Source organism: Saccopteryx bilineata, chromosome 2 (genome assembly GCF_036850765.1).
Source record: "Saccopteryx bilineata isolate mSacBil1 chromosome 2, mSacBil1_pri_phased_curated, whole genome shotgun sequence".
Classification (NCBI taxonomy): Eukaryota; Metazoa; Chordata; class Mammalia; order Chiroptera; family Emballonuridae; genus Saccopteryx; species Saccopteryx bilineata.
The window spans coordinates 276,554,136-276,836,636 of NC_089491.1; the positions used below are offsets into that span (position 1 = coordinate 276,554,136).

Consider the following 282,501-nt stretch of genomic DNA (forward strand, 5'->3'; position numbering starts at 1 on the left):
AATGTGCAACGAAAAACTAATGATTGATGCTTCTCATCTCTCTCCGTTCCTGTCTGTCTGTCCCTGTCTATCCCTCTCTCTGACTCTCTGTCTCTGTAAAAAAAAAAAAAATTATCGGCAAGCCCATAGCCATTTCCGAACTTTGTAAGCCCTGTTTCCATGGCATATCAAACCCATCAAATGCACTTATTATAACTACATAAAAGCTAAATTTGAATCACAGTTCAAACATTTTTAAATGTCAGATTTGCACTAATTTTTTTTTAACTTTAGGGGAAAAAATGTGGGTTTTTTTTCTGATTTCTAACCTTTTCACAGGCCCTTGAGAAGTTCCCAGGCCCAGTTTATAAATTGGGCACGATGTGCTTGGTCAACCCCAGCCCACACAGCCACGCACACACTGTGCCCACATGGGGAATGCCTTTTATGGGAAGGTACAGTCCACCACGTTTACAGCAGCGTCATTCACAACAGCCAAGGGGTGCAAGCAAGCCAAGTGTCTGGCAGGTGAACGGATAATCAAAATGTGGCCCATTCCCACAATGGAACACTATTCACCTAAAAGGGGAGGAAATTCCGGCACTGGCTGTGGCATGGATGGACCTGGGGTCATTATGTTGAGGGTAATGAACCAGTCCCAAAAGGACAAATTCTGTCGGGACCAAACATGGTCAAATCCACCGAGACAGAGAGTAGGTAGATGGCCATCAGGGGCTGGAGTGCAGGAGGGGGAATTCTCGAGCAGTGGGGGCAGAACTTCAGTTTGGGAAGATGAGAAAGTTTGGAGATGATGGTGGCGGTGACTGCACAACAGTGTCAATGTGCTTAATGCCATTGAGCTGTGCATGTAAACATGGTTAGGGTGGTAAATTTTACGTTGTATGTATTTTACCACCATAAATAAATAAATGCACATCTCAGGTGGCCCGGGGTGCGTAGTTGCTTCTGAACTGGAAGAAGTGCCTATTCACATTATTATTTTGAAATATGTTCTATGTTTGCAGTCTCTTACTTTTTTTTTTTTTTTTTTTTGCACTTTTCTGAAGCTGGAAACAGGGAGAGACAGTCAGACAGACTCCCGCATGCGCCCGACCGGGATCCACCCGGCATGCCCACCATGGGGCGATGCTCTGCCCATCCTGGGCGTCGCCATGTTGCGACCAGAGCCACTCTAGCGCCTGAGGCAGAGGCCACAGAGCCATCCCCAGTGCCCAGGCCATCTTTGCTCCAATGGAGCCTTGGCTGCGGGAGGGGAAGAGAGAGACAGAGAGGAAGGCGCGGCAGAGGGGTGGAGAAGCAAATGGGCGCTTCTCCTGTGTGCTCTGGCCGGGAATCGAACCCAGGTCCTCCGCACGCTAGGCCGACGCTCTACCGCTGAGCCAACCGGCCAGGGCCTTGTTTGCAGTCTCTTATCTATTTGTTTATCAATCTCTCAGACCAGACATCTTTCCACCGTTTTTTACTTCCAAACACCAACATCAGATGGAATTCCACAGCATCTCAATCTGCCAAATAAGAGCTGACATGCCAAACTGGAGACAGTACAGCTCCCTAAACCACAGCTACCATGTTTTGAGCATAAACCCCTCCCATCGGTGCCTCTGAATCTCCACAAGGGGCATAGGAAGGCTGGCTTAGCCTCTGGCACCCGCAATCAAGGTGTCACTGCTGAGGTGTACCCTGCCCAGGTCCTCAGCCATGCCGGCAGGCGCTGGCAAACTCACACACAGAAAAACCAACCGTGCGGGTGAAGGCATGAGATCAGATGTTCCCTGCAGAAGGACTGCCCCTGGTAGCTGACAATTGCTCCCACCTTTTCTCTCAGGTCCTATCTGCTCCGCTGTGTAGAAGGGAGACCAGCCAGGTTGGTTTACAACCCCCAAAGTGGAGAGTCCCACAGGGCCAAGTTGTCACAAAGTCACGGGGGCACCTCCCAATCCTTTCTTGGTCCTGTTCCTGCTCTATACCCCTCAAGGATGTCTTTCATCATCCCGGCCAAGAGACTGAATGTACAGTGGACCATGTCTGGCCATGCATGACGGGAGGCCTCTGGCCCACACAATATCTGAGGATCCAATGCAGCAATTATCTGGACAGCCAGTACTGGATCGGTGACCGAAACCACCCTGGTATTTATTTATTTATTTATTCATTCATTCATTTTGAGAGGAGAGAGAGAGAGAGAGAGAAAGATGGGGAGGAGCAGGAAGTTTCAACTCCTATATGTGCCTTAGACCAGGCAAGTGCAGGGTATTGAACCGGCAACCTCAGCATTTCAGGTTGATGCTTTATCCACTGCACCACCACAGGTCAGACATCAACCTGGTTTTTTTCTACCTACGACTCAGAACCAGCCCAAAAAGCCGAATCTGCCCCCTGTCCATTCACATTGGGCTCCCTCCCCACCTGGGCCAGAGGTGGATTAAGGTCGGTTGAGGCCCTGGACGCAGAAGAAAATATTGGGCCTCTTACATTAGAAAAAAAGTATAAAGTTGAGGTTTTGTGGGGCCCTTCAGAAGTAGGGGCCCAGGGCACGTGGCCAGTGCACTTGCAATTAAATTCGCCTCTGGTCTCCACCATTGAGCTCCCGTCGGCCTGCTGTGTGTCTGATGGGATGAGGTTGGGTGCCTGGCTCTGGACAAACAGCGTGTTTGTTCTCTTAGAACATTGTTCTCTCTTGTCTATTTCTGCACAGTTTGTTCATAATAAACATTTACTGACTTATTTACAATTGGCTATGTGCCAGGCACTGTCCTGGGCTATGCAGAGGAACCAGCTGTGTCCCCCTCATCCACCAGGAGCTCTGGGTCTAGTTTGGGAAATGGACCCAACATCAGAGGGGTCACAGAGAGGGCATTGGGTGTGTTTAAGGGATGTGGTAGGGATGCTGGGAGGGAGGGCGTGGGTGATCAAGAAGGCAGCGTTGAGGATGGGTCTGCAGGTAATGGGAGGGAGGAGAGAGGTGAAGACTAGGCCACACCCATCCTCATGTCTGGCTGCCGCAGAAGCAGTGTTGAGTCCCAGGAGGACTTGAGAGGCTCTGTGACCAGCCCAGGATGCAGGCAGCACCACATCCCCCGCATCAGTCAGGGAGGACTCCCAGAGACGGCCAGGGTCCGTGTGGGAGGAGAAAAGCAATGTCACCTGAGCTCAGGCTGAGTGTTTGAGCCATCAGTTGAAACCACACGAGTAGACAGTATCACCTAGGGACAGGGACAGCGTGTAGGGTGAGCAGGGGAGGGGCTGGTACTGGGTATGGGGTTTCTTTTAGGTAGGGTGATAAAACGAAAATGTTTAAAATTAGATCGAGGTGAAGTTTGCAGAGCCCTCTGACTACACTATAGAAACAATGCATAGTACATCCTAAATGGGTAAGCTGTATGGCATGTGAGTCTTATCTCAAGAAAGCTGTTTAGAAAAGGAAATCTATTTGAACTTTTACTTAACACTTGGTTGATTTTACATTGTTATATATAAATAACTTTTTTTTTCTTCTTTTCCAAGTGAGAGGAGGGGAGATAGACAGACTCTGGGATGCGCCTGACTGGGATCCACTGGGCAGCCCCCCCCCCCCCCCCCCCGTCTGGGGCTGATGCTCCACGCATCAGGGACCATGCTCATCAAGCTATTTTTAGCATCTGAGGTGGAGGCTCCATGGAGCCATCCTCAGCGTCTGGGGCTGATGATGTGCTGGAACCAATGGAGCCATGGCTGTGGGAGCAGAAGAGAGAGAAAAAGAGAAGGGGGAGGGGAGGGGTGGAGAAGCAGATGGGCACTTCTGTGTGCCCTGGCCAGGAATCGATCCCGGGACTTCTACATGCCAGGCTGATGTTCTACCACTGAGCCAACCATCTAGGGCCTATAAATAACGTTTTAAAAAAAATAACTTTTTTTTTTAATTTTTTTTTATTATTATTTTTTTTATTTATTCATTTTAGAGAGGAGAGGGAGAGACAGAGAGAGAGAGAGAGAGAGAGAGAGAGAGAGAAGGGGGGAGGAGCTGGAAGCATCAACTCCCATATGTGCCTTGACCATATGGGGTTTTGAACCGGCGACCTCAGCATTTCCAGGTTGACGCTTTATCCACTGCGCCACCACAGGTCAGGCCAAAAAATAACTTTTTAATTCTATTCTTGCCAGAGAATAATCTTTCTATTTAACCGAAGGTTTTAGAATTCAATTAAATAACTTAATTTTTTCATTTGTAAAATGCCTTAAGTAAAAAAAGGATTAAGATTCAGTCCTCTTAACACTAATTTTTAACCTATTTAAATGTATTTATGCAAATTATAGATTTTAATTATAGACACCTTAGCTGTTGTTACAAATTTACATGAGAAGTTTCCACTTGCTTTCTTAAATTTCCTACCAGCAGACATTCAGACACCTTATCTAAACCTCACAATAAGCCTGACCTGTGGTGGCGCAGTGGATGAAGCGTCAACCTGGAATGCTGAGGTTGCTGGTTCAAAACCTTGGGCTTGCCCGGTCAAGGCACATATGGGAGTTGATGCTTCTTGCTCCTTCTCCTGTTCTCTCTACCCCCCCCCTTCTAATAAAAATGAATAAATAAATAAAAATCTAAACTTCACAATAAGCTTTTGGAATCCCCAGACTCCGCTTAAACACAGGATTGGCACTGGATTTAGGGGACTACCCGAGTTCCATATAATACAAAGCTACCTTGTTAGATATGCTCATAAGCTCCTTGTGGTCTGACCCTTCTCCATAACAACACAGGGCAGAAAACTCAGCTAAGACAATAAAATAAATCATTAAATTCTTGGACAAACCTGAGTTTATATCTTTTCTTTCGAGAGAAGATAAGGAGAAAACACTACATAATTCAGAAGAGGAAATGCCTCGGCAGTCCACCGTGGCAAAAGGTGACCTGCAGTGTGGTGTGGGTTTCTCTGGAATTCAGACGTTTCACCCAGACTTTGTAAGTGTGTACCTCTTTTTAAAGTCATCTTGCCCTGAGCCCAGCAAGTCATATCAACCTACAGACACGGGTCTTCGTTCAAATCAGATAATTCTCTTCAATTACTTATCACTTTTCCCCCTTCTTGCCTTCTCTTTCTTGGCCCTGTGACTCAGTCTCTTGCATCTGTCCTCTGTACCTCTGTCTTCTTCCTCAACCTCCACCTCTGGGCTCTGCCTGAGCCCTCCTGCGGTTCCTACACTTGGTACCCTGGGGAGAACTGGAAGTGGATAGAAGAGTTTGGAGGCACTGCCTGATGCAGGTGAGGGGAGCAGGGTGTGTGATGGGGGAGCAGCTGGACCAGAAAGGCTCCAACGCTACAGAGATGAGGATCTCAGGATCTGTTGAGCCCAGGGCAGATATCACAGGCTGCCCTTTGGGAATTGCCATACTTTAGACTTACATATATATTTCCAGCTTTATTGGGGTACAACACATAACATCATGTATTTCTTATTTACTGACTTTAGTGAGAGAGGAAGGGAGAGTGACAGGAACATCACATCCTGTATGTGCCCTGACTGGGGATGGAACCCACAACCTCTATGCTTTGGGACGACGCTCTAACCAACTGAGTATCCGGCCAGGGCACATTGTGTATTTTTAAATAGCATTGCCCTTCCAGTTCAATGAGCGCGGAGCAGCAGATGGCGAGACTCTGTGCCACGTCTTGCACCCTGTCTTTAAAAATGTGCCCCCCACCCCCCGCAGACGCCTAGTGTCCTCCCTCGGGGACGCCCTTCCCACAATCCCCGCTCCAACTGCTCCAGGAGCTCCCGCTGCAGGGCCCGCCTGGTGATACCTGCCAGGTGCATTGGGTGACCCCTCCCGGTGCCCCGAGCCCGCTGGGGACCCTGACCTGGGGGTAGGGTGGGGCGGGGACAGGCCACGCCCCTGGGCGGCCCCCGCGGAGCCCCAGCCCCACCCCCAGCCCCGGGTGCGCTCAGCTCCGCACCTTCCCGACTGTCGGAACTCCGGGCCGCGGCTTCCCCGGCGGCGGGGCCATGGCCGCCACAGAGCCCAAGCCCCCGGCGGGTGCGGCCGCGGCCCGGCGCCTGGCCCGGGGTTGCTGGTCGGCCTTCTGGGACTACGAGACGCCCAAGGTGATCGTGGTGAAGAACCGGCGCCTGGGCGTCGTGTACCGCGCGGTGCAACTGCTCATCCTGCTCTACTTCGTGTGGTGGGTGCGCGCGGGGGCGGGGGGCGCCCAGGGCGGGGGCAGAGGGGACGCGAGGTCTCCGGGGCGAGGAGGACGTGGGTTCCTGGAGCAGCGGAGGCGAAGAGGACTCGGGATTCCCGGGGCAGAGGGGGTCGAAAGGGTCCCCAGAGCGGGAGCAGGGGGATGATGTGAGGTCTCCGGTCGCCTCCAGAGCTGGCCCTGTGCCCCCACAGGTACGTGTTCATCGTGCAGAAGAGCTACCAGGACCGGGAAACGGGCCCCGAGAGCTCCGTTATCACCAAAGTCAAGGGCATCACCTCGTCGGAGCACAAAGTGTGGGACGTGGAGGAGTACGTCAAGCCCCCCGAGGTGCGCCCCGCTCTCAGCACCCCCAAGAGTTGGACCGATGGTGGCTGAGCTGCCTACGGCGACCAACCGTCCCCTCTTTCTGAGTTCAGGGAGGCAGCGTGTTTAGCATTATCACCAGGATCGAGGTCACCCCCTCCCAGACCCTGGGAACCTGTCCCGAGGTGAGGCAGGGTCGAGGGCGGAGCGGGTGAGGGACTGAGGGTGTCCGACCCCTGACCCAGCGCTCTTCTTCTTAGAGTGTGAGGGTCACTAACGCCACTTGTAACTCCGATGATGACTGTGTGGCTGGGCAGCTGGACATGCTTGGAAATGGTCAGTGTGGAGGTGGTGGCGGAGTTGGGGGCGGTAGCCAGGGTGCGCCCCTCTCCACCTGAGCACCTGTGCCCTGCAGGTGTGCGGACCGGGCGCTGCGTACCATATTACCATGGGGACGCCAAGACCTGCGAGGTGTCGGGCTGGTGCCCAGTGGAAGATGGGGCCTCGGTCAGGTGTGCTCCTACCCACCTGGGACCCACCTCACAGACTCGGCTCCTTCCTCACTGGAGTTGGGGTGGGGGAGGCAGTGCTGCTGGGGAGCTTGGGGTGGAGACTAAACACACCTAGTTTGTGTCTCCTCAGCCAATTTCTTGGTAAGATGGCCCCCAATTTCACCATCCTCATCAAGAACAGCATTCACTACCCCAAATTCCAGTTCTCCAAGTAAGAGCTTTAGGGTGGGTGACAGGCCTGGCCAGGGGAGCTGCCTCTTGGGAATGCCCCTTCCACCTAATGTACTGGGCCTCCTCAGGGGCAACATCGAGAACCGAAAGGACAGCTACCTGAAACACTGCACCTTCCATGAGGTGTCCCACCTGTACTGCCCCATTTTCAGGCTGGGCTTCATCGTGGAGCAGGCGGGAGAGAACTTCACCGAGCTGGCACACAAGGTGAGGGCTCCTGTCTGCCCAGTCCCTTCGTAGTCTTGACCAGCCTGGTGCTGCTTGCAGAGGATCGGCCAGCCCACCTAAATTATTGACTCCTGGTCACACAGCTCCTACTGTTCTCTCACGCCTCAGAAGTGGGGCGCTCACTGAGCACCCTGGCTCTTGGCTCTCTGAGCTGCCCTGGGTGCTCCATCAAGTGCACCCTACCCACAGCCTCAGCAGGGGCTCTTGAGAGTCCTGTGTACTTGCCCTGACCCCCATCTCGGTGCCCACTTCTGGGCAGGGAGGTGTCATTGGGGCCATTATCAACTGGGACTGTGACCTGGACCTGTCAGCGTCAAACTGCAACCCCAAGTACTCCTTCCGGAGACTCGACCCCAAGCATGTCCCAGCCTCATCCGGCTACAACTTCAGGTACTTTGGCCTTGGGACAACTGGGTCCTCATCCACCCTGGCTATGGTGGTTCCAGAAGCCAACAGTGCAGATGCTCAAAGGCCTAGGGATGCCAGTGGTCAGCAGTCTTGGAACTGCAGCCTTCTGATAGGCCCCCACTTCCTGTTCCTCAGGGTCAGGTAGCTAGGGCTTGGGAACCAGTCCTAGGTTCTGAAATGCTTCTGGGTCCTTCCATCCCAGGTTTGCCAAGTATTACAAGATCAATGGCAGCACCACCCGCACACTCATCAAGGCTTATGGGATCCGCATCGATGTCATCGTGCATGGACAGGTAAACCAGCCAGCCCTCCCTCCCTTGGGTTCAGCTGGGACAGGCCAGGACTGAGCAGGTACAGCTCCATGTCCCCCATGACATGACCCCACACCTGCGGTCTAAAGCAGCTTCCTCTCCCTAGGCAGGCAAGTTCAGTCTGATTCCCACCATCATTAATGTGGCCACAGCACTGACCTCCATTGGGGTGGTAAGGAGCACAACCTGGGGTCCAGGCACGTGTGCAAGTGTGTATGTACAGTGGTTGGGGGGTCCTGCCAAGCCTTCACACATCTGTTTTGCTGGCCATAGGGCTCCTTCCTGTGTGACTGGATCTTGCTAACATTCATGAACAAAAACAAAGTCTACAGCCATAAGAAATTTGACAAGGTGTGTACGCCAAGAGACTCCCCAAGTAGCTGGCCTGTGACCCTGGCCCTTGTCTTGGGCCAGGCCCCTCCGCCCACCTGTCCCTGTTCCACAGACCCAGGCAGACCACAGGAAGAGGGGCAGAGTCAGGCCCAGGCTGCCCTGCCACCACAGCCTTGTCCCACCTCTGCCCCATCTGAGCAGATGGCGGACATTCCCAGTTGGGGTGCAGGACCAGGGCCTGGGGTCTCCAAGCCTTCCCAGCAGGACTCCATGCTCACAGACCCCCGAGGTTTAGCCCAGCTCTGAGCCCACCTCCACTTCCCCTCACAGTGACAAAGGCTGGGCCTGGCCCTGAAGTATGGTTGGGACCTGTGTAGAACCCAGGCCCTGCCCCCACACAACATGTCTCCTCACAACTGGGAACCAAAGGACCCTGTGCAACTGGGCAGTGGGCTGATGGAGGGGGGCAGCACTGTTCTCCAGCTGTCCCTGACCTTTACAGTCTCTACCCACACAGCCTGGGATTATTTGCCCAGACCCTCTGCTTGCCTCCTAGCCAAGAAGTTACATATCTAGAATCTAATAAACCTGTGACCAGAACCATTTGGCCTCATGTTTGGGGAGAAGTGTCTTGAGGCTCTGAAGATAAATGTACAATGTTGGGTTCCTGTGCAGGGGGCTGCAAGCACTTTAACTAGACTGGTACAGTATGCAGGCATGCTGCTGCCCTCCATGTCCAGCCAGGACCATCATGTTCAACCAGGCCAGTAGGGGTGGGAGACAGGATAACTGTGGGACAACCCCCTTAACTGGTCTTAGCACTGCCCTAAATGCATTCACCAGCTCCCTACAGGGATCACCCCAAGACTCAAACTAAGGAAAAAGGGTGGCAACAAAAATAGAAGCCAGGAGGTGGTGTGTCCGAGGGAAAGGAAAACTTGGATCTCACTGGCTTTTAAACCAGAAAGCCTTTCTGGATTGAGGGACACTGCAAGGTAGGAATTTGGTGCTGGGGAGTGGAATGGACAGGGCAAGGGCAAATGTAAACCAGCACCAACCTGGTCAGGCCTGTAGGTAATCTGGCTACTACATCCTGGGATGCTACAATTATTACATTTAGCAGCTTTGCCTGGTCAGTGGTTTCTCTAGCAACAGTGATGGCTACTGTGCAGGGATGAGCCAAATGCACATCTCACATGTGACCAGGGTTCAAACCACACCAGCTCTGGGGCCCCCAAGTCTGAATGACCCTCCCAGCTGCCCACATTGAAAAGCTGGGCTGGCTCCACTTGCTAGAGCTAGCCAGCAAACACTCCAGAAGCCCCTCCACAGACCCTTCTGTCCCTGGGATGTCAGTTGCTCAGGTCACCCAAAAGCCTAGGACATCCTGACTGGTTCAGGCATGTCCAGCTCTAGTTTTAGAGAAACTGGCTCTTCCAGTTGGGGCTGGGATGTAAGCTCAAGAACTGGGGCCAGGGGCTCAGGTTTCCCAAGCATGAATGACCAGGGCCTCACCCCAAATGCCCCTGTCCAAGCTGGCCTCTGGGAAACAGGAGTTGCAGAGGCCAGGGTGCCCACTGCCTCATCTTGCTGCAGGGACAGGGAGTCCAATGTCCAGGGTGAGGCTGCTGGCTGGCCTGGCCCCCACTTCTGCCCCTGGGCACATCTCCAGCATCACTACCAGGAAGCCTAGTTTACCACACACCCTCCCAGCCCTAATTTGATTTGATCTCCATCTGGGGCTGACTTGGGCTCTGTCCATCTTCCAGCCTGCATCAGGTTTCTCTCTCTGCCATTGGGCCAGGCCCAGCCCAGTGGGTGGAAACCAGGGGCCAACAAAGCACACAGACAGCTGTTCACTGTTTAGTCTCCCTCTCTTCCCTAGACTGGAGTGCTGTGCAAACATACAGCACATATTTTAAGAAATGTAGAATTCAGATGAAAATTCAAAGTGTAACTGAGTGTTGACACAAATTAGCTAGCAAGGACAAATTTATTTTTATTATTTTTTTGTTTGTTTGTTTTTTAATTTTATTTATTCATTTAGAGAGGAGAAAGAGACAGAGAGTGAGAAGGGGGGGAGGAGCTGGAAGCATCAACTCCCATATGTGCCTTGACCAGGCAAGCCCAGGGTTTCAAACCAGCGACCTCAGCATTTCCAGGTCGACACTTTATCCACTGTGCCACCACAGGTCAGGCCTATTTTTTTTTATTTTTTATTCATTTTAGAAAGGAGAGAGAGAGAAAGGAGAGAGAGAGAAGGGGGGAGGAGCAGGAAGCATCAACTCCCATATGTGCCTTGACCAGGCAAGCCCAGGGTTTCGAACTGGCGACCTCAGCATTTCCAGGTCAACGCTTTATCCACTGCACCACCACAGGTCAGGCCAGCAAGGACAAATTTAAACCAGGCTCTGTGGGGCCCCCACAGCCCATCTGGGCTTCCCAAGAGCCCACCATTCAGGGTTTCTGAGTTTGCCATCTCACCAACTTGATGGTTTTTCATTTCCTGTTCCCAGTAGTAGACTGCTCACAAGTTAGGGGTATTTCAAAAATGAATACAAAGCAACATATCCAGATTTTCGTAAGCAGTACATTTTGTTAAAAACAAGGTACAGAGAACTTGCCTTATGTCTGGAGCTGAATAGAACAGAATGAACAGAGAAGCTGGTGCTGAGTAAAGGCTCTGGTGCTGAAGCCATCCCCAGTCTGCCCCCCACCTCGGTTTGCAGGACACTCTGAGCTGGGTGTCCTGCAGGGTCAGAGGTCCTGAGGCGATCCCTGAGGCTGAGACTAGAATCTACCTCTACCTGACAAAATTGCACCTGCTGTTTTCTTCTCTGTCCTACCCTCTGGAAGAATCTAAAGTCTTATGGGTGAAAAATTATCCAGGTGGTAACATGCTGTCAAGTGCACCTTACCCTTCCCAGGGCTCTCTGTGCACAAGCGGGTTCTGAGGGTAGGTGGCTGCGGCCAAGCCCCATCCAAGAAGCCCTGGCCCAGATGAGTGACTGCACCTGACATAAACCCCTTGCAGCCTTTGCTCTGATTGGGAAGTCTCCACAGAGAAGCCTGAGTCCCAGGAACCCATTGTATGAGACACCCAGGTCCCCATGCATTCATCCAGATTCCTGGAACTGGCCCACACTCATGCGCTGAAGCTGTGGGATGGTGCTTCTCTGAAGTAACAAGTGACTAGGGAGCAGGGGCTGCAGACTCCCACTCTGGTGTCACCTCACCCTGGACCTGGTCTTCAGCCGCTCTCAGCTCAAGAGGACGGGAAGGACAGGGCCATGCAACAGCAAAAGAAGCCACATGTGTGTAATGAGAAATGACCCATCAGGCCCCTCGCTGGAGATGCTCTCGGGCCCTGGGCTGACCAGATGAAGGCTGGGACCAGGAACCCGGAGGTGGGCCATTTCCTGCTCTGGCTAATTTGGGCAGAGTGACCCACTCCCCGAAAGCTCCGAGTGTTGTTTCTTTGGTGCCATGCCTCAGACATGTTCACGAGCTGGGAAGCTGAGGCAGAGAGAGAGAGAACAATGCCCAGCTTGCTAAGGGTCCAGCTGGGGGTTCTTTTGCAGCAGCCACTCCAGAGCTTCCATGAGGTATGACATGCCGTAGTGCTGGGCAATGTTCCGGAAAATTCCAATCTGCTCCATGAAGACCTGCGAAAGGACCAGTCACTATGAGGCCCAGTCCCACAGGAGGTGCAGGGACGCAGGCCAAGGCCTGGGTGCACAAGGAGAGTGGATGCAGGCAAGGGCCAGACAGGGCAATAGCCAAGGGGGCTGCAGTGCTAACCTTGGTGTGGATGGTGAGTGTGAAGCCACCTGCACAGCTGCAGTACACGGACATGTTGTTCTCCTTCACACCCTGGCACTTCAGGCAAATCTGAAACGAGGAAAGCCCTGGTCAGGAACCCCTTGCCCTCCATAGCTGCACCTCAACTGTGGATAAAATGGAGACATCACAGCAGGCCTCATCCAAACATTCAGCTGCTTTCCAGCACCCTTGCTGTGGGCACCCCCCTGCTCCAGGCCACAACAGCTGCCACTGTTCTTTGCCTAGACCCCACCCCTCCTCGGGTCTTTGCTGAGAAGTCCCTACATCTATCGCTGAATACTCCCTGTCACACAAAGACACACACACTGTAGGTTCTCAACTTGCGTCCAGCTTACACACTTTATCTTGTTTTCTGTCTCTCTCTACTAGAACACAAGGTCCATGAAGCCAGCACTTGGCCACTGTAGGTGTCCAATAGATGCTGTCAGATTGAACCACTTGGGCTATGGATGAGGCTTGGCCCAAGAGTTGGTTATCTCAGAGGACCAGATTGTGACCTGAAACCAGCACACACCTCTAGCTTCCCATGGGTACAAACTGCTCACGGAGAAGCCCTGTGCGTGGGTTTGCGTGTGTGTGTGGTGTGTAACAAAGCCCCATTGCCAGGCCCTGCTGCTCACCAGGTCCTGCAGGGTGAAGGCCATCAGTTTCTTCTGCAGGGCTTCCACCAGGGCCATCTCAATCATTGACGAATCGTAGGCGACTTGACAGTTGGAGCAGAGCCACTGGGGCACCACAGCCCCATCCTGGGCAAAGGAGAGGGAGCAGGTCACCCTCTACCCAGTTTTCTTCGGCAATGTCCCCACACTGGGCTGAAAAGACCAGCGTTAAGAAGAGACTGCAGGCCCTGGCCGGTTGGCTCAGCAGTAGAGCGTCGGCCTAGTGTGCGGAGGACCCAGGTACGATTCCCGGCCAGGGCACATAGGAGAAGCGCCCATTTGCTTCTCCACCCCTCTGCCGCGCCTTCCTCTCTGTCTCTCTCTTCCCCTCCTGCAGCCAAGGCTCCATTGGAGCAAAGATGGCCCGGGCGCCGGGGGATGGCTCTGTGGCCTCTGCCTCAGGCGCTGGAGTGGCTCTGGTCACGACATGGCGACGCCCAGGAGGGGCGGAGCCTCGCCCCCAGGTGGGCGTGCCGGGTGGATCCCGGTTGGGCGCATGCGGGAGTCTGTCTGACTGTCTCTCCCTGTTTCCAGCTTCAGAAAAATGGAAAAAAAAAAAAAAAAGAAGAGACTGCAGAGAGGAGAGCTCTCATGAGAGGTGTGTTAACTGCATTTGGTGGCTCATGTGGCTCCTGGACATGCTCATTACACCAACATCATCCTTACATGTTTACTGGGACAATGTTCTAGTGTGTGACAGTTGACTATTTCTAATTCATGTCAAAGCTAGCTAGTGTAACTGACACCGGGTGGAGACAGGTCTCTCATGAGGCCCACCTGAGAGAAGTAGGGGTCTTTGCAAAGGTCCAGGTCCCTGCAGAAATTACAGCTGTGGCAGATGACCTCTGGGAGCACGTAGGAGCGGCAGGGGTCTCGGAACTGGGCCTCCTCTGAGAACTCGCCGACATCCACGAGGCGGAGCAGGTCCCGGTTCAACTTGTTCACCTGGTTTGTGATGTTTGTGTCCAGAGACAGAACCTGTACAGAAGAAGTACAGGTGAGGGGTGGCCGCCAGGGACTCCCTGCTGCCCTGCCTGGACGAGAAAACCCTGCAGGCGAATCTGTGAGCGGCACCTTCACAGACCCATTTCAAGCCTTGCTATCCTGTCAGAGGACAGCTGCCTCCTCTACAGCAGCAGTTCCCTAACACGGCCAAGGAGCGGTGGCCCGGCCCTGCCCCAGGTCTGATGAACTTCCTCAACTGTGGGGACTCAGGCACACACCAAAGTTGGCTCTGCCTGTTGTGTTCATTTGCCCCTTCTTCCTAAATGACAGACAGTCCTGAGTTTACTGGAGCTTTATTTTTTTTTTATCAAGTGAGAGGCAGGGAGGCGGAGAGACAGACTCCCACATGCACCCCGACTGGGATCCACCCAGCAACCCCCGCCTGGGACTGACATTCTGCCCATCTGGAGTCACTGCTGCTGGAGCTTTACAATCCCATGTGAGCTGAGGAGGAGGAGGAGTGTAACCCTCCTGACCATAAGGAGAGGTCTCTCCCACCCCTAAAGCTCTGTTGTCTAGCATGATGCCAGGAACCAGAACCAAATGCCACTTAAGAGGACCCTGTTGGGAGGGCTGATTATGGTCCAGTCTGAAGCTCATGTTAGCCAGTGAGATAAGTAGATTTTAGGAAGTAGGTGAGTTCGCAAATACTACTTGTAATGAGAACAGACTGTAGGTTCCCAAAGAATCTACAAAAAGGCTACTAACGCCTGACCTGTGGTGGCGCAGTGGATAAAGCATTGACCTGGAAATGCTGAGGTCGCCAGTTCGAAACCCTGGGCTTGCCTGGTCAAGGGACATATGGGAGTTGATGCTTCTAGCTCCTCCCCCCTTCTCTCTCTCTCTCTCTCCTCTCTCTCTCTCTCTCTCTCTCTCTCTGTCTCTCCCTCTCCTCTCTAAAATAAATAAATAAATTTTAAAAAAAAAGGCTACTAAAACTAAAGTTTAGCAAGGTTGCAAGAAACAAAGTTTATACAAAACTCCATCAATTTCTTTGTTAGCAGTGAACAATTGGATACTGAAGTTTAAAAATATGAGTGCCGCCCTTGCTCGGTAGCTCAGATGGTTAGAGCATCATCACAGCGTGCCAAGGTTGCAAGTTCAATCCCGGCTCAGGGCACATATGAGAAGCAACTGAGTGCACAACTAAACAGAACAACAAAAGGGAATGAGCTGATGCTTTTCTTCTTTTCCCTCTCTCAAATCAATGGAAAAAATGTAAAAAAATAAAAAATAAAATAAAATCAGCACCACTAAAAAAGCATCAAACACATAAAAACACTGCAAATATGTATATCTATATATTGACTACCCTACTGATGAAGGAAATCAAAGCCCTAAAGAAACAGACTAAGAACCTCAACAGTAAGGTGTCCATTCTCTGAGCTAACCCATAGATTGAGAACTGCAGTCAACACTCCAGAAACACTTTTTTTTTTAAAACAAATTTGAAAATTTATACAAAAAAGCAAAGAAACCACACTAGCCAAAACAATCCAAAAAAGAAGAATGCAGCCTGACCAGGCGGTGGCGCAGTGGATAGAGCGTCGGACTGGGATGCAGAGGACCCAGGTTCGAGACCCCGAGGTCGCCAGCTTGAGCGCGGCCTCATCTGGTTCGAGCAAAAAGCCTGCCAGCTTGAACTCAAGGTCGCTGGCTCCAGCTAGGGGTTACTCGGTCTGCTGAAGGCCCGCGGTCAAGGCACATATGAGAAAAGCAATCAATGAACAACTAAGGTGTTGCAACAAGCAATGAAAAACTAATGATTGATGCTTCTCATCTCTCTCCGTTCCTGTCTGTCTGTCCCTCTTTCTGACTCACTCTCAGTCTCTGTAAAAACAAAAAACAAAAAAGGAAGAATGCAGCTGGAGCGCAGTCACACTACCTGGTTTCAGGACTTGTTGATAAAGTAACAGAAATCTAGATGGACAGATGTTCAGATTAACAGAGATCCAGAAACAGACCCACACAGCCAGTTACGTTTTTTTTTTTGTTTGTTTGTTTTTCATTTTTCTGAAGCTGGAAACAGGGAGAGACAGTCAGACAGACTCCCGCATGCGCCCGACCGGGATCCACCCGGCATGCCCACCAGGGGCGACGCTCTGCCCACCAGGGGGCGATGCTCTGCCCATCCTGGGTGTCGCCATGTTGCGACCAGAGCCACTCTAGCGCCTGAGGCAGAGGCCACAGAGCCATCCCCAGCGCCCGGGCCATCTTTGCTCCAATGGAGCCTTGGCTGCGGGAGGGGAACCAGTTACGTTTTCAAACAGGCACAAAGATGATACAACGGGCCCTGGCCGGTTGGCTCAGCGGTAGAGCGTCGGCCTAGCGTGCAGAGGACCCGGGTTCGATTCCCGGCCAGGGCACACAGGAGAAGCGCCCATTTGCTTCTCTAACCCTCCGCCGCGCTTTCCCCTCCTCTGTCTCTCTCTTCCCCTCCTGCAGCCAAGGCTCCATTGGAGCAAAAATGGCCCGGGCGCTGGGGATGGCTCTGGGGCCTCTGCCTCAGGCGCTAGAGTGGCTCTGGTCGCAACATGGCGATGCCCAGGATGGGCAGAGCGTCGCCCCTGGTGGGCGTGCTGGGTGGATCCCGGTCGGGCGCATGCGGGAGTCTGTCTGACTGTCTCTCCCTGTTTCCAGCTTCAGAAAAATTAAAAAAAAAAAAAAAAAAAAAAAAAAAATGATACAACAGAGGAAGGATAGTCATTTCAACAACAGTGCTGGAATAAATGGATACGCCCGTGTAGAAATATGGACCCCAATCTCTAACATGCACATTATACAAAAATTAACTCAAATGGATCCCAGACTGAACGTAAAACCTAATACTATAAAACTTGTAGAGGAAATCAAGAGAAAACCTTTGTGACCTTGATTAAAGCAAGTATTTCTCAGATGACACAAAAACTTAACCCATAAAAAAATGCAAGTTAAAACACAAGATATAGACCCTGGCAGATTGGCTCAGTGGTAGAGCGTCGGCCTGGCGTGCAGGAGGCCCGGGTTCAATTCCCGGCCAGGGCACACAGGAGAAGCGCCCATCTGCTTCTCCACCCCTCCCCTTCTCCTCCTCTCTGTCTCTCTCTTCCCCTCCCACAGCCGAGGCTCCATTGGAGCAAAGTCGGCTCGGGCGCTGAGGATGGCTCCATGGCCTCTGCCTCAGGCATTAGAATGGCTCTGGTTGCAGCAGAGCAATGCCCCAGAGGGGCAGAGCATCGCCCCCTGGTGGGCATGCTGGGTGGATCCCAGTCGGGCACATGCGGGAGTCTGTCTGACTGACTCCCCGTTTCCAGCTTCGGAAAAATACAAAAACAACAACAACAAAAAAACCCAAAAACCCCCATAAGATATAGCCCTGGCCAGATAGCTTGGTTGGTTAGAACACTGTTCCAAAGTTCAGAGGTTGACAGTTTGATCCCTGGTCAGGGCACATACAGGAACAGATTGATGTTTCTGTTTCTTTCTAAAATCAACTTAAAAACAAAACCAAAAGCAAACCTATGAGATACTACCACACAGCTATGTGAACAGCTAAAACCTTGAAAATTAATCCTAAGTCCTGGTGGGGGTAGAGCAGCTGGACCTGTGATACTGCTGATAGGAATATAGAACGGAGCAGCTACTTCAGAACACCACAGATGATACATGCTAGCAATCCCCTCCCAGGTTTTTAACCAAGAGAAACAAAACTTATGTTCAAACAAAAATTTACATGAGTGTTCACAGCAGCTTATTAATAATCGCCAAAAGGTGAAAACAACCTGAATGTTTCTGTCAGTGAGTGAATAACAAACTGGTTCTTGCAGAATGGAGCACCACTCAGCCAGGAAGGAATAAAGTGTTGAGACACACAACATGGAGAACCGCAGTGTACTTTGCTAAGTGACAGAAGCCAGGCCCACAATTCCCCTCGTGATACTCTGGAAGAGGTCACCACGGAAGAAGGGAGAGGAAGGGGCGAGTCCCACAGAGCAGCACAAGGACTTTTCAGTGGGAGTGACTGCTCTATACCTTGCTGTTCGTGGCACAGCTCTGTCCCTCTGTGAAAACCCAACAACTGTACTCTAGTAAGTGACTCTGCGTACAAATTTTAAAAAGTAAGCAAACACAGGGACAGAAGGATCAGCATGAGCCAGGGGTGAGGAACTGTGCTGGGTGATGGAATGTTCAATGTCCCAAGAGTGTGCCTGTGCCAAATGTCATGGTAAATTTTACTGTATGTAAATTATACCTTAATAAAAGTAAAATTTAAAGATTCCAAAGTCCACCAAGGAACGGAAACGGTCCACTACACCACTTCTCTGCCACAGTCAGAAGTGACTTGATCCTGCAGCGTCCATGCAGTATGCTGGGCAGTGACTTAATGGACAGTCAAGTGCTCTGGGCGAGGGCGCCTACTTGTCCTTGTCTGGTAACATTATCCCACACTTGATTCAATCTCCTTTCCCAGAAAGGCATTTGGCATCCAAGCAGGCTCTCCTCTGAGGTTCTACAGAAGTCTGGATGTTTTGGGAGCTCTGTGTGGTTCATCTGGCCCAACAGCCCCACCTGACCTCGAGCACCTGCCATTTCACCAGAAGCCCCAGGTCATCCCACTCCAGGGTCTCTGGACCCCTCTGTCCAGACAGCATTCTTCCCTGGGAATATATGGCTGGACCCTCCTGGTAACAGGTCTCATCTCTGATCCCAGCTCACAGCACCCGTGCTCCCTGAACTCACCTGTCCCTCACTGATCTGTTGTCCCCCTCACGGGAGCACAAGTTCCAGGACCCCAAGTAGCTCACACAGTGGCTGTACGGAATGGTGCACAGTGAGTGTGGGATAAACGAGTGGCCTCCTCCTGGCCCCTTGCCTTATACATGTTAACGGTACTGCAAGCTCCTCACACAGGTTAGAGTGAGCATCCTCACCTTGCACACATATTTGATGAACTCCAGCACAGGGTTATTAAGCAGCAAGTGAGAACCAGGCAGGGCAGGAAACATTTCTGAGAGCTCAGCTGAGTTCCGAGAGCCCGTGACTTTCTTCTGAATCTTCTGAGTGATGGTGAAGAAATTTTGAGTGAGTTCGTTTGCCACATAATCTTGGGAGAAGGTGATCATTCCTGGAAGAGAAAAAGACATCTCAGTTCCCAGTTCACACAGCAACAAGGATGCTAAGGAAAGGACATGGGGACCCTATGCTGGAGGGGGGACCCAAAGGAGCACAGTGGGATCCGGTCAGAGGCACAACAGTGGCCTCACACAGCAAAGGCACACTCACCGGGAAGGGCTCCAGCTGCCCCTTGGGCCTCCTGGGACTGCTGGCTGGCTGCCTGCCTTCTCACGGGGGTGCTGCACGGGGCGCCGCGCCTCAGCTCCTCCTTCATGCTGTGGTACACGGCCACAATGTATGCTGCAGAGGGGAAGCCCAGGACACTGGGTTCAGGGAGACCCTGTGGCTGGCCAGCCTGGGCTGGAATGTTATTGGTAATGATTCTATTTGCTGCATTTAGAGGAGCCCCAGTCCATTACAGAAATGAGAATAAGCCAGGCACACTGATGCCTAAATTCATACATAGAGAGCACTATGTAAATAAATGCAACTCCCATCAACCTTCACTGGACAGAGACAAAAACAGACTTGATTCTGGGGTAAGCACACCAGGCCCATATGTTTCTTTTCTTTTCTTTTTCATTTTTCCGAAGCTGGAAACGGGGAGGCTGTCAGACAGACTCCTGCATGCGCCCAACCGGATCCACCTGGCATGCCCACCAGGGGGCGATGTTCTGCCCCTCTGGGACATCACTCTGTTGCATCCAGAGCCATTCTAGCACCTGAGGCAGAGGCCACAGAGCCATCCCCAGCGCCCGGGCCATCTTTGCTCCAATGGAGCCTCAGCTGTGGGAGGGGAAGAGAGATACAGAGAGGAAGGAGAGGGGGAGGGGTGGAGAAGCAGATGGGCGCTCCTCCTGTGTGCCCTGGCCGGGAATCGAACCCGGGACTCCTGCACGCCAGGCCGACGCTCTACCACTGAGCCAACCGGCCAGGGCCCCATATGTTTCAAAAGAACTTGAGAAAAGGAGACTTGGGACAAGTAGACTAAAATATAAAAAATAAGTCACAAATGAAACTACCTCTGCAGTTACGTGAATATGTCTGCATTGCTGAGTTTTACAGAGCTTGTCATTAACTGTTCTGCTGCTCTATGACTAACTCTGAATTATGACGGGTATTTCGTTTATGTGCTTTGTTTGCGTATCAACCTGGATAACTTGGTTTGTAAATACTAAAACCTTCAGACCAGGGGTAGTCAACCTTTTTATACCTTGGAATGCCCACTAGTGGGCGGTAGGGACCAGGCTGACTACCACTGCTGTACACCCTTTCGACCCAATCAATGGTAGGAGTTCCCAATGGCAGAAATTTATCCACAAAATCTGTGGGCAATTGATTCAGGAAGCGTTTCATCTTTCCTACTTGGGGTTTATCTTTAGTTACCACATGTGCACATACAGACCTAGGGGCGCCCCCTTGGGGCAACCCTGCTCACCAGGCACCACGAGAGGGCGAAGGTCTCAGGAACCCTGATGATAGGCGTGTGTCTGGCAGACCCGATTTCCCAATTGTTTACCGTCATGTGAGGCAAATGGACCAGGGCCACATTGTTCCACAGATGACACATGTGACAGCTCACCTGAGACGATCATGAGGAAGTAGCTCTGGCAGGAGGCTGCCTGTGGCAGGAACTGCACGATGTTCCAGTTGTTTTCCAGCAAGTCCTCTACATCCGGCTCCTGCACACCGTCATCACCCTCGCCCTCTATCTCCTCCGGTTCTTCCTCCACCTCCTGTGCTCTGCCCTCTTCCTGGGAGTCCTGCTGTAACAGTCCCAGCTGTGTTTGCCCATAACAGTGGGAAGTACCCCCAAAGTGTGTATGTTAAATCTGGTCTACCTGATTCCACCTTGTCGGGCCACGCACCTCCTGAGCCCATCAGAGTCCCATAGGATGCCCTAATAGTGTGTCACTTGTGTGATATGCCTGGTGTTCAACACTCAGTACACGAAAATGGTTGTTCTCAGTCTGCCCTTTTTGAGGATTCACTCCACAATCACTCTCTCCCACTGCCCAGGAAGGGAAGAATGAACCAATGGTGGTCTGGGCAACCAGTTCTCTGGTCCGAGTTCCAGATCTCCTGGGTCAGTGCCCTTCTGTGATGTCTCAGCCCGACTAGGTTCTGCTCTCAACAGCACCTTCCATTGCAACACATGAATTCTGCCATCTGCCATCGTTAGAGCAACCACTACTGCCTTCCCAGGGCCTGTCAACATTGTCTGCACCTTCTACCCTCCCGTTCAGGTCCCCACGGACATTCAACACAACCATAGCACCCAAGGACAGCCTCTCCTGGCGGCTCTCAGCAGCATGGCTCCCATTCCTGACTCCCCACTTACAGGCACTTCCTCATGGGGACCCACCCCGGGGGGGGGGGGCTCAGTCCTCACAACCACACAACCCCAAGTGACCTTACCACCTCTCCAGCTGCTGTGCTCACAAATGACCTCAAGTTCCCGTTCCCAACCCCTCCCCAAATACCCCTGCCACCACCTGACCTGTGCCTCCACCTTGTTTGTGTATATTGAACAAACATCAAGTGTGGAAAACCACCGCCCATTCCAACAGAGCATAATACCCCTCACCCCACACTTGCTCTTGTCCTGTCCTCCCCATAACAGACACCTGGGTTCACATGCCTGGGCACGATCCATACACACACAGAGCACATGCCCGTGTGTCACCCCACATCCATCCCCGTGGCCCCTCCACCTTCAGTACCCAGTGAGTCTTTCTCCCTGCCTCTACCCTGCCCTGTATGACATTAACTGGGCTCCTACAGTGTTATCCACATTGGGTACAGTGTAAGTCAGGGCTTGTCACTCTCCTACTCACAATTCTGTCACTAAAAGACAAGTTTCCATCCTGGCCTTGGGCACAAGTGGCCTGCCCAGGCTAGCTCTCGGTCGCACCTGTCAACACTGCCCCCATCCCAGTCACTGGGCCTTACTGTTACTACACACTGTTCATACTCCACTTTCCTGTCACCTCCTCAGAGGCCTCCAGGACCTCCCCACATCAATCAATTCCTGGCCCCGGCCACTGATCCTGAGCCCTCACCATTGCTGACTCTGATTCTACACTTATTTATCTGCTTGCTCACAACCTCTCTCTCAGACATGTGACAGCAGGGACTCTTGTGTTTGCTGCTGCACCACCAAGACCTGGAGCTATTCCTGGCACTTAGCCCGTGATCATAGTGTGTGGCAAATGGACAGATGTGGACCCCAATGTCATTTCAGTACCCAGGACTGGTCACCTCACCTGTCCACAGTGGATACTAGATGGAACATTTCCTTTGATGCCACCATAATTGGAGGGATCCATCCAGAGAAGAAATTCCCAGCATCGAGAGAAAGAAATTGTCAAGGAATGAAAGATCTCTTTAGAATGAATGCTAAAAAAGAGCAAAACAGAGATTGCTTAAGTGAAATTAACAGTTTTCCCTCTTTCCTCCACTTTCCTTTTTATCCTCCACTCAGTTAAAACCCTCAAACTTGAGCCTGACCTGTGGTGGCGCAGTGGATAAAACGTCAACCTGGAAACACTGAAGTTGCCGGTTCAAAACCCTGGCTTGCCTGGTCAAGGCACATATGGGAGTTGATGCTTCCTGCTCCTCCCCCTTCTCTCTCTCTCTCTCTCTCTCCCCCCTCCTCTCTAAAATGAATAAATTTAAAAAAATAAAAATAAAAATAAAACCCTCAAACTTCCTATAGAATGACAAACATTAGTAAGGAGACTTCTGCATCTGGGTGGGAGTAACAGCATGGAGGGCAGGGGAGGTGACAGCTGCGGAGAAACTGAGTTCTCTGAGGCTGGTCCCTAACCTCTCCCCAGAGCCCGATCCCACAAACCTATTCCTACCGCCACCAGAGTGCCTTGCAGCTCATGGGGCACTGGGCTGTGCTCATAGAAGTCTTAAATCAAGGGTGGGGAGTAGTGAGATCTGGACTAAATGCTGCTCTGGCCCTGCCTACAAATCTCAAAAATGCCCAAAAGGATCAAACTGTTTCCAAGAAGCAGAACATAAAGCCCCAAAGGAGTTACAGGAATGCAAACACATCCAACACAAAAGGCAGGATCCAACTGAACATCACCAGTTTGCAAGGAAACAGAGAAACACAGAACAGAGTAAGAAGACAAATCTACCAACTGCAACAAATCAGAGATGACACCGATGTTAAAATAAGCAGAAGAGGACATGAAAGTGCTTATAACTGTGTGTCCAAAGAGTTTAAGGAAAACTCCACATGTTAGGTGGACTCGAGAAATAAAGACTAAAACCAAGCTTCTGGAAGACAGCACGTCTAAAGTAAAAATACACCGGGTGGGATTGAAGGAGGTTAAACACTGCCAAAGACTGGTGAATTTAAAGACATATTAGAAGCCCTAGCCGGCTGGCTCAATGGACAGAACATTGGCCCGGTGTGCAGATATTCCGGGTTCGATCCCCGGTCAGGGCACATGTGAGAAGCAACCACCTCCCCCCTACCCCATTTCCCTCTCGCAACCATTAACTTGACTGGTTTTAACGTTGGCCCCGGGTGCTAAGGATAGCTCAGCTGGTCTGAGCATTGGCCCCAGATAGAGGTTGCCAGGTGAATCCCAGCTGGGGAGCATGTAGGAGTCCATCTCCCCTCCTCTCACTTAAAAAAACAAATAAAATAAAGACAGGTATTATACAGAAAAAAAACAGAACACTCAAAGATTCACATACAATTATACCTAGCAAAATTATCTTTCAGAAATGAGGGTGAAATACAGGCTTTCTCAGATATCTAAAGGCAGGAGAAGGACGTCAATGCCACAAACACATTACAGGAGGTCTGCAAGCAGAAAGCACAGGACAGCAGAGCCGACTGAGGAGGAGGCGATGCTGACACCTGGTGGTGATGTACTCCACGTAGGCGAGGGCATCCTCGATCTGCCGCTTCTTCGTGGAGAGGATGACGCGATTGAAATTGGCATAGACAACTGATGACCCCAGGCGCTTGAACTCAGCGATGAGCCTGAGGACCCAAGCACAGAATCAACAAAGACACTACAGAGAATCCCAGAAGACACCATTAGAGAAAAGCTGATGATCTGCAGCAGAAAAACCACTCTAAACACGTTTAGAACTCGAAAACAATGAGTGAGGATTTCTGCATGGAAAACTCACCATTAACAAAGCCAAACAGAATCAGAAAAGAAAAACATGCAACTCATCAAAGAAAATGGCTAATTATTATATAAAAAGAACTCAATACAAATAAATGAGGAAAAAACAAAACAAGAAAAAAGGACAAAGAATGCAGAGATAAAGTCCCACTTCATTCATAACAAGGATTGAAATAAGGAGCCCATGAGACAGCCACTCCCATCACCAGGCTGGTACCATGCCCACCACGCTGGAGGGGCTGGGCTGGCAGAACGATCATGTCTGACCACATGATCATGCCCGAGAGCTCTTGGGCAACACACCCACAGCATTTCTCCCAGTTGTAAAATTTACCAGATCTGCAAGTGTCACTTCCTGGAGATCATTCTACAGGAACCTTCTCATGACCTGACACACAGGCCATTCCTTGGTTATTTATAACAACCAAGTTCTGGGAACAACCTGTCTGTCTAGTAGTGTGGATAGTATAACCCCACGCAGACTTCTAAGACTTGCCATTAACTACGACAAGGAGGTGCAGAACACTGTGTACAACCACTTGTGCAAAAACACGGCATAAGTGCTACATTGCAGCACTTCTCTGGAAGGATGCCGCCCGCGTGAAGCTACAATGGACCATTACGATCTCACAGGTGCTGGGTCTGGGGATGCAGGGGTTGGTGGCACTCACTGCAAGAAGAGCTTCTTCATCATGTTGTGTAGTGTGCGATGCAGGGCGGGGTCATGGAGCAGTGAGGACGGGGATTGCAGCCAGCGGTAGAAGTGCATCACCTGGTTGTCAGCGTAGACATTGCGGTACTGCGTGATCTCTCTCACCCAGCCCACCACCATGCTCTTCAGGATCCTAGAAGCATGAGAGTGTGTCCCCCTTGGTCCCCATCCCCTTCCAAACCCCATCACTCGGCTCTCTGCAGCTCCCCACACTCCTCAGAGGAGGCCAGGCCCCAATACCTCCCCACATACTTCTCAATCCTCCCTCACCCTCAGCACCAGGACACAAACCAGAGTCAGTGGGTGTGCAGCGGGCATGTAACCCTGCCAGGAGAACCAGAACAGACAGTGGTGTCTAGCAAGATTTCTTCTCACATGCGGCAATTCCATCCTTACTCTGCGTCTCACTACAACAGCCCCTGCTACACAGTCCAAATGACTGCACAGGGCACCATGAAGCCATTCTTCACTTGGAGGGACAGTTCTGCAACCTGCGGTCCGACCCCATCTTTCAGGACTGAACTGTCCACTTCCCAGCACATAAGCCCCTGGCCCAACTGCACTGTGCACACCTGTCCCTGAGCCTTTCTGCCACCCTCCTCATCTTTTCCCAAGTTCTGTCCTCTTGTGGGAAGGCACCAAGACTGATGGCTGAAGAGCCTGGTTCTGGAATCACAGCATGTATTCTTGGAGGCCAACCCTGCTGCTCAGCTGTGGTGTGACCACAGCATGCTGGCAGCCCATGCCTCAATTTCTTCATCTCTACAGTGGTCAATGGCCACACCCCCAGGTGGAGCCATGGGAGCCGTGAAGAGCATGCATGCTTCCTATCACAGTGTCACCCCGTCACAGCAATTCTGACACCCAAACTCTGTAACTCACACCACTTTCTGCCTGGCTGAACCCTAGTTCATGTCCTGCTGTGTATCCCAAGCAGAAACTTGATAAATGTCCACGTTCTCCACACCCTGAGTTAAATGGAGGTTTCCTACATGCCTCTGGCCAGGGGAAGGGGCCCAGAACACAGCACGGGGAACCTGTACCCACAGTGGTTTCTGACTCTACGGGGTGGGTGGAGGGAAGCCTCGATGATACTGTCTCAGCTCTGAGTTTCCCAAAACAAGGGCAAAGGATAAGAGAATTTCTAATGTTCTTTCTAGACCCCATACTCAGTTATTCTGCTTTTGAAGAGGAGAGGGCACAAGAACAAAAGGTCAGGATACGTTTTGGGGACACAGGCCTCAGGTACCTGAAGGTGTTAGAGCACAGGACCATCTCATCATAGCTGGCCGGAGCGCTGGCGGCCTGGTTTCCAGTGATCATGTCCTCCAGGGAGGCCTGCTGGATCACATCAAAGCTGATGCCCATGCTGTCGGCCCCCTCCATGTCATTGATGTGGTGAGACTGCAGGATGGTGTTAACGGCTAGGTTCTGGATGTCCAGCTCCACGCACACTGCACACAAAGACCAATCTGTGCACTGACCACCCCATGGGTTCAGAGCCCGACCCCAGCAAGGACTAACCCAGAAACATTATTGCTGCCTGCAGCTGCCATGGCGGCCAATGAGTACTCCACTCAGGCTGACCACAGAGTCCAGCCTATACTCATCCCACACCTGTTTGGCTGAACTCTGAGGATCAGTGCTGAGCGTTCTCTCCACCACAGAATGACAACAAATGGCAGAAACACAGCCCTGAAGTGCCTGTGGGCCTCACCCACCCACCTGTAGAGTAACAGCCTGAACTATTTATCTCCACAGTGGCCTGGTCCTCGAACTCCATGACGAGGCGGTTGTCATCAGCCTCTTTCCCGCCCAGGTCCGGGCGCCGTGTAGGGGACAGCCAGAGCAGGTGGTTGTGGCGCTGGAGGTGGCGGGCAAAGAAGAGGTCGGAGCCAAAGGTGGAGATGTCCTCAGGCAGGTTCCCAATGGGGATGTGGAAGTACCTGAAGGGTCAGGGTCACGGTTGTGGGCAAGTCCCAGGTTGGTCTGGGGGGGGGGGGGGACCAGGAAGACCAACTTGCTGTCAGAGATTGACAGATCAGCCACAACCCAGGTGGGCAGATCAGCAGCAAAGCCAAGAAACAGCCCTGTGCTCTGCTCACCTGCTCATTTCAAAGGCCTGCGATAGGCAGGTATCCAAGTTAAGGTAGTGGCGGATCATATGCCGGGCTCCATGGCGCTGCCAGTCCAGGACTCCATAGCTGATCTTGTCGGCCACACGGACAGGCACCAGCGGGAATTCCCCCAGGACGGGAATCTCATTGGCCAGTCTCTTCAGCTCCCAGTTGGACTGCACAGCGATGAGGGTGGGCCCACGGCGCTCCTCCTGGGTACAGGGGAGAAAGGGGCTAAGGGGACCCAGCATGAGGGGAGGGGTTCACACAGAAGCACCCCAACCTCACTCACCTTGTAGGCCAGCAGGAAGCGCTGGATGGCTCTGCAGATGGTCTTCAAATCGGTCTCAGCCCGAACTTCAAATGTGTGTTTAGGGGGAGGGAGGAGCTCGAGGCCTACTTTCTCCAGCAGGAGGCTGTGTTCAGCTGAGTACAAGGCACTGAGGCTGGGCATCTGGTTGCTTCGTACCTGGACAAGGGCCACGTCAACCTCTCCCTCACCTCTGGACATGGCTGATAGCCCTGCCTCTCAGGTTCCAGATCTAATTCAATTGCCATAGGCACTTGTGGACAAAGACTTCTGGCAATAAGGCAGGGGGCTGGGATTTCCCTGCCCTGTGGTTTGACCCTCCCATACCCCTGCCCCAGGAACTCACAGTATCCAACACAAACACGGACGCCCTGCGTTGTGAGGGCACAAAGATGCCAAAGAGTGCCTTGTGGCCTTGTGTGTGATGATACAGGTAGATGTGGCGAATGCTCCCTGCAGGAAGACATACAGGTCATCCAAGATGTGTGGAAGATGGAGACCAGCGGGGCAGCTGGCATGGGCCATACCTGGTTCCAGGTAGCTGAACTGGGCCAGAGAGCGCATCTCCAGATGTTCGAGAGCGAAGGTTTCTGCTTCCCAGCCTGACAGGTGCTTCACCAGCTGTTTATTGACCACACACACACAGCCCAGGTGCACCAAGGCCCGAAACAATAATGGCACCTGAAAAGGGTCAGGGCGGGAAGGCTGACTGGGGGGCTGCCGTCAGGGCATAGCCATCTGCTCTAGGCTGTCTTTGGCAGACATGCTGCTGAAATTGTCCTTGTGGTAGAGTCCATAGTGGCTGCTGCTAGCCTGTCCGTGCCCTACGTGGGTTCTCTTTCCTCTATCCGTCCAGCTAGATTCCTGCTCAGTTCAGGTGGTAAGGCAGTTACCTGAGTTTCGTACACGCCCTCAATGTCCGGGGCCGACAGCTCAGTATTGATCTCATTGATGTGTTCTTGGTACATGTCCTCTGGCACCGAGTACTCATAGAGATTATAGACCATGTTGGAGCGAGGAAGGACTCGATTCACCTAGGGACAACATAGTGATGACCTTGTTACATGGCCAAGCTAAGTGGTGATGATTGTTACACACACATACAAGCATTGTTTAAACAGTTCTGGCACTTCCAGTGCTCACAACCATGAAGTACACACCATTTCACTCTAATGTGTAAAACTAAAAGCTCAGAGCACAACTCAGAAACAACTTGAGGCCTCTGAGAAGCAGACAAGCAGAGACTGGGTGAGGCAGATGCTCCCAGTTTACTTTCCTCCATCCTCTCCTGGGTTTAGAGGGTGCAGGATGCAAAAAACCCCCAAGAAACCATTTTCCTGGTCAGAGGATGGGGAGAGGAGCCCATGGGGGCAAAGTGGGGCAGTCCTGGTGAAGGAGGAAGCAGGGAAAGCACCCAAAGGGTAGAGTATCCCAAAAGGAAAAGAACGCTGCTCTCCCAAGTTCCACTGTTACAACCAAGTAAGTTACAGGAGCTCTAGGACATCTGTCCCTGCTGTGCTATACCCTCTGCCTCCATGTCCACATTCTGCTGCATCTCTGGGATGGAGCTTCACCTTCTGAAAGCTTCCTCACTCACCCCAGCTTCCAGCATGCAGGTCTTGTCTCACCCACATGTCAGCATCCCACAGAGAAGTGCACACGGGCAGCCGCCATGACAATTCTCTGGGTGGCGCAAGCCAGGTGCTCAGAGACACCAGGTGAGAGCTGATGAGGACTTGAGTGAGGAGGAGGCAGAGGCCCACCCACAGTCCCAAATATACGAAATGTCCACACTGGGCTCATCTAGAGGCAAATGTGGGCCAGCGGTTACTAGGTTGGGGGAGAGACTGCTAAGGGGCCCGGGATGCCTTTCTGGGGGTGATGGAAATGTTCTAGGGTCGACTGTGGTGCTGCCTGCACAACTCCACATGCTACCAGCAACTGAACTGTACTTTAAATGAATTATGTATGGTGTGTGAATTATGTTATAATAAAGCTTTCACATCAGAAAAGCCTATGAAGACAGTACATACAGACTGACAAGTGTCCACCCTGCCCCTTCCCTGCTACATGGACATCAGACACAGGATGGTCCACCAGGGCAAGGACACCAGTAGCTCCTATCACTGAGACCTGCTCTGCGCTTACTCCTTCACAGACGGTCCAATAATTACTGCAGTATCTGAGAAGGTTCTCAGGAGATGGAGGCTCCAGAACACCTCGCTCAGAGCTATACAGCCCACCAGCCTCTGACCTCAATTGCTGTGGAGACAACCTCAGAGGCACAAGCTGCCTCCTGTACCTTGCGATATGCAGGACCCTCCTCCTCTTTGGGCACCCTCTGGTTTATGTAGAACACACGGGGGATGTTCAGCTTGATGCAGTACAAGTCACTGCCAATGACAGCCCACAGTCTGAACATACCAGCATGGCTGGTCTCACAGATCTGAAAGGAAACCAATTGCACAGTTGTGCATGTAAGCCTGCCAGAGAAAGCGCCTGACACCTATGGACAGGCCACCTCCTAGGTGGCCTCCAGCACCAGCTACAATCAGACGCATGGAGGTTAAAATCTACCCTTTCTAATCCATCCCAGACTAAGGGATGGTCCCCAGGATCCTGAGCTGGCCAGACACCCCTTCCCATTGGCCATGTTCTTGCCCCAGGGTGTCCCACACTCCCAGGGATCCCTGTTCACACCTGCACGATCTGCCACGGAAGGTCCAGAATGCTGCGAGCAGTTCTTCGCAAGAAGCTCCCCAGCCCTGAGGCTGGCCTGTCTCGCACGGCCCTGGGCTGTGGCACACCCTCTGCCTCCAGACGCTGCCTCTTCCTGCGAGTGAGGCGCTGTCGGGCCTGCAGCTGCCACTTCTTCTTGTGGAACCGGAGCCAGACCAGCCACTCTTCCTGGGACAGATAGTAGGATAACTTAAGAGGAGCCAGAGACATACTAAAACAGAAATGTCCTTCTATGGCAATAAAACCACACAACTTCAAAGCACTCTGTAAGGACTGGGCATTTTGCCAACCTCCTCAGTGGTCAAGATACATCTCAGCGTCTCCATACTGTTCAGTATACCCTCTGGGAGACGGCGCACCCCCGTGTGGCCCAAACCAGCATCTGCTCCCTCTACCCAATGACCAGTCCGATGCCTGAGGGCTTCTTACCTGGGTAGTTCCAAGGGCTGGAGGCTGCCCCAAAATCTCCTGCCAAGACACTCTCAGTCCCAGGTCCTGAGACTCCTCCTGGCTCTCCCAGAGGGTCTTTCTCTTTGTAGCAACAGGGACAAGTGTGCGGGGTGGCTTCGCAAGGCCGAAGTCCTCCATGTCGGGAGCACCAAGGCTCTGGGTGTCTTCTGATGCCTGGGCCATGCCCACCTACAGCCACCCAAAGGGGACTTAAAACACGAGCTCTCTCAGCAAATTCCACTTCTAGAAAATCATCTGAATGGGATAAAGTACTTGCACCCAAAAGTACTCATTATAGACTATAAACTATTTTTCACTTTAATAGTGAGGTAGACGGTCAAACAGAAATGTCACTGAGGTGCCACCATTCTGTTTGGTCCAGAACTGTCCTTTTCATAAGAAATATATTACAAAGAGCAGGTAAGCTCCCTTCTTCCTCCCTCCCAGCCTCACACCTGTCATTATACTGTCTTCAATATTTTTTAGTTTCTATTCTACAGTTTAGAAAACAGAAGTCTCAAGCTACAGTGACTCATTCCAAATCACTCAGTCTACAGGCACACTCTACATTTATGGTAAGATGGCTCTTCACCCAGCCCGAGGATTCAGTGCTTCCTACCATAAAAGAACCCTGGGAGGAATGAAAAGGCAGAGTATCAAGGTGTACATTTTTAGAAAAAAATAATTCCAGACACGCGAATGGAAGCACCCAACCTCACGGACAGTAGCATGGGGACCCTGGTGCCGTGTGCCCGTGGACTGGCCCAGTCCTGCCCATCGCGGCCTCTGCTGTCCCAGGTTGGGTCCCATTACCTGTCTCTTGCCCTCAAGGACAAAGAGCTCACTGATCTTCTTCTGCTTATAGATGTCATTCTTCTCTAATAGTTTTTTGTGCAGCCAGTCAGGGTGTTTGACGCGTGGCACTGGGTTCTTTACCTAAATGAAGGTGGGACTGATCACTTGTCTGACTGTGAGTTCAGGCTATGCCCAGGTTCTTGTGGCATTTAAACCACACTAGGCCCTGCTTCCGTGGCTCTTGACCTCACCTGCTGCAGAGCTGCAGGGATTGTGATGATCTTCTGTATGGCGCTGCCCAGCCGCTCAATGTAGTAGTCCCAATCCAGAATCTGCGTGTAAGGACAATGACAGGGCATGTGAAAAAGCAGCAGCAGCAACACTGCACCTCCCCGTGTCTTACTTTTCCTGTTAGAAATTCTATGATGAAAGCGTCCATTTGTCAGAGGAAACTGAGATACAGGGCTTAAATGATGCTTGCAGCGCCAGGATCCTAATGGGTAACTATTTCCTCACCCCTCACATGTCAGAAAGGGGGACACCAAGAGTGAAGACTCCAGGCAAAAGGCTGAGGAGTCAGGGATGCTGCTCTGTCTAGTTTTCCTCCTGACTTTCCGATAGAACAAATCAGCACTCACCGTCCGAATGTCAAAGTCCTGGAGGGAAGAACTCTTCAGCCACTTCCGGAGAAAGTGCCTCCTCACTGTGGGCTCTGCCTGGAAAATGGCGAGTGGGATGGCCCTGGGTGATGAGAGACACAGCGCTCAGAGGCAGAACATCTCCTGCACCTGGCACGGTGCTCATCAGTGTACAGCACTTTACATGGAAATAAGGACTCAGACCTAGTTTGTAACCTGTTTTCACTTAATGCTGTTGTTTTGCATAAACTATACCTTATATCTAATGTTTATTGTATTTAATAACTAAAATAATACTTTATTGCAATAAAATAACCATTCATCACCACTGGCCATGTGGTCTGTTGTTTCACCACTGTGAACAGAGCCGTTAACTTCTAACCCTCACTTCGAAGACATATCATGTGCACACATATAATTAGGGTAACGTACAGGAAGGGTTTCCTGCTTTCCTGAAAGAATGAACCAGTTTGCATGTCACTAGCAAAGTGATAGGGCAACTGTCAATATCCCTTTTATTCACTGATGGAAAAATCTATTACTGTGAAATCTTATGAACATAAACTCAGGAAGACAGCCAACACCTGTGGACCCAACCTAGTCCTCAGGCTTCGAGCCCTGCCATTTTACTTCATGTATGAAAATAGAGACAAACATGAGGCCTCCCCCACCCCATGCAGCCCTACTGACTCCCCTCACACAGAAAGGAGCTCAGTCCTTATTACTGATCCTGTGTGTCTTTATATCACTTCTATTTGCATGTACTCATAAACATATGAATGTTTTCCATATTTGTAAATGCTACAGAGGTGCTGTACTGTATACATCACCCTGTAACCTGTTTTTGAACTCTCAGTGTCTAACATAGCTGTGAGCCCCTCCAACTTCGTACATTTTACTGCATAAGATACCTTTATCTACTTTCTGCTTGAAGGTCACTTATCGCATTCCCAAATTTTGCCTCTCAGCACAATGTAAACACGGCAGCTGTGCAAGGCATGTCCCCAAAAGTGCTTGACTATGCAGTAAGTCGGGCGTCCTCTCTGTCCCCATGCACTGGTTTCTCTCTAAAGTGACTGTCATCCACGGTCCCATGTACACTGTGAACACTGGTCCACATGGCCATCAACAACTGGGATCATCAGAGTCTTTGTCTCCAACTAAAAGGTGCATTTCCTGGCTCCTGTGTCTGAACATCTTCACATGTGCTGGCCACTTGCTTCGAATTTCCATTCCTATTAGTGGTCCATTTGTTCTCTGGGCTGTCTTCTTATTGATATATAGGGAATCTTTATTTTACTCTGTATAATCTATTTTAGCCTTATAGTAAATTCCATGTTTTATGACTGGGAGTTTCTTTTTAAGAAAATATTTGCGGTATTTAATTCATTTTTTTTCTCTGCTGGTCTTCCTAATGAAGGTAAGAACACTGACTACTTAAGCTTCTAGCTTTATGAGTTATTTACTGCTGTATACAAACCAGCCCAAAACTTAATGGGTTGAAATAACCATCTTTTTGCTTATGAGTCTGCAATTCAGATGGTCCCCTCTGGGGTCACTGTGTAGCTATGGTGGCCTCCCTCGGCACACAACCTCTCAGGCTCCGTGGTCTGGGCCTCTCCAGCCACTCCAGGAAACTAAAGGGCAGAGCAGAACTGCAAGGCCCTCTGCAGCTAGGTTTCAGAAGTCACATGGTACTTCTGCCACATTCCATTTGTTGTAGCAAGTCACAGGGCTGCCCAGGCTCCAGACAAGAGACATACCTTGTCACGGAGGAGGCACTGTAGTGGCCGTCTCTGAACCAGCTTTTCTTGATGGTGCTCCACACTTTCTCAAGTTGCCCACAGTCACGTGGTAACAGGGAGGGGTGGTCCTTCCTTTTAGTCTATGTGCCACCCACAGGGAAAAGCATGCCTTGGATCCACTGCATTTTCCTTTCCATTCGTGTAGCCCTTGCTCAGCTCCAACAGCCCAAACAGCATGGGGTGATAGGAGAACTGCCCCACTGACCCTGACGTTTCTAGTCGAGACTGGAAGCTGCTATGCGATGGAGTCCTTTGCTGTTCCACTATCACCTCTCCAACCAGGGTGCACCCAGTGTCCTCAAGGGTGTGACTGGACCTCAAGATGGGGTGCATTGTAGCTGACCCTCAAGAGCCTAGGTTCTTTGGTGCTGCAGGTGGCTGGGCTCACCATGCTCACTCTGGGGTCCCACCAGGGTCCAGCAAGTCCTTCCTATCATCTCATCTTCAGAGGGTCTGAGGCTTAGTCCCTCCCTAACCCTGGAAGCTCTCACCTCTCTGTGACGGGTGAGCCTTCAGGCTTCCGGGAAATGATGTAGCGGCAGCTCAGCCCTGCGTCCTTCACCATCTGATCTCCCAGGAACTCGGCCAGGCGCTTGGCTGTGCTGATAGATGTAGACTTCTGCTCCCCGTAATCTTCCAGCTTCCGAGACATGGAACGGTTCTCAGAGATCAACTCGAACAGCTCAGAATCAGGCATGTTAGCTGCCTGGAGAAAGAATGGGCAAAACATCACATAGAGGTAAAGGAGTGTCCCAGCTCACCCAGGACTTCTTCCCATGAAATCATGTTTCCCCAGCAGATGAGGTGAAGACTGAGTATTCTAAGGGCTGTGTTGTACCAGACACAGCAAGACTTAAAACCACACACAAAGCCTTAATGCTGGTTTGGGCTCCTGTGCACACACAAACCTGACCTCCCACCCTCAAAAGCCCGTAAGTTTTGCCTGCTCATGAGTACTACGTGTGCTTTCCCCCTTGGTGCTCACTCTCGTGTGTGAGTCAGCTGTATGTAGAAAAGACATGCCAAGAACCAGACACCCACAAAGCAAAGGGAGCCAGCCAATATTCCAGAATATTTCAGTATTCTTTTCACACACAAAGTCTCTTTCTAGCCAACCATGGAGAGAGAAAAGCATCTATATAAAAATGTTTCTTTTCTTTTTTTTTTTTTTTTTTTTTCATTTTTCTGAAGCTGGAAACAGGGAGAGACAGTCAGACAGACTCCCGCATGCGCCCGACCGGGATCCACCCGGTACGCCCACCAGGGGGCGATGCTCTGCCCATCCTGGGCGTCGCCATATTGCGACCAGAGCCACTCTAGCGCCTGGGGCAGAGGCCAAGGAGCCATCCCCAGCGCCCGGGCCATCTTTGCTCCAATGGAGCCTCGGCTGCGGGAGGGGAAGAGAGAGACAGAAAGTGCGGCGGAGGGGTGGAGAAGCAAATGGGCGCTTCTCCTGTGTGCCCTGGCCGGGAATCGAACCCGGGTCCTCCGCACGCTAGGCCGACGCTCTACCGCTGAGCCAACCGGCCAGGGCTGCTTTCTTTTTTTGTACAAAGATGTCTGATGTAACATTATCACAACGGAAACCTGAAGTCTACCTGATACCCAATAGTAGAGAAGTAGATATATAAATTAACCTACACAACCTCAGTAAAACACAAACACTACAGGGGAGCACAGGGATAACGACACATTCCATGAGAAGGCACATTAAAAGATAAGCCAGCACCATCATTAAACTGTAGTAGAATTTACAGAGCCAACAAAGACTTAAAACTCAAAGAAGTTGATGTGATGGTTGGCAAATTTTTTCTTAGATTCCATTTTGATCACATTATCTGTCTCCTTCATAGAACCCTGTCACCTACAGAAGCAAGGGCACTCAGTTAGTCTTGGGATTTCATTAGCATCAGCCTAGTTCACGTGTCACAGGGTCTCTACCTGTAGGATTCCTCACAGCCAGGTGGGGAGGCGGCCTCACCTTGCTGTAGAGCACATCTAGCCAGTAGTCGGCCACCTTGGCAACAGAGCCATACACTTCCTCCAGGGTGCTGCCCCTGAGGAAGGCCTCAAACACAGATGACTGAAAGATCTTGATGAGCTGCAGCTCCCCACGACGCTTCACCTCAAAACCCTTGAGCTCGGCCAGAGAGCCATCCTCATTGAACACGGCGTACCTAGAAGCAAGGTGAGCAGTCATGATACAGCTTGCAACGCTGGCTGCTCCTCACTGCCCTTCTGACCCTCTCTTGCATCCACCTGGCAGTAAATACCTCTCAACCCTGAGGTTTCTCTCTCCAACTTGAAAATGATTTAAAGGGCTTTGGCCTGGTAGCTCAGTTTGTTTGAGTGTCAATCCGATATATTACAGAATTTGATGCTTGGTCAGGGCACATATAAGAATCAACCAATTAATGCATAAATAAGTGGAATAGCAGCTTGATGCTTCTCTGTCTCTCGCAAATAATCAATTTTTTAAAATGTTAATTTAAGGGCCTGCAGCCTGTAGAACCAGAATCTAACAGATGGAGAACAGAGCTGGTGGCATCCGTGTTGACAAAAACTTTCCAAATTGAATCAAAAAGGCCAAATGACAGAACCGAGGTCTGTCCCCATCCTGGCCCCTGGTCCATTTCCTGGACAGGCTGTTAAATCTAATTCATCCATTTCCTTTCCCAAGCAGAAGCTGTGGGATTCCTACCTCTTCTTCAGTTTCTTGCCTTCTTCTTTGGAGGCTGGAAGGATCATGGCAAGGTAGGGTCCATCTACCTCAAAAAAGATGCTGTTTTCTGAACGGGTGACATAGGTGAGCGAGGAGGGCTCAGCCAGCTCCTGGTACTGGTCGTTGGTAAAGCCTTCCTGCAAAACCAGAACGAAGAGGGGCAGCCTCACTCGTCATCATCCAGACCTGGACACAAATAGTTGCCCTCCAAGCAGTGAATGGATCAGCAAATGGGCCTTCTGTACAACAGAAACAACTGTGCAGAGAAAGAGACCAAATGCTGACACACGTCCAAAGCGGATGAACCGATGTACACTCTGCTGATTCCAGAGGTTACACACGTTTCCATACACAGGACATTTTGGAAAATGCAAAATGACCACACAAGAACACACTGGGGTGCCCTGGCCAAATAGCTCAGTTGGTTAGAGCATCGACCTGATGCACAGAGGTTGCTGGTTCAATCCCTGGTCAGGGCATATACAGAAACAGACTGCTGTGCCTCTCTCTTTCCCAAATCAATTAAACAAACAAACACATATACACTAGGATATCAGATGTGGAAATGGGAGAGGGGCTGTTGACTAAGGGGCTGCACTTAGAACTACAGGATGCGAAGCTGTTGTGTGGCTCTGTGGTGGGGGGACACACAATTCCACAGAACTGCACTCTATTTTTACTGTAAGCAAATTAGAAAATCTTCAACAAGGCTGCGTGGTAACCCCAAGAGGGACTGCAGACTGGGAGAGAAGAACCCAGTGATATTACTGACAGCTGACAGAACCCTGCTCATGGCTTGGGAAGAAAGGGCTAAGTTAAGAAACTGACAAGCCCTGCTTTTTAGCAAGTAGTCTAAGGCTGAGGACAGAAATAAAAGTGCCCAAACATTTCTACCATTTCCAGGAAAAGGAACTGGGCTTTTTAGAGAAATGCTGATTCCAGGACTGGAACAAGGAAAACATGAGATGAAGCAGGAAGAAAGTGTTCCAAAAACAAGCAAAGCCACACCCACACCCTAGAACAGGCATGTCTCAGAAACGAGAGTGCTAATGTGAAGGAGCCCAGTGGCCAGGGGAACAAGCCGAGCCGCAAACACAGCAGGACAGTGGCCAGTTACAGCTCAAGAAAACAAGGTTCACGAGACCACATGGACATAAAACACACAACTACGTGACCAGTGAGGGAGGAAGGAAGTGGGAAGGAAGGGTGACAACTCTGCAATAGAAGGATTTCAATTAAAAATGTACAGGAATCGGCCTAGCGTGCGGAGGACCCGGGTTCGATTCCCGGCCAGGGCACACAGGAGAAGCGCCCATTTGCTTCTCCACCCCTCCACCGCGCTTTCCTCTCTGTCTCTCTCTTCCCCTCCCGCAGCCAAGGCTCCATTGGAGCAGAGATGGCCCGGGCGCTGGGCATGGCTCTGTGGCCTCTGCCTCAGGCGCTAGAGTGGCTCTGGTCGCAATATGGCGACGCCCAGGATGGGCAGAGCATCGCCCCCTGAGGGGCAGAGCACCGCCCCTGGTGGGCGTGCCGGGTGGATCCCGGTCGGGCGCATGCGGGAGTCTGTCTGACTGTCTCTCCCTGTTTCCAGCTTCAGAAAAATGAAAAAATAAATAAATAAATAAATAAATAAATAAAAAAAAATGTACAGGAAGAGGCCCTGGCCGGTTGGCTCAGCGGTAGAGCGTCGGCCTAGCGTGCAGAGGACCCGGGTTTGATTCCCGGCCAGGGCACACAGGAGAAGCGCCCATTTGCTTCTCCACCCCTCCGCCGCGCTTTCCTCTCTGTCTCTCTCTTCCCCTCCCGCAGCCAAGGCTCCATTGGAGAAAAGATGGCCTGGGCGCTGGGGATGGCTCTGTGGCCTCTGCCCCAGGTGCTAGAGTGGCTCTGGTCGCAACATGGCGATGCCCAGGATGGGCAGATTATCGCCCCCTGGTGGGCAGAGCGTCGCCCCTGGTGGGCGTGCCGGGTGGATCCCGGCCGGGCGCATGCGGGAGTCTGTCTGACTGTCTCTCCCCATTTCCAGCTTCAGAAAAAATGAAAAAAAAAAAAAAAAAAAAAAATGTACAGGAAGTCAGCGGTAGAGCGTCAGCCTAGCGTGTGGAGGACCCGGGTTTGATTCCCGGCCAGGGCACACAGGAGAAGCGCCCATTTGCTTCTCCACCCCTCCGCCGCGCCTTCCTCTCTGTCTCTCTCTTCCCCTCCCGCAGCCAAGGCTCCATTGGAGCAAGGATGGCCCGGGCGCTGGGGATGGCTCCTTGGCCTCTGCCCCAGGCGCTAGAGTGGCTCTGGTCGCAACATGGTGACGCCCAGGATGGGCAGAGCATCACCCCCTGGTGGGCAGAGTGTGGCCCCATGGTGGGTGTGCCAGGTGGATCCCGGTCGGGCACATGCGGGAGTCTGTCTGACTGTCTCTCCCTGTTTCCAGCTTCAGAAAAATGCAAAAAAAAAAAAAAAAAAAAAAAAAAAAAAAAGTACAGGAAGTAGAGAAATTGAATCACCACAGAGGGAAAAACCAGGAACACTGCGGCAGTGGGGAGGCAATGCTGCTGAACCAGTGGACACCTGCAGTCTCAGACATCTACTCAGTTACTGTTCCCATGGTGCTTTGATGCATGGTGGACAGGACACTCCCTTCTTGTTTCTAGAACAAGGTCTTGGGGAAGTAGCAGCCGCACCTGGTGACCAGAGTAAGATCCCAATACCACACACCAATAGTGCCCCATGGCATGTCACCTGTGGCATTCCTCCCCAAACCCAAAAAACCTCAGTCTAATCACAGAAAAAACACAAATCCAAACTGAGTGGCAGTCAACAAGACACCTCATCAGTACTCATGGAAGGGAGAGGTCCCGGTCAGGAAAGATTTGAAAGACCAAGGGGCTGCCAGGCTAGAGGAAGTAAAAGAGAAGGATGCCTGAACCCAGCACAGGGTCTGGGAAAAACTGGGAAATCCAAATAAAGACTGTAGTTCAGTTTTAGTGCTGTGCCACCTGAATTCCTCGATGCTGACAGTGTGCCACGGTTTACAGAGCATGTTAACATTAAGAAAAACAGGCTGAAGGGTATAAAGGAGTTGTCTGTTCCGTTTTTAACTTTTCTGTAAGTCTAATAGTATTCCAAAACAAAAAGCTAAAAGCAAAACAGTCTAGGTGCTGTGCTGAAGTAGAACATAAACGTCAGTAACTTTTGAGTACAGGATTTTCTGTATAAATCCTCAGGCTACAGAGAAACAGTCTGAAATCAGAGGCATGTGGTCTGAAGTTATTAGTAAGGAGAGCAGAGTGGGAGCCCACACAGTTCCCTCTCCCAAGTCCTCATCAGAGTGGTGGTGCTGGAAACCCAGGCTCACCTTGACCATGATGTTCAACATGGCCCCAGGGTAGGAGATGGTCACCTTGGGCTTTTTGATGCTTGTCGTCTTGATGACAAAATTTTCAGGAAAGCTGTTGGGCAGGACGCACCATATTCCATCTGTGTCCAGCTCTAAGGGCCTCCTTCAGAGAAACAGAGAAATGAGGCCACATGGATGCTGAACTGTGGCTCTGTGTAGCAAGAAACCTGTGTCAAGTCTTGACAGCAGAAGAAGCCCTCCCACTTTCCAACTCTGTTTTTGCTGGCCTCTTCCCTCCCACCCCAACCCTCCCCAGAAGGCCATGCCACCCCCGGGGGCAGACTCACCCGATCTGTTCAATCAGCTCTCGTGCCTGGGTGATGATGTTGGCCCCCGTAAAGCAGACAATGCCAGCCATCTCCATGGAGTACCAACGGGCCCTGGGAAGAACAGTCAGAGCCTGTGGGTGGGTGGGTCTCTCTCCAGAGGGGGATTAGGAGAGTTCAGAGGGGGAGAAAGAGAAGGACGCCAAGAAAGGGACTCTGAAGCAGGACAGGAGGACTAAGGGAGAATTCACATCTGCGCTGAAGACAGAGAACTGTCCCTGCTTAAGGGTGTGGGCATAGCTCAGGAAAGTTCTGGAAGGAGGCAGCACAACAGATCACAACCTCCACCTCAGAGAACTCTCCACAGCAGCCCAGGTGGTAGGTGTCCCCATGAGCCTTCTCCACTCTCCTTGCTAACTTTCTAGCTAACTTGCTAGCTCATCTTAGCTAGAGGTGCCTCCTGCCCCAAACTCTGCTTCAGCTCTAGGCCTGCTCTCTGCCCATACCCTGCCATTAAAAAGCAACACAAACTGCCTGACCAGTGGTGGCGCAGTGAACAGAGCATCGACCTGGGATACTGAGGTCCTAGGTTTGAAACCCTGAGGTCACCAGTCTCAGTGTGGGATCATCAGCATGATCTCAAGGTGGCTGGCTTGAGCAAGCGTTAAGTGGTTTGGCTTGAGCCCTCTGGTAACGGTACATGTGAGAAGCAATCAATGAACAACTAAAAGTGACAACACAAATAAAGTGGCCCTTCTTTAAACTCAGTCCTTCTGCCACCCACTGCATTTCTCCTCCTCCAGAGCTGACCTGTTGACCCGCCTCGAGTCTCTGCACATAATGGCCAGACCTCCTTCAACAACCTGCTCTCCCAGAAGCCCCACTGACCTGGTTGTGTCCAATGGACACATTTAGGCCCCACCTGGCCCCATCTTCCTGTGGCGCCTAACCTTGGGAAGTCTCCACCTTGGCTTTTTTCCTCTGTCTCACACTCAACTTCTCAATCAACTTTATACCCCTCATTAGTCACACAGTGTTGCTTAGCAACTGCCAAATGCTGGGACTGTCTCCCCGGTCCCAGTGATGACATTCTGTAAGTCACATATATAGGACAGAACCTACCAAATTGCTCTCTCCTACCCAGGATGTTCAGATGACCCTGACTAGTAGTGCCGATGCCCCCCTGCTTCTCCTGTGAGTTCGTGTGGCCCTCACCTCCCCCCACCCATGCCCCACGGCCCCCAGCAAGTGTCCGGGCAGGAGCGTACCCTTTGCGCATGACATAGCCATAGAAGGAGTTGAGGATGCACTTGTGTGCTAGCTGCAGTGAGTCGTACAGCACCTCCATGTTCTTACAGCGCTTGGCCTCGGCTGCATCGCCCACCTCCATGGCTGCACTGAGCTTCTTTTTCCACACCTGGGAACACAACACACCTCCCAGATGACAGATCACATACTATAGTCACAGCCAGGGTTTTATTTCGAAAAATTAAAATATACAGAAATTTGAAAACAAGTAGAAAGAAGACCATGTGTGTTCCTCCTAGAGAACACTGTTGCTATTTTGCCACATTTCCTTTATCCATCCTCCCCTTCCACTCTCACCCACCTCGGGACTGCCACTCATGTTGGAGACACTAAATACCTCAGCACACACCTTCTAGGGAGGAGGACATGCTCCTGTGTACCATTATGCTGTTTCTACCCCAAAGAAACTTACTGAGAATATGGTATCAACTTGTCTTCTACTATATCTGCATGGCCCCATCCAAGGAGCAATGCAGAAGGATGTGTATAGTTCCCATGTGTCCCAATTCACATTTAAAACTGCCTAATATGAGGAAGACATTCTAAAAAAAACTTCTAAACACAAAGGAACATGTCCATGCTCTACTTTTTGTGTGTATGTGTGACAGAGAGAGAGAGAGAGAGAGAGAGGGACAGATAGGGTCAGAGAGACAAGGCAGAGAGATGAGAAGCATCAATTCTTTGTTGCAGCACCTTAGTCGTCCATTGATTGCTTTCTCTTATGTGCCCTGACTGGGGGGGCTATAGCAGACTGAGTGACCCCTTGCTTAAGCCAGCAACTTCGGGTTCAAGCTGGTGAGCCTGTGCTCAAGCCAGCGACCTTGGGGTTTCGAACCTGGGTCCTCTGAGTCCCAGTCCAATGATCTATCTACTGTGTCATCACCTGGTCAGGCTCCATGCTCCATTTTTATTTCTTGTGAGGACTGAGACTAGGAGAAAATATTCTATTACAGCAACAACCCAGTTGGATACCTCAGCCTTGAGGCAACTTCAGCCTCTGAAGACAGAGCCTAGGACCTGACTGTGAAAACCTGGAGAAGCCAATGAAATGCATATCTGAAGAGCAGGAACTTTGCTCTGCCAGAGGCCCAGTGATTCCACTCACTCTTTTATCTGATACACTTGACAAGCTGTGCTACAGGGATTCTCAAACAACAGAACTCAGTCACCGCTGACAGAGATCAAAGTGTACACTGTTGGCAGCAGCCCCTTGGGGTACCAATGCATTCATCAACTGGAGTCTAGGGACCATGACTACCTGTCAGACACTATACCACATGTTGGGAGGTAATGAACATGTCGTCACTATGGGGGCTGTTACACAGCTGAGTGTTTGTCAAAAGCCACAGAACTGCCCTCTGAAAGGGTGAGATCTACCCCATGTCAATTTTTACCCCAATCAAGTAGCCCCACCACCACCAAGGAGGGTGACTGACACGGGCCTTCAGGCACTCCAACCGCATTTCTTCCTTGTTTGCAAAGTTAGATGCAGCACAGCAGCAGTCAGACATGTAACATGCTCCTTCATCTCACTTCCTGATTGACATTTTTTGTACTAGAAGAGTGTCTGGCACATTCCAGGTACTGGTGAATGTCCTGATGAACAAAAGCTCTAGAGAATCAGCATTAGATTAGAAGCCATCAAATCATGTATGCTAGGCCTGGGTGGATGCAGGACCACAGTAAGCCTCAACCCCAGCGGATGGGGGCACATGGCGACACCTGGCTCTCATGCCCACAGAGAGACTGTACCTCCCAGGATGCCACACCTCAAAGAGAGGCCGAGGGATACCCCTGACACATGCCGGTGATGCTACCATTAGCAGATTACCTCCAACTGCTCTGTGTGATGAAGTGAGTCTCAGCTAAGAGAAGCTATGGGGTGGGCTTGGGACACTGCATAACCAACCTCCTGAAGCCATGGTGACCTGAGATGAGGAGCCAGACCTGTCTGTGTCTGTATTAAGTGGACTTAGGGGGACGAGAGCTACTCAGGAGGTCCTGGGTAAAAGCAACTGATAAAGAGATGAAGAGCCTGACCTGTGATAACATAGTGGATGAAGCATCAACCTGAAATGCTGAGATCGCTGGTTCAAAACCCTGGGCTTGCCTGGTCAAGGCACATAGGAGAAGCAACTACCATAAATTGATGCTTCCTGCTCCTCCCCCCTTCTCTCTGAAACCATTAAATAAAGTCTTAAAAAGAGAGACCAAAAGTATTTCAGCAAATTCCCCATCTAATATGAGAAAAAATATCTTTAAAGGTTTAGTATTTAAAGAACAGGAAACTTAAGACTCATAGAGTGCCTACTATGTGCTGGTTACTCATTAGGTTTTCTTTTTTTAATTTTAGTGAGAGGAGGGGATGCAGAGACAGACTGCATGCACCCCAACCAGGATCCACCCGACAAGCCCACTAGCAGGTGATGCTCTGCCCACCTAGAGCCCTTGCTCTGTTGCAACTGGAGCCATTTTTTAGTGCCTCAGGTGGAGGCCATGGAACCATCCTCAGCACCTGGGGCCAACTCGTTCTAATCAAGCAATAGCTGCAGGAGAGGGAGAGAGGGAGGGAGAGAGGGAAGCAAGAGGGGGAGGGGTGGAGAAGCAGATGGGTGCTTCACCTTTCTGCCCTGACCGGGAATTGAACTCGGGACATTCACACACCAGGCCAACGCTCTACCACTGAACTAACCGGCCAGGGCCTCATTAAATTTTGAACAAGACAGTCACTACACTGTCAGTGACATAGACAAATGAACTAGTAACTTAATAGTTAACTTAATTAAGATGGTCTAGTGCAGGGGTAGTCAACCTTTTTATACCTACTGCCCACTTTTGTATCTCTGTTAGTAGTAAAATTTTCTAACTGCCCACCAGTTCCACAGTAATGGTGATTTATAAAGTAGGGAAGTAACTTTACTTTATAAAATTTATAAAGCAGTTACAGCAAGTTAAAGCATATAATAATAATTACTTACCAAGTACTTTATGTCAGATTTTTGCTAAGTTTGACAGAATAAATCTTTATAAAACAACTTACTATAGTTAAACCTATCTTTTTATTTACACTTTGGTTGCCCCGCTACCGCCCACCATGAAAGCTGGAACACCCACTAGTGGGCAGTAGGGACCAAGTTGATTACCACTGGTCTAGTGGTTCCCCCCAAATTAAAAACACCATCACTGTCTGATCCAGCAATTCACTGAGAATGCACACTAAAGAACCAAAAGCAGGAAAGTGAAGTATTTATATATACACCACTGTCCACACAACACCTAGCAAGGGTCTGCATCTGAGAAAAGTAAGACCCACCTTGTGGAGACCTTTGAACTCATAGCGTCTGTCCCGGAAGGCACGCACAGTGTCCACGTAGAAAGAGTTCTCCCGCTGGCAGATGGTAGTGAGGCGCTCTTCCACCTTGGTCACATGGATCTTCTTATATGCCTTGCGGCAGTAATCTGAAGCACAAGAAAAGGAGAGCACTGAGACTCCACATGGGAGACAGGCAAAGGAAGCCAGGATGCAACAGAGGCCAACAAAGATGTGGTCAGCCCCAGTATGAGCAGGCCAAACATGCTGAGACCATGGGAAAGAGAGCGGAGCACCTGAGCACTTGTTGAAGGAGAAATGAAGAAAGGGAGCCTACAGAAGCTGATCACTGTGATGTGTTTCCACGATTGGTTTAACTGAACTTGGGCCATGCTATACCAGCACAGCCCAATAAAGGCCCCAAAGTGGTTGAGGATGCTCACCTGCCAGCCTCCTCTTCTCATATTTAGCCTGCTCCTCACGGGACAGCTCGTGAAAGGCGCGTGTCGGGCCCTCGGGGGTCAATGGAGGGAATTTCTCTGACTCCAGCTGGTGCTGGATCCGATGGTACTCACTGCGACTGGCCGGCACTAGGAAAGGTGACAGGAGAAAAGTCTATGACAGAGAGCAGCCCATCAGCTTCCCGTTGAGTGTCCCCCACCTAGGCAAGCACTCACTGAACTCGCCCCTCCACTGCCACGCCATCTTCCTCTGGCAGTTTGCCCCAGGCTTGTTGAAGTCACAGGCCGCACATGTAGCCTCGTCCACCATGGCAGAGGGCTGCACAGGGGATGGGAGGGAACAATTAGGGGTTACACAGAAAGAACTCCATCCTGATGCAGGAACCTGTCTTACCTGTAGGCGGTTTGTCAGGATGATGTTTGGGTACATGGCCCCCACATCTAGGTGGTAGATAAGAGGACACTCGATTCGATTAGGAACATCTTTCAAGGAGGTGAGCTTGGTCTTAATCTGATCACACACCTACAGAGAAAGAGGAAGAAGGTGGAGGCTGGTAACCAAGATAGAAACTGGAGATTATTGCCTGACCTGTGGTGGCCCAGTGGATAAAGTAGGGACCTGGAGTGCTGAGGTCGCCGGTTCAAAACCCTGCCCTTGTCTTATCAAATCACATATGGGAGTTGATGCTTCCAGCTCCCCCCCACCTCCGTCTCTCACACACGCTCTCTCCTCTCTAAAATGAAGGTTAAAAAAAAAAAATAGTGCCTGACCTGTGGTGACACAATGGATAAAGCATGGACCTGGAATGCTGAGGTCACCAGTTTGAAACCCTAGGCTTGCCCAGTTGAGGCACATATGGGAGTTGATGCTTCCTACTCCTACCCCCTCTCTCTTTTAAATGAATAAATTTAAAAAAAAAAAAAGAAAAAGAAAAATACAAGATACATGTCATGGCCAGAGAGCTCAAAGGTTGCTGGTTCAATCCCCAATCAGGGCACATAGAGGAACAGCTCAATATCCCCCCACCACACTAAAACAAAAAACAGAAAAACATGGAAAAACCTGCCCTGGCCAAATAGCTCTGTTGGTTAGAGCATGTCCTAATATGCAGATTGTGGGTGTGATCGCTGGTCAGGGCACATGCAGAACAGATCAATGTTTCTCTCTCTTAAAAATAAAGTAAGTAAATTAAAAAGAAAAATAGGTCCTGCTTCAATAGTGGAAAGGAAGGTCATTGAGCTAAAGCCTGCCAGGCTTACATGCCTTTGCTGTGAGGAAACAGGGACACTGGAAGGTAGGCTTCCCCCTCGCTCCTCTAAGGGAGGGTTCAGTCTCTTCCAGCCCTGCTCCAGCCACCTATGACCTAACCTTGCCCAGAAAGCTGGGGTTTGTCACTGAAGGCTGAAGGTGCCCAGGGCCCTCGGCCCCATCTACAACACTGTGGATGAGCCTAGGGTATTTCTTCCAAGAAGCAGGTAAACTGATCTCATTTGCACAAGGGCCACTTAACTATGTTTTGCCTGAATAGTCAGGTTTTTTATTCTTCCCTCAAAGATCTCTGTTGTGGGTGTTGATAGTCCTATTTTCTGCTGCTTTGCTCAATATATAGTGTTTCCTTTATCCCTCCTACCTCAATGCCCCACTCATATTTCAGGCTGGGACCTACTCCTAATTTAGAGCTCTCTTTCCCCCTTTTGCCAACTTCTATTATGAATCTACCTTTGCTACCCAGCTTAGGGTATCCCAAGGTTCTCTTTACCATGCCACAGTCGCAGAGCTCCAGGGAAAAGCACCCTGGTCTCATCTCTCCAGGCAGAGGAGAACAGAAGCTCCATATCCACGCACGCTGCAAATGGCTTTTCCAGTCTACCTGAATCATTACCAGCTAGAAGCAGCGGTCATTGGGACTTGGACATGAGCTGCAAAGTATAGAATGGTGACAACAATTCCAGTGCCATGAGGACTTTTCCTGGATGTGGACTTTTCCTGGACTCCTGCTCCCTGTGACAGCTCCTAACAGACTGAACTGTGGTTGGGTTGCATTTTTCAGGGATTTGGCATGGTGATGGGGCCAACTTGGACTTGGTGAACATGTTAAGGACACTACTCTTTTATGGATTCTTGCTGTATTGGCCAAGAGTTTGCTTAAAGGCTTTTACTCACTGTAAAAAAAATAGAAGACTGGATAAAGAAGATGGGGCACATATACACCATGGTATACTATTCAGCTAGAAGAAATGATGACATTGGATCACTTACAGCAGAATGGTGAAATTTTGATAACATTATGCAGAGTGAAATAAGTGAATCAGAAAAAAACAAGAACTGCAGGATTCCATACATTGGTGGGACATAAAAGCGAGACTAAGAGACATGGACAGGAGTGTGGTGGTTACGGGGGGTGGGGGGAGGGAAGGAGGGAGAGGGGGAGGGAAGGAGGGAGAGGGGGAGGGGTACAAAGAAAACTGGATAGAGGGTGATGGAGGACAATCTCTCTTTGGGTGATGGATATGCAACAGAACTAAATGACAAGATAACCTGAAAATGTTTTCTTTGAATATATGTACCCTGATTTATTGATGTCACCCCATTAAAATAAAAATTTATTTATAAAAAAAAAAAAGAAAAATACAAGACACCAAACATGTAAAACACAGAAAGAGTGCACTTTTTACATTAGTAAACAGAGCTCATTTGAAAAAGAACCAATAGAGCTTCTAGAACTAAAAGTATTGCCCTAACAAAATGGTCACTGAAATTACATGGAGCCTGACAGGCAGTGGTGCAGTGGATAGAGCGTTGGACTGGAATGCTGAGGACCCAGGTTCGAGACCCCAAGGTCAACAGCTTGAGCGCGGGCTCATCTGGTTTGAGCAGGACTCACCAGCTTGAGCCCAAGGTCTCTGGATAGAGAAAGGGGTCACTCGGTCTGCTGGCGCCCCCCAGTCTAGGCACATGTGAGAAAGCAATCAGTGAACAATAAGGTGCCACAATGAAGAACTGATGCTTCTCATCTCTCCCTCTTCCTGTCTGTCCCTATCTGTCCCTCTCTGTCCCTCTCTGACTCTCTTCCTGTCACAAAAAAAAAAAAAAAATTACATGGAGATAATGCTAAAAAGGCTTCTGATGCTCACGTATTTTCATTTACTCCCCAAAACGTAACCTGTAGTTAAACCAGAACATCTGGTAAATGTGTACTTGGTAAGTTCATTTTGTAGTTAAGAAATGCAACTCAAAATTAGAGAACTCCTTTAAAGAGTTAACCTAGTAGTATTATATAATTTAGTTCTCTAAGGTGCCTTGAGTCCCTCTAATCAGCTCTCCTCACTCATTTCATGATTTCCCAGACTTGAAGGTGCACCGTTATCCCTTGTAAGGTGTCTTTTAAAAAAATTATTTTATTGGGGGTGGGGAGGGGAAAGAGAGAATGGGAGGGAGAGGAAGGGAGAGAGATGAGAAGCATCAACTTATAGTTGAAGCACTTTAGTTCATTGATTGCTTTCTTACGTGTGTCTTGATCGGGGGCTCAAGCTGAGCCAGTGACTTCTTGCTTAAGCCAGCGACTATGGGGTCATGTCCATAATCTCATGCTCAAGCTGGTGACCTCGAGGTTTCAAACCTGGGTCCTCAGTTTCCCAGGCAACACTCACTCTATCCACTGTGCCATCACCCGGTCAGGCTTAAAATTTTTTTCATTTATTAATTTTAGAGAGAGGAAGGAAGGAAGAGAGAGAGAAAAAAAGCGAAACATTGATCTGTTCTTCCACTCATTTATGCTATCACAGGTTGATTCTTCTATGTGTCCTGACCAAGGATCATATCAGTAACCTGAGCATGTCAGGAGGACCTTCTAGCCAACTGAGCTACCGGACCAGGGCTATAAGGTGATTTTTAACACATCTGTCATTACACCTAGACTCTCTTCTTTCCAGGGTGGCTCACTGGGAGCTCCCAAAGTAAGTGAGAGCTGTAGCAAATCTTCGTAATTTGTAGAAAATGTGCTCATATTCTTGTTTGAGTTTGGCCTACTGAATCTGCTACAAGGTGTTTTTTAAATTGAATTCTAAAACTGGTCAAATTCTCCCCATAGGAGTCAGTAAACACGCTGCAGTGCTTACTGCAGAGCCCAAGAGACCTGGGACATGCTTTGTCAGAGGGACCAGGACCAGAACAGGGGGAGGTGCCTGAGGTCTCCACTCAGGTGACACACGGTACATGACACTTTCGATTTGTATTTGATGAATTTTACAGTCACTATATTCTACTCTGTAATTCCTAGGAATTACTGTCATCATTTTAAGTCTCCTTAACAAGGAAATACACGGAAAGACTCCAATGACCCCTCACTGCCTACACAGTCCAAATGATCTAGGCACGAGACCCAACACCATGTTCCCAGAGCCTGTGAAAGTCTCCCACCCCACTCAATGCCCAAGCACCAGAACGCAGTAGGTGTGTAATACGCACACAACTGAAAAAAAGCAGTCTACAAGGCAGTATACATGAACACTTTCTCCCCTTCTGAAGTGTTACCTCTTGGAAGTTGGTGACCTGCTCCATAGGCACCTTTTCCTCTTCCTCGATGGCGTGACGCATGGTCTTCTCTACCCGCTGCAGCAGGAAGTTGAAGGCAGCAGGATTCTAGTACAAATGACCAAGAAGGACACAGATTAGATGGGAAAATGCTCTGGCACCAATCAACCTACCTCAGCTGGGATGCTGCACTGTCCTGGACAAGAGCAGGCCAAAGGATGCCCAGTGAGGGCTTCACTTCAGCCCCTATGGCTATGGGTGCCACTAAGCCCTGGGAGACCCAGGAGGGGCGCACCATCCTGAACCGGCAGGGGATGTCACTGCGGAATACGCCTGACTCTAGGGCCTCCACGTGGCCGCCCACATAAGTCTCGGCATCCAGCACATGGCCATCGTCGGTCAGCTTGTTGAACTCCTGCTCCTGCTTGTTGGGGAAGATGATGTTGGCATGGAAGGCCTGCACCATCAGCAAGGCCTCGCACAGTGTCCCAGATCCCTTCCGCAGCACCTAACGGGAAACAACAGGCTTGAACCCACACACAAAATGCCACAGCCACGTCTGCATCAGCTGCCCAAGACCAGGAGAGGCACTGACCTCATCAGGTTCCATGGGGATGATGGTGCACAGGGCAAATATAAAGGGGTGGACATACTTCATGTACAGGTAGTACGTGGCCACAGCATCTGACACTGAGTAAGTGGCCAGAGTCTGAGGAGAAAACAAGAGAGATAAGGGCAACAACACGTCTTGAGATACTAATCCCTCTCAAAACCCAAACCCCAGAGTCAGCACAGCATATGAACCTGGGGCTGCTCAGTGGCCATCCGGCACATGTCCTCAGGGTCCAGCTCCACAGGGTCGTAGCCCAGCTTGGCTTTGGCGGCTGCTTTGAGGTTGTGGCTGCCCACAGGAAGGTAGCTATCCCTCTTCACCCACCTGGAAGGAAGGGGAGCAAAGGCCAGAAGTGATTCTGAGACAAATTTAAGAACCTGTGGAGAGGCAACAAAGCTAAACACACACACACACACAGCAAAATGCAGAGTCCTAATAGGTACCCTCAAGATCTGCATTGAGACCCCACACAGCACAGGCCCCTTGTGAAAACCATTCACCTGGATCCTGTTAGTTTCACAGACACACTTACAAACACAGGAGATGCCAGATCACAGCCTCAGGCCCCCAAACCTTCCTTCATCCTCAGGGAGAAATAGAAGGTGGGCAGGAACCCACACCCCAGGCCTCTCCCAGACCCTCCTGCAGCTTGTCCTGTCATTGCTGTTGGGGACTGCCCTGCTCTCCTCCCCCCTCAGGCAGTAGCATAGTGAAGGGGGAGAAGGGGGTCTATCATGCCCCAGGCGCCACTCGCAGAGGGGCACCAAATGGTCTCCAAGACAAACAAGAAAAGCGCAGTAGAAGGAGAGGGGGGCGCCAATAAAGTGTCGTGCCCTGGGCACCAGTTATGTTCACTACACCACTGCCCTCAGGACCCATTGTAAAATGTACCACCCCTCTGCATATGATCCAGTTAGCAAAGCAACACACACAAGGACACCCCATGCCCCTCGACCCTGTGCCCATCTTAACTTCCTCCAGAGGTCAGCTGTGGGGACTACCTGAGACAGTCCATGTGGATGCACTGGGGTGCCTTATACTCGCCCTGGCTGTCCTTCTGGAATCCGATCTCCTGGTACATGCTCAGCCCGTGGACTGCTGCTCTAGCCTCCACAAACGGCCTAGACATGAGAGAGGGTTGATAACCACATGGGAGGCTAGTCTCTAATCTCCTCAGGGACAGGAAAGACTGCCCCCATGGGACGCTGCACCAACCCCGGAGCTCCTCACGTCAACTCCTCAAACAACACTCCTTCCAATTTTCTTCATTGACACCATTTCTCACACACAGTTTAGTACCATTAAGCATATCCATTATATCATGTAAAGTACCTACCCAAATACTTTCTAGTTACTCACAAGTCAGACATTAGACTCACCAGTCAAAAAAGTCTCCATTGTAGGTGACCATGATAGTGGGTTTGGTCTCCTGGACATGTTCAAACCATCTCTGGATTAGATGAACCTGAATTCAATAAATCGCTGCACTCAGAAGGTTGCTTTTCCTCTTCCTCAAGCTACTTCCAAGTACTTCTCCCAAAGTACTGGAAAAGCAACCTCATGGCAGTCCTTTATTTCTGCCCCCACCGGAGCCTGCATGTGAACAAGGACCACGTCAAAGAACAGAGCCCAGAAGCTGCTATTTTGACTGTAGGCATGTCAAGGCTCCACGTGCCTTCTTCCTGTCCCACTACAGTACTGGCAGCTTCCCAGCAATACCTCTGTACCTCATCGGGTTCATTGAAGACACAGAAAGGCCCTTCATACTCTGGCTTAGGGGTGAACTCAAAGTCCTCAATGTCCTCTGCAACGATCTCCCTGTTGGTGATGAGGTAGCCCTGGAAAGTTTACCAGCAGTTGTGTAGGTTAGACACAACGCTGAGGCACACCCCTCAGCGCACGGCCCAGAAACTCCGACTACAACAACCTCAGCATCAACTGGAGGGCACTCAGCTTCCCCACACCCCGAGCGTCTCAGATTTCCATCAGAAGGTAGGAACATGGCTGGGTGTCAGAACAGCTTGCTTATTCACTTTCTTGGACTCTACTCATTCATTATTCACCCAAGAGAATACTAGTTGTGGAGTAGATACTGTTATGGTTTGGGGACAAGGTCACACCCCAAAAGGTACTGCTTACCTGGCCATCAATCATATAGGAAATCATCATAATCTGGTCAGTCTCTGCATCAGGAAATTTGAGGGGTAGTTTGGTGGTCTCAATGTCAAATGCCAAAACCACAGGGTCCTAGAGGGACAAAATGTAACATGAATCGGCCACAAACCACACCCACAATCAGCTGCTCTTCACCTCCTGCTGCTAAAACTAAGAGTTGATCTGCCACAGGGAAAGGTTCCCAAAAAGAGTAAACAGGCATCTTGAGGCTGACTGGCCAACAAGAATACCATAATTCACAGGTGGAATGACAACTCAACACCTACGAATTAAGGGTAGATTGTAGGAAAAGCCTAGAATTGTACCAACACCTGAGTCTCGAAGCTCTTTAAAACGCATGACCTCACCTGACCTGTGGTGGCACAGTGGATAAAGCGTTGACCTGGAAATGCTGAGGTCGCCTGTTCGAAACCCTGGGCTTGCCTGGTCAAGGCACATATGGGAGTTGATGCTTCCAGCTCCTCCCCCCTTCTCTCTCTCTCCCCTCTCTCCCTCTCTGTCTCTCTCTCTCCCTCTCTCTCCTCTCTAAAAAATGAATAAAATAAAATTTAAAACAAACAAACAAAAAAAAACAACAAAAAACGCATGACCTCATTTTGACAGAGTTACAACCCTGACACAAGACTGTGGTTCAGAGTCAACATCTTCATCTTGAAAATGGGAAAATAGTACAGGCTCCCCAAGATCAAGAAACTGTCCCTGAACCAGGGCTTTCCTGTTATGAATCCACTTTTCACTATATCATTCACTACAACTTCCCAAATGGAAACTGGGATGGTCCCCGAAACGCTCAGATCCAGCCCAGCTCAAACACCACATCACCTAAGGATGCACAGGCACAAATGAAATTATATTCGTGGGTCAGAAAAAGATCAGAAAAATGATGACTTCATAATTCTTTTCAGAAGGTATTTAGGAAAAAGAAGCAAACAAACCTTTGAGTCAAATTCACATTTCAGCACTCAATTAGACCTCTCCAAAAACTAGTGGGAAACTTGGGCTGGAGGAAATGGAAGCAGCACTTACAGGCCGTTCAACGAGGTCATCCCGACGAGTGATCTCCACTGGCAAGGTGCTTCCTCGATGTCTGACGTTGTACCAGTGAGCCTGTGGGACGTGCAGCCGTTAACTAAAGAGCTCCGAGTCTGTTTCTCCATGGTTTTACCCTTCAATCCCACCTCCAGCTCTCGAGCAGCACCCATAAGCCACACCACTCACCACATGGATCTTCAGGTCAATGGAGAGGCGGATGTGATAGGGCACGTCGTACTCTCGCATGTCCACAACGTTATCCAGTTGGTCAGCAATCTTCTTAGAGGTTTCCTCTTCGTCTATAATCACACTGCCCCCTTGCAGAACACTGAAAAACAGAGAGAGCAGCTTATTCAACTACACTTCATGAGGGGCTGTGGAGGGGGAACAAAAGCCCACACAGAGTAAACACAAAATTTAAATTAAGGTGGTTCAGAGGACCAGGATAGGCCCTTCTTAAGGGTGATCTTGGATGACTTCCTAACTGAGCAGCAGGCCAGATACAAGAAAGTTCAGTGTAAACTTATGACATGCACACGTTATAGGATGTAGGTTACACCCTAATTAAAAGAATAAAGAAAGAAAATCCTTACTTGGGAGGCACATCTACAAGTGTGACCTGCCCTCACTGAAACTATTCTTCAAGAAAACCAGAGTGCCTGACCAGGTGGTGGCGCAGTGGATAGAGTGTCGAACTGGGATGCAGAGGACCCAGGTTCGAGACCCCAAAAAGCTCACCAGCTTCAACTCAAGGTCGCTGGCTTGAGCAAGGGGTTGCTCAGCCTGCTGAAGGCCTGCAGTCAAAGCACATATGAGAAAGCAATCAATGAACAACTAAGGTGTTGCAACGCACAGCGGAAAAACTAATGATTGATGCTTCTCATCTCTCCGTTCCTGTCTGTCTGTTCCCATCTATCCCTCTCTCTGACTCTCTGTCTCTGTAAATAAATAAAAACATTAAAAAAAAAAAAAAAGAAAAAACCAGAGTGACGGCCCTGGCCGGTTGGCTCAGAGGTAGAGCGTCGGCAGGGCGTGCAGAAGTCCTGGGTTCGATTCCCGGCCAGGGCACACAGGAGGAGCGCCCATCTGCTTCTCCACCCCTCCCCCTCTCCTTCCTCTCTGTCTCTCTCTTCCCCTCCCGCAGCCAAGGCTCCATTGGAGCAAAGATGGCCCGGGCCCTGGGGATGGCTCCTTGGCCTCTGCCCCAGGCGCTAGAGTGGCTCTGGTCGCGACAGAGCGACGCCCCAGATGGGCAGAGCATCGCCCCCTGGTGGGCGTGCCAGGTGGATCCCGGTCGGGCGCATGCGGGAGTCTGTCTCTCCCCGTTTCCAGTTTCAGAGAAATAAAATTTAAAAAAAAGAAATAAAGAAAACCAGAGTGACAATAACAGGCCCACTCAGGGAGTGTTGTGTGGTAACAATCACAAGGCCCTCAGCAAGGTCAAGAGACAGGTAAATGGTAACTATACTGCTCACAAAAATTAGGGAATATTTTGTCATTCATATTCATTTTGAAGTATCCTCTAACTTTTGTGAGCATTATATTTCTGTATCATTGTTATTCCTACCATATTCAAGCAAGAAATTATTGTCAATAGAATATTCACTCCAGCCTGACCAGGCGGTGGCACAGTGGATAGAGCGTCAGACTGGGATGCGGAGGACCCAGGTTCAAGACTCTGAGGTCACCAGCTTGAGCACGGGCTCATCTGGTTTGAGCAAAAAGCTCACCAGCTTGGACCCAAGGTCGCTGGCTTGAGCAAGGGGTTACTGTCTGCTGTAGCCCCAGTCAAGGCACATATGATGAGAAAGCAATCAAAGAACAACTAAAGTGCCACAACGAAAAACTGATAATTGATGTTTCTCATCTCTCTCCGTTCCTGTCTGTCCCTATCTATCCCTCTCTCTGACTCTGTCTCTGTAAAAAAAAAAAAAAAAAAAAAAAAAAGAGTATTTACCCTAGTATTAGTCCAGTAAGCTTCGGAATACTGAATGAACAATTAAGGGGGGAAAAGACAGACAATGAGTTTTAGAGTGACTCAGGATTTTGAAAACTTAGTCTGTTTACACCTTGTAATATTCTGAAAAGTAATTTATGGGCCACTATGGGTCGGGGTGGGGGGGAGGTGTTTTCAAAATGTTTAGTGTTCCAAATTGATCTTTTGTCAGAAGATACGATTAATTTTTTTTTTAATTTTATTTTATTTATTCATTTTAGAGAGGGGGGGGAGAAAGAGGAGAGAGAGAGATGGGGGAGGAGCTGGAAGCATCAACTCCCATATGTGCCTTGACCAGGCAAGCCCAGGGTTTCAAACCAGCGACCTCAGCATTTCCAGGTTGATGCTTTATCCACTGTGCCACCACAGGTCAGGCACGATTAATTTTTTGAAAGTCATCACAAATTTTAGTTTGCCAAGATTTCATCTTCTTAATCTCTTACTCTGCTCTATTATTGTTGTCTAAACGTTTGTGAACAGTGTTTGATGTCCTATATTAAATTTCTCCGTATAATATCCAAGCTTCTATGGAGAACACATGCTACGTAAACGGAGGCACTTAATAAAATGTGTAGACAGCTTAACAATTGCCATAAACCATGAAAAGATTGTTAAGGGGGTGGAATTAGAATCTAAAATGCCTTTAGTGTTACAGCAACTCAATTTTAGAGCAACAAACCCACCCCATGTAAGAAAAGAGGGACAAGCCCTGGCCTGTTGGCTCAGCGGTAGAGCGTCGGCCTAGCGTGCTGAGGACCCGGGTTCGATTCCCGGCCAGGGCACACAGGAGAAGCGCCCATTTGCTTCTCTACCCCTCCGCCGTGCCTTCCTCTCTGTCTCTCTCTTCCCCTCCCGCAGCCAAGGCTCCATTGGAGCAAAGATGGCCCGGGCGCTGGGGATGGCTCTGTGGCCTCTGCCTCAGGCGCTAGAATAGCTCTGGTCGCAACATGGCGACGCCCAGGATGGGCAGAGCATCGCCCCCTGGTGGGCAGAGCACCGCCCCCTGGTGGGTATGCCGGGTGGATCCCGGTGGGGCGCATGCGGGAGTCTGTCTGAGTGTCTCTCCCTGTTTCCAGCTTCAGAAAAATGCAAAAAAATAAAAAATAAAAAAATAAAATAAAAATGCTAAAAAAAAAAAAAAAAAAAAGAAAAGAGGGACAGCTAAAATAGAAAGTAAAATACAACATGGGAAACCACAACTTATTTAACATAAATGGAGCACATAAGAAATACTACTAAAGCCTGACCGGGCGGTGGCACAGTGAATAGAGCGTCAGACTGGGATGCGGAAGACCCAGGTTCAAGACCCTGAGTTGCCAGCTTGAGCGTGGGCTCATCCGGTTTGAGCAAAAGCTCACCAGCTTGAGCCCAAGGTTGCTGGCTTGAGCAAGGGGTTACTCAGTCTGCTGAAGGCCCGTGGTCAAGGCACGTATAAGAAAGCAATCAATGAACAATTAAGGTGTTGCAATGAGCAATGAAAAACTAATGATTGATACTTCTCATCTCTCTGTTCCTATCTGTCCCTGTCTATCCTTCTTTCTGACTCTCTGTCTCTGTAGTAAAAAAAAAATTAAAGAAATTCTACTAAAGGCCCTGGCCAGATAGCTCTGTTGGTTGAAGCATCCTCCCAATGGACAAGGTTGTGGGTTTGATTCCCGGTCAGGGCACATACAAGAATCAACCAGTGAATTCATAAATAAGTGAAACAATAAATCAACGTTTCTCTTTCTCTCTCTCTTCCTAAAAGCAGTAAATTAAAAAATTAGAAATTCTACTGAAATGCTCAGAAGTGCTTCTATATTGAACCTTGTCAATCAATAAGGTAACTTAATTGCTGAGTTTTCCCACCTCGTATCCATCTTACCAATTTAGGAAAAACGAGGAACAGTCTTGTGAATTGACTGGCTGCTCTGCCTGTAAGAACAAAAGCTACCTGGAAAGCATAGCCGTGTAGGTGTTGCTGGTGTGGCCCTGCTCCCGGTTCTTTCTTACGGCAGGGGAGATCTCCTTCCGCACTCTGATGAGGTCCTCCACAGTGTTGAAAGACAGCTTAATGTAATTTCGCTTCAAGCCCACCAAATGATTTGGCTATGGAGTGAGGAAATCATGCTTATGAGTTCAAAAGAAAAAGGATTTTATTGGGGAAAGAAAATCAGGGCAGAACGACTCAAAGGTAAATGCATTTGTCAAAGAGTTGGCAATGCCACACAGCACCTTGTCCAACTTTGCATGTGGCACCAACTATACCACGAGAAGTACAGACCATGAGTGCGGTCTCTGAAGAGGGCACCTAGTTATGAAGGCCCCATTACCCATACCACTCCATACCACAGGTGTCAAATGAGGCCTCTTGCCATGTCACTCCTGGGAGAGTGGACCCAGCTTCACATACCCTGGAACATATGAGTGATACTCACCAAGTCCAGATCCTCTTTGGGGACGGTCTCTACTTTAGCAATTTTACCTTGAAACTTCTTGGACAGAAAAGATGAAACTTCTCGCTCACAACCCTAAATCAAGACCAGATATAAGGACTTCCCACAACTAAAATCTATTTCCTTCCCTGCTGTTTCTCTAGAAGCCTATTTCCAATTCTGACGCCCCACACCCCACCACCCCTGCCAAGGAAGAGAAACAATTCATCTGAACTGATTCTATAAACCACAGACTTACCTTTTTAGTTGCAATGTAGAAATATGGCTTATAGGGCAAAGCCACCTGCAAGAGTCACCAACCCATTCAGGGGTGATAAGAAAGAAAAAGGGAGAATGGTGAAAACAGGCTACTTACTGTTATACCCGTGAGCAGCCCAGATCCAGTGCACCCTTGACCTTGGCATCTCTTAAGAGATGGGGCAACAGATTTTGAGAGGGTACACACTTGGCTGGACAACGGTCTAAGGGACAGTCTTTCCCAGCTAGCTTCTCTTAGCAAACCCTAAGTGGTGACTGAGGCGCTTTAAGGACCCAGATTACTAATGGGATCCAGGTAGCCCTGGAGGCCTTCCAAGCTCTCCTCATAGCTGCAGAGCTAAACAAACCCTCATCATTAAGGGCCCAGCTGTGCCTCATCACTCAGTGGCTTTCACCTTGGGGTTCAGGGGCTTACCTTAAATCTGCTCCCATCATCTTGAATAAAGTAGTAATCCACTGCACTGACCAGGCGTTTATCTTCATCTAAAATCTCAATCTACAAGACAGTCGTCACCATGGGCATGAGATTTCCTCGTACAAGGGCACCTTCTTACTACTCTTTAAAAACAGAACATTGCCTGACCTGTGGTGGCGCAGTGGATAAAGTGTCGACCTGGAAATGCTGAGGTTGCCGGTTCGAAACCCTAGGCTTGCCTGGTCAAGGCACATATGGGAGTTGATGCTTCTAGCTCCTCCCCACCTTCTCTCTCTATCTCTCTCTCCGCTGTCTCCCTCTCTCCCTTTCTCTCTCCTCTCTAAAAAGAATAAATAAAATTTAATAAAATAAAAATAAAAAAATAAAAACAGAACATTTCCAGCGTGCTCATCCTCCTGGGAGCACACCCACACCTTTCCCTTCCCCTGTTCTTCCCTCACAGGTGTGTGTAGGAAAATGGCGAGAGATTAGACTGCCCTGAGACAAGTCTTTGGTGCAGACTTTGGAACGCCAAGTCCTGTGGGACAGAATGCTGCCCAGCGAGCACTAATAAGTTTAAAAGAAACAGCTGATCCCTATGGCCTTTCCCTACATACCAGAAAGGTATCAGGGGTCTCAAACTCGCGGCCCGCAGACTAATCAGACTGGATTAGTCTGCGGGCCGCACAAAATTGTTGGGCGGGGCCCGCGGGCCACGAGTTTGAGACCCCTGGTATAAATCAACCTTCTTTGCACCTGAATCCATTGTAGACTAATTTGACCCAGGCTCTGCTAATTTGCTTGATGAGCAAAGACATGAATAAATTCGATGAGGCTGCAGAGATCAGGGCTCTCAGTCCTAGGGCTTGGGAGTCCCCTGTGTCCATCTTTTCTGTATGTCGTATATTGTTTTTTCTTAAGTCCAGCAGCGCCTTTCTTTCGTGCACATCCATTGCTGAGCTGTCTCGGCAAGTGTGCATCTCCTAAACTCTCCCCAGCTTTAAATGTACTCTCATAATAAAAAATAACTGATAGCCTGACCAGGCGGTGGCGCAATGGATAGAGCGTCAGACTAGGCTGTGGAGGACCCAGGTTCGAGACCCCTAGGTCGCCAGCTTGAGCGCAGGCTCATCTGGTTTGAGCAAGGCTCACCACCTTGACAAGGTCGCTGGCTCGAGCAAGGAGTCACTTGGTCTGCTGTAGCCCCGGGTCAAGGCACATATGAGAAAGCAATCAATGAACAATTAAGGAGCCGCAACAAAGAATTGATGTTTCTCATCTCCCTTTCTGTCTGTCTTTCTGTCTCTGCCACCAAAAAAAGTGATGAACAAGTAAAAACAAAACCCTCCCACAAGCCCCATTCACAAGAACCCCAGCATAACAGCCTCTAGACAAGGATTTCTCTGAATTTCTCCCTCATTCTTGAAAGCTGAGTTCTTAGTTAATAGGGACACCCCCACTTTGGTCTTCTCAATGTCTTCTATGGCCCCAGGATGTTAAAAAGTAGAGCTACAAACAAGCCCATATCTACTTGTGTCACTCAGACAACAGGTTCCCATGGCTATGCCACCACAAAGGGCACAAAGGAGGAGGGAAGAGGAAAAGCTCAGGTGCTTACAGGGTGCATGTTGATGAGCCAGCCTGTCTTCTCCCCTGGCTCCTTGAGCCTCTCAAATCCGAACCGTGAATCCATCTTATCCGTCCACTGACTGCGCTCCAGGCGCTTGAGTGCCGAGACAGAGGAAGAGGGGCCATCCTCCCTGAGTGACAAGAGAGAATGCCAGTCATTAGTTGTTCATTGATTGTTTCTCATACGTGCCCAGGGTGGGGTGGGGGGGCGGCACTCAAGCCAGAAGAGCCCTTTCTGAGGCCAGTGACTTCAGGGTTTTGAACCTGGGACCTCAGCATCCCATGTGGATGCTCTATCCACTGTTACCACTGGTCAGGCTTTTTTTTTCTTTTTTTTACAGAGACAGAGAAAGGGACAGACAGGGACAGACAGACAGGAATGGAGAGATGAGAAGCATCAATCATTAGTTTTTCATTGCGCATTGCAACACCTTAATTGTTCATTGATTGCTTTCTCATATGTGCCTTGACCATGGGCCTTCTGCAGACCGAGTGACCCCTATGCTCAAGCCAGCGACCTTGGGCTCAAGCTGGTGACCTTGGGGTCTCGAACCTGGGTCTTCTGCATCCCATTCTGAGGCTCTATCCACTGTGCCACCGCCCGATCAGGCTTTCTTATTAAAAGAGAAGGGAGAGAGAGGGAAGGGGGAGGAGGGGGGAGAGAGGTTGGAAAGGAGCAGGAAATATCAACTGTAGCAGGTGCTTCTTATATGTGTCTTGACTCGGCAAGTGTGGGCCTCCAACTGCACAATTTCTTACCGCGTGAAAATCTACAATATCTCAAAATAAGAATTTTTTTAAAAATGCTAATTCCTAAATTTGTTATTAGTTTGTTGGTAACATGGAATTAGCAATACCTACTACTATACAAGACCTTCCTGCATATCATAAGAGACAATGACTGTAAAAGCACTTGGAAAGTCAGAGTTCTCACGCGCCATCTCAGAGCCTGGGCACCTTCCTCCCTCCGGGGTGCCTGGGAGCCCGTGTGATCTGCAGCCACGGGCATGCGTGCAGGCACCTCTGCTGGAGGCTGACCATTCCTGGGGGAGGGGGGGGGGGATAGACTCAACCAGATTACTAGTAGGTTCCGTAAGACAGAAATAGGTTTTTAAAAGAAGAAAGGAAATTGCAAAGTCAGCAACACGGTACAATGTAAAAGAAAAAAAGAAAAAAAAAAAAGCAAGAATGTCGATGGCCAAGTCGGACCCGAGTTCTACTTTGGCAGCAAGCAGCGGTCGGTCACGTGGGTCATGCGGTGCGTGTGCTGCGCGGACGGGGTTCTCCGGGGGCTCCGTAAGCGGGGTTCGCGAGGTTACAGATGCGTGCAAAGCACGAGACTGTGTGCGACTGGGCGCTCGGACGCCAGGTCTCTGTGAGGCCGGGGGCGCGGCCGCCACCCCTCTCCCGGCGAACGCCCCGCGCATACCGCACGCTCGCAGCCTCCTCAACGTGAGCCCAGCAACCCCCAGGGGTGAAAGGGCCCGAGCCTGCTGCCCAACCGGGGCGCCCCGCACCGGCTAGCTTCGCTGTCCACGCCCGGTTCCGGGTACCGACGCCCGCAGTTCCTCAGCACCATCGCGCCGCCACGGCTGCACCGGAGAAATTTGGCGCGCTCCCACCAACTCTCGCGAGAAGTAGGAAGCACCACCCACCGCCGCCCAATCGGGAGGCTCGGTGCGCTCCGCCCCGCCGCACTCCAATCGCAGTCGGCGCCCGAGGGGAGGCGACCCATTAGGGACCCAGAGAAAAGTGTGCGGAGGCGCGCGGCCCGCGCACGGCGAGCTCTATCATGGGCAGCTGTGCGGGTGGCGACGGGGCGGGAAATGTTGGTCCGTCCCCACGCCCCACGCAGAGTGGACCCGGGGTGGGGGGCGTGCGCGCGCGTTGGCGATGGCACCGGCAGCGTCCAGGTTGCGGTCCTCGGCCGGGCTCGGGGCGCTGCCGCGGCGGGTGCTCGCCCAGTACCTGCGCCTCCTGCGGCTCTACCCGGTGCTCACCAAGGCGGTCACCAGGTTGGCGCGCCGCGGACGGGGCCAGGCGAGGGGCGGCCGCGGAGACCCAGCCGTGTAAACGCCTCCCGGGGGGTTTGAGTGGGGAAGGCGAAATCTCGCGTGTAAAATCGGCTTCCCAAGGCTTGGAACCTGCTCGGCATCTGCGGTTTTGTGCATCGGGCACGACACGGTCATTTGTAGGCATTGAAGCTGAGCACTCGGAGGAGCCAGACAAGGGAAGCTCTGAGTCCGGGAGGGTCGTCCTGCAGACATCGTACCGCAGCCGAGAGGCCTGGTGTTGTGTGTGGGGGCGGGGGTCTGGCCCTCCGTCTGAGAATGAGAGGGGCGAGGTGGTCAAGGTTTCTCTTCTTAGCACAGCGCCCAGGTGCTGCTGATGAGCTCCGCCCTTTGATCTGGAGCGCTAAACTTTTTATAAGACAGCTCCCCCCGACACACACACCCTGTCATTACTTTTAGTTAACTAATTTTTACAAGTGTGTTCCGTGCTTCCCGTGTGCCGGGCATCCGCAGTGATTTAAGACAGGTAGGTAAGGCTCTGACCCTCTTGGAGCTGGCATTCTAGTGAAGAACTAGACAAAACGCAGGTAAATATATAAAATGGAACATACCCAAGGAGGTGACATTTGAACAGAGACCTGAATGGAGGGAGGGCACAGGGCATGCAAAGAAGGGAAGCAAATGTTCTTTGGCAGAGGGTACAGCATGTGCAAAGGTCCTAAGGGAGGAGCAAGCTAATGACGGAGGAGTGGAAAGGTCTGTTTTCACTGAAAAAAAAAAAAAGGACAGGGAGCAGGGGAGAAGATAAGGAAGAAAGAACCCAGGACCAGATCAAGGTCCTTATTACCCACGTTAAGACTTTTGGATATTTTAGCTCAGAGAGCTCCTCAAAAGGCAGTTGTAGACCAAGGCTTAGAGTGACTGGGCCTATTTTTATTGTGATCATTAGATTCACATGCAGTTACAAGAAATAATGCAGGGAGGTCCCTTGTACACTTACTTGCCCAGTTCTCCCTAACATTGCCCAGTTTTGGTAACATTTTGTAAAACACAATATCATACCAGAACACCAGCATGGATACAATGCACATATCATATTCAGATTCCCCAGCTTTTCCTATACTTGCCATGTGTGTATGAGTGTAGTTCTATAGCATTCTTATATGTACAGGTTTTATCCATCAACAGAGTCAAAATGCAGAATATTTTCATCATAAGGATTCCTCCTGTTACCTCTCTCCTACACATGGTAACCTTTTGCAAAATTATAGTGTAATATCAAAAGGATAACGACACCGATCAGCCCACCAAGTATAGATCTTCCCGTGATCCTGTGTGTGTTCTGCTGTCCCCACCCTTTGACACAGGGACTTTGCATTGCAGCTGCTTTGTTGAGGATTCATCTCTACCCACCCCCCGCATGATCTCAGAACAGTCCTGCTAACTCCAGGCAGAAACAGAGCCCGCATGCTGGTTACTCCTGATGTCTTATTGTCTCTCCACAGTGGCATTTTGTCAGCACTTGGGAACTTCCTGGCCCAGATGATTAAGAAGCGGAAAAAAGAAAGCTGCTCTCAAAAGCTAGATGTCAGTGGGCCTGTCAGATATGCCATTTATGGGTGAGTTCCATAATGGGGCTGGCTAACCCAGTAGCAAAGTACAACAAAGCTAAGGTATCAAATTTCTGGAACAAACTAATTTGGGGAAATAATTTTTAAAAGCACTGAAGTAATCATGGGTGAAATCAGGACAGCGGATAGCGTCATCTTCACTTATTTTCTCGTTTTACATGGTTGTTTTGAATTCGATGGGTGAGAGTGGCCTCTTCATTGGCCTGAGGAAACAAAGAGTGGATAACTCACCTGAAACTACAGTCAGACTTTAAGACTCAAAGACCTCTGAAAGTAGAAAACAGTCAAATGTGGCCAGTTAGTGATTTTCATAGTATAAACCCTCAGAAAAGAAATACTTAGGTGTCCTGAAAAACATCCAGTTTCTGAACCACTTATTGAATTGCAAAAGCACAGAGATTCACGAGTTACTAATTAAATCCACTGAGTTCTCTGGCCAACAATAGTTTTTGTATAGATGGACTATTTTGCAATGTTTTGCAACAAGTGATTTTTTTTTCAACTCATAATTCACAAATAATCATTTTTTAAGTATTAATTTTATTCATTACAACATTTTCCGTAATGTATTTAAAGCTATAAGCCCCTCCTCACCCCTAGAGAGGGGGAGTGTATCAGAATCACCTTGGAGGCCTTAGCCAACCAGTTTTCCATCCTTAAGACTTCTTTCTCCTCCCATTGAGAACCCCTGTTCTAGGCCACTTGTCTTTCTCTGGCATGGTGGGAAAGGACAACTGAGAACCACTTGTTTAAAGAGTTTCAGTGTCAGACGTTGGGAGACCCCCTGGGTCTCTGCCCATCTTTTTATTGCTGAATTTTATGAAGCTGCAGGTCAGTTGTCTCAATAGATGTTGTGGTTGGTTGGGTCCAGTTCTCTCCACCCTGGCTCATGACCCTAGAGGGTTTGATGGAAAGCTCCAACATCAGAGGTGTGTCCTTTTGTTTATTACTGAGCACCTTCTGAGCCAGGCCTGTTCCAGGCACTGCAGACACAACAGTGAATGGACAGACATGATCCTATCCTGTGGCAGTTTTAGGGGGTAAAGAAAGGACACTATATGGTATTACCAAACAAATGAGATCATGACGTGCAGTGACAAATGCTATGAAGAGAACAAAATGGGGTCTGGAATGAGAAGTGGCAGAGACAGTCTTGGGTTTGTTATCTAGAACAATCAGGAAAGAACTCTCCAAGCCAACAGTGTTCAGAAGGAGCTGGCCACATGAAGGTAGGGTGGGTCCAAGGCAGGAAGGAGTCTAGTCTGTCAGGCAAAAAGGAATTCCTGTGACATTTAAAGAAGGCATGCTTTCCAGAAGGCCCACAGGTCTGTGTGGTCAGTGCTCAGAGACACCGGGAGGCGGGGTTGGGGACCTGGTGTTGGGGGTGAGCCTAGACCAGAGAAGGGCGGTCCAGCTCACCCCCCGGGGGCCTCAGGTTCTTCTTCACAGGGCCGCTAAGTCACTTCTTCTACCTCTTCATGGAGCACTGGATCCCTCCCGAGGTCCCCTGGGCAGGGGTCAGGAGGCTCCTCTTGGACCGCCTCCTTTTTGCACCAGCTTTCCTGTTGCTGTTCTTCCTCGTCATGAACTTCCTGGAGGTTGGTCCCTGCTGCAGCGCTTACAGCAACTTCTCACTGGGCACAGGGATTCTTAACCTGGCATCCAGGGGTAGAATTCAGGGGGTCTGTGAACCTTTTGTGACCCTCAAAGGAAGGCTCACATTTTCCTTGATGAATATGGGAAGCAAAGCGCAGCTGTATTCACAGTGCCTGTGGGTCCGCAGTGGCAGTCACACATCAGTTAGATATCCCTGAGTATCCCTGATGCTTGTGCTCTTAGGTCTTGTCACTGAATGTGTGAATTAAGCACTTATACCAGTCCATCATAAAACTTTTCTGGATACTTTTATAGCTGTCTTCAGTATAATTATTTCCTCTGTGGTCCTGTATATGTTATAGATTATAAAACATGATTCTGAAAAGGGTCCACATGCATCACAAGACTGCCAAAGAGATGCGTGGTCTAGGAGCTGCAGATCCCGGTGGTGCAGAAGCCTGAGCTGACTCAGTGCTTGGACATCCTGAGTGCTCTGAAGAGCTGCCTCAACAGCCCAGACTTCATGTCACAGCCCACTGCATGAGAGTTCTGCTCTTTTTTGTTTGTTTGTTTGTTTTGTATTTTTGTATTTTTCTGAAGCTGGAAACGGGGAGAGACAGTCAGACAGACTCCCGCATGCGCCCGACCGGGATCCACCCGGCACTCCCACCAGGGGCGACACTCTGCCCACCAGGGGGCGATGCTCTGCCCCTCCGGGGTGTCGCTGTGCTGCGACTAGAGCCACTCTAGCGCCTGGGGCAGAGGTCAAGGAGCCATCCCCAGCGCCCGGGCCATCTTTGCTCCAATGGAGCCTTGGCTGCGGGAGGGGAATAGAGAGACAGAGAGGAAGGGGGGGGCCGGGGGTGGAGAAGCAAATGGGTGCTTCTCCTATGTGCCCTGGCCGGGAATCGAACCCGAGTCCCCCGCACGCCAGGCCGACGCTCTACCGCTGAGCCAACCGGCCAGGGCTGAGAGTTCTGCTCTTATGTGTCCGAGGCAAGGTCCTTCCCAGTCCCCTGGCACCTCCAACCCCCACTACCTGTTCTCTGTTCTGCTCTGCCAAAGTTATGCCATGCTCTGCCTTGAAATTTGTTTCAACTGATCAAAGCCAGGTGAAGGCTTCTCAGGTTTTATTTTGAAACATCTTGCGTTTTTGTTCCTAACACAGGAGAATACCCCTTGTTGTGTAAAGTGACCCAGTGTATAAGTAAGAAAGATGTTTCTTTAGACTTAACAGTGATTGCTGATAAGTCCCTGGTAGTAAAAAGAAACGTTTGGGAAGTCCTCAGGAAATCTGAGCCAGGAGGAAGCAAAGGATGCCCACATTAGAAGTGAGGGTACCACGGCTGTTTCTCTTTATATTTTCTTCTAAATATGAAGGGAATATATTTTCATTAAAAAGCAAAAATCCTATACCTATATGTGTGGAGTTACCAAAACGCATCAAGTACCCAACACATAAATGATATGTGTGGGATCACACTAGACCTCACACACTCACAATCACACACACTCCAGCTGCCACTGCAGCCAACGCATTGATCATAGACATCAAGTTACAGCACTCCACCATATGCCTGTCCCTTTTGTGTAAGGATTCCTGTTTGGTTAATTCCTAGCACTGTTGTCTGAAAAGGTCATCCTCCTTTATCCTCCTTGTGGTGAGGCAGAAGTAATGGCACCAGCTGACATTTATCGAGCACTTGCCTTGTCCCAAGCTCTGTCTTGAGCGCTTCATGTCATTTTGGCCCCACCTCCACCCCATTTGACAGCTGTGTAAGCCAAGGCCCGAGGGGTAAATAACTGGCCTATTATGATCCCTGTGACTTGCGGGTCCAGAGTCAGGGTCAGGACCCAGCCTTTGTGACTCCAGTGTACTTACCCCTTACAGCTTTTTCGTCTGTATGAGGTTTGTTTCTCACACTCCTGACAACTGTGGTTGTACATTCCTTTTAAGTAGTTTGCCATTGGCCCTGACTGGGTGGTTCAGTGAATAAAGCATCGTTCCAGCACACCGAGGTCACAGGTTCAAACCCTGTTCAGGGCACATATGAGAAGCAATCGGTGAGTGCACAACTAAAGGGAACAACTGGAGAACAGTGAATTGATGCTTCTTTCAAATCAATGGAAAACTTTTTTTGTAAGTTAAAAGTTTGCAATCTGATAGGTGAAAAATATTGTACCTTATATCTATGAAGTTGAACACCTTTTTTTTTTTTTAATTTATTTATTTATTCATTTTTAGAGAGGGGAGAGACAGAGAGGGAGAAGGGGGAGGAGCTGGAAGCATCAACTCCCATATGTGCCTTGACCAGGCAAGCCCAGGGTTTTGAACCGGCGACCGCAGCATTTCCAGGTCGATGCTTTAGCCACTGCGCCACCACAGGTCAGGCAGAACACCTTTTTATATGCTTCTGTGAGCTTTGCTTATTTTCTATTACAGTGCTTACTGATTTGTATATGTTTTTATTTATTATTATTTTTTATAGAGACAGAGTCAGAAAGAGGGATGGATAGGGACAGACAAGCAGGAACAAAGAGAGATGAGAAGCATTAATTATTAGTTTTTCGTTGTGACACCTTAGTTGTTCGTTGATTGCTTTCTCATATGTGCCTTGACCATGGGCCTTCAGCAGACCGAGTAACCCCTTACTCGAGCCTGTGACCTTGGGTCCAAGCTGGTGAGCTTTGCTCAAACCAGGTGAGCCCGCGCTCAAGCTGGTGAGCTCGGGGTCTTGAACCTGGGTCCTCCGCATCCCAGTCTGATGCTCTATCCACTGCGCCACCGCCTGGTCAGGCTGTATATCTGTTTATATTAAGGATATCCTGTACCAAACACAAATGGTAGGCATTTTCCCTCATTTTTTATTTATTTTTATTTTCTTGGAGAGAGGGGAGAGAAAGAGAGGGAGAGTGAGAAAGAGGAGGGAGACGCAGGAAGCATCTACACATAGTAGTTGCTTCCTGTATGTTCCTGGACCAGGCAAGCCCAGGGATTTGAACTGGCGACCTCAGTGTTCCAGGTCGACACTTTATCCACTGTGCCACCACAGGTCAGGCTTCCCCCAATTTTTGATGTTAGTCTTTTAAATTCATATAAAGTTTTTAAGTTATAAAAATGAAGTTTTTTATAGTGTCTCCATAAATAAGTTTTGAAAATCCAGTGTTCAGATCTATCATTGCTTCCTTTGCAGGCTTCCTTAAAGGAAAATGTTGGAAATACTCTCCTATACTTTCTTTTATTCTTATGACTTTATTTTGTATACTTTGATAAACCCAAAGATAAAAGAAATATTCTGTACTTTCCCCTAGTATTCTCATGGTTTTATTTTTATTTAGAGTGGGAGATATACTTCTGTCTTGGTGTTAATAGCTTAACACTTAAGTAGCTAATTGTTTCATTACCATTTAACAATTCTCTGTATTTTGAAACATTAACTTATCACATCATTTAAATATTTTTATTGATTTTATGATCAATCACTTCATCACCATATTTTATAGTATTTTGAATTTTGTAGTAAGGTAGACCTCCATCATTATCCTTTACGAGGTGGCTGTTGTGCACTTATCCTTCATTGGGGCATTTAGAATAAATATTGGGGGGTCCATTATTAAAATTTTTCCATTGATTTGTGGGGGGGAGGGAGAGAGAGAAACACCTACTGGTTGTTCCATTTAGTTGTACGTTGATTGGTTGATTCTCATATGTAACCTGACCAGGGACCCAAACCAGGACCTCAGCACGCCAAAACAACCTTCTATCCACTTAACCACCTGGCCATGGCGGGCGGATGGTGGGGGCTCCATGTTTTAAAAACTGACAAGTTTTGATAGGAAATACATCAACTTTGGCGATTATTTTGGAAAGACCTAATTGCTGATCCATAAGTAGCAGTTCAGGTACGCAGGGCCAGCAGTAGCATGATGGATCAAACCATCGTATCAGGTCAGCCTTGTCCGAGGGTCGTGGGCAAACGTCACCCAGTGTGAGCAGTGCTGGTTTTTCTTCCAACTGGACGGTGGGTGAGCTCCTTAAACTGCACCTTTCATTACACATATATGTGTGCTGTCAACGTGTAAACAGAGCAAAGTCTAGTTTAAAAACTCCCACTGTGTTAGGGTTTTGGACCCCCGCCCCAGACCCTGGTGCCCCAATCTCAGATCAGAAGCAGTGAGGCTCGCTCACCATCCGCATTTCCCTCCTTTCCAGGGCAGAGACGCAGCTGCCGGTGCTGCCAAGGTGAGGAGCGCCTTCTGGCCGGCGCTGCGGATGAACTGGCGCGTCTGGACCCCAGTGCAATTCATCAACGTCAACTATGTCCCTTTGCAGGTGAGGCCGGCCGCCCTGCGCAGGGCCACAGGACATCCGCCGCCTCCAAAGGCTGCTTCCCACCAGCCATCTGCCCCCCTGGCAATAATCTGTTTCCTCGAGCTTAGGTGTCACCAGGTTCTGGACTCCACCCGCAATACTTAAGTTCTGGGTTCGGGGACAAAGCGCCGTAGTGGGGTGCAGCTCCCGAGCAGATGTCCACCTTCATGCATTTGTCCCGCAAACATTTATAAAAGGCTCCAGTCCGGGAACAGCACAAATGCAGCCGTGAAAGCCTATTGCTGGGGCGCGCCACTCAGTTCGTGGCAAGCCCCGCCTTATCCTATCCAGCGTCTCTACATTCGAAGTATCACTCCTGTGCGTCCAGGTCCCAGGGGTGGAAATTTGCTCAAAGGGCTCATCCTAGGTTGATTATAGCCCCGCAGCAAATACAGATCCACAGCTGGGTCCACAGGCCTCCTGTGCTCTGCTCCCTTCCTCCCGTGTGATCACACACAACAAGCACTCGCCCACCAACCAAATGTACCAACACAGAGGCCACGTTTCTTCCGCCTAGGAAAGCTGGTCGGAGAGAAACCCAGCGCCTAGGGCTCTTGGGGGGGGGGGGCACGCGCTGCTTGCACACCAGGCTCCAGAGGAGAGGAGGCCATCAGCATTAAGCCAGCTTGTTTTTACAGTAAGTCTAGAACAGTTGGGCGAGGGTAGGGAGGAAGCTGTGAAGCTAGAAACTTAGATCAGTCTTATGGAGAGAGGTGCATGTGCTGTCCCACCACAGGGAGGGGCCTCAGGTATCAGAAGAGGCATTTTGTGTCAAGAGAGGAAAGCAGTGACTGTTCCTGGGGACCTCTGTCTATACCTTCTTTCCTCTGGAGGGCAAAAGGTGGGTTGGGGCCAGATTGAGGGGAGTAAAAGCAGACTGCACATTTGACACAGAGGGTGAAGACCAGCATGTGCACAGGCCTGGGGTTCAGGTTGTGAGAGACAGGGAGGGTCAAAGGTTTTGCAGGGGTGCAGCCTGGGAACTAGAAGGTAAGGAAATTAGAGCTATGGTATGGAATCTAAGGCATATAGAGAAGGAAATAAAGACGTAAGGAGACAGGATGGCTGAGGACATGGAGGGAATCTACAGTTGTCAGAGGACCGGCTGGAAAACTGAATCTGTAGGGACAGAATGCTGTGTAGTTGTGTTACTGGAAAGGGACCAGGACTGAGGCGGGTCTGCTTTGGCACCATTTGGAATGGCTGGGTTCTTGACTTTGTGCAGGAAAGCTTTCACATGAATCTAGATGATTTTGAGAGTACGTTTATTAAAACTGGGGAAAGTGAAAGGAAGGACTTAAGTTAGAAGAGGCGAGATCAGAGCCACAGGAGTGAGTCTAGGCAAGGCTGCCTTGGCCCTTTAGAAAGTCAGAGGCAAAAGGAGTTAGCTAGCTGGGCTGCGTGGACACAGGAAGTAGTTATAGTGGCTAAAGGAGGGCCCTTGAAGACAGGTTCAGGAGCTCCCACTGCTCCCCTGGCTGAAAGTCTCGTAGGAACCTTTAGAACTTAGAAAGAAAGGTACCCACCTCAGGAAATAAGGGTGAAGGGAGGCATGAGTGTGCTCTAGGGAAAGTGAGCACTGGGTCTGTCGTCTTAGGGTCTTTATCTGTTTTCTGAAAGGCTGGAATTTTCTGGGAGGATCTCAATAGGATATTCATCAGCTTTCCATCAGATGTGCCCTTTATGATGAGCGAGGGTTTAGAGGAGTCAGGGTCATTCTCTGGTCAGCTTCAGCTTCAAAGAATGTCACTGGGGAGAGAGAGGGACTGGACCAGACTGGAAGAGGCAGGTCTGCCCCAGCGGGATCAGAAATGTATAAACCATCTGCTCTTGTTTCCTTGGTTACGGAAGATAAGACCTTGGGACTTATCTGGCTTGGCCTTTTAACCGTCTGTTTCACCATTCCACTTGCCAAGGAATTTTCCTAGCTTCTTACTTTCCTGCCTTAGTTGGAGTTCCCATTTTAGGTGGTTGCAGGCAGATGCTTAAGGGGCAGTGGTTTCTTCAACTGTTTGAGCACCTACTGTATGACCCACTGCTCTAGACGTGGAGTATAGTGATAAATGAAGTAAACCAGACTGCTTCTTCCATGGAGCTTGTATGCCAGGTAGACTTGCTGACTAGAGGTGATTTCAGGTAGGGGTTTATCTATGAGATCACTGAAGCATGGCAATGGGACAGTAACAGCTTTGAGTGAAGAGCAGGTCATGTAGGTATCAGAAGAGCTGCATGAAACCACCTGCATGATGGCTGGTCCTGGGGTGAGAGAGGCTGAGCCAGGAACCAAAGTGTTAATGAAGGGAAGGTGAGGGACAGTTACTGTGTTTTCCCGGCTGGCCTGTAGTTAGGTGGAACTCTTTGTCCTCCTCATACCTCTCCACTGGGGGCCTAGCACAGTGCTCTGTACAAAGTAATGGCCTGTAAATACAACAGTGAAGGAACTCTGTCCTAAAGGACTGGTGTCTGGTGTGAGGGACCTTGCACTGACTTTGGCCTGTGTTCTTTGGCAGTTCCGGGTGCTTTTTGCCAACCTGGTGGCTCTGTTCTGGTATGCCTACCTGGCCTCCCTGGGGAAGTGAGGATGGCCTGACGAGAATGTCAAGCGCACTAGCTCTGAGGGGATGCTCTCCTGCCCAAAGGTGACTGCAGGAACAGCCAGGTCAAGACTAATCTGACTCCAGATCACGTGATTCAACATGCCCTAAAATGATAAACAGCAATCTCTTCATGTCAGAATGTTGTATTTCAAAAAGGCAGTAGCTGAGCTCAGGAGGTACTGCCTAGAAACTAAAATACAGTAAAGATGATTTCACTTGTCACCTTGGACTGAATTAGAATCACAATAAACTATAATGTAGCTTTTTCAGTGGTGATTTTAATTTCTCAGAATGACTGTTGTGGTTTTGGAAAAAATTCATGATCAGGGTTACCCTCACATCTTTCCTTTTTAAAAAACTGTGGTGCCTGACCAGGCGGTGGCGCAATGGATAGAGCATCGGACTGGGATGCGGAAGACCCAGGTTCAAGACCCCGAGGTCGCCAGCTTGAGCGTGGGCTCATCTGGTTTGAGCAAAAATTCACCAGCTTGGACTCAAGGTCGCTGGCTCAAGCAAGGGGTTACTCAGTCTGCTGAAGGCCTGCGGTCAAGGCACATATGAGAAAGCAATCAAAGAACAACTAAGGTGTCGCAATGCGCAATGAAAAACTATCGATGCTTCTCATCTCTCTGTTCCTGTCTGTCTGTCCCTGTCTATCCCTCACTCTCACTCTCTGTCTTTGTAAAAAAAATAAAAATTTTAAAAAAACAACAAAAAAACCAAAAACAAAACCTGTGGTAAGCCCTGGCTGGTTGGCTCAATGGTAGTCAGTCCAGCATATGGATGTGCCAGTTTCAATTTCTGGACAGGGCACACAGAAGCAACCATCTGCTCCCCCCCCCCCCCAGCCATGGCTCTATTGGTTCTAGCGCATCAGTCCTGGCGCTGAGGATGGCTCTGTGGAGCCTCTGCCTCAGGTGCTAAAAATAGCTACCTGTGAGCATGGCCCCAGACAGGTGTTGCCAGGTGGATCCTGGTCAGGGCACTTACAGGAGTTGTATCTCCCCTCAACTCACTTGGAAAAGAAGTAAAAAAACAACAACTGTGGTAAAACATACTACTACTTAGTTACCTGATGCCACAGAAAAAAAGTGTCTGGTGTGATGGACCTTGCACTGACTTTGGCCTGTGTTAGAGCTGGACTTTCCCCTGATGTTCTAAGAAACCTTATGATAAACATTTGCTAACTTTCAGCTGATTTTCTGCCCTCCTTATGCTGTTACAATAACCTTTCCCACCCCTTTTCTCTCTTAAACATTCCTTCCTAATATAATAGTATCCCACCCTAGTGTCTTGGATATATGCCTTTGGATCTTAATTATACATTTTCTGAAATCATCTGTTCCATGTGCTATTTGTATTTAACCAGAGCTTTATTTTCCTTATTTTGATCTTTCCCAATCAGGATTTCCTGAAATGTCTGTTGATCCTTGCTTGTGTCTCAGTGTTTCAAAGTCACTCAGGAATTCTCCGGAAGCTTAGTGTGAATGGGCTGCATTTATCAAACAGCACTGTCACTGTAGACCTACCAAGCAGGGACCGGTTTTGTTGGGAATCACCCCTTCTCCATAACTGAGCCCTTCCCTTGGGCTGGTCCTCTTTATTTCTTGCCTGGGGAAAGGATAGTGTTTGTAGTGGAACTGGGTATAAGCCTCATAGCCAATATTTCTGTGGTTAATTGGAGGAAAGGGGTTCGAGGTCCTGTTATTAGTATGTGACTTTCATATAATCTCACTGTTGTTACTGCATTCCAGTCTCAATTGACTGGCGTTTCAAATCCAGTCCTTCATTCAAATTCTCTGGAATGGAATTTCTTTAGTCTTCTGCCATGATGGCGGTGAAGTGTTCACCTGAATGTACAGGTGACGGAGTGGATGTAAAAGGCAACCCTCCTGTTCAGCGCCATCTACGTCCTGTCCTCCGAGGTGGGAGCCAATGTCTGGAACTCCCCAGACCTTTTAGACTCACTGGACTGCGTGAACTTGCTTTTTGGCTTCCCTCACTACAGGCAATGGTGATCCATCTTCCCAGGTCAAAGATCCCATTTCTAGCTGACAAAATTTTGTCAGCTGAGTGCTCACTTTGGCAGCACATATACAAAACTTTGTCAACTGATTGATTCTTTCTTGTAGACTCAGAAATGTCTTCGTGTACTTATCTTTTTTTTTTAAAATCATTTTACTATTGTCTTAGGAACCTTCTAGGAGACATAAATGTATGAGTTCAAGACACCAAGTTTAAGCAAAGATATGCGTAGTTCATAGATAATAGATTCATTTTCGGCCCTGGCTGGTTGGTTCAGCGGTAGAGCGTCGGCCTGGCGTGCAGGGGACCCGGGTTCAATTCCCGGCCAGGGCACATAGGAGAAGCGCCCATTTGCTTCTCCATCCCCCCTCCTTCCTCTCTGTCTCTCTCTTCCCCTCCCGCAGCCAAGGCTCCATTGGAACGGGGATGGCCTGGGCGCTGGGGTCTGCCCCAGGCGCTAGAGTGGCTCTGGTCACGGAGGAGCGGCGCCCCAGAGGGGCAGAGCATCGCCCCCTGGTGGGCACAGCTTCGCCCCTGGTGGGCGTGCCGGGTGGATCTCGGTCGGGCGCATGCGGGAGTCTGTCTGGCTGTCTCTCCCCGTTTCCAGCTTCAGAAAAAAAAAAAAGAAAAAAAATAGATTAATTTTCCACATCCAGAGTCGATTTTTAAAATGTAAATCAGATCGTGTCTGATCTGATTTTCAACTTAAACACCTGCAAAGATGACCTACGAACTCTACTACTGGGTATGCACCCAAAAGAACTGAGAGCAGGGACACCAAGAGAGATTTGTACACCCATGTTCACAGCCGCGTTAGTCACAACAGCCAAGATGTGGAAATGACCCAAGTGTCCATGGTCGGATGATGGGATAAACAAGATGTGGTCTCCCCATAGTGGAATCTTATTTGGTCTTAAAAAGGGGATTTTGCCCTGGCTGGTTTGCTCAGTGGTAGAGCGTCGGCCTGGCGTGCAGAGGTCCCGGGTTCGATTCCTGGCCAGGGCACACAGGAGAGGCGCCCATCTGCTTCTCCACCCCTCCCCCTCTCCTCTCTCTCTCTCTTCCCCTCCCGCAGCGAGGCTCCATTGGAGCAAAGATGGCCCGGGCGCTGGGGATGGCTCCTTGGCCTCTGCCCCAGACGCTGGAGTGGCTCTGGTCGCAAGAGAGCAACGCCCGGGAGGGGCAGAGTATTGCCCCCTGGTGGACAGAGCGTCACCCTCTGGTGGGCGTGCCAGGTGGATCCCGGTCGGGGGCATGCGGGAGTCTGTCTGTCTCTCCCCATTTCCAGCTTCAGAAAAAAAAAGGGGGGGGGGATTTTGCCTGACCTGTGGTGGGACAGTGGTTAGAGCGCTGACCTGGAATGCTGAGGTCCCAGGTTGGAAACCCTGGGCTTGCTGGGTAAAGGGCACATATGACAAGCAGCCAATGAACAGCTACAGTGCAACTACTATACTTCTTGTTCCACCTCTCCCCCTTCTCTGTAAAATCAATAAATAAAATCTTAATAAGGGGGAAGGGAGATTCTGACTCCTCCATGGATGAATCTTGAAGACATTATACTGTGAAATAAGCTGGTCCCAAAAGAACAAATACTACGTGATTCTACTTACACGCAGTCCCTAGAGTCAGTCGCACGGAGACAGAGCAGATGGTGGGAGCCTGCCCAGGAGGGAAAGGGGGGAGCGAGTGCCCAGCGTCCGTTCTAGAAGAGAAAGGAGTGGCGATGGAGGGTTGTGACGGCGGCAGTGTGGACGTGCGTCACGCCCCGGGTAAGGGGTTGACAGTAACATCGTGTGTGTACATTCTACTACAGTACAAACGGGCCCCGCGGAGGACTCCCAGTTCACTAAACCAAACCCCAAGTTCTCATCTCCGAGGCCGCCTCTCCCGCCCTCCCTCCACTCCCGTTCCCGCAGAGCGGTCACTACAGTCCCCGCGCCGTCCCTGCCGAAGGGCGGGGCTCAGTGCTGCCCTCGTGCACCCAGGACGACGCCACGTGAACACGCGCGCTTGAAGGGAGGAGTGACCTGCACTCGGACCTTTGAACCTATCCCCCCCACCCTTCCGCAGCAAACGGAGGAAAAGCTCACAGAACCACTGCTCACCGCGCTGCCAGGCCTTTTTCCGGAAACAGGCGGTCGCAGAGGCCCTCGCGGCCCGTGCGCCCCAGGAGGCGGGACTTCCGCCCAGCGGCGCCGGCCGCCCGCCGGAAGTGGCCTTCCGGGAAAAGCGTGCGCCTCGCGGCGCGCCGTCCCCATCCCCGAGCGCTTGCGCGGCGCGGGACGGGCCGGCATGGCGTTCCGGCAGGCGCTGCAGCTCGCGGCCTGCGGCCTGGCGGGTGGCTCGGCCGCCGTGCTCTTCTCGGCCGTGGCCGTGGGGAAGCCCCGCGCGAGCGTGGATGCGGAGCCGCGCGCGGTCGAGCCTTCAGCTTGGGCGGGGACCGCGCGCCCCGGGCCCGGAGTCTGGGACCCGAACTGGGACAGGTGCGGGGCTGGCCGGTAGAGTGGGGCGGCCGGGCGGTGGGTCTTTCCGGGCCCTTGGAAGCTCCGCGCCGTCTGAGCTGGTCGGTTCGGCGAAGGGAAGCGGGCTTCGTGCGGGGTCTCTGGCTGTGATGGGAGGCGACCCCAGCCTCAACCCCTTCGTCGGTCTGGAGGGTCTTTTCGGGGATGGTATACATGGAAGCCGGGGTAGTGGTCATTGTGACTCAGTGGTGGCAGAGGATCTGGACCTCTCGTTGGGGCTGTCACCCTTGTTCCCCCTCTCTCGGTTTGTGACTCTTGGGTTTAGATGTGGCATGTTGGTCTTAACAGCCGAGACAGGACGGGTGTGGGTGCCCCGGAATGACGCCGCGCCTTAAGGGTTCTCCGTGCAGGGAGGACGCGCGGGGACGTGACTAGCAGACGCCTCCAGGGACCTTGGGTCAGTCCCTGGCCCCAGCCATGTGTCTGTATTGAGGTACTTGAAAGGTGGCTCCTGTGATCAGGAATTTTTAGTTTCACTTAATGTTCACTTAAAATTTAAAACCAAAGTAGTGCAGATGTTTAAATATTGTTTATGTGCCGATAGTATATTTGATATATTGGATTAAATAAAGTGAGTTACTGAAGTTTCCACCTGTTTCTTCCTACTTTTTACATGTGCCTGCTTGGAAGTTTAAAATTACCAACGTTGCTGGTGTCGTGTTTCTATTGGACAAACATTCCCAGCTCCTGTTGGACACTTTGCTGGGTGAGGGGGACAGAACTAATATTTACTCCTAGCCTGGTTGTATCCGGAATGAAATAGGTATTCTTTATTTTAACCTTTAATTTTTAAAAGATAAACTTATTTCTGAATAGTTTTATATCTGCAGAAAAATTGTAGAGATAACAGGGTTCCTGTACACTCCACACCTAATTTCCTGTTGTTAACATCTTACACTGGTGGGGCACATTTGCCACAACCAGTGACCTCATACTTAATTGAGATTAAGTCAGTTTTTACCTGTTGTCAGTGTCTCTTTTAGGGTCCCACATGGCAGTCCTCATATCTTTTAGGGTTCCTCTTGGCTGAGACAGTTTCTCACGTTTTTGTTTTGATGACAGTGACAGTTTATAGAATGTTTCTCAGTTGAAATTTGTATTTCTTATGGTTAGACTGGGAGCCATCTCCTTTTATTTTATTTTGCTTATTTTTAAAAATTTATTGATTTTAGAGAGTGGAGAAGAAAGAGAGAGACAGACAGACAGACAGACAGACAGAAACATCAGTCTGTTTCTGTATGTGCCCTGACCAGGGATCAAACCTGTAATCTTTGCATATTGGGAAAATGCTCTAACCAACTAAGCTGCCTGTTAGGGCCATATTCTCTTTTATAGACATCAGGACAATCTTCTGAATGTCTTAGGCCTTTTTAAGGAAACAGGTTCACTTTGAGATTTAAGCCTTGATTCGTGGAAGCGGGGACTCTCCATGCGGAAAATTCCAAATCTGCAGCCTCTTCCTGGGAACATTCCCATGTGGTACCCTTGTATGTGCTTGCAGTTCTCAGGCATCTTCTCTGGCTCAGCCCCACACCTGCCATCGTGGCATCATGGCATCGCAGCCTAGTTGTGTCATGGGTACCATGGATTTGCACCGGCCAGGCAGAGCACTAGGAGTCAGCACTGCTCCCCCAGAACTTAATACAGCTGAGAACGTTCTTGTTTGCCTCTGCCAGTATCACAGATGTTCAGTTTCTCTTAACTTCAGTTCTGTGAGCCACCAGACACGTCTGCTGTCCCATGTCGTTTCTAATGGTTTTGTTGATGTGTCCCTGGTCCTTGCATCAGCTCCTAAATTTCAGAATATACGTTTCATGATAACGGAAACATTTTCTCCTCACCGTTGTATGTGCTACTGAGTACTTAAAATATGCTTGGTGCCTGACCCCTGCTGGTGCAGTGGATAGAGCATCGATCTGGGACACTGAGGTCCAGTTTCATTTAATTTTATTTTTTTTAATTTAATTGTTTTTTAGTTTATTCATTTTTAGAGAGAAGAGAGAGAGGAGAGAGAGAGACAGGGGGGAGGAGCTGGAAGCATCAACTCCCATATGTGCCTTGACCAGGCAAGCCCAGGGTTTTGAACCGGCGACCTCAGCATTTCCAGGTCGACGCTTTATCCACTGCGCCACCACAGGTCAGGCCAAGGTCCAGTTTCAAAACCCTAAGATCACCAGTTTGAGTGCAAGGTGGCCGGTTTGAGCATGAGATTATCAACATAATTCCAAGGTCACTGGCTTGAGCAAGGGGTCACTGGCTTGGCTTGAGAAGCAATCAGTGAACACCTAAAGTGACACAACTATGAGTTGATGCTTATCTCTCTCTTGCAAAAAAAAAAAAAAAAAAAATGCCTAGTGCAACTGGGGAAGTGGAGCTTTAATTTTATTTCATTTTCATTATTTTGAATTTAGCCACATGGCTAGTGGCTGCTATTGGACAGCACAGTTTGAGACTTGGCCTCAGTGTCCCCTTCAACGAGATTCTGGCCGCCCTTCTACAGCCAGTCCTTCCTATTACCTGGCTTCATTTCTCTCACTAGTCACTCTGCTGTTACCAGTCTGTCCCTCCAGAACAGACTGCACAAGGGCTTTGCATGTCTGTTTTGCTTCCCGTCTAGTTATCCACAACAAGCCTGGCACTTGAGCTCAGGGGTGAATGAGGGCATTGACTCCTCCCTGTGTGTTCCCAAGACGAAAGAACATCTTGTCAGAGATACTCAAGGGTGACGTGTGAAGAAAGGTCACAGGACATACTGTCTCCTATCTCAACATTAGGCGAGAACCGCTGTCCCTGGTCAACCTGCGCAAGAGGAACCTGGATTCCGGAGACGACGACGTGGCATCCAGGATAGACCACTGCAAAGCCAAGGCCACGCGGCACATCTTCCTCATCAGGCACTCCCAGTACCATGTGGACGCTTCCCGGGAAAAGGACCGCACCCTGACGCCCCTGGGTATGTGGCTGGCGCTCAGCCCCGACTGACCCCCGCAGCCTGCCTCCTTGAACCTGTGTCAGGGACCCTCTGCCTAGATTCGAGGGTTGTCGTTACCAGTAATTATTCGCTTCCGATTCCAGACAGACTTTGGAAACATCCTCAACTTAAAAAAATTACATTACAGGCGGACCTTGGAGATAGTGTGGGTGTCGTTTCAGACCACGGTAGTAAAGCCAGTTGTAATCTTTCTGCTGGTATAGGGTCTCGTCTTCAATTTGTAAAAAATGAAACGTTTGTGTAGTGTGATATGAGATGCCTGTGCGGTGGGTCTTGCCACAGATGATAACGTCCAAAGACCCCACCAGGGGCTCAGTGTGTTCCAGGGGCCTGCAAGAGGGCACCCCATGTGTAGTGTTTTACTTAACCTATGTTACTGTTGAGTGTGTGTCCAGTATGTACAGATATGTATGTTCACAGACAGCTTTGTAAGAATAAATAGGTGAGAACGAGTAATAGAATCTTTTTTATATATATATATATTTTTCTGAAGTGAGAAGTGTGGGATTGGCAGTCAGACAGACTCCCACATGTGCCCTACTGGGATCCACCTGGCATGCCCACTAGGGAGCGATGCTCTGCCCATCTGGGGCATTGCTCTGTTGCGGCCGGAGTCATTCTAGCGCCTGAGGCAGAGGCCACGGAGCTGTCCTCAGCGTCCAGGCCAACTTTGCTCCAATGGAGCCTTGGCTGAGGGAGGGGAAGACAGAGATAGAGAGGAAGGAGAGGGGGAAGGGTGGAGCAGCAGATGGGCACTTCTCCTGTGTGCCCTGGCCGGGAACCAAACCCAGGACTTCCATATGCCGGGCCGACGCTCTACTGCTGAGCCAACTGGCCAGGGCCAGTGACAGAATGTCTTAACTGTCCGTCTGGCATAGGGCTGCTCTTGCCGTATGATAGTGCAATGGATGAGTCGCCCAACCCTGGACTTTGTGCCCTGAACTGGTGCATACATAGAAATTCCTGGGAAGAGCCATGCAGGGTGCTCTGAAGTAGAGTTTACATTTTAAACAATTTTTTTAGGAGAGACAAGAAGGGAGAGAGATGAGAAGCATCACCTCGTAGTTGCAGCACTTTAGTTGTTCACTGATTGCTTTCATAATGTGCCTTGACGGAGGTAGTGGGTGGAGGTGTTCCAGCTGAACCAGTGACCCCATACTTAAGCCAGCGACCTTTGGGCTCAAGCCAGCGACCCTGTGCTCAAGCTCGTGAGCCTGCACTCAAGCTAGCAACCTCGGGGTTTCGATCCTGGGTCCTCAGCATCCCAGTTTGATGCTCTAGCCACTGCACCACCTACTAGTTAGACTAAACATTTCCTTTTTGAAATGGGATGTTCTGCATTTGTGCACATATTGAAATTCAGGCAGTGTCAAGGTTTGTTGGTCTGTCCAGCCGACTGTGCCTCTCGTGCTGATCCGGTTTTGGGTGCAAAAATGGGAAGTGGAGCTGCATCCATGGGTGTCACCACAGGCAGCAGAATGACTTTATGAGGGTGTTTCCACCAGATCCTCAGACATATTTGGGGACAAGCACTTGCTTCTGCATGGTCTGTAGTTAGTGATGCTGGGGTCAACGGATCTCCATGTTCTCATCTTTGGTACTTGCATAGCCAGCAGGGTCACAGGCATTCATGACTCAGTCTTTGGACAAAGTTGAGTGAGACTGGTACAAGGGACCCACTTAATTAGTAGGACCTAATCCAGATGTTAACAATGCTCTACCTTGGTCATTGGTTTTGTTTGTTTTTTTTAATGCATGGGGCTGAAGGTGACTGGATCATCTCGTTGTTTTACCTCTTGGATGCCTGGCCCCCAGGAGGGCCTGCCCAGGGTCCCCTTGACCCTGATGGTTCTGGGTAAAGACAAGTATTTGCGGGGTAAAGAAGAGGGACTCCAGCAGCATGTAATTCTCCATGTTTCATCTTTAAGGCCGTGAACAGGCTGAGCTAACTGGTCTCCGACTTGCAAGCTTGGGGTTGAAGTTTAATAAAATTGTGCATTCCTCCATGACCCGTGCAGTAGAAACCACTGATATCATCAGCAAACACCTGCCAGGTGAGTGCGGGCATCTCCAGGTCCTTCAGCCACTGAAGGGACACATGGAGTCTGTCCTGAGTCACTGCTCCTCACAGGCGTCTCCACAGTCAGCACAGACCTGCTGAGGGAAGGTGCCCCCATCGAGCCTGACCCGCCCGTGTCTCACTGGAAGCCAGAGGCTGTGGTAAAGCCCCCCACAACAGTGGTCTCCCTCCCTGGCCCCTCCACCATGGGTGGCACCCCCTGCTGTCCACCCCCCACTCCCCAGCTCTCAGCCCCACACTTAGGTGACTCATTCTGCCCCCAGCAGTATTACGAAGATGGAGCCAGGATCGAGGCTGCCTTCCGGAACTACATCCACCGGGCGGACGCCAAGCAGCAGGAGGACAGTTATGAGATCTTCATCTGCCACGCCAATGTCATCCGCTACATCGTGTGCCGGTGAGGGTCTCGCAGGCACACTTGGCCTGGTCTCCCTCTTGCCAGCCAGGCTGCTCCTCCTCCCACCTCTCTGGCCATTCACATCTGGTAGAACGTCTGCATTGCTCCAGCACTGGGCATGGGGAACGCCTTCCTAGGCTTCGGTGTCTTCATTTCCTGGCTCCACAGAAGTCTCAGGGCCCTCATAAGGCCGGCCCTGAGCTGCAGCTGTGTGTCACAGAGGGAAAGGCCAGCTGAGTGCTTATGTATTAAGTAACTACCTCCCTTCACTTCCAGATCCATCATCAAGTGTCGAACGCTTCCATTGTTGAGGGGTTCCCCTTCTAATGATGAGTCTGGCAGGGACAGGACAGGACACAGCACAGCCAGCTCCCCCGCTCACCATGCTTGTGGCTAGGGCTATATCTCCTCCCTCAGATGTCACATGTACTGCGCCCCAGTGAGCAGCCCGGGAGTTCTAGCTTGCTTAGGAACACCCAGCCAGATGAGTGCTGCTAGGGACAGGGTCCCCTGGGCTCCACACCCTCTAACTCCAGTGCCCTGGAGGCACAGCCTCAAAGCTCAGCACATGCATGTTTCCTGGGGGCCATCCTGTTTGCTGCTCTGGGTGGCTACTGTGCTGTGTGGACACAGCATTATTCCATATTTTGGGACAGCACCAACCTAATTAGTTGCTAGGTGACCCCCATTCTGAAAATGCACTAGGAATACTTGGAGGCTTGGAGTAGAGGAGACCTGTGTTAACTGAAGGGCCGATGGAGCCAAAGTGTCTCCATTGTGACTGAGGGCACTCTGCTGGCTAACTTAGGATACTCTGAGGACAGTAAGGGTGACTCAGAGACTTAAGGAGCATGAAGGTTGTCATTCCTTTAAGTCGAGAAAACACGTGGCAGCCGCAGGCTGCAGGGTGAGCTGGGGTGATGCTTCTCCCTACCAAGCTCCAGGAATAGGGTGCCTGGTGACCCAGTAATACTGAACTTTTTAGCAAATACTGACTGCCTAACAGCATTTTTAAGAGCATGGAAATGGTGCAGGACCGTGGGCTATCACTGCCCCTGTGGTTCCTGGGGAGAGGCCCAGGAGTGCATGTTGCACAATTGGGCTGCCTCTGCCCATCTCTTTGACACTGGATACAAATTGTATGTTTAGAGAAAACCAGTCATTTCTGACTTGTGTACAGGTCTTGACCTGTCACTCCCTACCACAAGCTGGCTGCTACCACCCCTTTGTTTCACAGTGTGATGGAGTCGCTCTGGCATCTACTCTAAGGGTTGGGGGCTGATAGCTCAGCCCGCTGTATCCAGCATGTCTTCCTCTCTCCCCACCCAGAGCTCTGCAGTTCCCTCCAGAAGGCTGGCTCCGTCTCTCCCTCAACAACGGCAGCATCACCCACCTGGTGGTCCGGCCTGATGGCCGCGTGGCACTCAGAGCCCTTGGGGACACAGGGTTCATGCCTCCTGACAAGATCTCCCGCTCCTGAGGGCCTGCTCCCCTTGCCCATGCCTGGCTCTGTCATGGAGCTGCTAAGAACAGATGCCTTTCCTCCGTCCCCTCCTCAGCCTGCACTGCGGTCACTGCATTTCTCCAGGACCAGGCGGTAGCAGAGGGAAATATGTAAAACGCCGCGTTTCAGTCCCTCTGGCCCAGGACAGAAAAGGGGAACGTTCAGGTCAGACCAGCCAGTGGAGTTCAAGGAGGCCTCACAGATGTCACTGGGGAACAAGGCAGATCTGCACCAACGGGTCTTTGGTCACAAACAGCTGGCCTCACGACCTCTTAAGGCTCCATCAGCAAAGCCTGTTGGGTACCAGGGACTTGCAGGAGGGTGCAGTTTCCATTCATAACTTCACTTTGTGCATTCTTTCCATTTCTTAAAACTCTTTTGTCAAGTATTTGTAAATTAAAAATTTTCCATCTGGGTTCTTGCTTTGAAAACCCATGTCTCACTCCAAAGTCATGCACCCCTGATGTTGTTGGATCTAAACTCTCCAGACCCAAAGAAGCACCTGGGCAGGTGAGGGAGGGACCAGGGGGTGACAGCTCATTCTTTAGTTTGCGTCTGGCTGTTCAACTTTTATGCTCATGGATTAAAATATTTAGACATGATGTGTCCATCCCAAATATTGCTAATTTATAAAAATAGTACAATTTCCATGAAGTGGTTATGAACATTTTCTGCAATCAGTGCAGCTAAATGGGATATTTGATCTATTTCTGTCAACTTTGGAAATGACTACAAAATAAAGTTTTATTTTACTGGTTTTCAAAGTACTAATTGTGAATGTTTTGAAGAAAACGAAGACAGCAGCCCCAAACTTGCTAAAGCAGTTTTAGCAGAAAACTTCCACAGTATTTTGTGCACTGAGGACTGATGGCTTTGCTGGGCACCTCCTGCCAGGCACATTGGTGACAGGCCCTAACCCAGGACAGTAAGCCTGACATGGTAAATGGTTTTCTAGAAGCAGCAACCATCACCATTTCCTAGGAATAGTTTTGACAACTAAGCCAAAACCTGTGCCAACTTCTAAAACCACAAGCATAACAGGCGGCACTCACATTTAACCTCAGTGGGTGAGTAGCCAGGAGTCCCCAGTCATGAGCCCTGGATCCTGGGACCCCACAAGCCCGAAGGTGGAGGCAGGTCCTGTTTCCTGTTCTGTCTGCAGACCTGCTTTCTGGTGGCATTCCTGCCCTTGATAAGACCTATGAGAAGCAGGGCATTTCAGAAACCAGAAACTTGACACTGCTGAGGAGCAGGGGAAAGGTGTTTGGATAGTCATTTTCAGGGCCCAACGACATTAATGGAAGCTAGTCACTGGGACTGCCACTGCCTGATAGAAACATGGGAACCAGTCAAGGCCAACGCTTAACAAAACAGGAACAGCAGCCAGCAAAATTACAACAAAAACACCGTTTTAATTTCCATCTGAATATCTACAGCAATATACAGGACAGTGGGGTAAGCTTCTAGAAAAAACCTCCACACGATGAATACATCTGTATTTTGATTTCTTCTGAGAAAAAGATGCCTTTTTAAATGCATTGGATTTTACAATAGAATTATATTCTACTTATATCTAGATCTAGATTGTCATGCTATATGTGAAAACACCTTGTGTAACAACCATTAGAAGTTTCGAATCTAAATCTTGATTCTAATACTCCTGACCTGTCTTGTTATGTGAAAGAAATAATTTTTATGAATGAAAATCTCACGCCTAGTTAGTATCACTGTACAGTCTCAGAATGCAAGTTCAGGAAGATAAAAAGTGATTTACGGAAGGCACTGGAGTCAGTAAAAGCACTGGTAGGGTTTTCAGTTGGATCCCACCCTGGACATTCACAGAACAAACACTGCACGTGTGAGAGTGTTTGTCACTGTGGTGTCCGTCTTTGGGCGTCTGGTGTAACACGGGGAGCTGTGGGGACCCCTACACTCTGTGCACACAGATCCGGGGGGGGGGAACCTAAAGTACCAGCATTCAAGTAACTGAACTGGGCTCAAACCTGTCAAAACCCTCTAGTTTCTGTACTAAAATGTGACACTTTTAATAAAGGAAATCCAACTGAAATGAATTCTATATTAAAGGATAATTTCAACAGGAACAACTTACTGGTCATAAAATACACCGAAGCTCAGTGCTGGTGAAAAAAAAAACAGCTCATGACTGTTGCTAAGTTCTGCATACCACATGTCTCACAATGGCTACAGATCTCATCCAAGAGAAAAGCTTCATCTTCGTCTGAGAAGAACCCGAAAGCGAAAGACCCTCTCCAGAAAAGGAAGGTGGACAAAATTCACCTTAGTTTTCAGAACTGAGTTGAAGTGAGCGTGCCCCCCAGCACAGCCAGCTACCTCCGGGGACCTGCTAGGATTTGTGGGAGCACAGGTGCCCTTGGCTACCCATTTGTTACACATACGACCAGGATGGGAACGAGGTCTGTGTCATTACCACGTCGTTAGAAAATTTGTCTGTTTGCTTTCATCAACATCTCCCAAAACAGAAATCTAAATTTTACACAAAACACTGGTATTTCCTAAACTTCATTTACTCTCAAAATGAGAATAAATCAGAATACATCCTTTTTTGTGTTTTAGCAATAACCCATTAACCTTACTTAACAAGAAGTGAGAGCCCAGCAGCGCACGCCAGCCCTACAGGGCCGCGAGCTGGGCCAGGCGCACCATCCTGCGGAGGTGGCCCCCACTGGCAGGGCTGTAGCGCCCCGGGCTGCCCATGCAGGGGGACTGGTGGGTGGGGCTGGGCTTCCTGGGGCTGCCCCCTGAGGAACCACTTCTCCCTGGGCTGCAGCTGGGAGAGAAATCAAGATCCAGCAGCTGAGATGTCAACTTCTCCTTTATCGCAGGGCTCGGCCAGCTGAGGAAACCAAGAACTATCTGTCAGCACAGAGGGTCGGTGGTGCGGGGAGATAAGAGGCCACAACAGGAACTGAGCTCCTGCACCTAAGCCTGGGGGCCACTGTGGCTCCAGTAAGAGGCCTTCAGAACCTCAGAATCTCAAAACCTGGGCCCTGAAGATTAAAAGCCCATTTTCACTGTCCACACAAATCCCACGTGACTGTGACCAGGAACCCTGGGTAGCCCTCCCTGCACCCTCCAATGTCAGCACCACCCCTTCTGCCTCTCCACCCACTGCAGACCTCTGCTCTGAGGTGCCCCAGCCATGGCTGAACGGTCAAGTGTCATGGCTAGCTTGGCCAGTGTCCTGGGGGAATCGCCATATTTATGTAGGTCAGAATCAGGTGGATCTGGAGGCTAGCAGCAGCAACCCCAGGGCCCCCAGGTACCTCTGTCTGTCAGAGGGTGGGTAGCGCAGGACAGCATCCCTCCACCTGTGCACGGCAGGGTACCGCTGCGGGTCCACGTCTGCACACTCCAGAGCTGCCAGAACATCCCGATCCAGTTTGGATGGCTCATCTCTAGAAGGCATTAAAAAAGAAGAGAAAAAGGAAAAACGTGATTAAAAATAGACTTCTAACACCACTGTCTTTTAAAAAATTTTATTTGTTGATCTTTAGTGAGGGAGGGACGGGGAAGAGAAACACTGATGTGTCACTCCACTAGTCATGTTGTTGTTGGTTGATTCTTGTATATACCTGACTGGGGATTGAACTCACAACCCCAGACAGCTGCAATGATGCTCCAACTAACTGAGCTACTCAGCCAGCGCCCACCACTGCATTCTTTTTTTTTTTTTTTTTGTATTTTTCTGAAGCTGGAAACGGGGAGAGACAGTCAGACAGACTCCCGCATGCGCCCGACCGGGATCCACCCGGCACGCCCACCAGGGGGTGACGCTCTGCCCCTCCGGGGCATCGCTCTGTTGCGACCAGAGCCACTCCAGCGCCTGGGGCAGAGGCCAAGGAGCCATCCCCAGCGCCTGGGCCATCTTTGCTCCAATGGAGCCTCGCTGCAGGAGGGGAAGAGAGAGACAGAGAGGAAGGAGAGGGGGAGGGGTGGAGAAGCAGATGGGCGCTTCTCCTGTGTGCCCTGGCCAGGAATCGAAACCGGGACTTCTGCACGCCAGGCCGACGCTCTACCACTGAGCCAACCGGCCAGGGCCCCACCACTGCATTCTTAACTCAGAAACCCAACACAGGTGTAGGCGCTGGTCCACCGCCGCCACCTCAAGCACCAGCTGTCAGGCTGGGGCCCAGGCTGCGAAGCGGAGACTCAGGTAGCAGAGAAGACACGCTGACCTGGGGAGAGCACCCTCAGGACCTGCCCCCTGCTGTGAAAATGCAGTTCTATTTCCACTTCTGAGACCTGGGACAGGCCACCACCCAAGACACGAAGGCTGAACCCCAGGTCTTTCTTCCTAGAACAAGCTACATTCTTTTTATTTTTTTTTTACAGAGACAAGAGTCAGAGAGAGGGATAGATAGGGACAGACAGGAATGGACAGAGATGAGAAGCATCAATCATTAGTTTTTCATTGTGACACCTTAGTTGTTCATTAATTCCTTTCTCATATGTGCCTTGACCATGGGGCTACAGCAGACCGAGTAACCCTTGCTTGAGCCAGCGACCTTGGGTCCAAGCTGGTGAGCTTTGCTCAAACCAGATGAGCCTGCGCTCAAGCTGGCGACCTTGGGGTCTCGAACCTGGGTCCTGTGCATCCCAGTCCAACGCTCTATCCACTGCGTCACTGCCTGGTCAGGCAAGCTACATTTTTAGGACAGTTTCAGTCATTCTGGGGATGACTACTTCCCCAGAAAGAACAGCAACACAAGGAAAAGCTGGAAATTATGTGTTTCCCACCAACCTGAAGACCCAGCTGAGAAAGACTGAGAAGTCGCAAGGAACTACAAATACATGACACACGGGAACTACAGGTGCATGTATGTGCACCAGGTTGTGGGCAGAGGAAAGCTTTAGGATAATCAGTATCACACACGCTCACATTCCTTCATGTCAGTGTGCATGAATGCCCCTGCCCTACGGCGTCACACATGTACTCACACACCCAACTCATACCCAAAAAGGAAGAGCCTCTGGACAGGCTCCTTCGTAGTGGGGACCTGTGAGGGCTCGGAGGACACAGAAGAGCAGATGTGCTGGGCCTCGTGTCTGGGACTGTGGGGACCCAGGCACATGTTGGCAATCCCCGTTGACATCACACTTTCTGTCCTTGCTTGGTTGTTTCCAAGTCTGTCAGCAACAGGAGACTCTGATACATCACTGTCCATTCCTGATGCCAGGATCTTCTCATCTCTCATTTTATTTTTATTTGGTGTCTTAGGAAAGCCACTTCCTACTTTCTGTAAATTGAGCTTATTGAACTCAACAGTCAGGCCAGAGACAGGGGACCAGAGGGCTTCTTCTCTGCCAGCAGCCTTCATCCTCTTCCAACCCTGGGTCTTGCTACTACTTGGGGGGCTGCATAACTCTTTCCTGTGGCTGTGTGGACAGGCTGGCACCGAGGCTTCTATGAGGTTTGCCTTCTGCTCCAAGGGAAGGATGTCACACACTGAGTCTCTGAAAGCCCTAGTTGTGGGCTGGCTGTTGTTTCGAGCTGTGTTCTGCTGGTTTTTAATCTCCTCCAAGCTCACATCATCATCTTCATCCAGAAAGGCCCTCATAGAGATGGAATTACTGCATTTCCCATGAGAGCCTGTCAGGTAGACAAAACAGCTCCTCAGGTGTGGGTAACAAAGTCTGCATGACGTGCACTCAGCACAGTGTGGATCCCCAAGACAATCAATCCTCATCAAAGCCTCTTCTGCAGACACAAGACAAACCATCCCCCATGCTCCAGGGAAAGGGCAAGCAGGACCCTACAAACAGAGCCTCCAGGAAAATGAGAAGAAAGCCAAGGCCAAGGGCAGCCACAGGTAGGGGTAGGATAGCGCCTGGTGCCTCTGACTAATCGAGGACACCAGGGTGCTGGGGATATGATGGATAGAGAGAAGCAGCAGGATTTTGTACATACACAGGCACAAGCTCTTTGTTGATGGCCACAGGACAAGGTCCAGGTCCTGCAAGCGCAGGGACACCCCACATGTCCTTACCAAAGCCAGAGGCTTTTTCCTGGATACAGGTTTCATTTTCAACCATGTCTTGTTGGGCCTTTCTGCTCAATTCCCGCTGCATGAGATATTCCTCCAGTTTCTGCAGGCCCTCCTGGGAAGAAAGGTCAACAAAACAGCCCAGAAAGTCCCAGTACTCGACCCAGGGATACCCCAGCTCGTGAGCCAACTCCCTGTAAGAATAAAGCACAAGTGATCAGTTATGAAATGAACAAAAACTCCAAGATCTAATTACAAAAAAAATAGTTAAGGCTGGAATCTTCGTTACGATTCTATTTTATTCTAAATTTGGGGCTAAGATAGTACTTTGCATCCTCTAAAGCAGCACTCTCCTAATAGTGAGACTGAGCAGTTTTCTCATGGAGATGGGACATGATGGAATGAACCAGTCACTGGGTAGGAAGGAGAGTGCAAACAAAATACACCTTTCATTAACAAAGTGTAAAGGTAAAAGGCGAAATAGCAAAACTCCACAGAGAGACCTTTTTGTTTTCATAAAATGATATAAAGTTGGATATGATTCTGGTTTTGGCCAGGCACATAGAAATTTTAAAAATAGTCCTTTTCAGGTTCAAGCTATAAATCTGAAACTGAGCACATATTGTGAGAAAAAGTTCTAAAATTGCCTGACCGGGCGGTGGCGCAGTGGATAGAGCGTCGGACTGGGATGCAGAAGACCCAGGTTCGAGACCCCGAGGTCGCCAGCTTGAGTGTGGGCTCATCTGGTTTGAGCAAAAGCTCACCAGCTTGAGCCCAAGGTCGCTGGCTCCAGCAAGGGGTTACTCAGTCTGCTGAAGGCCCACGATCAAGGCATGTATGAGAAAGCAATCAATGAACAATTAAGGTGTTGCAATGCGCAATGAAAAACTAATGATTGATGCTTCTCATCTCTCTGTCCCTGTCTATCCCTCTCTCTGACTCTCTCTCTGTCTCTGTAAAATAATTCAATAATGCTTTCTTTGCTCAAGCTGTAATTTAGCTCCCTGATTGTTTCCAGCAATTACCAGCCACCCTGAGTCTTGTGTTCTATCTTCTCCCATTGCCAAAAAAGCACCCAACACAGGGCACCTCATTCCAAACACACGAACATCCCTCATAGGCTGCCTGACTGCTATGGCCGTGGGGAGAGAATGCAGTGTGTACAAGGTTTACAAGGAATCGGAGCTTCAGGAAAGGGCTGGAATATTCTGGTAAGCACTACCTGGGAACTCTGATTCTGAGGCAGATGTCACACGAGCTTCCACCCCCAGTCAACATACAATCACACGACATACAAAATGACTTCACCACTCAGCTGTCACTCATGTGATGCCTTTAAGTACCTTCCCACTCTCTCCATGCCTCTTTCTGGATCTGATTTCCTGACATTGTGAAAGAAGCCTGCTTTCTCTCGAGGCGGGGTTTTCCAGAGTCTGCGAAAATCTTCTGCCTATGAAGAGAAAAGAGGTTGAGCTGTACTATGCATCCAATCCACCGGGCAAATGTAAAGGACCACTAGTATCACAGAGCCAATTGGATGCTCCCAAGAGTCCCCCCCTCCCAATGCACCCTGGGCAATACGCCCACCTGTCTTACAGCTAAGAGAGACCACTGGCTGTATTCTGACTGAGGTGAGGAGGGACGAGGAGCCCTTATCTCTCCCTGCAGCCCTTGGTGGGCTGTGGGATCGGAGCTGCACCAGGCCTCAGAAAGAAGCCTCACCCTGAGCAGCACAGCACAGAGCGCTACCCAGAGGCCTCCAGTCTTTCATTTTTCCACCACATGAAAGAAAAATAAATGATTGTTTTTAACCCACTTGAGTTTTGTTTTATGTAGCTGAATTTAATCACAACTGACACCACTTGTTTTTGGAGATGTTTTACAGTTGATGGTAACTGTTTAGAATTTTTTTTCAACAAGAGGAAAGGTTATATACACCACTGTATGAAATACCTGAGTCCAGAAGGTGAACTTGCAAGTTTGCAAATGAAAGTTTCCTTGTGACAAAACCAGTCCGAGAACACTGGAAAGGACAGCCTAGCTAGACTGGCAGTGCCCGTGAGAGGTCTATAAACTGATGGGAGAACCTGGTGACAATGGCACAGGAGGGTCGGCCCAGGTAAACGTCACTTCTTTGAAGGACAGGCTCCCCACCACATCTTCCCTGGCTGGCCAGCAAGGCACAGGGTCACAATACCTTATTTCTCCAACAAACATTCCAAAGCGTCATCACTAATTTATTGACGTCCAAGGAGACCAACCACAAAGGAATAGGCTGGGAATACTAAGCACTTCTTGGGGATATAGCTAGGAGCTCATTCCAGAAGCTTCCATAGCAACTCACCCTGGCTGGACTAAAGGGTCCCGCGAAGGCTCTCAGAGTCAGAACAGGGTCTCTGGGGCTGCCTCCACCACAGCCGACATGAGTGGCCTCCACTGTCCGGTCTGAAGACCAAAGCTCCCCGATCACTGGGGAAGACATGTCCTCTGCTCGCAGGAGCGGCACATAATAGTGACCTGGGGGGAACACCAGAGCTAATCCCATCTGCTTGGATGGCTCCTCACCTCAGTGCACATGTAGGGCTTCCAGGAAACAGCCTAAGAAACAACGCAAGTGATTCCACAGTAACAACAAAAAGGCTGCAAATTTCTGGAGACGACAGACCTGGTAAAGAGGCCCATTTGTGCCAGACTCATTCAATGAGCCCCACACTCTTCCTCTGCTTGGGAAAGGAAGGAAGGGGGAGCATACAGCTCTTCATCCCAGGAACTTAAAAGACTGAGACTGTGTCAACAAGATTAGTGGAAGTCAGAACTGGAGAAATGTTAAAAAAAAAGGTTTTCACTGCCCTTCTTTCCCAATTCCCTATCCTTTTTGATTTTTTTATTTATTTATTCATTTTTAGAGAGGAGAGTGAGACAGAGAGAGAGAAGGGGGGAGGAGCTGGAAGCATCAACTCCCATATGTGCCTTGACCAGGCAAGCCCAGGGTTTGAACCGGCAACCTCAGCGTTTCCAGGTTGACGCTTTACCCACTGCACCACCACAGGTCAGGCTCCCTATCCTTTTTGTATGTTACAATTTGGTGTAACTGACTAAACATTTATTTATTTATTTATTTATTTATTTATTTATTTATTTATTTTTTTCTGAAGCTGGAAACGAGGAGAGACAGTCAGACTCCCGCATGCGCCCGACCGGGATCCACCCGGCACGCCCACCATGGGGAGAAGCTCTGCCCACCAGGGGGTGATGCTCTGCCCATCCTGGGCGTTGCCATATTGCGACCAGAGCCACTCTAGCGCCTGAGGCAGAGGCCACAGAGCCATCCCCAGCGCCCGGGCCATCTTTGCTCCAATGGAGCCTCGGCTGCGGGAGGGGAAGAGAGAGACAGAGAGGAAAGCACGGCGGAGGGGTGGAGAAGCAAATGGGCGCTTCTCCTGTGTGCCCTGGCCGGGAATCGAACCCGGGTCCTCCGCACGCTAGGCCGACGCTCTACCGCTGAGCCAACCGGCCAGGGCCTGACTAAACATTTCTAAGGGAGAAAAAGGGAGACTGCAGTGAAATCACGGAGAACAGAGTGGTAAGGTCACAGGGCAGGGTACAGCAGGAAAGCTCCCAGAGACATGTACACAGACACCTTGCTATTGTGTGCAAATAAACCTTATTTACAAAAGCAGGAGGTGGGCCTGGCTGGTGGTGGTACAGTAGGTAGAGCATCAACTTGGGATGCTGAGATCCCAGGTTCAAAACCCCAAGGCCACCCGCTTGAGCACAGGCTCACTAGCTTAAGCATGGGTCACCAGCTTAAGTGTGAGGTCATCGACATGGTCTTTAGCTTGAACCCAAAAGTTGTTGCCTTGAGCAAGGGGTCACACTGGCTTGGTTGCAGAACCCCACCCACCCTGGTCAAGGCACATATGAGAAGCAATCAATGAACAACTAAAGTGCCACAACTACGAGTTGATGCTTCTCATCTCTCTCCCTTCCCGTCTCTCTTTAAAAGAAAAAAAATTTTTGCCTGACCTGTGGTGGCACAGTGGGATAAAGCATCGACCTGGAACACTGAGTTTGCCGGTTCGAAACCTTGGGCTTGCCTGGTCAAGGCACATGTGGGAGTTGATGCCTCCTGCTCCTCCCACTTCTCTCTCTCTCTCTCTCTTCCCTCTCTCTAAAAATCAATAAATAAAATATTAAAAAAAAAAAAGAAAAAAATTTTTTTTAAAAAGCAGGAGGTGGCCTGACCAGGCGGTAGCGCAGTGGATAGAGCATCGTACTGGGATGCGGCGGACCCAGGTTCGAGACCCCAAGGTCGCCAGCTTGAGCGAGGGCTCATCTGGTTTGAGCAAAGCTCACCAGTTTTGACCCAAGGTCGCTGGCTCGAGCAACGGGTTACTCAGTCTGCTGAAGGCCCGCGGTCAAGGCACATGTGAGGAAGCAATCAATGAACTAAGGTGTTGCAACACAGAATGAAAAAGTAATGATTGATGTTTCTCATCTCTCCATTCCTGTCTGTCTATTCCTCTCTCTGACTCTCCCTCTGTCTCTGTTTAAAAAAATTAAAAAAAAAAAAGGCAGGAGGTGGCAGCAGCACCTGTTAAATGGAGAACCACCTATGGAGGTTAGAATAAAAAGGAAACCAAGAGAGGAGAGACAGGCTCCAACCAGTGGAGGTCAAAGACCTCTGGCTAAAGGTGACAGGGAAAGGCACTTCTGCTGCACCACCTGAACCTCACTGGAAACAACACAGAGGAAGGTGGTGGGAAAGGTCCCTTTTGGAAACCAGCCATCTTCACACTCTGGAAGCCACATGTTAGGAGGCACAAGTCCCACAAACTCCTGACCAGAGGAGTGAGGTCACCGAGAATGGAGGTAGACCCCCCACAGAACTGGCAGGTCACGTCTTGAAAAGCTGAGCAGGCAATCTAACTCTCAGTCCAAGGTAATGAGATCCAGGGTGGCCAAGCTGTAGGAGTGGGGACTGCTGGAGAGCGAAGGGAGGAACAACCTCACTTTGTGAAGGAGGGGCAGGGCTTGATGCAGAATGGGATGAGAGGGAGCTCCTGACGAATAACTGAATGACCAGGGAGCTCAGGCACAACCCCTCCTGTTCACTTCTCCCTGAGGAAGGTCAGATACATCTGCTGCATGAGTGGCCAGCAGAAGGTAAGGGGTGAGGCCATGGACAACAGGCAAGTGACCAATAACAGTGTCTCTCAGAACAACACAAGATGAGAAAGGAGGGATTATAAGAAGGCAGAGAGTTCAGGAAACAGTAACCGTAACGAGGGCTGCCAAGTGGGCTCACAAGTAACCCTCGCTTCACTCTGAACACAACCAGGCTGGGGTGCTGTCCAGGTCCTGCCCAACAAGGGGCCTCACACTCCAGCACAGACATCCCTCCTTACCCTTTAAATATTCTCTAATCCGCTCCTTCAGCTCCACAGATTTATTTTTGCTTCTTTCACAAATAACCTGTTTAAAAAACAGTTAAGTGAAGTTCACTCTAAATCTTAATTTATCATTTTCTTATTAAAGTTTTATTAAATCAAGTTTTTAAGTGAACAAAATAAGGATAGTATTTAATGCTCAATATTCATAAAGCCCAAACAATCGCAGGTTGAACAGTACAAGCTTTCTTCTACACGTTTTGAAACATTCTTAAGGAGCCAGGACAAGAAATAAAAACCTCTGAGAGCATGGGTGAACTTTATTTCCTTTCTCCATGCTGCTGCATATTTGCTAATTTTCTGCATAAAAAAGAAATCTTAGACTGCATGATCAAGTCAGAGCAGAGATGTGGAGACAGACACAATTTTCAGTTCTCTGAGTCCTGTTGCCTAGGACCCTGCTTATGGCAGGGCTGACACGGAACACCTATGTAGCAGGGAACACAGAGGTTTCCTTTACGCAACTACGGTAATCAACTCTGTAAACCCTTGAAGAATTGTAGTGACAAGAACATTTTTGTTAGAAAAGAATAAAAAAACCAATAACCTTCAAATAAGGAAGGAACTACAATACTATCATCTCCTGCCAGCCTGTGAGAAACAACCTGTAATACAATCAATCCTACAGTGTACCTGGGAATTAGTGCAACTAAGTGGTTTTATTTTTTAGCATGATAGACACATAGACAGACAGGGACAGACAGACAGGAAGGGAGAGAGATGAGAAACATCAACTTATTCTTGTAGCACTTTAGTTGTTCACTTATTTCTTTCTCATATATGCCTTGGCTGGGGGCCCCAGCCAAGCCAGTGACCTTGGGCTCAAGTTAGCGACTTAGGGTTTCGAACCTGGGTCCTCACCATCCCAGGTCGATGCTATATCCACTGCACTACTGCCTGGTCAGGCTACTTTTTTAAGTCTGTAACTATAAGAGATGTCAAATGCTTTTATATTTTGCTCTTTACTAATTTCTACAGAGAGAGACAATGAGAAAGAGAAAGAGAAAGAGAGAGAGAAAAAGAAAACAATGAGCCAGACCAGGAGGTGGCGCAGTGGATAAAATGTCAGACTGGGATGTGGAGGAGGACCCAGATTCGAGACCCCGAGGTCGCCAGCTTGAGCGCGGGCTCATCTGGTTTGAGCAAAGCTCACCAGCTTAGACCCAAGGTCACTGACTTGAGCAAGGGGTTACTCAGTCTGCTGTAGCCCCACGGTCAAAGCACATATGAGAAAGCAATCAATGAACAACTAAAGTGCCACAATGAAAAATTGATGATTCTCACCTCTCTCCCTTCCTGTCTGTCTGTTTCTATCTATCCTTCTCTCTGATTCTGTCTCTGCAAATAAAAAAAAAGAGAGAGAGAGAGAAAAAAAAAGGTGGCCCTGGCCGATTGGCTCAGTGGTAGAGCGTCGGCCTGGCGTGCAGAAGTCCCGGGTTTGATTCCTAGCCAGGGCACACAGGAGAAGTGCCCATCTGCTTCTCCATCCCTCCCCCTCTCCTTCCTCTCTGTCTCTCTCTTCCCCTCCTGCAGCCAAGGCTCCATTGGAACAAAATTGGCCCAGGCACTGAGGATGGCTCCATGGCCTCTACCTCAGGGGCTAGAATGGCCCTGGTTGCAGCAGAGCAACACCCCAGATGGGCAGAGCATCGCCCCCTGGTGGGCATGCCAGGTGGATCCCGGTTGGGCGCATGCAGGAGTCTGACTGTCTCCCCGTTTCCAACTTCAGAAAAAAAAAAGAAAATAAAGAAAAAAAAAGAAAAAAGAAAACAATGACTTGTTGTTCCACTTACCTAGGAATTCATTGATTGATTCTTGTATGTGCCCTGACTGGAGATCAAAATGCAGTATTGGTGTATTGGGACTGCGCTCTAACAAACTAAGCTACTCTTAGGCCTGACCTGTGGTGGCGCAGTGGATAAAGAGTCGACCTGGAAGTGCTGAGGTCGCCGGTTTAAAACCCTGGGCTTGCCTGGTCAAGGCATATATGGGAGTTGATGCTTCCAGCTCCTCCCCCCCTTCTCTCTCTCTGTCTCTCCCTCTCCTCTCTAAAATGAAACAAACAAACAAACAAAAAAAACCCAAAAAACAAAACAAAGCCACTCAGCTGGGTCTGAGATGTCAAGTGCTTTAAAAAAAATTTTTTTAAACGGGTAAGGTTGTAATTTTTTTATTTATTTTTATTTATTCATTTTAGAGAAGAGAGAGAGAGGGAGAGAGAGACAGAGAGAGGAGAGAGAGACAGGGGGGAGGAGCTGGAAGCATCAACTCCCATATGTGCCTTGACCAGGCAAGCCCAGGGTTTCGAACAAGCGACCTTAGCATTTCCAGGTCAATGCTTTATCCACTGCGCCACCACAGGTCAGGCCATGTCAAGTGCTTTTAAATACATGTTACCAAACATCATTTTATATTGAAAAAAACATACATACCATGTGCACAGAAAACACTGAGTCAGATATATGCAAAATAACATTAAAATCTGAGTTGTTGAATTGTCTGGATTTTATTTTGTTCACGTGTATTCTAAATTTTCTCCAGAAAGTGAGCACTACTACATAAGCACAGCAATTACAACGATGGCATTTGTTACCAGACAGGGTTCTTACAGGTTCTATTCTCAAAGGGCTGGCAGGTTCAATCAATTAAGATCTCTAATTTATGGTCAAGTCCACTTCACAGGCCCAGACACACCTCTGCTCTCTCTAAGGTGCATTCTGCTCAGCTGCCAGTATCGGTCATGACACAGGCTGCTTTATAAGGCTTGTGCAGGCCAGGTGGGAATACATGGGAGGGACTTAGGAGAGCTCCTGGCACACCCTGAGCTGAGCATGTCAGCTGTTTATAGCATCATCATCCTTATCATAATCACCAGCACCCTCACCTCCACTATCAGCCTCATCATCTTCATCATTTCATCACCATCCTCACCACCACCGTCATCCTCACCTCCACCACCACCACCACCACCATCCTCATCATCATCTTTATCACTCCCACCACCCTCATCTCCACCATCATGACCATAACAACCACCTCCTCTGTTCTCTCTGAACCTGGTCAACTGAGGTATGTACACAGAGGGAACTTGATAAAAGGCTGTGAGCTAGTGAAAACAACTGACCGCCTGTTCTGGGAAAATAAAATCAGCACACTGGGGCAGCTCATTCCCTCAGGCTCTGCAGATGCGACTTCCTCAGCAGTCAAATTCTATAGTGTGCCCGTGAGACACACATTCACAGTTATAGCCTCCTGACTTCACAGTGGTTGTAACTGTAGTGTAGACTATAATTTTATGTATTTTCATTTCTAACACTACACAGCAACAGCATTTTATAGGTACTTACATCTTCAGGTGTTTGATTACATTTATTCCGTGGGCATTTTACAATCAAAGGATGTGAAGAAAGCACGTTGACCACATCTGCGTTTCCAAACTTACAAGCAAAATGCAACGGTGTGTCATTGCCCTGATAGGTGTGGAGGAAGAACACATTTCTTATTTACACACTTTTGTTTCATAAGGTTGCTTTATGATGAAAACAGGTATTTAGTACAAAAACAAAAGCCTTGACAACACAAGACGTTTTTATAGCTGAAGAATATTGGCATGCTACCACATATCCACTTTATACCAGGGCCTGAGCCCAGCACAGTGCCCTAGTTACCATGTATCTAGTGCCTGGTGCCTAGGTCTAGCAGAGAGCTTACAATGAAGCTGGGGTGTGATGCCTGCCCAGTAAAGAGTCGCTTAAACAACACAGGTCCTGCTGTGATGTCTTATAATCAGTGCTCAAAATGTGAAATAAACAGATGAAGGCAACATCCAGAATAAAGCAGTCTATGAAATTGGTGTGTGCTCAAAGAAAATTCTCTACCAGCTAATACCAATATAAACTAAACTCTCTATTCCGGGATTCCTCAAAAAATTATATATATATAAAAAAAAAAAAAAAAAAAAAAAAAAAGGCCTGACCTGTGGTGGCGCAGTGGATAAAGCGTCGACCTGGAAATGCTGAGGTCGCCGGTTCGAAACCCTGGGCTTGCTTGGTCAAGGCACATATGGGAGTTGATGCTTCCAGCTCCTCCCTCCTCTCTCTCTCTGTCTCTCTCTCCTCTCTCTCCCTCTCTGTCTTTCTCTCTCCCTCTCTCTCTCCTCTCTAAAAAAAAATGAATAAATAAAATTAAAAAAAAAAATTATATATAGAAATACCTATGACCCAGCAATTCTGGGGATTTATGCAAAAAAACCAAATCACTAATTTAAAAAGATATAGCGCCCCTATTATTTACAATGCTTCTCAGTGCTCTGACTTGCTGTTGGAGGGATCCTTCCCCAGGATCTCCACAACTGCACCTTCAACTGCTGCCTGCAGACCAGTGAGTGGCCTGGGGATCACAGCACCCTGCCTGGCGGGTGGACCTGTGTGTGTGGGTGGTTCTTATTTTCCAACCATCTTTCTGAGCTCAATGAATATATGTCTCTTTCCTGACTCTCCACATGCACTGACATAATGCAGGAATGCATTAATACTCAAAACCAGGAACACGAGTTTTGTTGCAACCATAAGACTGGCTGTAATGTCACTGAAGAAAGAGAATGTGGCACACTCACCCCCTTGTCGGGAGTGTTCAGGTATAGGTCAAGGATGTAACAAATGCGTTTCTCCAACATGTCTTGGGCATCATCTGGGTACATGAGCCGCATAAACTCGGGGTTCTCCAATGCCTCGAGAGTCCGCTGGCAGATGAAAGCCTGATTCTCTCTGGCAGCAACATGCATAACGTTGTACCTACATCCCTCCTGACGGAAAACAGATTTTGAGCTTCCTTTTTGTCACCCACAGACAGGAAGCTAATGAAGCTGAACGCAGGCTTACCTGTACGATGGTTGGGTTGTCCCCAGACCCAATCAGATACCTGGGATTACTCCAGATAAGGTCAGAGAAGGTGTCTACTTCTCCCTGCTCCACAGCTCTTCGCAGTTTGGAAGTGAGGTCTTGTGTGCGGGGATTTTTATAGCTGTTTGCTCGTTCTTTGTTTACTGTTTCTGACTCAGATAAGCACAAGCTGTCTGTTAAGAGACAGATTTTTAAGAACAATTAATGTCAATAAATTACATATACAACTAATGCAGATTTGAAAAGGAACTAAAAATAAAGAGATAGGAAAATTAATAAAGATTAAAGTAATTAAATAGAAAACCAACAATAACAAGAAATAAAGCAGAGTATTTATATGAAATCCAAAAAGCAGTTAGTTGAAAGAACCTATAATATATAATCCACTGATAAATGTGATTAAAAAGACATTTAATTTCACAAGCATTTCTCAGCACTCCCTATATGCTATACTGAGGGCAATAAAAGTTTGTCCCACAAAGGCCTATGATCTACTCAGGAGTAAAAGGCAAGAAAGAATGACAGAACACATAGCAGAAGGATGAAGTCCTAGCCTACAGCCATGGCACAAACACATGGCAGTAGTATGTGAGTGAAAAGCAAACAACAAATTGGACTCCAGCCGGGAAAACTCTGTAAAGGAGCATCGAGCTCAGGAGGGGGAGAGGGAGGCACATGGCCACCAGCTTTCCTTCTCAGATCTTCAAAGCACATGGAGCATTCCCATAAAGGCAGTGAGCCAAAGGGACTTCTATTAGTTTAATCACAACACTTGAAGAAATCTGAAAGAGATCTTCTTGAGGGGAATTTCCACAAACTGCTCAGAGGAAAACCTGTAAGTGCATGAAATCATTCTGGTTCCTATGCAAAAAGCACCCTTGTGGCCCTGGCCGGTTGGCTCAGTGGTAGAGCGTCGGCCTGGCATGCAGAAGTCCCGCGTTCGATTCCCAGCCAGGGCACACAGGAGAAGCGCCCATCTGCTTCTCCACCCCTCCCCCTCTCCTTCCTCTCTGTCTCTCTCTTCCCCTCCCGCAGCCGAGGCTCCATTGGAGCAAAGATGGCCCAGGCGCTGGAGATGGCTCCTTGGCCTCTGCCCCAGGCGCTAGAGTGGCTCTGGTCGCAACAGAGCGACGCCCCAGAGGGGCAGAGCATCGCCCCCTGGTGGGTGTGCTGGGTGGATCCCGGTCGGGTGCATGCGGGAGTCTGACTGTCTCTCCCCATTTCCAGCTTCAGAAAAATACCAAAAAAAAAAAAAAAAAAAAAAAGAAAAAGAAAAAGAAAGAAAAAAAAAGCACCCTTGTAAGGCCAAGTAAGGGACCAAGGAAAGGAAGCAGATGAGAGTCTTGACTGATGGCCCAACGCGTGCTCAGAGAGGGCCTTCCTTCCTCTGAACCGCAGCCAGCCTAGGAAGCAGGACAGCTGTGAGCTCCTAGAGGGGACAAGACTGAGGCTTGAACTTTGTACAATGCTGATGACAAAGACCTCTCACAAAATAAGATTCTGAGCTGGGAGACCTATCATCAGGTTTCTAACTAGATAGATTGTCTACATCAACGCTGGTGTCACAGAACTAGAAACAGGTGTAGCCTCAGGTAGAAAACAGATTGGTCTCAGCATTAAAAATGCCCCTGAATCCAAGAGACAGTAGTGAAAGAGGGAGACAGAGGGAACAGGACAAAAAGGGTGACAGTGGTCCCTTTGTTGCTTCTCCAAAAGCCTTGTCAGCATCACAGCCCAGAGTAGATGCCTGGCCCACTCAGCCCCCTTGCCTCTACCCTCATGGTCCCCAGTCTCCCCAGACCAACAACACACTCTCTTCCAGCTGCTCCAAGGCCTGGGATTTCACTTCCTGCCAAACTGAACTTCTTGTAAAGACAGAGAAAACTAATTCCCGTATATCAGGAAACCGACACGAAAATACCCATGGGCAAATTTGATAGCAATGCCAAGTTGTGAACTGCTATACAATTTACCTTTTAAGCCACCATTGCTAGAGAGTGATGCTATTTTCACAGGAGAAAGTAATGAAGAAGTTTTGTTTGGAGACGGGAAGTAATCACCAATTCCTCTAGCAAATTTCTCAGCATCTTCTCTGCTTGAAAAAGCTTTAAATCGGGATCCTTTGATCATTTTGACAGCTTGCAATGCTTCCTTTTTATCTTCATAAACATGAATCCTTTCTGTGTAGGAAAAGTAACACAGAAAATAAAGATGAGTAACTGGAGCCACTGTCAGGTAGTCATACCCAAAGGCCCTGTGTTTAACTGTAAACAATTGTTACCCTATTGTCTGACTTTTTTCTTGTATTAATGCTTGAGATTTTTAATCCTGAAGAGAAAGGGCCTTAGCTAGCAGAAAAAACACAATAAGCTTGATCATCTATGCATGTGAATACAAAGAAGGTGATACATATTTTACACGCACATGTAATTTTATATCCAAAAATACTATCCCATATTTAAAAATAAAATTCCACCTTTGGGAGGGTGGCAGCTTTCAAAGTTTAAGAATGCATCCCTCACCTGACCTGAGGTGGCACAGCAGGTAAAGTGTCGACCTGGAATGCTGAGGTCACCGGTTTGAAACCCCAGGCTTACCAGTCTAGTTAAGGCACATATGAGAAGCAACTTCCCTACCCCCTTTCTCTCTAAAATCAATAGATAAAATCTTAAAAAAAAATTAAAACAATGTACACTTACATACCCCCATATATATAAAAGCAGTTATTAGCCTGACCTGTGGTGGTGCAGTGGATAAAGCGTCAACCTGGAAATGCTGAGGTTGCCGGTTCAAAACCCTGGGCTTGCCTGGTCAAGGCACATATGGGAGTTGATGCTTCCTGCTCCTCCCCCCTTCTCTCTCTCTCTCTCTTTCCCCCCTCTCTAAAATGAATAAATAAAATCTTAAAAAAAAAAAAAAAAAAAAACCACACACAAAAAAACAAAAGCAGTTATTAAATGGTTACTTCCAGAGAGTAAGACATCACTGGGTTGGAAGAAAATAATTTCACTCTATATACTATATATATAATATATATATTACATTCTAATAATCAATATCAAGTTTCTAATAACTCTTTACAATGCTATTTTACTTGTTTCAAACTGTAATTCTTTAATATCGAAAACTATTTATACCTTCATTGGCCATTTGCATTCATTAATATAACAAGTGTTCAGGTTACGTTGAAATAGTAACTAACCAACAATATTTTTCTTAGTTTTTAAAAATTAATATATAGATTAAAAGAACTTTTTAGGAGCACTTTCTATAAAAAATGCCAATGGCCTGACCAGGCGGTGGCGCAATGGATAGAGTGTCGGACTGGGATGCCGAGGACCCAGGTTTGAGACCCCAAGGTCGCCAGCTTGAGCGCGGGCTCATCTGGTTTGAGCAAAAAGCTCACCAGCTTGGACACCCAGGTCACTGGCTCGAGCAAGGGGTTACTCGGTCTGTTGAAGGCCCGTGGTCAAGGCACATATGAGAAAGCAATCAATGAACTAAGGTGTCGCAATGCGCAATAAACAACTAATGACTGATGCTTCTCATCTCTCTGTTCCTGTCTGTCTGTCCCTGTCTATCCCTCTCTCTCTCTGTCCCTGTAAAAAAATTAAAAAAAAAATGCCAATGGTGGTTAATTTGGGGTGATGAAGTTATGATAATAATAAATAATAAATTATTATTTATCCTCTACTGTTGGGATTTTCTAAAACTTATTTATTGATTTAGAGTGAGAGAAAGAGGGAGAGAGACAGACAGAAATATCTATCTGTTCCTGTATGTGCCCTGACCAGGGATCAAACCTGCAACCTTTGTGTATTGCTGTTGAGATTTTTTTTTTTTTTTTGTATTTTTCTGAAGTTGGAAACGGGGAGGCAGTCAGACTCCCGCATGCGCCGGACCAGGATCCACCCGGCATGCCCACCAGGGGGCGATGCTCTGCCCATCTGGGGCGTTGCTCTATTGCAACCAGGGCCATTCTAGCGCCTGAGGCAGAGGCCATGGAGCCATCCTCAGCGCCCAGGCCAGCTTTGCTCCAGTGGAGCCTTGGCTGCGGGAGGGGAAGGGAGAGACAGAGAGGAAGGAGAGGGGGAGGGATGGAGAAGCAGATGGGCGCTTCTCCTGTGTGCCCTGGCCGGGAATTGAACCCGGGATTCCTGCACGCCAGGCTGACGCTCTATCACTGAGCCAGCTGGCCAGGGCCTGCTGTTGAGATTGATTTTTTTTTCCCCTGAAGCTGGAAACGGGGAGAGACAGTCAGACAGACTCCCGCATGCGCCCGACCGGGATCCACCCGGCACGCCCACCAGGGGGTGATGCTCTGCCCCTCCGGGGGGGGGGGGGTCGCTCTGCCACGACCAGAGCCACTTTAGCGCCTGGGGCAGAGGCCAAGGAGCCATCCCCAGCGCCCGGGCCATCTTTGCTCCAATGGAGCCTTGGCTGCGGGAAGGGAAGAGAGAGACAGAGAGGAAGGAGGGGGGTGGTGGAGAAGCAAATGGGCACTTCTCCTATGTGCCCTGGCCGGGAATCAATCCTGGTCCCCTGCACGCCAGGCCGACGCTCTACCGCTGAGCCAACCGGCTAGGGCCGCTGTTGAGATTTTTAAGATCACTTTACCCTTGCTGTACAGGCACTCCCTCCCTATAAGAAACATCACATTGGCCTGACCTGTGGTGGCGCAGTGGATAAAGCGTCAACCTGGAAATGCTGAGGTTGCCGGTTCAAAACCCTGGGCTTGCCTGGTCAAGGCACATCACATATGGGAGTTGATGCTTCTGGCTCCTCCCCCCTCCCCTCTCTATAATGAATAAATAAAATCTTTAAAAAAAAACAAACAAATAAAAAAAAAAAGTGTTAAAAAAAAAAAAGAAACATCACGCCTAACACATTACCGTTTCTCGCTGAGGCATCCTCGTAGGCCGGGCACACCCCATAGTATAGAGGTGGCTCAGCAGAGGCCCTCACCAGGGTTTGGGGGTCATTGAGCACAGTCGCAGCACTGAAGGGCACCGAGCAAGGCTTCAACTTCAAGTCATCTTCCTCCGGAGGATTCAAGCCCACACTATAACCAAAATCTTTTTCTTCAGAAAAGCTGACCTGCTCAGCAGGGCTCCTTACAGCAGACCTCAAAATCATCTGTGCATCCTGGCTGAGAGCTGTGGCGGCCTGGTCAGAAGGGAGTGAAGGCAGGGTTCTTCCACGCTCCAATAAAGCCTGAGCCAATTTTTTCTCAAAAATGAACCTTGTGGTTGCGGTAATGGGTCCACATTTCAATCCAGCTTTGACAATTTCTTCTCTCAGGTCATCTGGATTCAGGAGTTTCAATCGAGCTAAGATGGCATCCATGGTCATTTCACCTAGGCCCAAAACAACACAAATCAATTTGACAGCTCAAATGTACATTTTTTTCCCTTTCTTTTTTTGTGAGAGAAGTGAGTGAGCGAGAGAGACATGAACATTGATCTGTTCCTGTATGTGCCCTGACTGGGGATCAAAACGGTAACCTTTGTGCTTCAGGATGACACGCTAGCCCACTGAGCTATCTATCTGGCCAGGGCTTGAGCAGGAGCTTTAATGAATATATTTGAAGGGGCCCTGGCCATGTAGCTTGGTTGATTAGAGCATCATCCCAATACACCAAGGCTGTGAGTTTGATCCCCCATCAGGGCACACACAAGAATCAAGCAATGAATGCATAAATAAGTGGAACAACAAATCAATGTTTTTTTTCTATCTCAAAAAAAAAATTAGTAAGTAAAAATATTAAAAAAATAAGTATTTGGAGAAATAGTCGTTAAATCTAAGGAGATAGGTTAAGCGTTGTCAGCTAGAATCAGGGGAGAAGGTAAGAAATAATGGGCAGCAACTGACCACTGTCAGTAACGGGGCTGAAGACAAGGACTCAGATTAGAACAGGTCTTTTTCTTTTACACTTAAAAAAAAAATTATTGATTTTAGAGAAAAGAAGGGGGAGAAGAGAGAGAAAAACATCAATCTGTTTCTGTATGTGCCCTGACTGGGGATTGAACCAGCAACCTCTGCCCGTTTGGACAATGCTCTAACCCAGTGGTCCCCAACCTTTTTTGGGTCACGGACCGGTTTAATGTCAGAAAATATTTTCAATGACCGGCCTTTAGGGTGGGACAGATAAATGTATCACGTGACCGAGACAAACGTCAAGAGTGAGTCTTAGACGGATGTAACAGAGGGAATCTGGTCATTTTAAAAAAATAAAACATCGTTCACAGTTAAATATAAATAAAACGGAAATAATGTAAGTTATTTATTCTTTCTCTGCGGACCGGTATCGGTCCGCGGCCTGGGGGTTGGGGACCACTGCTCTAACCAACTGAGCTATCCAGCCAGGGCAAGAACAGGTTTTAATTACGGATGGATTAGATGTCATGCAAGGGCCTTGAGGGATTGCAGTCAGCCTGGACAATTTCTAGATTTCCAGTTCAGGTGCTCAGGAAGTGATTCTACCTAAAGCAGAGAATATCAGACATACAACAAATGGAGATTTAGGCACCAAGCACCAAAAACACCTACTGCACACTACTCAACTGTCCCCAACCCTAGGCAACACTGATCTATTCTCTATCACTACTGTCATTTCAAGAATGTTATATAGACACATTCGTGGACATAGATAAAAGTGAAGTGGTTACCAGAGGGAGGGGAATAAAGAGGAACAAATATATACCCCACACAGGTGGAATATAAAACTGAGGCTCATGGCCACATATAGAAGTGGTTAATAAGGGGAGGGAGGTGGGGGGGAAGGGAGCAAAGAGATACAAAAATATAGTGACAGAAAATTATCTGACTTGGGGCGATGGGCACACAACACCATCAATAGTTCAAATATTACAGAGATGTTCACCTGAAACCTCTGTACTCTTACTGATCAATGTCACCCTATTAAATTTAATTTCTAAATAAAAACAAATAAATGTTATATAAATGGAATTGCACACTGCAGACCACCTGCAGTGGTAACTCAGCACAATGGCAATGAAATCTGTGCAGGTGCAGAGGGGACCAACATCTGTTTCACTGCCAAGACAGTTTGTTTAACACTCACCCCTGAAGAGAATTCTGGGCTGGTTCCAGTTCAGGACAATTACAAATCAAGTTATAATATTTGTCTACGTGTTTCGGAGTGAAATATCAGTTCTTTAGGAAAGATGTCCCAGAGTGCAGTGCAGGTTCAATTCTTTGAGAAACTGCCTATTTTCAGAGTGGCTACACCTTTAACATTTCCACCAGCAGTAAATAAGACCCAGTTTCTCAGCGTTTGGAATATCGGTCATTTTTAATTTACCATCGTAAAGGGAGTATAGTGAGGTCTCTCATTCATGACCCGTTTAATTTACATTCAGCTACTAGGCTGGTGCTGCTTAACCTCGTTGCCCATGTGTTTCTCTGCTTCTATTGCATCTGCATCTATTGTTTATACGTCTAAGATGATTTAAAAATGGGAAACCAAACATTTAAAAAGAAATGCTTTTAAATGCAAAGAGACCCTGTCACCTCAGCCCCCTTACATCCCAGGTCTGGGTGGTTTCCAGTCTCGCGGTTGAATTTCCTGGCCGCACCGACCATGGAACTAACTAACTGGACAGGTCAGCACATCACTCCAGCCGCCACCTGGAGCTTGGTTAGGGGGACGAGCGCAGGCGGCCACAGACATCCCCGCATAGCCGGCCTTCCGGGGACCCCTTCCTCCGCCGAGAGGTCGGGACCCCTTCAGCCCCAAGGGCCCCAGGCGGAACCATCCATTTCGCCTTCTGCTCAAAAAAATTTCCTTCCCACCGGCACGACCTGCGGGCGAGGCGGCGTAGAACGCAGGCTCGTGCGGGAGGCGCAACGGGTGCAGACTGCGCGGAAACACGGGGGCGCCGGACGCGAGCGGGCTCCTGGTCAACGAGGCTCCGAACGACAGACAACGACACCCAGAGGCCGCCGCGCCGCGCTGTCGTCTATCCAGTTAAGGACCCCAGAGTCTCACTCCCGCTTTCTCCCCAGAACTGCGCCCTCGGGCCAGGGGTGGGACCCACGCCGGAAGCAGGGGAGCGGAGGGGCCTTACCGGGGCTAGAGGCCGGGTCCACGGACGCGCGGGGAGGCGGGGCGGGGGCCGCACTCGGACCCAGGCCCCGCGGCCGCTTTTCCAACCGCCGCACCAGCCAGCGCACGGCGAGCAGCAGCACCGAGGCTCCCAGCACCTCCCAGACCAGCGCTGCCCACTCGGCGGCCACCAGCCGCGGCCACAGCATCGCCACCGCCCTCCTGGCCGCCGCCGCCGCCGTCGTCGCCGTCGTCGCCGTCGCGGCCGAGGGAACCCGCGCCCTTCAGGCCCCCGCGTCTCGGGATGCCCGCGCCACTGCCTGATGGTGCCCCTCCAGGGGTCGGCCGGCGCAGGGCTGGGGCAACACGCGCGAGCTAGGGCGCTCCCACGCGCGTCCAGCGGCGCAGCGAGAAAGTGTGGCTGCAGCCCCGACCTCTGAAGGCGCAGGGTCAGAAAGCGCACCGTCAGGCAATGGCGCGGTCAGCACGGGACGCGGGTCCTGAAGCGGGCGTGGGCCGGGGGCGTGCCCCAGGCGGGGGCGTATCCCGGTGGCCCTCGGGGTGGGGCCCTGCCGGGCGGCTCCGGTTTCCCTGGAAACGATTCTATTGGAACGTTTTTGGACTGCACCGTTTCTGGCGGCTTGGTCCGTAGAGCGGCTTCTCCCAGCAGAAGGAGGCCGGAGACTGACAGCTGCCGCGCGTCTCGGAGAGAACTTTCTCTGTTAACCGTGCTGCCCGCTCCACTGGCGCGGCGGGTTGGATCTCCTCACCTGTGGCGCGGCAGCATCCAGAGGCGTGGGAAAACTGCGAGTGAACCGGCCTGTGACTTCACGCGGGGGCTGCCGGGGCGGGGAGCTTTGGGGAAGGATGCGGCGCGGGGCGCATGCCAAACAACAGAAGGGTGAACTTTGCAGCATGCAAACTACACAGTAATTTTTTTATTTTTTAAGATTTTATTTATTCATTATAGAGAGGGGAGAAGGGGCAGGAGCAAGAAGCATCAACTCCCACATGTGCCTTGACCAGGCAAGCCCAGGGTTTTTTTTTTTTTTCTTTCTTTTTTTCTTTCTGAAGCTGGAAACGGGGAGAGACAGACAGACTCCTGCATGCGCCCGACCGGGATCCACCCGGCATGCCCACCAGGGGGCGACGCTCTGCCCACCAGGGGGCGATGCTCTGCCCCTCCGGGGTGTCGCTCTATTGCGACCAGAGCCACTCTAGCGCCTGGGGCAGAGACCAAGGAGCCATCCCCAGCGCCTGGGCCATCTTTGCTCCAATGGAGCCTCAGCTGCGGGAGGGGAAGAGAGAGACAGAGAGGAAGGAGAGGGGGAGGGGTGGAGAAGCAGATGGGCGCTTCTCCTGTGTGCCCTGGCCAGGAATCGAACCTGGGACTTCTGCACGCCAGGCCGACGCTCTACCACTGAGCCAGCCGGCTAGAAGCCCAGGGTTCTGAACCGGCAACCTCAGCGTTTACCAGGTTGACGCTTTATCCACTGCGCCGCCACAGGTCAGGCCTACACAGTAATTTTTTTTTTTTTTTTTTTTTTTTGTATTTTTCTGAAGCTGGAAACGGGGAGAGACAGTCAGACAGACTCCCGCATGCGCCCAACCGGGATCCACCTGGCACGCCCACCAGGGGCGATGCTCTGCCGCGACCAGAGCCATTCTAGCGCCTGGGGCAGAGGCCAAGGAGCCATCCCCAACGCCTGGGCCATCTTTGCTCCAATGGAGCCTTGGCTGCGGAAGGGGAAGAGAGAGACAGAGAGGAAGGAGGGGGGGGGTGGAGAAGCAGATGGGCGCTTCTCCTATGTGCCCTGGCCGGGAATCGAACCCGGGTCCCCCGCGAGCCAACCGGCCAGGGCCTACACAGTAATTTTTAAAGTGCCGAAAATAATCTAAAAAAATCTGAGGGCCCTGGCCAGATGGCGCAGTGGGTTAGGGTCGTACTCATGGGCACGGGTTCAGTTCTAGCCTAGTAAGGGCACAGACAGGAGCAGATCGATGTTTCTGTCTCCCTCTCTCTCTCAAATCAATAATAATAATAATAATAATATATAACTGACGTTGACAGTCGAAATCATAAAACGGATTGGCTGGTACTGCGGTGAACTCAGTTCAGCATCAGTGGTTTCAAGGACGGTGAGATGCTGCTGCATTGGAAGTTAGACACACGTCTGCTGGGAGTGCAAAGCGAGCTCGCCCTGCAGCTTTCCGTGTGAAAGTGCAAGTCTGCAGAATGTTCTAGCACCTTTGTCACAGTCCCAAATTATTAAAAAAAAAAAAATTCAACCAAGTCAATGTGACGATCTAATTGGCTGTATTAAGTGATTCATGCATCCAGCAGCACTGAGGTGTTGTGGAAAATGGAAGGTTTTTGTAAAGGTGGGGGGCAAATGAGCTGTTGACAAACAAATATAGTAGATGATTCTTGGGGCCGGACATCCTTCCTTTGGGGGAAATGAATGGCAAGTGGTTTATCATGAAGATTGCCCCTTTATTTGGGGGCAGCAGCAGGGGTGGGGAGCGTGAAGGGGAATGGGGAGGGCAATATGTGAGTGATGACCTCATGGCATTGACCAGAAAATTCCCAACTAGCTGATTAAGATTCTGTTTCTGGGAGTGGTTGAATCAACAATTTGGTCAGGTATCACTTTCACGTATGGTATCTGGCCAGGGCTTTTTTTTTTAAAGCATCCACAAAATCCTCAAATACTAAATTAGGCTTCTTCCAGGAGGAGAGCTGGTTTTTCAATAGCTCTGGGTATAGTGCTGAAAAGCCAAGAGCACACAGATGTCTGCTTAGTGAGTAAAGGCAGGGCAGCACAGGTCCCAGAGAGCAGGAAAGGTGTCTGTGTGAGGCACAGAGCACTCCTGGCACGTGGTGGGCACAGACACTGGCCAGGAGAGGCTGGGTCAGTTGCAGTAACAAATGACCCACAATCCCCCAGAGGCCTGAGAACAAGAATTGTTTCTTGCTTGTGCTTCCTCTCACTGTGGGTCAGTCACTGTCACTTCATTCAGGTCCTCATGCTAACCAGGAGGACCACCCGGTATTGATGCTGTCACCAAGATGGAGAGTTTTTGCAGCAGCCAGTCAATGCCCTGGCCTGGAAGGGACACACCTTGCGCACTATCTCACTGCCTGGAATAGCTGACTCTTGCCTCACAACCTGCATTTGCCATCCCGTGGAGGCAGAGGAGGACCATGTGGTGAAAAGCAGGAGATACAACTACACTGCTCACAAAAATTAGGGGATATTTCAAAATGAATATGAAGCAATTAAAAAAAAGCCTTTGATATGTCACTTGCTACCCAATCACAATAATTGGGTTTGCATCTCATTTGCATAATCAAACTATTTTCTTTGACTTGTTTGCTTTTCTGATCTTAATTTAAAAAATGCTTTCATCGCTTCATATTCATTTTGAAATATCTCCTAATTTTTGTGAGCAGTACATATAACTCAATAAATGTTGAATGAACCAATAAGAAAGGACGGAGAGGTTGATTTGGGCCATATCGTAGAGGATTTAAGAGCCAAGCTGCATGCATGGACTTGACTCTGCAGGCTCAGTGAGTTACTACTAAAGTGAATGAGCAAATGTGTGCTTCAAACAGGAGTAGAAGGATGATTCTGAAGGTCTGGAGAGCTTATGGGTGAGCTCCACAACTATGTTTGGTTCTAAACTGAGCAGAGAAAGGGGGGTGAAATGGAGCTGTGGGCCTGCCTGGGGAGTGACAAGGACTTCTGCTGTGGGCTGGGCCAGTGACTGAGAACCACTGAGAAGTCAGTTAAAGGAAGGTTGTGTTCCAAATGAGGCAAGGCATTTAGCTTTCATATGCTGGCGTTTAAGTGCTGAAATAGTCACTTTCAAGTGTCCAAGAATTTAAGGCTCACAAACAAAAGGAAGCTCCCCCAGTGAGAGTTAGCTGTAAGGAGGCACCAGCCCTCTGTAGGGCTCTGACCCAGATCACACGTAAAATCCCTCTAGTGACTCCCAAACCAGGTGGAGGACCTCCAGGGGCTTCCTAAAGTCACGGCCATCCTTCCCCCACATCCCAGCACCACTGGAAGCATGCTGTTCCTGAGGGAGGAGGTACCCCTCTACCTGACAGATGAGCCTGGAGGTGAGAAAAACCTGCCCCAGAAGCCCTGCCCACACCAAACAGACTAACAAGGGACCTGCAACAGTTCAGTATCTCCTGCTGTGTTCAGGAAAAAGGCTTTGCCCAAGTACATGGTTTACCACATTCTGCAACATTCACAATCAAGTGAAAACATGCATAAAGGAAGCAGAAAAATTCCAATAAAAGCTGCTCTGGTTTTAGCAAGTTACTGATTGTTGAGAATTCCTTGTCATGTAGGAAGAAAGGCTCGGAGATTTCCAATGGCTGTCGTTTTATCCATCAAACTAGATGCCAACTGTGTAAATAATCCTGTATGTATTTCCCATGTAATCTCAAGGTATGAGACTTTGGAATGACCTCCTGACTTCAACAGTGAGCCTCCTGTTGTGGAAGGTCCTCAATCTCACACTGGACACACATCCCTGTTGGTACCTGCCACCCATGAGCCAGGAGGAAGCTACCTAAAAACCTGCACCCAGGACCCTCTGTGACTCCCTGTCCAGGTAAGAGGATGTACAGCACAGGAACATCGAAACTAGAGCTTGAAAAATAAATTCACCAACTCATTCATTCAGTGCCTACAAAAGTTTAGCAATTTTATAAGTAAATGTTCTGATGCATGTGACCGTTCCCTTCATGGTCATTGTAGGAAAAGAAACATTGCATCCTCAATACTTGAAGAAGTTATAGCCTCAAAAAGAGATGGTCGCCTGACCTGTGGTAGCGCAGTGGATAAAGCGTCGACCTGGAAATGCTGAGGTCGCTGGTTCGAAACCCTGGGCTTGCCTGGTCAAGGCACATATGGGAGTTGATGCTTCCAGCTCCTCCCCCCTGTCTCTCTCTCCTCTCTCTCTCTCTGTCTCTCTCCTCTCTAAAATGAATAAATAAAAAAAAAAATTTAAAAAAAAAATTAAAAAAAAAAAAAAGAGATGGTCAGGGAGCCTCATTCAGACCTGTGTTGTCACAAGCTACCTGACCCCTGGGTATAGAAGATAAAAGTCACAGGGGAAAAACAGAGATTCCCACCCAAAATCACACTCTGATCACTGATTCTATTCTGTACATTTCACCATGCTAGATATCGGTGACATATTTCACTGAAGACTCTCCTTGTGGATTACTCTTCTTGATCAAGAACACAGTATGAAAGAGCCCTGGCCAGCCTGACCAGGTTGCGCAGTGGATAGAGCGTCGGACTGGGATGTGGAGGACCCAGGTTCGAGACCCTGAGGTTGCCAGCTTGAGCACGGGCTCATCTGGTTTGAGCAAAGAGCTCATCAGTTTGGACCCAAGGTCGCTGGCTTGAGCAAGGGGTTACTCGGTCTGCTGAAGGCCCGCAGTCAAGGCACATTAGAGAAAACAATCAATGAACAACTAAGGTGTCGCAACGAAAAACTGATGATTGATACTTCTCATCTCTCTCTGTCCCTGTCTGTCTGTCCCTATCTATCCCTCTCTCTCTGTCTGTTAAAAAAAAAAAAAAAAAAAAAAAAAAAGAGCCCTGGCCAAATAGCTCAGTGTTCCTGCTCTCTCTCTCTCTTCCTTCCACTCTCACTAAAATCAATAAATTAAAAGTAAAAGAAAAGAAAGAATAAAGTATAAAAGAGGTAAAACTTGGGTGCCTCAAAATTAAGACTTATGGTCCTGCTGCTGTCAGAACGAGTGTCAGCAGGGCTCAGTGTCAGCAGGGCTCAGTGCTGGCCGACGACACCCCAGTACAGGACGCTCCGTGGATGTCCGCAGCATGGAAGCAGCTACCACTTTTTTTCTCCCGCTCACTTGGAACATCCCCTGTTCCTGCAGACCCCTCTCCTGATATAGACTGGCATGTAGCAGCACTTGCCGTGGGGACAAGAGGGAACAGTACAGGTCAAGGCACCATAAGAAGCTAGATTTCAGAGCCTGAGACTTCAGCAACATGGAAATTCTTTCAAGACAAATATTTGGACAGAGTGACAACATAAGATAAAAGTTACTTTCAAACACGACAATATATATATATGAAACCCCCCAATGAAATATGAAAATCTTTAATAAAAAATAGTTTATTGCACCAAAATTTAAGGAATTCCCAAGCACGCTTAAATTTATAAAAAATGAACATGCTTTTTAAAGTCACAACTTGTGCATGGTGACACCTTTCCCCTGAAAAACCCCAACCTGAGGACTCCCTTTAATGAAATAAATTTTAACAGAAATAAATAACTTAAAACCACCAAGTTTTCTAGACCATCAAACATTACCCCCAGGAGCCTATTATACCTGAGACCACCACACATGGCATTTGCCTGGGACGTGGTCACTGGACTAGTGTGAATAAGGCTGAGTGTCTCACATATTAACAGTGCTGTCAATGTCATGGGTCCCTAAAAAAGGGACATTTCTCTTCAGACATGCTGGTCCCTCTCACTGCCAGAAATCTTTACATACCATGTTTAATTTTTGTTAAGAAAAATACTCATGAAGTAGAAATGCATGTCATCATGGTGACTTTCTAGTAGGTACCCTAGAACAAGGAAAGTCTAAGCTGTGAGTAGCTCAGTGAGACATCCTAATGCCCTGGCTGTAGGCCAACTTCCCTGCTACCTGGACCCTGGGACAAAAAGAGCCCATTTCACACCCTAACCAAAAAGAACAGCCTATTATCTCTCCAACTACAGGGTATGGCAAAAGTAGGTTCACAGTTGTGAGTACATGAAACAGAAAATTTATTCTTATATTATTTTTGTATTATTTTACATACAAACAACTGTAAACCTATATTTGCCCCACCATGTAGAACAAAACCTATCAGATCTGTGGCATCTGCTTGTGGAGTAATCAATGATAATCACATTGCAATAGGGGTTCTTTTGCAACATAAGAAAAATAAGTAATGACACAATAAGGTGCCCAAGCCAATGTTCTCTGAGTGAGGACATGACAGCATATTCATCACACAGGATGAAAAAGAAACACAAATATGATGCAGTGGTGAACCTGCTGTTATAAATACTTCAGCCCTGACTGCTGTTTTTCATAAGTAAATTCCTAATTCCCACTTCTGCCCGAACAGAAGAATGTTTCATATGTTGGGAGGTAGAAATGACAGCAAAGTCCCAGGGAGATAAGAAAGCAGAAGCCCACAGAAAACAAGTGAGCACCCGAATCCCAGACCAAAGCTGGCTAGGCGCTGGCTGGACTGAAGGATGGGAACTGAGGTTGAAGGTGGCACAGAGCAATGACAGGAAGCCAGAGGCAAATGTGCACATGCACGCACGCACACACAGAAGGTGGCCAGATGAAGGAAGGGGGTGAAAACAGAGAATAGCTTCCCCTTAATGGATGCATTCAGAATTAGTTTCTCCTAAGAGAAAGGACACGGTAACAACTGGCAGCCCTTCCACGGTAGGTATGAGAACTGCTGAGGCATGGTGCTGAGTGCCATTTCTTGGTTTTAAAGTTAAAATAAGGGTGATGCAGCCAAAATAAATAACATAAATTATCTTTCTCTTCCAATGGTGCAAAAACAATTTTGTCAAAAACGATTTCCAAAAGTAGGATACATTTATAATGAGTTTTCAAGTATTGTTTCAAGATTGACCCTGTATAAATGAGACGCATATTTAGAAGTCCCAATATTTGCTGGGGAACCTTTTCTAAACACTAAATGTCTTTGGGGTAACACTACTTTACAGACAAACCTGCTGACAGCATATATAAAAGAACACAGACAGCTTCAGAATACCACTGTTTTCTCCACAAATGAGATAAAGGTCACAGTAACAGGCTCATGCGGAGCCAAATCTGGACGTGTCATTCCATCTTCAGAGCAATAGGTCCGCACAGGGTGTGCATGCACTCACCTCGCTCTTCTCTAACTTATTACAATAAATACTACTTTAGGTTTTCTTAGCAAACTCGGGAAAACTTACAGCCCTCAAGTCCATCAGTTTCTGCGGGTGTAAGTACAGTACTTCAGGTGGGATGTGTGTACAAGTAAACCTCCCACACTTGTGCCAGGTTTCAAACAAGGTTTTTACACACTGGAAGAGCACAGGGACCTCACCACCACTCCTCTTGGGGCTGACCTGCCTCTTCCAGAAACCTCACTGCACTCCAGGTGAGACGATGAAGGACTTCGGACCTCCTGATGGCTGTCACCACCGAGACCAATGTGTCTGCGATGACTGCGAGTCCTGGTGCACACTTCCACTTGGGGCACAGGCATGGCCTGCAGAAGCTGTGTTACATGGACTGGAACCCCACCTGCCCCTCCTGGTCTTTGCCTCTCCCCATACCTCACACATCAGGTCAGGGTGTGGTGACTATGCCATCATTTTGGGCATCCTGGTGACTGGAGAGCCTGCCTAGGAGTTAAGGTGAGGCTGAGCAGGGTCGGGTTGAGCAGGTGAGCATCGTGCACTTATGACAAGGGAAAGACCCTCAAAAATAAAGTGAAATAAAAACAAAAAACACTCTTTGTCTAAGAATTTTTGGTTTTAGAAGGTAGAGTAAATAAAATAATTATATTTCTTAAAATATAATTTTCTGACTGACATCCCTTAGTTCTACATGTACATTATTTCCTGACAGCAGATTTTCAAAAGGCAATCAATAAGCAGACAATTCAGCTCATTTTTAAATAACACAAGAACATACTTTTTAAAGATTAGGTTATGATTCTCAGTATTTACATATACTTCCTATGGTGGGGTGGCTATGAAAATAAAATAAAAACCAAAGGTGCAAATCAAGTTTCCCGTTCGCAGGAAGGTGAGCTCATACTGGGTCCCACAGGGAAGCAAGGAAGCTGACCCATGACCGGGGTCACTGGGACATGCAGCTGCAGAGCAGCGTCCAAGTCACTCCTTAGGTTTGCCTCCTGCAAACGACCCTCAGAGAACTTCTAACACTGTCAATGAGCGCTTCAATAGGATTTTAAGATTTGGTCGCTTTGTGGGGAAGCTGGTCATGAGCTGCAGGTGACTGCCCTGTTATCTTACTCCTTGTAAAGGCAAACACACAACTTAAATTCCATCACTAAGGGAAACAGAGCTCACCCAGATATGAAACCTTGTGAGAGAGTATTTGGGAGTTATACACACTCGGGCTGGGGATGCTTGGTGGTCACCGTTCCCAGCCCTTCTATGGATGCTCTGTTGGGACTGGGTGGCTCTGCGTCTCCTCCAGGGTTGGCACGGTCACCCATGGAACTGGGGCTGCCAGCAGGGTCCCCCTGAGTCCACGAGGAAAGTGACTCGTGCACGGTGACGGTGTGTGCCTCCATCTGGCGTTGCAGACTGTCCATCTCCTGCCTGGAGACACAAGGGGCAAAGGTAGGAAGGCCAGTCAGAGGGGAACCAGGACAGATACCATTGCTTCCCCAAGAGGGATGTGTAGGCTGACAAGCTTCAACTGGATGGCCGTTGGCTCACACATCTGTGGTGTCTTCAGGGACCCACAGAACCTCTCTATTTGCAACAGCAACAGCAATGGGGGTCAGAGAACTTAAGGGGCTTTCGACACTATTTTTGGAGCCGTGCAGAGGCCAACAGGCTTCTACTTAGGGATATGTGAAAAAGAGTTGAGGGACTCACATGTGGCTTCCCTCACAGGATCAAAAGACACATCCCCACACGGCCACATCCTCTGAACAGCCTCACGCTGATGGGAATTTAAGGGCACAGGTCCTGCTGACTTAGGGAGTCTCACGGTCATTTAGAGGCAGGCAACTCGCACCTTACAATGTATCTCACTTCACAGAGACCTGCTCAACCCTGCCTGGGCAAGACCAGTGCTGCAGCAGCCTCTGCCGAGTTACACAAGGGATTCAGAGACTAAGCAACATGACATAGCCTGTCGTACTTCAGTTGCTGCAGACAGCTGTTGAGGTTCCTCAGGGGCTCCTTGCTCACAGCAGGCGGAGGCCTCAGCAGCTCCTCCAGCAGTGATGCTGGGACAGGGCAGTCTGGGACCTTCACTGGCGTCACGGGGCTGGAAGGGCTGGCATCACCCCTCCGTTCCTTTCTCTGTCCAGAAAAGCATGTGGTTAACTCTCTGCTGTCCACCCTGTGGTCTCTGCCACCACAGGTGCTTCCAGACCTGTCTCCCAGCCCCACACAGCCCTGGGAAGGCATATCCGCTCATCTGGCAGTCACAGCCAGACCAAAAACCTTCCTACAGCAAGTCACAGTCCTGGCTTCTCAGGATGGAGCTGAGACCTAAACGTGAGCTTCCATGAGGGAATTCCCACGAGAGTATGACCCTGACTGAATTTCCCTAAGAAATTAAGTTTCCCAACCCAGATGACTTCCCTTTCTAAGACTTAAATTTTGTGCACAGGCAGACAAATGGTGCTAATAGAGCTCTGAGTCCGAGATGCTTCTCTGACTGGGAAAACATGTATGTACCCTGAGAAGAGACAAACACCAGGCATACAACAATCTGAGCAGGGCTTGACAGCAGCTTCGGGGTTCCGGTGCCCAAGCTGAGCCCCAGGCAGGCTCGCTAAGGGGCTGGGGATCTTATTAACACAGCAAACCATGGCCTCAAAACAAAATGGCACCTGAACTCACTAATAGCAACAAACATTTTGTTGGAAAATGCACAAAAACAAAATGATTTGGCTTGTTGTCCTGGCAGAATTCTCTACCACTTATTTTCACACAGTAGTTGCTGAATGAGGGTCAAATACAACTTTATGTCTGAGAGACTGCTTGCCCACCCACAGGCCTGCAGTCCCCGCTGCTGTGAGGGGACCTGCTCACCGTCCTAGCCGTGCCACGTCGCAGGTCCAGCTTGAGCTGCTGGTTCTGCTGGAGCAGCGTTTTCATGTTGTTTTTCAGCTCTGACACTTTAGCCTGAAGCACAAACTTGTCTTTCTGGGTTACGGACAGGTCTTCCCGCATCATCTCCAGCTCCGACTTGATATTCTAAAGGATGTCAAGTCATAGATTTCAAAGGTACAAGATCTCAAATGCACTGCAAAGACCTCCGTTTGTGTGTCGGGAGTACTGATTGTCATAGGAAGCCCCTTCCTGGCTCCAGCTCCTCCCACCATCAAGAGACTATGACACTCAGTTACACTCACATCCTCCATGTTCCTACCCTGTGTCAGGGCCTCTGCTAGGAGCTGGTGACGTGGCCCTGGTCACACCTACAACAAACTCCAGGGGTCCCCTGTGTGAATCCCATGCTCAGTTACTGAGCAAGAATAAAAGTTGATTCTGGTTGTCAGTCACGCCCCTGACCCTCCCATAGCAGTCAGGACTGCCCAGACACCTGCGTGTGGAGGTGTCACCAACTAGTAGTCTTTCCTATGTGCTTTGTCATTCACTGCCACATTTCACAGCTTAGCCCAGGCATAGCACCAGGCTCTGGTGTCCTTAGCCTCCATCAGCTGTATGACCTGAAGGTTCTTGTAGAATGGAGTGACTCACAGTTCACTGTCACCACTGATGCGGCAAGTGCAGTAACGGCTCGTGTCACAACCGTCTAAGGTAAAATCTGCCCAACATCCTCAGGTCATGTGCCCAGTACCTGCAGAGACCGCTCGGCACCATCCAGCTCCTGCCTGCTCTGCTGCTCAGTCAGGTCCAGCTGCTGCTTCAGGGACTGGATCTCCCTGTCCTTCTGATCTACCTCCCACTTGAGGTTTTCCATCTATAGAGGGAAAAAGTCATGTGAGCAGAATGTCAGTGTCTTTCTGCACAGAGTGCTCTATCCCTATACATCCTGTTTAACATCACTCTTAGAACAAAACCCTGTCCCTGTGCAAGCACACAGGGAGCGAAGGGGCTGGGCCTGCCCAGCAACAGAGTCCAGGCCTGCATGCCCCTTAGCTGAGATGCTAAGCCACCCCCAACAATCACCTCTTGGTTTCCAACAGGCTGTTTGCTCAGCTGCTCATCCAGCTGCTTCTGCAGGAGCTGCAGCTGTGTCCTTGCCTCAGCAAGCTCCGCCTGGAACTGGGCCACTTCCTGGGCATGTCTCCCTTCCTGAAGCCTGGCACAGAAAACAAGGAGACACAATGACAGCACTCCTCCAACCTGACACCCCGCCCCGCCAAAATGGTGTCAGCTCTATGACCCATCCTGGTGAAACTCACGCACAGCTCACCGTGGGTGAGGAATGTTTAAGAATGTTAGATGCACTGACTTGACTAACCTCATAAACCCCCTGGGACTACGGTGGAACGGACAGCATCACAGGGACCAACCCAAGTTCCTACAGTCATAGCAACTGGAGGATGCCCTCATCGGAGCCTGTCCCTCACACTGGAAACTCTTGTTGTCAGTGAAGGGCTGGAAGGGTGCACAGGGGACAGCAGCATCAAAACTGAAATGTAGGGGTTAAGCACAAGCTTCTCCCTTTAATCTTATGTGTTGATTTTAGTGAGAGAAAGTTGAACTATTCCTGTATGTGCCCCGACTGGGGATCAAGCCCACACCTTCACAGTTTGGGATTACGCTCTAACCAAATGACCTCTCCGGCCAGGGAAAACACAGGCTTCTTGAGACAGGACCACTATCTTCTTCCCAGACCTGCTCATACAAAGACTGCAGAATGTGCCATGTGCTAACTGGAAATGGGGAGAGCTCCAGGGGCACTTTGTGGCAGCAAACCCTCCACCTGAGGACACTCACTGGAGACGCTCGGCCGCCGCCTGCAGCGTCTGCACTAGGAGCTCCTTGGCCTGCAACTCCTTCTTCACCTCACTCAGCTCCAAGGTAGCAGCCTTGAAGTGGCGGTGGTTGTGCCCTGCTTCTGCTTTGGCTGCAGCCACCTGGAAGGAGGACACTGACCTCAGCAGGTGCCAAGGCCGAAGCAGTATGCCCTTTACCCTCATTTGTCCTGTGGACACCAAGGCTCTCCAGCCCCCACTGTCACCCAGGCCCTGATGACACTGTGCTTGGGACATGCCAGCAAAAGTATGCATGTGGTGTTTCTGGAGGAATGGCTGTGTCAAGGTGCCCACGCCCAGTTTTAGACACTGAAAATGTGCCCTGCAAAGGCTGTACATGGCTGTGCTGCAGACGTGGTCAGACGCTGGCCACACACCTGTTTCCTGAGGCTGTGTACTTCCAGCTTCTCTCTCTCCAGGGCAGCCTGTAAGGTCTGCACGAGCTGTCTCATCTGGCGGTCCTCCTCCTGTTTGCGCTGCATGATGGCCTGAACCTGTAGCACAGTGCCAAGGGGATGTGTCAGTAAGGACACCCAATGCCATGGCCTGCAGAGCCCAGGACAAAGCATGGGCCATTGTGATCAGTGCCACATGGGGTCCAGCAGCAGGCACCACAGACCTCACAACATGTTACCACCAAATCAAAGGAGATAGGAAGTATGGAGACTGCATTTCAGATGTTGTTATGAACACACACCTGAGCTGACAGGCACACGATCGCATAATCATCCTCAAGCGTACAGCCACCAAGATGCACATGAATCAGGGTTATAAAGGCAACACCTCCATGGTGAGGCAGGTAATGTGAACGGTCAAACAGCAGGTATGGGAACAGTGTCAAACTGAAGTCTGATGGCTGGAAAATTCAAGGCCACTGATGGCCATAGGACTTCTGTGAAATGCCTAGCTTCTCCCCAGTTCCCAGAGGCTACTGAGCCTGAGCTGGGAACAGGATCTGGGGTGAAACCCCCACTGGGATTAGTCCCTTATGTATAATGGGACTGTCCTGAACTGGGGAAGCCCAGTTTGGAACAACAGGAGTTGCCCGCCCCAAGCTCACCCAGGACTCAGCTACGGGCCGAGCCTGGGCCTGTGTGCACATTGTTCCTGCAAGTGCTGTGGCAACAGCACACAGAGAGCACAGTAAGCCTGGGGTGCTACTCGGCCTTCACCATGCTGTGCATAAATCTGAGTACCTGAAGGTTTAGCTCCATGAGGTCAGCCTCCCTCTTGGCTAATGCCGTCTCTAAGACATGGTTGTGCTCCCGCAAGGCCGCGCTGGACTGTCCAAGGCCCGTGAGCTTCCCTCGCTCGTGCTCCAGCTCCAGAGCCAACTTCCTATTTGACTCCTCGAGGCGCTTTATCTTCTTCCTAAAGCCTCTGGATTCCTGAAGCTGAAACAAATACCAGCGAAGTCATATAGTCACATGCTCCGGCCAGCAGAGATGTCACCCACTAGAAACAGAACAGCCGACACAAAACACAGCAACAGATACCATGCACCACACCAGCGGGGACAGCGCCTGTCTCAGGGCCTGACAGGCACGTGGGACCTTTAAAGGTCAAGCCTGTCTGAACCAAGGTCAAGACTGTCCTTGGTATTTGCAACTAGGATGTCTTAGGTGGGAGTACAGCTGCCGCAAGACCTCTGACACCCACCACACAGGAGGTAGCAGACACATCCTTGCTAGAGCTGGTGTTACCGTGTGCAGGGGGGGGGGGGGAATCTAGCACTTGAGTGGTCAAAGATCCAGAGAAGTGGTTGGATGGCGTATGGAGAGCAGAGCAGTCTGGTCGAGCACACAGGCTGGGCTCTGACACTCCACGGCCCCTTCTCCCTGTTCTAGAGGCACACCCAGAGCGGTGTGGCCTGTCCATGTTGCTGTACGGCCACAAGTTCATCTACCTCGTCCTCCAGCTCCAGCACCTTCTCCCGGTACTCCTCCAGCTCCTGGCTGGTCAGCGCAATGACCTCCTGCAGCTCCTTCTCCAGCATCACCTTACTCTGACCCACGGTCTGCAGCTCCAACTCCAGGGCCTGGATTTTCTCCTAACAACAGGACAGGAAGGTGAACTGGATCATAGGCTTCAATATGGCCATGGCAGGTGCTGACCTCCCTCTGCCCACATCACTAGACCCTGAGAGGCTGCCAAGCACACTGATGAGTGAATGCTTCTCACAGCACCTACCTTCCCTTTAGAGGACTTAACTAACCACTGTACACACACAGCAGCGACTCACAAACAAAACAACTTTCAGCTAAATGCTTTGAAAATACAGAAAATTTTGAATTGCAGCTTAAAAGTTATAAGTTACTACCTGTGACAAGCTGTAGCAGGTATGATATAACCAGCACCATGTATGTGCGCACACACACATGCACATACGCATGTAAACACATGCACTCTCCCTGCCGCTGGGTACAGGTGATGTTCACACCTGTTTCTCCACTAAGCCACCTAATAAGGGGTCTGAGTATATACGTCACCTCAGCCTAACTTATGAGAATCTGGAAGGTGAGTAACCTGCTGAGCTCGGTCTTACACTGAACGAAGATAGACTGCACAGCTTGTAGCTCTTGGGTGGAGGTCCTGCAGCAAGTGGAGGGCAATCTAGAGGTTTTGCTCCTCCCACCCCACATCAGCCAAGAAGTTAAAAGAATAAATATTTTATAGTACAAGGAAAACTATACTTGAATAAATTCTCCCCTCCCAACATTTAAAAAAATTTTTTTTTTTTACTTATTTACTTTTTTAGATTTTTTTATTTATTTATTCATTTTTATTAGAGAGAGAGGGGAGAGAGAGAGGGAGAGATAGAGAGAGAACAGGGGGAGGAGCAGGAAGCATCAACTCCCATATGTGCCTTGACCAGGCAAGCCCAGGGTTTTTGAACCGGCGACCTCAGCATTCCAGGTCGACGCTTTATCCACTGCGCCACCACAGGTCAGGCCTCCCCTCCCAACATTTTATAAAGTAAGCAAATGAGAAAGAGTATTTAAGTTAGCAAGAAAACACAATGGGTATGACAATCCTGTGACAGAAACAAACTCCACAGAAGAAATGAAACTACTAAACACAAGCAGAACTCAAATTGGAGAATAATAAATGAAATGCAAATTAATTTACTCAGATGGAATTTTATTCCAAGAAGCAAAAACCATCAGACCCAAAGCTGGAAGGGGACCTGAGCAAGTCTGAAAACCTCATGTCATGAAGTTCCCCCCCACCCAAATCCCCAGCCAGGAGTTCCTGCCCACCACCTGTGATGCCAGCCTCCCGTTACCTAAAAAATAATCAACAAGAAAAAGGCTATGGGCTCATAATACTGGCACCCTTCCCCATGCCTCCAGGATAAAGACACCTGTCAAAAGAGCTACCTGCCACTGCCTGAACCTGGACACAGGGCCTGCCCATGCTTGTGCACACCAGCGCAGACCTGGCCAGCTGTTTTTTATTCTGCCACCTGCATGCGTTCCTGTTCTCTCCCTGCTGCAGCCTCTCCTGGCCTCATTGTCCTTCAACAGGGTAGCTGCAGGTCTTATCCTACCTGAGATGTCAGTCTGCATCTGACACACACCCTGACCCTTGTCCATCCTGTGCAGGCCATTCCCAGAACCATCTGCTAAGATGCTCAACCTGTCCACCCCAGTGCCTTGTTTATCAAGACCAGTCAAATGCTGTCTCCTCCAAAAAGCTTTTCTGGACTGTCCTATACTCACTGGAACCCTCACAAGCTCACACAATGCTCATGGAGATGCCCCTCAGACACTGAGGGGTGTAAAGAGGAGCCAGCTGCAGCAAAGACACCGTGGACTCTGAGTGAGGACTGAATGTCCGAGCTGACCCTGCATATCCAACAGATTCACAGGAATTAAGTGAGAAGACCTTCACACTGTTCAGGTTCCTGGTCACGTACATACCATACCAAATTTTAGAGAAATGTTGCCCACACACTCATTCTGCCCCTTTCCTAGGGCTCTATGAGGGTTTCAGGGGAAATGCTCATAACCCCTCAGCTCCCCACCCTGAGAACCCCCAAAGGGCCAGAGCAGACACGGTACCCACATGTAGTGTGAGGTCGCTGGGGCCATCTGCTGCCTGGGCTCTCAGCTGGCTCAGCTCAGCCTCGGCCGCCTCCTTGGCTGTGAGCGCCTCCTGCAGGCGGCGACTGAGGATGCCTACAGCGCTCTCATAGGCCTTGTGTTTGCTCTTCATTTCCTTCTGAGCGCTGCTCAGGTCTGAGCCCAGCCGTGTCACCCGCTGCTTCTGTTCAGTGATGGCTCTGGGGTGTGGCAAAGAAGACAGGCCTCCTGAGTCCCCTTTACCTGTGCTCAGCTTCATTTCTTCCACTCCTGCTCCCCCAGACCTAAAACCCCTGAATGTGGCCCATGTCAGTGACTCGCAGCACCCAGCATTGCACTCAAACCTGCCCAGCTCCTTCTGCACTGTCCACATGCGTCTACCCAACAAAACAGAGTCGTGGACCCAACCACAGGTTCACGAATAAATCACGGCTGATAGGACCAGAGTGTGCATGCATGTGTGGGATGTGCTGGGGTGGGAGTTGGGGGTCCAACAAACGCAGGACACAAACACAGGTGACAGTAAAAGCAGAAAGGGCAAGGACTAGCACTCACCTGGCAGCTCCCTGACGCAGCTCTTCTATCTGTGACTTGAGTACCTCGTTGGCCTCCGTCAGCGCAGCCACCTGCTGCTTGTCAAACTGCAGAGACTGCACAGGAGGAAGAGCCAGTGAGGATGAAGCTCCATCTGCCTCCCAGGTACGAGGTCCTGTGTCAAGGCTACCTTGAGCACACAGGCTTTGAAGGGCCTGACAGAGAGCTCTGCCCTTTTATAAGTGACCACTTCAGAGAGGTCAGGTGTCTCGAGCTGCTTGTGTCAGAGCGACGGAGGGAACACCAAGAAAGACTTCCCTCCTCCCAGGCTCCCCAGAACCAGAAGGAGTGATGTGAACTAGCTTACGGGCCTTGGCCTCCTCCTGGCTCCCCTTGCTGCCCTAAACACGTCCATGAGGACACGTGCTCTGCAGGTGTCCCACACTGGGCCCCTGGGTCCTGTAGTTCCATCTGTCCCATGGGGCTCCGACGCCATCTGTTCCCAAAACTCTCAGTTTGTGGCCTCCAGCTAATCTGCCCCCCTGTATCCTGCCTCCTGGCCCCCTCCTGAGACCTCAAAAGCCTCAGAAGTCAAACAGCCCTGGTCTGACATGCCCCTAGTTCTCATCTCAGGAACGCCCCTCAGCCTGACAGGCTGTGGACGGCGCTGTGCTTTTTCTGTCTCAGCATCGCTGACCCTCGCCACCATGGCCATCTCCACTAGCTCCCACTGCACCCTCAGAGCCCGCACACAGGAACCTTGGCTGGGACACCATGTCACACTCCTCGCCAGCTCCCACTGCCCAGAGCAGGAACAGCTGCTGCAGCCTGGGACTCTGTGCTGCCCTCCAGATCCAGGTGACCCCTGCGTCACTGTATGGCACTGACACCTTCCTCCAGCACTATCAGTGCCACCTCCCTCCACGAGCCTAGCCCCCTTGCCACTGTGCAACCATCGCCCAGCCCATCAGAATAACCGCTGCCCCACCCACTAGGGGAGCCCCACACAGCTCAGCCTTCACCACCAGTGAGTCCCAGACCTGCAGGTGCATCTCCATCTCATCACGCTCATGCTGTACTGACTCCAGATGCCCTTGGAGAGCCACCATCCGTTGCTGGACCCGGGACACCTCCTTCTGCAAGCGCGACTGCTCCACCTCTGCAGACTTCTTATCCCCTTGAAGCTGAATCAGCTCTTGCCTCAGCTCTTTCACCTCAGAGTCCAGCCTCTTCTTCGTGGCCTTGAGTTCGCTGATGAGCTGGTCTTTGGAGGCAGCGTCCCGTCGGTAGGCTTCCACCATAACCTATCAGGATAGAAGCTGCAGCCAGGGTGGGCAGGGCCGCTCAGGACACACTAGGTTTACACAAAAATGCTCACCTTTTTATCTGGGGCTATAGATAACATTTCACTACACCCAAGATAACCTCCACTGAGACATCTGTTATATAATTCCTGAACATGTCTGGCCAAAACGCGGAGCTGTCATGCCAACTGCTGGCACCTTAATCGTCCATCTTTTCAGGATTCTGGCAATTCCTTCTCTGAGCTGCACTCCTGGCTGACTGGCTGCCCCGTGTAATAAAGCCCACACCACTCAGCATGCTCCTTCAGGGGCCACCCTTCCACAGACCCTGGGCTAGCAATGTGCTCTCCTTTCTCCCACATGGACACAGGCTTTGTGAAAGTAAAAGTCTACCATGTGTGCACCATGACCTATGTCAAAGCTGTGTCATGGTGTCACTTTCCAAGTGTGTGTTAAATAGAAACTTAGCCAGTGTGGTGGTGATGCACACCTTTGCTGTGACCACAGGGCATGATCTGCATGGTCCAATCCCACTGAGGACACACCTCATTAAAATGGGAGGGTGAAGGGCATGTCTTAAAAGTCAAGAAAGTACCTTTAAAAACTGAATGCATCTAGACGTTACCATGCTCTTAGACCAGCTTGTTCCAGTGAAGTGATTATACCACTTAGAAGATTGTTTTCAGACACTTTTTTTTCCATAAAGAACACCAACAACTCAACTTTACCTTCTGCTGAAGAAACTGTTCCTTTATTTTCTGCATCTGCTTTTTCAGAGAGGCAGCCTCTTCCTGAAGGTGTTCTACCTACAAGGGACACGTGCACAGACATTACTGATGGCTCCAGGAGGGTCCTGTGCCTACAAGGGATTCACCTGCATTCTGATCCAAATCAGGGCTGGAAAGACAGCTCCCCAGTGAGACAGGAACGCCACCACCACTCCCTACCACTGTGTTCAGAATAAGAGTCCTAATCCAAGGTATGGCTATCAGTGACTCGGTTAATAATAATACAGGCAAAATTCAAACATGATCAATAACGCCTAGTACCAACAAACGTCTCTTTCAGAGCTTTCCCAGTATCAGCTGATATTCTCTCTTTTTTTTTTTTTATAGATACAGAGAGAGAGTCAGAGAGAGGGACAGATAGGGACAGACAGACAGGAATGGAGAAAGATGAGAAGCATCAATCATTAGTTTTGCGTTGTGACACCTTAGTTGTCCACTGATTGCTTTCTCCTAGGTGCCTTGACCGAGGGGCTACAGCAGACCGAGTAACCCCTTGCTCAAGCCAGCAATCTTGGGTCCAAGCTGGTGAGCTTTGCTCAAACCAGATGAGCCTGCACTCAAGCTGGCGACCTCGGGGTCTCGAACCTGGGATCTCCACATCCCAGTCCGAAGCTCTATCCACTGCGCCACCACCTGGTCAGGCAGATATTCTCTTACTGTCAGTAAAATATAGTTCAAATTTATCAACAGAACTTGCGCAATTCTTCTAACTACATCCCTGCTGGTTTGATGAGCTGCCTATGCATCTGTCCTAGAAAGTAACTTAGTTTGGTCAATGTCTGCAAAGAAAACACAGCCTCCCTCGATCTTACTTCCCAACAGAAAAATGTCATTGACTTTTTTTTTTTAATTTTTCTGAAGTTGGAAACGGGGAGGCAGTCAGAGAGACTCCCGCATGCGCCCGACCGGGATCCACCTGGCATGCCCACCAGGGGGAGATGCTCTACTCCTCTGGGGCGTCGCTCTGTTGCAACCAGAGCCATTCTAGCAGCTGAGGCAGAGGCCACAGAGCCATCCTCAGCACCAGGGCCAACTTTGCTCCAATGGAGCCCTGGCTGTGGGAGGGGAAGAGAGAGACAGAGAGGAAGGAGAGGGGGAAGGGTGGAGAAGCAGATGGGCACTTCTCCTGTGTGCCCTGGCCGGGAATAAAACCCGGGATTCCTGCACGCCAGGCCGACGCTCTACCACTGAGCCAACCGGCCAGGGCCTTACTGACATTTTCTTTTCTCATCTTGTTGCTTATGGGGTGGGATAAGAGGACAAAACTATTCCAACATCAACCAACTCTACTTCCTGTACACCGTGAAGCTTCCTTGTTCTATCTGTATTTTCTTTTTTTAAATTGATTCTAGAGAGAAAGAGGAGGAAAGAAAGAGAAAGGTACTGACTTGTTCTACTTATTTATGCATCATTGGCTGATTCTTACAAGTGCCATGACCGGGATCAAACCTGCAATCTTGGCGTGATGGGATGACACTAACCGAGCTACCCAGCCAGGGTTGTCTATATATATTTTTTTTTATTGATTTTTTTTTTAATTGATTTTTAGAGAGAGGGGAGAGAGAGAGAAGGGGGAGGAGCAGGAAGCATCAACTCCCATATGTGCCTTGACCAGGCAAGCCCAGGGTTTCGAACCGGCAACCTCAGTGTTCCAGGTCGACGCTTTATCCCACTGCGCCACCACAGGTCAGGCGGGTTGTCTATATTTTTAATGTTCACCTACATGTCAGTTGTTAGCATAACAGCTCCCAGGTGTGGGTGCTAGTTTATGTCCACACATCCAGACACTCTGGCCATCTGCCCACCTCACCTGCAGACACCAGACTATCCTGCTGCCATGTCCTTTGAGTCCCACTGCTAAGGAACATAGGAAGGAAAAGACAAAAGTTCCACACAGTTTTCTCTATCTGAGCTCACGTCATCCGCGGACAGAAACTGTGTTTCGGGTAGCTTCCTTTCAAAGCCTAAATAACTGTTTCTAGCTCTTGGCTGTTAAGACACCCAATGAATGGCTAAAGCAGGCTGGAAGCTCACCACCAGCGGGAGTGGGTCTTTCCCCAGCTGAGCCCTGGGCCCGGCTCTGGCCGCACTTTCATGTTTACAAAAGAAGGGGTTCAAAGGAAAAACCAAATCATCAGTGTTGATACTCACATGCATGATTGCAACTCATACAAAAAGATGGCAAATGGCATTACCTGGCTGGACTTCACGCCTAATTCCTGTCTTAACTGCTCCAAAACTTCCGACGTTTCCTCAGCATCTTCTTCCAAGCATCTGGCTCCTCTGCTGAGTTCCTCTCCACCACTCTTGGCTGCCTGCAGAGCCACCTCCAAGACAATCTTCTCGTTCTGCAGGAAGCGGATGGTGTCGTCCCTGGAGGTTGCCTCGCCCTGCAGCTCCTCCAGCCGGGTGTGCAGCTCGTCGTAGCGCACCTGCAGGTCACTGAGGGCCTGCTCCCGGCTCTGTGATGTCTCCTGGGTTGCAGTAAATTGCTTCAGCAGGTCCAGGTGCTCCTGCTGCAAGGCCTCAAGCTGCTGGTCTCGTTGGTGCAATGTCAACTTCACCTGGAAAAGAGACTAGACTCAGTATGACCACCCACTCCAGAATTAACATTGCTTCCCTGTTCAGGTTTTAGACCATTTGCATGGACATTTCGCTGGCAGTCTCCTGTACATGAAGGTCTGGCATACAAGAACACTTGCAGAAGTAAGCACCTAGCTGGGTTTGTGAAAGCAGCCAGGTCTGATGATGTGACATTAAAATGAATTCAGCAGATGGATAATCACAAACGCATACAGTGAGGCCAGTAGAATGCAGCCCCAGAAGCCTACTCAAGGACACGCAGGGGCTTGCCTGCTCTAGCTGCTGCTCCAGGGCTGCTGCTGAGGCCGCCATCTTCTGCAGCTGCTCCTTCTCCTCCTCGAACTCCTCCAGCCTCCGCTGCAGGTCTTCCTCCACCATTGTCTTCGCCTCTTGAATCTGCACAAAGGCAGCTTCTTGGTCCAACATGTCAGCCTGGGTCCAGAAGAGAATGTTTTTTAAAAAGCAGGATAACCTGATGGCCACAGAAGACTGAACAGGAAAACCCAGCAGGTGGTAAGAGACCCCCATTCACATCACCATCTGTCCACGACCTGCAAAGGGAGGAGCCGAGGGGTACAGGGTGGAAGGCTGGAGACTTCCCGCTGCCCACAGACAGGCCAATCTGCCTGCTCTCTGCCCATGGCCCCTCCCACTGACACTCAGGCCTGGCAGAAGGGAGAGGCAAGCAAAAACCCATGAAGACCAGAGACAAAGATTGATGCATGACACCTCATGGTATACGGCATATCCCTATCTCAGGGTGTGACAAGTGGAACATCCCATCACAGGATTACCTTGATACTACTTGGTAAAACCAGAGACCAGAGGTCATAGGACAATATGGGGACCCTTACATTCTGACTTTGTAGATAAGACCCAACATCAAGGTGTGTTGGCAGGAAAAGTCATTTTGTAGAGTTCTCTAGTTCTTTTGATGCTGGAGCCCATGAAGAGCATGTTTTTCACAACTCTTCCCCCGCATCCATATCATCTGCCATTTGCAGAGAAGGGAATATGGGAGGCCACACCAATCACAGGACGCTGACCTTCCAGGTGACTAAAAGGTCAGTAATATTCGAGGCACAAAACTGCCATGCCACACACCCCCGGATGTCACATGCCCTTTTCTCTTCTTGATTTCTCCTAACAAGCCTAAGAAGTAGATATTATAACTCTCATTCTACAAAAACGGAATGAGGGCCAGAGAGGTCAAGAAATCATCCAAGGTCTCACAGCTTCAAAAAAGAACAGGAAAAAAAAAAAAAAAAGAACAGGTACCGGGTCCCAGTCCAAGCTGCTGCATCCCACTTCCCTGGAAACACTGTGGGGCAGCTACCCTAACACTGACTACTGCACACACTGGAAGACTAAACAGTAGTGCAGGTTGAGTGCTCAGAGACAAGAAACTGCTTATTACTGCTAGACTCTAAAATGCTGTCAGCCATGCACTGTACTAAACTCCTTCCCTGCCTACTCTGTCCAGCACCACCCACTGTTGAGCTGAACACCAGGACCCAGGCCCACCATGAGTCAGGAGTCAAGTTACCACTGACCATTCAATGAGAAAATGAGGTCTACAGCCATAGCACACTGAACGCACCGATCTCATCTGATCTCAGAAGCTAAGCAGGGTTGGGCCTGGGTAGTACCTGGATAGGAGAATGTGAGGAACTGAATCGCTATACCTAACCACTGCCAGTTGTTCTATGTTTTTAAAAACATGTAAACACATATATGTAACATTAATATTTACATGTACGTATATATTTGTCTGTTTTCTTAACCTTGATTAGTGTCTAAAACAGGCCCAATCTCAGAAAACCAAAACACAAAAACCACTAACACGCCCTGGCCACGGGATGGCACGGCCCTCACCTCAATGCCCTGGAGCTGCAGGGCTATGCGCTCTTTCTCCTTGATGGACCTGTGCTGGGTTTCTGTCAGCTGCTGGGACAGGGACACATTCTCAAGTTTTAGGTGCTCTAGGAGGCCTGTCTGGGTCATCTGTCCAACCTGCAAAGAAAAAATAAGGTGGAAAGTTGGTAGATATCAAGCAAAGTACAGACTAACTAGCCTGTCACCAAGACTGCCAGGGCGAGAGTCTCTGCCTGGCGATGGCCCATGAGGGACTGCTCCGTAGAAGCCCACACCACACAGAGCCTCACTGCCCACCATCCTGCCAGGCACCTTGATTCCAGGGTCAGTGGGTTCTGTATGCCAAGAGAGACAGGTTGGCAGCACAGAGGCCAGTCGCCATTCCCCCAAGAATATGCAGTTTGTGGCAAGACCTACACAGAAGTTCCCACTGCAGGTGCATCTGTGAGCCCCTAAGGTGGGGGCCTCGTCTGGATGGAGATGCAGCTGGAACTGGAGATCTGCCCCTCAGGTGAACTGACCAGCTGTGACCAGACACATTTCAGGTCCTTCCCTCCTACTGTTTGGCTGTACTGGATACACCAGGCTGACCCCTGCCATTCCTGGGAATATCACTGGCAATCCAGCCCAGATATGACCTAGGCTGTCAGTCAGGCTTCCTGCAGAAAAAGGAGCCCAGGTATAAACTTGCTGGCACCCAGAGGAGCAGTCAGTAAAGAGAAGTCTAAAGGACACACAGGTCTGCAATTGGACCTTCGAGTATGTAACATCCAAATCCAATGGGTACAGCCCGAGTAGAAGCTGCCAGAGCAAGGGAGACGTCATTTACTGGGACTGCATCTCAAGGCAACAACAGAATAAAGACCATCCTGACTCTCCTCTCTACTGGGTGGCCCTGGGAACATGTCTGTGTTCATGGGACAAGGGGGAAACTGTAGTAAACACCCTAACTAAGGAGCACTGAAGCTGGGTCTCACAAGTATTTGAAAAAAGCAGTTACATTTCTCAAACTGCCACTCCTTGGACACTTCTTGTTTTTATCTTCCAACCTCTATTTCTGACCAGCATCAGATACATAAGTCTGGCTTTTTTAAATACTTCATGCCTCATATAAATGCACCCTAGCTTCAAAATTATGTTAACTTGTCAAGTGATTTATTTTTAAGTACATATGTTGTAAACAGAGCCATGGTTGTCTATGTGGTCCTATAGCTTAAATGTGTAATATAAATACAGAAAAACTTCAGAAAAGAAAGAAAGAAAATGTCTACTTTGTACATGCGTAGACTTTAGATTTTTAGAAAAGGAGCATTTGGTGGAGTTGCTATTTCACATTCTCTACTTGATAAAGTTTTAATTAATGCACAATAGCCCTGGCCGGTTGGCTCAGTGGTAGAGCGTCGGCCTGGCGTGCAGAAGTCCTGGTTTCGATTCCCGGCCAGGGCACACAGGAGAAGCGCCCATCTGCTTCTCCACCCCTCCCCCTCTCCTTCCTCTCCCACAGCCTAGGCTCCATTGGAACAAAGATGGCCTGGGGCGCTGGGGATGGCTCCTTGGCCTCTGCCCTAGGCGCTAGAGTGGCTCTGGTCCCGACAGAGCGACGCCCCGGAGGGGCAGAGCGTTGCCCCCTGGTGGGCGTGCTGGGTGGATCCCAGTCGGCGCCTGCGGGAGTCTGACTGTCTCTCCCCGTTTCCAGCTTCAGAAAAATACAAAAAAAAAAAAAAAATGCACAATATTCTATCTGAACAAAAAAAAAGGAGGAGGGACAAAACCCATAGCTAAATTCCAAATGGAGCCTGAGGCTAGCCTGACTGGCAGTGGCACAGTGGATAGAGCGCTGACTTGGATACTGAGGTCGCAGGTTTGAAACCCTGAGGTCACTGGCTCAAGTACGGGCTCATCGGGCTTGAGCATGGGGTCACTGGCTAGAGTGTAGGATCACTAAGATGACCCCATAGTCGCTAGCTTGAGCCCAAAGGTCACTGGCTTGAGCGAGGAGTCACTGGCTCAGCTGGAGCCCCCAGTCAAGTCACTGTATGAGAAGCAATCAATAAACAACTAAAGTGGGACAACTATGAGTTGACACTTCTCATCTTTCTCCCTCCCTGTTTCTATCTCTCCCTAAAAAAAAAAAAGAAAAAAAGAAGACCGAGGTTGGTGGAGGCTCCAGTTAGAACCTTCATTATCAACCCAATTAGTCTAAAGCTCTGAAGTTCAAAGCAAAATACATTTCAGCCACTTGCCAGCTGTTGTAGAATGCAATCCAGAGGGAGAAGCCCCAGAATGCCTGTGCACCTGTGCCTGCTCCCACCTGTGCTGGCCCCCTACAAAAAAGGACAGGGCGGAGGTTCTGGTGATGAAGCAGCTGGAGAAGAGAGAAGCTCCAGCCGGGAGGGGAATGTGTGCCATGCTCTGTGCATGTCAGAAACATCACAGGAGGGCCGAGACCAGGGGGACGTGGATTTGAGAGCTAGGTTCACAGGATGTTTTAAGGTTAGATGTGCTCAAGCAGAGTCTGTGAGAGCCCGTGCCAGGTCACGAAGGTGCTTACTGTACAGGGTAAGTATGGGTTATGTAAGTGGTTAGCAGATTTTTAGAAAATGCATCTGTAGCCCTGGCCAGTTGGCTCAGCGGTAGAGCATCGGCCTGGCATGCGGGGGACTCAGGTTCGATTCCCGGCCAGGGCACATAGGAGAAGCGCCCATTTGCTTCTCCACACCCCCCCTTCCTCTCTGTCTCTCTCCTGCCCTCCCGCAGCCAAGGCTTCATTGGAGCAAAGATGGCCCGGGCGCTGGGGATGGCTCCTTGGCCTCTGCCCCAGGCGCTAGAGTGGCTCTGGTCGCGGCAGAGCGATGCCCCGGAGGGGCAGAGCATCGCCCCCTGGTGGGCAGAGCGTTTCCCCTGGTGGGCGTGCCGGGTGGATCCCGGTCAGGCGCATGCGGGAGTCTCTCTGACTGTCTCTCCCCGTTTCCAGCTTCAGAAAAATACAAAAAAAAAAAAAAAAAAAATGCATCTGTAAAATCTAAACACAAAAGTCTTTTTATTTTAGGGAAAAGCAGTTGCTCCACATGGGACATGAAGCGTGAGCTGACCAGTGCTGTCAGAGCCATACCTGGATATGGGCCATCTCACCCTGCAGTCGGACCCGGGCCTCTTGCGCCAGGGCAAGCTGCTGTTGATACCACTGCCGGACATTCTGCAGAGATGCAATTTCTGTCTGGGATGCCTTTAGCCTGCTGGTGAGCGTCGTGCGCTCCAGCTGCACTTGCCGCAGCTGGCTCTGCAAGGCTGTCATCTGTTGTCGCAGGTCATGCACTGGAAGCAAGAACACACAGCACTCAAATCAGCCCAAAGCAGGAGCCACAGCTCTCTTCCAACGTCCAAGTCAGGCCATCCTCTCTGAAGGGCAGGGACCCAGCCCATCGCCACCATGCATGGCAGTGATGTTTAAAGTCTCAGGGCTGAGCCTGACCAGACGGTGGCGCAGTGGATAGAGCGTCAGACCGGGATGCGGAGGACCTAGGTTCGAGACCCCGAGGTTGCCAGCTTGAGCGTGGGCTTGTCTGGTTTGAGCAAAAAGCTCACCAGCTTGGACCCAAGGTCGCTGGCTTGAGCAAGGGGTCACTCGGTCTGCTGTAGCCCCACGGTCAAGGCACATATGAGAAAGCAATCAATGAACAACTAAGTGCCACAACGAAAAACTGATAATTGATGCTTCTCATCTCTCTGCGTTCTGGTCTGTCTGTTCCTATCTATCCCTCTCTCTGACTCTCTGTCTCTATAAAAAAAACTCAAAAAACACACTGCAGCCTCCTCTTACTTACAAACTCCAGTGTTTCAGGGTTTTTGTTTTGTTTTTTATCAGAGACAGAATGAGAGTCAGAGAGAGGGATAGATAGGAACAGACAGACCAGAACGCAGAGAGATGAGAAGCATCAATTATCAGTTTTTCGTTTTGGCACTTAGTTGTTCATTGATTGCTTTCTCATATGTGCCTTGACCGTGGGGTTACAGCAGACCAAGTGACCCCTTGCTCAAGCCAGCGACCTTGGGTCCAAGCTGGTGAGCTTTTTGCTCAAACCAGACGAGCCCGCGCTCAAGCTGGCAACCTCGGGGTCTCGAACCTAGGTCCTCTGCATCCCGGTCCGACGCTCTATCCACTGCGCCACCGTCTGGTCAGGCCAGGGTTTTTTTTTTAAGTATTTTTCTTATTTTAGATATTTTAAATTCATTTTAGAGAAGAGAGAGAGAGAGAATGAAAAGGAGAGAGAAGGGGGGCAGGAGTAGGAAGCATCAACTCCCATATGTGCATTGACCAGGCAAGCCCAGAGTTTCGAACCGGTGACTTCAGCATTCCATGTTGACACTTTATCCACTGCACCACCACAGGTCAAGCTACTTTCCTTTATTTATTTATTTTTATTATTTTTTTAGATTTTACTTATTGATTTTTAGGAGGAGGGAGAGAAAGGGAGAGAAGGAAAGAGGGGGAGAAGGGGAGAAGCAGGAAGCATCAACTCATAGTAGTTGCTTCCTGTATGTGCCTTGACCAGGCAAGTCCAGAGGTTCGAACTGGCAACCTCAGTGTTTCAAGTCGACGTTTTATCCACTGTACCACCACAGGTCAGGCCTTCTTTATTTTTTTAAATGTTTATTGATTTTGGAGAGAGAAAGCAATAGAAAGAGATAGAAACATTGATCTGTTCCTATGTGCCCTGACCGGCTATGGAACTGGTAACCTCTGCACTTTGGGATGATGCTCTGAACTATCTGGCCAGGGCTCAGGCTCTTTTTAAATAATAAACCATCCAAAAAAATGCAAAAAATATGTTACTGAGCTTTGTGTGAGCATAGGGCTATTCACTGCCCAATGAGCTCTGGTCACATCAGGCCTTGCAACCCAGAATCATAAAACTATTGTGACCTGACCTACAGTGGCACAGTGGATAAAGCATCAACCGGCAATGCTGAGGTCACTGGTTTGAAACCACAGGCTTGCTTGATCAAGGTACATACCATATACGAGAAGTAACTACTATGAGTTGATGCTTCCCACTCCTTCCCCCTTTCTCTCTCTCCTCTTTCTCTAAAAATGAATAAAATCTTAAACAAACAAACAGAAAAATGAAAAATAAATAAAACTATTGTGTTCAGAACTTCCTGGATTTTACAATTTTCTTAAGAAACTGGGTATCCCAGCCCTGGCCAGTTGGCTCAATGGTAGAGCATCGGCCTGGCGTGCAGGAATCCCGGGTTCGACTCCCAGCCAGGGCACACAGGAGAAGTGCCCATCTGCTTCTCCACCCCTCCCCCTCTCCTTCTTCTCTGTCTCTCTCTTCCCCTCCCACAGCCAAGGCTCCATTGGAGCAAAGTTTTCCCGGGCGCTGAGGATGGCTCTATGGCCTCTGCCTCAGCTGCTAGAATGGCTCTGGTTGCAACAGAGCAATGCCCCAGATGGGCAGAGCATCACCCCCTGGTGGGCATGCCAGGTGGATCCTGGTCGGGCGCATGCAGAAATCTGTCTGACTGCCTCCCCGTTTTCAACTTCAGAAAAATACAAAAAAAAAACCCCAAAACTGGGTATCTTAGAATGCTCTTAAAAACAGTCTATCTTTCTATTTTTTCACTGGTGCTTTCTTTTTAGAATAAAGCCTTTGTGACTGTAGTCTGTCATTTTTCTTTGTGTCATCAGACCTAAAACCTACTGCCACAAGCCTTACGGCCAGACTTTATGCTGAGAGATAGAGTCCTTCCCATCCACCTACTGCCCACTCTGCCAGAAGAGACTCATCTATGCAGCCTGCATCAGAGGGTCTGACATCTGGTCGACACAGAGAGGTCCTGAGCTGGCAGCCAGTCTTCTTGGTGCCTGGCGGATGTGGAGTGCCTGAGGTTCTCTGTACATGGCCTGCCGCCCAGGTTCCCTGAACCCCAGTATTCCATCTGTCATTCCAAAGGTGACCTCCACAAGAATCCAGCTAGACCACAGCTGAACTCAAGGTAGGAAAAATAAAGGTCTACTAATCCACAATCTAAGCGTTATCTTTACATGTATTAAATAGGACCTGCAGTTCTGTGGAACAGCAGGCAGCTCCAGCCCACCAATGATGGACTCTGTGGGCGGTGAGTGGAAACAACAACTGACTCAGGGTCAGAGCCCACTTATACCCATGCAGAAATGTACCAGAAATAATTCCCACTTCAGAAAAGCGGCACCTCGTGTACAAATCAGGCACCAACCAGAGCATTCATCTGAGAGAAGAATGGTCCCTAGAGCAGGCATCGAAGTTGCAGCCCCTGCCCTGTCAGGCCCGCAGAGGCCTGCGGAGCCCATGCACGCACCTGTGCTGTCCTTGCTGAGCATGCTGCTCTGCATCTCCTCCACTTTGTCCAGCAGTCGGTGGTACTGCTCCTCTGCCACCTGCAGGTCATGGTGCGAGGATGCCAGGCTGGCATTCTTGGCCTCCAGTGTGTTCTGCAGGTCACTCATTGCCTGCTCCAGGTCCCAGCAAGACTGCTTCAAGGTGTCCACCTCTGAGCTGAGCGCGTCCTGCTTCTGCTGGCTGTTGTGGCTGTGCTCCTCCTGCGCCTGCAGCCGTGTGTTCAGGGCGGCCAGCTGTGCCTGCAGCTCTGCCTTTTCCTTAAGTGCCTGGAAAGAAAGCCAAACAGATTGACTATCAGGAAATTAAGTCCCTTCTATCCTGTGCATTAAGAAGGCAGCCACACTAACCAGCAAGACAAAGAAAGGTGTCGATAGGTGAGCTTTCTAGGAAAGCACCATGTTTTCCAAACCATCCAGTCATCTAACATGATGGTCACCCCCAGAGAAGGCGGGTTTCTCCAGAAAGGCCTGGGGTAGGAGGGCGACTAGAACTTGCATGTTTCTCACAGTTGCACCCCAGTACGCAGCACTTGGGGAAGGCTGTGCAAGTGCCCACTCACCCTTAGGTTGTCAGTCAATGTATTTGTTCAAAAAACTAAAACATGCACCAGTACCCGCACACACACATGAAAAGGAAGAATACCAGGAGCCCTGAGGGATCCTCAAAGATGAACAGTAGTCGGGTTCAGATCTGGGGAAACAAATCAGCAACATATGTGCAGGGAGATGGTTCATACACAGGACCTCTGAGGGGCCAGCTGGGGCTATAGGCAACCTGGGGCACCGTTCTGTGTTGGGTGGTGGGACCTTCAAGGCCAATGTCTGCAGATAAAGTAGGGGTAAGAAAAGTGGGGCCTTGAGAATCCTGAGAACAGAAGAACACATCCACAGGAGTGAAGGGCACGTGCTCCACCCATCCTGAAGGCAGCCTATCAAGGTGTGCAGGAAATTCCTGAACGCAGAAAGGAGACAGCTGCACCTCTACACACAGGGGAAATGAGACACCATGAAGACAAATAACCAAATCAACAGAAAAACAGACCCCCAAAGATAACAAGTTAGCTGAGCAAAAGTGATGTGATTCTACAGTGAGTACATCTGCATAGAGACAAGCATCATGCCCAGAGCAACCATGAAGTCTGTTTGGACACAATTGCACAGCCAATCAGTACTCCAGAGGACAAGAACGGAAAGTAAAAGCACAAGGTTCTTAGCTTGTCCCGGGGTCGGCTGTGCTGCTTAAGTAGAAACACAACTGACCAGTTACCTTCTAAAGTGCGACAAAGTGAAAACCATGTACCACAAAATTAACCCTGAGATATGAACAGTCACTTCTCCAATCGGCACAGTTTAAGTACCCAAAAAACGATGGGTCTGTCCCAGGACCATGCAGTACAAGAAGCCACAACAAACATGAGCAGTGCATTGGCTGAGCACCCACTCCTGGCACATGAACACCCACCCGAGAGACCCCCTCACACTGTGATGCTACCCAGCACCACGTCTCCTGCTCTCAATGCCAGGCGCATGGCGTCAAATTCAACTGAATTGATTTACTCTAACTGCTCACAGAAAAGCTGAAAATTAAAGGAAAATGATTTTTCAGGAATATGCTAACTAAATACAGCAAGGTTCATATTAGAAAAAGCAGAGCCTGACTAGTGATGGCACAGTGACTAGAGCATTGACCTGGGACGCTGATGTCCCAGGTTCGAAACCCCAAGGTCGCCAGTCTCACCAGCTTGAATGTGGGGTTGCTGGCTTGAGCAAGGTGTCACTGGCTTGGCTTGAGCCCCCTGGTCAAGTTTCTGGGACATAGCCAGCCACCTTCCCAGAAAATCATGTATGAGAAGCAATCAATGAACAACTAAAGTGACTCAACTATAAATTGATGTTTCTTATCTCTCTAACTTCTTGTCTGTCTCTCTATCAAAAAAGAAAAGAAAAAGCAGAATCTGAAGCAAAAAAAAAAAGCATTAAAGGGGCAAAGATGACAAGTTACTATGCCAGAAAAAGGTGAGGTCAACCACAACAATTTGATTCTTAGGCATGGCTGGGTATCTGACATCAGAGTGAATAAATCCTGTAGGTAGATCTGGTCAGCGATGGCAAAGGTGCAGGAAACGCCAGTGAAAAGCTCACACGCCTCAGTCTGAGATGACAATCCAGGCTGACCAGACACAGCACAGAGGCCTGGCTGCTGCTATGTGTGAGGATGAGTGAAAGTCTACCCAATGATCAGGAAGCACATGACACATCACTAAACACTACTTACCTGACTAGCCTCCTGGGATAAGGCTTCCAGTTGTCCTTCAAGTCTCATTTTTTCTTTAAGAACTTGCAACATCTCATCATGAGTTTCAGCCACAGAACTTTCCATGGACACACTGGAGGAAAAGGCACGAATGGTCAGCCAATGGGAACAGGAGAGATCATCAGATCACATCTGTCCACACTCTCCAAACCACAGATACACCCCTACTACTCTTCCCCAAAGGTTTAAAGTAAATAAGCAGACAGATTCCAGTGGAGGACTGCCAATCAACACTTCCACCCGCAGTCAGGCATGTTCAGCTGTGTGTGGCTGGAACTCCTGTGTGGAGGTGAGAGCCAAGGTAAGCAGCTGTGCCCTATTTGAGGCAGGTCTGCACAAAAGCTAGAAGGCAGAATGTCCTAGTACTGCAGATGATGACTGAGTAGCTCTACAAATTTGTAGAAATTCCATTTCTACAAATCAACAGAGTCGTGTGCATATGAAACATTAAGGACTAAGGTGTTACAACCACTATGCTGGTGGGTAGGTTCTGCGGGTGCTGCCCACCTGCTGCAGATGCTGTCCGCCCGGCTTCGCATCTCACCATTGACCTCTGGGCCCCGGTCTCGGTGCTCGGCCGCAGCGGCCTGGAGGACATCTGAGATGGAGGGGAACTGGCCCAGGGAACTGGCAGCAATCTCCTGACCATTAACCACATAGGAGGCTTCATGTGCACTTGGTGTGTTCACCAGAAGGCCGCGCACCCCCTGGGTGGAGACGCCACTGTAGGAGGAGCTGTCGCTCTCATTCCCGTCGGCCTCAGATGTGTTGTCTCCAGTCAGGGACGAGTTCTCCAGGTCGTCAGCCTCAGGGCACAGGCTGACCTCAGATACCACTGACGTCACACTGCTTCGGTTCTGCTTCAGGGAGCCCCTGGAGGAGTCTGTGGCTGGAAGATTTCCACCTGAATTCCTAGTGTCCGAGTCTTCAGTTCTATAATCAGCTAGGGACCGAATTTTGCTTGATTTGAAACTTTTTTTCTCCTTAGGATGTGCCAGGAGCCCTAAACTGCCCACCTTTGGTCCCCGAGGCACACTGGTGCGCAGGAAGGAATATTCCTTTGTCATGGCCAGGGTGCTGGCCCTCGGTAAGGCTTCTGGGTTTAACATGAGCTCAGGATCAAGTGTGCTAAAAGGTCTTGTTTTAGCTGCAGGTTGGCTGGACTGAGAAGGAAAGAAACACACAATGATTTGTTTGAAAGTGACAACAGCAGTCAAGATGTGCTGCCCAGAAAGGCTGCACAGATGACGGTCCCTCCCAGACAAACAGCAACTTCTGTGTGTGCCTCCACTCCCCACCCGCTCCAGCTCCGCTCTTACCCACTGTGCTCTGCAGTCTCTCTGTCCCTGGTCACATCCAGTGACCATCCAAGCACACATCATCAATGATTGTGCCGGTATTATAATTAAAAACATCTATTAGCAAGTCCTTCCTCATTCACATCAACGTTACATCTTCCTGACTATTCTCCCATGTTCATGCCTTTAGAGAAACCTAAACATTTTTTTTTTAAAGGTTTTTTTAATCTTTTTTTTTTTTTTGTATTTTTTTGGAGCTGGAAACGGGGAGAGACAGCCAGACAGACTCCCGCATGAGGGAGGGGAAGAGAGAGACAGAGAGGAAGGGGGTGGTGGAGAAGCAAATGGGCGCTTCTCCTATGTGCCCTGGCCGGGAATCAAAGCCGGGTCCCCCGCACGCCAGGCTGACGCTCTACCGCTGAGCCAACCGGCCAGGGCCTAAACATTTTCAAGTTAATAAAATAACTCCTTTTGAGCCCGACCAGTGGTGGTGCACTGGATAGAGCGTCAACCTAGGACACTGAGGTCCTAGATTTGAAACCCCAATGTCACCGGCTTGAGTGCAGGTCGCTTATAGATGAGCATGGGTTCATCTACATCAGTGGTAGTCAACCTGGTCCCTACTGCCCACTAGTGGGCATTCCAGCTTTCATGGTGGGCGATAGCAGAGCAACCAAAGTATAACTAAAAAGATATTAACTATAGTAAGTTGTTTTATAAACAACTGCCAAACAGCGAAAATCCAACAGAAAATACTTGGTAAGTAATTATTATTATATGCTTTAACTTGCTGTAACTGCTTTATAAATTTTATAAAATAAAGTTACTTCCCTACTTTATAAATCACCATTACTGTGGAACCGGTGAGCAGTTAGAAAATTTTACTACTAACAGAGATACAAAAGTGGGCGGTAGCTATAAAAAGGTTGACTACCCCTGCTCTTGGTTCCTGAGATTAGCATTGGAGAGCAGGAAAAAAAAAAAAAAAAAAAAAAAAAAAGGTTGACTACCCCTGATCTACATGATTTCTTGGTTGCTGGCTTGAGTTCAAAGGTTGCTGGCTTGAAGCCCAGTCACTGGCTTCAGATTAAGGTCGCTGGTTTGAGCAAGGGGTCACTGGCTCAGCTAGAGCCCCCCAATCAAGGCACATATGAGAAGTAATCAATAAACAACTAAAATGCCATAACTATGAGTTGATATTTCTCATCTCTCTCCATTCCTGTCTCTTTCACTCTCTCAAAAAAAAGGAGGTGGGGTGGGGTGGGCAAAGGGTGTAAGAGGGACAAATATAAGGTGATGGAAAATTATCTGACTTTGGGTGATGGGTATATAATATAATCAACAGTTCAAATGCTATAAAAATGTTTACCTGAAACCTATGTACTCTTACTGATCAATGTCACCCTATTAAATTTTCTAAATAACATTAAAAAAATAAGAGTAGGACTCACCCGTTCCTGCTGGCGCTTCACCCTGTACTGTTTGAGCTGCTCCTCCAGCCGTTTCCGAGCCTGAAGTCGGACCTGCTCCTCCTTCTCTAGAGGCAGTGAAGCCTCTGTTGAGCCTGCAGTGGAGAAAGTCATTTAGAAACTCATAAAGCACCAGGGCACAGAGGGAAAATCAGGACAGCAGCTTGGCTATTCTGTATTTCATTACCAATATGATTTAGTTCCATAAATGCATGCTGTCTAGTTTGAAAGGCCGACTTCCAGATGGACAGAAACTGTGAGCCCTGCACACACTGGCTGCAGGGGAGAACCATCTGGTAGAAGACACCTTGGCCACACCCAGGGGTGGGGCTCCCTACAGCAGGGGTCCCCAAACTTTTTACACAGGGGGCCAGTTCACTGTCCCTCAGACCATTGGAGGGCTGGACTATAAAAAAAACTATGAACAAATCCCTATGCACACTGCACATATCTTATTTTAAAGTAAAAAAAACAAAACGGGAACAAATACAATATTTAAAATAAAGAACAAGTAAATTTAAATCAACAAACTGACCAGTATTTCAATGGGAACTATGCTCCTCTCACTGACCACCAATGAAAGAGGTGCCCCTTCCAGAAGTGCGGCAGGGGCCGGATAAATAGCCTCAGAGGGCCGCATGTGGCCCGCTGGCCATAGTTTTGGGGACCCCTGCCCTACAGTATCCAGCTGGTACAACAGGATACTGGCAACTTGCCTCTCAGTAACAAAAGAACTGAAATCAAAGTCAGAGCCTGTGGCGAGCCTTCACTGAGCTCTAATCTGACCTCTGAGGTTACAGAGGAACCAGTGAAGAGCAGTCGTGATGGAATGGCACCCAGTCATGTGAGCATGTCACACAAAACGTTCTTTCTTTATGCAGTGACATCTGGAGATATGATTTGATCCACAGTTTACCTAGATTCCTGCAATAACGAGTCATCTTATATTTTTGGTCAGTAACAGAATTTAAAATATCTAATCTCAAATCTTTTACTTTGAACACCAAAGGGTGTACCGTGAGTACCATGGTATAAATCAAAGACCTTTTACTACAGCAGACATGCATGTTGGATGCTGCTTAGGGGAATACGCTGATGAGAGCAGATAAATGTCCAAATTTAACCACTGTGTATACAACACCACCTTCAGATGTGTATTCTTTTTTTTTTTTTTTTTTTTTTTTTTTTTCATTTTTCTGAAGCTGGAAACAGGGTAAGACAGTCAGACAGACTCCTGCATGCGCCCGACCAGGATCCACCCGGCACGCCCACCAGGGGTGACGCTCTGCCCACCAGGGGGCGATGATCTGCCCATCCTGGGCGTCGCCATGTTGCGACCAGAGCCACTCTAGCGCCTGGGGCAGAGGCCACAGAGCCATCCCCAGCGCCCGGGCCATCTTTGCTCCAATGGAGCCTTGGCTGCGGGAGGGGGAAGAGAGAGAGAGAGAGGAAAGTGCGGCGGAGGGGTGGAGAAGCAAATGGGCGCTTCTCCTGTGTGCCCTGGCCGGGAATCGAACCCGGGTTCTCCGCATGCTAGGCCGACGCTCTACCGCCAGATGTGTATTCTTAGAAGATAAGCAGCTGTTGTTTTAAATAATCCCTAACACCTAACACTGGAATTTTAAGAATGTCACTAGGAATTCACCAATGTCATTAATAATTTGTGCATTTATCAGACCTCTAATACTTTTCTCAAGGCTAAGCAGTCCAGATGGCACAAACCCACAGGCCTGTGGCTACAGGCAGGAAAGCCAAATCTGCAAATTCAATACCAAAGATACAGCCTGAGAGTCAGGGTCATGAGTGAAGACTCCCCAGGAAGGGCAGTAGGTGGCTGCAGGTCACTGCCATGTGGGCACCTGAAGCCAGAGATCACACATCCTCAGATCAGAAATCCAAGATTTTACATGGATAAGTCTCGACTTAAATGTTGACAATGAATTTACAAAAACTTAAAAAACACTACAGCCTCAACAAAATAATGTCTGTGAAGAAAAGGCAAACAATCAAAAAGAAAAATGGGCCAAGCATATGAACAGACAATTCACATAAAACACTGACCAAACGGCCAACGGAGAATAAGATGCTCAAAGCTCCAGTAATCAGGGAAGTGCAAGTTTCAAATTAAAGTAACCAGGAAGCATCAGGTGCACCCACCAAACTGGTTAAAAATGAAAAAAAAGTGTCTGGGTGAAGGAGAGGTAGGCGACACCATGCTCTCATGCATGAGTCGTTAGTGGCCTAGCTTTATGACCACATGGGATGGAAATAAATAAAAATCCCCATTGCTTTGGACCAAGAAGCAGGGTTCTGGGATGCAGTCCTAGAAGCTGCAGCAGCAATACTGTGGGCATGAGCACCAAGACATGCACTGTAGCGGATGGCCTGGGGCAATGTCCACACAGAAGCGATAAGTGAGAAAAACATGCAACAATCTCCTTTAAAATAGCAAGGGTGCAAACCTGGCTGTTTATAGACCTATATGGTGCGATGTGCCTAAATGGTTAGGGGTAAATACAGCATGTGTAATACAACCCCACTGTGTAAAATTTTATGTCTGGGTATGAGAAAGTATTAGTCAAAGGCCTGGAGGTTTCTTGGGCTCACAGGCTGCCAGTTGTGACCTGTTCACCCCTTTCTCCCCAGGGATCAGCACAAAATCAACGTTGATTAAAAAAATTCATAAAGGAAAACTATCAGCCTGCACAGGCAGTGGTGCAGTGGATATAGAGCATCAAATTGAGACGCAGAGTACTCAGATTCGAAACCCCAAGGTCGCTGACTTGAATGAGGCTCATCCAGCTTGAGCACACGATCACAGACAAGACTCCACGGTCACTGGCTCGAGCCCAAGGTTGCTGGCTTGAGCAAGGGGTCACTCGCTCTGCTGTAGTCCCCCAGTCAGGGCACATATGAGAAAGTGATCAATGAACAACTAAGATGCCGTAACAAAGAATTGATGCTTTTCGTTGCTCTCCCTTCCTGTCTGTCCCTATCTGTCCCTCTCTCTGTTTTCTTCTCTGACAAAAATTAAAAAAATTAAAAAATAAAAAGCTTCCAGCCTGACCTGTGGTGACACAGTGGATAAAGTGTCGACATGGAATGCTGAGGTCCCTGATTCAAAATCCTGGACTTGCCCAGTCAAGGCACATATGAGAAGCAAGAAATGGTTCTTCCTGCTCCCTCACCTTCTCTCTCCCTCTCTCTCACTCCTCTCTCTAAAATCAATATATGAAATATTTTTAAAAAAGCAAGCTTTCGGCCTGACCTGTGGTGGTGCAGTGGATAAAGTGTCAACCTGGAAATGCTGAGGTCGCCGGTTTGAAACCCTGGGCTTGCCTGGTCAAGGCACATATGGGAGTTGATGCTTCCAGCTCCTCCCCCACTTCTCTCTCTCTGTCTCTCCTCTCTCTCTGTCTCTCCCTCTCCTCTCTAAAATGAATAAATAAAAAAATTAAAATTAAAAAAAAAAGAAAGCTTTCAAAGTGTCACTGTTGAGACTGATTTCCCACAGGCTGCCTATTGACCATCCAGGATGACAAAAGACCACAGGCTCTTTAAATCTGGACCTGGAGCACCAGCATCAAAACCAGACCATGAACATATATGCGCTCTTCTTCTGAAATGGAGCCATCTGATCAACGCACAGTCCACCGTCTTACAAAACAAAGTGTCTGTGAAGGTGGTGACTAACAGGCCATGGGGGGAGGGTTGGGAGGGGAAGAAGGCCAGGGGTCGGATGCTTACACAGTTGCGTTTCTTGCATAGGAAGACTGAGTCTGAGAGACTGCAAAGCTTCTTTTCTAACACTGCCCTCAGCACTAGTCCCCTGAGACTTCCTTAGGTTGTCATGGAAACCAGCCACACCTGGAGGAGCATCAGGACCCACTGGGCTCATGGTGGGACCGAGAGCCAACGGCGGGCCTGGGAGCTGTGGTGTCGGCCCATTCTGAAAGACATCTCCCCTGCTGGGCGTATCTAGGCTCTCTCCTTCATCCACAGCTTTGTTCATCTCAATGCTGGCACCTGAAAGGGAGGACATGCTGGGCTATCATAATGGCAACAACCCAGGTCATATGCGTATATACGTGCAGCTAAAACAGGACAAAAAAGAATTTAGAAATGTGAGCATGAGTAATGTCCACATCCTACATCTGTTCACTCTGGGAGAAGAGCACAATAATGTGTGAGAAACACCCACAGAAACCTTAAGGGAAATCATTGCAGCTCCACCCTGCTTGGGCATAAAGTGGGGAAGTTCCTGTTAGGTTTAACACACCTGATACTTACTTTAAAGTTGGCATTAACTAAAAAAAAACTCATATGATTACTAAAAACACACTTCAAACAAAAAGTTCATTACTATCTTAAACACCATGGTCTTCCTTCAAAACACAAGCTGATCCATGTCCTCCTGTGCCAGCGGCACAGAGTGCCTGGTGACTTACACTGGGCTTCATCCCACTGGTCAGGTAGCACCCGTGCGTCCAGGGCCTTCGGGACGGTATCAGGGCAGACTGGGGCGCCACTGCAGGATCCATCCTCCAAGAGGCCACCATGCATGACCGACGCTCCATCCATGGTTAAGACAACTCAGACTAGGCTGACATTAGGGGGCTGCACGTGAGCTGCTGGCAGGATCCGCCTCTGCCATCACCAACAGTCAGGATTCCCCGGGAAGGACTGCAGTAGGTTTTCCATTTTTGACTGATTTAAAGTCTTATAAATGGCTTAAAATCAAACTAAGTAATCTCATGATACCTGATAGAAGGAAAAACAGAAAGAAAACATTATAAACCTCATTGTCAGATTTGAAGTAACAATTCCAAGATTAATATTTGCTTCCCAATTTGTATCTGTATAAGAAACAAATACAAATTTATTCATTCAACAAAAATCCGTAAGCACCTACAATATCCTAGGTTTTGAGGATAAAATGCTGATCCAGCCACATCTGGGCCTGTTCCTGAAGGTGCTTATTGTCATTATTGGTGTTGGCCAGACTGTCCAGCTAGGACAGAGAAGCTCCATAACTGGCCCTATAATTGTCACATACTGAATGGGGATAGGGGGGTATGAGGGAGTTGAGGTTTTGGCAACTGCAGAACTGAGTTTTTATTTAATTAAATTTAACCAAGTTGGGTATAAATAGCCACATGTGGCCAGGACTTCTGTGTAAGACATGCAGGCCTAAGTGCTCAGATAGCTCACAGGACACCCTGTCCAGGAGACGTGGTATGAAGGTGCCAAGGCCCCACTCAGAACCAGCAATGGGAACATGGATACAGGCCACTGTGTTGGGGAAGCACAAGGGTTGAGAACATGGCAAGACAGCCACCGTGGAATGGAGGCAGAGGGAGTATCTCACAGGAGGTGACTGTGGGCATCACTCTAGACTTGTCTTGCATTTCTAGCAGGATCAGCATTGTTTAGCCCATTCTGCGAGGCTGTTTAAGGCAGCAAAAAACTTTGCCCAGTTTGGCAACTGGTTATTGCTTGTAAAGTAGCTGAGAATATTATCATCTCATTTCCTAGTCAACAGATAAGGTGTTATTAACTGTTACTCATTCTGTGGGAATGTTGGCATTCACTTCATTTAAATACAGTGTGTCGGCCCTGGCCAGCTGGCTCAGTGGTGGAGTGTCGGCCTGGCATGCAGAAGTCCCGGGTTCAATTCCCAGCCAGGGCACACAGGAGAAGCACCCATCTGCTTCTCCACCTCTCCCCCTCTCCTTCCTCTCTGTCTCTCTCTTCCCCTCCCGCAGCCGAGGTTCCATTGGAGCAAAGATGGCCCGGGCGCTGGGGATGGCTCCTTGGCCCCTGCCCCAGGCGCTAGAGTGGCTCTGGTCGCAGCAGAGCGACGCCCTGGAGGGGCAGAGCATCGCCCCCTGGTGGGCAGAGCGTTGCCCCTGGTGGGCGTGCTGGGTGGATCCCGGTCGGGTGCATGCGGGAGTCTGTCTGACTGTCTCTCCCCATTTCCAGCTTCAGAAAAAAGAAAAAAAAAAAAAAATACAGTGTGTCCATAAAGCCATGGTGCACTTTTGACCGGTCACAGGATAGCAACAAAAGACGACAGAAATGTGAAATCTGCACCAAATAAAAGGGAAACTCTCCCAGTTTCATACATATTCAGTGCAGTTCAATGTGTGCTCACACATAGATTTTTTAGTGCTCCTTAGGTAGCTATCCCGTATAGCCTCTACAGACTCGTCACTGACTGATGGCCTACCAGAATGGGGTTTCTCCACCAAAATGCCGGTTTCCTTCAACTGTTTATCCCACCGAGTAATGTTATTCCTATGTGGTGGCGCTTCGTTATAAAGGCGCCGATTTTCACATTGCACTTTGGTCACGGACTCGAATTTAGTGAGCCATAGAACACGCTGAACTTTCCTCTGTACCATCCACATCTCAACTGGCATGGCCGTGGGCTGCTCCACTGTATATACGGTGTTATGTCATCATCTGCGCATGCGCACATGCTGCCACATCATCCTACAGAAACTGGGTTTTCCTTTTATTTGGTGCAGATTTCACATTTCTATCATCTTTTGTTGCTTTCCTGTGACCGGTCAAAAGTGCACCATGAGCCTGACCAGGCGGTGGCGCAGTGGATAGAGCGTCGGACTGGGATGCAGAGGACCCAGGTTCGAGACCCTGAGGTCACCAGCTTGAGTGCGGGCTCATCTGGCTTAAGTAAATAGCTCACCAGCTTGGACCCAAGGTAGCTGGCTCAAGCAAGGGGTCACTCGGTCTGCTGAACGCCCATGGTCAAGGCACATATGAGAAAGCAATCAATGAACAACTAAGGTGTCGCAACGAGAAACTGATATGATTGATGCTTCTCATCTCTCTCTGTTCCTGTCTGTCTGTCTATCTATCCCTCTCTCTGACTCTCTCTCTCTGTCCCTGAAAAAAATAAAAATTAAAAAAATTAAAAAATAAAAGTGCACCATGACTTTACGGACAGACTGTATATCTCATATTATCCTATGTACTGTTCTGTGTTTCACGTTTCAGGACAAAACTTTACATGACTCTCCTCCCAAGCTTACAAGTCCCAGCCTTTTGGAAAGAAGCCAGGCAGTGGTCTTCACAAGGAGGGCTCACATAGCTGTGCCTGCTCTGAAAATCTCACCCTGTCCTGTGAATCAGCAACCACAGGGGTTGGCATTACCTGCTCTACCAATGAAGCAAATGACTAGCAATATAAGTGTACCTTTGTGCAAACCCAAGGACGGTTGGCTCAAAGCTCTAATAACCCACACATTCCTCCTTGCTGTCTGTTGCCCTATAGCCCAAAGACATCTTGGGTTAACAATAGTGCTGTCAACAATACCGGGTGGCTCTGGCCGGTTGGCTCAGTGGTAGAGCGTCGGCCTGGTGTGCAGGAGTCTCGGGTTCGATTCCCAGCTAGGGCACACAGGAGAAGCACCCATCTGCTTCTCCACCCCTCCCCCTCTCCTTCCTCTCTATCTCTCTCTTCCCCTCCCGCAGCCAAGGCTCCATTGGAGCAAAGTTGGCCCGGGCGCTGATGGCTCTGTGGCCTCTGCCTCAGGCGCTAGAATGGCTCTGGTTGCAACAGAACAACGCCCAGATGGGCAGAGCATTGCCCCCTGGTGGGCGTGCCAGGTAGATCTCAGTCGGGCGCATGCGGGAGTCTGTCTGACTGCCTCCCCGTTTCCAACTTCAGAAAAATACCAAAAAAATAAAATAAAAATAAAAATAAACAATACGGGGTGGCGGGGTTGGTTTAGAGTTGTGAGTATGCAAAACAGTTTATTTTACTGTATTATTATTTGTTAAGTATTGTATTATTTTCCATATGAACAACTGTAAACCTACTTTTGCTCCACCCTGTACAAAAGGTTGTATCTACTATTAAGTGTCAAACTAGCACTAAGGGTTTGTACTGGGAAGAACTGCTGATAGAAATGTATGAAAACACAAACTACAATCCACTGTAGCTCATCTAAAGGCACTGGGTGCCAGGCTAAAACAACATCTGAATCAGAGCAAGGAAGGGAGGTGCTGAGGCTGGAGAAAACACAATCCTGACTGCAGTGAGTTCTCAATCTCATTTTTGTGTCTACAATTACCAGTGACCTCTTTCATCCTCAGACTTTCCAAGTGGTGGTGGTTTGAGAGACAAAGAGACCCTTGGAGTCTCCACTGAACTTGCAGGTCCCACAGGCCCCTCAGAAAATCACCAATTTACATGGTTCTGGCTCCATGAAAAACCACCACAGTGCCCACCAAGCCTGTCCCAGAGCTCCAATCCCAGGGACTCCCTAGGGTGGCTACTGGTATGCTGGCCAGGCCAGGATGAGATGCTACAGAGAAGAGCCCACGAATCCAGGTGAGGCACATCAGCACAAGATGACTAAGCTGTCCCCTTCATCACAGGGACAGAAGGTTACAGAATACAGATGTGGAAGAGCCAATATGGAATCAATGCTCACTGCATGTGGCACATTGTATGTGCTGGTCATCCTGACAAGCTCCCCAGCAAGAGAAAATGTTTGTACTTTGCCTTGAAATATTGGTGAAGCACCTACATCACTGCAGCACTCCCTAGAACACACAAAAGAGAGGTGAGTGCTTTTCAGGCAGAAGATGGGCCCTCTGTTGCGATGCCCTCCCTCCTGAAGCACCAGGCAAATTCCCAAATTCCTTCCATGTACCATGGGTGCTATTCTGAAGTCTCTCCTGGGACTCAGGAACAGCACCTGGTCGGGCCCACACCTTTCTGCCATCGCGATACCCATGCATGCACATCACACCACAACTGTGCATGTGCCCATCTATCATGTTGTGAGATCCTTGGAAGCAAAAACCACCACTCCAAGTCTGCCCTGACCCCTCAAACATCCCCACTTAGAGTTGATGCCCAAGGCAGGCTAATGACTTAAATCTTTGGTTCCACAGAGTTCCACTCCTTAGAGACCAAGCTAGTAGTTCCAAAGCAAAATGATAGTGTCTGCATCTGTGAGTATGAACACTGCCTTTTCAAATACAGAGAAATTCTATTCCTACTAAAAACAAGTAGAGACAAATGCTTCAGCTGTCTGAGCCCAATGCCATCACATACTCCACTCCTTTAATTCCCCTTATTTGGATTTCTTGCTAAACAAGAAACCTTTTGATTCACAAGTAGTCCTACCCCCTTCAGAATGCGAGACCCTGCAACTGTGACTAATTATGGTAACTCATGAAGATGGCTCCTATTCATGTGCAGCTCCTCCTGCAGCAGGACAAGAGACAGAGTCTCTTGTCCCACCGCAGCCTCCTTGCAGGTAATGAACTGACAGTCTCTGTCTACTCTCAGCCTCGTGGGAATTGTACTTATCAGGACTCAGTCGTTCAGGGTGTCATGACCTCAGACTGCTGACAAAACCAGGACAAAGAGGAGGGTCAGACAGCTGGGAAGCTGTTATTAGTAACATACATTCTGTAATTTTTTTAAAGAAATAAAAAGATGAGTCTTATCCAGTTCCATTTTTAGCTACCTCCATTCCGTGTTTCCTGGCGGAAGGACAGGGAGCAAAATTATCACTTAGAACATCACAAAGCGTTCTCCTCCCTCCCAAGGTGTTCTTAACTCCAGATTCAACCCTGCCTAACTAACATCAGGAGACCTCGTGCTGAGAAACCACTGTCTTAGGCACCTGGGTGACTCCCAGCTTTCTCCATACAGATTACATGAATTCGGTATATTCATGTAGCAGTTCCATCTATACCACCTTAAGTTGTTTCTGTTGACTTTAGAAACATCAGAGCACGGCCAAAAATAAAACAATTTCCTTAAGAGGACAATGTCTAGCTGAGGCCATACTAGTGACCAAAAGTAAACAGAGACCAATGCACATTGTGAATCCCTGGGAAGCCTCCTGGACAGCTCAGGCAGAGACATCTGGGCTTCAAATCCCAAACCTGCCACCTCAGCTGTGAAAGAATGGACACACTGCTTAACCATTCTCACCAGTCAGATGACAAGTAAAATACAAAACTTTTCCCAGCATTAAATGCACAGGGTCTGTCCCATTACCTCAAAAAATGGTCACTAATGTCATTACTGTTATTTCCTTTCAACTGTTGCTTGTCAAAATTGATAGAAGCCAAATGAATGTATTCTCACTTAAAAGTATACTGCCAAAAAAAGAAAAGAAAAAAAGGCTACTTTGAATCTCAGTGATGTCCATAATTTTTATTTAGTTTTCTGTCTATTCAAGATAGACTGTCACTGAGATCTCACTCTCATAAAGGGTTATATTTATAATATCCCTTTAAAGGGACAATTCAACCCTTTGACGAACCCATGAGTCACCTGCATATGACTTACATTGTCCTGGTGGCTTTCAATCACTGACAATAAAATCCAAGCCTCCCACCATAAACTAGAGAGCTGCACCTCATCTGGCCCCTCCCTCCACTAACTACATCCTTGTTGCCCTCACTTTTCTCCTTTCTCATGACACCAACTACTCCTTCCTTAGGGTGCTCACACTTGCTACTCACTCTGCCTGAAATGTTCTTATTCCATAACTTTGGATGCCTAGCTTCCCATCATAAAGACGTTGGCTCAAAAGTCACCTCTGCCAAAAAGCCCTCCCAGATCCATCCAAGCACCAGCCAATACTCTCAGCAATCACCGGACTGTCTCTACCCCTCCACAACGTGAGCTCAGTGAGGGCAGGGGTTCCCTATCCCAAGTTCTACCATGGAGAGTGCTGGCACACCACCAACACTCAACCAATACCTGATGAAGGAAGTCTGAGCTGTTCACCTGCTCTATGCTAGTGACAATACCGGGTCCACAAGCTCTGGAAAGTGTCCGCCCCGGATAAAACAGCTCTAAGCACCGGGAAACGAGATGCAATTCAGGTGGAGGGAGAGGCAAAGGGCCACACAGACTCTTTAAACCCGGCCTCAACACTAACCACGCGACACCACTGTCACACTTGTCATCCTGACAGCACGTTTGCAAAGGGCCTTCTGCACTGCCCGAGGTGCCTAAGCAGCTCCACAGCAGTTGCGTGCACCTTTGCCACAAATCACGCCCCGTCACGCGCACACAGCGATCCAGGGACTGGAACGGAGGAGTATTCACGAAGCCAGATCCGCTGACACCTGCACAAATAGGCTTCCGGGCCCCAAGGCTACCAACGGTGTAGAGCGGGGCTCGCTCCGGGCGTCGCCGTTCCAGGGGGAGACGCGGCCGGCCCAACGGGTACGCCCAGCCCTCGCGGCCCCTCACCAGGCCTCTGCCCGGACCGCGTCGGGGCCCCTCCGCGGCCCCACGCCCTCCCCGACAGTCCGGGCCTGGAAGCTTCTTGCAACTCTCACCCGGGCGCTGAGGAACCGCGGTGGCGAACAGGCCCGGCAGCTCCAGCGGAGACGTGGCCGTGCTAGGGGCGGGGCCGGGCGGGGCGCGGGTAGGGACGAGACGCCGACTTCGTCACACACACACCCCGGAAACAGCCTGGGCGCGCTGCCTTGGTTCCGGAAGAGAGAACGACCTCTTCTCGTCAGCAGCCGCAGTTGGGCTGGGCATTCTCTAGCTGTAGGGCCAGCATCGAGCCCACTCACCACTGGCCCGAGAAGGATTTCAGAAACTGAGTTTGTGACCCTTCCCTGGGTAGAAACGCAACTTCCTCACTTGCAGAACCAACTCCGACAGGAAACGGGACAATTGAGCTTCCGGCGGAAATGGCGTACCCGTGGCTCCAGCCCCGCCGGGCCCAACTGTCAGGCTGTAGGCGTGGCCTTCTTCCAGCTCGCGGAGCCGTCGGGGGTGAGGCTAGGAAAGCGGGGGCGGAGCTTCGGGCCCCACTGGCACCCTGAACCCGGACTTCCCAGTGAGCCCAGGCAAAATTGACTCCTGATTTGGAGCCATAGCGTTTTACCATTAAAAATATAATAATAGCCCTGGCCGGTTGGCTCAGCGGTAGAGCGTCGGCCTAGCGTGCGGAGGACCCGGGTTCGATTCCCGGCCAGGGCACACAGGAGAAGCGCCCATTTGCTTCTCCACCCCTCTGCCGCGCTTTCCCTCTCTGTCTCTCTCTTCCCCTCCCGCAGCCAAGGCTCCATTGGAGCAAAGATGGCCCGGGCGCTGGGGATGGCTCTGTGGCCTCTGCCTCAGGCGCTAGAGTGGCTCTGGTCGCGGCAGAGCAACGCCCCGGAGGGGCAGAGCATCGCCCCCGGGTGGGCAGAGCGTCGCCCCTGGTGGGCATGCCGGGTGGATCCCGGTCGAGCGCATGCGGGAGTCTGTCTGACTGTCTCTCCCTGTTTCAGCTTCAGAAAAATGAAAAAAAATAAAAAATAAAAAAAAATTAAATTAAAAAAAAATATATATATATATATAAAACATATTGGCGCATGGCATGTGGTTTAGGAGGTTTTTTTTTTTTTTTTTTTTTTTTTTTCTTATTTGCTTATGGATGTCACATTGTTCCAGCATACTTTATTGAAAAGACTGTCCTTTCTCCATCCACTTGCTTGGTCACATTTGTCAAAAAACAAGTTGGCTGTTATGTGGGTCTGTTTTCGGGTCTCTGCTCTGTTCTGTGATTTCCTTTTCTGCCTATCCCAGGAGCTTTACAGAAGGTTATGATACCTGAAAGGGAATTCTTCCCACTTTATCATTTTTCCTCATTGTTCTAGCTGTTCTGAGGGCATGTCTATCCATAGAAATTTTATTATTTTAAAAATGTTTAAGCCTCACCTGTGGTGGCGCAGTGGATAAAGCATCGGACTGGGATGCGGAGGACCCAAGTTCAAGACCCCGAGGTCGCCAGCTTGAGCATGGGGCTCATCTGGTTTGAGCAAAGCTCACCAGGTCGCTGGCTCGATCGAGCAAGGGGTTACTCGGTCTGCTGTAGCCCCACGGTAAAGGCACATATGAGAAAGCAATCAATGAACAACTAAGGTGTCACACGAAAAACTGATTGATGTTTCTCATCTCTCTTCGTTCCTGTCTGTCCCTATCTATCCCTCTATCTGACTCTCTCTCTGTATAAAAAATAAAAATAAAATAAAAAGGAAAAGAAAGCGTCGACCTGGAAATGCTGAGGTCTCCGGTTCGAAACCCTGGGCTTGCCTGGGAGTTGATGCTTCCAGCTCCTCCCCACTTCTCTCTCCCTCTCCCCTCTAAAAATGAATAAATAGGCCTGACCTGTGGTGGCGCAGTGGATAAAGCGTCGACCTGGAAATGCTGAGGTCGCCAGTTCAAAACCCTGGGCTTGCCTAGTCAAGGCACATATGGGAGTTGATGCTTCCAGGTCCTCCCCCGTCTCTCTCTCTCCTCTCTCTAAAAATGAATAAACTAAAAAAAATTTAAAAAAATGAAATAAAATTTAAAAAAATTTAAGTTTATTTATTGATTTTAGCAAGAGAGAAAGGGAGATGGATACTTAGATGAAACAGAAATATTGTTCCTGTATGTGCCCTGACCAGGGATTGAACTAGCAACCTCTGCACTTCAGGAGAATGCTAACCAACTGAGCTATCCTGCCAGGGCTGTCCATAGAAATTTTAGCATAACTTCTCTGTCTACAAAAACCCTTCCTGGGACATTTATAGGAATTAGAAAACTATAGATCGATTTGAGGAAAATTGACATCTTTGTTTTTAAACTTATAAACATGGTATGCCTCTCCCCATTGGTTTTCTTAGACATGATACCAAAAGCACTGATCTCTGTTGCATTCTCTTTTGCTCACTTCCAAAGGCATAGAATAGAAAGGCTGGTAACAGAAGGGGCACACAACTGCAACAGAGACAACAGCCTGTGGCATGCCCAATGAAGTGCTGGAAAGCTCTCCTTGGAGGTAAAGAGCTTCCTTGATGCCAGGTTATTCTGAGACCTCAAGTGCTGCATTGTTTCCATTTCACCTAAGAGGTAACATGTGCAGTAAGGCTGGGAAGCAGTTGGAGTAGACAGGCCAGATTAGGCTGCACTCCACCTGCATCAAGCATAGAGGACTTAATTCTACAGGGAGCTACAAACCCCCAAAAGAAGACCTGTTCTCAGCTTCCCCACCTCACACATGGCTGGCATTTCCAAGGGGATTCATTGAGACCTGGCTGGTACTCTCATTTACCCAAGCTGCCATCACCAGGGTTCCCGTTAGGGATCAAGCCTGGGTGGCTGAGGCTTCCTGGGCTGGGGACTTGCTGGTACAGCAGCCAGCCTGTTTTCTTGGATGCAACACTTGATATTCAACACTAGTCTTCCTCTTGCCTGGGATTGCCCCTCTACTGCCCGATCTGCCTGTGAGTGCTAAGGGCCTGGGAGGTGCATGGGGCTCAGCTCTCAAAGTCAGTGATGAAGTCAAGGACAGGCTTTCCTGTGAACAAATTAAGAAGCTACCAAAAAAACCTGCTTCTGTCTGACGGAAGCTGAGGTCTGGACAGCTACCAACCAACATAAGAGGGAGGAGGGTCTCAATACTGTTTACATTTTTGCATCCAGCCAAAGTCAGGCCCACTCTGGCCTTTCTAAGCTCTTTCTTGCTTTCTTCCTAGTACCAGGCTCCTGGCAGTTGCCACAGAGCAATCCTGACCCAAACCCTGGGTGTTTCTGGGCAGCATTGGGGCTGACCTGGCTACACAACTCCAGCAGAAAAAGCCCAACTGGGACTCCACTGCCTGTCCTGGTTTGGGCACTTCCGTGGGATAAAATCCACCAATGCCACCTGCTGCTCTCAGATCTGGGCCTGTGATTATCACCTAGTTAGCTCAGAGGTATTAGGACGCTTTGCTAGGTTATCGTTGCACTAGCTCTGAAGCTGAGATGCTGGCCAACAAGGCCTCCACAGGATTGACCACTCACCTTGGACTGCAGATCAGGAGCTCTAGTGCAGTTCCTCAGAGGGGATGAAGTAGGGTGTGTGGGCAGGGCTGGCCCCTCCTTTGATGGGGGTGCTGGGGACCCAAGAGAGATTCAGGACTGGGGAACGGCTGAGAAGATGTAGGACTCAGCTGCACCTGCCCTGGGGAAAGGGTGAAGGAGCCAGAGAACGAGGAAGTATCCCTTACACAAGCTGGCTACATGTCCCACAGGCATCCTGAACCACCAGAACAGGCAGGACTTCAGCCCAACTGGGGTAAGAGGTTGCTGAGGAATAGGAAATTCAGAAAGTCATAAAAACATTGTGTGGGTCACACCCACCCAGCTCTGTAAAACAGCTGCCCTGGTCCCAAGGATCCACCTGAGTGTTACAGCTGACCACAATGTTCTTAGCTTGTGCACTCATTAGAAACGGGGAACCCATTTTACTGGAGTTGGCCTGTACCATGAGCTCTGCAGTCTGATGTGGCATGTGCCTTCCCCCTCACAAATGGATCCAGTACAGTACAAGGTTTCGTGTTCTCTTTAAACCTAGGCAAAAAATGCGGGTATATTCTCCAAGGGACTGTACCTTTATTCTCACTTCTGGGGAGAGACAAGGTGGACCAAGAGGGTGATGAGCCAATATCCTAAGTTGTGGAGGACAGGAGGACAAGCCTCACTGCTCTACAAGTAGAGCCTGGGGCTTAGACAAAAAATCGTGGCTTCAATGTGGACCAACTGGCAGTGGCTCCTTTAGGTTGCTGGATCCAAGAGACCCTGTGCCTTTTTGCAGGTGTTCACCCCGGGAATCCAGGCCTGGGTCACTTGAAGGCCAGCTTGGTGAAATCTCCTTAGTAGTAGCAATTAGTGACGTCTTTAGCTGCCCATCCCTGTGATGGCAAGGAGCACATTGAAACCAACACACACAGACACACACACACACAAACATGCAGGAGAGAGAAACAGACACGGCTTGTTTATTAGAATGCAGGAAAGAGGCCTTCTCTCACAAACAGGTGCTGCTTCCCAGTCTGTATCAAGAGCAAGACAAGAGTTGAAAACCCTATTCCTGAGAAGCAAAAAATTACAATTTTGCAAACAAACATAACAGGTGATTTTAACAAAAGATAAAAACATTTTTTCTTTTACAAAGAACAAAATTTCAAGTATTATTCCAGATGACAGCACACCCAACAGGAGGAAAGGGCAAGGACTAGCGGAAGCAAAGGCCCTGTGTGCTCAGCAGAAACGGGCTGCTTCAGGGGGATCAGAATGCCACCAGAGCTGACCTGCACCTGGCACCTTGGCCGCCCATGGCCACTGCCCCGCAGGAAGGAATAAAGACCATGGGGATACTGGGTGGGGCCTGCAGATATGCTGTCAGAGGAGCAGCAGGGGCCAGCACTTTACTTCCCTTGCAGGCTGAGGGTGGTGGCGCCGCAACTTACCCACACCTGGGAGGAGGCTGTGCACTCAGTGTTGGTGTCCAGGGTTAGCAGTTCTGGACATGTGATCGTTTTATTAATAAACAGAAACATAGTTTGTTTTTTCAAATACCATACTATCCCCAATTTTAGTCAATTTGTAAATTATAAATTATATTATCTGTGCTATCTTGTGGTATTTAACTCTCATTAGAAGATAAGTACCAACACTATTTTTTTAAAAAAGCATGTAAGAGCTGTGGCATTCCCTGAAGGGCACTGCACAGCCTGTGGGCTGTAAACCTTTTCCTTAAACAACAGAATGCTCTGACAAATTTTCCTTTTCCTCCCATAGAATTTTTCTTGAAGAGAGATGAGCATTTTCACTATAATTGTGGGAAAGGCAGAGAGCAAACTTGCTCATCACAATTTCAGTAGGTGGGGACAGCTGATGGCTCTTCTGGCTGATGTAGTTCGGGGAGCCCCAAGTTCAGAAGACAGAGTTACGCCCTGGGTCTCCCAGGCCACTGCTGGTGCCTCACTGACAGGATCTCCTCCACAGAAGAAAAAGTCACACCAGAGTGCTGGACGCAGAGACTGAGGCGTGCCCTGAGGGGGGAGTATAAAATGCCCTTAAAATGTTCATATTTAGTATTTCCTGAAACACTCTGTCATTGACCCCTGTACTACCAAGCCATCTTGGTGCCTCCTCGAACACTTAGTTCTTGAACCTTGTCTGTTCACAGATATGATTGAATTTCCTGCAGGGAGAAAGCAGTCAAATTACACATGAGAGCACCAGAGAAGTATTCATTTTAGTATATGTGCTGCCAAAGCGAGCACGAGAAGTATTCAAATAAAACAATTGTGAAATCGCCCACTGGACAATCACAGGAGAAATTGTGTGCATGGGGGATTCACAGTGGCATCTGTTTAATACTATCAAAGAAACTAACCCCCTCCCAAAGGCAGCTTTTTTTAAATTTTAAAATAGAAATTGAACACTGTAGGTCATTTTTTTGGAGAAGAGACTCAAAGCTATGCATCTTCAACATTCCCATGGTGCCTGATGGACAGCCCTGTGGATGACAGTGCAGCCACTTTCATCTCCAATAAGAGCAGGGTATTCCTAGAGGAAGACAGTTGTGCCTTTGCTATCCTTATTCAGGCTTTTATCAAGAAAGGTTAGCCAGTTACCAATGAAATAAATCCCTTCTCTTATAATAAAATGGTCTGTTCTGTATACTATTTTTGCTTAAACATAAAGCAAGAGTTTTATTCCAGTCATTCCTCAGAAGGAACCGCCCTTATCTAAGTTCTTTCCATGTCTCTTGCACTAAGTATAGCTGGCTCTTGAGCAATGTGGGTTTGAACTGTGCAGTCTGCTTAAACTCAGGTTTTCAACTGACCAACAAAGTTCACATCTGCGTTGTTCAAGGGTCAACAGTATTATAATTTGAATCACAAATGACTGGGGTATTGCTCCATGTGACTGACTATATGATCACCTCACCAACAATTTTTTTTTTTTTGACAAAGACAGTCAGAGAGGGGGACAGGTAGGGACATACAGGAAGGGATAGAGATGAGAAGCATCAATTTTTCATTGCGGCACCTTGGTTGTTCATTGATTTTTTTCTCATATGTACCTGTGCCGGGGGGCTATAGCAGAGAGAGTGACCTCTTGCTCAAGCCACTGACCTTGGTCTCAAGCCTGTGACCTTTAGGCTCAAGCTAGCGACCACAGGGTCACATCTATGATCCCACACTCAAGCTGGTGACCTCGGGGTTTTGAACCTGGGACCTCCGCTTTCCAGTCCGACACTCTATTCACTGTGCCACCGCCTGGCCAGGCATCACCAACAATTTAAAAGCGGAGATGAACTTACTCCTAAAGACAACCTCGGTGGCAATGTGGATGTCACTGTGACTAGGCCTTTAAGGAACTTGTAGGAAACAGTGAGTGACCAATTTAGAGTGACCACAGACACCTGCTCACAGCACTAATGATAGACCCAAGTGTACAGTGCAGATCTAGGCATGAGTATGGGCTGTGGCTTGGGAAGGACACTCTCAGTGACCACAGCCACGAATCTGGAAAGTGCTAATAACCCTTGAATGAGTAGGCTAGGAACGATGGTTGTGCTCACAGAGGTGAAAGATGGAGGCGAACATTCCCATGCAAGTGTTTTCATGAAATAACAGGAGAGCAGAGTTCCTAAATGACAAGTAGTTATATTTATAAGTGGATAGTTGGCTAATTCACAAACATTCCTAAAAGCTGAGGTATCAACTTGGCTGCCACACTTGAAAAATCATGTTAGGAGAACAAAGGTCCGCCTTTCTACAGGACTGTACCTGCCCCTCTCCTAACCTCAAGCACCTGAGCTGACACTCTGCCCCTGCCCAGCAGAGCACAACATCACTCACATTGCATGGTGGGCCTTCACCTGGGTGCGGCAGTTGCGACCCCAATAGCAGTCAGGACGGGAAGTTACAGCCACTAGGAAGGGAAAAACATCACAATGTGTAATGTGCACACCACACTCACAAACTCAGCTCAGGAAGCTTACCTAGAGAACCAAAGAGAAATTGCAGCTGAAATACTTTACAACTAGATTTTGTTATATTTTACAACTAGATTCCTTCCACTGTTTCAGAAAAGGAGAAATGCTTAATTGAAAACCCAATTCAGGAAATGAGATTATCCAGCTGTCCATAGGACGTTTGGTGCATCTTGTTTTAGAAACCCACATCATAGCCAACACCTAGGCCCTGAACTAACACCAGGCAGTTGACGGCCTGACAGAGCACAGTGACATGGCTCTTAGCCTTCTGCTAAGGACACGAAGCAAAGGCCCAGAGTATCTACCGTTTATGCAGGAGTGTAGAAAGCCACAGCAAACAGAAGTCAGATGGGGACCACGTGGGGGGTGGTCCTTACCTGGCAACTCAGAGGCAGGAATGTTCTGCCGATACTGGTAGGTCAGCTCTCGGAAGCTTCGCAGGCCGCAGCAGTAACACAGTACAGTGCTCCCCATGACTCTGTAATCTGGAAGAACATGCCTCATGTGGGCATGGTCAGACAGACATAAATGGGGGTGACAGTGGGCTAGACATTTGGGAAACAAAAACAAAACCAATCCAGATACCAACTTATTTTCTACTGTAAAATCCATCTGGATTAAATATTTTCAAAAATCCAAAAAAGTACTGAGAGGAATGAATGATTTTTTTTTTTTAGCTATTTTCAAGTATGCCATAAAGACCAAATGGCACAGAAGAAAGGGTCTGTAATTCTTGAGTACCCATAGCAAACATCACAATGGAAACACGTACAGGGAAGGGTAGAGCTAAGGAAACAGTGGTAAACACCTGTGACACCAAGGACACGTGCCAACCCTAAAATAACAAAGCCATCACATAGATCCATACCCAAAATCCAAATAGCCTAACACAAACATGAGCTGATGTCAAATGACCTATAAAACAAACAGATTCTCAAGTCTGTTAATAAACATGGGCAGATAAAACAACAATAAACCATTGTTTGCCTCTTTCTTATTTATAAGACCTGAAAGACAGATGCCAGCTCAGGGGATGCTGGCCCCCATTCCCGAGGCACAGCCCTGGGAAGACAGTCAACAAGATGAAGCCTCAGCTGTGAGCACCATTACCATGGTCCAACCGTCCTACTTACTTATCCAAGGGGACTATTTTCAATTCTACAAGCTGCACATTCAGCAGCTTCAGTGTAGTTTCTGACAGTGAAAAGCACAAAAAACCCTAAATATCCTTTATTAATGAATTAGGTAAAAAACTCTAGGAGAATATTATGCATAAAAATCAAGGAATAGATCTTTATGGACATAGAAAGGGTCCAAGATATATTGCTGAGTGAATAGGTTATGTGGTAGAATTTTATTTATGAAAGTTATGTGCATACGTGTATATGTGGTCATGAGAATATTATCACTGCATATGTTTTTGGGTGGTGGGCTTTCCAATAATTTTCACTTAATTTTTTAATATTTATTTATTTAAATTTACTTACTGATTTTGTGAGAAAGGAAGAGAGAAAGAGGGAGAGAGGCAGAAAGGAAGAGGAGAGAGGAAGGGAGGAAGGGAGATAGGCAGAAAGGAAGAGAGGGAGAGAGGGAGGGAGGGAGGCAGGGAGAGAGAGGGAGAGAGAGGGAGGGAGATAGGCAGAAAGGAAGACAGGGAGAGAGGGAGGGAAGAAGGGAGAGAGAGGGAGTGAGAGAAAGAGGGAGGGAGGGGGAGAGAAAAGGGGAGAGAAGGAGAGAGAGGAAGGGAGAGGGAGGGAGAGGGAGAGGGAGGGAGAGGGAGAGGAAGGGAGAGGAAGGGAGAGGGAGAGAGAGCGAGGGAGAGGGAAAGAAGAAGAAAAGAAGGAGAGAGGGAGGGAGAGAGAGATGTTCCTGTATATGCCCTGCCTAGGGATGAACCCACAACTTTTGCATCTTAGGACGACGCTCTAATCAAATAAGCTATCCAGTCAAGGCAAAATGGTCTTTACTGTAGCCTTCATACTTCCCTATACACTTACAGTTTTTTTGTTAGTGTGTCATTCTTATTAAAAAGTGAAAGGAGTTAAGACTTAGTCTGACAGAACCTGGTTAGGTAGCTCAATTGGTTAGTGCATTGTTCCCAAAAACCAATGTTGCAGGTTCAATCCCCTGTCAGGGCAAATACAGGAAATGACCAATGAAAGCATAACTAAGTGGAACAATAAATGAATGCTTACCACTCTCTCCTTTCCTCTCTCTATCAAAAATCAATCAGTTGATCAATTAAAAAAGATCCAGCTGATAGATTTGGGGAACCACACAGAGCTGCCCAGCAGAGAACACTTGAGACACTCCCTGGAGTGTGCCCATGATACAGAAACAGCTTAGAAGGATTCCCAGCAAACCTCTCCATTCATTAAAAAAAAAAAAAAATCACTTGATTTTTCTGCACCCTTGCTCAGTGACAAAAATCACATCTTACAAGACACTGGTGTCCCTGGGAAAAGGGTAACACCTCCACAGTAACCCACACACTGAAGACAGGCCATCGAGAATCCTAAGGGTTTAAGGAACAACTGGCCACAAGATCTCAAGGTTTTGTTTTGTTTTGTTTTTGTATTTTTTCTGAAGCTGGAAACGGGGAAAGACAGACAGACTCCCGCATGCGCCCTACCGGGATCCACCTGGCACGCCCACCAGGGGCTACGCTTTGCCCACCAGGGGGCGATGCTCTGCCCCTCCGGGGCGTTGCTCTGCCGCGACCAGAGCCACTCTAGCGCCTGGGGCAGAGGCCAAGGAGCCATCCCCAGCGCCCGGGCCATCTTTGCTCCAATGGAGCCTTGGATGCAGAAGGGGAAGAGAGAGACAGAGAGGAAGGAGGGGGGCGGGTGGAGAAGCAAATGGGCGCTTCTCCTATGTGCCCTGGCCGGGAATCAAACCCAGGTCCCCCGCACGCCAGGCCGATGCTCTACCACTGAGCCAACCGGCCAGGGCCAGATCTCAAGTTTTAACAAGCAGTGGATCCAGTATCTCTCAGGCTGTGCCCCTCATTCGTGTCTAGGAGAAAAGACCCTGGAATGTGTCATGTAGACTCAAAGCCCACTTTTAACATAATTCAAAAGTATAAGGGTAGCCCTGGCCGGTTGGCTCAGCGGTAGAGCGTCGGCCTAGCGTGCGGAGGACCCGGGTTCGATTCCCGGCCAGGGCACATAGGAGAAGCGCCCATTTGCTTCTCCACCCCTCCGCCGTGCCTTCCTCTCTGTCTCTCTCTTCCCCTCCCGCAGCCAAGGCTCCATTGGAGCAAAGATGGCCCGGGCGCTGGGGATGGCTCTGTGGCCTCTGCCCCAGGCGCTAGAGTGGCTCTGGTCGCAACATGGCGACGCCCAGGATAGGCAGAGCATCGCCCCCTGTGGGGAGAGCGTCGCCCCCTGGTGGGCGTGCCGGGTGGATCCCGGTCGGGCGCATGCGGGAGTCTGACTGTCTCTCCCTGTTTCCAGCTTCAGAAAAATGCAAAAAAAAAAAAAAAGTATAAGGGCCTCTCTGCCTCTGCCAGAGTAAGGCAGAGGTCAAAACTATGGATGTGGGAGAGCAGACAGGCGGTACTGCCAAGGTGGCCTAGCAGGTGTGACTGCGTCACAGGAGGCCAAGGGACCATGAACAGAAGCAACATTCTCAAGAGGACAGCAAGTGCAATGAGCTTACCAGACAGTAGGAACACTCCCCTCTGCAGAGCCACCAGGCTTTCAGTCAACACGTTCTTCCATGTCAAACCCCTGGCTGCGAGGTAATTCTATGATGAAGAAACAAGGGCAGCAGAAGAAACACAAGCTTGGACAAGAGGGTAACCAGTTCACAGAAGGCCCTTGAAGGCAGGTAAAAGCCAAAGCCCAGTAACCTAAATGTGTTAAGGAGGGCAGCTATGTCTTTATGGGGGCCTGCTTCCAAGACCACAGTTTAGGACAGCCAAGAGAACCCGTGCACCAGGCCACCCAGAATCAATGTGGTAACACATCCACAAACCAGTGCACAGAGATTCTTGTCCAGATACTTCTTCAAAGCCTCAAAAGGCAGGCTGGCTTCATAACCTTTACTGTAGAGTTACATATACTCTCTAAAACTCGCAAGGGTGTTCCCAGCACAGGAATGTGAGACACTTGACCTTGGGCGGAGCATCCACAGTGCAGCAACCAGCCTGTGACCATGTGACAAGGAAGCTAAGGTTCTGGATCTGCGCTCTGCCCTCACACACACACCGAGCTGCTCAGCCCCTTCTGCATCAACCTACAAGGAAGTGCCAAGTGCACATCTAACCATGGGCAGGGGTGCTCAGGCACGTGCAATGCAGGTGTGAAGGCCTTCAGTGCTATGTGTGGTGCTGCACATAAATGGGGTGAAGGCAAAGTCCTTGGCAAGGGACTGATGTGCACATTAAACGCTGAAATTGTAAGAGCTGGGCTTGCTTCCTGACACGGGGAAGGAAATGATTAGAAAGGAAGAGAACCGGAGAGAAGGCCCTGGCTCAGCCCACAAACCCTCTGGGGGAGCGAGCGAGAGTCGAGCCATGGAAGCAACTGCTGAAGATTCATGGCATGATGAGCATACAGGAAACACCCAGTGTCTGGAACATAGGTAAAAACAGACATACAGTATACTGATAGGATGCTGACAATCAGTGGCGGCATGAGTCAGAAAATACAGTTACTGAGAGAACTAAAAAAGTTCTGGGAAAGCTTCCTCTTGGCCCTGGCCTAACCTGAGTACCTTCAGAATGTCGGACTCATAGTTGTTGTTGCTCAGCACCCCGTCCAGACACCTGTCTCCCAGGTTGAGTTCTGTTGGGTAAAGGGAAGCAACATTATCCATTTTATAGACATTTCATGAAAGCATCATTCACCCAGGAGCTAAGATAACCACATTTCCTTCATCTGAGTGTCTACAAACAATAAAATGTTCCACAACAAAATACAACTTTACACAGAGAACAAGTACAATGACTTTCATCCCTCCCTTCTGAAATGGCCAGGTCTCCGAGTCTTCTCAGTGCCTGGTCTGCTGTCACAAGTCTGAAGGATGTAGCCAGACTGTGCCTTTTTAGGGATGGTGATCCTTGTGCATAAATAAATCCTCCTAACTTTGAACTCAGTATCCCCCAATTTTTACTTGGTTTGAAACCAATTATTGCTTGGTTCTGAACTGACACTTTGAAATGGGAAACCCATACAGTATGTCAGGACAAGGTAGTTAATTTGTGGTGAACTACAGTAGTCTCTCCCTCGTCGGGCACGCAACAGGCCACACCACCCCATCCACCCTCAAGTGCACCAGGAGAACATGCAGAGGCTGAAGCAGTTGAAGACTGGCTTTACCACAGAAGGGGGCCAGGCAGCCAAGGCAGCCGGTCCGGGTGCAGCCCCAGTACAGATGGCAGAAAGGCTGCAGGCAGACAGCACCTGTGGACACAGCACAATCATCAGGCAGTACACCTCAGTGAGGAATCAGGTCAAAGGGCCGTCAAATAAACAAAAACCTCAATTTTAATAGCAACCCCTAGACTCTAAATTAAAGCATCATATTTATCTACCAGACTTAAAAGTGACACATAATAAAACTGTATCCCAATGTGGGGACAGATGTGAGGTGCAGACTCCAGAAAGAGAAAAATCATGCATGGAAACCTGGTGCGTGGCAGAGACAGCCTCACCAATTGGTGGGAAAACTGAATGCCTCATATGGCCATGCGGAGACCACAGACTATGCAATGGAAAAACAAAACTGTGTCCTTACTTCCCACCACACACAAGCATCCACCACACTTTGAATTCTGAGCCTGAAGGACACACAGGGGAGGCTTTGTGGTGGGAAATGCTCAGACAGAAGCACACACACCCTTACTCACACTGCTGGGGGGCAATGCGGGGATCCTGCTCACGTTCTGCCCTCCGGTCAGGCATGGGCTGGAAGCAGCAGGTGCATATAGCGTGACTTCCTTGCAAGGGGCACACGTAATCCTGGGCTGCAGAAAAGACAGGATTTTTAGGCTGGTGTGTCGGGACACATACAGAAGGAGATTAGAAAATGTCTAAAGGGGCGGCTACAAAGTGCACACTAAGATAAAGAAACCTAAGCGAACACCCAGGGAGAAGTCAGACCTAGTCTCCTCAACAGCCACTGACAGTCTATATTCAAAACAGAGGAGTTTAAGTAGATTGAAAACAATCAAAGTTATCTTCTGGTTCAGTGGTTGTATCAAGATTTCAAAGAGCACAAAGATTTCCTGCCATTTCCTATAAAGAAAGAACAGGCTGCCCTAGACCCATAGCTCAGTTGGTTAGAACGCTGACCTGATACAGCAAGGTTGTGGGTTCAATCCCCAGTCAGGGGACTGAAGAATCCCTGAAGAATCACACACAAGAATCAACCAATAAATGCATAAATAAGTAGAACAACAAATAAAAGTCTCGCTCTCTCCTTCTCCCTTCCTGTCTCTTAAATCAATAAAATAAAAAAGTAAAAGAACAAGCCATAGAGCATATAGCATAAAACAAGGAAGTTCTATATTTACTCTCAGCATCCTCCAAATAAACAAACAGGCCTAGCAGGCAAGACTGGCTGACCTGCATCAGGTGCTATGTGTACGTGGGCCAGCAGGACACTCACCATCCACGTGGGTTTTGATCATGCACACTTGCTCCAGACCTCATCCCAATGGGGACTTTCGTCTGCATTCTGCAGATGATGGAGTCCAGCTAGTGAGTGGCGGCCAGCAGGTGACTAAGCACTGTGCTACCCATCCTTGTCCACACGGCCTACAGGATGTCACTAAGAGAGCCATGGCATGACACTATGGCAGATGTTTAAGAATGTGGCTCTGGCCCTGGCCGGTTGGCTCAGTGGTAGAGCATCGGCCTAGCGTGCAGAGGACCCGGGTTCGATTCCCGAACAGGGCACACAGGAGAAGCGCCCATTTGCTTCTCCACCCCTCTGCCACGCCTTCCTCTCTGTCTCTCTCTTCCCCTCCCACAGCCGGGGCTCCATTGGAGCAAAGATGGCCCGGGCGCTGGGGATGGCTCTGTGGCCTCTGCCTCAGACGCTAGAGTAGCTCTGGTCGCAACATGGCGATGCCCAGGTTGGGCAGAGCATCGCCCCTGGTGGGCAGAGCATCGCCCCATGATGGGCATGCCGGGTGGATCCCGGTCGGGCGCATGCGGGAGTCTGTCTGACTGTCTCTCCTTGTTTCCAGCTTCAGAAAAGTGCAAAAAAAAAAGAATGTGGCTCTGGGTCACAATCTTGGATCACTGGCCTTATGATGGGTTTAAACCAAAAGTGGCTAACAGGCCATACCTTTGTGGGGTCAAAAACCACAGATTCCATATGCTTCCCTTCTTAATGGTACCTGGGGACCTAGCCATTGGAAATAGGCAGTGAGCTGACAGAACTCAAAGTGGCTCTGGAAATACCACAGCCCATTGCTGGAAAGAGGCCACTCTCTCTTTTGAGGAGCCCATAAGTGATGGTCATTTTGGCTTTGGCAAGTACCACTGGAGGATACCAGCTATCCCATGTACTGGACTGCGGGGGCCGAATATAAGAATCATGACTGAATCCCCACTAATGTCCAGAAGCAGAGGTCCACAAGTGAATGTAATCATCTGGTTTCTTAGCCCTAAACAGATACAAGAAGCAACAAGCTATGAGAGGTGGTAGAACCACTTGAAGCAGGGGATAGCAGAGCAGGGAGGTGCCAGCATCCCAAGTGGTCACAGCAGAGTCAAAGCACAGAAGGCATTGCTGTCTCACCTGATGTGATGCTGGTGGATGTTGATGGTATGTCACTGGATGCCTGCGGTGCCCCCTGCTCACTGACAGGCTCCGAGCAGGGAAGGGACTGTCCTGCCTGCCTCCGGTATTCAGGGCACTGTCTGCACACAATGTATGGCTGACTGCAAGGGAAGCACACAGACTTGAACTCAGAAGAGCAGGGTGACAGCTACTCTTAGGGACGTAGCTAGTGGTGACATTCTGAGTGCAAATGATTGGACACATACATAAAACTACAAATGCATGAACCCACAGGAGCGCTGTTTCTGAGTGCAAAACATAGAAAGATTACAAAATCATATGCACAGTATAACTGAGTCTGGCAGTACCTTCTCCATATGTGGCCCTTGTCTCCACTTCATGCCTCAGCCCTGTAGCACCTGCCGTCGCCCAGTGTGTGTCTAGGATGAGCACCCTGCCCTCTGTGCTCACTCCAGAACAGGAACAGTCTAAGGATCTGCTTTCTGCCCCTCCCGGTTCCCCTTTTCTGTATTGTTTTCTGAGCCCCTGCCTCTCGCTGCTCCTGCAGTCCTAAGGCATCTTTTGCTCATTCCTTGCTTTGCACGACATCCCCAGAGCATGGCCACTCAGTCCCCACATGAGCAGGATGATTCACAAATGTTCAATGCTGGGCAAGCTGTGTGCTGCATCCCAAGGTACAGTCAGGCCACCCCAGGCACTCAGGACCGTCACCCTGGCCACCCAAGAAATGTGTGCACGTTATTAAAATCAGAGCAAAATGTACTGCAGTTGAACACTTATGTCCTCAGAGAGCTTTCCAAGAAACCAGCAGGAGCTGTGTACCACCCAGCCAGCTTCACACAGCCCAGCTAGGCTTTCAAACACTGCAGATGGTAAAAACCATTCGCATCTAGTCAGAAAATGCCTTCCTGACCCCGCAACAATGGTGGGAACCAGTGAGGGAAGAACAGGTAAGAGCTCACTAGAAAAAAAATAAAAACCATGAGAAGAGGCCCATCCTCATTCACAGGAGAGCCATCACCAGGGCCTTCCTGCCAGGCATTTGAGGACACTGATGTCAAGAGTTCAGCCTGACCAGGCGGTGGCACAGTGGATAGAGTGTCAGACTGGGATGCGGAAGACCCAGGTTCAAGACCCCGAGGTCGCCAGCTCGAGTGCGGGCTCTTCTGGTTTGAGCAACAGCTCACCAGCTTGAACCCAAGGTCGCTGGCTCGAGCAAGGGCTTGCTCAGTCTGCTGAAGGCCCGCGGTCAAGGCACATATGAGAAAGCAATCAATGAACAACTAAAGTGTTGCAACGCGCAACGAAAAACTAATGATTGATGCTTCTCATCTCTCCATTCCTATCTGTCTGACCCTGTCTATCCCTCTCTCTCTGACTCTCTCTCTGTCTCTGTAAAAAAAAAAAAAAAAAGTTCAGTGAGGCCTCTTTCCACTCAGACTTTGACCTGACTGATCCCCTTCCATGTGCTCCTTGCTGGGAAATGACTGTACATGTGCATGAAACTACAAATGCATGAACCCACTGCAGCACTGTCTCTGAGTGCAAAACATCAGAAAATTACAAAATCATATGCACAGTATAACCTCATCTTTAAAAAAACACTCATTTATAAGTACAGTCCATCTTACTTTGTTAAAGAAGTGTGCATGACACATATATGAATGGCCAGATGGATAAATAAGATGATTTCGTTTTCTGTTTGCTTGACTGTTATTTGAGACATTTTGTGAAAAGAAATAAAGACACAGTCCTGGCTGGTTGGCTGAGTGAATAGAGCGTCAGCCTGGCATGCGAACATCCTGGGTTCAATTCCCAGTCAGGGTACACATCAGAAGCAACCATCTGCTTCTCTTCTACTCCTTCTCCCCTTCCATCTCCCTTCCCCTCTTGCAGCCAGGGGCTCGAGTGGATTGAGTGTTGGCCCAGAGCACTAAAGATAGCTTGGCTGGTCCAAGCATCGGCTTCAGATGAGGGTTGCTGGGTGGATCCTGGTTGGGAGACATGTGAGAATACATCTGTCTCCCCACCTCCTACTTAAAAAAAAAAAAAGACGAAAAAAAAAATTGGGGGGTTTGCTGTCTTTTTAAATATTACGGCCTTGAGTTAAAATTCAGATGCTGGCCTGACCAGGCAGCGGCGCAGTGGCTAGAGCATTGGACTGGGATGCAGAGGACCCAGGTTCAAGACCCCGAGGTTGCCCACTTGAGTGCAGGTTCATCTGGTTTGAGCAAGGGGTCACTCGGTCTGCTGTAGCCTCACGGTCAAGGCACATATGAGAAAGCAATCAATGAACAACTAAGGTGCCACAATGAAGAATTGATGCTTCTCCTCTCTCCCTCTCCTGTCTGTCTATCCCTAACTGTCCCTCTCTCTGTCTCTCTCTGTCCCTGTCACAAAAAAAAAAAAATTCAGATGCTGGACTTCTGAATCAGGAGCCTCAGCATTCTACAGCAGACTAAATACAGTTTCCCAAAACTGTACCCTCTCAGCCAGGGAGCGTCTTTTCTGCAGCAATACCCTAACAAATGGCTATTAGAACTGAAGATGTAGTACCACCTAGTCACTAAATAAGCTAAAGAAAATATGTGTGCTTGTGTGGATTGACAAGGAACATGTTAAATAATGATCGTCACAGCCAGTGAGTCAAGGTATGTGATTAGAAGTCAGCAATATTGGTTATTATGGAAATCACCTCATGACATGTCAAATCATGGCACATACCTTAATTTACATAGTGCTGCATGTCAATTACATCTCAATAAACTGAAAAAAAAAATGGTGCAGGCTCACCTAATATCTGAGGACTCGCTGTCCACATCTGACAGATCCAATAGGTCCTCTGAACTGCCCTCTTCGTCCGAAAAAGACCTTCTGACTTTGGGCTGCAGCATGTCCTGAGTGATCTTGTTCCTGGCAGCCATGCTCCGCAAATCTTCCTCACTCCGACTCTTGTCTGAAATTCAAAGGACACAGCTCTACTGGTGGGCAGGCCCCCCTAGGAACAAACTTTGGTCTCCAGGAGTTTGGCAGCTGTCCCACTTGCCTGGGTGCTGGAGAAGGTACGCCTCCACCAGGTTGTTGAGGATGTGATTTTTACAGATCCGCTCGACAGGGCAGCGGCACGTGGGGCATAGAGTGGAACGCTCCATCCAGCCTGAGTAGCAGGCCGCACAGAAGGTGTGCAGGCAGGGCTGCAGGCTGAGGGAACAGGAACAGGTCTTCAGACACAACCAGAGCACATACAGAAGTGTCTGCCCACCCAGGCACAGCAGCCCCCGGGTTCCAGGGTACATGGGGAATGGCCTGCCTGGAGCACAAGCCTCTTTCTGCAGAGGAGGATGTGGTCTTGCCTAGGGTGAGGGTTGGTAACAAAACAGAAAAGCAAGAAAACCACCAGCACCAAGGCTTTTGCCTCAGTAAGGCATGGAGCCTGTCCTTCTGTGTGGTGCCCACAGCTGGCAGCACCTGCATCCTTGGCTAGCTTCTGGGAATGTGGCCCGACTCCCACATCCCACTTAAGAAACAGTCCCGACATGAAAACACAGCATTCAATCTAAGCTACTTTAACTCAGCCTTAGTTAACTAAAAGAAAGTAGAAGTCGCCTGACCTGTGGTGGCACAGTGGATAAAGTGTCGACCTGGAAATGCTGAGGTTGCCAGTTCGAAACCCTGGGCTTGCCTGGTCAAGGCACATATGGGAGTTGATGCTTCCAGCTCCTCCCCCCTTCTCTCTCTCTGTCTCTCCTCTCTCTCTCTCTCTCTGTCTCTCCCTCTCCTCTCTAAAATGAATAAATAAAAAATTAAAAATAAAAAAGTAGAAGTCATGTGGCAATTGTGTATTCCAGGAGGTCCAGAGAGCACACTGTCACTTCAGGTATATGAGGAACAGAGACAGCAAGTATAAAAGGTCTGCATTTAGGCTGAAACTCGATAGGCTCTAACTCTTTCCAGAGAAAAGCAAGAAGAGAGGGTTCTCCCAAAGCCACTTCTGGGACCTACATTCTGGGACATTCATTCTATGTTAACTAATACTTTTCCTTAACTTCACCTGATCTATGTCTGAGGAGGACTAGGCACTTAGTTTAGACATGACCATGTAAACCAAGGCCACTACATCAGTCTAGTGGGTTCTTCTGTAGCCTCAGTAACTGGGGCCAGGTTTTTAGCTTGTCAGCCATTCAAGTAAAATGGCAATGGTAACAACAGCAGACTCAACCCCAAAAGTGACCCAGAGGCTTGCTTCATCCGTAGCCCTCAGCTTCCCAGTGTGTGCTCACCTCACACAGTCATGCAGCAGATCCTGGCAGATGATGCATGTGAGAGTCTCTTCCATCTTGTCGGGCTTCTCAGCTGCAGCTCTGACCTCCTCGAGGGCACTGTGGGTATCTCTACACTGGTCTGTGACCAACAAATGCAGGTTCCGGTCAGGCTCCTTATCTGCCAAAGAAAGGGACATGTGACCGTCACAACCAAGGAAGAAACAGATGCTCAATCTTTTGTTTTGTTGTTTGTTTTATGAAGTCTCAACCTGCAGACTGAACAGTCCTCATCAATATTTTAAGGGCATTTTTAACAAAGCCCTAAGTCTCATATTCCAATACGTGGAAGTTTTGATTTAGAAGAATAGTTAACGACATAAAAAAGACATCAGGAGACATGGTTAAGAGATAAAGGCCACAGAAGCTAAGGTTGGAGTAATGCAGCCACAAACCAAGGAATGCTAACAGCCACCAGGAGCTGGAAGAATCAAGGAATGAAGTTTCCCTCCGAGCCTCCAGAGGGAGCACTGCCCTGCTGACACCTTGATTTCAGACTTCTGGCCTCTAGAACTATGAGTGAATAAATTATGTTGTTTTAAGCCAGAAAAAGGAGATAAAGGCCAGATAATATCAAATAGTAGTTGTGTCTAATACCATTTTTATTTCAACAAACAAAAACTATGACTTATATACATAGAAGACTGCTGAGAAATTTAGATTCTCAGACATTACCAGGAGCTTTTAGAACATTCTTTTTTCTTCTGTTGTTTTTTTCTAGAATGCTCAGGTGTTGCTAATCGTAACATTTTTAATAAAATAAACACACAGTTAAAAAGCCTAAAAGTAAACAAGCAGTGGCCTCCTGCCCAGCCTCTCACCTTCAGCCTACCTCCTCCAAGGAAACTGCTTTCCTGTGTCTTAGCTGTTTCCCCTCATGTGGACCTTGTGCTTCTGAATTGTGATGCTATGTTTAGGTTGATTTTAGACTCACTTTCTGACATCTACTAAAGTACAGAAAGATTCTGTACCCTGGGCCCCTTCCCAATTTCCTGCAACACAATTTTTGGCTCAATATATTGTACGTAGGTTATTTGCTGACATATTTACTGCTGAGCCAAACAATAAATTATTAAGTTTTCTTCTATAACTTTTCATCTTCACTGGGGTTAAAAATGGCTTAATTTTTTTTTTTTAATATTTTTTATTTATTGATTTTTTTAGAGAGAGAGAGGAGTGAGAGAGAAGGGGGAGGAGCAGGAAGCATCAACTCCCACATGTGCCTTGACCAGGCAAGCCCAAGGTTTCGAACCGGGGACCTCAGCATTTCCAGGTCGACGCTTTATCCCACTGCGCCACCACAGGTCAGGCAAAAAAAATGGCTTAATTTTGACAGTTGTTTATTTTTTACCTATTTGTTGCAGATTTCTCCCCAAGCTAATCAGTTATATCAGATAATCAGCTCTTTCCCTGAAGTCCTCCCTTATGGACACTTCCTATGCTGCCGTCCAATCTGTGAGCTGCTCTTAGGCCTGATGTACATTACAGCTCTTGTGCTGCCACAATATACCCAGATATTTTTTACACTCTTAACTTTGTATTTTAAAGTACAGATTTTTCTCTAAATGATCTTTAATATGGAGGTACAGACTATCTTAGAGATAACATATTCTTAAGAATTGCTTGTGTCAGGACAGAGATATAATTTTGGATGCAGCCTAACCGGGCAGTGGTGCAGTGGATAGAGCGTCGGACTGGGATGCGAAAGACTCAGGTTCGAGACCCCGAGGTCTCCAGCTTGAGCGCGGGCTCATCTGGTTTGAACAAAAGCTCAACAGCTTGACCTCAAGGTCACTGGCTCGAGCAAGGGGTTACTCGGTCTGCTGAAGGCCTGCGGTCAAGGCACGTATGAGAAAGCAATCAATGAACAATTAAGGTGTTGCAATGCGCAACAAAAAACTAATGATTGATGCTTCTCATCTCTCCGTTCCTGTCTGTCTGTCCCTGTCTATCCCTTTCTCTGACTCTCTGTCAAAAAAAAAAAAAAATTTTTTTTTGGATGCAACATTTCCAGACCAAGAGCATCTTCTGATGCTAAGCAGGAAAGAAAGGACCCAGAATTTCATTTGGAAAATACTGAGGAACCACAGATGTCAGTCGGAGATACATCCTTGTGCTTTTGTGAAAGTTGAGGCTCCATGGGGGGCAGATGGAACAGGCCCACCAGGGCTCCATGGCAGTCAGAGGGCCAAGGCACAGAATATCGCAAGACTCTAACCTTCTCTCAATCTCTTCTTAATGGGTTCCAGGCCCTCCTGATCCTGCGGTTTGGATGGAGAAAAGAATGCTCCTTCTCTGCTGGGGACAGCTGAAGGGATGCTGGAGGTTTCACTGCTTGTCACAGGTGGCCCACACACTTTCAGGGAGAACTCAACACCTCTGGCAGCTGTGAGAGAGAAAAATAAGAGGTTCTGATCCATCCAACTGAGAAGGCAAGAGAATGGGAGTTGAAACGCCACTGATTCAAACCAGGTATAGAGTCCAAGATGCCATGATAAGAATGTTATGGCCCTGGCCGGTTGGCTCAGTGGTAGAGCATCGGCCTGGCGTGCGGGGGGACCCGGGTTCGATTCCCAGCCAGGGCACATAGGAGAAGCACCCATTTGCTTCTCCACCCCCACCCCCTCCTTTCTCTCTGTCTCTCTCTTCCCCTCCCGCAGCCAAGGCTCCATTGGAGCAAAAATGGCCCAGGCGCTGGGGATGGCTCCTTGGCCTCTGCCCCAGGCGCTAGAGTGGCTCTGGTCGCGGCAGAGCATCGCCCCCTGGTGTGCAGAGCTTCACCCCTGGTGGGCATGCCGGGTGGATCCCGGTCGGGCGCATGCGGGAGTCTGTCTGACTGTCTCCCCGTTTCCAGCTTCAGAAATATACAAAAAAAAAAAAAAAAAAAGTTATGTGCCCTGGACAGGTAGCTCAGTTGGTTAGAGTGTTGTCCCAATAATCCAAGATTCTGGATTCAACCCTCTGTCAGGTCATATACAAATATCAACCTATGAGTGCATAAATAAGTGGAACAAATCAATGTCTCTCTCCAAACACAAATATACGGTCTACCCGAAAGTTCTGTCCATTTTTGGAATAAAACAAAATACAAATTTTTCTGTCAATAAACTTTTTTTATTTTTTTTATTTTTTTATTTTTCTGAAGTTGGAAACGGAGAGGCAGTCAGACAGATTCCCACATGTGCCCGACTGGGATCCACCCGGCATGCCCACCAGGGGGCGATGCTCTGCCCATCTGTGGCACCGCTCTGTTACAACCAGAGCCATTCTAGCGCCTGCCATCCTCAGCGTCCAGGCCAACTCCGCTCAAATGGAGCCCTGGCTACAGGAGGGGAAGAGAGAGACAGAAAGGAAGGAGAGGGGGAGGGGTGAAGCAGATGGGCGCCTCTCCTGTGTGCCCTGGCCGGGAATCGAACCCAGGACTCCTGCACACCAGGCCGACGCTCTACCACTGAGCCAACCAGCCAGGGCTAAACCGTCAATAAACTTTATTAAATAATATAATTGCCATTATTAATGATTTCTTGCCAGTGTGAGGGCAATTTGTATATCCCATTTTTGAAAAATGTTTTATCATTTGATACCCTTTTTTTAAGTATTTTAATTATTTATTTATTCATTTTTAGAGAGGAGACAGAGAGGAGAGAGAGACAGAGAGAGAGAAGGGGGGAGGAGCTGGAAGCATCAACTCCCATATGTGCCTTGACCAGGTAAGCCCAGGGTTTTGAACCGGCAACCTCAGCATTTCCAGGTCGACGCTTTATCCACTGCGCCACCACAGGTCAGAATGTTTTATCTTTTGATGCGAAAAATGGAACCAGTGCTTGTTTGACATCGTCTTCATTTTTTAATATTTTGCCCTTCAAAAAATTTTGTAAGGACAAAAACAAGTGATAGTCGGACGGTGCTAGTTCCGGGGAATATGGTGGATGCAACAGAATTTCCCAGCCTAGTTCTGCAATTTTTTGACAAGTCCCCAAAGCAGCACGTGGCCTGGCATTATCATGACGCAGTATGATACTCTTCCTCTTGAACATCGCCGGCCTCTTTTCTTGGACTGCTTGCTGTCTTTAAATTATCCAGTTGCTGACAATACTTCTCTGAATTGAGCTTTTCATTTGGTTTTAAAAGCTCATAATGCATTGGTCCTCGAATGTCCCACCATATACACAACATTCTCTTTGAATATTCAGAGTCAAATTTGGTTTAGAGGTAGAAGGAGCCTGACCTGTGGTGGCGCAGTGGATAAAGTGTCAACCTGGAAATGCTGAGGTTGCTGGTTCGAAACCCTGGGCTTGCCTGGTCAAGGCACATATGGGAGTTGATGCTTCCAGCTCCTCCCCCCCTTCTTTCTCTCTGTCTCTCCCTCTCCTCTCTAAAATGAATAGATAAAAAAAAATAAAGGAATAGAGGTAGAAGGGCTAGGTTTTCCAGGTTCACAATATGCCCTTTTTCTTACGATGTTTTCGTAGGTAATCCACTTTTCATCCCCAGTTCTCATCCGGTTCAAAAAGGGCTCAATTTTGTTCCGAGCAAGCAGAGATGTGTATATGACGATTCGATCATCCAAATTCTTCTGACTTAATTCATGTGGCACCCATCTTGAATATTTCCACACCAATCCTATCTTCCAAATACGGTCCGAAATGGTTTGCTGAGCTGAATTAAGCCTTTCTGCAATCTCCGATGTCGTCAGAAAAGGATCTTGTTCCAACATGGTCTTAACAACATATCATCGATCAAAGATGGTCGCCCAGAACATGGCTTATCAGAAAGGTCGAAATCACCTGTTTCGAATTTTTCAAACCTTCTTCTGCATGTCCTATCAGAAACTGTACCTTCACCAAACACTTTCAATAAATTTAAACATGCTTCTGTAGCATTTCTTCATTGTTGAAATTCGTATCAAATACAGTGGTGTAAATGAACTTTATCAGTAGCCACGGGTACACTATGGCTTCACACATAAGACTAACGTGAATCAACTTTGTTTTACTTAATTTGCTACATCAGTATGTATACATTAAGTGATAAAAATAGAGAGGCACACATGCGCCAAATAAACGTGCTTGCGTGTCAAAACTTGTTATGATAGAAACGGACAGAACTTTCCGGTAGCCCTGATATATATACATGCGCGCGTGCGCGCACACGCGCGCGCACACACACACACACACACACACACACCGTATTTCCCCATGTATAAGATGCTCCCATGTGGCCCTGGCTGGTTGGCTCAGCAGTAGAGCGTTAGCCTGGCGTGCGGGGGACCCGGGTTCGATTCCCAGTCAGGGCACATAGGAGAAGTGCCCATTTGCTTCTCCACCCCCCCCTTCCTCTCTGTCTCTCTCTTCCCTTCCCGCAGCCAAGGCTCCATTGGAGCAAAGATGGCCCAGGCGCTGGGGATGGCTCCTTGGCCTCTGCCCCAGGCGCTAGAGTGGCTCTGGTCGCGGCAGAGCGACGCCTCGGAGGGGCAGAGCATCGCCCCCTGGTGGGCGTGCTGGGTGGATCCCGGTCGGGCGCATGCGGGAGTCTGTCTGACTGTCTCTCCCCGTTTCCAGCTTCAGAAAAATACAAAAAAAAAGAAAGAAAAAAAAAAGATGCTCCCATGTTTAAGACGCACCTTAATTTTGGGGCCCGAAATTTGAAAAATAATGTATTACATAAAGTTTCATTCATCATAAAATTCATACAACTCATCACTGTCAAAACTCCCATCCATTAGCTTGTCCTCACCTGTGTCTGATGACAAATCACTATCTTCAACAATAAGCACAAAAACAAACATGAAAAAGTGGAAAATGCAACCACTATATAAGATGCACCCAGTTTTTCGACCCCAAATTTTTGGAAAAAATATGGTCTTATACATGGGGAAATATGGTATATACACTCCTTAGAAATACTCATCCACTCAACTCATTTCTGAAATGCTTTGTGCCCACTGCTGTGCTCGGTGGAGCTGGGGGCACGCAGCACATTCACAGGGAAAAATGCACCAATGTCTGTGATTGGGATGAGCCTTGAACATTCAGTCTAATCAGAGCCAATCCCACATTAGTCACCATGTAACACACCTGACACAGTTCACATACAGACCTTTCAGGAAGAGGGTACTGCAGGCCTCACTGCAATATGAAGACCAGGCCCTGGCCGGGTGGCTCAACAGATAAAGATTTGACCCTGTACCCCAGAGGTCACGGGTTCAACCCCTGGTCATGGCACATATGAGAAGCAATCAATGAGTACACAACTAAGTGGAACAACAAATTGATACTTGCCTCTCTCCCTTCCTCCACCATCTCTCTCAAATCAATGGGAAAAAAGAAAAAAGATGAAGACTGTACAGGTGGGCATGGAGTGTGAACTGTTTTCCAAGGGTGACAAAGGGAGACAGGGAGAATGGGTGATTCCCAGGGAAAGTACTGGTTTGTTTGTTTTTTACAGAAACAGAGAAAGACAGATAGGGACAGACAGGCAGGAACAAAGAGATGAGAAGCATCCATCATCAGTTTTTCTTTGCGACACCTTAGTTGTTCATTGATTGTTTTCTCATATGTGCCTTGACCATGGGCCTTCAGCAGACCGAGTAACCTCTTGCTCAAGCCAGCGACCTTGGGTCCAAGCTGCTAAGCTTTGTTCAAACTATATGAGCCCACACTCAAACTGGCAACCTCAGGGTCTTGAACATGGGTCCTCCACGTCCCAGTTCAACGCTCTATCCACTATACTACCGCCCAGTCAGGCAGAAAGTACTGGTCTTCATAAGCAAGTATAGTCATAAATCAAAATGGATTTGACTGAAAGGTAAAAAATTTTCCAATAATTTCTACCTTAATAAAGACCTCATTTATGTTATTGCATTATAATATGTATCTAGTCTGTAGCATTCAAATAATGTTACTTTAAAAGAAAAAAAACTTTTTTAGCCTATCATAGCCAAAAGAAAAAAAAAGTTAGAATTGTTTTAGGAACAAATTATCTTGTATACTAAGGGAAGAAAAGAGGAAGCTTCCTGGGCTGAGTCCTGGCTTTGGGTCTCATTCCTGCTATGGTTTCAAGGGCTTTCTATGTTCTGTTGGGCTTCTCACTCTAGAATGACGATTATGATGCGCATAGTTAGAATTAACTTAAAACTTACAAAAGCACTTAGCACCCTACCTCACACTTAGTAGGCACCCTGACCCTATTACCTGTGTTTTTGTTAGTATGTATACACTTAGGTGTGCAGACAGAAAAATTTCCCCAAGTTTATACAACGGTAGCTAAGTTTCCATCTGAACAACTTGTTCAACCTAATATTTTTTTGTTTATGCTTTTATTTTTTAATATTATACAATTAATACATGAATGCATCAATGAACACTTAGGCTATATCCATACCTTGGCTATTATAAATAATACTGCAGTGAACATAGGAGTTTAGGTATCTCTTTGAGATGTGACTTCACTTCCTTCAGATATATACTCAGAAAAGGGATTGCTGGGTCATATGATAGATGTAGTTACAATTTTTTTATTTTTTTATTTTTATTTATTCATTTTAGAGAGGAGAGGGAGAGACAGACAGAGAGAGAGAGACAGAGAGAGAGAAGGGGGGGGAGGAGCTGGAAGCATCAACTCCCATATGTGCCTTGACCAGGCAAGCCCAGGGTTTTGAACCAGCGACCTCAGCATTTCCAGGTCGACGCTTTATCCACTGCGCCACCACAGGTCAGGCCATAGTTACAATTTTTTGAGGAACCTCACACTGTTTTCCATAGTGCCTATTCCAGTTTATAAACCCACTAACAGTGCACAAGGGTTCCCTTTTTTTACATCCTAACCAGTGTGTTCTCTCTCGTCTTTTTTTTAAATTTTATTTATTCATTTTTAGAGAGGAGAAAGAGACAGAGAGAGGGAAGGAGGGAGGAGCTGGAAGCATCAACTCCCATATGTGCCTTGACCAGGCAAGCCCAGAGTTTCGAACTGGCGCCCTCAGCATTTCCAGGTCGACGCTTTATCCACTGCGCCACCACAGGTCAGGCCTCTCTCTCATCTTTTTGATGATAGGCATCCTAACAGGTGTGAGGTGATATCTCATTGTGGTTTTGCCTTGCATTTCTCTGATTATCAGTGATGTGGAGGCTCTGCTGGTCCTGCCTTTGAGAGTGGTTGTGGTGGCTGGAATACTGGCAGCTATCTTGAAACCACAAGATGAAAAGCAAGAGGACAATGAGGCAATGTGTGATAAACAGGTAACATTTTTTTTTTTTTTGTATTTTTCTGAAGCTGGAAACGGGGAAAGACAGTCAGACAGACTCCCGCATGTGCCCGACCGGGATGCACCCGGCATGCCCACCAGGGGGCGATGCTCTGCCCCTCCAGGGCGTCGCTCTGCCGCGACCAGAGCCACTCTAGCGCCTGGGGCAGAGGCCAAGGAGCCATCCCCAGCGCCCGGGCCATCTTTGCTCCAATGGAGCCTCGGCTGCAGGAGGGGAAGAGAGAGACAGAGAGGAAGGAGAGGGGAAGGGTGGAGAAGCAGATGAGCGCTTCTCCTGTGTGCCCTGGCCGGGAATCGAACCCGGGACTCCTGCATGCCAGGCCGACGCTCTACCACTGAGCCAACTGGCCAGGGCCAACAGGTAACATCTTGGGCTGATAAGTCTGTGGTGGGCTGTGCACCCCTGAACTTTGTTCTGGGAGCCAGTTTTTCTGTTTCTCACATCTTATCATCCTCACTGAAATTTAAGAGGGTCTGTATCAGTAAAAAATCTGAAGATGGCCTGACCTATGGTGGCGTAGTGGATAAAGCGTCAACCTGGAAATGCTGAGGTTGCCGGTTCAAAACCCTGGGCTTGCCTGGTCAAGGCACATATGGGAGTTCATGCTTCCTGCTCTTCCCCCCTTCTCTCTCTCTGTCTCTCTCCCCTCTCTATAATGAATAAATAAAATCTAAAAAAAAAAAAAAAGTTTTAAAAAAAATCTGAAGACTAATCTACAATGTAAGAATGAGAGGACAAGCATTCTAGGAATAAATAACTATCCTATAAGAAGCAACCAAAGAACTAAAGTGCCACAACTGTGAGTTGATGCTTTTCATTTCTCTCCCTTCCCGTCTGTCTCTCTCTCACAAAAAAATAAAAATCCCAAAACTAGGTGAAGAATGCTATTAAAACATTACTGAAGAAGGCCCTGGCCGGTTGGCTCAGCGGTAGAGCATCGGCCTGGCGTGCGGGGGACCCGGGTTCGATTCCCGGCCAGGGCATATAGGAGAAGCACCCACTTGCTTCTCCACCCCCCCCTTCCTCTCTGTCTCTCTCTTACCCTCCTGTAGCCAAGGCTCCATTGGAGCAAAGATGGCCCGGGCGCTGGGGATGGCTCCTTGGCCTCTGCCCCAGGCGCTGGAGTGGCTCTGGTCGTGGCAGAGCGACGCCCCGAAGGGGCAGAGCGTTGCCCCTGGTGGGCGGGCCGGGTGGATCCCGGTCGGGCGTATGCGGGAGTCTGTCTGACTGTCTCTCCCCGTTTCCAGCTTCAGAAAAATACAAAAAAAAAAAAAAATTACTGAAGAATATCACAGAGCTTAATAAACAGGAAACATACCATTTTTCCTAATTATAGAAAATCAAAATTAAGGTTAGGGTTAATTCTCCTCAAATCAAAATATCAAAAAGGCTTTTTTAAATTTAAAAAGGGGCCCTGGCCGGTTGGCTCAGCGGTAGAGCGTCGGCCTGGCGTGCGGAGGACCCGGGTTTGATTCCCAGCCAGGGCACATAGGAGAAGCGCCCATTTGCTTCTCCACCCCCACCCCCTCCTTCCTCTCTGTCTCTCTCTTCCCCTCCTGCAGCCAAGGCTCCATTGGAGCACAGATGGCCCGGGCGCTGGGGATGGCTCCTTGGCCTCTGCCCCAGGCACTAGAGTGGCTCTGGTCGCGACAAAGCGACACCCCGGTGGGGCAGAGCATCGCCCCCTGGTGGGCAGAGCGTCACCCCTGGTGGGCGTGCCGGGTGGATCCCGGTCGGGCGCATGTGGGAGTCTGTCTGTCTCTCCCCGTTTCCAGCTTCAGAAAAATACAAAAAATAATAATAATAATAATAAAAAAATAAATTTAAAAAGGTAATTCTTCTCATAATCTGGGAAAAAAACAGAAGAACAGCTAAGAAATTAAAAATATTAATACATACAATATGACCCAGTTTCAGAAATAAATGTACACATATATTCTGTTGCTAATAACACTACAAGGCAATGTTTATATCATATGGCACCTAGTCTGAATTTCTTTCTAGTAAACAGCGAGGAAGGTAAAGTATTCATGCTTTGTAAGGACCAAAATATGTAAAACTATTTTGAAGTAACATGCTACTGTAGATGAATCTTGAAAAAAGCTAGACACAAAAGACCACATAATGTAGGATTCCATTTATATGATATGTCTAAACAAGCATATCCACAGACACAGAAAGCAGATCAGTGGTTGCCTGGTGATTTTATGGTATGTGAATTATCTCCCAATAAACTGTGAAAAGTACCATTGTACCACAGTCTCTGATCTTTAGCATTTCTCCTGGGTCTGTAACAAGAATATTTATTATACAGAAATCTTACTGCTGAGAGCCTGATGCCAGTTCTGAATTCCTTAGTGGCTTATCTGTGTCATAAAAACATAGGTCAAGATTAGTGAACAGCCTGACCAGGTGGTGGCACAGTGGATAGAGTGTCAGCCTGGGACATAGAGGACCCAGGTTCGAAATCCCGAGGTTGCTAGCTTGAGAGTGGGATCATAGACATGACCCCATGGTCGCTAGCTTGAGCAAGGGGTCACTCACTCTGCTATAGCCCCCTGGTCAAGGCACATATGAGAAAGCAATCAATGAACAACTAAGGTGCTGCAACGAAGAACTGATGCTTCTCATTTTTCTCCCTTCCTGTCTGTCTATCCCTATCTAACCCTCTCTCTGATTCTGTCAAAAAAAAAAAAAAGATTAGTGAACAGAGAGCAACATAGCTACTACCCAGAACCCATCTCACCAGAGCTGGAGGGTGGTGCTCGCCCTATAGAGGGCTCTATGGAAGAGGTAGAGGCCAACGGGAAGAGGTCCGACTTCGATGTTGATGGCTGTGGTTCCTCAAAGCACACCTGAGTGGTAGGTGACGACGGAAGGACGTGGGGCTCATCACCCCGCCCTGCACCTGAGGTATCTTTGGTCACATGGAACACGTTTTCTTTATTAGCTTCTGTAAGCACAAAAGCAGTACAAGGAGCAGTCAGGGGTCAAGCACCGCTGCTTCAGGCAAGACATCCTAGCAGAGATGCTTCCTTGTCACAATCAACAGTCCCCTGCTGTGATCTCACTTACCAAAGGAGTCCTGTGTCACGCCTTGCTTTTCATTTAAAGACTCGTATAGGTATGCCACGTCTAAAAGGAATTAACCCAATCAGAGCAGTGTCATCTCACGTACCAAGCCAGAACTCATTTTTCTTTCTTCCCTTCAGTCACTTTGTCCCTGCTATCTATTTTGACTTATCAGCTACTAACAACATTCACCAGTTTCAGGGATTTTAAAACAAATAATCTAAAACTTTTTAACCAACTTTAAAACAAGCCTCAGGAAAATAGCTTGGAATCAGATGAAGGAGAGGCAAGGCACCCACTAGGTGGGAAATCTATGCCTTCCTGTCATTTTACAAAAGGAGCAGACATGAGACCCTTCTGCGTGGCCCGGGACTGAATATGATCATGCTGCGGACAACCTAGAGAATAGCCACCCTTTCTTTCTGTTTTAGGGATAAACGTCAAAAGCCTTCCTGATTCTCCTTGTCCAGTATCATTCTTCTTCCACACACAAAGACAGACCCTCAGAGCTAGAAACACCCCACTGGAACCCAGCCTAAGCTTTCCTGTCTCCTGTAACGTCTCCATAGCAGGACCAAACATGGCCTCCAGTCCCCTATTCTAGGACTTACTATCCACAATGCACAGTTCTTCTTCTAAGCACCTAACCCATCCCCATTCACTTCTCCGTGGCTGCCATTCTGAGGTTCAAGGCTCATGAACATGGTGATATTTTTTAATACAGATCAGACTGCAAGGTCAACTTTCCTAGTCCTTTTTTTTTTTTCAGAAACAGAGAGAGTCAGAGAGAGGGATAGACAGGGACAGACAGACAGGAACGGAGAGAGATGAGAAGCATCAATCATCAGTTTTTCGTTGCAACACCTTAGTTGTTCATTGATTGCTTTCTCATATGTGCCTTCACCGCGGGCCTTCAGCAAACTGAGTAACCCCTTGCTTGAGCCAGCAACCTTGGGTCCAAGTTGATGAGCTTTTTGCTCAAGCCAGATGAGCCTGCACTTAAACTGGAGACCTCAGGGTCTCGAACCTGGGTCCTCTGCATCCCAGTCCAATGCTCTATCCACTGTGCCACCGCCTGGTCAGGCCAACTCTCCCATTTTGAATGGGAATCACACACACCAGGAATCAATATAAACAGTAAAAGTAATATCACTAACACTACTGTTCCTATCTGAAATATCTGCTTCAACACTCTTTCCACGAAGTGTCCCAGCTGCATAGGACTTCCCACCCGCACAGCATGCATGCGTCCACCCAGTGAGCTTCCCTCTTACTATGCTCCGGCTCATTCTTCCTGTACACCAAATAGATGATATCCCCTGTCTGTAAAGGACAAGTCTGCTTCTTGACAACATTCAGCTTGTTAATTACTGTTCCATTGGTGCTGCAGAGACAACAAAAATGCAATTTATCTTACTTAAAATCATTTATTTAGTTAAAAATTTATTTGATTATTTATTCATTTATTACAAACTTATTTGGGTGTCATTGGCTAAAATTATATAGGTTCCAGAGGTATAATTCTACAATTTGTCATCTTTACATTGCATTGTGTGTTCACCAGTCCCAAAATTTCATTTTTTATCATCACTAAGAAGACAATTCAATAATATCACTTTGATATATGCACCCCTCTGTTCATTGCAGCGTCACTCACAAGAGCCAAGATGTGAAAGCAACCTAAATACACATCGAAAGATGACTGGATAAAGAAAGTGATGCATATATGCAATGGAATATGGCTTGGCCACAAAAGACAATGAAATACTCCCATTTGTGACAACACAGATGGCCCTAGATGGTATTATGCTGAGTGAAATAAGTCACACAGAGAAAGACAAATACCATAAGACAGTGGTCCCCAACCTTTTTTGGGCCACGGACCGGTTTAATGTCAGAAAATATTTTCACGGACCGGCCTTTAGGGTGGGACGGATAAATGTATCATGTGACCAAGACGAGCATCAAGAGTGAGTCTTAGACAGATGTAACAGAGGGAATCTGGTCATTTTTTAAAAATAAAACATTGTTCAGACTTAAATATAAATAAAACAGAAATAATGTAAGTTATTTATTCTTTCTCTGCGAACTGGTACCAAATGGCCCATGGACCAGTACCAGTTCGCGCCCCGGGGGTTGGGGACCACTGCCATAAGATTTCACTTATATGTAGAATCTAAAAACAAAACAAACAGAACAGAGTTATTTAAAGTGGGGCTGAGGGGCAGGGTGAAATAGGTGAAGTGCATTAAGAGGTACAAACTTCCAGTTATAAAAGAAATGAGACATGGGAGGTGATATTATAATGGCTTTGTATGGTGACAGATAACCAGACTTATGGGGATCATTTCGTAATGTACATAAATATTACCTAAAACTAACACTGTTTGTCAATTATACATCAATAAAAAAATTAGCACTTTGAAAATGATAAAATACTTCAGAGGAATGATGTGAACATTTAACAAGGCAGAGACGCAAGTGTCACCTTACTATTCTTTTGTGTGTGTGTGTGTGACAGAGACAGAGAGAAAGACAGAAAGAGGGATAGATAGAAAGGAAGAGAGGTAAGAAGCGTCAATTCTTCATTGTGGCTCTTTTGTCTCCTTAGTTGTTCATTGATTGCTTTCTCATCTGTGGCTTGACCGGGGAAGGGGGGGGGGTTACAGCAGAGAGAATGACCCCTTGCTCAAGCCAGTGACCTTGGGGTCATGTGTATGATCTCATGCTCAAGCCAGATGAACCTGTGCTCAAGCCAATGGCCTGGGGTTTCAAACCTGGATCCTCTGCATCCCAGTCTAATGCTCTATCCACTGCTTGGTTAGGCGCACCTTACAATTCTCTTGAGGAAAAGCATTGCTACCTTACCAATAGCCCAACCAGCAACCAGCCAGTCTGTTCAAGTGTTTTATTTTTTAATGTTTATATTATTGATTTTAGAAAGAAGGGAGAGGGAGGAAGGAGGAGAGAGTGGGAGAGAGAGAGAAAAAGATAGGAACAGCTGTCTGACTGGGGATCAAACTGGCAATTTCTGTGCATCCAGATGATGCTCTAACCAACTGAGCTATCTGATCAGGGCTGTTCAAGTGTTTAAATGCCTCTGCTGTTCCAGTGACATGTTGTCCCTAACTTGCCTCCTGGTGGACCCCTGGACTTGTGCCATCAGCTCTGGCTTTGATTTCCAGATTCTCTCCTGCTTCTATGCTTAGTTCTATCTACAGACCTCCCTCCAGCAAACATGACCCAGGGTCAGTCATTGCTCAAATGAGCCCTGTTCCCTATTAAAGTGTGTTAGAAACTGGAGTTGGGAGGTCACTCCAGTCAATCAGGGATATACTGCTGGCTGGGAGAGGTGCCAATGTGGCAGGGTCACACAGGGACCTGAGTCAGATGGGACAGGAAGCACTTCCCTAAGGAGGGACTCCTGAGTGCAGATATGACAGAAGATCAAGACACACCATGGATCAGAGCACATACAATGCAGGCTGTGTGGTCATGAACTCTCCATCTCAACTACTCAGCTCTGCCACCATTGTGTGAAAATAACCACAGATAGTATGTCATCAAAAGGCTGTGGCTGCACGCAGGGAAGCCTCACTTACAAACACTGGTGGCACAGGCACAATACTGCCAGGGTCTTTTGCTGCTGGAATTCTACTCACAATCCATTCTCACATTCTTCCTAAGGAAAACATCTGATTTCACTCTACTGCTTAACCCCCCAATGATTTCCCACTGTTCTCAGGTTAGAGCGTGGCATTCAGGTCCTCCTGCTCTGGTCTACTGCCCAGATCTGCACCACTGCTCGTCTGACCATGCAGAGCGCCTGTGGTTCCTTCTGCCTGGACTAGCTCTTTTCCCTCCTGCACCTCACCAAGGAATGCAGCAGGCCCTAGGAGCTGGAAATGGTAAGGAACAGATTCTCCCCTCGAGACCATAGGAGCCAGCCCTGCTCACACCCTGACATTAGTCCAATGAGATCTGAGTTGAACTTGGGCTTCCAGCTCTCTAAGGTCATGAATTTGTGTTGTTTTAAGCCACTAAGTTTGCAGTAATTTGTTACAGCAGCTACAGGAAGCTAATACTGTCACACAGTTTGTGCAAGAGAGCCAGGACCTGGCACAGGAGGATGGCTGTAATTGGACATTAAACTTCACCTGCCACCTATGACAATAGGGACAGCCGTGCCAGGACTCTGAATAAATCCCAATTCCTGCCTGACCAGGCGGTGGCGCAGTGGATAGAGCATCGAACTGGGATACAGAGGACCCAGGTTCGAGACTCCAAGGTCACCAGCTTGAGCGCGGGCTCATCTAGCTTGAGGAAAAAGCTCACCAGCTTGGACCCAAGGTCGCTGGCTGGAGCAAGGAGTTACTCAGTCTGCCGAGAGCCCACGGTCAAGGCACATGAGAAAGCAATCAATGAACAACTAAGGTGTTGCAACGCACAATGAAAAACTGATGATTGATGCTTCTCATCTCTCTCCGTTCCTGTCTGCTGTCCCTATCCCTCTCTCTCTGTCCCTGTAAAAAAAAAAGAAAAAGAAAAAAAAATCCCAATTCCTAGTCTGCAGTCCATAAAACTGTTAGTTACTAAGGAATCTCACAGCTCCTGACCTTTACAAAAATAAAAAAACTTATCTGGTGGGAAGGACATTCTCAGCATACTGCTGAAAGTCATCTGCCACTGCCACCAGCTAAAATAGGCACATTCTGACACAGCATTCCATCCTATAAGTTTATCCAAAGAAAATAATCAAATAGGAATGCGAAGAGTTTGACGATCACTGCAGTGTTACTTATATAAAAAAAAGTCAAGCCTGACCAGGTGGTGGCACAGTGGATAGAGCGTCAGACTGGGATGCAGAAGACCCAGGTTCAAGACCCCGAGGTTGCCAGCTTGAGTGCGGGCTCACTGGCTTGAGCAAAAAGCTCACCAGCTTGGACCCAAGGTTGCTGGCTCAAGCAAGGGGTCACTCGGTCTGCTGAAGGCCCATGGTCAAGGCACATATGAGAAAGCAAGCAATGAACAAGTAAGGTGTCACAACGAGAAACTGATGATTGATGCTTCTCATCTCTCTCCGTTCCTGTCTGTCCTTATCTATCTCTTTCTCTAACTCTATCTCTCTGTCCCTGTAAAAAAAAAAAAAAAAAAGTCAAAATAATAAGTTCCCATTATTACGTAATAATAATGAAACAATGAGATGGAATTAGATGCACTGAGATGTCAAGTACTCCATAGACATTATAAGTTGAAAAAAGCACATTCAATGACAGGATACAGACTAGAATCTCATTAATGTAAAATAAACATATATGCATTTTTAATTGGTAACAGGAATATTAGAAAGCTTTTTTCTTTTATGTTCTTCTAATGTTGTATAAGAATTAATTTTTTTAAATATTTTTTATTGATTTGGGGGAAAGAAATCTAACTTAAGTAGGTTTGCAAAAAAACAAAACTTTTTCACTGTCTTTTAAGTCTGATTTCTGAGATATTTTTGCTTAAATTTGAATACACTCAAGAAGGGTTGTTTACACCCAACTGTCACTAAGTATCCCATCCTGGAGAGCAGAAAGTACATTTCCTAATACCTTAAAGGCCTGTCCAACTAGTGTGTTACAGAAACTAACCCTTGTTTCTTCTCCACAGTCACTGCTTCAAATCAGGTTCCTGAGCTATAAGAGGACACAGAAAAGTTCAGAAAGAGCTTACCTGGTATCTTCCAGAGACGCCTGACCAGATTTTTCATCCACTCTAATTTTACAGTGGTCTCCAGAGACCAGTTTATTGCCAGGAAATGAAAGGTCACAACCTAAAACACAAAGGGGGACACCTGGAGTATGACTGTAGGTAGCACACACAATACAACCCTTTGCTTAACCAGGGTATGTCTGCATGTGACTAGAAATCAGGGCCCATATTGTATGCACTTCAGGAAACAACATCTAATCAAGCAAGGTACAAAGAAAAACTTTTAAAGGATTTGTGCTAATCCAAAGTAAAGGGATTAGGAACTCTGTCTTAAACCTTCCCGACTCCTCATTGGGGACAGGATACCTCATTACCTCCAGCTAAGCAGCAACAGCTTCTGGGTAAAAATTTTACAATATGTACTCATATGCAAATCTAATAAATAATAAAGAACTTTAAAATACTAAAGAGTTTAGTTATGTAGTTCTTCAGTATCTTAACTTAGTCCTTAATTTCTTCTCTGTGTAACCTAAGGTTTCATAAACCATATAAAATTGGAGCAATAACAGTCTCAGAATATATGACTGAACAAATTATAGTAGGCACATGTATTTGTTTAAGAAATATTAAAGATGAAGCTACAGTAAACACAATCCTTATATTCTCATAAAATACAATGGAAAAATCCTCAAATATTTTGTTCTCTCTAGATCTAAAGAATAAAAGCTTTCAGGTTTTTCTTTTTGTTTATTTTTATTTTTTTTACAGAGACAGAGAGAGAGTCAGAGAGAGGGATAGATAGGAACAGACAGACAGGAACAGAGAGAAATGAGAAGCATCAATCATCAGTTTCTCGTTGGGACACCTTAGTTGTTCATTGATTGCTTTCTCATATGTGCCTTGACCGTGGGCCTTCAGCAGACCAAGTAACCCCTTGCTCGAGCCAGAGACCTCGGGTCCAAGCTGGTGAGCTTTGCTCAAACCAGATGAGCCCGCGCAAAAGCTGGTTACCTCGGGGTCTCGAACCTGAGTCCTCGGCATCCCAGTCCGACTCTATCCACTGCGCCACCGCCTGGTCAGGCAGCTTTCAGGTTTTTAATATCTAATCACTTAGCCTGACCAGGCGGTGCAGGGGAGAAGCAGGAAGCATCAACTCATAATAGTTGTTTCCTTTATGTGCCTTGACCGGGCAAGCCCAGGGTTTCAAACCAGCAACCTCAGCACTCAGGTTGATGTTCCATCCCCTCAGCCACCACAGGTCAGGCTACAGTAGCTTTATTTTTAAATAACGTAATGTGGGAAGCAATATCATGTCCATCAACTGATGGTGAATAAACAAATGGTTGTACATCTAAATGAAATGCTACTCAGTGACAGAAGAGAACTACTGATACATACAATGGCAAAGGATAAATCTCAAAAGCATTACGTAAGACAAAGAAGCCAGATATAAAAGACTGTGATGGAATCTGTATGATTCTACATAGATGACATTCTAGAAAAGGCATAACTATAGGGATAGAAATCAGATTGGTGGTTGCCCTGAGTTGGGGTTGAGGGGAGGAAAGTGACTCCAAAGGGTCATCAGGGAACTTCCTGGGGTAACTATAGCAGTGGTTCCATTTCTTAAAACTCACTGAACAGGCCCTGGCCGATTGGCTCAGTGGTAGCGCGTTGGCCTGGCGTGCAGGAGTCCCGGGTTCGATTTCCGGCCAGGGCACACAGGAGAAGCACCCATCTGCTTCTCCACCCCTCCCCCTCTCCTTCCTCTCTGTCTCTCTTCCCCTCCCGCAGCCGAAGCTCCATTGAAGCAAAGATAGCCCAGGCGCTGAGGATGGCTCTGTGGCCTCTGCCTCAGGCGCTAAAATGGCTCTGGATGCAACAGAGCGACACCCCAGATGGGCAGAGCATCACCCCCTGGTGGGCATGCCGGGTGGATCCCGGTCGGGCACATGCGGGAGTCTGTCTGACTGCCTCCCAGTTTCCAGCTTCAGAAAAACGCAAAAAAAAAAAAAAAAACCAAAAAACTCACTGAACAAAAGGGTGACGTTGACCATATGCAAATGATGCCTCTATAAACCTCAAGTATTAGAAAGGTTATGTGCACCAGCATTCTACAATATGAGAAGTGCCGTTACATTTATCTAGGCTAATTTCATCTGTGTTCCAGATCTCCCCATTGCACTGAGCACAGTCAAAAGGACCTTCTCCTCAAGCCCCAGATTCAGCCCCAGTCACATTATGTGACTTGTAAGTGGGTTTGGAACAGGCTTCTGCTCACTAGAACATCAGCATTCTAATTTGGAACTGAGATACTTAGTGCTGAAGTTCTACTCTTGGCATGTGCCCTGCTTGTCATTCAGCTGGTTAAAAGTCACATGGTTGGGGCACATTTCTATCACTTACCAAGAAAGGGAATCTCTTTGGGAAAGCAAGGTCCTCATCTCCCTCCCCACATGTAAACTTGGCTCTCCCTTTCCCTTCAAATAATGCCTTGTACATAGCAGATGTATGATTGTTTCATAATAAATACAGTCCTCGAACTTTTTTTTTTTTTTTTTTACAGGGACAGAGAGTCAAAGAGAGGGATAGACAGGGACAGACAGAACGGAGAGAGATGAGAAGCATCAATCATCAGTTTTTCGTTGTGACACCTTATTGTTCATTGATTGCTTTCTCGTATGTGAAATGACTGCGGGCCTTCAGCAGACTGAGTAACCCCTTGCTCGAGCCAGGGACCTTGGGTCCAAGCTGGTGAGCTTTTTGCTCAAGCCAGATGAGCCCGCGCTCAAACTGGCAACTTCGGGGTCTCAAACCTGGGTCTTCCGCATTCCTAGTCCGACGCTCTATCCACTGCGCCAGCACCTGGTCAGGCCAGTCTTTGAACTCTTATGGAATACCCCTAAAATTCATGTTGAAGCCCTGACCCCAACATGACTGTATTTGGAGATAGGGCCTATGGGAGGTGAGGGTAGACTCTAATCTGAGAGGGCTGTGACCTTATAAGAAGCAACACCAGGCACTCTCTCTGTCCAGCCTGTGAGGACAGCTAGAAGCAGCAATCCAGAGAAAGGGCTCTCACCAGGAAACAAACCAATTGACATCTTAGTCTTGGACTTCCCAGTTGCCGGATTGAGAGAAGTAAGTTTCTGTTTAAGCTTCCTCATCTGTGGTGTGCTTTGTTAGGGCAGCCTGAGCAGAAGTACTAATACAGCAACTGTAGGTTTTACTGGCAAAGTTAATACATTCAGTGGAAGGACTTCTATTATGAAGCAGATGAACTCAATACATTTTTGCTCCTTGTATTAACATGAAAATGACATTATTATAATATTCTATTATAGTTACAATGGCTAACTCTAAATCAGACCCCTCCTAAGCACTTCACACAAGTAACCTCACTTAACCTTTCCAGTGACTATGTAATGAGTACAAAGGCACAGAAAGATAAGTTGTTAGCACAATGCCAAGTGAAAATCCAGCAGTTCCATGGCCTTCACCAAACTTCCAATTACATCAATTACAATTACAAGAGGTCCTCTGGTAAGGACAGTCTCAACATACAATGTTTTAAGTTTACAGGCTCACACCTATAAAAATGTAAAAAAATTGAGACATGAATGTTTCAGTTTACGCCAACAGCTATTTTTACACTCATTTTTTTGTCATTTCTTCTGTTACTACAGTTCAGTGTACAGTACAGTATATTTATGTCCTTTCCCTTTTTCTGTGGCTTAGCTGTGTTTTTATGTTCTAGATCGGGGTAATCAACTTTTTTATACCTACCGCCCACCTTTGTATCTCTGTTAGTAGTAAAATTTTCTAACTGCCCACCGGTTCCACAGTAATGGTGATTTATAAAGTAGGGAAGTAACTTTATAAAATTTATAAAGCAGAGTTACAGCAAGTTAAAGCATATAATAATAATTACTTACCAAGTACTTTATGTCGGATTTTTGCTAAATTTGGCAGAATAAGTCTTTATAAAACAACTTACTATAGTTAAATCTATCTTTTTATTTATACTTTGGTTGCTCCGCTACCGCCCACCATGAAAGCTGGAATGCCCACTAGTGGGTGGTAGGGACCAGGTTGACTACCACTGTAGATGATGACTTTACAACTGTGTTAGGATAGGTCAATGACTTAGGCTAGGGTGTGTTTAGACTTACACCAAAATTTGAGTTATGTCAATGTCAGCGTGGTAGGAAGGTAACTTGTGTCCTAACCCGAGGATCCCCACCCACATAGTTTTTCAAAAGTTTCTAATGATATGTAAGCACTTCCGAAGTTGTAAAAGAAGTTGATATTGAGATTAAAAAAAATAAAAAAGAACTGAAACCTAAAACAGCTGAAAAGTCCATCCTAAGGGGTAATATAAAACCAAAAACATCTGATTTTAAACAGTAATCTTTCTCATTCTTTTTAAACAAGTATGCAAATAAACTAAACAGATTTTCGGCCTGACCAGTGCACTGCTCTCCCTGTAGGGAAGCAGGGAGGAGGTCAACGGCACCCAAGGCCGCCAGGGCAGGCAGTGCGGGGGCGGGCACCTTCCCTCTGGTTTAGCAACGAGGACTTAAGTTTTTTGTTTTTTTTAATGAAGGGCCCTCCGCTACACATGTCCCTGTAAGCACTGCTTTCGCTGCCTCCCGTACGTTTTGGTCCATTCTCATTTCCCTGTGCATTTTCTAACCCACTGGTTGTTCAAGAGCGCGTTATTTAAATGTCCACAAAGCTCTGAGTTTTCCAGCGACCTCCCCTCGGACTGGTCCCTAACGCCGTTATGACACGGAGGTCAGAGGAGACCCTCTGTGCGGGCCAGAGGCGGAGGAGACTGCGCACCGAGGGTCAAATCACAGCCCTCCCGAACAGGGGGATTCCGAAGACAGAGCAACCTGCAGGAGGCACGCGGACGCGGCGGGGCGCACCCAGAGAGTCAATGGCCGCTCTCAAGAGAAACACTGGTCCGCGCGGCGCCCCGCCTAGGCCCTCCCTCCCACGGCCGGTGGGCACGGTTCGCCGGCTCCGGGTCCGCGCCCTACGCACCGGTCACCACCCTCCACCCCCACCCCAGCCCTCGGCCAGCACCTCGCCTCCGCCCGATGGTACACTCCCGTTTCCTCAGAAGGACATGCGGCTCGCCCTCCTCCGCGCCCAAGCGGAGGAGCCTCCCCCACGGCTGCTGCTGAAGCGGCTTCTCGCCTTCCCCAGGCTGTTCCATCGGATTCACATCGGCCAAGACCCGGAGACGTCGGGACACGTTGCGGCTCGCTGCCGTACCCCGCCGCCTCCGGACCTCAGTGCCCCCGCCGCCAGACCACGCCGCGCGGCTTAGCCCCCGCCCCGCGCCGAACCCGGAACCGGCCGCGCTGCCGCTGTCAACAGACATCGCGGAAGCCTCAGCTGATCAGCCAGGCGGGGCCAGTGCCTTTCGCGCCCTGCAATTGGCTGGCGACGGCACCCATCGAGCTCCGCGCGGCTAGAGTGGAACCCACAGTGGCCATAGAGAGTGGGCATGTGGGGGCCAGAGGATCGTGCGCAGATGGAAGGCTGTGGGTCTGAACGCCATGTTTGATGCTGGTACGGAGGACTGCGTTTTCGCGGATCTCCAGAGTAGCTTTTGCCGGCGCCATGTTAAGTTTGGGCAAAAGGGACGTAGTAACTTGGAGAGCGGGCATCGACTCAAATTATCAAATTATCAAAGGCGTATGGAAGTGCAGTGAGGTACGCAAGGTTCAACCAGTTTGACAGAGTCCTAGGAGAAAAGCCGTGTTAAAATTTGAGATCCATTTCTACCCTATTATCGTTATTTCAGGTGAGTAATTTCAGGTCAATATTGTCGTACGGCGTAACAGAGAAAAAAAGTTTTCGTTTTTTATTTCACAAGTGAGGGAGCCCTTCATTTTGTTGTATCTCACAAGGGAACTATTCTAAATGATTAAGTACTTAAATATAACCCCTTCACCCAGCTTGTGCTCCAGGTAGAGTGATAATGCCTTTACAATAGTTAAGTTCTTTTTTTTTTTTTCTTTTTTTTTTTTACAGAGACAGAGAGTGAGTCAGAGAGAGGGATAGACAGGGACAGACAGGAACGGAGAGAGATGAGAAGCATCAATCATTAGTTTTTCATTGCGCGTTGCAACACCTTAGTTGTTCATTGATTGCTTTCTCATATGTGGCTTGACTGCAGGCCTTCAGCAGACCGAGTAACCCCTTGCTGGAGCCAGCGACCTTGGGTTCAAGCTGGTGGGATTTTTGCTCAAACCAGATAAGCCCGCGCTCAAGCCGGCGACCTCGGGGTCTCGAACCTGGATCCTCTACATCCCAGTCCGACGCTCTATCCACTGTGCCACCGCCTGGTCAGGCAATAGTTAAGTTCTTGAGAAATGTTTTTCTTTCTTTTTTTTTTCCCTAATGAGAGGAGGGGAGATAATGAGACAGACTCCCACATTTGCCCCGTCAGGGATCCACTGGGCAACCCCCTTTAGGGGTCCATGCTAGATCAACGGAGCTATTTTTAGCGCCTGAGGCTGATGTTGTGGGACCAACCGCACACCCGGCAGCTGCTCAATCCATTGAGCCAGCTCTATTCCCTTGAGTTACTGGACAATATGAGGTTCTTCTTGCTTTTGTTGGGTGTAGTTACACTATCGAAGTTATGCAGGACAATGTCTTGTCTTTTTTTTTTTTTTTAATAGAGACAGAGTCAGAGAGGGATAGACAGGGACAGATGAGAAGCATCAATCATTAGTTTTTCGTTGCGCATTGCGACACCTTAGTTGTTCATTGATTGCTTTCTCATATGTGCCTTGACCACGGGCCTTCAGCAGACCAAGTAACCCCTTGCTCAAGCCAGCGACCTTGGGTCCAAGCTAGTGAGCTTTTTGCTCAAACTAGATGAGCCCGCGCTCAAGCTGGCGACCTCGGGGTCTCGAACCTGGGTCTTTGGCATCCCAGTCAGACGCTCCATCCACTGCGCCACCACCTGGTCAGGCAGGACAATGTCTTTTCTCAGAGATAATACTAAAAGTATTTAGGGATGAAATGTCATAATTATAATTTTCTTCAAAATGCTTCACCAAAAGAATGATATGAAAAAATAAGGTAGAGGCTATTGTCATATCTATAATTAGTAGGTACCTGTGCATTTATGATGTTTTACTGCATACTGTGTGTTTGTGATTTCTATAATAAGGAGGAAAAAAATATTTCCCATGGTGAATTGTCTTGAATGTAAGGAGCAATTCTGAGGGAAGAGTTTTAGGGGAAAACTCTTTGTAAGCCCACAGATACACCCCATTTAATACAACTCCTACCTTTAAATAAAATGTTGTTTCAATGGTAGAGCGTCAGCCTGGCGTGCAGAGGTCCCGGGTTCGATTTCCAGCCAGATGGGCACACAGGAGAAGCGCCCATCTGCTTCTCCACCCCTCCCCCTCTCCTTCCTGTCTCTCTCTTCCCCTCCTGCAGCCGAGGCTCCATTGGAGCAAAGATGGCCCGGTCGCTGGGGATGGCTCCTTGGCCTCTGCCCCAGGCGCTAAAGTGGCTCTGGTTGCGACAGAGCGACACCCCGGAGGGCCAGAGCATCGCCCCCTGATGGGCAGAGCATGCCCCTGGTGGGCGTGCCAGGTGGATCCCGGTCGGGCGCATGCGGGAGTCTGTCTGTCTCTCCCCGTTTCCAGCTTCAGAAAAATACAAAAAAAAAAAAATGTTTTCAGTCACTTATGTTAGTTACCATATACAAGCATTTTGTATTTAATAATTAATCTCTATTTTTCTTGGAAATTATGTTCTTGGTACAGCTAAGCTGCAAGTGTTCTATTTGTTTAAGCCTAATAGGACTAGGGGAGTCCCCAAGTTTAGTTTGGAAAAAAGCAACCATTTTCCCTCTGCACAGATGCCTTACCCCAGCCAGCTGAGTGAAGGGCTTGACGATGCACTAAATCAACACAGCCAGCAACTGAATTGAGAGGTGCTTTTCACTTGAGTTTTAGGTGTAGCTGATCATAACGTGATGGAAACTTGTGGGAGTTAAGAGCAGGTTTGGGAAACTGAGCTGGAATGGAAGCCAGAGTTTATTGTTCCTAAAGATCACTCACACAGGCCTGACCTGTGGTGGCTCAGTGGATAAAGCGTCGACCTGGAATGCTAAGGTTGCCGGTTCAAAAAACCCTAGCCTTGCCTGGTCAAGGCACATATGAGAGTTGATGCTTCCTGCTCCTCCCTCTGTTCTATCTTTTTCCTCTCTCTCTCTCTCTCTCCAATGAAAATGGATAAATAAAATCTTAAAAAAAAAAAAAGATCACTCACACATACTGATTCGTCAAATAGTTTACTCAGTAATCATATGGGCACAGAGGTTTTCTTTTCAAATACAGCCCAGAGGGAAGTATCCTGAGCTGTTACAGCCCCTTTAACCCTCAGATGCACTGTCAGTGGAAGCGAAAGTCAGCAGCCCACAGAGACTGCGCTTCACCAAAGGAACAGCCTTTTTACTATTTACCTCCTCCTCCTCGTATGGGAAGCACGGCCCATCTCAGATCTCAGACATCATCACTTGACACATTCTGCTTCATACAAACATAATACACAATAGGATAAATGTGTGGACCTTCCTGGCTGGGTAGCTCAGTTGGTTAGAGGCGTCATCCCTATCTGCCAAGGTTACTCGTTTGGACCCGGATCAGGGCACATACCAGAAACAACCAAGGAATGCATAAATAGGTGGAACAACAAGTTGATGTTTCTCTCCCTCTTCCTCTAAAATAATTTTTTTTTAAAATCTGTAAATGTATGGAACTTGATTCTGCCTACACTGTCCTGTGATCATGTTTTGGGCATTAACCCACTGCCATTTGGATGGCTGTGGTGGCAGCAGCTGTGGTTCAAATGCCCCTTTACATGATCACTAACAAATACCAGAAAGGTAATCAACATCCCTCTTCTTTTTGTGTTTGAGTTTGAGAATTTTTTTTTAAGTGAGAGGAAGGGAGGCAGAGAGACAGAATCCCACATGCACCCCAACCCAGAGAGAGAGAGAGAGAGAGACACACACACACACACACACACACCCGGGCAAGCCCACTAGGGGGCAATGCTCTGCCCATATGGGGCTGTTACTTAGTTGCCACTGGAGCCATTCTTTTAGGCCTGAGGCTGAAGCCATCTAGCCATCTTCAGCACCGGAGGCCAACTCTCTAGAGCCAACTGAGCCATAGCTGGAGGGGAAGAGAGAGGGAAAGGAAGGAGTGGAGAAGCAGAAGGTCACTTCTCTGTGTGCCCTGTCTGAGAACCCAACTTGGGACTTCCACAGGCCAAGCCAACACTCTACCACTGAGCAACCAGCCAGGACTGAGCTTGATACTTTTTAAATAAATATTTTAATGATAGAAATCTCAAGTTACAAATGTCAGTTGTATTTCTCTTCATCTCAGCAGTGACTGCTTCTATAGCTACATTCTCTTTGTTGGGCACCTCTAATAGATTATCAATAAATACCTAAATGTAATGATACAGATATTAAGTAAATTAAAATATTAAGTTAATCTTAGAATTCTAAGTCAGTCTCTGACAGGATGTCAACAATATCTTGATTCAAGGACAAACTCCATATATATATATATGTATATATATATGTGTATGTATATATATATTTTTTTAATTTATTTTTTTTAAGACTTTAACATTTTATTTTAGAGGAGAAGAGTGGGAAACATCAACTGGTAGTAGTTGCTTATCATATGTGTCTTGACTGGGCAAGCCTGGGGTTTTGAACCGGCAACCTCAGCATTCCAGGTTAGCATTTTACCCACTGCACCACTACAGGTCAGGCCAAAGTGACTCCATTTAATGTACATGAGTTGATGTGGTGATCAAATGTGGGGGTTAGAAGGTAATGACAGTATAAGGAAAAAACATTCTTTAGATATCTCAGTTAAATTTCATTTTTCTAATTAAATTTCATTCTTTGAGCTGGTCTTGAGATGTTACACCTCATACTTCTAAACTGCAGGGAGACATCACGAAATAAAATTTACTAAGATAATGGGAGTAAGAATGGTCTTTCACTATGTGGGAAATAAAGAGGACAGGGAGAATCCTGATGGTAGAAACCATTTTTTTATGATGGATAGATCACACAGGACTACTACGGAGAGACCACTGCAGGGAACTGTCACCAAGCTGTATTCCAGATATGCCCAAGCTCAAAATATTCATTTCATTTGCTAGGTAATTCCTTAAAGTCAGGACCAGGGCGCCATACAAGTCTAGTAACACAGACTACACTGTGAATGGTGCCTCCTGGAGTTACACAGAATGGAAAACCTGCATGAAACGCTCCTTCAAAATGTAGATTGTAATGCAGAACCAGGTGTAAGAGAAGATACTGCTGGGTATGCAGCCTTAGGGCAATTCTCTCCCTTCAAATGAGTTTGTATACTGATGAGAGAGGATAAAGGAAGGTGAAATTGCTGAGATAGTTGACAAATGATGGGATGCTGCAGGCTGCATTGACCTCTATTTCAACCTAGCTTACTATGCTTCATGAGGTTCTGTGTGCAGCAACTCTGGTTTGATCTTAGAAAAGTTGATGTTCTTTTGTCACAGTTTGTGATGGGGACTGGTGTGGAGCCTTTGAAGAGGTTCTCAAGAGTGACTGACTACAGAAATGAAAACTCTTGTCTGTGGCTACAGGTTACATGAATTAACGTAATAAAAAATATGAAATGAAGATGTTTTAACTGCAAAGTATACTTTTTAAAAATCAGAGTACTGGGAAGTACAATCTATCGCTCCTTTTTTCCTCACTTTGTAATGAGTTATCATTTTCTTGTCTACATATAATTCGCTTAAATAACAATGCCTTCTTGTAAGTTGTTTGGCTAACCTAGAGATAGCATGAGACTTCATAAATTTTTGTGGTTACTACTGATGAAGGGTAACAGCTGCGAGACCACTTGCATATGTAGCAGACAGCAACACCTCCTGAGCATTTACATTTGCAGCAAAAGAGAAAACAGGAAAGCACTTCAATATTTGTTTTAATTTGTACTGAGTTGTTAAAACACGAATAGAACAAATAAAAAATTAATATTTTGTGAAAATTCTGATAGATGTCCATCTATGCCCCATTGGACACAAGTAACTGTTGCTCATTGTTTAGCACCGGGCACACTCAAAATGTCAGCTCAACATTTGATAAAGGGACTATTTACAGATGTGTGTTCAGAATTAAGGAAACTAACCAGGGGAAGCAGCCAGAAGGCAAAACCAAGTGTGCTGCATACACTTAAGTGATCACCCTTAAGTGTGAAGAGCAAGGAGAGGGATGTCATAAACTAAAGCTGGGGCTGCCCACTGGGAGCTGCAGTGACACAGAGGTGCTGCCAAACTGCGGTCCAACAAGAGGGACAAGTAAATACTCCAGCCTCTTTCCTCCCATTCGTTTATCTTGCACAAGTACCTCCCATGTTTACACTAAGCAGACACCCCAGCCAAGCAGCCCTTGGAGGACAGCCCCAGGGATGCAAAGCAGAGAAAGGAGGAAAATGGATATGGAGATGTAGAGAGAACAAACCAGCACACATACAGATCCAAAACACATATAACTCCTGTGCAGCTGCTACAAATCCAAGTCATCCTGAGCCCTGAGGAAACAGGTTTCTGACTCAGATGATGCAGTCTATTCGACAGTTTTAAAAGTTCACACCTAACACAGTTGTTGTCATATACTTTACTTCTAAATAGAGCATAACCCAAAATATGTTGTAATTGCTTTGGCTGTATGCAGTCAATTACCTTTAAAAGATGTTAAAATGAGAGAAATATATTTTATATTTACCCACATAGTTACTATTTCTGGAACTCTTCCTTTGCTCTTGCAGATCCAAATTTCCATGTAGTGTTATTTTCCTGCTGCCCCAAAACTGCCTTTAATGTTTCCTAAAGGCAGGTCTACAGGTGATAAAATCTCTTTGATTTTGTTTTCTTGAAAATTATTCTTTCACTTTCATTTTTGAAAGATTTTTTTTTTAATGTTCGGATTTTTTTTTCATCCTTTTTTATAATTTTTTATTTTTTACAGGGACAGAGAGTCAGAGAGAGGGGAGGGATAGATAGGGACAGACAGACAGGAACGGAGAGAGATGAGAAGTATCAATGATCAGTTTTTCGTTGCAACACCTTAGTTGTTCATTGATTGCTTTCTCGTATGTGCCTTGACCGCGGGCCTTCAGCAGACTGAGTAATCCCTTGCTCGAGCGAGAGACCTTGGGTCCAAGCTGGTGAGCTCTTTTGCTCAAGCCAGATGAGCCCGTGCTCAAGCTGGCGACATCAGGGTCTCAAACCTGGGTCTGCATCCCAGTCCAACGTGCTATCCACTGTGCCACCGCCTGGTCAGGCTGAAAGATGTTTTTGATGTGTAATAGACCTCTAGATTGCAGCCCTCCACTCCCACCCCTTTCAGTAATACAGATGTTACTCCATTGTCTTCTACTTGCATAGTTTCTGGCCAGAAGTGTGCAGTCTTCATTTCTGTTGTCTTCTTCAGGTACTTAAGTATTTTCTTTTTTCTTTTTTTTTTCTTTTTTTTTTTTTTTTGAGAAACCAAGACAGGAAGGGAGAGACATGGGAAGAATCATGTCATAGTTGCGGCACCTTAGTTGTTTCATAGTTTGCTTTCTCATATATGCTTTGATTGGGGGGGGGGGGAGGTGCTGCAGCCAAGCCAGTGACCCCTTGCTCAAGCCAGCAACCTCAGGCTCAAGCCAGCAACCATGGGGTCATGTCTGTGATCCTATGCTCAAGCCAGTGACCCTGCCCTCCAGCCAGATGAGCCCATGCTCAAGCCGGCAATCTTGGGTTTCAAACCTGAGTCTTTAACATTCCAAGCCGACACTCTATCCACTGCGCCACTGCCTAGTCGGGCTGATTTTTATAAATTTGACATGATGTCCATTGGCATGTTTTGTTCTGTTTTGGGTTTTTTGAGCTTCTTGAATATGTGTAGTTATACCTTCCACCATATGTGGAAATTTTTCAGCTATTCATATACTTTCTTTTGCCTCTAGTCTGTCCTGGGACTCCAATCACATGTATGTTACACCACTGTAATAGACTCCCTGTTCTCTTCCCTTCATCTTTTTCCTCAGTGTGCATCGTATGTGTAGTTTTTATTCTTTTTTTTTTTTTTTTTTTTTTACAGAGACAGAGTCAGAGAGAGGAATAGATAGGGGCACACAGACAGGAACAGAGAGAGATGAGAAGCATCAATCATCAGTTTCTTGTTGCAACACCTTAGTTGTTCATTGATTGCTTTCTCATAAGAGCCTTGACCACAGGCCTTCAGCAGACCGAGTAACCCCTTGCTCAAGCCAGCAACCTTAGGCTCAAGCTGGTGAGCTTTGCTCCAACCAGATGAGCCCTCGCTCAAGCTGGCGACCTCGGGGTCTCGAACCTGGGTCTTCAACATCCCAGTCTGACGCTCTATCCACTGTGCCACCGCCTGGTCAAGCGTAGTTTTTATTCTTATTCTTCAAGTGCATTGTTTATTCTTTTTGTAGTTCTAATCTGTTCTTAATTCCACCACAAATTTTTTTTTTAGAGAGAGAGGCATGGAGAGAGAGACAGAGACAGGAACATCAAGCTGTTCCTGCATTTGCCCTACCTGGGGATCAACCAGAACCTCTGCACTTCAGGATAACACTCCACCAATCAAGCATCTGACCAAGGCTTAAATTTGGTTTTAATTGATTGATTGATTTTTAGAGAGACCAAGAGAGGAAAAGAGAGAGGGGATGGGGGAAGGGAAGCATTCATTTTGTTGTTCCCCTTAGTTATGCATTAATTGGTTGCTTTCCACATATGCCCTGACCAGGGATTGAAATCACAACCTTGTTTCAGGACAATGCTCTAGCCAACTGAGCTAACCAGCCAGGGCTCACAAATTTTTAAATTTAAGATGTTGTTCTCATCCTGAGAAGTACCATTTGAGCTTTAACAAATAAATCTTCTACTTCAAGTTTCATCAAACTCATGTTTTCCTCTACTTTATTTTTATAATAGCTATATGAACAATTTGTCTACTAATTCCAACCACCTCAGTCTTTTCTAAGTCTCTTTCTACTATCTGATTTTTCTACTGGTTAAGAATCACATCTTCCTGCTTTTTTGCATGTCAGTAAGTTTTTGATATCAGACATGTGGATCCAGAGTAGCTTTTACCTTTTTCTTTTTTTAAAGATTTTATTTATTCATTTTAGAAAAGGGGGAAGAGAGAGGAGGGGGAGAAGCAGGAAGCATCAACTCCCATATGTGCTATGATTGGGCAAGCCCAGGGTTTCGAACCGGCGACCTCAGTGTTCCAGGTCGACGCTTTATCCAGTGTGCCACCACAAGTCAGGCCAGAGTAGCTTTTAATCTAGGGTTAACTACCATCACTACTAAGGCAAGAGTCTTCTGGGAATTCTACCCAATGCCCCATGTGTTAAAAGATGTTTCCACTCCAGCTGGTGGGAACTGTTCTCAGCCATGCATGGAGTCCCAGGAACTATTCAACCTATTGCTTTCCAGCCTACTTTTCCTGGCCTCAGGTAGTTTTTCACAGATAGCAAATCAGTCATAAGCCAAAAGACTCCAGTGGATGCCTTGTAGATTTCTGCAGTTCTCTCCCTGAGAAGCTCCCTTCTCTCCAGTACTACCCCCTGCAAATTCTAGCTACCAAGGCCTCCTCAAATGCCAGTTCAGCAATTTTATTCAGTTCAGCAAGAATATGTTTGTTCCCTTCCCTGAACTACAGCCTGAAAACTCCCATCACTTTGTCCACCTTCTGCCAGGGATCATACACCTGTGCTTCATGTGTCTAAAAACCATTATTTCATACATATTGTACAGTTTTTAGCTGTTTAAGGCAGGAGAGTTCATCTAGTCCTTGTTCTACCACCATGGCAGGAAACAGAAGTCTTCACACTTAAAACACATTGACCATTTTTAAAAAGGACCATCTTTTATAATTATATACAAATTCATTATAGAATTATTTCAATTGGATCATGCTTATCAAATTCTTATTAGGACTACTCCTCCATATGAAACCTCTAATATTCAGTGTTTCCCTACTTACATATTCTCTAGTGTACTTTGAGTTACCCATTACTTAATGAAATCTTTCTCACTTGCTATAACAATACAGTTTTTCTCCTGTTTCGGTCTTCTTTTAAATATTTAATGAGCTTTCACCAAAAGGTTCTGTACTATCACAGTATTGTCAGATGACTCATCAATGTGTAGGAAATTTTGTGTTCTGGGAGAATGCTTTCTTATATTGTCTACTTAAAAAACTTCTCCTCTTTCTGAATTGTTTAGTGACACTTGCCTGTCCAGTAAAAGCTTTCTGCAACAGTCACTGCCTTGATAGGGTTTCTCTCCTGTGATTTCCCCAGAAGTGGTAGGAGGGGATGACATCTGCTGGCAGGCTTTCCATACTCAATGCACTCTTGTCATTTCTATAGAATGTGATTTCTCTGATGGATCAAGAGCTGTGACTTCTTGTTGAAGGTAGTCCCACATTCATTGCACCCATAGTATTTATCTCCTGTATGAATTCTCTGATGCCTCATAAGATGTGACTTTCTAGTGAAAGACTTCCCACATTCACCACATTTATAGGGTCTCTCTCCTGTATGAATTCTCTGATGTATAATCAGCTGTGCCTTCTCAAAAAAAGCTTTTGCACAATCACTGCATCCATAGGTTTTCTCTCCTGTATGATTTCTCTGATGTTTAATTAGCTGTACTTTCTGAACAAAGGCTTTCCCACATTCACTGCATGCATAGGGCTTCTCCCCTGTATGAATTCTCTGATGCCTAAGAAGCTGTGGCTTCCAGGCAAAGGATTTCCTACATTCACTACATTCAAATGGTTTTTCTCCAGTATGGGTTCTCTGGTGATGAATGAGACTTGATTTCTCACTGAAGGTTTTCCCACATTCACTGCATTCATACGGTTTCTCGCCTGTATGAGTTCTCTGATGGGAAATCAGGCTTGACTTCTGGGTAAAGGCTTTCCCACATTCACTGCATTGAAAAGGTTTCTCTCCAGTGTGAGTTCTCTGATGTGTAAGGAGCTGTGACTTTCCAAAAAAGGTTTTTCCACATTCAACACATCCATAAGGTTTCTCTCCTAAATGAAGTTTTTGGTGTCTAATTAGCTCTGACTTCTTAAAGAAGGCTTCTTCACAATCACTGCACTGATAGTTCTTCTCTCCTGTATGTGTTACTTGATGTCTGGTAAGTTGTGGTTTTCTGATGAAGGCTTCACCACATTCACTGCATTCATAGGGTTTCTCTCCTGTGTGAATCCTCTGATGCCTAATGAGGAGAGAGTTCCTGCTGAAGGCTTTTTTACACTCACTACATGCATAAGGTTTCTTACCTGTATGTGTCCTCTGATGAGTAATGAGCTGTGACTTCCAGAAGAAGGCTTTTGCACAATCGCTACATTTATAGGGTTTCTCTCCCGTATGTGTCCTCTGATGTGTAATGAGCTTTAATATCTGGGAGAAAGATTTCCCACAGTCGCTGCAGCCATAGGGTTTCTCTATTGTATGGGTTATCTGATGTCTTTTAAGCTGTGATTTCCTACTGAAGGCTTTTCCACATTCGCTGCATCCATAGGGCTTCTCTCCTGTATGAGTTCTGTGATGTAAAATAAGCAGTGACTTCCTACTGAAAGCTTTTGGACACTCGCCACACCCATATGGTTTTTCTCCTGAATGAGTCCTTTGATGAATAGTAAGCAATGACTTCTGTGAGAAGGCTTTCCCACATTCACTGCATCCATAGGGCTTCTCGCCTGTGTGAGTTCTCTGATGTATAATAAGCTGTGACTTCTTGTTAAAAGCTTTGCCACATTCCGTGCATAGACAGACTCCTCTCTGTGTTCTGTGGTTTGTAATGAGCCATGACCCTTTACTGCTGGCCTTTCTACACTTGTTGCAATCACAGTACTTTACTACACCATGGGTTTGGTCAGTTTTGATATAGAATAACAATTTCTTACTGAGCTCAAGTTTCTTTCTTCCACAGTTACTTTTTGGAATAAGAAAATCAAAAGGATGCTTTAAATTTTTTTGACCTGTGCCACATTTATGGAGTCTCATTCCTAAATGAACAATGTTAATGCTTGAATGAAATGTTTTTCCAAAAATATCATATTCTTGCCCTTTCTCCATACTTTGAAGCTTGTCTTGATGATCCTGGTGCCACATTTTAAAATTACTATTTAGCCAGATTTCTAAAAAAGGAAAAAAAGAACCAGACTATGTAAATCCCACAATGATTATGCTTATTAAATAAAACTTCCAACAAATGGAGCCTATGACCCCAGTCCCCTCCCCCCAAAAAAACCCCTCCCAAATACAGTGTCTACTTATTAGGCATTAAAATTTTTAACAGAAATGGAAACATTTTGAGTTATAAATGTTTATAATAAACACAAACTTTTAAATAAGAAAAGATTAAATATATTCAAGGAACAGTGATCATGAGACAAAGACTGGAACATGCCTGACCAGGCGGTGGTGCAGTGGATAGAGCGTCGGACTGGGATGCGGAAGTACCCAGGTTCGAGACCCCAGAGGTCGCGCGCGGGCTCATCTGGCTTGAGCAAAGAGCTCGCCAGCTTGGACCCAAGGTCGCTGGCTCCAGCAGGGGGTTACTCGGTCTGCTGAAGGCCCGCGGTCAGGGCACGTGTGAGAAAGCAATCAATGAACAACTAAGAAGTCGCAACGCGCAACGAGAAACTGATGATTGATGCTTCTCATCTCTCTCTGTTCCTGTCTGTCTGTCCCTGTCTATCTCTGCCTCTGTAAAAAAAAAAAAAAAAAAAGACTGGAACAATTTCTAAACAAATCCTGGAGTAGTTAATTTACTTAAACTTCTTAGTAACAGATCAGTGAAAGTTACAGGTAAGCACCCCACCATCATCAGCATAGGGAAGACTGAGAATAATAAGTCCACAAAAAAGCAAGAATATACCATTTTTGAATGCTTTTAAAGGAATAAACATTGATTACAATGCACAATCAATGTAGGATACCAACTTTACAGAGGAAAGATGGGAAACATTACTTTTGTGTATTACTGTTACATTTAAAAACCATTCTCATTCTGCCTGACCTGTGGTGGCGCACTGGATTGCTGGGATCACTGGTTCAAATCCCCAGGTTTACCCAGTCAAAGCACATATGAGAAGCATCAAGTACTAGGACCTGATGCTTCCAGCTCCTCACCCCCCCCCTTTTTCTCTCTCTCTTTCTCTTTCTCTCTCTCTCTAAAAATCAACAAATAAAATTTAAAAACAAATGCATTCAATACTATCACCTGAATCACTGATAAACAGCAGTGCACAATCCTTAGAAGTACTTCCTGGAACCATCCAAGAGTTCTCCAGAGCTCAGCATCAACATTTCTATTTAGGTTTTTTCATATTTTAACTGAATCTACAATCTATATATTGAATCTCTATATAACGCTATCAAAGGAAATTACTCCAAACCACAAGAATTCTCTGTGTAACAGACTAAATACAACTGTAGCCTGATCGGGTGGTGGCACAGTGGATAGAGCGTCGGACTGGGATGTAGGGGACCCAGGTTCGAGACCTTGAGGTCGCCAGCTGGAGCGCGGGCTCATCTGATTTGAGCAAAGCTCACCAGCTTGAGCCCAACCAACGTTGCTGGCTTGAGCAAGGGATCACTAAGTCTACTGTAGCCCCCCAGTCAAGGCACATATGAGAAGTCAATCAATGAACAACTAAGGTACCGCAACAAAGAATTGATGTTTCTCGTCTCTCTCCCTTCCTGTCTGTCTGTATCTGTCCCTCTCTCTGACTCTCTTTGTCTCTGCCACACACACACACAAAAAAGTACAACTGTAATTTCCACAATATGACTATGTATTGAATATTTTGTTGTTTTGTTTTTGTATTTTTCTGAAGTTGGAAATGGGGAGGCAGTCAGACAGACTCCCACATGCACCCGACCGGGATCCACCTGGCATGTCCACCAGGGGGCGGTGCTCTGCCCATCTGGGGCATTGCTCTGTTGCAACCAGAGCCATTCTAGCGCCTGAGGCGGAGGCCACAGAGCCATCCTCAGCACCCAGGCCAACTTTTGCTCCAATGGAGCCTTGGCTGCGAGAGGGGAAGAGAGAGACAGAGAGGAAGGAGAGGGGGAAGGGTGGAGAAGCAGATGGGTGCTTCTCCTGTGTGCCCTGGCCGGGAATCGAACCGGGACTTCTGCACGCCAGGCCGACGCTCTATCACTGAGCCAACCGGCCAGGGCTTGTATTGAATATTTTAAAGTGATCTTTTAAAGGTTTGTTTACTTTAGAATGATATTCATCATTAGCAAGTGTGAGGTAATATTCCCAGGAAGTACTCTGCAAGATGAAAGATTTGGCAGGGTCTCAAAGGTGCACTTCAGAAGCTCAAAAAGGAAGGAAATGGAACTCTCTGGGAGCCTCCAGAAAGGACTGCAGCCTGCCCACACCTTGGTGTGAAGCCTATGAAACCTGTTCTGACCTCCAGAAAGGAAGGGAAAAGTAAGGAGGGAGAAGAGAAGGCAAAGGAATTGAATTGAACATAGAAAAATAAAGTAAATAAGCAAAGATACAAAGGGGAAGAATGATAAAGTTGCAAGGAAGGCAGCATTGCGGAGAGGTGGACCGGTTCATTTTCAGTTTGCAAAGAGCTTTATGATCGGAGCAACAAGACCCCAGAGGGGTTCTGAGTAGGTGTTAATACCCACATTTAGAGATGAGAAAATTCAGGTTCTGAGTTTTTAAGTTACTTGGCCAGAGAAACTTAGACTGACATGTAGGCAAAGAAACAGGAAGGAGATAGCCAAAATTCAACATAAAAACTGCTGCTACATGAATAAGGCTTTATATTGGTTTTTGAATAGGCAGGGGCTAAATTTCTTTTTCTTTATTTGGGGTATTTTTCTAAAGTGTGAAGCTGGGAGGCAGAGAGACTCCCGCATGTGCCCGACTGGGATCCACCCGGTACGCCCACCAGGGGGCGATGCTCTGCCCATCTGGGCCGTTGCTCTGTTGCAACCAGAGCCATTCTAGCGCCTGAGGTGGAGGCCATGGAGTCATCCTCAGCACCAGGGCCAACTTTGCTCCAGTGGAGCCTTGGCTGCGGGAGGGAAAGAGAAAGACAGAGAGAAAGGAAAGAGGGAAGGGTGGAGAAGCAGATGGGCACTTCTCCTGTGAACCCTGGCCTGGAATCAAACCCGGAATTTCCACACGCCGGGCCGACGCTCTACCACTGAGCCAACCAGCCAGGGCTCCTTTTTTAAAAAAAATATTTATTGTATTGATTTGAGAGAGTAAGGAAGGGAGAGAGGGAGAAAAAGACAGGGACATGGATCTGCTCCTGTATGTGTCCTGACCAGGGATTGAACCAGCGACCTCTGTGCTTTTGGGCAATGTTCTAAGCAACTGAGCTATCTGGTAAGGGTGATTTTTCTTTTCAAAGTATTAATAATATTACAGAACAAACCAAACATAAAAATCAAATACAAAAAAAATCCATGAATTCTTCAAGAGGAGGAAAGGTTTGGCTGGGGCCATAGAGAAGGAAACGGACTGGAAAAGCTGGACAAAGAGCCTCATCCACGGAAGCGAGGGCTGAATGATTGGCCACCAATGTGGGTAAGATGGGGGTGCATTTCTCCTTTAGCTCCACACAAAGAGGATACATCCTGATGTGGAGACCAGGATCTAGAGAACTTTAAGTCACACAGAACTATTTCACCCATCCTGAGTCAACTCTAAAGACTTAGGAACTTTAAACAGTGTTATAAATAACATTTCAAGAGTGCCAACGTATCATCAAAAACCTAAGATTTAACTTTATCATTATATGCCATACACCTGATTAGTTCTCACCTGAGAAGTTGTGACTTAGGGTTTCTTCATTTATTACCCAGGGCTCTTCCTGCTCCAGCTTGAAAACTCCCTCAGGTTTGATAATTTGATAACCTGTTAGTTGGAAACACAGAAACCTTGGACACAATTGCTTGGGCTGCAGGACTCTTAAATATGAAAACTATCTTCTACAGAGGCTACAGAATAAAGCAAGTGAATAAAAATCTTCCAAATCTTTCAAAGATTCTTTGACTTATATACAAACTTAAGCTCAAAATCCGTAAAATTATAGGGCTCCAGTTATTGGGCACACACTGCATTACACAAGAATGTTCTTACCCAAGAACACTAGATTGCTATAGTTCTCCAACATCACGTCTCTGTACAAGTTCTTTTGGGTAGGATTGAGTAGCTGCCACTCCTCCAATGTGAAATCCACAGCCACATCCTCAAATGATATCTAGGAAAAGCATAATCCCTGTTAAAACTGAGTGGTTCTCACTTAGAACACAGGCTTTCTTCTCAATAGAGGTAAGCAGCCACCAAGTTGGTCCCAATAACCTCTAACTCCTGGTAGTCATGCTTCCATGTAATCCTCCCCTCCTGAATATGGGCTGGACTTACTGACTCACTGCCACTGAACAGAACAGGGCAGAAGTGATGAAATGTCACCTCCAGGATAAGCTTTAAGAAGAATACAATTCCATCTTGGGAACCCTCCTTTGCTCTCTCTGGGGAAATCCATTCTGAGAGGCAGCCCTGTTCAGAAGCCCAAGAGGAAGGGGCTGAGGCCTGCCCCTCAACCATGTGCATGAGCTTAGCTGGGGATCATCCTGCTTTTGTACCTGGAGATGACCACAGCTCAACATCTGATTACAGAACCAAACGGGTCAACAGCTGGCAGGTTCCTAACCCACAGAAACGGAAATAAATGTTTTGTGTTTTCAGCTACTAAGGTTTGGGGTAATTCGCGAGCTTCTAGAACACAGATATGGAGCACTTAAAGTTCCTGGAACTGTACTAGGTGCCAGAAATATTAAGAAAAAAAATCACGTTCTCAAATACTTTGTTGTTTTGGGCCAGAGGCAATAAGGTGGTAACAGAGGCCATGAAACAAGGAGATACAGCACATGTGGACAAAAGGCAAAGGAATGGCCCTGGCCAAGAACTCCTTATGAAGTGAGGGAGAGGGGAACCTGAAGTTACTTCTTTCCATTCTGAATTAGTATCCACTACTTTCCTACTCCCTCCATACAGCCCTTCCATGCCTCACCCTCCTCCTGACCCCCGACCATAAAACTGATGGAGCTTGTTTGGGGATCCCTGGGAAGTGGGACAACCCCACATCTGTGCTGATCCACTTGGACCCTTGACCCTTGTGCCATGGTAAATGGTTAGGTTCTGGCTGCACCATCGCTGTCTGTGATTAAAGGCTCAGTTACTTTAATTTTGGCTGTTGCTTTAATGGGCAACTCTGGCACCCGGCAGCTGGGCTCCTGACACAGAATTGCACAAAAAGGGAAAAGTCAGTGTTACTGTGCACTAGTTTAAACCACAGAATTATTATTATTTTTTTTTTTTGTATCTTTCTGAAGCTGGAAACAGGGAGGCAGTCAGACAGACTCCCGCAAGCGCCCGACCGGGATCCACCCGGCACACCCACCAGGGGGCGATGCTCTGCCCATCCGGGGCGTCGCTCTGTCGCGACCAGAGCCATTCTAGCGCCTGGGGCAGAGGCCAAGGAGCCATCCCTAGCGCCCGGGCCATCTTTTGCTCCAATGGAGCCTCAGCTGCAGGAGGGAAAGAGAGAGACAGAGAGGAAGGAGAGGGGGAAGAGTGGAGAAGCAGATGGGTGCCTCTCCTGTGTGCCCTGGCCAGAAATTGAACCCGGGACTTCCACACGCCAGGCCGACGCTCTACCACTGAGCCAACCAGCTAGGGACAGACCACAGAATTTTAAGGTAAAGACAGGAATGAAGGGAGGGTCACAGAGAGAGGAGTTAGTTCAGCGGGTAGGTATGGCTTTGAAAGGTGAAGGGACCGGACAGTCTGTTTCATGAGCTAAGGAAGTAAAGAAACGGGGCTGAAGGAAAACACCCATTTGGCTGTCTTTTGCCAACAGAAGCAAAAACATTGCCAGCTAAGAATATTATGGGGGCCACCTGAAGGTTTTATGATTACTTCTGCCCAGTGATTCACGTTCTTACCTAAAACTAGAACACTGGCAGAATGTGTCCTCCAAGACCACCACTGCTGTCCCCTAAGTACCTGTGTTTTGAGTCCTTCAGATTCATGCCTTCGCTCTCACACTGAGGGACTCTGTAAGAATCCCTCCATCACCTGACCTCTGGTGACGCAGTGGATAAAGCATCGACCTGGGAACACTGAGGTCGCCGGTTCAAAACCCTGCATTTGTCTGGTCAAAGCATATATGAGAATTGATGCTTCCTGCTCCTCCCTCCTCTCTCTCTCTTTCTCTCTCTCTCTTCCTCCCTCCTCTCTAAAATGAATAAATTAAAAAAAAACAGTTGTTTAAAAAAAAAAAGAGTCCCTCCATGGTAAATGTGCGCATTTATTACAAGGTTGCTGCCTAGGACTTACTCCACAACATTAGTGAGATGAACAGCTATGGACGTGTTTCCACTACACATAACCATCAGAAAATGCCAGCTCCTGCTGAGAAAATGCTCTGCTGCCCTTTCTGCCTGGCTTCTGGGAACAGCTGAGGAAAGCTTGTAGCTCCTCTCTGACAGTGAAGGACCTCATTTTTTTGTGCGCCTATGTTCCAACTTTAACGCCCATGCCGTCCCCTTACTCTTCCCCACTTTCCCCACCCCCAAACATGTATTTCCTAAACTTATAGGGTCATATCACGAGACCTGCAACCAGGGTAGTAGTGGGCAGCAGAGCAGCTCACTCTAGGCTAATCCCGTGAACCTGTTTCCAACACCCTCCTGTTCCCCAACTTCCCTTTGTAGGCTTATTTCCTTCCTGTAATGTTTCTTCCATTCTAGACCCTTCCTTGTTTCACTGTTCCCAGCTTTAACAAACTTTCAAAAAAAAAAAAAAGGCTTTTATATGATTCTGCATCCACTTGTGCTTCTGTGACATCCTTCCCAAGTTTATATTTCTCTGGTTATGATCTACACATATGTAGGCTTCTGTTGTTGGTTGTCAAGACTCCTGTAAGCCTCGTCACATCCACAGAAGAAACTTCTGAAGAATACACAGATAACTCACCTGTGACATGATCATTTTCTGCTGCTTTTGAGAATTCTGCTGTTCTGGGCCTTCTCTCTGTCCTGATGCTCTGGGAAAAGCCTCTGGTCAAGGGCTGTAGACTGCACCTCCAGTCCTGTGGCCTCTCCTTCCTTATCTCATCTGAGTCATCTTGTTCCTGAGAGCCATGGCCTGGAGGTACAGTGGAAATTTTATCTTAGATGGTGTAATTAATTTGGGAACCTAAATCTCAGTTCTCTCTTACTGGGAACGTAGACAAATTGTTTGCTGCACTCCCTATCAGAAGCAGGATGGAATGTGAGCCACACTGGTGGGTCTCAGCTGAGCCTGACATTGCCCTTTGCAGCCCTGGCTCCAATGCACCACCGCCTGGTCCGGCCAGAAACTGGCTTTTAGATCAAGATGGTGAAGCAGCCTGGGGTGCTGGCTGCTCTACTCCAACATCAGCCCTGGAGCCAAAGGAAAGCACAGATCAGAGGAACTAACAGAAAGAGCAACAGAGGTGGGACCATGGAGAAGACGTGGTGATGGTGACCATACAACACATGTGTGACAGCCAATAGCAGAAGGCAGCAAGAGGCCTAACGAAACCTTTACTGTTGCTTCTCTCTCAGCTCACACTGGGGCAGGTACTGCCTGCCAGTTCCCTCAGAAAGCAGCAGAACAGCCCCAGACACAGGTTTCCAGAGATAGTCGAGGCAGATCAAACTCCCACGGAGTTAAGGAACCATGGAAATGGCAAGGGCCACCCAGCTGCCTTTGGTCATTTACTCATCTCTCACCTCCCCTACCGTTCCCCAGGGAAAATGCCCCACCAAGGATTCTTTCAAAGGGTCCCTGACACCTAACCTGAGGAGCGCTTAGAAAGGTGGTAGTACTCAGCTCTCCGGTGGTTCTGCAGGTCCCTCGCCTCTCTTCAAAGGCCCAGCCCCTGCCCTTCCCTGCTGCAAATTACCAGAGCTGATAGGAGATTAGCTAACTCCTCTAGGGGAATATGAACTCAGAAGCCTATAAGGGTAAATGTAAATTAAAACACAACTGCCTGGCCTGTGGTACACAGTGGATAAAGTGTTGACCTAGAATGCTGAGGTTGATGGTTCAAAACTCTGGGCTTGCCCGGTCAAGGCACATGCAAGCAATGAACAACTGAAGTGAAGCACCTATGAATTGATACTTCTTGCTCTATGCCTCCCTCTCTTACCTCTCTCACCTCTCTCTATAAAATCAATAAATAAAATCTTTAAAAAAAACAAATTCTCCCTCACACAAAAAAGGAAAGACACTTCCCAATCCCTATTCAAAGAGCAATTACTTTAGAAAACCTGTAATTGTAAATTCTTTCTCTGTCCCTTTGAGCTGTATGGTAATCTTTTCTAAAGCTAAATGAGCCTTATCCAGTTTAACCACACAAGAATATCTTCCTTAAGGACTTGGGAGTCATCTCTTTGAAATCCTCCAGGAAGATCAGGGAAGACTGGCCATCTCCAGTCTCTGGGAGGGTAGGAGCCTAATCAGCCTGACTTTGGCACCAGGTTCTGCATGGTAAAACTACCTCCTGCCAAAAAGATATGAAAAGTATATTTTTTCCTTTGGATTAAAGCAATTGGCTAACAAATGGCCACCCCACCCACCAAGTAAATTTAAGATGGACTGTGTGTATTTATCTTGAGAATATGTGTGTGATGGGTTATATCTACCTGTGATGGGTGTAGCTACAGAAAAGTGTGAGCTTTCTGTGAAATCTCTTTAGCAGACTGCTTGGAATGCTCATTGCATTCTGGTTTAATTCAATAATAAAACTTTTTCTTCTCTTCTACTTAAAATAATTTTTTTAATTGCTTTTAGAGGAAGGGAAAGAGAGACACTGATTTTGTTCCACTTTTTTATTGATTGATTTTAGAGAGATAATGAGAGGAAGGGAGAGGGGGTAAGGCTGAAGAGAAAGAAGCAGTCATTTGTTGTTCCACTTAGTTGTGCATTCATTCATCACTTCCTGTATATGCCCTGACCAGGGATTGAACCCTCAACCTTGATGTTTCAGGATAAGCCTCTAACCAACTAAGCAACCAGCCAGGGCAAGGCTGTCTTCTTAACTTAAAAAAAAGATTATTTCTTGATTTTTAGAGAGGAAGGGGGAGAGAGAAAGAAAGGGAAACATTGATTTATTGTTCCACTTATTTTTGCATTCATTGGTTGGTTCTTATATCTACTACAACCCGGGGATTGAACCCACAAACTCGGCATAATCAGGATGCTGTTCTAAACAACTGAGCTACCCAGCCAGGGCTTTTTTTTTTTTTTTTTGGTTTTGTTTTATTAAGTGAGAGACGGGGAGTCAGAGAGACAGACTCCCGCATGCACCCCAACCAGGATCCACCCGACAACCCCTGTCTGGGGTTGATGCTGTGCTCATCTACGGCTATTGCTCCGTTGCTCAGCCAAGCCATCTTAGCGCCTGAGGTGAGGCCATGGAGCCATCCTCAGCATCCGGGCCAACTTTGCTCAAACCATTCATGGCGGCAGGAGGGGAAGAGAGAGAGAAGGATGAGGGGGAGGGGTAGAGAAGCAGATGGTCACTTCTCCTGTGTGCTCTGACCAGGAATCAAATCAGAACCTCTACACACTGAGCCGATGCTCTACTGCTGAGAAAACTGGCCAAAGATTCTCTTCTTCTTTTGTGGAGAAATTTTTGGGGGTTGCAGATTATGGGGTTGTTTTTTTTTGTTGTTGTTGTTGTTTGTTTTTGTATTTTTCTGAAGTTGGAAACGGGGAGGCAATCAGACAGACTCCTGCATGCACCCGACCGGGATCCACCCGGCATGCCCACCAGGGGCGATGCTCTGCTCTGTTGCAACCAGAGCCATTCTAGCGCCTGAGGCAGAGGCCATAGAGCCACCCCAGCGCCTGGGCCAACTTTGCTCCAGTGGAGCCTTGGCTGCAAGAGAGGAAGAGAGAGACAGAGAGGAAGTAGAGGGGGAAAGGTGGAGAAGCAGATGGGCGCTTCTCCTGTGTGCCCTGGCCAGGAATTGAACCCTGGACTCCTGCACGCCAGGCCGACACTCTACCACTGAGCCAACCAGCCAGGGCGCAGATTATGGTTTTAATTATTTTCCTAACAGGCTAAAAAACAGTTAACTGAGTACAACCACTATTTTTAATTCACTTAAAAGATCACAAACTGCCTGACCTGTGGTGGCGCAGTGGATAAAGTGTCGACCTGGAAATGCTGAGGACGCCGGTTCGAAACCCTGGGCTTGCCTGGTCAAGGCACATATGGGAGTTGATGCTTCCAGCTCCTCCCCCTTCTCTCTCTGTCTCTCTCTCCTCTCTCTCTCTCTCTCTGTCTCTCACCCTCTCTCTCTCCTCTCTAAAAATGAATAAATTAAAAAAAAAAATAAAAAAGAGTCTCTTAAAAGATCACAAACTGTTGCCCTGGCCGGTTGTTTCAGTGGTAGAGCGTCGGCCTGGCGTGCAGAGGTCCCGGGTTCAAGACTTCAAGGTCGCCAGCTTGAGCATGGGCTCATCTGGTTTGAGCAAAAGCTACCAGCTTGGACCTAAGGTCGCTGGCTCGAACAAGGGGTTACCTGGTCTGCTGAAGGCCCACGGTCAAGGCACATATGAGAAAGCAATCAATGAACAACTAAGGTGTCACAATGCACAATGAAAAACTGATTGATGCTTCTCATCTCTTCGTTCCTGTCTGTCTGTCCCTGTCTATCCCTTTCTCTGACTCTCTTTGTCTCTGTAAAAAAAAAAAAAAAAAAAAGATTAAAAAGAAATCCAAAGTTTCTCCACAGCCCCACCCCCTAATCAGATACCCATCGGACCCTTGATTCCTGATCATACCAGGCTCTCCCTCACTTAGCCCACAAACCAGTCACAGTCATCCCTACAGGCTCCTTGTTTGATTACAACCCCACAGCCTATAACCACTGATCCAACAGGTTTCTGAACTCTTAACACCAAGGAACCTCATCACTGGCTCCCCAAACCCCAGTTCAATAATCACCACAGTCTATTCACTGGCTAGAAAGTGAGTCAGTGAAATCCCAAATACCAGGCCCCAAAGAACATGGAACTCCAATCACTCCCTTTTATCGGTACTCATTCCAACAGGTGCCCCAATCATTGCTCTCACACAGAACTTGCTATCTCCCATCTTACCAATCTTCAAGGAGTCCCCGATCCCTTATCACACAGGGCTCCCAACCATTCACATCCGTGATTTTCTAATCCACTGCACCCTCACCTACCATTCAGTGACATCCCATAGTTCCTCCTAATCATCATTCTGAAAGAGCCTCCAGCTCTGCGCAAACTCCAATACTCCACCCCCTCCAACAACTCCAATTACTAGCATGTGGTTAGCTCACAACCTCCAACAGGCCACCCATCAACTCTATCCTACTCTTCATCACTAATAGTGCCTCAATTACAAGAACCCAAACAGAGGCCCTGACCACTCACCATACAGGCCACTTGACAGTCCCCTCTACTGAAAAAACAACCACTGAATAGTAAAAAAACAAATGCAGATACCTGGCTTTTGGTGGGGTAGAACATTGACTTAGAACACTGGTTGTCAGTTCAAAACCTTGGGTTTGCTAGGTCAAGGTACATATGAAAAGTAATCAATGAACAACTAAAGTGAAGCAACTATGAGATGATACTTCTTGCTCCTCTCCTCTATAAAATCAATAAATAAAATCCAGAAAACAAATGCAGATTTAGTAAAGAGGCATTTTATTCCAAAGGATTATTGAGGTGTGACCTACTGCAAGAGAGAGAACACTGTGACCCGAAGAGCTGCAAGCATCTTTGGAAGGAATGGAGGGGGGGGTTTGGTTTCTTTCATAGAAAGGGGTAAGTAAGGCCCTGGCCACTGGCTCAGTGTTAGAGTGTCAACTCGGCATGTGGATGTCTGGGGTTCAATTCCCAATCAGGGTACACAGGAGAAGCACCCATCTGCTTCTCCGCCCTTCCCCGTCTCCTTTCTATCTCTTCCCTCCTCCAGCCAAGGCTTCATTGGAGCAAAGTTGGCCCGGGTACTGAGGATGGCTCCTCTTAGGTTTCATTTCTTTAACCCTACCAGTAAGTCTCCTTTCAGGGCTTGCAGCAAATGACTAATCGTAAAGGAATATCTGATGTCACAAGCTGAGAAGTTCTGGCAAATGTCCATAAAAGACCCTCCTTGGTCCACCAACCAATGGGATAATGCCCCACGACCCATCTCACTCCCCCTCCCAAAAACCCTTAAAACCCAGTCCCAGGCTGTGCCTGGCACGCGACTCCCCTGGCAAGTCAGCCTAGCAGGGTTCCTTTCTTCCTTTCTATAAAGCCTGTTACTCTGGTCTTTTTGGACTCCCAGGGATTCCAACAGCTCCATGGCCTCTGGGTCGGCATTAGAATGGCTCTGGTTGCAGGCGAGCAACGGCCCAGATGGGCAGAGCATCGCCCTCTAGTGGGCATCCCGGTCGGGCGCATGCGAGAGTGTGTCTCTCTGCCTCCCCACTTCTCATTCAGAAAAATACCAAAAAAAAAAAAAAAAAAAAAAAGGAAAGGGTAAACAAGCCCTGGCCAGATAGCTTGGTTGGTTAGAGCATTGTCCTAAAGCAGCAGAGATTGCCAGTTTCATCTCTGGTCAGGGCACATACAGAAACGATCAGTGTTACTGTCTGTCAGTCTCCGTCTCTTGTTTCACACATCAATCAATTGGGGGGGGGGGGAAGGGTCAGAGAAACCAGGTGTAGGGAAAGGAGACTGGAGAGCTGGTGATCAGGACATGTTCTCCGTGACTGCACCAAAGTTCGGGAACAGGGGGAAGAAGAGAAGCTTGACCACAGTTGGGGTAACAAGTGTTCAGCTGATAAGTTGGCAAAAACTAAAAATTTAGAGGGTCGGTTTCTGGCCTTGTCACAAGTCAAACAGGGTATGTTTTAGTCTTATCCAGCCACGTGGGGAAGAGGATTCTTTGCAGTAAGCTGTTTCCTGGAACGCAAAAGGGTTGCAGGTTTCTAAACCTTCCAGTTTCCCAGGGACACGGGTAAAACCCAACACTGTCACAACCAATACGCTGTCCAGTGAACAAAATCCTCCATCCAACCATTCTGAGCCCTCTAAATGCCCCCACAACGCCTTATTATTCTTTCCTAAAGGCATCCAGGTCATTGATGATCAGGTCCTAACAGTTCCTTCAAAACAACCTGCGGCCTGTGTCCCCCTCACTCCAGAGGGCAATGTCCGGGGCTCCCTCACTGCCAACCCCTGTCGCCTCGGAGCCTCCACAACTGCGATCCCTTTTACGGACTCCTCCAAAGCCCCTCCCACGGATTCACCCCAGAGGCTCCGTCACCCATTTAACTGCCTGTACCGGCTTTACAACCACGCATCCTTGCCAAGCCTCAGATTACTGAATTTCATATTTAAACATAAGATGTCCTCCAATTAATCAGCTCCACGGTATCTTCACAGTCCCTCACCACCCGCGACCATGGAGCTAACCCCCAAATTTCGTCTTGCCGCCCACACTTGCCGCCCCGCACCCACTCCTACAGTCCCCCGTCCCCTAACGCGGCTGCAAACTGCTCCCTCCCTGCCCGTGTGTCCCGCACCACCCACCCACCTAGACCGGAACCGCCTGAGCTGTTGAGCAGTCTTCCGAATTTGCCTGGCACCGGCTTCTGGGATGTTCGCGCTCGCGCGCCGGGGTCGCCGGGGGACCCAGCGGTCACTAGTACCAGCAGAGGCCGCAACCTCACGGCCCCGCCCCTTCTCCACACTCACCCTTACCTTTGGGGCTGCAGCACCGCCCCGTCACCACCCGACGGCGGAAATGTCCGTCCAGAACATTTTCCGGTGTTCCGCTCGTCCCAGAACTACACATCCCAGAATGCTCTGCGGCGTGCCCTATGGGATTGACAGTCTCGAGGTTTGAAACACAAACCGGGCCGCCGGGAGTAAGTGGTTTAGAGATGTTGGGTGGAGATGGTGCACTGGATTACAATGTGTGCGAGCCAACATCGATGTGTACCCAGGAGGGAATTTCTCTATCATTTCCATTTTTGATCATAGGTTAATTTATAAAATGAAAGCAATGTATGTAAGTTTTAGTACATCCAACCCAACAGTACTAGCAAAAGGAATGAAAACAAATAAAATGAGGAATTTAGGGAGAAATTAAATGAAATTATGGAAAGAAAATATTAATTAGTATAAAAGCAAAAATTAAGAAATTCAAATTGGAAAAACAAGCCTTGATAATCCAGCTTTTGAAAATAAAATTTTAAATCATAATATAAATTTGTGTCAAAAAATGGGGAGAGCCTGACCAGGTGGTGGCGCAGTGGATAGAGCATCGGACTGGGATGCGGAAGGACCCAGGTTCGAGACGCCGAGGTGGCCAGCTTGAGCGCGGGCTCATATGGCTTGAGCAAAGAGCTCACCAGCTTGGACCCAAGGTCGCTGGCTCCAGCAGGGGGTTACTTGGTCTGCTGAAGGCCCGCGGTCAAGGCACATGTGAGAAAGCAATCAATGAACAACTAAGAAGTCGCAACGCGCAACGAGAAACTGATGATTGATGCTTCTCATCTCTCTCCGTTCCTGTCTGTCTGTCCCTGTCTATCTCTGCCTCTGTAAAAATAAATAAATAAATAAATAAATAAATTAAAAAAAAAAAAAATGGGGAGAGCCTGACCTGTGGTGGCGCAGTGGGATAAAGCATCGACCTGGAACACTGAGGTTGCCGGTTCAAAACCTTGGGCTTGCCTGGTCAAGGCACATATAGGAGTTGATGCTTCCTGCTCCTCCCCCTTCTCTCTCTCTCTCTCTCTAAAAAAAAAAAAAATGGGAGAATAAGACAACATAGATGGTCTTTGAAGGCATTAAGCTAACTGAAATGAGTCAAAGAAAAACAAATAATGTATGACCTCTTATATATGCATTTTCATTTAATTCAATTTTAAGTGTTTTCTAAATTTTCTTCTGATTTCTTTAAGTGAGGGGCTTACCTAAAAGTGTGTTACTGGCCTTACTTGGTTGTTTAGAGCCTCATACCAAAATTCAGAGGTTGTGGTTGAAGTTCTGGTTAGGGCACATACAACAGATCCATGTTTCTCTGTCACTCTCTCCCTTCCTCTCTTTCTCTCTGAAATCAGTAAAAAAAAATAAATTTAAAAAAGTATATCATTTAAAAAAAAGTTATTTTAATGTCCAAAGATCTGAACATTTACTACATTCTTTTTCTGGGGTTGATTTCTATTTTACAATAATACTACTGTTGTTAGAAAACGTATAATTTCAGTCCTTTGAAATTTATTTTGGTCCAGGCCCTGACTGGCTGGCTCAGTGGTAGAGCATCCACCCGGCATGTGGAAGTTCTGGGTTTGATTCCCCACAAGGACACATAGGAGAAGCACCCATCTGCTTCTCCACCCCTCACCCTCTCCTTCCTTTCTATCTCTCTCTCTTTCCCTCCTGCAGCCAAGGCTCCATGGGAGCAAAGTTGGCCCGGGTGCTGAGGATGGCTCCATGGCCTCTGCCCCAGGTGCTAGAATGGCTCTGGTTGCAACAGAGCAACACCCAAATAGGCAGGGCATTGCCCCCTAGTGGGCTTGCAGTGTGGATCCCAGTGGGGCACATGTGGGAGTCTCTGCCTCCCTGCTTCTCACTTCAGAAAAATACAAAAAAAAAATTAAATTTATTAAATTTATTTTGGTCCGCCTATTATACATACAACCTATTCTGTAGAATGTTCCATGCATACATTATAAAATATTGATATGTAACAGTCATTTGGTACAGTATATTATGTCAATTACTCTAAATGGATTTGAAGTGTAGAAAAGAAATGCTTGTAACAAATAATTTTTGGCAAACTTACTTTCTCTAAAACAAAGAGACTTTTAGCAGAACTTACTTTTTGACAGTAAGCTACTCCCTATTGGCCTTGCGATTGGTCTCCCAAACTGTGGCCTTGGGCTAGTTTTGCAAAGTAGGTGTTTTCAGAATGTTTCTCCCTGAATTAACCTTATAGATCAGGGGTCCCCAAACTATGGATTTATCTGGCCCCCGCCGCACTTCCGGAAGGGTCACCTTTTTCATTGGTGGTCAGTGAGAGGAGCATAGTTCCCATTGAAATATTGGTCAGTTTGTTGCTTTAAATTTACTTGTTCTTTATTTTAAATATTGTATTTGTTCCTGGTTTTTTTTTTTCTGTTTTGTTTTTTTACTTTAAAATAAGATATGTGCAGTGTGCATAGGGATTTCTTCATAGTTTTTTTTATAGTCCGGCCCTCCAGTGGTCTGAGGGACAGTGAACTGACCCCCTGTGTAAAAAGTTTGGGGACCACTGCTATAGATAAATGTAAGAAAGCTTGTTTCACTGCTTTGTTTTACTGTTATATTTTCTCCCCTCCCATTCCTCAATCAGTATGTAATTCTCCCTGTAAAACCTAACCTCAAACTGTGTTCAGGGCCACATTGATTTGAACGACTTAGGTTTCCATGCAGTCCCCCTAGCCAGCAAATTAAAGACTCCTAATTTCTAATTTGGCTAATTGATTGATTGTGTGGCAAGACATATTATCTTGCTGTTTCAATAAAAAAGATTCGTACAATTACTTGAGTCTTTTCTGTTTTGCTAATTTTGTCTAGTTGTTTGCTTTTACCTTTAAATTTCCTTTGCTTTCTTTTGGTTTATATTGTTGTTCTTGAATGACTTGTTGAGAATTAAATACACTTATTTTGTTTTATTTTTACTGTTATAATTACTCGTTTTTGAAATTTTCTTTCTTCACCACTTTTTCTCCCATAAGTTCTTTTTTCCCCATTAATTATTTCTTTTTATTTATTCATTTTAGAGAGGAGAGAGAGAGAGAGAGAGGGAGAGAGAGAGGGAGAAATAGGGGGGAGGAGCAGGAAGCATCAACTCCCATATGTGCCTTGACCAGACAAGTGCACGGTTTCGAGGCTTTATCCACTGCGCCACCACAGGTCAGGCCCCCATTAATTCTAATAGTGTTATCTATAGTTTTGTATTTCCCTATTTCACTATTTTTTTAATTATTTATTTATTTATTTATTTATTTTTTACAGAGACAGAGAGTGAGTCAGAGAGAGGGATAGACAGGGACAGACAGACAGGAACAGAGAGAGATGAGAAGCATCAATCATCAGTTTTTCATTGCCCATTGCAACACCTTAGTTGTTCATTGATTGCTTTCTCATATGTGCCTTGACCGCAGGCCTTCAGCAGACTGAGTAACCCCTTGCTGGAGCCAGCGACCTTGAGTTGAAGCTGATGGGCATTTCCTCAAACCAGATGAACCCGCACTCAAGCTGGCGACCCTGGGGTCTCAAACCCGGGTTCTCGGCATCCCAGTTCGAAGCTCTATCCACTGTGCCACCGCCTGGTCAGGCTATTTCACTATTTTTTTTTTTTTTGTATTTTTTCTGAAGCTGGAAACGGGGAGGCAGTCGGACTCCCGCATGCGCCTAACCGGGATCCACCCGGCACGCCCACCAGGGGGCGATGCTCTGCCCATCCGGGGCGTTGCTCTGTCCCGACCAGAGCCACTCTTGTGCCTGAGGCAGAGGCCAAGGAGCCATCCCCAGCGCCCGGGCCATCTTTGCTCCAATGGAGCCTTGGCTGCGGGAGGGGAAGAGAGAGACAGAGAGGAAGGAGAGGGGGAGGGGTGGAGAAGCAGATGGGCACTTCGCCTGTGTGCCCTGACCGGGAATCGAACCCGGGACTTCTGCACGCCAGGCCGACGCTCTACCACTGAGAGAACCGGCCAGGGCCTATTTCACTATTTTTTAAAAAAGATTTTCAGACAGAAAGGCCTATTAAAATTATGCTATTAATTTCTAGTTTCATTGCATCATTATGAGAGTGGATTGCTTGATTTGTTTTGGACTGAGATAAATACGTTAATGTCTCCTACTATTGGTGTACTTTTTAAAAGAATTTTATTTATTGAGTTTTTTGTTTATTTGTTTTGGGTTTCTTTTTTTTTTCTTTTTTTTTTAATTTTATTTATTCATTTTTGGAGAGGAGAGAGAGAGGGAGAGAGAGAAACAGAGAGAGAGAAGGGGGGAGGAGCTGGAAGCATCAACTCCCATATGTGCCTTGACCAGGCAAGCCCAGGGTTTTGAACCGGCGACCTCAGCATTTCCAGGTTGATGCTTTATCCACTGCGCCACCACAGGTCAGGCAGTTTTGGGTTTCTTTAGAAAGAGGATAGAGAGAAACGATTCGGGGCGGGGGAGCAGTGGGAAGTATCAAGTAGGTGCTTTGACCCGGCAACCTCAGCATTTCAGGTCTACACTTTTCCGCTGTCCCAACACAGGTCAGGCTATTGGTGTACTTCCACTTATTTTTCTCTTCATCCACTGTCATTTCTTCTTTATGAAGTTAGTAACTATATTATTACTTGGTGTAGTTAATCAAAACTGTTTTACAACCCTGGTAAGTACAACTTATAGACTCATAAAGTGTCCCTCTCTGCTATGCCTTGTTCTTAACCTTACCTTGTTTGACATCAAGATTTTTGCACGCGCCTGACCAGGCGGTGGCCCAGTGGATAGAGCGTCAGACTGGGATGCAGAGGACCCAGGTTCAAGACCCCGAGGTCGCCAGCTTGAGCGCAGGCTCATCTGATGTGAGCAAAAACCCACCAGCTTGAACCCAAGGTTGCTAGCTCCAGCAAGGCGCTACTCAGTCTGCTGAAGGCCGGCGGTCAAGGCACATATGAGAAAGCAATCAATGAACAACTAAGGTGTTACAACGGGCAATGAAAAACTAATGATTGATGCTATTCATCTCTCTCCGTTCCTGTCTGTCTGTCCCTGTCTATCCCTCCCTCTGACTCACTCTCTGTCTCTGTAAAAAAAAAATTTTTGCACGCTTGCCCCTCCACCTTAGCTGGTTATTTCCGGGGACTGCGTTGGCTCTTCCGAAGCTGGGGCAATACGGGGCGCTGAAAGAACCGACCAGAATCTCTCCCGAAGCCCGCCGGCGGCCTGCTTTGCCATTAAATCCCACTCCTCTCTCCAAACCTTCCTCTTTCTGGAACCCTTCCAATTAATAGGACGCTTCGCAGAGGATTCTGGGAGATGTAGTGTCATTCTCGAGCCAACTTTTCTGGCGCATGGATGCATGACGTACTTCCGCGTGCGCTGCTCCGCGGCTCTTGTTGGGATGCTCCTGGGGTGCTGTTTCTGGCTTGTTGTCAGTGGGCTTCAGCCGACCGGGGATTTTCTGAATGACTGTGGCGGCGGACCCTGCTGGATGCGTCCTTTGCAGACCAGGGTCTTGTCCAGCTGAGCCCTCCGCGGTCGGTCCGGGGCGTGGACAAAGCCATCGCAGCCTCTGTTCTCCCGGGTCAGGGCTGCGGGAACGGTAAAAAAAAAATCATTGATAAGAGTTCCTCTGCCCAGGCTCTGAGGCCGTGTCCCCGCGAGGGACTCAGTCCCTGATCCTCCCGCTGTGGGGCACGAGGTCCCTCGTGGGTGGGCTCCTGTGGAAGCAGCAGGTAGACACTCACGGTTCGGTCTCTCCCCCGCAGCCTGCACGACACGGCGCGGGATGGCCACCGGGATCTGCACAGCTTCGTATTGGGTAAGTGGGGACTTTCTTACTTTTTTTAGAGCTGACTCGGCACTGAGCGTGGACACGTTCAGCCCTGCACAGACACATCCAGGGCCCGAACTCACGGGCTGCCCCCCACACACACACACACCGCTCCTTGGCTCTGGATCTCCAGAAACTCTGTCTAATAGCAGTTTGTGTCGGGAATCCTCTCCTACGGCAGTTGCACTTTGCTGCTAGCTGCGGACCCGAGGGAAACGAGGGTCCTTACAGAAACGATCCTCTTATCATTTCAGGATTTTCACACAAAAGTACTAAGTTGTCTTCATATCCAGACCCTTAGGGCCTCGTTGGAGAAGTTACCGTCCTCATTGTTCGTTTGTTCAAATACTTATTTACTGAGTGTCTTATCGTGGGCTGGACCCTTGGGCTGGGGCTGGCATTGCAAAGGTAAGTTACATAAATTTCCTGTTTTAAGGAGCTGTGGTCTGGCAGGGCAGGTAATCGAGTGAACATTGTGCACAGTTGCAGAAGAATGGCTAGGGTGAGGAGTTTGGGGTGCAAAGCCGGAAGGAGCAGTTTTGGAGGCGAGCAGGGCCAGTGGACCACCTGGACTGATGGAGTGAGGAACAGGGGCGACCTCACAGCAGTTGCGGAACTTCTGACCTGTTGTGCAGGGTCCTGTGCTCCAGCCTTGGAAACACTATTAGAAGACGTATCCTGGGTCCAGTGTAGTTTTGTAGATGTTGAATCTGCACCGCCTGTAGTCTAGTCTGTAGCTCAGGGGAGTTGTCAAGTGGAAATATACAGATGAAAGGCACCTGTGACAGTGCTAGCTCAAGATCTGACCCCAACAGAGCCCTGAAAAGGACCAAGTAGAGGACGCAAGGCAGTAAAAAGGAAAGGTTTGCTGTGAAGAAGGACTGGAGTGAGTGCAAAAGACATGAACGTTTGGAGATTTTTTTTTCCCCTGTAAACTTGAGAAACTTAATATAATGGACTGTATTTTTTTTTTTTTTTTTTTTGAGAGAGAGAGAGAGAAGCGTCAACTTATTGTTCCACTTTAGTTGTACCATTGATTGCTTCTCATATGTGCCCTGACCAGAGCTAGAACTGGCAGCCATAGGATTTGAGCTGGTAGCCCCAGGATCAAGCCTGCAACCTAGAGCTTAAACTGGTGGCCTTGGCACTCCAGGGTGGCACTCTATCTACTGTGCCACTGGCCAGGGCAGCAAGACAAGATAAACTTCCTTGTCTCAATTTGCTCTGTGTGTATTCATTTTACTTTATCTTAGTATTTTTTTTATTACACCTTGGTTTTTTTAAAATTTTATTTATTCATTTTTAGAGAGGAGAGAGAGAGGGAGAGGGAGAAACAGAGAGAGAGAAGGGGGGAGGAGCTGGAAGCATCAACTCCCATATGTGTCTTGACCAGGCAAGCCCAGGGTTTCGAACCGACAACCTCAGCATTTCCAGGTCAACGCTTTGTCCACTGCGCCACCACAGGTCAGGCCTATCTTAGTATTATGCAAATTTGTATGATGCATTGTATGCATTACTTCCTGATTCTGCATCAGATTATATATGATGGGAACTTTCTATTCCTTTGATATTGACAGAGTGTACTTTTAAATATAGTGTAAGACCATTACTTTTCTGGTGTTGGTTTATCTTTGAGCTCTGTTCTGCACCTTTCATTTTCCAGCCTGTCCCAAAATCTGTCATTCTGGTCAGTGATCACTCTTGTGACATCTTCATCTAGCTTTTATGTGGTCACATCGGTATGCCTTGTTTCATGTTTCTCCTCCCTCCATTATGAAGTAGCCAGCTTGATGAATGGTCTGGATGGACTTCATTAGGATACAGATAAGTGACAGCTTCATTTTCTCCATCACTACCTCAGACATGCTCTGTCAGCTATTCCTCCCCAGGCCCTGGTGGTCATCTTAGCAAGAACCCATTATGTTCTTGCTACCGTCTTATTTGATTGTCAGTTACTTTTCAGGCATTGGAGAGTCCAGTCCACATTCTAACCCCAATTCTTCTCCCACTCAGGGCTTAGAGGGGATATGGGGAGGCTCATCTCTCTTTTTGTTTTAGTTTATGGATTTGAGAGAGAGAGAGAGAAACATTGACTTGTTGTTCCACCCATCCATGTATTCATTGGTTGCTTCTTGCATATGCACTGACCAAGGAATGAACCTGCCACCTTGACCTCTCTGGATGATGCTATAACTGTCTAGAGGTTCATCTCTTTTTTCCTACTTTATTTTGTTGTTGCCCTCCTCTGGGGGCTCCTCTTAGGTTTGGATGGGAAGATCAGTGATTAGAAGACAGAGCTCTTGTGTTCTCACCATCAGTACCCAACACCATGGGGGTTACTTGAATCCTGTCACATGGCTGTATCTTATACTTCCGTGGTGTGAATAATTTTCTCACTTTGCAAGTTTCCCCAGAATTGCACTCTTTGTTGTGTCTGGGGTCTTGCTTCTTGACAGCAGCACTGTTGGGTAGGAGCCTATCAAGGGGATCAAGTGCCAGAATCTTCCGGGCATCAATTCTCATCTGCCTTTGTAGAGCTCTCTAGCACTCTGTCTTCAGAATTTCCTAGAAGGAAACAAATCAGATTCCTTATTTGCTGAAATCGCTAAACAGAGGTCAGTTCCTGCTGACTTTGGGCTTGGTGGACATCTAGGCTGCGTGTGAGACACTTTCTCCTCCCCTTTCTTCCCACAGGTGCTCTCCTTATTGGGGACACTTCTCCCTCAGTGACCCACTTCAGGGAACTTTTCTCTAGCAGCTTCTTCGCTGTCTTCAGTCCCTCAGCCCCTGCGTTTCTCATCCCTCAGGTTTCCCAAACTCCTTGTAGGGCAGCACCTTTGGTTTGCTTGGCCAGAATCCTTGCTGTTCTGCTCAGCATCCTTCTCTCCTGCTACGTGCTGCCTCATCTCCATCAGGACCTCTTCTGTCTCTGTCTTCATGGGATGTCAAGAGTCTAGCCACTGATCATTACCCCACTGCTTTGCTTTAGCCCCAGCTACCTTCATCTTCCACCAGAACCCTTTGAGCCCTGGTTGGCCTCAGTGATGGGGCCCTTATTTTCTTGGAGCAAGGCTGGGAATTCACCAGTTTAGTACGTTTTATAGTTCCAGGCTCTCATTCCAGCTGAGACTCAAGGTGGACTGAGCAACCAGCAAGATGACAGAAGCTTTTGGAAGGTTTCTCCATGTGTCTGACACCATTGTTTAGTTGGTGATTTTTTTTTTTTAAGAGAGAGAGAGAGAAGAGGGGAGCAGAAAGCATCAACTCCCATATGTGCCTTGACCAGGCAAATCCAGGGTCTCGAACCGGTGACCTCAGCATTCCCAGGTCAACACTTTATCCATTGCACCACCACAGGTCAGGCTAACACCGTTGTTTAGAATTGTTTTCTTCATCTCTGTGCAGAATATAACCTGGATGTGTGTAGGTGTTTGCTTCCCTCTACAAGACTGGAAGCTTCTCGAGATCAGAAGAAGATTTTATTAATCCTAAGTCTTGTTTTTATTTAATTTTTCCATTAAAAAATTCAGAGACTGAGCCTGACCAGGTGGTGGCGCAGTGGATAGAGCGTCGGACTGGGATGCCGAGGACCCAGGTTCGAGACCCCAAGGTTGCCAGCTTGAGCGTGGGCTCATCTAGTTTGAGCAAAAAAAGCTCACCAGCTTGGACCCAAGATCGCAGGGGTTACTTGGTCTGCTGAAGGCCCGCAGTCAAGGCACATATGAGAAAGATATCAATGAACAACTAAGGTGTCGCAATGCGCAAAAAAAACTAATGATTTAAGCCCTGGCCAGTTGGCTCAGTGGTAGAGTGTCGGCCTGGCGTGCAGGAATCCTGGGTTCGATTCCCGGCCAGGGCACACAGGAGAAGTGCCCATCTGCTTCTCCACCCCTCCCCCTTTACTTCCTTTCTGTCTCTCTCTTCTCCTCCTGCAGCCAAGGCTCCATTGGAGCAAAGTTGGCCCTGACGCTGGGGATGGCTCTATGGCCTCTGCCTCAGGCGCTAGAATGGCTCTGGTTGCCACAGAGCAACGCCCCCTGGTGGGCGTGCCAGGTGGATCCCGGTTGGGTGCATGAGGGAGTCTGTTTCAGTGCGTCCCTGTTTCTAACTTCAGAAAAATACAAAAATAAAAAAGTTCTTTAAAAAGAAAAACTAATGGGCCCTGACCAGTTGGCTCAGCGGTAGAGCGTCCGCCTGGCGTGCAGGAGTCCCGGGTTCAATTCCCGGCCAGAGCACACAGGAGAAGCGCCCATCTGCTTCTCCACCCCTCCCCCTCTCCTTCCTCTCTCTCTCTCTTCCCCTCCCGCAGCCAAGGCTCCATTGGAGCAAAGATGGCCTGGGCGCTGGGGATGGCTCTGTGGCCTCTGCCTCAGGCGCTAGAATGGCTCTGGATGCAACAGAACGATGCCCCAGAGGGGCAGAACATCGCCCCCTGGTGGGCATGCCAGGTGGATCCCGGTCAGGCGCATGTGGAAGTCTGTCTGACTGCCTCCCCGTTTCCATCTTCGGAAAAATGAAAAAACAAAAACAAAAACAAAAAAACCCTAATGATTCATGCTTCTCATCTCTCCGTTTCTGTCTGTCCCTGACTATCCCTCTCTCTGACTCTTTCTCTGTCTCTGTAAAAAAAAAAAAAAAAAAAAAAAAAGAGAGAGAGACTGAGAGAGAAGGGAAGGAAGAGAGAGAGAGAGAAGCATCAACTCATTGATTACCTCTCGTACATGCCCTAACCGCAGTTGAACCTTCAACCTTGGTGTGTTGGGATGACACTTTATCCATAAGGCACCCATCCAGGGCCATCCTGAGATCTTTAGGATCCTAAAAACAACTAGTACATAGAAGCACACTTTTTTTTTTTAAAATACAATTTTTTCAAAATAAATGCTGACTTGGAAGAGGCGGTTCGTAAAGGAATATTTCTCCTGTCCTGGTTCCTCTGTGTCTTTTCCATGTCACCTAATGTAACTGTATCTATTTGAATGGGTTGTGTATTATTACAGGGATTATTGTCATTCAAGGATATATCTATGGACTTCACCTGGGAAGAATGGCAGTTACTGGATTCTGCACAGAAGTACCTGTACAGGGATGTGATACTGGAAAACTATCATAACCTGCTATCCGTGGGTAAGTATAGCTTCTCTGTTAAGTCAGACTTTGAATCATAAGTTGCCATCCCTTATCTTTCACTGATCTACCCTGAGACCTTGAAGTACTTAATGATTATGGGCTTGAACTTTAGAGGTCAAGTGTTCTTCATCCCTGTTTGGCCGCCACCTCCTAATTGTGATCTTTACCCAAGTGCAAATAAGCAGTTTCATCTTGTAGCTCCTGATCCCTTAGTCTGTAGCAGTTTGCCCCACATCTTTGTGATTTTCCATTAACAGGGTATCATGGTACCAAACCTGATTTAATCTTCAAGTTGGAGCAAGGAGAAGACCCATGGATAACAAATGCTAACATTTCTTGTCAGAGCTGTCCAGGTGGGTGAGTGGGTTCCCACGAGGAAGACGGTTAGGCGTGGGAGAACACGGGGTGGCATTCAGGCAGCATTGTGTGTAGAAACATTTATCTGAAGTCCCTCAACCACTGGGGTGGCTTGGGGGGAGCCCACAAGCTTCTCAGATAAGGAAATGGCTGTCGTTCTGCCCGTGTGTGTGCTTTCCTCCCAGGCTCTGAGAAGCAGGCATCTCTCCTGTTCACTCTGCTCAAATGTTGTTTTCTGAGCTAGTTTCCTTCCTTCCCATGGCTATGGACAATATCAGGCATCCAGGCCTCTCACCTGGTATCACCCTTGCCTTCATTTCCCTGACATCTCCCTTCTCCTTTGCCATCGTAGTTGAATCCCTTAGACTTTACTCACAGTCTTTTACTTCCTTCCCTCACTTTGGCTGACTTCAGAGATTTCACTGTCTTCTTTTCTCTGCTCACTAATCACTTTGAAATTATAACTGTTCCTTTCTTTGAGCACTTTTCTTAAAAGAATTCTGAAACCTAACCTGGTTTCCCCTGTTTATATTAAACAATTTTATCAACTTATATTTCCCTGACTCCTTTTTCCTTTTGAGTTGTCTGTAGGGATTTGCTTCACAGATTTGGCTGTTTGCTCCTATAACTTTTTTTTTTTTTGTGTGTGTGTGTGTGTGGCAGAGACAGAGAGAGGGACAGACAGACAGGAAGGGAAAGAGATGAGAAACTTCAATTCTTCGTTGTGGCTCCTTAGTTGTTCATTGATTGATTTTTCATGTTGCCTTGACGGGGTGGGGGGCAGCTACAGCAGACTGAGTGACCCCTTGCTTGAGCCAGCAACCTTGGGTCCAAGCTGGTGAGCTTTGCTTAAACCAGATGAGCCCGCGCTCAAGCTGGTGACCTTGAGGTCTCAAACCTGAGTCCTCCACAGCCCAGTCCAATGCTCTATCCACTGCACATTGCCTGGTCAAGCTCCTATAACTATTGAAAAGCTTTTCCATTCTGAAAATGGAAGATTTTTTTTCTCCCAGTGTTGTAACATCAAAATTGACATTTTCGGCCCTGGCCGGTTGGCTCAGCGGTAGAGCGTCGGCCTGGTGTGCGGGGGACCCGGGTTCAATTCCCGGCCAGGGCACATAGGAGAAGCGCCCATTTGCTTCTCCACCCCCCCCCCTTCCTTTCTGTCTCTCTCTTCCCCTCCCACAGCCAAGGCTCCATTGGAGCAGAGATGGCCCGGGCACTGGGGATGGCTCCTTGGCCTCTGCCCCAGGCGCTAGAGTGGCTCTGGTCGTGGCAGAGCGATGCCCCGGAGGGGCAGAGCATCGCCCCCTGGTGGGCAGAGCATTGCCCCTGGTGGGCATGCCGGGTGGATCCCGGTCGGGCGCATGCGGGAGTCTGTCTGACTGTCTCTCCCAATTTCCAGCTTCAGAAAAAAAAAACAAAAAACAAAAATTGACATTTTCATCCTTTTTCTTCTGCCATCTAGTCCCAGGTCTGATATGCTTGCAATAGAGCTCCCTTGTGCTTTTCCAGTCTTCATTCTCAGTGTCAGCATGGGAAGTAACTTCTGGTTTCCTGTCGTTGTGAGTGCTGTTCTTGCACTTCTTACAGTATTGTATCCTCTCCTTGAGTATCCCATCTCCTTTACTAATCTTAATACTACTTTTGTTTCTGTTGGTATTTTATTTTATTTATTTATTTATTTATTTTGGATTTTTCTGAGGTTGGAAACGGGGAGGCAGTCAGACAGACTCCCGCATGTGCCCGACCGGGATCCACCCGGCATGCCCACCAGGAGACGATGCTCTGCCCATCTGGGGTGTCGCTCTGCCACAATCAGAGCCATTCCAGCGCCTGAGGCAGAGGTCACAGAGCCATCCTCAGCGCCCGGGCAAACTTTGCTCCAATGGAGCCTCCGCTGCGGGAAGGGAAGAGAGAGACAGAGAGGAAGGAGAGGGGGAGGGGTGGAGAAGCAGATGGGCGCTTCTCCTGTGTGCCCTGGCCGGAAATCGAACCCAGGACTCCTGCACGCCAGGCCGATACTCTACCACTGAGCCAACCGGCCAGGGCTTATTCTTTTTTTTTAGTGAGAGAGGAACAGATAGGGACAGAGAGAAAGGAAGAGAGATGAGAAGCATCAGTTCTTCATTGTGGCACCTTAGTTGTTCATTGATTGCTTTCTCATATGTGCCTTGACCCAGGGGGTGGCTACAGCAGAGTGAGTGACACCTTGCTCAAGCCAGCAGTCTTGGACTCAAGCCAGCAACCTTGGGCTTTAATCCAGCAACTTTTGGGTTCAAGCCAGTGACCATGGGGTCATGTCAATGATCCCACACTCAAACTAGCAAACCAGCGACCCCATGCTCAAGCTGGTGAGCCTGCACTCAAGTTAGTGACCTCAAGTCCTCTGCATCCTAGGCCAACACTCTATCCCCTGCATCACTTCTTGGTCAGGCAGTATCTTATTCTTTGAAATATCTTTGTAGTTCCTTTCTCCTCGATTGTCACCCAAAGTAGATTAGTATTCAGAGTAGGTCAGTATTCTGTCATATTTGGATAGCTCAACATCTTGGCTGTATTTGGGAACTTGAGTCTTCTCCTTACCTGTTGCTGCTGGATTTATTTTCATAAGTATCCTATCACTGGTCTGAGAATACAAACAAGAATCTTAAACCCCTGGTTCAAGCAAAGTAAGAAATAAAGAATTTATAGTCTCAAATGACACGTTGTCTCCTATAGTGCAGCAGCTCCACAGAGGCTTAATTCAGACGCTTGGTGATGTCTCCCCTTTGTCATCCTCAGATATTAGCTTCTCTCTGCAACATGGTCGGGTAGCTGTCTTGGTGCCAGGCATCACATGCAGACACATCAGGAACCACTGGATAAGTCCTAATTCTTGCCAAGGTATCCCTTTTATTGGTGCCCAAAATCTTCCTAGAAGCCTAAACAACTTACAGCATCTCACAACAGACATGCCAATGCCTCAACTAGTTATGGTGTTGGGGGACAGGGACCTGCCTTTGCCAGCCAGACCACCTGCACCGTATCCTCATCAGTCAGGGCTGCTACACAGAAGGAGGGAGATGCCTTGGAGTACGCAGTAGATGGTGTGTCACAGTCCCACCTTTGGATACTCAGCACAGCATGCACTTTACAACTGTACAGCTTCAAAAATGGTAATGTCAACATGAAAGATAATCATCCTTCCCCCAAAAGGGGGCAGTGCATGTTCTCTTCCTAGACCTGATTTGAGTTGCAAGTCTAGGATCTCTTGGGATATATGTAGTACCATCAGACAGGTAAGACTGTGGTCTCACCATCTGAATTGACTTGTAGGTAGCAGATAGATCATCTATTCCAGATAAACATGATGAGGGGAAAGGAGCCAGAATATTGTAATAGAAGCTCCTCCTTCCAGAAGGGGAGCAGGGAAAACAACAGTTATCACTGGTCCATTGCTTACACCATCTCTTTTACAAAAGAATTACAGCAGGCATTTTTGGTGTAATTGGTGTAATTTCCTTGTTAGCCAGTTTCACAGTCCTGGCACTTCACTCCAAAGTCTTCCTTCTTGTTGTCCTCTTTGGCCACAGATGTGATAAAGTTTGGGGAGAAAGCACTTTCTGGGGGCTACATTTTAGTTTCATTAGCCCACTTGTGTTGGTGCAAGTTTTGGGGCATTTATGGTTGGAGAATCCTAGGCTATTGTCAGACCGGGCTTAGGGTTCCCTTCAACATTTTCTGACATTCTCTTAAGCCATTAACAACAACCCAGAGTTGTCTAGACATAGTCTTTGAGACTGAGAAATCCTGTCTTCTAGCCGTGGTGTTAGTATCCTCACCTCTCAAATCTTGCGTTTAGTAGCCCCATTTTCAGGCACAAGCCATAACCTGAAGGTTCCACCACTGTTGGGAAGAAGCTGTTTAGCAAGAAGTCCTGAGGGTAGGATGCTGCTGAAGACACAAGGTAGTAATCTTGTGACATGAGGTGCTGCCCAGACCTGGACCTGCTGCTGTTTCCTTTAACCCCGTCTGCTCATCAGTCACTCATCGTCGTGTTCCTATTTGGACCTCACAGATGAACTTGCCCATTCTCTCTGCATCTCCTGTCCAATCCTAAATGTCTTGTGCTTAGACATCCCTTTTAATTTTCACATATTGCCTGACCTGTTGTGGCGCAGTGGTTAAAGCGTCAACCTGGAACGCTGAGGTCGCCGGTTCGAAACTCTGGGTGCCCATATGGGAGTTGATGCTTTCTGCTCTTTCCTCCCTTCTTTCGCTCTTTCTCTTTGCTCTCTAAAATGAATAAATTTTTTTTAAATCTTTAAAAAAAAATTTTTTTAGGCCCTGGCTGGTTGGCTCAGTGGTAGAGCGTCAGCCTGGCATGCGGAAGTCCCAGGTTCAATTCTTGGCCAGGGAACACAGGAGAGGCACCCATTTGCTTCTCCACCCCTCCCCCTCTCCTTCCTCTCTGTCTCTCTCTTCCCCTCCCGCAGCCAAGGCTCCATTGGAGCGAAGATGGCCCGGGCGCTGGGGTGGCTCTGTGGCCTCTGCCTCAGGCACTAGAGTGGCTCTGGTCACAACAGAGCGACGCCCCGGATGGGCAGAGCATCGCCTCCTGGTGGGCGTACCGGGTGGATCCCGATCGGGCACATGCGGGAGTCTGTCTGACTGCCTCCCCGTTTCCAACTTCAGAAAAATACAAAAAAAAAATAAAATATTTTTTTACATATTTCCGAGGAGATCTCATGTACCATGTCATTTAATACCTTTCATATGTTGTTGACTCCTACTTTTTACTGAGCACTTAGGTCTGACTGCCTATTTACTGTCTTTGATACTTAACTGAGATCTCAAATGTAATAAGATCCGAAACAGGCCCTAGGCGGGTGACTTAGTGGATAAAGTATCAACTGGTGCACCAGAGGCTGTTGGTTCAACTCCTGGTCAGGGCATATATGAGAAGTAGTCAATGTGTGCAAAACTAAATGAAAACAACTAAGTGAAACAAGTTGATGATTCTCTCTCTCTCTCTCTTCCCTTCTTTCCCCTACTTTTGTCTCTCAAATCAATGGAAAAATTAAAAAATAAAAGAGATCCAAAACAAAGTCTTATTTTTCCTCCAACATGTTTTTCCCCCAGTGTTTTTCATCTCAAAGATTAGGGCCATTTGTTTTTCAAGTCTGAAATCTAGGAGTTATTAAAACCTCTATTTTTAAAACCACTTTTGATCACTGCTAATTTGCTACTCACTTTCAAAATGGGACATGGTTTGGTTTTATTCAGTTCCCTTCTGCCCCATTGCTTAGATCTGTGGCGCAAGTGCACTTGGCCAGTATTTCTTTGAACCAGTGTCAGAGGCATTTTACCAAGAGGAAAAGATTCATTATATGGCAGTGCTAAAGCTCTTTAGTTCCATATCAGGTTCATGTTATAATTTAAAAAATTTTTCTTTTCTAGAAAGTTGGAAAAAATGTTACCAGAAAAATCAAGATGAGCTTGAAAGTGTTGAGAGAAATTATGCTTGTAATGCATTTGACAAACTACATCTGAGCAAAACCCATGTTTCTTCAAGACAAAGACTCCATAAGTATAACACACATGGAAAAAGTTTGACACAAAACTCATGTTTAACCAGAAGCTATCTAAGAAAGAATCCTGATAGGTTTCATGGATATGAACAAGCATATTTTCTTAAGCATCAAAGAGCTCATAGTATAGAAAAAAACTGTGTATGTGGTGAATGTGGGAAAGCTTTTCGTTGCAAATCACAGCTCATTGTACATCTCAGAATTCATACAGGAGAGAGACCTTATGAATGTACTAAGTGTGAAAGAGCCTTCAGTGCCAAGTCAAATTTGAATGCTCATCAGAGAGTTCACACAGGAGAAAAACCCTACTCATGTAGTGAATGTGGGAAAGTCTTCTCTTTCAGGTCACAGCTCATTGTCCATCAGGAAGTTCACACAGGAGGGAAACCTTATGGTTGCAGTGAATGTGGAAAAGCCTACAGCTGGAAATCACAGCTTATTTTACACCAGAGAAGTCATACAGGAGTGAAACCCTATGAATGCAGTGAATGTGGGAAAGCCTTTAGTTTGAAGTCACCATTTGTTGTACACCAGAGAACTCACACAGGAGTGAAACCCCATAAATGCAATGAATGTGGGAAAGCCTTTAGGAGTAAGTCCTACCTCCTTGTTCACATCAGAATGCATACAGGAGAGAAACCTTATCAATGCAGTGATTGTGGGAAAGCCTTCAATATGAAGACACAGCTCGTTGTCCATCAGGGAGTTCACACAGGAAATAATCCTTACCAATGCAGTGAATGTGGGAAGGCCTTTGGTAGGAAAGAGCAGCTCACTGCACATATAAGAGCACATGCAGGAGAGAAACCATATGGATGCAGTGAATGTGGGAAGTCATTCAGCAGCAAATCATACCTTGTTATACACCGCAGAACACACACAGGAGAGAGACCCTATGAATGTAGTTTCTGTGAGAGAGCCTTTTGTGGGAAGTCGCAGCTAATTATACATCAGAGAACTCATTCAACAGAGAAGCCTTATGAATGCAGTGAATGTGAGAAAGCCTATCCTCGGAAGGCATCACTTCAGATACACCAGAAAACTCATTCAGGAGAGAAACCTTTTAAGTGTAGTGAGTGTGGGAAAGCCTTCACTCAGAAGTCATCTCTCAGTGAACATCAAAGAGTTCATACAGGAGAGAAGCCATGGAAATGTTCTGAGTGTGGGAAATGTTTCTGTTGGAATTCAGGGCTTCGTATACATCGAAAAACTCACCTGTGAGCCCTAGCCAGATAGCTCAGTTGGTTAGACTGTTGCTCTAGAGCACAGAGGTTATAGTTTGATTCCCAGTCAGGGCACATACAGGAACAGATTGAAGTTCTTGTTTCTCTCTCCTTTCCTCTCAAATCAGTAAATAAAAATTTTAAGAGAGAAAAACTCAAGTGAAATTAGAATGAAGTAGACATTAGAAGCATTCTAATAAAACTTGATCCTTAGGAGACTTTAGATGATAATGTAGATGAATCTACCAGCAGGAAATCCTAAAAATATATCAAATAAGTCATATAGGAGAGAATCCAATTATATTTGGAATGAATGTGCAAAAGCTTTTAGAAATTAGTCTTTTATTAACTATAGTGAGAATAATGGAAGGAATTTAGCAAAATCTCAACCAAATGTACTGTCATTAAGATTTAATTTGGAGAACTCATACTGAGGATGCTTTATAAATTTAATACACTGGGAAAGCATTTCCCCATAGAAATTACATGGAAATTCACATTCCAGATTTGAAGCTATGTTTTAGAATGAAGAAAATTATAAATTATAGACTTTTTCATGATGAAGTATAAAGGATTTTAATATATAAGTAAAATGTCAGGAAAACAGAAGCAACATACCTGCAGGTGAGGAGATATATAGTGTGTTTCCTGATCAACACTGAGTAGCATTTAAAATATTTTTGGTATTTTTAAATGTAACTTGTTATACATATATTTGATAGTCTGTGGGATAACATCTCCCAATATTATCCATATTAAATACGAAATATCAGTATTCTCTTTTTTAATTTTTTTTAATTTTAATTTGTGTGTGTGTGTTTTTCTGAAGTGAGCACTGAGGAGACAGAAAGACAGCATGTCCACCAGGGGGTAATGCTCTGCCCATCTGGGGCATTGCTCCATCACATGTGGAGCCATTCTAGCACCTGAGGTGGATGCCATGGAGCCGTCCTCAGTGCTTGGACCAACTTTGCTCCAATGGAGCCTTGGCTGCAGGAGGCGAAGAGAGAGAGAGAGAGAAAGGAAACGGGGAAGGGTAGAGAAGCAGATGGGCGCTTCTGTGTGCCCTGGCTGGGAATTGAACCTGGGATTTGCACACCCTGGGCCGACGCTCTACTGCTGAGCCAACTGGCCAGGGCCTTCTCTGTTTTTTGGGTTTTGGGGTTTTTTTTTTAGCAATATAACTAATGTGGTTTGTTTTTTGTTGTTGTAGTTTTTGTTTTGTATTTTTCTGAAGCTGGAAACGTGGAGAGACAGACAGACTCCCGCATGCACCCGACCGGGATCCACCCGGCACGCCCACCAGGGGCGATGCTCTGCCCCTCCGGGGCGTCGCTTTGCTGCGACCAGAGCCACTCTAGCGCCTGGGGCAGAGGCCAAGGAGCCATCCCCAGCGCCAGGGCCATCTGTGCTCCATTTGAGCCTTGGCTGCGGGAGGGGAAGAGAGAGACAGAGAGGAAGGGGGGGGGGTGGAGAAGCAAATGGGCGCTTCTCCTATGTGCCCTGGCCGGGAATCAAACCCGGGTCCCCCGCACGCCAGGCCGACGCTCTACCGCTGAGCCAACTGGCCAGGGCAATGTGGTTTTTAATGAAAGGATATGGTTCTCACTCCAAATGAGTTTACTTTTTCAGGAGTCTACATAAGTGGGTCTGACAATTATTACAGGGCTGCTTAAGAGAAGTCATTGTAATGAACTATTGAGTATATTTTAGCACTGTCCATTCCCATTGATTGATAAGAGCATCGTAGTTTTTTTCTGGAGAAATGCCTCTATTGTGTGCATCCTTGTGGTTGTGTCTTTCAGGGTGTCCTTTTCACTACCCACAGGTGGGCATTTACCCATTGTTAGGTAATGGTAATCTCTTTTCCAGAATTTTGAGTCTATTAAAACTCACATGAACCCAAAGAGAAATATGGAAACTTGTATGTTCTTGTCTCAAAATTCTGTTGAGAACATCAATTCTTTCTTGCTGTATTGGTTTCCCAGAATAACGTTGGATACTGTCCGTTTTGAATTTGGTTTTCTGGCCTTACAGGTGCCTCATATCTTTTTAATTAAAACAATTTTTTTCTGCTAAAGTTAAGGAGAATGAATTTCTCTTTCTTGTAACTGCTGAGCTTTTTTTTTTTTTTTTAATTTTTCTGAAGCTGGAAACGGGGAGAGACAGTCAGACAGACTCCTGCATACGCCCGACCGGGATCCACCCGGCACGCCCACCAGGGGCGATGCTCTGCCCCTCCGGGGCGTCGCTCTGTTGCGACCAGAGCCACTCTAGCACCTGGGACAGAGGCCAAGGAGCCATCCCCAGCGACCAGGCCATCTTTGCTCCAATGGGGCCTCGCTGCGGGAGAGGAAGAGAGAGACGGAGAGGGGGAGGGGTGGAGAAGCAGATGGGCGCTTCTCCTGTGTGCCCTGGCCGGGAATCGAACCCAGGACTCCTGCACGCCAGGCCGACACTCTACCACTGAGCCAATCGGCCAGGGCCGTAACTGCTGAGCTTTAATTGATAAATTCTTGCTCTGGAGGAATGTGTAGGTAACAATGTCTTAGACAAACAGGATATTTGGTTTAGATTTTTTCCTGAAATGAAAAAAAACCAGATTCTTGTTTATATTCTAAGATGGGACTTTTTTTTTTTTTTTTTTGCATTTTTCTGAAGCTGGAAACGGAGAGACAGTCAGACAGACTCCCGCATGCGCCCGACCGGGATCCACCCGGCACGCTCACCAGGGGCGAAGCTCTGCCCACTAGGGCGCGATGCTCTGCCCATCCTGGGCGTCGCCATGTTGCGACCAGAGCCACTCTAGCGCCTGAGGCAGAGGCCACAGAGCCATCCCCAGCGCCCGGGCCATCTTTGCTCCAATGGAGCCTTGGCTGTGGGAGGGGAAGAGAGAGACAGAGAGGAAGGCGCGGCGGAGGGGTGGAGAAGCAAATGGGCGCTTCTCCTGTGTGCCCTGGCCGGGAATCGAACCCGGGTCCTCCGCACGCTAGGCCGACGCTCTACCGCTGAGCCAACCGGCCAGGGCTAAGATGGGACTTTTTTAGCCCATAGTATGAAATGATGTATTGTTTGTGTACACCAAAAACCTTGTGGCACTAGATAAGATTCTAGGAACTCTGAGGAACTATTGCCATAGAAGAATTTTACATTTATAAGGAGATCAGGAGCAGGAGACAAGATGACTACTTCTGGTCATATTGGCTCTTAAATTCAACAGTGACCTGAAGCCTTGAAATTTCAAGGCAGAGGCCTGACCTGTGGTGGTGCAGTGGATAAAGCATTGACTTAAAATGCTGAAGTCATCGTTTCGAAGCCCTGGGCTTGCCTGGTCAAGGCGCATATAGGAGTTGCTTCCTGCTCCTTCTCCCCTTCTCTATCTCTCCCCACACCTCTCTAGAAAATTAATAAAATAAAATAGAAGCTAACATCTAGATGCAAGGTGTTCCTATGGATATTGAAGTGTCACTTCCTAGGGCCTATCAATGGACAAATATAGGAAATATATATATATTTTTTTTTTATTTTTTTTTTAATCTCAAGGCAGAGTATAAGTTTCTGTGACATTGCTGAAATAGTTGCTCACTCATAGCTTTAGGGTGGAGATGGTAGAAGTCAAATATATATTTGATTTGCTAAATTTAAAAAGTCAGTCTGATGCCTGACCAGATGGTGGCACAGTGGATAGAGCATCGGACTGGGATGCAGAAGGACCCAGGTTCAAGACCCCCGAGGTCGCCAGCTTGAGCGCAGGCTCATCTGACTTGAGCAAAAAGCTCACCAGCTTGGACCCAAGGTCGCTGGCTCGAGCAAGGGGTTACTTGGTCTGCTGAAGGCCCACGGTCAAGGCACATATGAGAAAGCAGTCAATGAATAACTGAGGTGTTGCAATGAAAAACTGATGATTGATGCTTCTCATCTCTCTCTGTTCCTGTCTCTCTCTCTCTGACTCTCTCTCTCTGTCCCTGTTAAAAAAAAAAAAAAAAGTGGCCCTGGCCGGTTGGCTCAGCGGTAGAGTGTCGGCCTAGCGTGCGGAGGACCCGGGTTCGATTCCCGGCCAGGGCACATAGGAGAAGCGCCCATTTGCTTCTCCACCCCTCCGCCGCGCCTTCCTCTCTGTCTCTCTCTTCCCCTCCCGCAGCCAAGGCTCCATTGGAGCAAAGATGGCCCGGGCGCTGGGGATGGCTCTGTGGCCTCTGCCCCAGGCGCTAGAGTGGCTCTGGTCGCAACATGGCGACGCCCAGGAGGGTCGCAACATGGCGACGCCCAGGATGGGCAGAGCATCGCCCCCTGGTGGGCAGAGCGTCGCCCCCTGGTGGGCGTGCCGGGTGGATCCCGGTCGGGCGCATGCGGGAGTCTGTCTGACTGTCTCTCCCTGTTTCCAGCTTCAGAAAAATGCAAAAAAAAAAAAAAAAAAAAAAAGTCATCCACCTAAAATGCTCATTAATTCCTTATGTAAGCATGCATTTGTCTAGGACAGCAGTTCTCAACCTGTGGGTCGCGACCCCTGTGTTTTGGTCGTTCGACCCCCGCCGGGGTCGCGACGCACAGGTTGAGAACTGCTGGTCTAGGAAATGTCTCATGATGATTCAAGTAGAGATATCTGATACTCTTTGCACTGTGCTGTTCACTCAAGGACATAGGCTAACTGTTGGGAAACTATAGCCCACAGGCCAACACTTGCTAGTAGTAACACAGAAGAGTATAGAAATAAATAAAGGAATGGTTAGTCATAGAGGGATTAGATCTTAAATATTTGGAAGATGCTCAGTTTTTCCTTACTGCTAAAAATGAGGAAGCATGCTGTGAAGAGAACACCCAGAATGTGACTAGAGAACTGTTTGTTAATGATATTAGGTGTATCTTTTGAATCCAATCAGCAGAAGTGCTGCCAGCTTGGACTGAAGAGAACAGAGAAGGGTTAAAGGAATGTCATTGGTCTTCTGAGACTCTACAGGCAGGAAACAAGCTGATAGAGCTATCTAACTGTAAACATGGGTTAACCTTAAAAAAACAGGAGAATGGTCTGATCAGTGGTGGCGCAGTGGATAGAGCATCAACCTGGAATGCTGAAGTCCCAGGTTCAAAACACCAAGGTCACCAGCTTGAGTGCAGGCTCACCACCTTGAGCATGGGATAAAAAAAAAAAAAAAAAAATGATCCCATGGCCTGACCAGGCAGTGGCGCAGTGGATAGGACATCAGACTGGGATGTGGATGATCCAAGTTGGAAACCTAGGTCACCAGCTTGAGCATAGGCTCATCCATCCAGCTTGAGCAAGGGGTTGCTGGCTTGAGTGTGGGATCATAGACATGACCCTATGATTGCTAGCTTGAGTTCAAAGGTCGCTGGCTTGAGCAAGAGGTCACTGGCTCAGCTGGAGCTCCCAGTCAAGGTATGTATGAGAAGAAATCAGTTAACAACTGAAGTGATGCAACTACAAGTTAATGCTTCTATTCTCCCTTCCTGTCTGTCTGTTTCTCCTTCTCTTGGAAAAAAAAAAAAAAAAAAAAACCAAAAAGGTTTTTTGAAAAAAGGTGTGGGGAGAATAATGCCAACGGCAGGATCACCACCAAGGTTCTAGAAGGTGAAGCTCTTTCAACTCCAGAGAGCTGGTCTACCATGCAGGGATGAGGGAGCAGGGCCACCACCTCAGTGGGCTCAGTGGACAGAGCATTTAGTCAAAGAGCACTTGGAATTCTCCTTAGCCAAGTATCCCAGTTCAGTATCAGTCCTACTTTCCATAAAATAGAACATAATTTAGCCAAATTATTTCCCACTTTATTAAAAAGATCTTTTTTATCTCCAGTCTCCAAGAACATGGCACTCATTTTTATCAGACACCTCACCAAAAGTACCTTTAACATATTTCTACCAAGTCTTCTCAAGGCCGTCTGGGCTTTTTCTATCAAGTGCCTCAAAACTCAATCATCTGTTACCAAAGCCACTTTCACATTCTTTGGCATTTGCTGTAGTAACAGCCTATTATGCAAGTGAAGGAAGATTTTTTTGTGTGTGTATTTTTTTGAAGCTAGAAACCGGGAGAGACAGTCAGACAGACTCCCGCATGCGCCCGACCGGGATCCACCCGGCATGCCCACCGGGGGCGACGCTCTGCCCACCAGGGGGCGATGCTCTGCCCCTCCGGGGCTTCGCTCTGCCGAGACCAGAGCCACTTTAGCGCCTGGGGCAGAGGCCAAGGAGCCATCCCCAGTGCCCCGGCCATCTTTGCTCCAATGGAGCCTCGGCTGCGGGAGGGGAAGAGAGAGACAGAGAGGAAGGAGAAGGGGAGGGTGGAGAAGCAGATGGGTACTTCTCCTGTGTGCCCTGGCCGGGAATCGAACCCGGGACTTCTGCACGCCAGGCCGACGCTCTACCACTGAGCCAACCGGCCAGAGCTGTGAAGGAAGAATTTATTAGCCATACAGGAAAAAAGAGGAAAGATCTTGAAGACAGATTCACGGGATTTGCCCAGGACGAGCTGCTGCTGCCCACTGCTCCCCTGGTTGCAAGCTTTGTGGGGTCCCTTAAAACTCAGGAGAAAGCCTGACTGGTGGTGGCGCAGTGGATAAAGCGTCGACCTGGAACACTGAGGTCACCGGTACGAAACCCTGGGCTTGCCTGGTCAAGGTACATATGGGAGTTGATGCTTCCTGCTCCTTACCCCTTCTGTCTCTCTCTCTCCTCACTAAAATAAATAAAGTCTTAAAAAAAAAAACTCAGGAGAAAGAGCAGGCAAGGAATACATGCCCGGGGGAAGAAGAGGAGAGGGGGGCTGGGAAAGGCATGGGCATAATCCCCAAAGGAATAGGACCCATAATCTATTCATTTGCTAAGGCTGCTGTAACAAAGTACCACAAGATGAGTGTTTGCTTAAAATCTCAGTGTTAGAGCTTGACTGGATGGTGGCGCAGTGGATAGAGCGTCAGACTGGGATGTGGAGGACCCAGATTTGAGACCCTGAGGTCGCCAGCTTGAGCGTGGGCTCATCTGGTGTGAGCAAAAAGCTCACCAGCTTGGATCCAAGGTCGCTGGCTTCAGCAAGGGGTTACTTGGTCTGCTGAAAGCCCGCAGTCAAGGCACATATGAGAAAGCAATCAATGAACAACTAGGGTGTTGCAACAAAAAACTGATGATTGATGCTTCTCATCTCTGTCCGTTCCTGTCTGTCTGTCCCTATCTATCCCTCCCTCTGACTTTGACTCTGTCTCTGAAAAAAAAAATTAATTAAAAAAAAATCTCAGTGCTAGAGGCTGGAAGTCTGAAATCAAGGTGCCAGTGGGGTTGATTCCTTGTGAGGGTCGTGAGAGAAGAGTCTGTTCAAGGCCTCTCTTTGGTTTGTAAGCTACCCATCTTCTCCCTTTGTCTCTTTACATAATTTTCTCCCTATGTGTGACTTTTTTCATCCAAATTTTTCCTTTTTATAATGAAAACTAGTTCTATTAGTTTAGGGCCCACGTGATGACCTTATTTTAACATGATAATCTCTGTAAAGACCCTATGTATACATAGGATCACATTCTGAGGTATGGGGGTTAGGATTCTAATGTTTCTTGGGGAATGCAATTCAACCCATAAAAATCAGCAAGGGAATAGACAACCTGAACAACAACTAGACCTAGTAGACATATATGCAGCACTCTACCCAACTACACCAGAATATGCACATGGAATGCTACACAGTATAGACTGAGTGCTAAGCCACAGAACAATCCTCAATATTTAATATTGGGATCTTATCAAAAGGAAATTGCAACCAGCTTGGAAACATAAACCAAATCTGGGGCAGTTCATGTATCCAAATAAATGATATCAGGTTATAACCTAAAAAATAAAATAATCCATGCATCAAAAAAAATAATCCATGCATTCATATTGATATAAATGTTTAAGTGTATAAGTAGGGAAGAAGGGAAACCCTTATGTAGAATTATCATTTAATAAATACCAAAGGGCCTGACCTGTGGTGGCGCAGTGGATAAAGCATCGACCTGGAAATGCTGAGGTTGCCGGTTCGAAACCCTGGGCTTGCCTGGTCAAGGCACATATGGGAGTTGATGCTTCCTGCTCCTCCCCCCTTCTCTCTCTCTGTCTCTCCTCTCTGTCTCTCCCTCTCCTCTCTAAAAAATGAATAAATAAAAAATTAAATAAAAATACCAAAGGAAGAACAAGTATCATCATGAATGCTAAAAACTAGGTGGGTGAAAGTTTTATGACAATATTTCATTATTCTCAAAACATCTTTCCAGCCCTGGCCAGTTGGCTCAGTGGTAGAGCATTGGCCTGGCGTGCAGGAGTCCCGGGTTCGATTTCTGGCCAGGGTACACAGGAGAAGCGCCCATCTGCTTCTCCACCTCTCCCCCTCCCCTTCCTCTCTGTCTCTCTCTTCCTCTCCTGCAACCAAGGCTCCATTGGAGCAAAGTTGGCCCCGGGCACTGAGGATGGCTCCATGGCCTCTGCCTCAGACACTAGGATGGCTCTGGTTGCAGCAGAGCAACGCCCCAGATGGGCAGAGCATCACCCCCTGGTGAGCATGCCGGGTGGATCCCGGTCGGGCGCATGCGGAAGTCTGTCTGACTGCCTCCCTGTTTCCAGCTTCGGAAAAATACAAAAAAAACCAAAAACAAACAAACAAAAAAAACAACCATCTTTCCACAAGATACTTGTTAATTACAATTAGGAAAATAACTTTACAATAGAGAAATGGCATTTATCAGCTTAATTAAGCTTCATTAATATTGTTATTATTGGTACAAACTAATATTATGAAACTTGATATGATTTTCTGTGGAAACAACATCACTTCTATAATATTCCTGCCAAAAATATATAACCTGGATCTAAAATATGAGGAAATATCTAACAAACACAAGTTCAGGGCCATTCAGCATGAAAATGGCATGTACTTTTTTTATCCTCCATTGATTTGAGGAGAGAGAGGGAGAGAGAGACAGAATCTTCAGCTCATTGTTCCACTTAATTGGTCCATTTAGTTGTGCACTCTTTGGTTGCTTCTTATACGTGCCCTGACCAGGGATGGAACCCACAACTTCTGTATGCCAGGAGGACACTTTATCCACTGAGCAACCCAGCTAAGCCCAGCATGCACTTTTCAAAAGTTGAGATCATGAAGCAAAGTCTGAAAGACTGCTCCAGTGTAATAGTAACTATATGACATCGGATACTGAACCCAAATTTTGTTTCTGGGACATTACCAGGACAATTGATGGAATTTGATTAAGTTCTGTGTGTTAGGTAAATAGAACTGGATATATGTTAATTTCCTCAGTTTGATCATTTTCCTGTGATTATATTATAAAATGACCTTGTCAGAGATATGCACTGAAGTGTCTATGAATATAGAGGAATTATATCTGCAATTCATGCTCCTACCTTACCAGAAAAGTGTTCTTTTATAAAGAAAGCAGAGATGGTAAAATGTTAACATTTGGGGGTTAAAGGTAAAAGGTATTTAGGAATTCTGTAGTATTCTGTAATTTCTGTTATTCTGTACTATTGTTTCTTCTTTTCTGTACTATGAAATCATTTCTAAAAATAGATAAAAAGAAAAATTAATTTAGTAAGGCCATTGAATGTCAGGTCAATATATTCCAATCAATTCTATTTCTACATACCAGAAAAATTTTATAAAATTGGATTTAATGAATTGAATCAATTTTCAAAAGTACCAAAATAAAAAAAATACTAAAAATATATCTATGTTTCAAATTAAAATAATGTCGTGTGGTACTGAACCTATTCAGTATCTTGACTGTGTTTGTTGATGCATGAACCAACAGGGTGATAAAATTGAATAGAATTCAATATACACACATATACACAAATAAGTGTAAGTAAAACTGAGAAAATCTTTTAAAAATTTTAAAGGATAAATTACTCCCAAATTTATTTTATAGTCGCACTCTAACCTTTTAAACTTTAGACCAGGGGTCCCCAAACTTTTTACACAGGGGGCCAGTTCACTGTCCCTCAGATTGTTGAAGGGCTGGACTATAAAAAAAAAAAAAACTATGACCAAATCCCTATAAACACTGCACATACCTTATTTTAAAGTAAAAAAACAAAACAGGAACAAATACAATATTTAAAATAAAGAACAAGTAAATTTAAATCAACAAACTGACCAGTATTTCAATGGGAACTATGCTCCTCTCACTGACCACCACCAATCAAAGAGGTGCCCCTTCCGGAAGTGCGGCAGGGGCCGGATAAATGGCCTCAGGGGGCCGCATGTGGCCCGCGGTCTGTAATTTGGAGACCCCTGCTTTAGACTTTTTTATTTATTTATTTATTTTTTTACAGAGACAGTGAGTCAGAGAGAGGGATAGACAGGGACAGACAGACAGGAACAGAAAGAGATGAGAAGCATCAATCATTAGTTTTTCGTTGCGCATTGCAACACCTTAGTTGCTGGAGCCAGCGACCTTGGGTTCAAGCTGGTGGGCTTTTGCTCAAACCAGATGAGCCCGTGCTCAAGCAACGACCTCAGGGTCTCGAACCTTGATCCTCTGCATCCCAGTCCGACGCTTTATCCACTGTGCCACCGCCTGGTCAGGCCCACTCTAACCTTTATTATCAAATCTGGAGACAGTAGAAAATAATAATATAGTCAATGTAATAGATGAAAATTTTCTAAATAAAACAACCCATTCTTTTACCCCACACATTTATGTATTTCTGTATTAGGTTAAACTGTATAAAATTACCAATAATCAACCATTTTTGACACATGTGACAGATTTGATTTTCCAAAGATAGTTTCAGCAAAATGCCCCATCTCACATCCTTTATATAATGTAACTACCACTCCTCCCTCTGGGAGTCTCCTTGGTGGGTGAGTTGCTTATAGTCAAAAGAGAATGTCATTCAGTTCTAAGAACCCAGTTGCTAATGTGTGGGAAAATAATTTTGAAGACAATTTCATTTCAGTCTCAATTCCCAAAAATATTTTCCATTACTTGAGATTGGATTGGAGATGTGCTAATTGGTGAACATGAGAGTCTAATAAGAAGAAATGTTGAAATTGGAAAGTGTCTGAGGAGAAAGAAAAATACAGGACAAAAATTATGGTAGAAGCATGGTAACTATAAAGTTCACAGCAAAAGGTGAAAAAAAATGCTAATTGCAAACTGAAAGATAGTATAAATATATACAGTATACACATGCCACAAAGTTTTAAAAATAACTGTATTGACTTGAACTGAAAAAGACAAATTCTGTTAAAAACAAAAAGATATTTGGACTCTTACACTTTATTTCAGCAGGAAGGAGGCTGAGAAAATTCAGTTGCAAACAGGAGTCACTTTTTAAGAATAAAGAAGGGTGACTCAGCACAACCAAAACCCACAGGGTGCAGTCACAATCTAGAGCAGTGGTTTTCAACTTTTTTACACTTAGAGACCAGTGAAAATAGAATTATTTTGGGGACCACTAAGGCAAAAATCACATTGAATATAAGCAAATTTGACTAAGATCATTGGGTCTATAATCTTCATACAACATCAGGTTTGTTAACTCTTGTGGACCAGCATCAGTGTGGTAGTTGAAAAATACTGGCCTGGAGTTATGGAAAACAATTCCAAGAGAGCAGACTAGAACCCTAATAAATGGGCTGATAACATGTATTCAGAGGGGTTTAGCAATTTCAATGGCCAAGTGATTGCTGTGTGGAGACTCCTGTTGTCCCCAGTTTTGAATAGGAAGGAGTATCTGTATATATATATATAAGGTGACCAGTCGTCCTCCTTTATGGAAGACAGTCCTTCTTTTGTAAGTTCCATCCTCCCTTGAAAAGTGTCCTTCTACATGTCCTCCTTTTTAATATTGGAAGACTAATCTGTAAATGTCCGTATTCGATCAATGCAGAATCAATACATTATGTGTGATGTGACGTATTTGTATCTAAATGAGTACTTTTTCCTTACAATTATTTTTAAAAATTAATAGGCATGTAAGCATAATTACAATATAAAATATTACAAGTGTTTTATTATGTATTTATCATATTATAGTGTATTGTTGCAATGAATAAAATGTTTCTTTACAATATTGTTTTCTTCCATTTATTTTTGTCCTTTTCACGAAAAAGTTGGTCACCTTAGTATATAGCAGTCTTCCTATGTCTGCCCCACTATATTTTGGGTGTGTTAGATAAAAATAGCTTATCTTCTAGTTCACATGTAGCAAATTAAGAGAAACAACACTTACAGAGCTGTACCCAAGAGAGCAGCCTGAAGATACTGGTCTATAGCAGCACCTGATTAGATGAGGTCCTGAACTTCAAACTGATGCCACAACGGGATGAGGCATTAGGGATCCTGAAGGGAGGTCTAAGCTTCCAAAAGGAAGCTTAAGATTTGTCATAACATTTGTCAGTTTTGGTGTCCTATGCTGATTAATAAAAAAAGTTCCTTCTTCTAATTCTTCTGGAACTATTTAAGTATAAGAATTCTCTGATCACTGGATGTTTGAAAGAATTCACTGGAAACTCAAGTGACAGATGCTTTTTTGACAGAGAACCTCTGAAATTGTCTTTCTTTTTTATCCATGACATGGTTTTCTGGTTTCCTGGGTCAAATTTGCTGTAGCTATTTGTATGATAAAGAATTTCAAATTTGCATGACCTGTGGTGGCGCAGTGGATAAAGTATCAACCTAGAATGCTGAGGTCACCAGTTCGAAACCCTGGGCTTGCCTGGTCAAGGCACATATGGGACTTGATGCTTCCTGCTCCTCCCCACCTTTTCTCTCTCTCCCCCCTCCCCTCTCTTAAATGAATAAAGTCTTAAAAAAATTTTTTTTAAAAGAGGCCCTGACTGGTTGGCTCAGTGGTAGAGCGTCGGCCTGGTGTGCAGGAGTCCTGGGTTTGATTCCCAGCCAGGGCACACAGGAGAAGCGCCCATCTGCTTCTCCACCCCTCCCCCTCTCCTTCCTCTCTGTCTCTCTCTTCCCCTCCAGCAGCTAAGGCTCCATTGGAGCAAAGTTGACCCAGGCGCTGAGGATGGCTCCATGGCCTCTGCCTCAGGTGCTAGAATGGCTCTGGTCGCAACAGAGCAACGTCCTAGATGGGCAGAACATCACCCACTGGTGGGCATGCCGGGTGGATCCCAGTCGGGTGCATGCGGGAGTCTGTCTGACTGCCTCCCCGTTTCCAACCTCAGAAAAATACAAAAAATAAAATTTTTTTAAAAAAAATTAAAAAAAGAATTTCAAATTTATTGCCACTGAGAAGATTCTCATTAGATTCCCTGTGTGTCTGAGGTTATTTCGCCCACTTCATCCTATCCTTCTTTTAAACTTTTTTTTTTTTATTACAGAGACAGAGAGAGGGATAGACAGGGACAGAGAGAGATGAGAAGCATCAATCATCAGTTTTTCGTTGCGACACCTTAGTTGTTCATTGATTGCTTTCTCATATGTGCCTTGACTGTGGGCCTTCAGCAGACCGAGTAACCCCTTGCTCAGGACAGCGACCTTGGGTCCAAGCTGGTGAGCTTTGCTCAAACCAGATGAGCCCGCACTCAAGCTGGTGACCTCGGGGTCTCGAACCTGGGTCTTCCGCATCCCAGTCTGATGCTCTACCTACTGCGCCACTGCCTAGTCAGGCCTACCCTTCTCTTTTTTTTTTTTTTTTCTTTTTCTGAAGCTGGAAACGGGGAGAGACAGTCAGACAGACTCCCGCATGCGCCCGACCGGGATCCACCCAGCACACCCACCAGGGGCGACGCTCTGCCCACCAGGGGGCGATGCTCTGCCCCTCCGGGGCGTCGCTCTGCCGCGACCAGAGCCACTCCAGCGCCTGGGGCAGAGGCCAAGGAGCCATCCCCAGTGCCCAGGCCATCTTTGCTCCAATGGAGCCTTGGCTGCAGGAGGGGAAGAGAGAGACAGAGAGGAAGGAGGGGGGGGTAGAGAAGCAAATGGGCACTTCTCCTGTGTGCCCTGGCCGGGAATCGAACCCGGGTCCCCCTCACGCCAGGCCGACGCTCTATACCCTTCTCTTTTGCAGGAGGAAAATTACTTATTTGTAACTTTCCCCTACAGTACTTGAATTACGGATTAGCTTTGCTTTTTTTTTCCTTTTCCTTTTCCAAGTGAAAGGAGGGGAGATAGAGTCAGACTCCGACATGGTCCCTGACTGGATCCACCCAGCAACCTCCATGGGGCCGATGCTCTGTCCATCTGGGGCCATGCTGCCACCAAGCTATTTTTAGTGCCTGAGGAGGAGGTTTCAGGGAGCCATCATCAGTGCTCAGGGTGATGCACTTGAACCAATCAAGCCATGGCTGCAGAAAAGTGGCCGGGGTGGTGGTGGTGGAGAAGCAGATGATTGCTTCTCCTGTGTGCCCTGACCAGAAATCGAACCCAGGACATCCACACACTAGGCGGGTTGAGCCGACTCAAGGCGGATTGTCCAGGGCCTTAGCTTTGTTTCCTATAAATGTATTAATTTCTTTTCTTTTTGTTTTCCTCAATTGAATTCTTTTTCGTTTTTTGAGAGGCAGGGGGAGAGAGAGAGACAGGAACATTGAGATGCTCCTATATGTGTTCTGATCAGGAAATCGAACCACCAACCTCTGGGCTCCTGGACAGTTCTCCAACCAATCCAGCTATCTAGCTATGGCCTAATTCTTATTGGTTTTTAGAGACACAGAGACAGGAGGGGAAAAGGAGGGGAAGTGGAAGGGAAGTAGTCATTAGTTGCTTCCCGAGTGTGTTGTGACCGGGATCAAACCCTCAACCTACTCATTTCTGGAGGACGGCTCTTAACAGACTGAGCTAACCGACCAGGGCCTCAGTTGAACTCTTAGGCCAATCGTCTTTTCTATTTTTAAGCTACTGTTGGGTTTGCTTGCTGTAAGGCCAGTAGCCATGGCCACCATCACAGCCGCCTGGACCATGCAGGTTCTATTTGGACAGACGGTAATGAAACAATGGAGCCAAGAACTGGTGGGCCATTAGCTTTAATCCTAGCTTGCACCCAGTGGGCAAGGAATACACACAGTGGGAAAACACTTCCCTTTCCATTCAGGGCTCCAAAAGCCACTGTCTTATCTGAGTTTCCCAGAATCAAAGGTTTGTACCTTACCAGCCTTATTCACCCCTGTTCTCCTCTCCTTCTCTCTGCTCAAACTCTGCACAAACTGTCTTCTCCTTCAGCACTCTGCCATCTTGGCTGCTTCTCCTCTCCTGCACGTGGCCTTTCTCTGCTCTCCTCCTGCAGGGGCCCCTCTGCCCCATTTTATAGTGTAGAAATCAAAACCTTTAATCCAATATACAAACAAGAAAGTCTCTGATACAAAGTCACTTATCTGAGGCATAACAGGATTCCTCATGAGAGTGCACCACCCCACATCATGTAACAGTCAAGGGTGTGGGGAAAAGCTTAGTCTTTAAACTCGTAGACCTGGGTTTTAAAGAGCATTTTATGAATTTGACTCCAAAGGCAAGAGAAGTGAAGGCAAAAATTAATGAATGGGACTACATCAGACTAAGAAGTTTTTGCTAAGCAAGAGAAACTGATAACAAAATAAACTGACAGCCAACTAAATGGGAAGTGATATTTTCAAACAACTGCTCAGATAAGGGCCTAATATCCAAAATATACAAAGAACTCATAAAACTCAACAACAAACAAACAGACAATCCAATAAAAAAGGGAAGAGGACATGAACAGACACTTCTCCCAGGAAGAAATACAAATGGCCAACAGATATATGAAAAGATGCTCATCTTCTTTAGTTATTAGAGAAATGCAAATCAAAACTGCAATGAGATACCACCTCACACCTGTTAGATTAGCTATTATTAACAAGACAGGTAATAGCAAATGTTGGAGAGGCTGTGGAGAAAAAGGAACCCTCTTTCACTGTTGGTGGGAATGTAAAGTAGTACAACCATTATGGAAGAAAGTATGGTGGTTCCTCAAAAAACTGAAAATAGAACTAACTACCTTATGACCCAGTAATCCCTCTACTGGGTCTATACCCCCAAAACTCAGAAATATTGATATGTAAAGACACATGCAGCCCCATGTTCATTGCAGCATTGTTCACAGTGGCCAGGACATGGAAACAACCAAAAAGCCCGTCAATAGATGACTGGATATAGAAGATGTGGCACATATACACTATGGCAGGGGTCCCCAAACTACGGCCTGCGGGCCACATGCGGCCCCCTGAGGTAATTTATCCGGCCCCCGCCACACTTCTGGAAGGGGCACCTCTTTCATTGGTGGTCAGCATCCATATCCTGTGCTCCTGGAGTACTGTATGTAGCAGCGTCGCTCCAGTACAGTACTACTTCCGGTGACGCGGGATGCACGCGTCCGGCTCCGGAAGTGCGTCATATCACTTGTTACGGTTAGCAGTGACAAATATGGAACCGGACATTGACCATCTCATTAGCCAAAAGCAGGCCCATAGTTTCCATTAAAATACTGGTCAGTTTGTTCATTTAAATTTACTTGTTCTTTATTTTAAATATTGTATTTGTCCCGTTTTGTTTTTTTTACTTCAAAATAAGATATATGCAGTGTGCATAGGGATTTGTTCATAGTTATTTTTTTTTATAGTCTGGCTCTCCAACAGTCTTGAGGGACAGTGAACTGGCCCCCTGTGTAAAAAGTTTGGGGACCCCTGCACCATGGAATACTACTCAGCCATATGAAATGATGACATCGGATCATTTACAGCAAAATGGTGGGATCTTGATAACATTATACGAAGTGAAATAAGTAAATCAGAAAAAACCAGGAACTGCATTATTCCATACATAGGTGGGATATAAAAGCGAGACTAAAAGACATTGATAAGAGTGTGGTGGTTATGGGGGGGAGGTGGGGGGGGTGGGGGGGAGAGGGAGAGGGGAAGGGAAAGGTGGAGGGGCACAAAGAAAACTAGATAGAAGGTGACAGAGGACAATGTGACTTTGGGTGATGGGTATGCAACATAATTGAATGACAAGATAACCTGGACATGTTTTCTTTGAACATATGTACCCTGATTTATTGGTGTCACCCCATTAAAAAAATAAAATTATTAAAAAAAAAAGCTTAGTCTTTAAAACTAAGCCTTAAGCTATAAAGACCCTGCCTGCTTACAGCCTGTCCCCCACACCCAATGAAAACTATAAGCAAGCAAACATATATATCATATTTACAAACTTATTTGACCAACACTTGCCTATTCTTTTAAAATTCTAACTCTTTACTCCTCTCCCAAAGGAGTGCTAACCCAACATGCTCCAGGGTTGGCCCCCCCCCAACCCAGGGTTGGCCCCCCCCCCCACCCGCTCCTAGACGGAGATACTGGAGCGGTGTAGTCTTGTGGGAAATGTAGTCCACAGGCAACTTAGTCTCGCGCAGGCGCAGTCGCAGGGCCACCGAAGCTTGCGGGTTGCGCCCCTTCTCTTTGTCCGTAGCCGCCACTCAGAGGAGAGTGCGCGAGGAGTCACCACGCAGCTGCAGCCCGTCTGGATCCTGCGGGTGCGCCCTGGTCAAACGGAGGGGCGGGGGCGGGGGCGTTGTGCTACCCCGGGCTGGGCGGTGGTGAGTTTGGGGGCGGTGGTCGGGTCACGTGGTTCCGGCTCCTGCGCGTCTTTGGTCGGAATCTTAGTAGGTTAGTGCTGGCTTTGTTGCAGCTTCAGGCCTGGGGTTTGTGTAGGTGGGGCGTCTGTGGCGTGTGGGGTCCCGGGGTGGGGAGCGGCGGGCGCCGGTAGGGCTGGTCGTAGCGCGGGGGAAGTGGGTTTGCGGCCCGGGCCTTTGCTCAGAGCTACGAGGCGGTCGGTGTTGGGGATCCTGTCGCGCCCTGACGGGGCTCCGAGCGTCGGAGCGAGACTGGAGCCCGCGCAGCGCATGCGGCGAGTGGGGCGGGAGGTGCCCGCGCGCCGCCTCCAGGAAGCCCGCAAGCCCTTTCTTCCGAGGCTTCATTCCACTGGGCCCCTGGGTTCTTACCTCTTTTGGACGTTATCTTTCAGGTCGATTTTTTAAAGCAGTGCTTCCTACCCGTGATATACCTGGATGTGTTCAGCTGCGAGCCCAGGTCAGGTCCTGTTGATGGGCTGGGACCCTATGGCAGAACAAAAAGAGTTTATTGTGTGAGTGTCTGAGAGACCCAGGTGTACTCCACTGGTGAGGGTGATTTGATTGCTGGGCCCATTGTACCCCCTCCTACCTGACTTCACCCAGCTCAGCTCTGCGTTTATTAGAGGGTTTTTTTTTTAAAGGTTTCTCCCCCCACCCCTTAACACTCTGTCTTCAGTGACAGCAACTGGTGTGACAGGGACATCATTGGCCTGAAGTCTTTAAATGCCATCTCACAACATCTGGGTCTAAGGTTTTCATATGAAAATGAGGAAGTGAAAATAAATTATCTTTTTATCTTAACTTTGATGCTTTTTTCTTTTCTCTCTTTTTTTTTTTTTTTGCCAGAGACAGAGTCAGAGAGAGGGATAGACAGGAACGGAGAGAAATGAGAAGCATCAATCATCCGGTTTTTGTTGCTACACCTTAGTTGCTACACATTGTTGCTACACATTGATTGCTGTCTCATATGTGCCTTGACTGTGGGCTTTTAGCAGATGGAGTAACCCCTTGCTCAAGCCAGCGACTTTGGGTCCAAGCTGGTGAGCTTTGCTCAAACCAGATGAGCCTGCACTCAAGCTGGCGACCTCGAGGTCTTGAACCTATGTCCTTCCGCATCCCTGTTTTACGCTCTATCCACTGTGCCACCGCCTGATGAGGCAAGCATTAATTTTTCTTTGTGGCACTTTAGTTGTTCATTGATTGCTTTCTCATATGTGCTTTGACTGTGGAGCTACAGCAGAGCGAGTGACCCCTTGCTCAAACTAGCAACCTTGGGTCCAAGCCAGTGAGCTTTGCTCAAACCAGATGATGAATCCACGCTTGAGCAGACGACCTCGGGTCTCATACCTGGGTCCTTTCTGTCCCAGGCTGACGCTCTATCCACCGCGCCACCACCTGGTCAGGCTGATGTTTTTTTCTGTTATTAAACTATACTTTTATTTATTTTTTTTCTTTTTCCAAGTGAGAATAGGAGAGAGAGACAGACTTCTGCATGCACCCCCACCTGGGGCCAATGCACTATCCATCTGAAGCCATGCTTGCAAGAGGGCTATTTTTAGCACCTGAGTGGGAAGCTCCAAGAGCCATCCTCAGCTGGTGGAGTGAGGGTGGAAGGTGAAGAAGCAGATGGTCGTGTCTCCTGTGTGCCCTGACCAGGAATCCAACTTGGGACATACATATGCCTGGACCATGTTCCACAACTGAGCCAACAAGCCAGGGCCCTTTTTATCTTAATTATTATTTGTTGTTTATTTTGTTTCAAGCATGTAGTGTTAGACTGAAACTGCTCTGCTTGCCGTTTTCTTGGTTTAAGGACCAATATATTTTTTAAATTTATACTTGTTTCTATTATATATAGTATGTTCACTGTAGTCACTTTGGAGCATCTTGATAAACTGATTCAAATGAAAATCATTATCCCATGCACAGGAGTTTAGTCACTGCTAACATTTTGGTCCATTGCTTGTAGCCAGTAAGTGTATATGTTTTTAGTACATGTTATTTATATTTCCTTTAAAAAAACAAAACTGGGACACGTTCATCCTTCTGGAGTTGTGCCATGCCTTTCCGTCCCCCCTCTGCTTCCCCCACAAGTGTGCATCTTCTAAACTGTAAGGGTCTCCACGAGACTTGCAACCAGGGGAGCAGTGGGCAGGGGCAGCTTCTCCTTGGCTAACCTGTCTCCCAGGCCCGCATTTCTTTTTCTTTCTTTTTTTTTTTTTTTTTTTTTTGTATGTTTCTGAAGCTAGAAACGGGAAGAGACAGTAAGACAGACTCCCGCATGCGCCCGACCCGGATCCACCCGGCACGCCCACCAGGGGGCCACGCTCTGCCCACCAGGGGGCGATGCTCTGCCCCTCTGGGGCCTCCCTCTGTTGTGACCAGAGCCACTCTAGCGCCTGGGGCAGAGGCCAAGGAGCCATCCCCAGCGCCTGGGCCAGGCCCCAATTTCTTGACTTTTCTCATGAGCCAGAGCAGCCCTACCTAGGCTCGCCTGTAGCTTCTATCCTAGACCATTCCTTGTTTTGCTGTTCTCAGCTTTAGTAAATGTACTGTCTTTTTTTTAACATTTTACAATTTATTTTTTATTTACTTATTTTTTTTGAGAGAGGGAGGCAGGGAGAGAGAGATATGAATGTTGAGCTGCTCCTATGTGTTCCCTGACCAAAGCATCGAATCGGCAACCTCTGTGCTCTGGGACGACACTCCAACCAACCAAGCTATCTGGTGGGGGCTTAATTTATTTTTATTTATCATTTTAGAGAGACAGAAAGGAAGAGGGGGAGGGAGAAGAGAAGCATTCTTTTGTTGTTCCACTCAGTCAGGCATTCATTGTTTGCATCCTGTTTGTGCCCTGCCCAGGATTGAACCTGCAACCCTGTCTTTTCAGGACAATGCTCATAACTGACTGAGACAATTAGCCAGGGCTTAAATGTATTCTCTTTTAAAAACCATTAGGAATATGTGGTTTAAAACCATTACAATATATTATGAATGTAGGCCCTGGCCGGTTGGCTCAGCGGTAGAGCGTCGGCCTGGCGTGCGGGGGACCCGGGTTCGATACCCTGCCAGGGCACACAGGAGAAGCGCCCATTTGCTTCTCCACCCCCACCCCCCTCCTTCCTCTCTGTCTCTCTCTTCCCCTCCCGCAGCCAAGGCTCCATTGGAGCAAAGATGGCCCGGGCGCTGGGGATGGCTCCTTGGCCTCTGCCCCAGGCGCTAGAGTGGCTCTGGTCGCGGCAGAGCGACGCCCCGGAGGGGCAGAGCATCGCTCCCTGGTGGGCAGAGCGTCGCCCCTGGTGGGCGTGCCGGGTGGATCCCGGTCGGGCGCATGCGGGAGTCTGTCTGACTGTCTCTCCCCGTTTCCAGCTTCAGAAAAATACAAAAAAAAAAGAAAAAGAAAAAGAAAACAATATATTATGAATGTCTTTTCATAACTTGGAGTATTTTGTCCCAAGTGGGGACTTTAGATATATGTGGGCAGTTTTTCAAATGGCCCGTGAGACCCTTTCTTTCTCCTATTTTTATGCTTGGTCTGCCTTGTGCCATCTTTTCTGGATGAAGACTGTTGTATCCCACCTGTACTGGGAATATTTAAATGGACTCAAGGCCTTTTTCTTCTCCTCCTTCCACTGTTGCTTAGTGGCTGCAGTCACAGGCTCTGGGATGTGCTCAGATATGCCATATCCTGGGTGTGTTATTGATGGGCAAGTTGCTGAACCTGTGTGCTGAATGCTTTAAGAGAAGACAATATGGTGTATAAGACATTGACATGGCCCTGGTAGGTGGCTCAGTAGATGGAGCATTTGCCTGGTATATGGATGTTCTGGGTTTGATTCTCGGTCAGGGTACACAGGAGGAGCGACCGTCTGCTTCTCTCCTTCTTCCTCTCCCCCTTCTCTCCCTCTTTCCCTCCTGTAGCCAGCTCGATTGGTTTGAGTATGGCCGTGGGCGTTGATAGGTTGGTTGGTCCCAGCGGCAGCCTTAGGCACTAAAAATAGCTTGGTGCTCAAGCATTGGGCCCAGATGGGGTTGCTGGGTGGATTCAGGTCGGGGTGCGTGCGGGAGTTGGCCTCATTATCTGCCCTCCTCTCTCCTTAAAAAAAAAGAAAAGACATTGATTGACACATCCTAAGTGTAAATGTTGTGTTTATTATTCTGTGCCTTACCCCTGAAATTTCCTTAGGACTTGATGCTGAGTTGGTCTACAGGATGATGATGAAGACTGCTGCTTCCTTCTGAAGATAAATATGAGAGCTGTCACAGAGATCTGCAGTGTTATGCAGGAAACTGTCAAGGTAAAAAGAATACCAATGAAGGGCTTAGGCTTTCACTTGATGGGACATGTGAGAACCAAATATAAGAGTTCATGGGGGTCCTGGCTTGGTGATTCAGCTGGTTGGAGCATTGTCTCAGTATGTCAGGGTTGTGGGTTCAATTCCCAGTCATAGCATGTACAAGAAGCAGCCAATGAATGAAGAACTAAGTTTGGCAATAAATTGATACTTTTCTATCTGTCTCCCGTTCCCCTATCCTCTCCTTATAATCAATACATAAACTTAAAAAATAGTTTGAGGGGGAACTTTTCCCAGAAGGGCCAATATAAAAAACATTTTCTTAAATGTTTCTTTTATTGATTTTAGAGGAAGGGGGACAGAGGGAGGTCGGGAACATCAATCTGTTTAACTTAAAGTAAAATAGGGCAGGTTTTCATTGTTCGGAGTAACAAACTTAAATATCATCAGAATTTATTTATTTGTTGTTTTTTGAGAGAGGCAGAAGGAGAGAGAGACAAGAATATTGAGCTGCTCCTATATGTGCTCTGACTGGAGCATTAAACCTGGCAACCTCTGCACTCTGGGATGCTCCAACCAACTAAGCTTTCCAGCCAGGACCTAATAATTTTTTTTGTGTGTGTGTGACAGAGACAAAGAGAGGGACAGATAGGGACAGACAGACAGGAAGGGAGAGAGATGAGAAGCATCAATTCTTCATTGTGGCTCCTTAGTTGTTCATTGACTACTTTCTCATATGTGCCTTGGCTGGGGGGGGCTACAGCAGAGTGAGTGACTCCTTGCTTAAGCCAGCGTCCTTGGGCTTCAAGCTAGCGACCTTTGGGCTCAAGCCGGCAATCATGGGGTCATGTCGATGGTCCTATCATCAAGCCAGAGACCCCGTGCTCAAGCTGGTGAGCCCACACTCAAGCTAGGTGAGCCCGTGCTTAAGCCGGCGACCTCGGCATTTCAAACCTGACTCCTCTATATCCCCGTTTGATGCTCTATCCACTGTACTACTTCCTGGTCAGGCAATTTTTTAATTGATTTTTAGAGAGACAGAGAGAGGGGCGGGGGAAGGGAAGCATTTATTGTTCTACTCAGTCGTGTATTTCCTGGTTGCTTCCCATGTGTGCCCTGATCTGGGAATGAACCCACAACCTTGTTTCCAGATGACACTCTTTAACCAACTGAGCTAACCAGCCAGGGCTCAGAAATATTTTTAAACTACAGTGCTGATTCCTTATTACACCCTGTTCACTTGAAATGCTTAATTCTGTATATTCTCTGCAATAAATCTACCTCCTTTTGACATACCTATTTGCTCTTCACTCTCTGGGTTTTTTTTTTTTTCACTTGCTCTGCACAGCTCACCAGCTTGAACCCAAGATTGCTGGCTTGAGCAAGGGGGTCACTCGGTCTGCTGTAGCCCCCCAGTCAAGGCACATATGAGAAAGCGATTGACGAACAACTAAGGTGCTGCAACGAAGAATTGATGCTTCTTATCTCTCCCTTCCTGTCTGTGTGTCCCTCTCTCTGACTCTGTCTCTGTCAAAAAAAAAAATACCAAAACAAAAAAAAAACATACTCTGGTGTTAGGTTGTCATTAATTCCTAGCTCTTAGCAAGAGGAAATGATGTTAGGTGCAGTGTAAACATACCAATTGAAGTGCATTTGTCCCTAAGTCCACAGATCCTGGTTCCCCACAAATGAGCCTGCTTTTGCAAAATAAAAGAGGAGTTCCTGGAGCCAGGAATTCGTGCCCACTGTAAAAGACCTAGCAAGACCTCACCAGAGCTCTCAGAACAAGCAGAGGAAACAGGATAGAAAGATCTCAGACTTGCTAACCATCTCACATAGGGAACAGAAAATAACCATGTTACAGGTGAGTGATTGTTGTTCCTTATTACTTTTCCAGGAGATTAAAAGTGTGTAAGTCTTCCAGTGAAAAGGAGAAATAGAAATAGTTAAGAAATCAGCGGAAGTTAGCTTCTGAAGTGAAGATTTGGATTGGGACAAAATTCGAGCAGTAATACATTAACTATATGTAGGTCCTTGAGACATTCTTACGGTTTTAATTTATATAAGCCTTAATTTGGAATATAATTCATAATTACTGAATATGAGGTCCAATCTTGGTTCTCAGATTTTTGGCAGTTGCAGTAAATCTGAACATTTATATGACTTACATTATTGCAAGGAAAAAGCAAATTGATTCTTCACATAAAATACATATAGCTTGGTCATTGATGAAGTGTTTGAATAAATGATATAGTTGGTAATTTCCTCAGAAACACTAATAAATACACAGGTCTTATGGACATTTTTCATAGTATTCATAGAGTGTAATCCAAGCCCAAACTGACAAAGCAGAACTCAGTAACCATAATTATTTATTTACTTCTTTAATTGTGAAGTAGTATAAAAATAGAGCGTAATGAATTGTCAACTGAATATGCGTGGAACTACCATTCAGGTCATAACTTCTCTCTCCTGATGGAGGGAACCAGGACCCTAACTTTTATAACCATTTTTTTGCTTTTCTTTATAGCTTTATTTCTAAGTATTCTTTTTTTTTTTTTTTTTTCAGAGAGAGAGAGAGGGATAGACAGGGACAGACAGACAGGAACGGAGAGAGATGAGAAGCATCAATCATTAGTTTTTCATTGCACATTGCAACACCTTGGTTGTTCGTTGATTGCTTTCTCATGTGCCTTGACCACAGGCCTTCAGCAGACCGAGTAACCCCTTGCTTGAGCCAGCGACCTTGGGTCGAAGCTGGTGAGCTTTGCTCAAACCAGATGAGCCTGCGCTCAATCTGGCGACCTTGGGGTCTCAAACCTGGGTCCTCTGCATCCCAGTCCAGTGTGCTATCCACTGTGCCACCGCCTGGTCAGACCATTTTTTTTTTTTAACAGAGAGAGAGAGAGAGAGTCAGAGATGGATAGACAGGGACAGACAGGAATGGAGAGATGAGAAGCATCATCAGTTTTTCATTACAACACCTTAGTTGTTCATTGATTGCTTTCTCATATGTGCCTTGACCACGGGCCTTCAGCATACCGAGTAACTCCTTGCTCGAGCCAGCGACGTTGGGTCCAAGCTGGTTATCTTTTTGCTCAAACCAAATGAACCCGCACTCAAGCTGGCGACCTCGGAGTCTCAAACCTGGGTCCTCTGCATCCCAGTTCCACGCTTTATCCACTGCGCCACCACCTGGTCAGGCTAAGTATTTATTCATTAAATACTGCAGGTTTTTTTTTTTTTAATTTTTATTTATTGACTTTAGAGAGAGGAAGGGAGAAAGTGCGAAACATTGATTTGTCGTTCTACTTATTTATGCATTTATTGGTTGATACTTGTATGTGCTGTATTTTCTGGTGTGTCCCAGAATTTTAGTAATTAGTTTATGTGTGGCATGAGAAGAAAAAGGTTGAAAATTGTTGGCAGAGACTCATTTGTGTTCTTATACTTTGTTTGCTTCCTTCTTTTTTTTGTGTGACAGAGACAGAGAGAACAGATAGGGACAAACAGACAGGAAGGGAGAGAGATGAGAAGCATCAGTTCTTAGTAGTGGCACCTTAGTTGTTCATTGATGGCTTTCTCATATGTTCCTTGATCAAGGGGCTACAGCAGAGCAGGTGACCCCTTGCTCAAGCCAGCAACCTTGAGCTTCAAGCCAGCAACCATGGGATCATGTCTATGAGCCCATGCTCAAGTCAGCGACCCTGCGCTCAAGCTGGTGAGCCCATGCTCAAGCCGGTGACCTTGGGGTTTCCGAATCTAGGTCTTCCGCTTCCCAGTCTAACGCTGTCGCTGTGCCACAGCCTTGTCATGCTGTTTGCTTCTTTCACTTAATATTTTGTTGGTGAGATCTTTGCAATTACAGCCTCTCTTTAATAAGGTAGCTTCTTACTATCTATCATCACATTTAGTGAGTGTTTATAGTTCCAGTGGTCTCAAAATTCACAAATTGTTTATAGTTTGTTTGAATTAGGATCTGTATTTTCATAGAATTCAATCAGTTAATCTGTCTCTTATGTCTCATTTATTTTTATTTATTTATTTTTTTTTAAAAGATTTTTTATTTATTCATTATAGAGAGGGGAGAGAGAGAGAGAGAGAGAGAAGGGGGGAGGAGCAGAAAGCATCAACTCTCATATGTGCTTGACCAGGCAAGCCCAGGGTTTTTTACCGGCAACCTCAGCGTTTCCAGGTTGACACTTTATCCACTGCACCACCACAGGTCAGGCATGTCTCATTTATTTATTGATTGATTTTAGAAACAGAGGTAGGGGGAGAAAGAGACATCAATTTGTTGTTCCACCTCTTTATGCATTCATTAGTTGATTCTTTTTTTTTTTCTTTTTTTTTTCTGAAGCTGGAAACAGAGACAGTCAGACAGACTCCCGCATGTGCCCGACCAGGATCCACCCGGCACGCCCACCATGGGGCGACGCTCTGCCCACCAGGGGGCGATGATCTGCCCATCCTGGGTGTCGCCATGTTGCGACCAGAGCCACTCTAGCGCCTGAGGCAGAGGCCACAGAGCCATCCCCAGCGCCCGGGCCATCTTTTGCTCCAATGGAGCCTTGGCTGCGGGAGGGGAAGAGAGAGACAGAGAGGAAGGCGCGGCAGAGGGGTGGAGAAGCAAATGGGCACTTCTCCTGTGTGCCCTGGCCAGGAGTCGAACCTGGGTCCTCCGCACGCTAGGCCGACGCTCTACCGCTGAGCCAACCGGCCAGGGCCTCTTTTTTTTTTTTTTTTTTTTAAATATATATTTTTTTAATTTATTCATTTTAGAGAGGAGAGGGAGAGAGAGAGAGAAAGAGAGAGAGAGAGAGGAGAGGAGCTGGAAGCATCAACTCCCATATGTGCCTTGACCAGGCTAGCCAGGGTTTCGAACTGGCGACCTCAGCATTTCCAGGTCGACGCTTCATCCCACTGCGCCACCACAGGTCAGGCCCATTAGTTGATTCTTGTATCAGAATGATGCTCTAGCGAACTCAGCTCCTGGCCAAGACTCCCGCCCCCTTTTTTTTGTATTTTTCTGAAGTGAGAAGCAGGGAGGCAGAGAGACAGACTCCTGCATTCGCCCTACTGGGATCCACCTGGCATGCCCACCAGGGGGCGATACTCTGCCCATCTGGGGCGTTATCCCGTTGCAGCCAGAGCCATTCTAGCACCTGAGTCTAAGGCCAGGGAGACATCCTCAGTGCCCCGGCCAACGTTTGCTCCAGTGGAGCCTTAGCTGTGGGAGAGGAAGAGAGACAGAAAGTAGAGGGGTAAGGGTGGAGAAGCAGATGGATAAATGGATGCTTTTCCATGTGCCCTGGGTTGAAATCGAACCTGTGACTTCCACATGCCAAGCCAATGCTTTACCACTGAGCTAGCTGGCCAGGGCTCTTTTTTTTTTATTGAGAGGAGAGGAGGCAGAGAGACAGACTGCCACACGCGCCCCAACCAGGATCCACCCAGCAAGCCCCCTGAGGGTGATGTTCTGCCCATCTGGGCCATTGCTCCACAACTGAGCTAATTTTAGCACCTGAGGCAGGAGCCATCCTCAGCACCTGGGGCCAACTTGCTTGAATCATTGAGCCATGGCTGCAGGAGGGTAAGAGAGAGAGAGAAAGAGAAGGGGGAGGGATGGAGAAGCATATGCTGGCTTCTCCTGTGTGACCCCACCTAGAATCAAACCCATGACATCCATATGCTGGGCTAGCACTACCACTGAGCCAACTGACCAGGGCCCTAGCGAGGACCTCTTAAATTTCTCTATTTTTTTTTTTCCTTTCTCTTTAACCTTTCAGAAGCTGGAAACGGGGAGAGACAGCCAGACAGACTCCCCGCATGCGCCTGACCGGGATCCACCTGGCGCGCCCACCAGGGGCGATGCTCTGCCCCCCCGGGGCATCGGTCCGCTGTGACCAGAGCCACTCCAGCGCCCGGGGCAGAGGCCAAGGAGCCATTCCCAGTGCCCGGGCCATCCCCGCCCCAATGGAGCCCTGGCTGCAGGAGGGGAAGAGAGAGACAGAGAGGAAGGGGGGGTGGAGAAGCAAATGGGCGCTTCTCCTATGTGCCCTGGCCGGGAATCGAACCCGGGTCCTCCGCACGCCAGGCCGACGCTCCACTGCTGAGCCAACCAGCCAGGGCTAAATCTCTTTTAATCTGTTGACCATTTTTATATTGTTTAACTGTTATTTGTTGAAGAAACCAGGTAATTTATTCTGTAATTAAACACTGTCTAGATTTTGCCGATTACATCCTCAGAATATATATTGGTAGAGCTGTGCTGTCCCATACAGAAGACATTGGCTGTATATGACCTCTTTAAATTAATTGGGCCTGGCATATGGTGGTAAATTAACCTGGGTGTTTTTTTTGTTGTTGTTGTTGTTTGTTTTTTGTTTTTGTATTTTTCTGAAGCTGGAAATGGGGAGGCAGTCAGACAGACTCCCACATGCGCCTCACCGGGATCCACCCGGCACGTCCACCAGGGGGCGATGCTCTGGCCATCTGGGGCATCGCTCTGTTGCAACCAGAGCCAGTCTAGCGCCTGAGGCAGGGGCCATGGAGCCATCCTCAGCGCCTGGGCCATCTTTGCTCCAATGGAGCCTTGGCTGTGGGAGGGGAAGAGAGAGACAGAGAGGAAGGAGAGGGGGAGGGATGGAGAAGCAGATGGGCGCCTCTCCTGTGTGCCCTGGCCAGGAATTGAACCCCGGACTTCTGCACGCCAGGCCGACGCTCTACCACTGAACCAATCGGCCAGGGCCGAGCCCGCATTTTAGATAATGACAACCTCAGGGTATCAAACCTGGGTCCTCTGTGTCCCAGTCCAATATGCTCTATGTACTGTGCCACTGCCTGGTCAGTCTCAACATATATACTTTTCCCTTGCATTTTTATTTTTCTGCCCAGTACCACCGGTTGGTCATGGTAACCACAATCTGTCACCCTTTCATTATGGTCTTTAATCTAATCACAACCCACCCCTGTGATCTGGACAGAGTATTTGTATTTCCTCAACCCTAGCAGTTTTTAGGTCCCCTGGAGGAGTTGCTATTACTAGGATATATTTTTTCTTTTTTTGTGTGTGTGGCAGAGACAGGGAGAGTCAGAGAAAAGGATAGATAGGGACAGACAGACAGGAAGGGAGAGAGATGAGAAACATCAGTTCTTTCTTGTGACACCTTAGTTGTTCATTGATTGATTTCTCATATGTGCCTTGACCGGGGGGCCATAGCAGACCAAGTGACCCCTTGCTCAAGCCAGTCACCTTGGTCTCAAGCTGGTGTACCTTGCTCAAACCAGATGAGCCCACGCTCAAGCTGGCGACGTGGGGTCTGAAACCTGGGTCCTCCACATGCCAGTCCGATGCTCTATCCACTGCACCACCGCCTGGTCAGGCTAGAATATTTTTGCATTTTTTAAAATTTTTTTAGTGGAGGCCTGACCTGTGGTGGCGCAGTGGATGAAGCGTCGACCTGGAAATGCTGAGGTCGCTGGTTCGAAACCCTGGGCTTGCCTGGTCAGGGCACATATGGGAGTTGATGCTTCCAGCTCCTCCCCCCTTCTCTCTCTCTGTCTCTCCTCTCTCTCTCCTCTCTAAAATGAATAAATAAAATTAAAATAAAAAAATCAACTCAGAAAAGTTTACATCAAGGTTTATTCTCTTAAAAAAAAAATTTTTTTTAGTGGAAAGCACTAGTTTTCTAAAACTCATCTCAAGCTTTACCTCTTTCAGAGAGCCCAACTTAAGTCTGAAATAGAGAGATGCTTTCTTGCCTGATACACACTGTGCCCTCCCTTCATGTCTGTCTTAGCTACTTTAACAGCTTATTTATAGGTATACATGTTTCTGGGTTATAAAATGAAGCAGTTTTGGCCCTGGCCAGTTGGCTCAGTGGTAGAGCGTTGGCCTGGCGTGCAGGAGTCCCGGGTTCGATTCCCGGCCAGGGCACACAGGAGAAGCGCCCATCAGCTTCTCTACTCCTCCCCCTCTCCTTCCTCTCTGTCTCTCACTTCCTCTCCTGCAGCCAAGGCTCCATTGGAGCAAAGTTGGCCCAGGCACTGAGGATTGCTCTATGGCCTCTCCCTCAGGCGCTAGAATGGCTGTGGTAGCAATGCCCCAGATGGGCAGAGTATCGCCCCCTGGTGGGCATGCTGGGTGGATTCCGGTTGGGCGCATGTGGGATTCTGACTGCCTCCCGTTTCCAACTTAAGAAAAATACAAAAAAGAAAAAAATAATGAAGTAGTTTTTTAGGATATTGTTTTTATTATTTTTATATATTTTGCTACTACCTCTTTTTTTTTTTAATAAATTTTTATTATAATGGGTGACATCAATAAATCAGGGTACATATATTCAAAGAAAACATTTCCAGGTTATCTTGTCATTTAGTTCTGTCGCATACCCATCACCCAAAGAGAGATCGTCCTCCGTCACCCTCTATCCAGTTTTCTTTGTACCCCTCCCCTTCTCCCTCCTTCCCTCCCCCCACCCCCCATAACCACCCCACTCCTGTCCATGTCTCTTATTCTCATTTTTATGTCCCAACAATGTATGGAATCCTGCAATTCTTGTTTTTTTCTGATTCACTTATTTCACTCTGCATACTGTTATCAAGATTCCATCCACCATTCTCCTATAAGTGATCTGATGTCATCATTTCTTCTAGCTGAATAGTATACCATGGTGTATATGTGCCCCATCTTCTTTATCCAGTCTTCTATTTTTCTTTTTACAGTGATTAAAAGCCTTTAAGCAAACTCTTGGCCAATACAGCAAGAATCCATAAAAGAGTAGTGTCCTTAACATGTTCACCAAGTCCAAGTTGGCCTCATCACCATGCCAAATCCCTGAAAAATGCAACCCAACCACAGTTCAGTCTGTTAGGAGCTGTCACAGGGAGCAGGAGTCCAGAAAAGTCCACATCCAGGAAAAGTCCTCATGGCACTGGAATTGTTGTCACCATTCTATACTTTGCAGCTCATGTCCAAGTCCCAATGACCGCTGCTTCTAGCTGGTAATGATTCAGGTAGACTGGAAAGCTACTGCCTCTTCTGATGCCAAATTGAGGTTACATATTTTGTTGGTGGTTCAGAAGATTGAAAGATGTGTGGTCCCATTCTTGTGTATTATGTAAGCAGAAGGATGACTGAATGCATAACAACATTTTATTCTATAATATGATACAAAGGTATGGGTACAGAAGTCATTCTCTAGAAGTTGCTCTGATAACAATAATGTACTCAACCTCCAATACTTCTTTCTACACCACCGAGTAATAACTGCTTCAGATTCACTGCGATTGTGCTTTTACAGGAGTCAATATCATTTGAAGATTTATCTGTGGACTTCACCCAGAAGGAATGGCAACTGCTGGACTCCTATCAGAAGAACTTATACAAGGATGTCATGTTGGAGAACTACAGCAGTCTAGTGTCACTGGGTAAGAAAAGCCTTCCCAGAGGACCTCATTGTGCCCAAAACATCGCTTTTAAAATTTTTTTAAATTTTAATTATTAATTTTAAATAAAGAGGAAGGGGGAGAGAGAGAGAAAGAGACAAACATAGATTTGTTTTTTCACCCATCCCATCACCCAAGCATGCATGGTTGATTCATGCATGTGCCCTGACCGGGATTGAATCTGCAACCTTGGTATATTGGAGCAACACTCAATCAACCAAGTACCTGGCCAGGCCTTTGCTTTTTCTCTTTTAGTTGCTAAGAGCTGTGGGGCTTCTGAAATTGTTAATGATTCTGGACCTAAATATAGGAGATCAAAGTTCCTTGGACTGTGACACCAGGGAAAGTGTTAGGATCTCATCTTCCAATAATGAAGTCTTAATTGTATTTTTTTTTAAATGTTTATTTTAGCTCCGGCTGGATAGCTTGGTTGGTTAGAGTGTCACTGCAAAGCACAGAGCTTCCTGGTTTGATCTCTGGTCAGGGCACATACAGGCACAGACTGATGTTCCTATCTCTGCCTTTCATTTCTCTCTGTCTAAAATCAATAAATAATTTTTTCTTTTCTTCTGTATGTTTCCGAAGTGAGAGGCAGGGAGGCAGAGAGACAGACTCCCGCATGCTCCTGACAGACTCCTGCATGCTCCTGACATCCACCCAGCATGCCCACCATAGGGCGATGCTCTGCCCATCTGGGCCATTGCTCTGTTGCAACCGGAGCCATTCTAGCACCTGAGGTGATGGCCATGAAGCCATCCTCAGCTCCTGGGCCAACTTTGCTCCTGTGGAGCCTTAGCTGTGCGAGGGGAAAAGAGAGACACAGAAGGGAAAGGGGGAAGGGTAGAGAAGCAGATGGATGCTTCTCCTGTGTGTCCCAGCCAGGAATTAAACCAGGGACTTCCACATGCTGAGCCAACACTCTACCACCGAGCAAACTGGCCAGGGCCAATAAATAAAATTTTTAAAAATAATAAAATAAAAATTTTAAATGTTTATTTTATTGATTTTATAGAGTGAGGAAGGGAAAGAGAGGAACATTGATCTGTTCCTTTATGTGCCCCGACTAGGGAGTGAATCAGCAACCCCTATGCTTTGGTATGATGCTCTAACCAACTGAGCCATCTGATCGGGGCTGAAGTCTTAATTTCATTGTGCAGCATCTGGAACATAATAATAGCTGCAGTAGTAGTTACACCACCTAATGCAGTTAACTTACTTTATTGCACATATTGTTCATATACTGACTCCGTTAATCATTAGAACTATCCTGTCTGACATTTACAATTGCTCTCCTTTGTTTTCTAAAGAGGAAATAGAAGCAACGAAGGGTTAATAAACTTTTCCAAGGACTGAGCAGTATTAAGTGAAATAGCCTGGATTTGAACCCAGGTAGACTGGCTCTAGAGCCTCTGAAGTGTTCAGTGTTTTTGGACATGAATTATAAAACTCAGAGTTTCGCCTGACCAGGCAGTGGCGCAGTGGATAGAGCATCTGACTGGGTCACAGAGGACCCAGGTTCAAAACCTCGAGGTCACTGGCTTGACTGCAGCTCACCAACTTAAGCATGGTTGCTAGTTTGAGCATGGGATCATAGACATGACCCCATGGTCTCTGGCTTGAACCCAAGGTCTATGGCTTGAGCAAGGGGTCACTCACTCTGCTGGAGCCCGTCAAGGCACATATGAGAAAGCAATCAATGGTCAACTGAGGTGCCACAACAAAGAATTGATGCTTCTCATCTCTCTCCTTTCTTGGCTGTCTGTCCCTATCTGTTCCTCTGTCTGTTTCTCTCTCTGTCTCTATCAATAAAAAAAATAGTTTTTTAGATCCTATTAGCCACCAGGGAGACCATTACCATTTCTTTGAGAATTATTTACTCTGTTGATGTACAAATCTTTAACTTAACTGGGTCAACTCTGATGCCAAACCTTGCCCATTCATCAGAGGCACTAAAAGCCCAAGTATTCCAGGCCAAGGCCTTTGTGATTTCCCTTGAACAGGGTATGAATTTATGAAACCAGATGTTATCTTCAACTTGGAGCAAGGAAAAGAGCCATGGATAGGAGATGGAGAAATTCCAAGTGCAGATTCTCCAGGTGAGTGTATGAGAAGCAGGCAGCTGGGAGAATGTAGAAGAGCAATCTCAGCTGATCATTGGGTTGGCGTCATTGAAATATGCTAGTAATAATGTGAACATGTATTTATGGGGGATTGGTTCCAGGACTCTCTGGATACCTTTACTTGAGGATGCTTAAAGCTTCTTATATAAAATGTCACAGTAAAAAATTAATAAATAAATAAAATGTCACAGTATTTGCATATAGCCTACACACATCTTCCCATAAACTTGAACTATAGAAATGATCCCTGAAAGTATAGTCTTCCCATAAACTTTAAATCATCTCCATATTACTTATAGTACCTGCTAATGCTATGTATTTAGTTATTAGATTGCATTGTCAGGGAATAACAACACGGGGTAAAGGTCTGTACACGTTCAGTCTGGATGCAACCACTTTGGCCTAGTTACATAGCGTACCTCAACAACAACATGGCATTTTTTTTTTTTGCTGCGTATTTTCAATCTGTTTGTTGAGTCTGCAAATGTGTAACCCACAAATATGGGGAAAGACTGCATGGTAAATGTAAATTAAAATTTACACTATTTTAGAATGGGAAAAAGTACACAAGATATTTTTCATTCTTCAAGTTTGAAATGGTTAAGCAATTATTCTTTCAAACCTGTTGATTTTCTTTTATGGTACTTACCACAGTGTACAGTTGTAATTTTAAAAAACATTATTTATTATCATTTCCACTTGAATGTCAGTTTCATGATGGCTGGGGCTTGTTCTCTGTGTCTCCAGCACCGCACATGCCACTTGGAACCTAGTGTGTACTCAGTAGGTATTAAGTTAATTCCTCAGAACATTGGATCAATGCTTCTTTTAGCTCCTTTCTTTATTCTTCATTGTTTTTAATGTATTTTTCACATTCTCTTTCCATTTTATAAACTTATATTTAATAACAAGTGAAGGTGATTTAATCCAGTGTTTTTCAGCTGCGAGTCCGTGGACTGGTGCAGGTATGCCAGTAATTTTGTGCTGGTTGTGTAGTCTTCATATAATACCAGAGTGCTTAACTCTATGCAGACTGGCGTGATGGTCCAGTACCAGTCCACAGACTGACATTTTGAAAATATTGCATAATCTACTGTTTCCTGTTTACAGCATTACTTTTATTATTATTATTATTATTTATTTTATTTTTTACAGGGACAGAGAGTCAGAGAGAGGGATAGACAGGGACAGACAGACAGGAACAGACAGACAGGAACAGAGAGAGATGAGAAGCATCAATCATCAGTTTTTCGTTGCTATACCTTAGTTGTTCATTGATTGCTTTCTCATATGTGCCTTGACCGTGGGGCTACAGCAGACCAAGTAACCCCTTGCTGGAGCCAGCAACCTTAGGTCCAAGCTGGTGAGCTTTTGCTCAAACTAGATGAGCCCTCGCTCAAGCTGGCGACCTCGGGGTCTCGAACCTGGGTCCTCTGCATCCCATTCCGACGCTCTATCCACTGCGCCACCGCCTAATCAGGCTATTATTATTATTTTTTAATAGATTATATTTATTGATTTTACATAGAGAGAAGGGGAGGAGAGCAAAAAGTAACAACTCACACAGTTGCTTCACTTCAGTTGTTCATTGCTTGCTTGTCGCTTGTTGTCTGTTGTATGTGCCTTGACCCAGCAAACCTAGGATTTGAACTGACCTCAGTATTTCAGGTTGATGCTCTGTCTACTGCACCATCACAGGCTAGGCTTTTAGTTTTCAATACCTAGAGTATAATCATTATTTTGGGGTCTTTAGATCAGACTAGGAAACACTATCTTAAAAAGCTTTCATTCTCACCCTGGCTGGATTGCTCAGTTGGTTGGAGCATCATCCTGATATGCAGAGGTTCCTAGTTCGATCCCCAGTTAGGGCAGATGAAGTAACATACTGACTTTTCTATCTCTCTCTCTCCCTTACTCTCTCTTTAAATTAATAAATAATAATAATAATAGTAAAAAGCATCCATTCCTGTCAAATTGCATTTCTAGGTTTTTTATTCAGCATAACCATAGAAGAATTCACAGAGATTTGTTTTTTCTTTACAGAACAAGTCTTACAAGCAAATGGTCACATGTTGTGGCACCAGGATATCCAAGGGAAGCTTAAAATTATGAAACAAGATTGTGAATGTGATGCACTTGGGAAAAATTTCAATCTGAGCATCAACTGTGTTTCTTTAAGGAGATTAATCGATGAAGGTGATCAAGATGGATTAATTTTAAAACATCATTTAGACTTATTTCTTCCAAAAACTGATTATGGAAAAACAGAAGCAGATGACTTAAATGTATTTGACAAATTGTTTCTCCATTCCAAACCTGAGGAAAGTGATTCTTGGTTAAAATACTATAAGTGTGATAAATATGACAAAGTTAGTTATAAGAAGTCACAGATTATCATATATCACAGAAATCGTTCAGGGGAGAAACTTTATGAATGCAGTGAATGTAGGAAACGCTTCAGTAAGAGAACAAGTCTCATTAAGCACCAGAGTAGACATATAAGAGAGATAGCCTATGGCTGTGGTAAGTGTAGCAAAGCCTTTCCCCAGAAGTCACAGTTTATCACACATCATAGAACTCATACAGGGGAGAAACCTTATAATTGTAGCCAGTGTGGGAAAGCCTTCTCCCAAAAGTCACAACTCACATCCCATCAGAGGACACATACAGGAGAGAAACCATATGAATGTGGTGAATGTGGGAAAGCCTTTTCTCGGAAGTCACACCTTATATCACACTGGAGGACACACACAGGAGAAAAACCCTATGTATGTAGTGAATGTGGAAGGGCCTTTAGTGAAAAGTCAAATCTCATGAATCATCAGAGAATTCATACAGGAGAGAAGCCTTTTGAATGCCTAGAATGTAGGAAGGCTTTTAGCAGGAAATCACAACTTGTCACACATCACAGGACCCACACAGGAACAAAACCGTATGGCTGTAGTGATTGTAGAAAAGCATTCTTTGAGAAATCTGAACTCATTAGACATCAGACAGTTCATACTGGAGAGAAGCCCTATGAATGCAGTGAATGTCAGAAAGCATTCAGAGAAAGGTCAAGTCTCATTAATCATCAGAGAACCCACACAGGAGAGAAACCTCATGGATGTATTCAGTGTGGAAAGGCCTTCTCACAGAAGTCACATCTGATATCACATCAGATGACACACACAGGAGAGAAACCGTTTGTATGCCCTAAATGTGGGAGGGCCTTCAGCAGGAAATCGCAGCTTGTTAGACATCAGAGGACTCACACAGGAGAAAAACCCTATGAATGCAGTGAGTGTGGGAAAGCTTTCAGTGAAAAATTAAGCCTCACTAACCATCAGAGAATTCATACAGGAGAAAAACCGTATGTGTGCAATGAATGTGGGAAAGCCTTTTGTCAGAAGTCACATCTTATATCACATCAGAGGACACATACAGGAGAAAAACCCTATGAATGCTCTGAATGTGGGAAGGCCTTTGGAGAGAAGTCAAGTCTTGCAACTCATCAGAGAACTCATACAGGAGAAAAACCCTATCAATGCAGAATTTGTGACAAAGCCTTCTCCCAGAAATCACAACTCAATACTCACCAGAGAATTCACACAGGAGAGAAACCCTATGAATGCAGTCTTTGTAGAAAAGCTTTCTTTGAGAAGACAGAGCTAATTAGGCATCAGAGAACTCATACAGGAGAAAAACCTTATGAATGCAGTGAATGTAGAAAAGCCTTCAGGGAGAAATCAAGTCTCATCAATCATCAGAGAATACATACAGGAGAGAAACCCTTTGAATGCAGTGAATGTGGAAAAGCCTTCTCTCGGAAGTCACACCTGATACCACACCAGAGGACGCATACAGGAGAGAAACCCTATGGATGCAGTGAATGTAAGAAGGCATTCTCTCAGAAGTCACAGCTTGTTAATCATCAGAGAATTCATACTGGAGAAAAACCTTATCAATGCAATGAATGTGGGAAAGCCTTCTCCCAAAAATCACAGCTTATTAATCATCAGAGATCTCATATAGTAAAGAAATCATAGACATGGAGTTAATTTTAGTCTTTGACATAGACTATACCTCTTTGTATCTCCGAAAATGCATTATGGTAAATGAGAGAATAGTTGCACCGTATTACATGTCTTAGTGCTCTTTTGGCATAGGAACTCTAAATGAGGTTATGTGGGAAAGCTTTCAGCAGATTAACATGTTTATCAGATTTCATAGAGTGGATTCAGTCTATGAAGTTCAGTGTATTTCAGTAACCTTTCAAATTATAGTCAAGTCTTACCCAGTAGAAAATTAAAAGCAAAGAGGAATACTGTGAATATAGATCAGCCTTCCTAGATCAAATTTCATTAGCTGTTAGAAATATCCCTACTGGGGATAAATCCTAGTCCAGTGAGTGGAGAAAACCCCGTGAATGTGGTTCTTGAGGTAATATTATTAAGAAATGACAGCTCATAGTATATAAGAAAATGCCCTCAGAAATGAAATTCTATGAAAATACTAAATATGGGACAGCAAATAATCCAACCATATTGTATTTTGGAGATTTCTTATTTTGGATAAACAATTTTTTTTTTTGTATTTTTCTGAAGTGGGAAACGGGGAGGCAGTCAGACAGACTCCTGCATGTGCCTGACCGGGATCCACCTGGCATGCCCACTAGGGGACAATGCTCTGCTGCAACCAAAGCCATTCTAGCAACCGAGGCAGAGGCCACAGAGCCATCCTCAGCGCCCGGGCCAACTTTGCTCCAATGGAGCCTTGGCTGCAGGAGGGGAAGAGAGAGACAGAGGAAGGAGAGGGGGAGGGGTGGAGAAGCAGATGGCCACTTCTCTTGTGTGCCCTGGCCGAGAATTGAACCCAGGACTCCTGCATGCCAGGCCGACGCTCTACCACTGAGCCAACAGGCCAGGGCCTTAGATAAACAATTTAAGGACATTGGAAATACGTGCTTCTAGAAACAACACCATAAAGAGAAGATGTACTTTTTATAGACACAGATACCAAAAATAACCAATTCTTTGTGGTTGACAGATTTTTCACTCAGAAGTACATAGTTTTTAGTATGTGAATAAATTGAATCATTGAAAAATTAAGGAATTTTCTAGTATTTATGGCTTTGTCACTTATTGTATTTCATATTTTGAAACTGCATGTGATAATGTAATTGGGAGTGTGATATGCACATACCTTGTAGTGCCTCTTGTGTTTGTCATGACACCACATGCCACTGGCTTTTCTATTTTATTGATAACTGTAAAAGTGGTAACCAATATAACAGGTCTTATTGCTAAATAAGGAGCTCAAGTAATAACAGCACATCTCTTTTCCTTGTGGTTTGTTGGAGTAGAAAAAGGGTTTATTGTTCCTGCCCTTTCTTTAGTATCAGAAGCCAACATTTCATGTAAAGTCTGTCCTCAGAGTCCAAGACACAGCTTATACAAAGCCTGGTTAATACATTTTCACAGGCAGGATCCACAGAATTGCGGCAGTGAGTCATGATATAGTGAGCAAATGGGAAGAGGTGTGTGAATATATTCAAACAAAATTGTAGTAGAGCTGTGCAAAACCTTTTTCTAATTTAGTGAGATGCCTCCATGTGTAAAATATTTAGAAAGTGCATTGTAACCCAAGTACAACTTGCATTTTAACTTACAATGATGAAATGTCATGGATTCTTTGTGCTGCAATGTTTTTGGTTTTTCATAAAATATATTTTTAAAAGCTTGGATAGATAAACCAATTACTGCCTGACCAGACAGTAGCATAGTGGATAGAGCTTTGGACTGGAACACAGAGGACTCAGGTTAGAAACGCCAAGGTTGCCAGCTTGAGTGCAGGCTCATCTGGCTTGAGCATGAACTCAGCAGCTTGAACGTGGGATCATAGACATGACCCCATGGTTGCTGGCTTGAGCCCAAAGGTTGCTGGCTTGAAGCCCAAGGTTGCTGGCTTGAGGAAGGCTTGCTTGGCTTGCTCTGCTGTAGCTCCCGGGTAAAGGCACATGTGAGAAAGCAAACAATGAGCAACTGAGGTGCCACGAAGAATTGATGCTTCTCATCTCCCTGTCTGTCCCTACATGTTCCTCCGACTGTTAAAACCAAAAAACCAAAACAATTACTTCAGAGAGTCTTCAGGAAATGTAAAATATAAAGAATTTTGTGGTGAGAATTATATTTTTAATGTATTCAAGGAATCCTGTTTTGCTTTCCTGCAAATTTCTGTGATCACTGGATAAGTCTTAGGAAACTAGATTTTCATCATCACTTTAAATATTTGTTTCATGTTCCTAGTTGTATCATTTACATGGGAAACTTCTTATTTTGTATTTACCATTATATATTTATGATACCATTTGAAAATGCATGGACCATTATTTAGCTCTAAAGTAAAAATTTTGTAGTGATTTTTCTGTAATGTTGCTTGACGAAGTCAACAGTATTTTTTCGTGTGTGGGTATGAAGTTCAGAAGTCTTAACATTGACCCTCTTTCCAAACTTGGAAAAAATCAAGACTTTTTTCATGCACAAGTTTTACCAGTGTGGTGGTTTGCACCTTTTGATTCTAGAAATATTTTTACCTTTAATTTCCAATTTTACATGATTGTTTAAAAAATTGGGACTTTAAATGAGAGTAGTTTTAACCATTAAATCAGAAGTTACAACAGCCAGATAATCATGTCTTTCTAAATGGTAATTTTAAAAGAGTTCAATTTCCTAAATTTTTATTCATACTCAAATCTATGGACTTCCCACTTTTCTCCCTAGTACCTGAACAGGGGAAACAGACCTTATATGAACGTACAGTTGTAAGCTGAAGTTTTTAATTCGTGGTTTTCCCCATCCCCCCCCCATTTATCATGATTCTGTTCTCTAGTCATAGAGACTGATTAATACTGTAGATCTTAGATTGAGCTCAAGAGTCTGTAGTCAAATTTTTATTTTGTTTATTCAAATTCTAGATTTAATTAAATACTAATCAGTTAAACGTAGCACATTTTTCACTGGTTGACAGAACTTCCACACAGATTTATTGATTGAGTACCCAAGAACTTTTCTTTTGTTTTTGGTAAGGATTAGGTATTAGTCATAGGGCTGACAGAAGTCTAGTTTGTCAAAATTTGTGATGCAGAGTCCCAGGTATTGTGTAGAACTCACTGAGCGCTATCCTGAAATTTCACAAGAGGACTCTGATTCTGAAATTACAGATTTTCAGCTTTTTAAATTACCTTAGGGCCCTGGCCGGTTGGCTCAGTGGTAGAGCATCGGCCTGGCGTGCAGAAGTCCCCGGTTCGATTCCCGGCCAGGGCACACAGGAGTAGCGCCCATCTGCTTCTCCACCCCTCCCCCTCTCCTTCCTCTCTGTCTCTCTCTTCCCCTCCCGCAGCGAGGCTCCATTGGAGCAGGGATGGCCCGGGCGCTGGGGATGGCTCCTCGGCCTCTGCCCCAAGCGCTAGAGTGGCTCTGGTCGCAACAGAGCGACCCCCGGAGGGGCAGAGCATCGCCCCCTGGTGGGCATGCCGGGTGGATCCCGGTCGGGTGCATGTGGGAGTCTGTCTGACTGTCTCTCCCCGTTTCCGGCTTCAGAAAAATACAGGAAAAAAAATAAATAAAAATAAATTACCTTAGAAAATTAGAAAAAAAAAGTGCCTCTATATTACCCATTGATTCTTACTACAAACCCCCCTCAAGAGAAGCAATTTTAAAGTTAGAGGTGATTTACTTAGTTTTGTGGAGTGCAATAAGTTACACTGAGATAAAATACTTAAGACGAAATAGGAAGCATCTTTCCTCTCTAGCCACTCAGGTTCTTCCAATGATCTGGAGACAGTTATGCAGAGGACAATTTTTACTACAGTCTTTTTAGTAAATAATGGATCTTTTGGAAGTTCAGTCTGACTCTTGAGGCTTGATCCAGGAATGCCTTCTGTTCAGCTTTGTTTTGTGTTTTTTGACATATTCTGACAGTTATCTCTGTATGCATCCATATGTTCTTGGTTTCAAGAACATCACTTATAGAACACCAGGTTTATCTGTAT

General features: G+C 47.5%; 9 protein-coding genes and 2 long non-coding RNA genes across 22 annotated transcripts in view; 5 read left to right on the top strand and 6 right to left on the bottom strand.

Annotated features, from left to right (window-relative positions):
* Positions 1–5,915: 5,915 nt before the first annotated feature.
* P2RX2 (purinergic receptor P2X 2) lies at positions 5,916–9,100 on the top strand. Of its 4 annotated transcripts, XM_066255078.1 has the most exons (12): positions 5,916–6,161; positions 6,374–6,509; positions 6,599–6,670; positions 6,746–6,821; positions 6,901–6,997; positions 7,128–7,208; positions 7,297–7,435; positions 7,716–7,846; positions 8,067–8,157; positions 8,282–8,347; positions 8,449–8,526; positions 8,839–9,100. In XM_066255078.1, exons 1-12 carry the CDS (start codon positions 5,986–5,988, stop codon positions 8,839–8,841), a joined length of 1,146 nt encoding a protein of 381 aa, XP_066111175.1. In that variant the 5' UTR covers positions 5,916–5,985; the 3' UTR covers positions 8,842–9,100. The 4 variants fall into 4 exon arrangements, with proteins under 4 accessions (XP_066111175.1, XP_066111173.1, XP_066111174.1 ...); XM_066255076.1 differs by having other exon boundaries at positions 8,449–9,100; XM_066255077.1 differs by lacking the exon at positions 7,128–7,208 and having other exon boundaries at positions 8,449–9,100.
* Positions 9,101–10,750: 1,650 nt separating this feature from the next.
* On the bottom strand, positions 10,751–62,077 carry POLE (DNA polymerase epsilon, catalytic subunit). Of its 4 annotated transcripts, none has more exons than XM_066260895.1 (49): positions 61,903–62,076; positions 60,375–60,516; positions 58,757–58,837; positions 58,322–58,366; positions 58,066–58,158; positions 57,582–57,736; positions 53,839–53,980; positions 53,647–53,727; positions 52,585–52,692; positions 52,173–52,283; positions 51,825–51,910; positions 51,447–51,566; positions 50,637–50,769; positions 50,428–50,541; positions 50,128–50,340; positions 49,833–49,940; positions 45,693–45,821; positions 45,515–45,617; positions 45,281–45,427; positions 44,841–44,986; positions 41,488–41,636; positions 40,241–40,333; positions 39,912–40,056; positions 36,539–36,696; positions 35,819–36,014; positions 34,329–34,543; positions 32,033–32,135; positions 31,646–31,726; positions 31,413–31,535; positions 30,579–30,788; positions 30,111–30,317; positions 29,713–29,856; positions 28,304–28,444; positions 27,938–28,091; positions 27,757–27,863; positions 27,393–27,569; positions 27,089–27,312; positions 26,709–26,929; positions 26,233–26,437; positions 24,943–25,116; positions 23,995–24,120; positions 22,376–22,508; positions 20,692–20,875; positions 19,278–19,409; positions 18,926–19,119; positions 13,788–13,955; positions 12,972–13,097; positions 12,310–12,399; positions 10,751–12,173 (listed from the first exon to the last, which is right to left on the bottom strand). In XM_066260895.1, the coding sequence occupies exons 1-49, from the start codon at positions 61,962–61,964 to the stop codon at positions 12,060–12,062; spliced, it is 6,813 nt and encodes a 2,270-aa protein (XP_066116992.1). In that variant the 5' UTR covers positions 61,965–62,076; the 3' UTR covers positions 10,751–12,059. The 4 variants fall into 4 exon arrangements, 3 of the variants coding, with proteins under 3 accessions (XP_066116992.1, XP_066116989.1, XP_066116991.1); XM_066260892.1 differs by having other exon boundaries at positions 13,788–13,988; positions 61,903–62,075; XM_066260894.1 differs by having other exon boundaries at positions 13,788–13,988; positions 20,692–20,872; positions 61,903–62,074.
* A 150-nt stretch (positions 62,078–62,227) lies between these two features.
* On the top strand, positions 62,228–72,858 carry PXMP2 (peroxisomal membrane protein 2). Its single transcript, XM_066260899.1, has 5 exons — positions 62,228–62,400; positions 63,903–64,016; positions 65,464–65,626; positions 69,838–69,957; positions 72,507–72,858. Exons 1-5 carry the CDS (start codon positions 62,279–62,281, stop codon positions 72,573–72,575), a joined length of 588 nt encoding a protein of 195 aa, XP_066116996.1. The 5' UTR covers positions 62,228–62,278; the 3' UTR covers positions 72,576–72,858.
* Positions 72,859–73,423: 565 nt separating this feature from the next.
* On the bottom strand, positions 73,424–76,818 carry LOC136325845 (uncharacterized). The gene is made up of 3 exons (XR_010729319.1): positions 76,724–76,818; positions 76,229–76,320; positions 73,424–75,225 (listed from the first exon to the last, which is right to left on the bottom strand). It is a non-coding gene; the product is annotated as an uncharacterized lncRNA (long non-coding RNA).
* A 5-nt stretch (positions 76,819–76,823) lies between these two features.
* On the top strand, positions 76,824–84,880 carry PGAM5 (PGAM family member 5, mitochondrial serine/threonine protein phosphatase). 2 transcript variants are annotated; one of them, XM_066260898.1, is made up of 6 exons: positions 76,824–77,101; positions 79,915–80,093; positions 82,061–82,186; positions 82,264–82,352; positions 82,476–82,609; positions 83,939–84,880. In XM_066260898.1, exons 1-6 carry the CDS (start codon positions 76,911–76,913, stop codon positions 84,087–84,089), a joined length of 870 nt encoding a protein of 289 aa, XP_066116995.1. In that variant the 5' UTR covers positions 76,824–76,910; the 3' UTR covers positions 84,090–84,880. The 2 variants fall into 2 exon arrangements, with proteins under 2 accessions (XP_066116995.1, XP_066116994.1); XM_066260897.1 differs by having other exon boundaries at positions 76,831–77,101; positions 82,479–82,609.
* Positions 84,881–85,505: 625 nt separating this feature from the next.
* On the bottom strand, positions 85,506–108,850 carry ANKLE2 (ankyrin repeat and LEM domain containing 2). Its single transcript, XM_066260896.1, has 13 exons — positions 108,581–108,850; positions 105,383–105,847; positions 102,464–102,670; positions 100,470–100,663; positions 100,205–100,393; positions 98,937–99,059; positions 95,548–95,614; positions 92,484–92,656; positions 91,483–91,589; positions 90,143–90,333; positions 89,109–89,745; positions 87,419–87,550; positions 85,506–86,988 (listed from the first exon to the last, which is right to left on the bottom strand). The coding sequence occupies exons 1-13, from the start codon at positions 108,765–108,767 to the stop codon at positions 86,766–86,768; spliced, it is 2,895 nt and encodes a 964-aa protein (XP_066116993.1). The 5' UTR covers positions 108,768–108,850; the 3' UTR covers positions 85,506–86,765.
* Positions 108,851–109,112: 262 nt separating this feature from the next.
* LOC136325847 (uncharacterized) lies at positions 109,113–115,278 on the top strand. The gene is made up of 3 exons (XR_010729320.1): positions 109,113–109,368; positions 113,025–113,190; positions 113,766–115,278. It is a non-coding gene; the product is annotated as an uncharacterized lncRNA (long non-coding RNA).
* A 2,001-nt stretch (positions 115,279–117,279) lies between these two features.
* On the bottom strand, positions 117,280–155,656 carry GOLGA3 (golgin A3). 4 transcript variants are annotated; one of them, XM_066260903.1, is made up of 24 exons: positions 155,331–155,656; positions 148,433–148,745; positions 147,852–148,010; positions 143,967–144,079; positions 141,725–142,380; positions 141,179–141,290; positions 138,864–139,170; positions 135,634–135,836; positions 132,522–132,659; positions 130,917–131,078; positions 130,259–130,627; positions 128,004–128,081; positions 127,012–127,275; positions 125,993–126,087; positions 125,421–125,637; positions 123,259–123,402; positions 122,549–122,746; positions 121,730–121,846; positions 121,315–121,454; positions 120,541–120,673; positions 120,209–120,331; positions 119,437–119,601; positions 118,535–118,698; positions 117,280–117,984 (listed from the first exon to the last, which is right to left on the bottom strand). In XM_066260903.1, the coding sequence occupies exons 2-24, from the start codon at positions 148,563–148,565 to the stop codon at positions 117,765–117,767; spliced, it is 4,410 nt and encodes a 1,469-aa protein (XP_066117000.1). In that variant the 5' UTR covers positions 148,566–148,745; positions 155,331–155,656; the 3' UTR covers positions 117,280–117,764. The 4 variants fall into 4 exon arrangements, with proteins under 4 accessions (XP_066117000.1, XP_066116997.1, XP_066116999.1 ...); XM_066260900.1 differs by having other exon boundaries at positions 147,732–148,010; XM_066260902.1 differs by having other exon boundaries at positions 147,732–148,010; positions 155,242–155,656.
* Positions 155,657–159,767: 4,111 nt separating this feature from the next.
* On the bottom strand, positions 159,768–197,308 carry CHFR (checkpoint with forkhead and ring finger domains). The gene is made up of 17 exons (XM_066260920.1): positions 197,007–197,308; positions 191,937–192,036; positions 187,496–187,605; positions 186,225–186,284; positions 185,896–186,102; positions 177,104–177,271; positions 174,847–175,006; positions 173,613–173,767; positions 173,360–173,522; positions 170,564–170,706; positions 168,663–168,779; positions 168,133–168,216; positions 167,528–167,598; positions 166,469–166,556; positions 163,186–163,293; positions 162,672–162,744; positions 159,768–161,002 (listed from the first exon to the last, which is right to left on the bottom strand). The coding sequence occupies exons 1-17, from the start codon at positions 197,305–197,307 to the stop codon at positions 160,960–160,962; spliced, it is 2,151 nt and encodes a 716-aa protein (XP_066117017.1). The 5' UTR covers position 197,308; the 3' UTR covers positions 159,768–160,959.
* Positions 197,309–206,901: 9,593 nt separating this feature from the next.
* ZNF605 (zinc finger protein 605) lies at positions 206,902–222,914 on the bottom strand. Of its 2 annotated transcripts, none has more exons than XM_066260907.1 (5): positions 222,882–222,914; positions 216,093–216,263; positions 213,192–213,312; positions 212,874–212,966; positions 206,902–209,211 (listed from the first exon to the last, which is right to left on the bottom strand). In XM_066260907.1, exons 2-5 carry the CDS (start codon positions 216,105–216,107, stop codon positions 207,422–207,424), a joined length of 2,019 nt encoding a protein of 672 aa, XP_066117004.1. In that variant the 5' UTR covers positions 216,108–216,263; positions 222,882–222,914; the 3' UTR covers positions 206,902–207,421. The 2 variants fall into 2 exon arrangements, with proteins under 2 accessions (XP_066117004.1, XP_066117003.1); XM_066260906.1 differs by lacking the exon at positions 222,882–222,914 and adding an exon at positions 222,715–222,850.
* Positions 222,915–228,270: 5,356 nt separating this feature from the next.
* Positions 228,271–282,501, top strand: part of LOC136322516 (zinc finger protein 850-like) — a 69,795-nt gene continuing 15,564 nt past the window's right edge. Inside the window, exons 1-11 of the mRNA XM_066254480.1 lie at positions 228,271–228,489; positions 228,656–228,708; positions 233,721–233,847; positions 234,108–234,203; positions 236,992–237,289; positions 239,654–240,997; positions 258,442–258,505; positions 264,614–264,763; positions 272,205–272,331; positions 274,350–274,445; positions 276,513–278,482. Of these exons, the coding sequence (XP_066110577.1) occupies positions 228,676–228,708; positions 233,721–233,847; positions 234,108–234,203; positions 236,992–237,289; positions 239,654–240,997; positions 258,442–258,505; positions 264,614–264,763; positions 272,205–272,331; positions 274,350–274,445; positions 276,513–278,482 (4,305 nt within the window). The 5' untranslated portion in view covers positions 228,271–228,489; positions 228,656–228,675. The remainder of the gene's footprint in view (positions 228,490–228,655; positions 228,709–233,720; positions 233,848–234,107; positions 234,204–236,991; positions 237,290–239,653; positions 240,998–258,441; positions 258,506–264,613; positions 264,764–272,204; positions 272,332–274,349; positions 274,446–276,512; positions 278,483–282,501) is intronic.

Bases quoted from the DNA above. Each gene is read 5' to 3' on its own strand.
- PGAM5 (XM_066260898.1), top strand. From the start codon at position 76,911: ATGGCGTTCCGGCAGGCGCTGCAGCTCGCGGCCTGCGGCCTGGCGGGT. The intron at 77,102-79,914 runs GTGCGGGGCTGG...TCTCAACATTAG, and splicing joins TGGGACCCGAACTGGGACAG to GCGAGAACCGCTGTCCCTGG. The intron at 82,187-82,263 runs GTGAGTGCGGGC...TGCTCCTCACAG, and splicing joins CATCAGCAAACACCTGCCAG to GCGTCTCCACAGTCAGCACA.
- ZNF605 (XM_066260907.1), bottom strand. The intron at 212,967-213,191 runs GTAAGAACATTC...TCCAACTAACAG, and splicing joins TAGCAATCTAGTGTTCTTGG to GTTATCAAATTATCAAACCT. The intron at 209,212-212,873 runs GTGAGAACTAAT...TTCCTTTTTTAG, and splicing joins CCTAAGTCACAACTTCTCAG to AAATCTGGCTAAATAGTAAT.
- CHFR (XM_066260920.1), bottom strand. From the start codon at position 197,307: ATGTCTGTTGACAGCGGCAGCGCGGCCGGTTCCGGGTTCGGCGCGGGG. The intron at 168,780-170,563 runs GTGAGACAGCAA...TCTTTTCTGCAG, and splicing joins ATCCACCAGCATCACATCAG to CCCAGGATTACGTGTGCCCC. The intron at 162,745-163,185 runs GTAAGGACCACC...TTCCCTTCCTAG, and splicing joins TCCTGCCTCTGAGTTGCCAG to TGGCTGTAACTTCCCGTCCT.
- GOLGA3 (XM_066260900.1), bottom strand. From the start codon at position 148,565: ATGGATGGAGCGTCGGTCATGCATGGTGGCCTCTTGGAGGATGGATCC. The intron at 142,381-143,966 runs GTGAGTCCTACT...TTTCCTTCTCAG, and splicing joins TGAAGCGCCAGCAGGAACGG to TCCAGCCAACCTGCAGCTAA. The intron at 121,847-122,548 runs GTACTCAGATTT...ACTGTGCTACAG, and splicing joins TCATGGAGCTAAACCTTCAG to GTTCAGGCCATCATGCAGCG.
- PXMP2 (XM_066260899.1), top strand. From the start codon at position 62,279: ATGGCACCGGCAGCGTCCAGGTTGCGGTCCTCGGCCGGGCTCGGGGCG. The intron at 64,017-65,463 runs GTGAGTTCCATA...CGGGGGCCTCAG, and splicing joins GTCAGATATGCCATTTATGG to GTTCTTCTTCACAGGGCCGC. The intron at 65,627-69,837 runs GTTGGTCCCTGC...CCTCCTTTCCAG, and splicing joins TCGTCATGAACTTCCTGGAG to GGCAGAGACGCAGCTGCCGG.
- POLE (XM_066260892.1), bottom strand. From the start codon at position 61,964: ATGGTGCTGAGGAACTGCGGGCGTCGGTACCCGGAACCGGGCGTGGAC. The intron at 58,367-58,756 runs GTAAGCCCCTGA...TGACTCTTGCAG, and splicing joins ATGATGGGAGCAGATTTAAG to GTGGCTTTGCCCTATAAGCC. The intron at 30,318-30,578 runs GTAAGAAGCCCT...TATCTGTCCCAG, and splicing joins CAGCCCTTGGAACTACCCAG to GAAGAGTGGCTGGTCTGGCT.
- ANKLE2 (XM_066260896.1), bottom strand. From the start codon at position 108,767: ATGCTGTGGCCGCGGCTGGTGGCCGCCGAGTGGGCAGCGCTGGTCTGG. The intron at 91,590-92,483 runs GTGAGTTGCTAT...TTCTCTTCATAG, and splicing joins GACCCTTTAGTCCAGCCAGG to GCAGAAGATTTTCGCAGACT. The intron at 86,989-87,418 runs GTACCTGGGGGC...TGGTTTCCTCAG, and splicing joins CCACCCTCTGACAGACAGAG to CTGGCCGAGCCCTGCGATAA.
- P2RX2 (XM_066255076.1), top strand. From the start codon at position 5,986: ATGGCCGCCACAGAGCCCAAGCCCCCGGCGGGTGCGGCCGCGGCCCGG. The intron at 6,162-6,373 runs GTGGGTGCGCGC...GTGCCCCCACAG, and splicing joins ATCCTGCTCTACTTCGTGTG to GTACGTGTTCATCGTGCAGA. The intron at 6,510-6,598 runs GTGCGCCCCGCT...TTCTGAGTTCAG, and splicing joins AGTACGTCAAGCCCCCCGAG to GGAGGCAGCGTGTTTAGCAT.